The 288,358-nt window shown below is 26.8% G+C and overlaps 29 protein-coding genes across 46 annotated transcripts in view; 15 read left to right on the forward strand and 14 right to left on the reverse strand.

Moving 5' to 3' along the window:
- Positions 1-5,194: 5,194 nt before the first annotated feature.
- On the forward strand, positions 5,195-19,931 carry LOC113551033 (equilibrative nucleoside transporter 1). 4 transcript variants are annotated; one of them, XM_026953039.1, is made up of 10 exons: positions 5,195-5,446; positions 5,514-5,664; positions 15,754-15,916; positions 16,205-16,286; positions 17,021-17,160; positions 18,095-18,473; positions 18,545-18,725; positions 18,805-18,926; positions 18,991-19,193; positions 19,268-19,931. In XM_026953039.1, the coding sequence occupies exons 2-10, from the start codon at positions 5,535-5,537 to the stop codon at positions 19,392-19,394; spliced, it is 1,527 nt and encodes a 508-aa protein (XP_026808840.1). In that variant the 5' UTR covers positions 5,195-5,446; positions 5,514-5,534; the 3' UTR covers positions 19,395-19,931. The 4 variants fall into 4 exon arrangements, with proteins under 4 accessions (XP_026808840.1, XP_026808867.1, XP_026808858.1 ...); XM_026953066.1 differs by lacking the exons at positions 5,195-5,446; positions 5,514-5,664 and adding an exon at positions 12,004-12,132; XM_026953057.1 differs by lacking the exons at positions 5,195-5,446; positions 5,514-5,664 and adding an exon at positions 13,157-13,427.
- An 8,109-nt stretch (positions 19,932-28,040) lies between these two features.
- On the forward strand, positions 28,041-33,062 carry LOC113551056 (E3 ubiquitin-protein transferase MAEA). 2 transcript variants are annotated; one of them, XM_026953088.1, is made up of 8 exons: positions 28,041-28,361; positions 28,546-28,737; positions 28,802-29,021; positions 29,084-29,267; positions 30,053-30,144; positions 31,248-31,398; positions 32,415-32,610; positions 32,673-33,062. In XM_026953088.1, the coding sequence occupies exons 2-8, from the start codon at positions 28,666-28,668 to the stop codon at positions 32,772-32,774; spliced, it is 1,017 nt and encodes a 338-aa protein (XP_026808889.1). In that variant the 5' UTR covers positions 28,041-28,361; positions 28,546-28,665; the 3' UTR covers positions 32,775-33,062. The 2 variants fall into 2 exon arrangements, with proteins under 2 accessions (XP_026808889.1, XP_026808879.1); XM_026953078.1 differs by having other exon boundaries at positions 28,041-28,314.
- A 1,660-nt stretch (positions 33,063-34,722) lies between these two features.
- On the forward strand, positions 34,723-61,538 carry LOC113560998 (C-terminal-binding protein). The gene is made up of 10 exons (XM_026967160.1): positions 34,723-35,421; positions 56,032-56,354; positions 56,451-56,579; positions 56,659-56,881; positions 56,954-57,078; positions 57,145-57,244; positions 57,320-57,451; positions 57,515-57,788; positions 57,849-58,014; positions 59,776-61,538. The coding sequence occupies exons 2-10, from the start codon at positions 56,136-56,138 to the stop codon at positions 59,878-59,880; spliced, it is 1,473 nt and encodes a 490-aa protein (XP_026822961.1). The 5' UTR covers positions 34,723-35,421; positions 56,032-56,135; the 3' UTR covers positions 59,881-61,538.
- Positions 39,168-43,361, forward strand: LOC113560997 (putative bifunctional UDP-N-acetylglucosamine transferase and deubiquitinase ALG13). The gene is made up of 2 exons (XM_026967159.1): positions 39,168-40,111; positions 41,617-43,361. The coding sequence occupies exon 2, from the start codon at positions 41,631-41,633 to the stop codon at positions 43,143-43,145; it is 1,515 nt and encodes a 504-aa protein (XP_026822960.1). The 5' UTR covers positions 39,168-40,111; positions 41,617-41,630; the 3' UTR covers positions 43,146-43,361.
- A 2,654-nt stretch (positions 61,539-64,192) lies between the features above and the next one.
- On the reverse strand, positions 64,193-85,111 carry LOC113549329 (protein glass-like). The gene is made up of 5 exons (XM_026950578.1): positions 83,735-85,111; positions 77,149-77,383; positions 70,946-71,072; positions 68,420-68,617; positions 64,193-66,807 (listed from the first exon to the last, which is right to left on the reverse strand). Exons 2-5 carry the CDS (start codon positions 77,331-77,333, stop codon positions 65,977-65,979), a joined length of 1,341 nt encoding a protein of 446 aa, XP_026806379.1. The 5' UTR covers positions 77,334-77,383; positions 83,735-85,111; the 3' UTR covers positions 64,193-65,976.
- A 15,628-nt stretch (positions 85,112-100,739) lies between these two features.
- LOC113548214 (aconitate hydratase, mitochondrial-like) lies at positions 100,740-105,447 on the reverse strand. The gene is made up of 4 exons (XM_026948982.1): positions 105,329-105,447; positions 105,047-105,236; positions 101,298-102,106; positions 100,740-101,232 (listed from the first exon to the last, which is right to left on the reverse strand). The coding sequence occupies exons 1-4, from the start codon at positions 105,445-105,447 to the stop codon at positions 100,740-100,742; spliced, it is 1,611 nt and encodes a 536-aa protein (XP_026804783.1).
- A 4,559-nt stretch (positions 105,448-110,006) lies between these two features.
- On the forward strand, positions 110,007-126,688 carry LOC113555121 (histone-lysine N-methyltransferase NSD3-like). 2 transcript variants are annotated; one of them, XM_026959458.1, is made up of 29 exons: positions 110,007-110,455; positions 110,753-112,171; positions 112,452-112,576; positions 112,672-112,754; positions 112,814-112,907; positions 112,975-113,390; positions 113,711-113,794; positions 113,879-113,944; positions 114,092-114,852; positions 115,086-115,298; positions 115,372-115,500; positions 115,568-115,733; positions 116,656-116,806; positions 116,998-117,141; positions 117,213-117,358; positions 117,430-117,581; positions 117,652-117,808; positions 118,992-119,199; positions 119,448-119,537; positions 119,682-119,753; positions 119,819-119,905; positions 119,985-120,071; positions 123,347-123,454; positions 124,205-124,273; positions 124,537-124,629; positions 124,971-125,069; positions 125,286-125,586; positions 125,677-125,843; positions 125,941-126,688. In XM_026959458.1, the coding sequence occupies exons 2-29, from the start codon at positions 110,770-110,772 to the stop codon at positions 126,445-126,447; spliced, it is 6,177 nt and encodes a 2,058-aa protein (XP_026815259.1). In that variant the 5' UTR covers positions 110,007-110,455; positions 110,753-110,769; the 3' UTR covers positions 126,448-126,688. The 2 variants fall into 2 exon arrangements, with proteins under 2 accessions (XP_026815259.1, XP_026815267.1); XM_026959466.1 differs by lacking the exon at positions 113,711-113,794.
- Positions 126,689-127,930: 1,242 nt separating this feature from the next.
- LOC113548201 (threonine aspartase 1) lies at positions 127,931-131,483 on the forward strand. 2 transcript variants are annotated; one of them, XM_026948953.1, is made up of 9 exons: positions 127,931-128,250; positions 128,526-128,593; positions 128,652-128,923; positions 129,499-129,578; positions 129,652-129,719; positions 129,780-129,896; positions 130,912-131,095; positions 131,169-131,308; positions 131,366-131,483. In XM_026948953.1, the coding sequence occupies exons 1-9, from the start codon at positions 128,223-128,225 to the stop codon at positions 131,435-131,437; spliced, it is 1,029 nt and encodes a 342-aa protein (XP_026804754.1). In that variant the 5' UTR covers positions 127,931-128,222; the 3' UTR covers positions 131,438-131,483. The 2 variants fall into 2 exon arrangements, with proteins under 2 accessions (XP_026804754.1, XP_026804755.1); XM_026948954.1 differs by having other exon boundaries at positions 128,526-128,573.
- Positions 131,484-132,743: 1,260 nt separating this feature from the next.
- On the reverse strand, positions 132,744-143,932 carry LOC113550563 (girdin). Its single transcript, XM_026952486.1, has 22 exons — positions 143,611-143,932; positions 143,044-143,132; positions 142,854-142,959; positions 142,574-142,783; positions 142,389-142,502; positions 140,621-140,775; positions 140,474-140,555; positions 139,954-140,395; positions 138,672-138,853; positions 138,198-138,329; positions 137,963-138,133; positions 136,819-137,111; positions 136,334-136,535; positions 136,014-136,271; positions 135,801-135,947; positions 135,584-135,729; positions 135,424-135,519; positions 135,203-135,266; positions 134,495-134,585; positions 134,346-134,419; positions 133,443-133,522; positions 132,744-133,364 (listed from the first exon to the last, which is right to left on the reverse strand). The coding sequence occupies exons 1-22, from the start codon at positions 143,665-143,667 to the stop codon at positions 133,247-133,249; spliced, it is 3,309 nt and encodes a 1,102-aa protein (XP_026808287.1). The 5' UTR covers positions 143,668-143,932; the 3' UTR covers positions 132,744-133,246.
- A 791-nt stretch (positions 143,933-144,723) lies between these two features.
- LOC113550564 (GTP:AMP phosphotransferase AK3, mitochondrial) lies at positions 144,724-146,308 on the reverse strand. The gene is made up of 3 exons (XM_026952487.1): positions 145,884-146,308; positions 145,141-145,352; positions 144,724-145,082 (listed from the first exon to the last, which is right to left on the reverse strand). Exons 1-3 carry the CDS (start codon positions 146,054-146,056, stop codon positions 144,790-144,792), a joined length of 678 nt encoding a protein of 225 aa, XP_026808288.1. The 5' UTR covers positions 146,057-146,308; the 3' UTR covers positions 144,724-144,789.
- A 3,128-nt stretch (positions 146,309-149,436) lies between these two features.
- On the forward strand, positions 149,437-150,605 carry LOC113560303 (protein C19orf12 homolog). Its single transcript, XM_026966085.1, has 2 exons — positions 149,437-149,777; positions 150,245-150,605. Exons 1-2 carry the CDS (start codon positions 149,606-149,608, stop codon positions 150,502-150,504), a joined length of 432 nt encoding a protein of 143 aa, XP_026821886.1. The 5' UTR covers positions 149,437-149,605; the 3' UTR covers positions 150,505-150,605.
- Positions 150,606-150,645: 40 nt separating this feature from the next.
- On the reverse strand, positions 150,646-152,425 carry LOC113560302 (THO complex subunit 7 homolog). Its single transcript, XM_026966084.1, has 4 exons — positions 152,082-152,425; positions 151,514-151,637; positions 151,015-151,327; positions 150,646-150,949 (listed from the first exon to the last, which is right to left on the reverse strand). Exons 1-4 carry the CDS (start codon positions 152,089-152,091, stop codon positions 150,749-150,751), a joined length of 648 nt encoding a protein of 215 aa, XP_026821885.1. The 5' UTR covers positions 152,092-152,425; the 3' UTR covers positions 150,646-150,748.
- A 187-nt stretch (positions 152,426-152,612) lies between these two features.
- Positions 152,613-154,542, forward strand: LOC113548263 (YJU2 splicing factor homolog). Its single transcript, XM_026949060.1, has 2 exons — positions 152,613-152,865; positions 153,605-154,542. The coding sequence occupies exon 2, from the start codon at positions 153,614-153,616 to the stop codon at positions 154,463-154,465; it is 852 nt and encodes a 283-aa protein (XP_026804861.1). The 5' UTR covers positions 152,613-152,865; positions 153,605-153,613; the 3' UTR covers positions 154,466-154,542.
- Positions 154,543-156,691: 2,149 nt separating this feature from the next.
- LOC113555225 lies at positions 156,692-158,633 on the reverse strand. The gene is made up of 4 exons (XM_026959614.1): positions 158,474-158,633; positions 158,225-158,315; positions 156,986-157,121; positions 156,692-156,923 (listed from the first exon to the last, which is right to left on the reverse strand). The coding sequence occupies exons 2-4, from the start codon at positions 158,300-158,302 to the stop codon at positions 156,739-156,741; spliced, it is 399 nt and encodes a 132-aa protein (XP_026815415.1). The 5' UTR covers positions 158,303-158,315; positions 158,474-158,633; the 3' UTR covers positions 156,692-156,738.
- A 4,504-nt stretch (positions 158,634-163,137) lies between these two features.
- Positions 163,138-169,052, reverse strand: LOC113561023. 2 transcript variants are annotated; one of them, XM_026967198.1, is made up of 3 exons: positions 168,501-169,052; positions 167,541-167,598; positions 163,138-167,423 (listed from the first exon to the last, which is right to left on the reverse strand). In XM_026967198.1, the coding sequence occupies exon 3, from the start codon at positions 167,370-167,372 to the stop codon at positions 163,689-163,691; it is 3,684 nt and encodes a 1,227-aa protein (XP_026822999.1). In that variant the 5' UTR covers positions 167,373-167,423; positions 167,541-167,598; positions 168,501-169,052; the 3' UTR covers positions 163,138-163,688. The 2 variants fall into 2 exon arrangements, with proteins under 2 accessions (XP_026822999.1, XP_026822998.1); XM_026967197.1 differs by having other exon boundaries at positions 168,359-169,052.
- A 106-nt stretch (positions 169,053-169,158) lies between these two features.
- On the forward strand, positions 169,159-170,497 carry LOC113561024 (protein Vhl). 5 transcript variants are annotated; one of them, XM_026967202.1, is made up of 4 exons: positions 169,192-169,294; positions 169,700-169,748; positions 169,863-170,073; positions 170,137-170,497. In XM_026967202.1, the coding sequence occupies exons 3-4, from the start codon at positions 169,883-169,885 to the stop codon at positions 170,432-170,434; spliced, it is 489 nt and encodes a 162-aa protein (XP_026823003.1). In that variant the 5' UTR covers positions 169,192-169,294; positions 169,700-169,748; positions 169,863-169,882; the 3' UTR covers positions 170,435-170,497. The 5 variants fall into 5 exon arrangements, with proteins under 5 accessions (XP_026823002.1, XP_026823004.1, XP_026823001.1 ...); XM_026967201.1 differs by lacking the exon at positions 169,700-169,748 and having other exon boundaries at positions 169,159-169,294; XM_026967203.1 differs by lacking the exon at positions 169,700-169,748 and having other exon boundaries at positions 169,165-169,333; positions 169,904-170,073.
- A 19-nt stretch (positions 170,498-170,516) lies between these two features.
- Positions 170,517-191,351, reverse strand: LOC113561022 (eIF-2-alpha kinase activator GCN1). 2 transcript variants are annotated; one of them, XM_026967195.1, is made up of 36 exons: positions 191,230-191,247; positions 191,063-191,162; positions 190,758-190,953; positions 190,384-190,545; positions 189,500-189,677; positions 189,191-189,443; positions 188,943-189,121; positions 188,583-188,783; positions 188,362-188,514; positions 188,039-188,210; positions 187,732-187,961; positions 187,531-187,663; positions 187,315-187,439; positions 186,900-187,081; positions 186,615-186,834; positions 185,880-186,213; positions 185,231-185,792; positions 184,432-184,642; positions 182,630-183,515; positions 182,392-182,571; positions 181,838-182,323; positions 181,610-181,749; positions 178,063-178,211; positions 177,891-178,002; positions 177,348-177,766; positions 177,154-177,277; positions 176,856-177,089; positions 176,535-176,798; positions 176,355-176,468; positions 174,113-174,537; positions 173,831-174,042; positions 173,606-173,754; positions 173,446-173,550; positions 173,159-173,374; positions 171,338-171,355; positions 171,010-171,235 (listed from the first exon to the last, which is right to left on the reverse strand). In XM_026967195.1, exons 1-36 carry the CDS (start codon positions 191,245-191,247, stop codon positions 171,107-171,109), a joined length of 7,971 nt encoding a protein of 2,656 aa, XP_026822996.1. In that variant the 3' UTR covers positions 171,010-171,106. The 2 variants fall into 2 exon arrangements, with proteins under 2 accessions (XP_026822997.1, XP_026822996.1); XM_026967196.1 differs by lacking the exon at positions 171,338-171,355 and having other exon boundaries at positions 170,517-171,235; positions 191,230-191,351.
- Positions 191,352-198,189: 6,838 nt separating this feature from the next.
- On the forward strand, positions 198,190-202,963 carry LOC113560699 (palmitoyltransferase ZDHHC5). Its single transcript, XM_026966733.1, has 9 exons — positions 198,190-198,609; positions 198,717-198,835; positions 198,919-199,076; positions 199,129-199,301; positions 199,690-199,884; positions 199,938-200,106; positions 200,783-200,973; positions 201,050-201,199; positions 202,058-202,963. Exons 1-9 carry the CDS (start codon positions 198,518-198,520, stop codon positions 202,617-202,619), a joined length of 1,809 nt encoding a protein of 602 aa, XP_026822534.1. The 5' UTR covers positions 198,190-198,517; the 3' UTR covers positions 202,620-202,963.
- A 378-nt stretch (positions 202,964-203,341) lies between these two features.
- On the reverse strand, positions 203,342-205,113 carry LOC113560700 (derlin-2). Its single transcript, XM_026966734.1, has 6 exons — positions 205,021-205,113; positions 204,860-204,925; positions 204,626-204,793; positions 204,087-204,209; positions 203,779-203,942; positions 203,342-203,587 (listed from the first exon to the last, which is right to left on the reverse strand). The coding sequence occupies exons 1-6, from the start codon at positions 205,111-205,113 to the stop codon at positions 203,464-203,466; spliced, it is 738 nt and encodes a 245-aa protein (XP_026822535.1). The 3' UTR covers positions 203,342-203,463.
- Positions 205,114-207,958: 2,845 nt separating this feature from the next.
- Positions 207,959-213,204, reverse strand: LOC113560779 (ARF GTPase-activating protein GIT2). The gene is made up of 13 exons (XM_026966841.1): positions 212,588-213,204; positions 211,936-212,066; positions 211,737-211,837; positions 211,501-211,675; positions 211,313-211,443; positions 211,065-211,257; positions 210,936-211,008; positions 210,693-210,869; positions 210,532-210,635; positions 210,224-210,448; positions 209,994-210,167; positions 209,590-209,760; positions 207,959-208,351 (listed from the first exon to the last, which is right to left on the reverse strand). Exons 1-13 carry the CDS (start codon positions 212,637-212,639, stop codon positions 208,190-208,192), a joined length of 1,869 nt encoding a protein of 622 aa, XP_026822642.1. The 5' UTR covers positions 212,640-213,204; the 3' UTR covers positions 207,959-208,189.
- Positions 213,205-213,781: 577 nt separating this feature from the next.
- On the forward strand, positions 213,782-217,478 carry LOC113548451. The gene is made up of 4 exons (XM_026949330.1): positions 213,782-214,214; positions 216,675-216,794; positions 216,870-217,048; positions 217,144-217,478. Exons 1-4 carry the CDS (start codon positions 214,154-214,156, stop codon positions 217,231-217,233), a joined length of 450 nt encoding a protein of 149 aa, XP_026805131.1. The 5' UTR covers positions 213,782-214,153; the 3' UTR covers positions 217,234-217,478.
- Positions 217,479-219,013: 1,535 nt separating this feature from the next.
- On the reverse strand, positions 219,014-240,499 carry LOC113547986 (helicase domino). The gene is made up of 37 exons (XM_026948596.1): positions 240,263-240,499; positions 239,125-239,260; positions 238,438-238,597; positions 238,033-238,362; positions 237,751-237,866; positions 237,490-237,675; positions 237,277-237,417; positions 237,005-237,185; positions 236,668-236,864; positions 236,471-236,605; positions 235,890-236,069; positions 235,715-235,816; positions 235,479-235,656; positions 234,757-235,393; positions 234,497-234,683; positions 234,216-234,422; positions 233,936-234,029; positions 233,813-233,866; positions 233,602-233,754; positions 232,463-232,639; positions 231,720-232,402; positions 231,466-231,662; positions 231,292-231,406; positions 230,839-231,135; positions 230,469-230,705; positions 225,583-225,627; positions 225,369-225,522; positions 224,858-225,165; positions 224,640-224,776; positions 224,457-224,529; positions 223,891-224,361; positions 223,675-223,819; positions 223,058-223,554; positions 222,857-222,976; positions 221,263-221,421; positions 220,688-220,825; positions 219,014-220,202 (listed from the first exon to the last, which is right to left on the reverse strand). The coding sequence occupies exons 2-37, from the start codon at positions 239,200-239,202 to the stop codon at positions 220,029-220,031; spliced, it is 7,443 nt and encodes a 2,480-aa protein (XP_026804397.1). The 5' UTR covers positions 239,203-239,260; positions 240,263-240,499; the 3' UTR covers positions 219,014-220,028.
- Positions 240,500-240,540: 41 nt separating this feature from the next.
- On the forward strand, positions 240,541-242,660 carry LOC113547985 (DNA repair protein RAD51 homolog 4). The gene is made up of 5 exons (XM_026948595.1): positions 240,541-241,261; positions 241,713-241,828; positions 241,883-242,096; positions 242,161-242,320; positions 242,377-242,660. Exons 1-5 carry the CDS (start codon positions 241,124-241,126, stop codon positions 242,658-242,660), a joined length of 912 nt encoding a protein of 303 aa, XP_026804396.1. The 5' UTR covers positions 240,541-241,123.
- Positions 242,658-247,447, reverse strand: LOC113547984 (serine/threonine-protein kinase Chk2-like). Of its 3 annotated transcripts, none has more exons than XM_026948594.1 (8): positions 247,050-247,447; positions 245,789-245,960; positions 245,412-245,684; positions 245,220-245,344; positions 243,949-244,038; positions 243,673-243,876; positions 243,351-243,577; positions 242,658-243,277 (listed from the first exon to the last, which is right to left on the reverse strand). In XM_026948594.1, the coding sequence occupies exons 2-8, from the start codon at positions 245,922-245,924 to the stop codon at positions 242,923-242,925; spliced, it is 1,410 nt and encodes a 469-aa protein (XP_026804395.1). In that variant the 5' UTR covers positions 245,925-245,960; positions 247,050-247,447; the 3' UTR covers positions 242,658-242,922. The 3 variants fall into 3 exon arrangements, with proteins under 3 accessions (XP_026804395.1, XP_026804393.1, XP_026804394.1); XM_026948592.1 differs by having other exon boundaries at positions 245,789-245,932; positions 247,050-247,446; XM_026948593.1 differs by lacking the exon at positions 247,050-247,447 and adding an exon at positions 246,222-246,601 and having other exon boundaries at positions 245,789-245,932.
- A 2,785-nt stretch (positions 247,448-250,232) lies between these two features.
- LOC113549032 lies at positions 250,233-251,299 on the forward strand. Its single transcript, XM_026950177.1, has 2 exons — positions 250,233-250,524; positions 250,790-251,299. Exons 1-2 carry the CDS (start codon positions 250,433-250,435, stop codon positions 251,205-251,207), a joined length of 510 nt encoding a protein of 169 aa, XP_026805978.1. The 5' UTR covers positions 250,233-250,432; the 3' UTR covers positions 251,208-251,299.
- A 1,665-nt stretch (positions 251,300-252,964) lies between these two features.
- On the reverse strand, positions 252,965-253,981 carry LOC113548917 (mediator of RNA polymerase II transcription subunit 30). Its single transcript, XM_026950019.1, has one exon. It carries the CDS (start codon positions 253,739-253,741, stop codon positions 253,073-253,075), a length of 669 nt encoding a protein of 222 aa, XP_026805820.1. The 5' UTR covers positions 253,742-253,981; the 3' UTR covers positions 252,965-253,072.
- A 3,770-nt stretch (positions 253,982-257,751) lies between these two features.
- LOC113549044 (NADH dehydrogenase [ubiquinone] 1 alpha subcomplex subunit 6) lies at positions 257,752-260,300 on the reverse strand. Its single transcript, XM_026950192.1, has 3 exons — positions 259,999-260,300; positions 259,823-259,938; positions 257,752-258,027 (listed from the first exon to the last, which is right to left on the reverse strand). The coding sequence occupies exons 1-3, from the start codon at positions 260,126-260,128 to the stop codon at positions 257,893-257,895; spliced, it is 381 nt and encodes a 126-aa protein (XP_026805993.1). The 5' UTR covers positions 260,129-260,300; the 3' UTR covers positions 257,752-257,892.
- A 3,664-nt stretch (positions 260,301-263,964) lies between these two features.
- On the forward strand, positions 263,965-271,567 carry LOC113561021 (kinase suppressor of Ras 1). The gene is made up of 15 exons (XM_026967194.2): positions 263,965-264,255; positions 264,326-264,466; positions 264,539-264,683; positions 266,495-266,710; positions 267,610-267,816; positions 267,887-267,997; positions 268,058-268,182; positions 268,668-268,844; positions 268,912-269,052; positions 269,988-270,161; positions 270,223-270,408; positions 270,474-270,607; positions 270,669-270,806; positions 271,029-271,158; positions 271,233-271,567. Exons 1-15 carry the CDS (start codon positions 264,103-264,105, stop codon positions 271,383-271,385), a joined length of 2,331 nt encoding a protein of 776 aa, XP_026822995.1. The 5' UTR covers positions 263,965-264,102; the 3' UTR covers positions 271,386-271,567.
- Positions 271,568-275,110: 3,543 nt separating this feature from the next.
- LOC113549768 (hydroxymethylglutaryl-CoA synthase 2) overlaps positions 275,111-288,358 on the forward strand; it is a 16,803-nt gene continuing 3,555 nt past the window's right edge. For 2 of the 4 annotated variants that reach the window (XR_003404964.1, XM_026951242.1), the window contains exons 1-3: positions 275,111-275,388; positions 275,470-275,646; positions 287,660-287,825. Coding sequence is in view for 3 of the 4 variants with exons in the window: in XM_026951242.1 (XP_026807043.1) it covers positions 275,302-275,388; positions 275,470-275,646; positions 287,660-287,825 (430 nt within the window). In the remaining variant the exon portion in view is untranslated. Of the gene's footprint in view, positions 275,389-275,469; positions 275,647-281,280; positions 281,429-283,075; positions 284,854-287,659; positions 287,826-288,358 lie in introns of those variants that run through there. The other 2 variants (XM_026951234.1, XM_026951241.1) reach the window with 2 other exon arrangements.

Here is a 288,358-nt window from a genome sequence, read left to right on the forward strand (position 1 = left end):
ATAATAGCATTACATAGTTTTATTTTTTATTACATACCAAAAAATATTTCTGGTTATAATATTTAATTCTTTCATTTCTAATAACTGTAATATATATATATATATAAAGATAAAGATATAAAGATTTTTTTTACAAAATTGTTGGTCCACACAACTAAAAAGGTTGTGAACCGCCGATATAATGTATCATGTGTGATGTGGGTTCATGAAAATGACTAAAATGAGCTTATGTAATTTTCGCCCAATATAATCAAAATATAACAATATAATTAGCACTGCACTACATCACAAAATTAATTTTGGTAATTAGTGTTAAATAACATCAGATAAAACGCCATTAAGTACCTATCCATCATAGGCGTAAATAGTGTTTAAAGTTTAAAGAGAGGGGCTGTAGCTCAGTTCTACATTGGATTTCCAATGTATTATGTTTATGTAGCTAAATATAATGGGGCTAAGCCCCACTCTATTTTCGCCTATGAATCCTAATCTATCCAATCTTGTAGGTACCTAAAAAAAAATGAATTTGCTTAATTTTTCACCTAATCAAAATTTTTACTTAAGTCATTTTAAATTAATAATAGTAGATAACTTATTTTTAAAAATTAATAATTAATAGGTACGTATTTTAATTTATTCGTTGATCGAATTAATTTTATTCATTTTGGAAAATTAATTTCAATATACCTAGTACATAGATAATTTGGTAATTATGTAAAATTTATATGAAAAAAGTAACTTTGGGTATATATACTTGTAATTAGTGACGGCAACTAGAAAATTTTCGGTGGGGGGGTAAATTATTACAATATATATATATAAGATAAGTACATAGGTTAATAAACTAGCTCTCGGAGAAATTTCGGGAGGGGTTACAAGTTACAACCCCTTAACCCCCATGGTTGCCCTACTGCTTGTAATATTTGTATACATCATAATGCTTAATGTATATATAAATTAATAATATACTAATATTCAGTTAATAAATAAAATACGAGTACGTAAAAATCAGGAATATTATAATCCATTTTCCAATTGTTCAAGTTATTAGCAGTCCATATTATCTATTCTATTCGCGTTTCAAATGCTATAAACTATAACTGACATGAGATTAGTAAATTTATCAAATTCCAATAATTAAAATTGAAAGTTTGCGCTGTAGATTACATAATATGTCATTTCGTTATCTGTTGTGTAGATTACCAAAATTAATATTTAAATGTAGCGCAAATTATATGTACTTTTTTATATTTTAGCGTTTAACCCATATTACATTCGAAGTGCCCGACGCACTTGAATGTATCTATTGGTAACCCCGAATACCATATCCCGCGGAAATAATATAAAATTTAGTCACGGACACCGTGTCAAGGCGTGCAGTAAAGTTGTGATACCTATATTACCATTGGTTTAATATAAAATTTATTAAGTATATTTAATCAATGCTATTACTTATATTTGATGGTATATTATCTTGGTATCACTTAGACCTTGATATAATTCATTGATACAATACATTTAGATATAAATTTAAGTTAGTTAGTGAGTAGTGACTAATGATTCAATTAACAATCATTGATACATCCATCACGTATAGGCGACAGAGGTATAGTCTGTTAAGATATTCTTCGTACATATTAAACTTTTAAGTTAAAATGGTTTTTAATAATTTATCGCTATATTATTTGTAGCTATTTAAATTATTAAGCTTAGTCTTGATGGCTGGCACTATTATCCAGTCCAGAATAATATTTCATTTAGAGATAAAATAATATTATGCCACAGCTCGCTTTAGTATTTTCTACAATACCTTCTATTATTCGGCATGTAATCATATTTTTAACATAATAACATGTACCTAGATTCTATCACTATATCAGGACCGTGAAGTGTAATCTAGGGCCCTTGGGTCAATTTTTATATTTAAGTAAAATATAGTCTCATCGGGCTCAGTCACCTGTGTTCTATAACTTATAATTCAAAAGAAATATTGAAACTTTAAAGTAACCAAATAACTAAGCACATTATAAAACGGCGCATGTATAAAATAAATAGGTAAATATTGTTATAAATAATATCAAAGTTATTTATTCTCGTACGTCAACTAGTCAACTTTTATCTTGCAAGAACAGTGTGGAATGTGGATTAAACAACTTAATAAATAAAGAAGTACCTAAATCACGTGATTTAGATAGAAGTACAGGTAATGATTATAGAAACAGATACTACTATTGGTATTTGTTATAATTAAAATATGATTAATGTCGTTATTAAAATAATGCCTACTTTAATTTAAAATTTTTATATGTTAATCAATTATAAGAAAATATTTAAAGACAAAATATTCAGGAAAAATAAATAATTAATTAATTACTTTAATCATTGAAAGATTCAAGAGGGTAGTACTAGTAGTAGGCTTCTGGCAGTTATATAATACATTCATAATTGTAATAATATAAAAGTTTCTTTTTTTTCATTAGCATTTTAATTTGAACAATTTTCAAAATGACTTCAGGATCATCCAAGGGCGGATATAGTAGTCCTAAACGGGGGTAGGGGGCCATTTGTTAGTTATCGATTAAAAAAGGTCATCATCTATTTAAAAAAAACTGTTGGAATAAAGTGTACTTTTTTTTTGTGAACGAAAGGACAATTGCCCCCATTTCCCCCCTTGTATCCGCCCTTGCAGGGATCATATATTAAAGTATTTAAGTATATTAATTATTAATTATTATGACTATTTATTAGAATTTAATACTATACACATAACACATAGATGTAAAAAGGGTCTTCAAATTCATATTATTATTTTTAAAAACATTATTATTGGTTATAATTATAAACTAAATAATTTATTATAATAAAGATAACTTACTTATGTATTAAAATGAAGTAACTAATCTTAGTAAGGGATTAAGATGACTCAAAGAAGGCTAAGTCCTCCTGGATCCTGGTCTCCCTCTTCCCTCTATGTCCAAGAGGTATCCCATTTCGCCGAATCCCACTTTACCGACAAAAAAACCAGTTGTATACAGATTAATAACAAATCCCATTTGGCCGAATGCTATTTTTTCGAATCCCATTTTGCCGAAAAATTTTTGTAACCAAGCTCCAAAAATGAGGAAAAAGTACAAAACTTGAGAAGACCGATTAAAAACGGCAAAAGAGCGGTAAATACTAATTAATTAACTATATAATTATAATATTTTATTAATACCTTAAATGTATATTTAATTCAGTTTTGGAAATAGACAAATATCTATTATGGAATATCTAGATGCGATTATTTACCGCTTCCATCTTGAATAAAATTATAAATTTTTGACAGATGTTTTTATACATTTTTACTAAATTTTACTATACATTTTTGACAAATGTTTTTATATATTTTTACTAAATATTAATTATTTTAAATATCTAAATGCGAATATCTATGCGTTGTGCCGATGTATTAAAATAGTAAATAGGTCAAGTAAGTACCTACATATTTTGAACTGTGGTTTGTTGACTAAATTTGAATAAAATGGGAAAATAATTGTTGCTTATTGAATAGTTTTTAATAGTATTGAATATCGATAATTTCAAGCAAATAATATATTAACTTAAAAAAAAAAATATTGAAAAATACCTCATCAAGAATACGTCAAACATGCGGCAGCTATTCAATATCAATTGAACACATGGTATTTATGGAATGTAAATACACAAGAGACTAATAAATAAATATAAAAAATACGACATACCATAACACCTTTACTTTACACATGGTCCAGACGAAGCCACGAAGCACTATTAAAAAAGAATTGTTATTTATAAAACATTACAATTTATAGTTATATACCTACTTAATTTAAATATGTAATACAACTTACAAACCAATGGTATAATTATCGAATCTTAAACATTATTAATAATAATTTAAAAAAAAAACCATTCCTATATTATTAGCAAGGGCACCCGCAAAGGAGGCCAAAGGGGCTATTGCCCATACTGGGAATTTTTTAAAACTATTGTTTATTTAATGCCACGCATATTAATTATAACATAATTTTATTGAGATTCATTAGCGAAATATAACATGTTTTTTTCCCATGTAGGCTATGCTATTTTAGAATGAAGACACTAGAAATATATTAAAATTTAAAATAACCTTTTTGATTTGGTTTTAGAATTTTGATCTTGTACCATGTGGGATTTTATCCTGTCGGCACGCTTGATAATTGGCATTAGAATTTAGTATTTATGGGGTATAAAATAACTTATTGCCAGTAAGCTATTATTTAACGACATATCTAATGATTAAGTTAAATATACATTAAGTACGTTATTATCTATATTGACTATAATATCCATCTGCTAAACAGTATATTTAATAGGTACTATAATTTGTAATTTAAAATAGTTTTCATAAAATATACCTATCTTCAATTTTTTGAGGCATTTTTAGAAATTAATAACCATTGGTTTTTTGCTGGTCAAAAATATTATTATGATTATATTCACACTATTGAATAATTATATTTTAAATACAAGGGTCTTTAAAATCAGTTACAAATGTCCATACTCAAAAGTCAATAATGTAGTATGTATTAACAACTATACCGTCTAAACTTTCAAGTACCTAATAATTACACTGCCACACTGGCCAAATGGCGTAGGAATTATAAATAGGTACACATTTATATATTATTTCCATTACATAGGTTATAGCCTATAGGTACACGTTCATAGGTATGAACATGTACATGTACATCATAATAGTATAATATTAATATTTTAAATTTTTATCAGATTATCGTGGGTGAATGGATAATGGATTTCCTGTGGCTGTGACTATAGGAATAATCACAATAGTCCATACTCATCTATCATCATTTCACCAGATTCCGAACTTGAGTGGTCAGTCGACAATCACTCTTATTCAGCCCGCACACCGTAGCGGCGCAGCCACTGTCAATGAGACATGAGTCTATGACCTGTCCTATGTCCATGCTGTTGCTCCGTCACAGTCTTCGAAATCCTGTAATGACTGTAATCAAAATTCAAATTATGGTTACCTATACATATTTAATAATATAAAATACAAAATTATAACTCATTTGGTTCATGGAATAATCAAAAATTAATTCGGTACCCGAACCGTGGTTTATTTACAATTTAACCTCAACACGTGAAGAAGGTGCCATTTCAACATATTTTTTATCTCCCACTCCACATCATGTTTCAAGATTTAAATTCTCACAAAATAAACGTCATTGTGAAGTTCAAACTCTAACTTCTAAGTCTTAAGTAAATACAATGTAGTAATCGATATGCATTGCATTTTGTTTTCAAGTACTTGTCACAGTTCTTCATTACAATAAATCTGTTATAATCTCGTCTCAGTTCACTAAGTGTTCACTTAGTGACTATATTCTGAAATACTATTCAATATTTTTCTTATAAGGTAAAATATTTATTTTTAATAACAATTTAATAATATATTAATCTGTATATACAATACATTTTAACAGGAACACAGAAAATACTTTAAAATGAGTTTAAGAACAAATACTAATGAACAACGGTTAAAAACCGGTGGAGAAGACCATTTACTTTTGCAAGAAAATGTAGTAAAAAATGGCAATACTTTACTATCCATGAATTCAACCATGAATTCAAAAGGTTAATATGATTTTTATAGTTACTTTTATGTATATTTATGTGTTTGTAAAAGTTACGCTAAGAAGAGGAAAATTATTGTAAGAAATTGTAGATTGCATATTTTGATAGTGTAGCTAATAGCTATTTGAAGTATTTGTATGGTTTTTTTTATGCATCTTATTTGTAGGATACCAAGCTGAAAATTAATTCAATTTACTTATAGTTTGAAGTATGAATATTTTGAATGTTTTTCTTAAACTAAATGGTAAAAAAGTATTAATTATTAAATAAATAAATAAAAAAGTTTTAGATTGTCATGATTGTAGTAAGCAGTAACCATTATAGCTGATCTGTTACTTAAAATAATAAATTATCTGAAGTTACCAATTTTATGTTTGTATTGTTCTGTATAATTCTGAATGTATTTATATGTATGATGAATGTTGTTTGACAGTCTTTAGTGAATGTCCAGCAATTTAATTTTTTAGTAATCTGTAAATTAAGTATACTTAATGTATAATATTTTTCTTCCTTATTTGATCATTTTTTTTTTTAGATGATGACAACTATTTCACGTATAGTTTACCTTTTTCTATAACTTTGAAGTATAATAATTATTTAGTTATATGTTACAGGAATTTATATATATATATATATATTGGTTACTAGTTTATTAGTTAAAAAAGTAGTATTATAAAATTAACTTACTTATCTTATAAAATTAATTTTACTTTTTCATTAAAAAAATTAGTTGGGTGTATGTTTAGTTATATGGTTGCCAGTCTTTGAAATCCTCAAACCAGGATATCTTTTTCTTTTTTTATGTATAGCATATGCTTGTATAAAAATAAGTTTATCCTTTTTTATTTAAATATTTATTAATTAATACAAAGATACATAATTATTATTAGTAATATTTTAGTACAATGATATAATAATTGAAAGTACCATATTAAATGTTATTCTCTCTCAACTACTATTAACCGGGACAAACTAAATGATTAGTTGAGACATCATTACATCGGGACATGCTTTTAAAACCAGAACGAATGGCAAGCCTAATTTAATAATTATATTAATATTAATGATACTAGTACCAAGGTGAATTTATGATTTTGAGATAAGTTTTTTGTTATTGAGTTGTATACAATGATTCTTGTTTCTAAATTAACGGTAGACCACCTGAGAATTTAATCAACTTATTGTTACCATACATATTTTCTTTAACACTTTCTTGTGAAATTATGGAGATAATATAATTGCTGTTATTAAAATAGGTATCTAAAATATTTGAAAAACAGTATAAGTAAACATAGCTAAATTATGGATATTTAATGTTATGTGAGTGGGCTATTTTACATATTGTTGTTTTCTTTTTAAGGTTTTAATTATTATTAAGTATCATATATATAACTGCTCACATTTATTAGATAAAGGGTATTAATTTAAATATTGAAACATGTAAATTATAAATTTACTTTATCGCTGTTGTAAAAAAACTAACTATGTGACTTATGAAAAATGTTGAAGGTAAAAACTATATAGATAAGAAAAACTAGTACATTCTTTGAGGTAGTAGGTACAGCAAGTATTCAATTTGATAACTATTTACCAATGTGTTAGTTACAAAATTGAATTAGTTAATAACAAATATTTTAAAATTATAATGTACTTATTACTTTGTAAACATATAAATTTCAAGTGGATACTTAAACGATGATCATTGATTGAGTTTCCTAAATTTAAAGTCCTAATTCAGGTTATAGCTCAACAGAAAAATGTTTGTGAATTGTTTATTACAAAAGTTTGTTATGTCTTTTGTTTTTGTTTTGGTATTAGTATGATTTTAATTCAAAATTATAAAGATAACTAACAAACGTCAAACTTTAAATACTGCATATTGTTGCAGTTTTATGTAACATTTTGTATTATCTATATTAAGTTATAATTAGTGATTACTAATGTATAACAGTGTGTTAGTTTATGAAAAAATCAATAGAATTGGCATGATAACTTAATGTTACAAAATTATTAATACAATAATATATAATAGAAAATTAGTAATTAGTATTCTTTTTCTATAATAAAATCGGCACACGGAAAAAAAAACCAAAATTATAAATATAATCAACATTCCAATAAGCAGCTTTAATTTTAATCTTAGTATTAACTCTGGTAATTTCTAATTGCTATGTTGCTATGTCACTTCTACTACCTAGATGCTTATGAAGCGTTGTAACAAAAGGTTCAGTTTTAAAAATTGAAGTTATCAGAATAGCATTTTATATAGTGATAAAAATATTATATTATATTTTTAGAATGATCATATCATTTGTATAAATTTTTCTCAGTTATCATTTTTTTTGTCCATTTTTAATCACCAAAATAAAAGTACGACGGTGACCGTCGCAATGTCACTAGCTGTTGCCGCATATCCGCACAATATTTATTAGATAAAAATATTATTATTAAACTACATATTGCAAAATAAACTTAAATATTTTATATTTATACAATTTACTTTTGAATAATTCTTTACATCATATTGCATAGGATGTATATCACTATCAGATGCTTAAATTATTATTAAATATTAAATAATCAAAAAAATTGGGAGCGCGAAGCTCCCTTAAATACCCCCTTCATAGTTGCGCTAATGGATGACACTAATTCTTTGATTATATTATCATTTTGGTTTTTTTTTTTCGGGATTCAATAAAATCACCTTGTATAATTATCAAAAACAGTAAAAATAACTTCAACTAGGTAACAAAGATTTTATATAGTCAAAAATCGTGTAACTTAAAATGTTTAGTTCTTTATTAGTGTGCTTTTTACAGCAACTAAGAAATCTGAAATTACATATATAGTCATCACAATCATTTTGGCTGCATATAAGATTAAAATTTGTAATTTACCTATTTTGTTATTAAAACTAATGCAATTTTCGAGTTTAACAGCTAAACACAAGATTCTACAATGTTTAATATAGTATATTTTGTTGTATTCTAAAACAAAAGGCTTATTTGATAATGTTAAACAATTTTTATCATACTAGGCTTATTTTCAATAAAATATGCAGTATATGTTTTTTTTCTATATTTTTATAAATGCATATTTCAGAGAAATGTATAGACAATTTTTATTGAATTTTGGTTTAGATACTTTAGTAAGTAGTTAATTCAAACATTTTTAGAACTATTCATTAACTTTGAAAATGTTTTGTATTTTTTATTATAATTTCATTAAATAATATATAAAAATCAGTAATTACTTAATAGTACCTAATTATTATAGATGTAAATGTACAGTATGTTCAACAATAAAGGTAAAATAGAAAACACTAAATATTTCGAATTCGTTTTGTTTCATTTTAGTTTTTTACTGCACAATAGATTTGGTATAACACTTATTTTTGACAAATTCAATACTTAGCAAATTTGTAGAAATACTGTTAGAAAAATACGATGATCAAATAAACAGGCATAGATGATAGATCGAAACTAACTCATTCATCTCAATAAGCTATTTTTTAAGATAAAAAAAAATTATTATAAATCAGATTTTTTAAATAGTTAATTAAATTAAAATTCACAATCAAAAAGGGGGTTAAGTATAAATATGTTGTAAAAACCACAAATTAAATTCAAGGTCATGTTTCATAATATTTTTTATTTTCTTTATTGTTGAACATATCACTACAGTATGTACCGAACTACGATTAATTTATTGTTAAATAGTTAGGAATCAAGTTTTAAAGTTCTAACATACAAGACGTAAGTATATAAACCCATGATTAAGTCATTTAGTCTGCAGTCCCGTAGTCCATTCTAAGTAAATATTTATTAATTTATATTTCACCATTTTTGTACTTACTAATTGTGATTTCCAGTCAATTTTGACACACGGTACATAATACATATATGTTAAAGGTCGTGTTTACAATTTTTAAAATTATCAAGGCCGAATCTTACCTTTATTACTTAGCCGGTAATGCTAGACGAATTTTACAACAATAAAAATTGATACTGTCCTTCCTGAATTATAAATTTGTATCTCTAATTCCTAATTCATTTAAAAATCTTACCAAAATTAGAATTATTTTAATATTCCTAATATTTTACTACTGATAAAGTATATAATAAATCGTAAAAATATTAATATACAATGATGTGCCTAATTATGAAATACGACCTACTGTCGTATTATGTAATATGTATTATTCAAATAATTATCGACCATAAAGAAGCTATTATTATAAAAATTTTAAAATTATTTCTTATATAAATTGATATGTTGGTACTTCTTAATTTCCGTATGTGAAATTGTCTATCAATTACAGAATCTGCAGTTCCATAGTACTTGTTTAAAGTTCGATTTTTTTCTTATTAATCGGGATGAAAGTACAATTATTTTGGAATAAGTAAATACTCAAAACGTAATACAAGTTTAATTGTGACCGTGAGCGTCTTACAATATTATATAATTATTAATTACGCATTAACATTATTATCATGCATTAATTATACACTTATTAATTATCATTACCTAATATTTTGATTTTATTTAAATAATACAAAATACATTTAATCTAATATAGTTTAAATGGGTATAATTACGTAATTTATTATAAAGAGTTTGGAAAAAAAAATGTTTTTTTGAAGTGAGATGTGGGTCCATAAAAATATCGGACAATGTTTAATACAATGATATTGATATGAAACAATATTGTTTTAAAACTTTTTCTGAGACCATATGATGGCATACAGTGATGACTAGAGCAGAAGACTTGTAGCATTTGCATATTCGTTTTGCAGTCATAAAAATAGCAGAGTACGAAACAAATACGTTTCATGCTTTCACAAAGCTAATTTTTAGGGCATATTTTACACTTTCATATGTCATTTGATATATTTTGAAACAAACTTAACTTACATCAAATTTTTTCACATTGACGTTTTTATTTTAAATATTTAAGTCTGTATGTTTGGTTAAAAATGTATTTATTTTTAATTTTTTCTTATATGGTTTTTGACAGTCTGCGGGTACGTGCTTTTTCTAGAAGCGTTTGAAGATCGTCGATAAGGCTATAATATTAATTTTCTATAATCAGTGGCGGATTACCCTTCACGGCGTCCATGAGGCACTCTCAGTGTTTACAGTCTTTTTTAATACTATAGGATCGTAGTTTAAATGGGCTAACATCGAAGAGTGATGGGTTATCGAGTATAGCCGCTTCGAGAGTGAATAATAGTAATGGTTCAATTAACATAACAAATTTGCCGCCCTATACTCAAACCTCATGAGCCTAGTGGTTAATTTGCCACTGTCTAAAATTAATGTTATTAATTTATTGATTATGATATAGATAGATAATCGTTTACGATCTAACGTCGTATATTATACCACATAACCACCATAGTGAGCTATGTGGTGTTTAGGTTATCAATCTACAATATATGTATTTAAATACGGTAATTGTTTTACGGTAATTGACTTTAATATTTATTTTATTAATACTTTTAAATTAAATGGCAAAAAAAAAAATAAGTGCATATTATATAGTTAGTAAGTGCTTAAGTGCTTGCAATTTTAGTACTTTTTCATAGCTACAAGTCCTCTAACCTAATTATGACGAACAAAAAATAATGTAATTATGTAACTAAAATTGTATAAACGACATGATTCAAATCATAAAAACGTGTAAACTTAAACCCCAGTTGATATTTGTCACGTAATTTATACATCTTAACAATATGTTTGTATATCTGCCATTGTCCATATAATGATTATTTTGATAAAGAATAATGGAATTTAACTGTATTTCAGTAATTGATACATTAGGGTTTTCAGTATGTACGGTTATACAGTTCGTTTTATATTATGTGTTCTTCAGATAAAAACTTTATAAAAAAAAAGGTATACCGTGATAATATACCTGATAATTTTTTTTTTAGTCAAATCAACGGTTAATTTTGTTTGTTATATGGTTTCGGTGTAAAAAATATATTTTAGGCTCTTCCAATAACATGATAATACAGTAAATATTTAAAATAATCAAATTGCATTTAAGCTTTATACCATAGGATACAATAATATGTAGGTATTGATTTAGTGCTGTCTAAGCCAATTTATTTCTTATGTTTTTCGGAAATTAGTTCGGTTAATTCAAACACTTTGATTTTTTGCAGTACACATATTATAACACGTGTGTATTGTTGTAAGTACAAAATAACTATTTTTTATCTAGGTGGAAAAAGAAACCGGATTCGTCGTTTAATCATTATTGATATTCGAGGTTGATAATGCAGTTTCTATGTTACCTACCTTCCTATTTAGAATTCCAGTCATAATCAAGGTTGACAGTAGTATACTACACCAAATTATTTAAATTACATTTTATTAAGGACCTTACAAACTCTTTTTCTTTCTTTTTATTAGTCAAACTAATATTCTACGGTTTGTTTAAAAATAAAATAACGTTTATAGGTACGTAAATAAGTATTTTTTTATATTATTATTTACCTTGTGTTTATTAATTATTATATCCTAAATTCCAGAATAGTTTTCTTAGTGATATTTTTAAAATAAATATATGCCTACGGGTTACAATATTTATTCCTAATGGAATTATAAGTTGTTTGGTGACATTCATTATACTTTACTGCTTTCTACAAGTCAGATGTGTCAGTGTGTAAATAACTAAAAATGTGAAAGACTATTTGTTTATAGTTTTTTTTTTTTTGTTTTGTTTTAAATAAAACCTTGTCTGCATTTTTTTTAAAATATATTATTAAGGCGAGTAATAACCAAACGAGAATAATATATATCATACGATATCCATTAAGGTAATAAGGTATTTATACAATTTATATAGTCCGACTAATCTTAATGTAATTAAAACATGGTTATGTTTACAAATTACAATATAATATTTGAGTAGTGTTAATGTAATCTCAATATTTCATTCAAAATTATTGCTTTAAATATCTTATAATTACCTAAACGCATTCAACAAATAAATATTAATAATTTTAATTCAATTTTATTAAAAAGTGTAGTTATTTACTTTCAGTAAATTATTTTGTTTTAGTTCGTAGTGTATTATTTTAATCATATAAAAATTATTTATTTGAAACAAATGATTTAATTTCTTTTATATATTTAATATAATTATTATACACAAGGATTCGTATATGTAATTTAATCAAACCTCTAGTAGATTTCTTATGAAATTAAAAACCTTAGGAATAAACTTAGGTCAATTAAATTATAAAAACTTAATTTATTAGAATATCACTATATTTTGTATGAGCAATTTAAATTAGGTGTTTCGTCGTGATAGTAATTTTCTCATAAAATTATTTATTTTATATTATGTAATAATAATGAAAATTGATACTGTTATATTTATTTATCAATAATTAACTATACGCATTTATAAATAATATTAAATATTATTTTCTTGTTGTAAGTTAGTTACATACTTGTAGAGCCGACGGACGGTTAACAATATATTTTAAATTATTTAAATTATATCTTTATCGATGTTTGCATTAATATTAGTTATAAATGCCGCCTTCTATTTAGCTAATAAAATTGCGTGCGAGTTGGTTTAGTTTCATTTGAAGTTGTTATGGCTGTAGGTAGATACACGAGTGGAATCTGTATCTTGTACTATATCTATTAATTCATCTCGTTTTAAGATAGTGTTGTGTATTTTATTTATATTTTTAAAATAGTGTTTATACAATACTTTAAGTTGAGTAAAAAAAAAAAAAACCGTGAGTATATTATATTTATTTTTTGTTATAAATATTAAATCTATATATACTACTAGATGATGATTCCTTTAATAGAAAACAAAATTATCTTAAAAACTATCTAAGTTTTATAATATTATTTCTATATAACTTTGTCATAATAAAACATTTTTGAAAAAAAAAATATTTACAGAATATGATGTTTTTAATTTTTGAATGACAAACATATTTTTTTTAATTTCATATTCTGAAGCAGAAAATGTTTATGTATATCTTTATCGACTTTATCACGAATATCGATTGAATGTTTATATAGACAAGTTTAAAAACACATTATGTATTTAAAGTTTAAATAGTGGAGTGGAGTGCATCGGTTTACCTCGCAAAATGTTGATATACTAGCTTTAACTAATTAAGTACCTACCCGTTTAATAAATTAAATTTTCAGAAAAATATTATAATTAGAAATATTAAATTTAAAATGTATGTTGGTCATTCTAATAACTAATAAGTATATAATATCTTAAAAAATAGAAAACTTAATTTTTGTCAAACGTAAATATTTACCAAGAATTGTGATAAGTGTTTAATATTTGAAATTTTGAAATAATCACTCTGTATACACCTTATAATATCAGTTTATATCTTTTACTAATATTGATTATCGTACTGTTATTGTTATTGCAACAAATTATTGGTTAAAAATAGTAATTCATAATTTATAGGTGTTATTCCAAGAATTTAATATTATATTGCCTAAATCATGATAAAAATTTTAGGCATGTCTATAATAAGTTTTTATCACGTTTCTGCGCGTCTGGCACAAATAATGCATTTTTTTATGATTTGTTTAATTGGAGTTGCACGTGTGTAAGCCGCCTGAATAAAATGTCCATTTATTTCTTTACATGCATATAAGCTATATTTAGTCATTAATCATTATCAAAATTTCAAAAATATGTTAAAATAACCAGAATAATTTAAAAGTTGAAACATACTTTTTTCTGGAGTTACTAAAAAACTGGGAACGCTTTTAAGAAAAACGCAAAACGAATTAAAATTGTTTATTGTGCTATAATCTTTTAGGTATAAGTATTTTTAAATATTGTTTCTAACTTAACTTAAATTATGGTTATTGTAGAATTTTAAATAGCTTGAAACAAATAAAATAACATGTAATTGCTTGCTTCGTAATTTTTTGTAGTAGGTAAAAATGTTTAAATAGTGATCATTAAAATTGCATACATATTTCTAATTTGTTTTGATTATTTTTAAAATTATAATCAAACGTTTTGTTGAACTTCATTTGAATAGTAAAACTGTTTTAAAACTTCAACGAACGTTTAATACGTTTAAACGTTTAATTATGCGATCAATGATCATAATTCGAATTGGAATACGAGTGTTAAACAATGTGAAACGCTGTGGTATTTATGAATCTATATAACTATATAACTGGGAACCAGATTGACCCTTAATTGAATTCCACATTCCAAACAATATCCCTCCTTAGTAAATTCTTTTCAAGTATTGTGACCTCCGACATATATAGCTTTAAACTCAGTTTTTTTTTTGTTATAATATTTTCGAGTTAATACGATGCCCCTTATAGTTGTGTTTTGTTTGATTCAATGTTATTATTTTTCGTAAGTATAAACATGTTTAATAATTAACAAATAGCGGATATATGTTTATAATTTTAAAATGCATGTAGCTGAAATATTGTCAAAGACTTAATACTATTTAAAAATCGATTTACATTTTTAACAGTAAAAAATTCTTAAGGAACATAACTTACTCCTATTAACATTATTTATTTATCATGAGTTTTTAGTTGTAATTTATAATCATTTTTATAGGTTTCAAACTAATAAAAATAAATAATTATGTAATCTGTACATTTTATTTTATGAGTTGTGAGTGTATTCCCAGGTAAGCTACTAAACTTTTGTGTCTTAATTGAATTAGTAACATGTTTCCTGCATTTATAATATTATTACATAATACATTATATTTTAAAAATATCAAGTTCATAAAATAGTCAATAGGAAATTATTTTAAATGCCTCAACGCCCAATCTATGTATGAGATACTTACAAAAATAAACTTATTTTAGAGATCACTTGGTTAATTTAGTACTGTAATGTGATGTATATTTATCTTCTCAGTGTACTTTAAATTATTGACATTAAGGTAAATACTTAGTAAATAATAATGTGTAGCATATAGTTGATAAAGTAATTTTTTATAATCAGTAAAGCAATAATAACCATGCATTTTTATTTCTATTAATTAATTATCTCGTTTATTCTTTTTACTTATGCAAATTATACATTTTTTTTTTTAGTACAACCAACTCAACATAATTCATTCACAAGTGTTGCTTCTGAGCAAGTACCGGTTCGTTTGACTCCTGCATGGGAAGAAACTAATTTACCGAACGACGAACTTAACTTTAAATCATTCAGCATGGATGATGCAGTATTAGAGACTGACCCTCCAAAAGATAGGTGAGTCAAAATTTATATATACCTGAGATATTTCTATTCACCTTGTTAATGGTACATTAATGTTTATATTGTAATTTACTATTAATTATCTTATTCATTTAAATCTGTTCTATAATTTTGTTTATTTATAAAAACTTTTTTATTTTATATTTCAATACTTTTCACTAATATTAAAATGTTAGTGATAAATAAACATTTTCAAAATAAGTTTTTACAATTGTTTTATAAATTTAGATCTATTATATTTTGAATGCATACTAATAATATAATTCATTTCAATTGTCTTAGATGGAACATTGTGTATTTAATATTAGTTCTACATGGAATAGGAATATTAATGCCTTGGAATATGTTTATAAATGCTAAATCTGTAAGTAGAAATTCAATATGTATTAATTATTATATTTACAATAATTTATTCTGTTCATATTAAAATACTTTTAAAAATATATTATAATAATATATATTGTAAATATTAAAATTTATTTTTATGTAATTAATATAATTTTAAATTAAAAATATATGTATAATACTACTATATAAGAGTGTTCTAAATATTTAAGAGTATGTCATATCTACATGTATTGCTTCGTCTTACTAATTTACAGCATTCATTTTATGTTTTTAGCTTTAATATTGGAGTCAATTGAACTATTTACAATATTAAAGGTAAGAATATTATCAAAGCATCTTGTATGCTTTTATTAAAATTATAATTTTAATGTGAGTTATGAGCATATTAAAGTTCTAATATTTTACATAGCTATAACTTATTTTAAAATGATTATATCAATAAAAGCATACAAGATGTCTAAATAGTATTCTTACCTTTAAGTTTTATAATTGATATATTTACTTAAATTTAATATTAGCTTTAATAGCTAATAACATAAAATGAATTTTGTATATTAGTAAGACAAAGACAACACATATAAGTATAACATCCTCTTAATACATTTGTTTGCAACCCACTAATATTGTATTTAAAATATTTTCTTAAACTTTTATGCTTGGTTGCATAAACTTTTATACAACCAGTCATTAAAAATAGTTTTATAATTTGCTACTGATAAAAAAAATGTAAATTAACTTTTTTTTTATTAGTATTTTGTGGAATACAAGTTGGGAGAAGATTATCTAGGTAAAGATCTATTTTATGCTTCCATTTTCATGGCTTACTTGACTATTGGCTCACAGCTACCTAGTCTTCTGTTCAATTGGCTCAACATATTTTGTCCAATAGGGTAAGATAAAATGATTAACTAAGATTAAATGTAAATATTAATATTCTTATGTTAGTTGATCTAATACATTTTATTATTAATCATAAATATTGTAATATTAATGATTATGTATAACATGGTGAGCAAATGGTAAAAGGTTATCAACTTTTTTATTATTTAATAGCATTTGATATAGATAAAAATTAATTTAAAATAAATATACATACCAATCAAATTTTAAATATAATTTTTAATTAAAATATTTGCTATGTCTACACTTGTATTACTATTATAATTTAACAAATTAAAATAATTATTGAATAATAATAATAGTTTTAAACACTTAACATAATAAGAAGGTTAACTTATTATCAGGTATAGACATTATCATAAGTCCAAATTTCATATAGAATCAATATACTTATACTCGGCCTATAAACTACCCTCCAATAAATTTGCTTTTTCAATTATTAATATTAAAGTATTGTTTAATACTGCGATTTCCGAATTTTTATGACCATAGCACCCTTGAGCAATAGTTTATGTTTCGTGGAACCCTCTTTTTTTAAATAATATAAAATAATAATTTTTAATGATATTTAGTAATAATCTGATGGAATCCTTGAGATTATCCAACGGAACCTTAGGGTTCCACAGAACACACTTTGGGATTTAATATATTTAAATAAATAAAAATGATTACATTGCAATTCATATTTATCTGTTCATACTTAAAATGTTACAAACTTGTAGTTTTCCATTTTCAATAAACATAATTAATTCTACAAAAACTCTAAACAATAAAAATGTATTTTAAATAATTAATAACTAAAAATAACAAATTCCAATAATTTACCAAATGTGTATAATTAATTTTCTCGATAATTCAAGATTATCTATAAATACAAATGTATTATACTTTATTATATTAATTTCTTATTGATTTTAATTTCAGAGGAAAATTGACAACTCGAATTGTATGGTCAATTCTTACTGAAGTACTTTGTTTTGTTTTTACTGTTGCATTAGTCATGATTAATACCTCTCAAATACCAGCTCTATTTTTCTGGTCAACTCTAGGCAGTATAGTATTATTAAATATGGCAAATGGTATTTACAACAATTCTGTTTTTGGAATGGCGGCTAAGCTCCCTACAAAATATATTGGTGCTGTAGTTCTTGGTACAAATTTGAGTGGTACATTTACATCTGTCGCAAACATAGCATCAATTTCAATAACTCCTGATGCTCGAACTGCTGCTATTTATTATTTTACTACTGCACTGTTTGTGTTGCTAGCCTGTTTTGATACATATTTTGCATTGCCATTAAATGTAAGTAATTTATACTCTTGAGTAAGAGTATATAAAAATATATTTATTTATATGTGCATGTATACTTGTAGAGATTTTATAAATATCATGAACTTATTTATCAACGACAAATTGAAAATCAAAATTCAAAACAAAGTGGAGAAAATGAAAAAGTTCCTTATTGGCGTATTTTTAAACAAGCCAGCCCACAATTGATTAATGTATTTTTTGTATTCTTTGTTACTCTTGCAATATTTCCAGCAGTTCATTCGGGTATAATTATTTTATTATTTTGTTAAACAAATCATAATATTTAATTACTTATAACCATAAAACTACTTATGTGTTATAGATATTAAAACATCAAGTAAAGATTTTCTTTTTGGAGAAACATATTATACTAGTGTAATGTGCTTTTTAACATTCAATGTATGTGCACTTATTGGAACATATTTTTCTACTTTGTTTTCTTGGGTAAATATAAATTACATTTTTTTTTTTTTTTATTAAATAATTAAATATATTATTATTATTTTAGCCAAAGCAAAAATGGCTTTTTATTCCTGTGGGACTGAGAGTTATTCTTATTCCATTATTTTTGGTTTGCAATTACCACCCAATTGGTGTTACAAGAGTAATGCCAGTACTTATTAATAATGATTATGTATTTTGGGCATTAGGAGCAATCCTTGGATTATCTAGTGGTTATTACAGTTCTGTAGCAATGATGTATACTCCAAGGTAAAATAATTGTTTATTTCAACAGTTCTATCATCCGCAATATATGTATACTAATAAAATCTGATTACTTTTAGCTGTGTTGAACCAAGATACAGTGGTATTGCAGGCATGTTTGGAGCTGCTATGCTAATCACTGGAATTTGTAGTGGTATACTCTTCGGAATGACAATGCCATTTATTGTTAAACATGTATCTATATAAAAATGTATTAAAATGTTCAAAAACTTTTTTTGTGTTTAATATTAGACTTACTTTTATGTATATTGGTATTTTAAAAAATAAGACATTGATAATAAGTATGTTAATTTGATATAGATACAGGTGTAGATCATAATTATTATCAAAAGATAAAGCCAAAATGTACAGCTTAATATTATTAATTTACCTATTATATATATTTTATCATCCACAATAATCTAAAATATTTTAATAATGTTAAATAAATGTTTAGGGTAGACAAACATCATCATTTTTCAGATAAGCGCCCATGTATAGGTGTCACAAAAATGTTAATTGAATAAGAAATTAGTGATTTAACGTGAAGGTATAATAAAATATGATAAATATCTAATTTCTTATTCATTAGATTTTTCTAAGACAACCTGTATTAGTTGCTCAATTATTATACATTAAGTAACATACTTCATTCATAATCTAGTTTAAAATTTGAGGAAGTAAAATTGCTATAACTTTATTATAAATGTATTTAAGTTTAATGTAACCTAGTTCTAAAATTTTTTGGAAAAAAAATGTTTGTATTTGAAGTGAAATATTCTATTTAGTTATTAGCATTAAAAACTAACATTTTATTTTTCATGAATTCATTATTTGAATTATAATTTTTTTGTAATAATTGTTATTTTTTAGCTTCAATTATTACAATTGAAGTATTCATAAAAAATTAAAAATGTATTTTTATTTAAAATACTAAGAAGTATTTTATATTAGTTTACGGGTAATTTTTTTTTTTTTTTGTCAAAACTGTAAATACATAAAATTATTATTGAAACAATCACAATTTATTATAAATCACAAGAAAATTATAATGAAGTTGTGCAGTTATTTATTCATAGTGAATATTTTTGTAAGTATTATAAACATTAAAATCTTAATTATCATTAAGGTTTGGCATTTTTTATATGCTAGTTAGTTTATTATGAAATACAATAATATTTTGTAACTAATTTTAAAATAATAACATCAAGTTGTATGAATTGGATTTATAATAATTTTATGTTTTATGTTAAAAATATTAAGTTTAATTTATTTACTGTATTAGAATTTAGTTTTACTTAAACCAATGAATTGTAAATGTAACTAAATATTTATTATTTAATAGATTTAGTGATTGTCTAACTTTTAATGATAAAAATGATCCTATATTAAACAATAATTTAATACACATTAACTTTAAAAGAAATACTTAAACCCGGTGCAATTCAGATTGTATTAAATTAATAAAACAATTTGACATTGCTTAAATTACTTAAAATATATTTAAGTATTTAATTTTTTTAATTTTGATTTTCTGTATTTAATTTTTAAATTCTTATTAATAATATGTAACTTTAAAACACTGATTACTTTTATATTATCTCCATAATGTTTGTTTAAAACATATATTAATAAATTACTCAAAATAATATGTAGTATGTAATAATTAATAAATTTATAACTATTTTTTATTTATTTATTTTTTTGTGTTTTTATTCTTACTCTACTAATTATAATTTTTAGTCATAATTTGAGATTGAATTATTAAATTTTAGTATACTGTGTGATTTATTTAACAGTAAACACAATTATAAATTATAATCTCAAAACAGTATTAACTTTTTAGATAATAATTTTTTACATAATTTGAGTCATAACTCATTACAAAACAATATATATATTTTTTTTAAATGTTACTATTTTTTATATGAAAATATACACTTTTAAATTCATGTTCCTTAGTAGAATGTTTTTCTGATCACTGGTAATTTGTACTTTTATAAAAGTTTTATTTCAAATTATTTGTTACTTGTTATACAATTAATAGATTCTATTAAAATGTTAATTTTCTGCTACGCTCATCATTTTTCCATATCATGGCACTACTAAATTGATATGTTGTTCAAAATCTATATGCATAGTGTAAACCACTTAATTTTTTTTATTTATAGCCTTTTTTCTTTTATAAATTAACAATTACAATTTATTTTAATTCTGATTTATAATAAATTATGATACCTAATATTTCTTTAGATACCAAAACTTATTTAAGATGATAAGTTTGTGATTTTATGATCTGTTGTTTGTTTATCTGCTTTGAACCTATGGCATTATTTATTAAGGGTACATGGGATGTAGTGAGTAGTCAAGGCTGAATTTTGAGCGCTGCACCTCAACCAAAATTATTAGATAAGCCTATAGTGGTTAGGGTAATCAGTCAAAAAGTCTGTTTTAAAAAAAGTTTGAGTAAAAGTCCGAAAATACAAAATATTTTGTATAATTAATATTTATTTTAAAAATTAAAAAATGTCTGTAGACATAATATATTATATACATTGTATTATTAAATTTTGTTTCGATTTTCTTATTTTCATTTATAATTATATAATTTATTATTTATTGTAATAGGTATGTATTTAAAAATATTAACATAGGTACAATCACACAATATCTTAGGAACAACAATATCAACATTTATTTGTAACTAAATACATTTCAAGAAACAATGAATTTTATTTTATTTATAAACAAGTCAATTAAACTAAAACTAAAAAAAAAAATTAGTATAATACAATTTAATAAAAAATATAAATTTGTCATTACTATTGATACCTAACTATAGTAGATTTCCATTATATTTTTGTTAGTTATACGAAAATATAATATGTGTACAAACATTTTTAAATATTTAAAATAAATATTAATTTTTGAATTTATTGTCCGACCCTAAAAATATGCTCGGACTTTTTGTCCCAACTATAAAAACTGAATCCGGACTTTTTGTCCATTTTTATAAAACGTACTTTTTATGTCGCAATTCGGCGGTTGGATGCGTAAGACTGTGAGTTTTAGGTAAGTAATAAAAAAATAACTTATAAGAATATATTACCATTTAACTGAGATGAGTGGATTACTATTATAGTTTATAGGTATGTTAAATTTTAATTCTATGATACACAATGTAAATGCTAATTAACAATATAATATTTCTGTGTAGACCCCTGCAATTTGAATTCTGTGTTTAGTTGTTCTTATGGCATAAAATACACATTTATATGGTCCAAACATTTTTAATTTAATCAGAAATGCATATACAAAGTACAATTATTTTCTTAAATGGCAATAACTTATTATTTTTTGCTTATTTTGTTTTAATGAATTTTGGTAGTTTAACCAACCTTATCTGGCCAAAATTAACCAATTTACACCACTTTAACAAAAAAAAAAAACTAGAATATGAGCGTGATTTTTTGTATTTTTATATTTATAATTTTTTTATGAATTATAATTTATAACTTAAAAAAAAACGTTAATAAATATGTTGTTATTTCGTCGCATTTAAATAATTCGATGAATTTATAGGAATTTATTAATAATTATTAACAAATTAAAGTCATATTTCATTTCTATGAGTTAATTAGGGTTTTAATTAATGTAACGTAAAAATTGTTCAAGTTGTCAAAATTAATTACTTGTACTTATTTTAAATTGAAATAAAAACATCAAATACTATCGTATTTTATCGGGCATTAGAAAATTAAACATTGGGTATCAATCAGGCCCTCCTATTTTTGTGTGCATTAGCAAATTATAAATAGACGAAAAAAAGTTTATTTTTACTAGTTATACAACCCTTAAATGATATTTGTCTATAGATGTAAAAAAAAAAAATGGTAGTGTGTAGTAACAAAATTTACAAAAAATAAGGACTAGTATCTATCTATTTATAACCAAGGCCGTAATTGAGGGAGGATCCAGGGGTCTGGACCCCCCCTCCTAAAATTTTTAAAAGTAGAAATATCTTATTGTCAAATATAGTTTATTGACTATAAATTTTCAGCATTTATGTATTTTTTTAAATGATGGATCCCCCCACAATTTTTTTCAGTTACGGCCTTGAAAATTGTCCATTGATTATAAAAACTACTATAAGTATTCAAAAGATATTTGAAGACATGAAAAGTTATTCCAATACCTACATGTATTATTATTTATTATACACAATGACATTTTTAAAAGTGAATACAAATAATTTAATGTGATGGTATGAATGTATACATATTTCTTAAAAAAATTATAATTACGGTAAATGCTAAGATTTGCATGGGTTAAAATTAATTCAACCTTCCCGAATTACTAATTGATATATAATTATAATACAATTATACAATTCATCACCATACTGATTGACTGGCCGTAGAAATATTTTAGTGATGAATATAGTTAATTGACTATACATTTTCAACGTTTATATATAAAAAAAATTTTGGATCTCCCCTGAAATTTTTTTTCATTTACAGTCTTGTCTATAACTTAAAGTAAACATTTATCTGTATGTAAATTTTGTACAAAATTAAATGATGACCAGTTTAGACATAAATCTATTAGGTAATTAAAAAAAAAAAAACTTTCTGATATGAATTCTGATTTAATATTTATAGGTACACAAATTAAAGTAAAAATTAAACTAGTTTAAATTATAATTACATTTAAATATCACTTTAATAAGTAGGGGTGAAAATGTCAAGCTTAATAATATTATTTAAAGTATAAGTAATTTTGTCCTAATTAGAACATAAAATGTCTATAGAAAATGATAGTACATTTCTTAAATTGTATGGTTTCATTATATACTACTCATGAATAGTTTTGTACATTTTCAAAATGTAGATACAAAGAGAAAAATTTTTATTATTTTTTAACTACAAAATAGTTTGCAAATTTGTCAAAATTCTAACTTCAAATGCATACCCATATAAAAAAATATTGTGCCTAAGTATTTTTAATATTTTTATACAGATATATTATATTTATATAATATGTGTAGTTTTATAAACATATATAATATATATATACATTCAATTTTCATAAAAAGGAAGTAGTTTGGATATCAAATCGGACCTAGTTTGTATTTCATGAAGTCAAACTTAAAAATTTCGAGTACTCATTTTTATAACCGGAAATTTGTACATAACTCGAAATTAATAAAATTTCTTTTAAGATTCTTGAATTTTTAACCAACATTTATATTATCATTTTCTATTTACGATGAAATTTTCAAAATACTTCAATTATATTTGAGCTATTTATATGCATAAAACAATTTCATATTTTTAATTTTATAATTTTACATTACTTATTATGAATTTTATTAATTTTACTATTATGGACAATAACATTTTTGATAATTTTATAATATTATCTCTTCATAGGTATTATGAAACATTTTTTCATTGTTTTACGGTATTTAGAGAAAAATGTTAAAACATTTTAAGTTATGGAAGTTAATATTATATGTTATACACGAATATTACCATAATAATTAAGTATTTCAATATAGTAACTAAATTATAGAAAAAAAAATTATTACAATCTACTATAATAATAAAATTAAATATCTTTAATAGCTATATCTAAAACTCGGAACTTAATTCACTTAAAAAGTACTAGATATCATGCACTAGGTATGCGCTTATCAATTATCATAGTATAATTATGCAAATATACTTTAAAATATGCATTTATTTTTTTTCTATTCAAAATTTTCATAAATGTAAATATTTTATTAAACAATATTTTTACTAAATGTTTAATAATAAAAAAAGGAAATTTTAAGTCAACTGGGAGTTAGAAAAATACAATACAATAATATCTAGTGAAAACTCTCAAAAAAATTATGCATTATAAAGTGTTTATTTTTTATTATCAAATTTTCAAATTGTTTTATAAATATATTATTAATTATCAAATATGCATTATAAATGTTTAATATTTTTTTCGTTGTATTGTGAAATTCATGTCATTCTTATACTAATTAGAAATAAATCAAATAGCCCAAAAAACATGTAATATATACAAATGAATTAACTTCCATGCCTTAGGCCTATAACAAATAAACATATCACTTGGTTACATATAGGCTGATAGACCGTTTTGGCTCAGAATCGTTTTTTTATACAATGATATATTAAGTTTAAATTTAACATTTAATACACCTATAAATAATATAGGTAGTGATCCACTCGTTATGTAATATACAACATAGCGGTATCCATCATTTACTTACCTTTTTTAAATTAAAGCTCTCATTTATCCAATTTTGGGTTTAGAATACAAGTTAATAGATCAATACAACTTAATCCAAAATGGAGGTTTCCATTAAAATCAAATTAGATTATGTACATGCGCAAAATATATGAGTTAAAAAAAATTGTAAATAATTGAAATTTACTATCCAATAGTTTTGTCCAATGTCTCGCAAACAGAATAGAAAAATATGTACAAAGTACGAGTTATAAAGTTTTTAGTGTACTCTGTTTCCGTGGACACATGACATACTTACCTATCATTATTTTTGACAATAAAATATTTCTACTTTTAAAAATTTTGGGAGGGGGGTCCGGACCCCTAGACCCTCCCCCAGTTACGGCCTTGACAATGGTAACTAATATCATAGCAGAGTTGGGTATCATTCGAATAAAATTTTATTAAATAAAATTTAATTTGAATAATTCAAAAACAATAAAATAATTTTATCTTAGTTAACACATGGTAGGTTTTTTTGGTAATTAAAACATTTACGTATTAAAAACAATAGTTAGTATTGTATTTTAAGTTCATAACTGTAAATCTTCTTTTATTTGAAATAAATATAAAAATACTATAAATAAAACAAATATAGAACTATCTAAAGAAGAAACTAAAGAGTAAAGAATTTGAATATATTTGTATTAGATTCTAAACGAAGTGAAGAATGTATTGATTTTACAATGATGTATGTTTTATTATTATTTTTTTTTGGTGTGTGTCTGTTATTACGATTTGGAGTAGAAATAATGCTTTGGTCAAAAGTAAAAAATGTCCAGTAGTTTTCAAAAGCGTCAGGAAAATTGCTAAAAAAGTGAAGGAAAAATGGGAATTTTTACACATAATCAGTTTTTGACAAAATTGATTTTTTTATTATGCTGTAACTCGAAACGAACCATTGTATATTTACAAGTATCTTTGAAATTTTCACCAAATGTTTATTTTAGCGTTATGTATTTACGATCAAATTTTCAAAATATTTAGAATTGTTTAAACTATTTATAAACCATTGAAATTTTCGATTTTTCTAATTATTTTTCTTGGAATGCCGATTAAAAAAAATTGGCTTTCCAAAAATCTTTAAAATTTAATACAAGGTTTATTATAAGTTGTACTTATCGTAGTAAAAAAAATTAAAAACCGTTAGTCACAATTTTGTTTATAAGCATTTAAAGTTCAAATGTTTACGAAATATATCAAAACCACGAAAATTAGCAAAGATTTTGAAGTTGAAAATCGATAAAATTTTTGTGATTTATAACTAAGGTTAAAAAAAAATCCCAATATAAGGTTATCCATATGTTTTTCTTCAAGTAAGTGTACAAAACAATTCCAGCGTTAATATAGAAAAAATTTTATGAGCGTATGAAATTTAATTTTTTACGAATTTACGTAAAATAACTTTATATATTACAATTTAAATATAAGTAATAGTATAATATAAATATCCTATTAATTATCATTGACTGACAAATCATCTCTGTTCAGAATCGTTTTTCGTATACAATGATACCTGTCATTGATACACATCCATTATAGTGACCTACACCATCTCCACTATACAGCAGAGCGATATCCACTTGTCCACCTTTTTCTTTTTTTGTATTAACATTATGTTTGAAAATTATTCAATTACATTTTTATTCGATTAATTATAAAAATAAATCATTCAAATAATTATTTATTTGAAAATTAATTTTAGTTTAAATAATAACCCTTCGGTTATTTGAACTACAAATCAAATTTCTATAAAAAGTAGGCAATTTCAATTTTGAAATGCCTATAAATAGCAAAAAAAGGTACCAAAATATTTTTAATGTGAAAAATAAATATTGCTTATTAGTAATAACTTATTACATACCTAATAACTGGTAACTGGTTACTGAAAGTTCAATATTAAATTCGCCAGTGTATATTCAAAAGCGTCCAAAGTTTGCCATTTTGCCAATCGAACATTTTCAAACTTATAAAAATCTATAAACAGATGTTTTCTTCAAATATGCGGCAGGCCTAATTTCCGTAGTTGTATTGGTTTTTATGACAAATAATTATTAGTTTTTAATAAATAATGATTTAGCCTCTGGGATCTAGACCTAGTACTTACTACTTAGTACTTGGTAGAATGGTAGACCTACTAGAGTACTAGACCTTCGGGTCTATCATGACAAAATAATTCATTTTTTCAATGGACTTTATGGCTGTCGAGTGTCCGATATATAAAATTATGAATTATAACCATGGTTGGAAAGATGAATATAAAAAAAAATAATATTAAAGACGAAATTTGGGAATGTTTGGGACGTATTTTAGTATTTAACCATTTTAACTTATTTAACTTTAATCAATATTAATATTAATTATTATAACAAAATTATTGTGAAAAATGTGCAGTGCAGCTGCATTGCACATAGAAAAAATGAAACGTTGATCAGCTGTGGACGCTGTGGTTGTGAGCCTGTGTATGTGTGTATTAGTGTTTTTGTATTGTGTTCATATCAAAATATAATATACATACATATATATTATGCTAATATGATACAATGCCTACAAAGTGAGAATGTTCCATCAGCTGCTGCTGTTTTGGTTGCTATTTGTTGTATGACATTTCTACTCATTTTTCATATAATCTACATAGTCGCCACTTGCTATAGTTGCTAGTGTTTTGTTATATTCGTCATCATAATTTTTTATTGTTGATATCGTTGGTTCCTCTGTGTAACTCTATGTGATTGATTTGTGTCGACATTTTTTAAACATTCTTTTTGCAGTTATTTGAATAACAATGTCTGATTTGAAATCATTGGAACATCCGACATTAAAGGTATATATCGCCATGATAAATATAATGTGTGATGTTTATTTTAAAACGTAAGTCGAGAATTTAATTTTAAAATAAACTATACAGTGAAGTCGCTCTGGTGTTGAATGATAATCATTAAACGTTAGCAGTTTTTCAATGCTTTTACTATTAAAGTTGTGAAATTTAAAATAAATCAATTTATTGTAGAAGAATATAATATATTAACATACCATAAAATTGTTTAATTTTTAGGTTCCATACGAAGTTCTTAATAAGAAATTTCGAACTACACAAAAAACACTAGACAGAGAAGTTTCACATTTTCAAAACGCTGTACAGGAATTTGAACGTGATATCTCATCAGATGTTGCAATGACCGACACTTCTCATATTTCCTCGTTACTTAGTGGTATGGTTGAAAAACTGAAAGTGCTCAAAAGAAAGGTTTGAATATTTTGAATTTTATGTTATTTTTAAATTAAATTTTTAATAAATATACTTTTTTTAGGCTGATGAAGGTATAAATGATGAACTGCAAGCTGGTTTGGTATGCAAAAAACGTTTGGAACACTTGAAAGAACATAATTCACCTTGTGAAGCTATTGTAAAAAATTGGCGTCGTCGTCGGTTGGATCGGATGTTAGTGGAATACTTTTTACGCTGTGGATATTATAACTCTGCCAATAAACTTGCTAATAATTCAGATCTTAACGAGCTTACTAATATAGGTATAATATACTCAATTATTTTTGTGAAATAATTACTCATTTCTTTAATTATATAATCTTAGATTTATTCATGATATCAAAGGAAGTTGAACATTCATTGGCAAATCACGAAACATCAAAATGTTTAGCATGGTGTCACGACAATAGGTCAAAATTACGTAAATTACGTTCAACTATGGAATTCAATTTACGAATACAAGAATTTATAGAACTTGTGCGTCAAGACAAACGTCTTGATGCTGTTCGGTTAGTGTTGTAGATTATTAAAAGTAATTCTCACTTAAATAAAGATTAAAATAAATAAAAAATGGATTATTGGTACTTGATAATTATTTAACAATATTGGTTTACTTATAAATTATAACACAGTCAAATATTGATCTTATTCAATTTTTGTTGGAAATTTCATACAATTTTTGTATATTAAATTTTTTTTTTATTATTTTCTATGAATCAAATTTAATTTTATTTTGAATTAATAGAACATTTTTATTAATTTTGTGCTTTTAAAATATTATTATAACTTCATTTTTTGCGGGCTGTTAATGTTTTGCAGTTTATATTATATAAAATATATTATTATATACAAATACAATATTAATACTCACTAATTTAATTATTAACTATTATTATATTAGAAGTTATTTATTAATTATAATACTATCTGTTCTATTAAATAGACTAATTAATAACATTTTGTTGATTATAATATTTATTTTTTAATAACTTCTTTTTTTACTTTTAATAAAAAAACATATTTCACGTCTCAAAACATAAATAACCGCAAAAACCTAAATAACTGAATATTAAACAATTAAATATATATGTTTTTTCAATAAATCAATTATATTAATTTGTTTATAATGAGCAATTATTAATATATTATTTTTATTTTCAAGATTTAATTTTTTAATTTAACTTATGCATAGAGTTTTAGGTCAATATTATCTGTTTGAGTTTAATTTATGGACTATAGTATTGCATTATTTATCATTCTTATTTATATTTGAACCTTTTTAATTAAATTTTAGACATGCTAGAAAGCATATATCAACATTCGAAGATACCCGTATGGATGAAGTACAACAGTGCATGGTTTTACTGGCTTTTCCCACTGATACTGGTAAATTTATTGTATATTCAGACCTCAGTAATTAATCCAATTATTTGCTTAGTAGCATCAACTATAAGTTGTTAAAGTGATTGAATTAAATTAAAATATTTCTCATTTTCCCTTAAATCAATGTGTAATATATTTTGTTGGTTGTCATTACAAAAATAGTTCTCGTAGGGGGTGGGTTGAAACTAAAGAATATGTATTATTATAAGAGGCTTTGTAATAACGTAAAAAGTAGATATATAATAAAGATGTGAGATTGATTCTTATTTTGAATATGTGCTATATGTATGTGATTTAATAATTTATTATTATTTTCTCCTTACGTTATTACATATATTATAAACTTGCATCTTACCGGGTTTACTGGAACATCCGAATATATGTTTGTTGTATGAATATATGTGCTATGATGATGTAATGAGGTGACACAGGTAGAATTAGATCACTAGACGTATTTATCTAAATAAAAAACAACACTAATTTATTTATGTATAATAAGAACGGGTTTAATTGTCGCATGACAGAAACGGACTCTCGATGTTTGTGAAAACACGTGTGCACATACACTAGCGAGGGAGACGATTTGGTCAAGCCAGCCAGAGACGTAGGCGGCCCCATCCGCTTTTCCAAAGATGTGGCTTTATCCTTGGTTGCAGAGACCCTCATTGTGCCATCCCTTGTCTCTGTCTGCATACGAGAAAAGTCTCATTCACTGCGCTTTATTGTCACAGACACGTATGGTGTTTTTGTGTGACCTCGTAATATAAATCGTCCCCTTGATCACCGATAAAAGATTTTATTGAGGATTACCATTATCCGCGTGCGGCAACTCGACCGTTACTAATTTATTATTTAACTCTTTCTGAACATTTTTCTTACATTTATATAATATGAGCGTATATCATTATAGCTTTAAGAATTTAAATGAACTTCTACATGCGAAAAAATCATGAAGTTTGATAAGCCTTACAACTATTGATTTATATAAATTATAATATGTTAATGAAATAATCAAATTATTAAATTATAATATAATGTTAATATTATTAAGCAATAAATGTATGAATATGAAGTTATAAATTATTAAATAGTTTAAAATTTTACAGAAATATCACCTTATAAAGAAATGTTTGATGAGACCCGTTGGCAACGGTTAATTGAACAGTTTCGTCAAGAAAATTACAATTTATATCAATTATCATCACAGTCAGTATTTACTGTTGTATTACAAGCTGGATTGTCTGCTCTAAAAACTCCATATCCTTTTTCAAACTTTTATTGATATTTAAGTTATATTATTTTGATATAATTTTGAATTTAATAATCATTTAAATGATGATTTAGCAGCTGTTGTAAAAAGTATTTTCAGTGGTGGCTATACAATTATAATAAAATATATTTTTATATGTTCTGTTTGTCAAGTAAATGTTAACAAGTGTGTATTGAACTGCAAAAATTTTTTTTAAATGTAATAACTTATTTTAATATAATCTATTATGTCCTTTTTTTAATATGTCATATGTCTCAATAATGTGCTTAATACCTATTTATAGTTGTTTCTGTTTTTATAATGTTTAGCATACAACATTTTTGTTCTGAATAATCCAATTTACTATTTCAAAATGTTCATTACTTTAAAATTAAAATATAAAAAAACTCTTGCATGGAACCATAGATAATATTCTTTTTCCATTAAATTTCATAATATTTTTAATAAAATCACTTTTATGTTATAATTTATAAATAACAGAGAAAATTAATTTTTGAGAATGTACAATTTAGTATGTTATGCGTTAGTACATTTGTAAAACTGAGATAACACTTTCGAGTACACTTCTTTTAAAAAATAAATTATTAATAATAATATACTCATTACCAATATTTTTTTCTTGACAGAATGTATTTTTTTAATTGTTAATGTTTAAATGTTTGATTTTAACTAATAGCTTATTATTTATAACAAATTATCTATTATATTTTCATATCCTGTCATTTTTTTAATAGATTCTTTTATTATTTAAATTTATAATTTTAATTTTTATAGTGAAGTTAGTATTTAAAATTTGTTTAAAAAAAATATTTCAAGATTTTCAAAATTTTTAAAATTGGTTCGTTAAAAAAAAAAAAAAAAAATAGTTACTATTTTAAAAGACTTAAATTTAAAAATAAAAGTATTGTGGAATAACAACTTAATAATATATTACAAAAATAAGTAGTTTGATCGACATGTTTGCTCATAAGAAATTAAATGATTATTCTTAACTTATATATACTCAGTGTTATAGTGAAATTAAAGAAGCTCGGAATGTAAGCTGCCCAGTTTGTCAAGAATGGTTTAATACTCTAGCAAAACCATTACCTTTTGCACATTGTAGTCAGTCTCGACTGTTTTGTTCAATATCAGGACTTCCATTGAATGAACATAATATACCTATGGTATTACCAAATGGATACGTTTATGGAGAACAGGTCTTTATCAGCTTAAAATTTTATGACAAACAATAAATAATGATACATTTTTGTTTTTATAGGCTTTGGTAGAGATGTCGAATCAAAATAATGGACAAGTCATTTGCCCCAAGACCAAAGAAGTGTATTGGTTAAAACAAGCAGAAAAAGTTTACGTAATGTAATAATAATAATCTAAGATTTTAACTTACACTATGTGCCATTTGCTATTTTCTTTTTTTTTATTGTTAAACATTGACCTATCTTGCATAGTAACTCATTTCTTCAAGACAAATTTCTTATAATGTATGTACCTTTATAATATGTATAATATTAATTTCTTTATACATCAAAATTAAATTTGCTGTTTCCAATATTAAAAACTGTATATTTGATTATTCAATAAAATGATATTATTTTACATTAAATAATACACAACTTATAACAACTTAGAATATCTGGACAAGATGTAACTTATGTACCTTTGTCGTTTTATGTATTTATAAAAATAAATATAAATATCAAATTAAATATGAAATGTAATTTTATGTTGTTATAATGTTGGTATATTTACTATTTTTAAACAAATGTAAATCTATTTAATATTCTATAAATAATTATATATTTATATAAAAATAAAGAATTGTATATTAAGTTTCTAATAAAATGTTATCCTTCTAATTTTCCATCTATAATTATTTTGAACAATTTGCTTATGTCGCTATATTTATTATAAAATTTTCAAACTAACAACACAATACATTTAGGTGATATGGTACCATGGGTTTTAGATTAAAAAATCATTGTTTTTATTTGTACAAATTAAAAAATTGAATTGATTATTTTAATAAAGCTATGGAATCATAGATTAGCCAATATTATTGATTGATATGAATCAAAAAATCTTGAAATTATGAGGGGACCATTTTTTTCCAAAAAGGTTACAAATATAATTTTAGTACCTATTTGTTATTTGATAATATAATATTTTACAAATTCATAAATCCAAATCCAATGCCTGTAGCTATATAGGTGTACATAAATATTGATGAATCATTTACATAATAGAAGTATTTTGAACCTTGTATTTGGAGAGGTTTGATGTACAAATGAGTTGAATCATTGATTATATATAATTGTATTGTTAATATAATTAATAGTAGAATATATTTTGTTTAGTTCTACAAATTTTCACTAATGTATTTCAATTTTTAAATAGTTCAATACAATAATTAATTCCTTATAACAATCATTAACAACTAATTAGGGATTTGTATATAACAGAAATTAAAATTAAAAAAATATTTTTCACCATTTTAATCTGTAGATTAATCGATTCTTAACAAGAATGAGTACTATCATTGGGTGAACATATATTGTTGGGGGGAAGGTAGTTACTATTGATCAGGATCTATGGTGGAATTTCATGTTCAATTAAAACATATTAAGTCATACTGCACTACGTATTTGCCATAATACATCAAAAAACCTTACATATTCCTGCCACCAACATAAATTATTTACAAAATGAGCCTGTAGATGTATTATGTCACTTGCCAATGAGGATCCATCATTTGATGATAATTTGTTTTAATGTACTGTTAATAAACTATAATAACTTAATATACTATTATAATATTTTACTTCTGTTATTGTGTAACTTATATTATTTTTAGTTTATTTAAAATCTTACTATTAAACTAATTGCTGTACTGTTACTTTAACGTAATAAATTGTAAAATTTGTAATAAATAAATAAATTAATAATCATAAAAACCTAGTCCATAAGAAGTGCAATTGGCCAATAATGAAAATAATAACACCTGGTGTCGAACTGTCGACTAGTCGAATCATAATTTTTGTAACTCGGTAAATGACAAATTTACATATATACTTAAGCGGTGACCCATGTACAGTTTAGTTTAGTTATTTAAAACTATCTATTTCAGCGGAACAACAACAATGTTTTTTGTTTTTGAACTCGCTGGGCGTAAGGCGGGAAAATATAATTGAACAACAGATGACGCTACGGTCGTATCGTGCCCGCGAACGCGGTCATCGGTGTTCACCGATGACTGTCCGCCATTTTCCGGCGGCTGTTTGTGTTTGTCTCGCGCACACACAACAGTTTCGGCCACCGTCTAGCCAACATAACCTGATTGTGCAGCCGCCGCTGCCGCCGACGCCGCCGCCGCCGAGAACACCACCACACTGCTATCCGTTACGACCGCGACGACTGACCACCGTTGTTGTTCCGCAAGTGCGTACGGCGTTCGACGATCTGTTCGTGTTCGTCCGCCACTCGTCGAAATATCTATTGTTTTTTTTTTCCACGCACGCCGTTCTGTATCTTGTGTACCGGTAAAAGACGCCGCCGCCGCACGTAACGTGCGTTATAGTTCACACAATAATTTAATAAAATTTAATACACGTTCAATAAGGTAAATATCGTTGTTGTTTGTTGTTTTTACTATCGTGTGTTATTATCATTGTTAGCCGTCCGGATTCCGCGATCCGATGCTTGGACGAGTTTGTGCGCGCCATTTCACGACGACGGTACGATATTGCGGTCGCGCGCCAACGTGATTCCGGTGCATTATTTTAGTGCACGACGACGACGACGACGCGTTCTCGTCGCTTGGCGTGCGTGTGTTTGATCTAGTGTGTGTGTGTGTGTGTGTTTGCGCGCGTGGTTATCATCGTCGACGTCGGCCTGCCAACAACGCGGACGCTGCTCGCACAGCTAATATTGTCGCCGACGACGACGCCGCCGCCGCCGTTACAACAGCATCATCATCGACGAGTGCCCTGCCGACGTGATCGACGAACAAGGTAAGCCGTGTTCTCTCAATGTCATGTATCGTTATTGTTACGTTTTGGCGTTTGTTATGATCGTGTCTCGTTGTTACACACGCCCGCGTGTAATGTACACATTACGCGTTTCTACATTTTTACGTCATAAAGTTTAACGATAGTGTGAAGTGCTGTTTGTGTTTAGCCGGTTCGAGTATTTTCGGCCACCGCCTTAAGATGTGGTCAAACGAGAACGGGCAAATTGTATAAATCGTTATGGCCTACCGTGTCACCGCCGCCGTAAATCGGCGCGATCGTTTACTACGACATTTTATTTGCTCGTTGTTTTGTGCACAATGTACCTATATATATTTCTAATATAACAAATGCAATTGTACGGTTTTTGAGGAGAAGGGGGGATGGCGACGGGCCGATAAGGTGTTTGCGCGGGTGGGGGGGCGGCGACAGGTACGTTCGATCCAAAATATTTTATGATTTTTACGATCCGATCATACGGCGGCGGTGTGTAGAGTACCGTATTCATTTTGTATTGTGTTCAACACAAATCAGTCGACCTTTCGTTTACCATGATACTCTTATTTATTATTTATACGGTTTGTGATAAGTCGAGACTCGTCTATCCAGCATATTTAATCACTTGACCTTCTACAACACTGTTGTAGTAGTAGTAGTAGTAATAGACGTGTTCCACATGTGCTTCCGAAAAATCGTCACCGGTATATAGTGTTGTAACGTTACACTGCTGCTTATTGGCTTGTGGTGTGTTCGGCGAACAAGTTTTCCCTGCACCATAAATATTGTCTGTGAATAATTTTGAATGCGCTAGTCAACGTGATTGACGTTGATCTGCACGACGAATGCAGCAGATTTCTCCGGTATATTATTATTCCGTTTAAATATGGGGGCGACACTTCTACTAACCCTCTTTCTACTTATAAATACCATTCGTTGAAAATCCTGGGTGTTTTCCCTCGAAAAACAAAACTGGCGCGAAATTCCAGTGACTTGGTATTTTTATATTATCGTTCGCGCGTCATTATTTGTAAATATTAATTATTATTAATCTTATCGTAATAATAATAATAATCCGTTTTCAATTGAAAACCGCTGATTGTGCTGTTCAAACATCACTAGTTCGGTTTAGCAATAATAATTAATTGTTGTTGTACGTATTTTTTTTTACGAAGGTTGCACGTTTTTTTATACACATATGATAAAGTGCAGATTGTTATTTGTTACATAAAAGTACACGCGGCTGATGAATAAAAAAAAGCTTAGTCGTCCCGACAGCGTTTTGCGATTATCCTTAATGCTGACTGCGAAGAGTGGAGTAGGGAAATTTGCTTACGTCGGCGTTTTCTTCAAACCGATTACATTGCTTTGAAATATTTAACGTTTTTAGTAATATACACATTAAATTACTAATGTTTATTATATTGAACTATAAGGAATATATTTTTTCTTAGCACGACTATCGCAATAATATGTGTATAGCAACTAATATCGACATATCGTTTCGGACGTGATGCCATCCACCATGTTCCATGATGTCATTGCTTATACACGCGTTTATCGAAATCAGATAAAACTGTCGTCTCTCGGGCGTACATTATTACCACGAATAAATATTTGTTTTTGTAGAAATGAATTCGCGTAATAATATTATGTAGCTTAATTTAAAATCATTACGATACGAAATCATCCCCCTTGTGTTATGGACAACCCAATGATATTATTAGCTACCGCGTGACATAATTAATATTTTTATTATTATGTGCGATCGTTGCATAGATTTTGATAATGTTATTAAAAGTGGTCGTTGTCAAGGCAAACCGTGTATATGATGTAGTAGTAGTAATAAGTAAAACGACCACAATTGGTGGCGGCGGCGGTGGTAATTGAGGCACCATAAATGGAAGGGCGATGGCGATGACAATGCGAAAAGAGCGCGCGCGTTTTAACTGGTCTGCACGGCTGGCTGGCACGACGACGCGACTCGGTTTCGTGATCGTCGGACCGTTGTTGTATGGAGTGGTCGGCGCGGGGGGGCTTTGCTGGACGTAACCGTCATCCGTTCGGCGGCGGCAGCCCACGTCTTTCCACATCGTACCCAGAAAACACGCACGTACCGCGCCGCCCCGCTAGTCACTTCGCCGTCGGTCTCGCTATCTCCGCCGCCCCAGTCTAGTGTAGTAGAAGTGTATAATAGTGTATGGTATTCACTTTCGTGATCGCGCGGCGTTACCGACAGACCTGGGCGCGCGTGTTAGTCGTGTGTGTGTGTACGTTTGCCTGTGCGGCGGCGGCGTCGTTCACACCGGGACGCCCCACATGCAGCCGCCTGTCGTCGTCGTTCCTTCCTCGTGGAACGCCGCCCGCTGCCGAATGGAATTCTCGCTTACGAACCACGCACATTTAATCGAATCACGACGGTTTACACGATTGCATTATTGTATATATACACATATTATAATAATGTATACACGCGTATTATTGTAATGTGCAACGTACAGGCGCAACACCTCAGACCGACGAGTAGGTGTACTGATATACGTATAGTAATAATATTCTGTCCATCAACGGATTTTTTACCGTACGGCTCTCACTCAAAATCTACGTGTTTACTTCGTCTCCGGTTCATTAACTATGTTTACCATTGTTGGCGGATTAAAAGCGTACAATACGATTGCGGTATCACGCAGTAGTCATCATTGTAGATAATTGCTGTTTCGCATTTTGACCGCGAGTTTTAATTTTTTTTCAAACAGTGGTAATTCGAATAGTAATTGGTCACACACACACTCTTCTGATGGTCATTTTGATATTAATCTATCATCTACCTATCGATATAATATAAAAAATTTTATAGATGTTTTTGTTGGCTGTAATTACTAACCATGTGTTGTATACGCGTGCTCTAAATGCTCCAATATATTTTGTTTGGCGGGTGGTGACGAATATTTTTCACACGGACAATAAAATTTTTGATTGATATTTTTGTGTATATATATATTTGTAGGTAGTGTCGTTCCGATGTGAATCGAATAATGTTCCGCGTTTTACCCCAAATCATACATGCAGCAGATCCGGTCCCCTTTATTCAAGGAACATCTGTCAATAATAATATAACGGCATACTTCGAAAATTGCCCATATTGTGAACAAAATGACTATTTGTATCACAAAACAATATTTCCGCACATCTATAACTGACCTTGAAAAATTTTGTGGTTTGGGGAAAGGTAAAAATATTATATATCTACTATTCTCCAACGGCAGTTATTAACTAAAAATATGTATAATCGTCCGGCAGTGTTTAGAAATGATTATAACGATTACTTCAGCAATATTTTGTTGAGCGGTGTGTAGGTACCGCGAAATATTAATTATATTTGGAAATAAACGGATGCTCCTCGTGTGTTCCCGTTTCGAGGAATATTGGCTTTTGTGATTTCGGTTTTCATGCTGACAAAGCGAAAATCACATCAATTCGATTTCTACTTTGCCGTCATCATTGCATCGTCGTGATCGTGTGGGCATGCAGTTTAAAACAATTTCATTGCCCCGAGCGGTGCGGCGACGTCGTCTGTAAAAAAAAAAACGAACCTGTTTTAGAGTATTACAGCGCGAGTTCACACACAAATATATATTAATATAATATCATATATTATAATGTATACTTGCACGCACTCAACTACTTACGTGTACTGCACACATAGGTAGGTACACGCATAATATTATATTATGCACACGCACGCAAGTGTACCGTCGCGCGCGCACCGTCGGTCGTCGGCGGCCATAACGAGGCCGGCCGGTCGCATTGCGCGACTATCACAGTACCGCAGTCGTTTCGGTGTGTGTTGCTGAAACAGTCAGTGGTGGTGGGCGACGACGACGACGACGACAAATCGGTAATCTCATCGAAACGACAGTTTTGGCGCGTGTGGCCGTGTACCGCGCGCGTTCGTTTCGCGATTGGTCGTAGTGGCGGCGTCGGTAGCCGACAGTCGTTCTACATTCTACAATGCTCCGGGAGATCATAAAACGCGTGCACGCGGGAGCAGCTGCTGCCAATAGTGGTTGATACCTACGCTTTAAACAGTTATCATGTTTACCAGCTGCCGTCGTCGTTGATTATAAATGCAATACAATATAATATTTTTTGACGCATTGCAATAGTATTAACGATCGTTCGCTTTTCTCGATCTAGTCGGCTTAACAGTATTGCACTACTCGAGGGGGGAATGTTGAAATTTTCTCGTTTAATTTCCAGTATTGGGGGGTATCGTATAAAAAGATATTAGAAAATAATTTATAAAAATGAATGTTATATAATTAAATTAATTTATATTCTTTTTAACCAAAAATGACTAATAACAAATACATTTAAAACAATTTGATTACTGTTGGATAATCTTTATTCGGAACCATACAATTTGTTGTGAATTCATTGATCACCATACTGAATTCTGCAGTATATTGCGTATATTTATAATGTAATGTTATCTTGAGTTGTCGTGTAGGTACTCGTCTATGTTTTCGTTTCCCGCCTCAAAAATTAACAGTGCCATCGCTTCGTCGTGTCTCATACTATTGTTTGCATACTTGATACGTATGCCCCGATCACTGACGATGTAATACAAACTTTACCGCGGTGCACTTATGTAAACAACTACATTTCATCACGTGACACTTCATCGGCCATACACGTATTTTAAATTTATTAATAACGATCAATAGAAATACACTTCCTTCTGCCATGTTATGATTTTTACTTTTATTTACATAACCTATCTTTAGCATGTGTGCACGTAACGTATTTATGTATTCTTTTCACCCGCCTGCTTTTTTTTTTTTATGGGTATGGTTTTATTTGTTCAAATTTTAGAATGGATGGCAATAATATTTAATAGATTAGGCTTTTTTTTTAATTCTCTGTGATTTTAAGAAAAGTTTATCAGTGAGTATTCATGTAGTTGAAATTACTTAATGTATTTAATCAATCTTTTTATTTAACGTTGAAAATTGAAAACTAATTTGTCATCTTGAATATTAAACTGGCTTAAAAAAAAATGACTACCACACAAACATTTTTAATTATAATTAACAAGTCAAAATGTATTGATAAACTATTTTACTTTGCCACGTTTTGAACTTGGAAAATTTTAAATCAAGTCATAGGTTTATATTAATTTGGGTTAATATTTATTTGAATAAAAGTTATTGAAGACTACCTGTTGATAATGAATTAATTTAAAAATATAGAATTACTTATTTTTTGTATTTTTTTTGTCTGAAATTCACCTATTTGTCTATAACATTGATTTTAAGTTGTTGTGAATTCGGTAATTAGGGTAATCTATGTATTTAGTAGGTAGGTAATATTGTGTTAAATAAATGATAGTTTGATTGGCATACCTATAACTGTCATTGTTTTAAAAATAATTTGTTCTATTATCTAAATTTCATTACACTTAATTTATATAAAATGTTAGGAATTTAATCTTTTAAGATATGTTAAGTTTTATGATACAAAACAGTTTTGTACCAACAATTTTGTTTTAGGAATTCTATACCTACTTTTGAACTTAACTTTGAACTATTTAATGTAAGGAATTTAACACATATCTTTAAAATTATCTTTTGAAAATACATATGAAATTCAGAAGTATGTTATATAATGCCATACTACTATTATAAGTTGGTAGATATAGCACTTGTGTATTGTATTGATAGAATTTCATAATTTTTTTTTATCTATACATTTGCAACTCTTAATACTACCTAACTGTTTATTACATTAAATCCAATAGGTGTAGTAATATTATTTATTACCACATATAAAAAATCAATTTGTTGGCTGAAACTATTATCGTCTTAGAATTACTACATTTTAATGGTTTATTTAATTATTATCAGTGTAATTGTTTGTACTTTTTGTGATTGTAATAAAATTTAAGATGATAATAAGAATAACGCACTAAAAATTAAATGGATAGTTTGAAGTCATTAATTATTTTTATTATAAATGGGGTATTATTTTAAACAAAAATATACAAAAATTTAGAGAAAAAAACATTTATTATATTAAACGCACAATTAATTAAAATTGTCATATATTTAATAGACAGAAGACAAACTATAAATAATTTTTAGTGCGTTTAATATTACTTTTAAATGTTTTTTTTTTTTAATTTTTGTATATTTTTTTTAGGAGTTGGTTGCAAAATGTTGACACTATCCGTAAGAAATAGAAGCAAGTCTAAAAGAATCCAGTCACCAAAAATTGATGAATTGTTAGAATCAGTTGGATTAATGAGACATGTAGTCCCTAGAGATGGCAATAGTTTATTCAGATGTATTTCACAATGTGTGTTTCTAACCCAAAGTTGCCACATGATTGTACGACAACAACTTCTACAATTTTCTACACTACAAACCAAAGAATTTGTTCAGATGACCCAGTTATCAGTCGACAAATATGCAAACAAAATTACTGATACAAAAATAGATGGTGAATTGTTGGATATGCGTGTGGCTGCTAAAATATATAAAATTAATATATCATTTTATGTTGATTCTCATCCTTTTATACCTCTAAATATTGAAACTCCAAATGCAATAAAAACTTTAAATATTTGTCTCAATTATGAAGGGACTTACGATTTAGTTCTTGTCAAAGAGTCTGTTGTAAATATTTCATTTTGTCAAGCAATTATATATGAAATGTTGTACAACAATGTTTTTAAACTATCTGGTGTAGATTTTGCTGTAAAAGAAATGTTGTATGATAGAAATTTACCAGCTTCAAGGTCAAGTGACCGGATTAGTTTGGAAAAGAGAGCTACTTGTACAGATATGAAAGAGCTGCTTGAATATGGTATTACTCCATTCCCATTTAAAGTGGCTAAAGCTTTGACACCTAAATTATACAGAAATACAGAGTATGATATTTGGTTGAATAATAAAAAAGAAAAATTCTATGGTAGATGGAATAATTGGGAGTTTAAGGAAGGCAGCAAATGTATGGTTTCTATTGGCACTCAGGGGTATCATTGTTATATTCAACGTATTCATGGTAAAAATGAACCAGTTGAAGTATATGTAAAAGATTTGGCTCAAAAAATGTATGTGGAATATGATCAGTTAAAATTAATACCAGTTGAACAAAATATGGGAGAATTGATAGAGAATCCTATACATATGAATCAAGTATTTTCAACTATAGTTGACTGTAACGAATTTATTTTTCGAGGTCCTGAACAAAGTGAAGCTTCCGTTCAGTATTCAGGCTTTAATCATGGATCAACAATTCATGGGATCTTTTCTGGTCAAATGTTTCATCCATCTTATGTTCAACAGCATCCAGCTCTGCCTATGTCTCCTCTAAATTTGACAAATAATGAAAATGTAATGCGTCCATGGTATATATCTACACCTCCTCCACTTTTATCAAACAATTTTCATCCATTTAATGAACAAATTATACTATTAGAACCACACTCCAATTTAAATAAAAATTGTATTTCGCCAAATTTTATGGAAACTTTGCCTAAGTCAAACTGTGGACCACATGCTCAACCAATACTTTCGCCATTTTACTGTAATCATCAACCATGTACACCGTATAGTTGTGTGCAGTGCAACAATGGGGAAGAAAGTGTGGCCATGGATTCTAATCATGCGTATCAACCTTGGCTAGTGCCAGAGTTCGATGAGCCTGCAGATGAATTGCACCAATGAATGATTTTAAGGCTGATTTAATGTAACAAGGACTGATATTTATTAATGTATATGTGATAAAAACTAACTTCTTATTTAACTTAGAAGATATATTATTATAAAAGGACAATTTTTTTTTAGTTTTATATTGTTATTTTTTTATTCCTACAAGTTTGTTATTAAATTGTAATTTTTAAAAAGACTTATTTTGTATACCTAAGTATGGTTCCATTATTAAGAAAGTGTTTATTTTTTGTTTTGTTTTTAATTGAATATATTTTAAAAGATACTTAATTTGTTTCAAGTTAATTAAAAGGTTTGAATTATCTAAGTAAAAAATTTTTAATTTATTTGTTATTATAATGTATGATAGAATTACTATATCAATGATTGAAAATGAGAAACTCCATACAGTCAATTTTTAATAAAAAATGTTATTCTTATTAATTTATTACTTTGTTGAGAACACGTCATCTAAAATTCTAAAAATACTATTATGTAGAATTCAGACTATAAATTAATATTATAACTATTATAATCATATTAGGTGGATAGGTAATAGCATACAAATTGAAGATTATAAATTAATACTTTCTATTTCTAACTTATAATCACATGAAAGAATCTTTTAAAGTTTTATAATGTTTAAAATATTAATAATAAATAGTGCTAAAAATATCCATAGTTTTGAACTAATTACATAAATAATAGTAAATAATATGTTTGAATTAAATTTTTACCCATTAATTAATAATAATTAAATTATTGATTTATTGCAACAGAATGGTCGTCAAACATGTTTGTTTTTAAAACTACTTGTTCATCTTAAATGTTGCACTTTTTTTATAAAATAAATTTTCAGATTGTCCTCATATTTGAATTATATATTTTATAATATTAGTCTTTTTTAATTGATTTATTGGTATTCTTTAAAAAAATATATAATACACATACATCACAAGGTCAGCATGCTTCAAATATAATAGTAGGTATATTCAATATTGTGTATAATAGACAAATGTCTGTTATAGAAGTATATATTAATATTATTATACATAGTAATAATAACATTGATAATTGTATAATATAAACGTTAAAACGGATTTTTCCCATATATCGAAATTACAATTTAACCAATTCATTTTTTTTATTGAAATGTCGGGTAAAAATAATTTATGAATATGTCGGTGTGTTTAAGACGGTTTACAAAATTTGACTTTCACATTTGAGAACCTGCCCCTTTATCTCCCACAATCAAATGTTAGGTGAAAGCATACGCGTTTTTCACGCGAAAAAAACAGGCCTTGTTTTATTTCAACTGTCCGTACGGTGACCACAATGGTAAAATAATTTCAGAATATGACTGCACAGTGCACACACATGACGATAGAAATCGGAATTAAACACGGTGATCGGCGGGTGGTTCGATAATAAGGAGTGGAAAAGGTCTCGGCGCGCCTCTTGACCCTAAACCAGAGAAGATGAGAAAGAAATATATAAACCGGTTGTGCGTGCTCGTATGAATATTGAACGCGTTAGACACGGCCCTGTTGTCGGCGTTACTCCCAAGTCCTTGTTGGCGGCTTTATTTAACGATAGTGCACCGATTGCTAATTAAAAAAATTTATAAGATTGCTATAAATGTAATTGTTACATCGTTGATTAGTAATTTCGTTACGACAAAATTTATAACGTTTGTAAATTCTACGTATATTTTGATGGTTATATTAAACTAATATAAAAATAACTTTTTTTGTCCAATGGCGTGAACGTTGTCGTCTTGTTCGAAATGTGTCCATTCAGCATGGATTCCCTCACCTGTGTATTCGCCAGTAGTAGTACATAATGTATATAAGACTACTGTCGGAAGTAAAATGTCGTTCGCTACAGTGGCAATACTGTTAAATCGACAAACAACGCTTGTCTGTACTCCTCTCACTCCTTACCCATCACCACCGTACATTCGATATCCGTGCGTAATGTTATTGTCTTATTGTAACGGTTCTGTCGTGGTGATTCGGTTGTTGATAAAAGGGGAAGGGGGGTAGAAGAGTAGAAGTTTATTGGCTTGAGAGAGAGAGAGAAAAAATATCACTCTATTCTCAATTCCTATCGCCGAACAAAGAAAATACTAGTTACCAGTACATTATTATAACAATATTATAAAGTTGATCCAGCGCGAATAGTATAGTGGTCGGAGCAGCAGGTGTCGATAATACGCGACGCGTGCGTCTGGTTTATGGTTATTGTTAGGTATAGCTATTAAAAATAATGTACAGTAAATCTTATCTGTGTTTTCTACGTATCGATTAAGTTTGCATATCTGAGCATTCCAAAATTATGTTTTGTGTACAATGCATGTAAATTAGTTAATAGTAAATAATTATGGTTACACAAACTTGGACATTATGGGGGGGGGGTGTACTCTTATAATCTAATTTAAATTTACCATAAACTGCTGTGATAACATAATATTGTTGTATTTTTAATTTGGCGTCTTTCTGTATTCCGTATATATTTACAATCTGTATACTACACGTATACGTACAATGGTTGAACAAACACTGTTCAAGTATCAAATAGCACTTTTTGCATTTTAAATACAATATTCGGAATCAAAATCTTGTTAATGTATATTAACACAGTGTGTATGTGTAGTTTTAAATTTATTTATCATTATCTATGTTATGTGTTATTTGACAAAATGTGTTGTTCAGTTGTTACATCTCCGGTTACTTAATAATAATTGTCATTAACCATTAATAATGGTGCTTGATCGTTGGCGTACTTGTAATATATTCAAACATTTCAAACGTGTGTGCGAGCATGCGTAAATTACTGTTTCACCTAATAAATAATGTTTCGTGTCGTGATATTGTCGTTTAGGTTTTGTATCGCTGTGTTAGTAAATCTTTTATCGGATTTACGTTTTATTTCCTTTTTAGACGTTTCTGTATTAAACAACTTGAAATTACGCCTCAAATTATGATGTGACTGGTGTTAGTGTTAGTCAATCTTGATTTTATTTTAATGGTTTATATTAAAAGTATAATACATCATGTATACATATACCTCACTACGGGGATGCAACGCATATAGTAAACATGTGATAAGTTAAGTGTAGTAAAACTCACTGTTATCATTTGCGACAGTTAAATAAAAATACAATTCATCGAATTCTCTGGTTTCTTTTTTTTAGTTCTATTTATTTGTCACTCTTCCTATATTCTGCAGTTAAGTGTATGCATGCCTTTTTAGTTAGCTATTAATTTTTCTGAACAAATCATTTTTAATTGTGCAATTTTAAATTAAACGGACCTGTAATTAACTATATTTTTATTTAACTATATCAATGACTTTTTACGCATATTGTAGCATTGCTTGTGATTTACTTATTATATTTACGTGTCTAATCTGTTTTAGTGCTAAACTGTAAATACGCGATGCATGTTAATGTGAATAAGATTAAATTAGTATTTTATTTCATAGGTATTCAGAAATGTGTTATCATAATTTATTATTTTTGCTGTGTTTTGACAACATCGTTTGATAATGTTTCTGATTTTTAGTAAACGCGTATAGCACCTGCTGTCTACTATATGTTTTTAGTGTGCATTCTTTTAGAACAACCTCTGCTAATTCAATCATTATGTTATGTATGCCTAAGCCTAATATTCTATTGGTTTGTACTGTATATAGAATATAAAATATAAATTATAAATATTTAATATTTGTTATACCTTGTATAATAGTAAGAGTTTCTTAAACGATTTTTGGGTTAAGATTGTATGTTCTGCGAATTTGCTTAAGAAAAGTTGTTTTAAATATTCCGTACGTAAATTAAATTTCACCGCCAGAAACAAATCATTAGCCAACAAGAGGAACTCAACCTTGATTAGCAATATGTAATAAAAAAATTAATTTAAATCTAGTAGTTCGATTGCCGTTAAAATAAATGCTCGAAATGCTAAATTATTTAAAATAAAATATGCGTACTTGTATATGCGTATAGTTTATTTTTTACGTGATAAATCATTTTATTATTATTTACAATTTTGGAATATAAACAGCTAATAATTATAATATTAAAATTAATAATTGTTATTCGATTACAATATAATATTCAACAACTTAAAACCATTAATATTATAGTTGTATATTATATAAATATGTGGTTATTTTTTTTAAATTTAATTGAAGATTATGAAGTATCTTTACAATCTTTACATAGTCTGTAAATAAGAGTTGTAAATACTCGTTGAATCTCACATTTCCATCGCTTATCAATTCCAACTCGTGTGTTGTTAATATTTATTATACGTCTGTGAATAGTCACGCATGTTACTACCAACCGTTCAAGCAAACCGTTGTTTGATTTAATTAAATCTTTATTTTTCCGAAGGAAGAGGAGAGTAGATTTTTTCGACGAAGCTTTTGATTTTGGACGGGAATCGTCGTGGTTGTGTGGGGGTTCGTCTGTCCTTGGCGTTAGTGGTAGGTTACCGCAAAGGTGGTAGTTGAGTATTATACAACACACAAACAACCAAAACAAAACTCATATTGATTTGCTCGGTCAGTTGTGCCTGGAATAGGGTAGACAGGGTTACTGTGGTGGCAGAAAGGGTGATATGGAGGGCGAGAATATGTGCAATTTTTGACTGGACGGCAACGACAATGACTTCCATCTACCACTCTCCCTATCCAGCGACAATAACCTCGCGATAATAAACATCCCTTTGAAACCAATATGTGGCCGTTACGTTTGCCCTTCGATCCGACACAAGTTTCCCTTTAGTAGTGCCTGCCAGCCGTTAAATGCTTGCCGCCACAAACTTTACCCGAAAACTACCAATTTCCGTTATCCTCGTCAATTTAACACTATAATAATCACAATAATAGTACTTGAGTGTGCAATAGTAAGCGTACAAATCGTAATGCTATAATAGTGGTATCTTTAATCCCTAGACTATAATTATTTTGTTGTTAAACAATATTAAAAAATATTTTATTTTTTTCAAATTTATTATAGTAATTACTATGTATACATTTAAATACAGGTTGTGTAATTAAAGGTAGGATAGTTAATTTTATTAAGTACTTTTTAATTGATTTTGTTACCAATGAGCTCTAAAATTAAGTGTTCGCCTTAATTATTTGTCATTAATTCTTTAATTGTTTTCGTTACAATTGTAGACTTTATAATCGTTAAAATATCAAAATAAAAATTTCGTTAATTTAATAGAAATATTTCGAATGTTTTTTAATTCAAAACCGTTCAGTTTAAATTGTTTAACAAATGCAAAACTTTATTTTTGTATCTAAACATTGTTCATAAATATAATTATAGTTATGGCAAGAATCCATGCCTTCGTGTTGCCAAAAACTGCGACTATATAATAATAATTTAATTGCTTGCTATAATAACCTGCCGTACATTATCAGTAACGTTTGGAAATGACTTAATAGTAATTTTTTAATGTAACAACTTGTTACAATTTTTAAGAATTGAATTTTATGAAGATGGTATTCAATTGACAGTTTTTTTTTATTTTATTCTAAAAATAAATATAAGAAATCGGAAGTACTTATTTAGTTTTTAAATTATTAAACATTTTATTCTTATTTTATTCACATTAGTATAACTACCGGTAAGATAAGGATTGTTAATTTTAGCTTAACAAGAGTAACTTCATTAAATTGATACTGGGTTCCAGTTGTGCCACTAAATTATTTATGTATTAATATTCTGTATTGTGTTACATATATAGAGTACCTATAGATACAAACATATTAATACATTGTATTTGTATAACATTTTTAACGGAATAATTTCATATTTCTTCAATTAAATTATAATAGTAAATTATTAAAATATATAACTTATTACATTTTTTATTTATAAATCACTTTTAAGTATAAATGATTTGGCAGAACATATAAAAATAAACAATAAATATATTTCGGTGTGGTTGGAACTAATGGTTTTCAATAATTTGTTAGTATTTTTGTGTTGAATTTAATGGTCAAATTGAGGTCAATTGATCAAAATTTAATGATGAGAATATTGTATTCATCTCGTTTCTATTATCTTAATTTGTATTAAATTTAAAATTTGATTATTGATATTAGGTATCCTAATGCTTACCTATAAGTATGAATATACATGAATTTATTTATTAGCTTAAAACCTAACTATTTAAACTTGTTTATATTAAATAATTTTATTATTTTTTATTATAACGTACATGTACATAAAATAGTGAATAATTTATGATGAATGAAGTCTCGTTCGTATGATAATTTTAATTATCTGATTTTAACTCAATATATATTTTTCTGAACTTAAAATTATTTTATGTATACACTATTGCACTATTATATTATTATTCAAAATTAGCATTTAAATATTGTATTACCTACACGTATTTTGGGTTTTTTCAAAATTACGATTACAATAAGAAAATTAAAAAAATTTTATAATACATATTGTAATTTATATGACATGTATTTTATTCATAGTGCCCATAGTGGATTTATCGTAAGATGTTATTATAACTGATGTAGGTAAAATACAATTGTTTTATACTTAACTTATTTAATAATAAAACAATCTGTGGTTTTAATGATTAAATAATGTATAGTATATTAATCTAAATATAAAAATTTGATTACATATCGATTAACCGTGGATCAAATAATGATGAATTATAGTCTCGTTCGTATGATAATTAACGGATGATTACAGCATATTATTATATATTCTGATGTTGATCTACTTGTTTTGCAAAATATTTGTTTATTTATTAACTTTTTGAAACCAATTAGGTATGTATTAAATTAAAAAAAAAAAAAAATTTAATAAATGTCTAAAGCCATCTGGCCTATTAAACGGTTTAGTATAAGGACAGTGGAAGTTATTCGAGTATCAATAAATAAGTCATCACAAAAGGAAAGCTTCCACTATCCACCTGAAAACTACGAACTATAACGTTCTACGAAATGCATTCATAATATATTGTAATTTATAATAAATGGAGCGAAAAAAATAACAAAAATTGTCATTATATTATAAAAGTTATTATTTCTAATTTAACACGTTAACCTACGTATTTATTATCAAAAACAAAAAATCTATAACAAAAATATCGTTTTGCGGTTCGGTGCGCGTGCAAAAAAAAAAAAGAAAAATAATAACACCGATTATTATTTATTTATTATATCCCGTTTTGGAGTTTTTTAACGAATTGTGACAACTGTCGTCTTGTCTTCCGATATACATTGCGGACCGGAATAATAATTGCTAGTGGTGGTTAAATGTGGGAAATTACGTTGAATCATTAAGCAGTTGCTGCCGCCCCGTCTAAGGAAAACGCGCGTTACGCCATCCACCGGAGGCCTGCTTGTCGTCGTCATTATTATTATTACTATCGTCGTCTGGTCGTCATCGCACGCGACGCGGTAAAGTCCGACGTCGTGTGTTTCATTACGACGCGTTGGTGTTTGTGGTGTGGAGCGGAACATCGTCTTTCACCCCTACCCGTTCCATTTGGTTGCCCACTTGTTCGCCCCCGCCGTTGCTTCTGTATGACGATGGTGGTAGTGGCGGTAGCGGTAGTGGGTAACAACAGAGCAATAGCGGCACATCAGCAGCTATATTCGGGAAAAATCAATGGCACTATTACCGGCGACTAGCCGTGTTCCTCTTCTCGCACACCCTGCTTTGTCGACGTCGTCGGTGGTGACGACGACGCCGCCGCCGCCGCCGTCGCTTGTTTGGCAGGCAAGGGCTGCGTTCTCACCCGGTTGGCGTGCGCTGTCCGTGATTGCCCTCCCCACCACTGTATTAACTTTTCTCGCGCATGTTCGACAGTTATTTGTTTTTTTTTATTGCGGACGAACGACCGAAGACTATATAAAAAAAAAAATGACGATTGTTATAATATTCTTTTGCCACGGCTTTGAAATAATCCGCAAATTCAAGCGCGTTAAGACACAGCTTTCGTCATGTATGACTCTTCGTCTCATCAGTTTCTTAAAATTTCGTCATATGAAAATGACTATAAATTATAATTATTATAATGATATATTAAATATATTTAATTGTGATCAGTAAGTTATTACCTGTCGTTCGTGTTTGTTTTGTTAACTGCGTGCGACAGACTCAACGTAAGTACCCATGCCGTCTAGTGTATTGTATGTTCGCGATTATTAACTTACGTCATATTTAAACCAGCGCACAAGTGGTTCAATTTTGGTTATGACACAATATTGTTGTTTTTTTTCAGTCTTATCGTTTTAAAGAAAAAAGTTTTGATAGCAGCATAAACTTAAAGTAAATCATAATATAGAAAATTACATCGATTATTGGCGGTTTTGGTCTTTAAATAAGTGATTCTCAAAATGTTACTCTTTAAGTGCACCTTACATTATATTATATCAATCAAGGACAACGAATACAAAGAAAAAATTAAAGAAAAAAATAAAAACGAAAGTTAAGCGTTGCCAAATAACAAATTCGTTTAGCCCACCTAGCACAATTGAATAAATCTACTGATAACCAAATGTATCCGGTCGATGCTTTCCCTGTTCACTTCCTATCGATATGAGCTTTGAGGCGGCAGTCTCGACTTAAAAACGCTGAAAATTAAAAGCTTTCTATAAAAAACATGTGCCTTCTGTGATATCTAAATAGTCATCTTGTATCAAATTCCAAGTAAAACCTGTTAACGATAAGGACAAAACAAATGATTTATACTTATAATATTAATTATTTGTCCAACTTGGGAATTAATAATGTCATATCTGTTAGGAGCTAATTTGTTATTTATTATGTCTGCCTAATTAAGAAAATGAACTGTTTTGCTTGTCATTGTAACCGTAAAACGTTAGAGTTAAATAATGTCTTAAATACTTTCTTGTTGTAAATTTATTTATTGCTTTGTACTATATTTGCAGTGTTTTTGAATTGAGAAATTAATGAAAATAAAATAATAGATAAATGATACGTATGCATTTATTGAAGTGGCGGTAGAGTTTACCGTAAAATATGTCACGAAATTTACAAGACTGTATATTTTAATTATTGATCATTATAATATATTACGTTAAATGTATAGTAACGAACAATTAATATAGTGTATACTAGCAAAGTGTATGTACAAGATAATTTGTAAATATACAATTTAAAAAAAAAAATCAAATGTCAATAGATTAATCATAATATACAATTCAGTGTTAAACTGAATATTTCGTTAGCATAAATTCGTGTGTTCGAGGATGATTAAATTTTAGAAACATTTGTTTGAATAGTAGAGCGGTATAATGACGACTTCATTTAAAACCGTTAATTGGAGATAAAGAGCGAACGAGTTAGAATCGTGGTACTTCATCCGCTCACAAGTTATAAGTTCAGTTTTATTGCGATAATTTCTATTCCCCTCGCATCGATTTTCTGCTGTTCGAGGTTTTCCGCCGTCTAAACCTTAAGTTGGTTTAATTGTATTTAATATCAAAGTCTGCCACGAAGAACACCGGCCTGTGTGTGTTGTGCATGGTCGGCAGTCAAAAATGGTGGTGGACGAGGGGTTATGAGTTAACTTTTCAGATAGAAGTTTTGCCAGTAATAAGAGGCTCATAAAATATAGAAAGGCGTAAAACTTTCCGAGGGCCGCCACCGCCGAACTTCGGAAGTTTTATTTAAGACCGGACTCACTCACTTTATTTAAACTTATTTTCATTCCCGACCCTCCACCCACTCATCTTTCACTCCCTTTGCACATTTGTTGTAAAATTCGTCGTCTTGTTTGACGGTCTCTGCCTTTTGTTTCATATTTGGTTTCCCCCTTCCTTTTCTTATATATTTTTTTTCAGCTCTAAAAGTAAACTTTTAACTACTGTGACAACAAGGGGTGTGGTGGTGGTGGTGAAGTTAACCTGCCGTTAACTTCGCAACGTCGACGGTAGTTGTGCCAAAGTTCATTCCGATCAACTTTTACCCATGCACGCGCGCGCATCCGAAACTTTTCGGGATCCACTGAGCTTTGTCCAAACAACTTGCCCCGATGCTTGTTTTGTATAACTTTGTTGGTGAAACTAATTTATATTATTTGTAATATCCCCGCTCTGAATCCGCGCCATTCTTAAGCTTTTTAAGTAGTTTAAAAAAAGTTTTCTTTCTACTACATGCAGCACTACTTGGTGGGTTGAGAAGCGGGAAGTGTGGGTTTAGACCGAAAGGAATTATTTTTATGACGCTTTTCCATGGTGTATTTTTCTTTTTTCTTTGTATATAACAGTTTCTTCTGCAAATACATTATTTGCAGACAGTGTTCTCGGTTCACTTCACTTTCTCTTTCTCCTTCTCGAACGTTTTACTTGGAAAATTAATGCTCGAAACAATAATCATGATTAAATTCATACAAAGTGTTGCAGAACGTACGATATTTGAAAAGGTTAGGTTACTTTCTTAAGCTTACAAAAATTTTTGTATATATTCAAGTATAATAGTAAAATTTATTAATAATTTCACTTTTTTATTATTAAGTGTTGTTTAATAAGACAATCTCGATGACAATCAAAAAGTAGAAATTTTCTTTTCAGATTATTCAAGGTCATTTAGGCCAATTACCGCTTCCAGTATACCTCGTCATTCACATCTTTCCTACGCTAATCTTCTTTATTTCTGATACCTGAGCTTAAGTGTTCTCTGACTCTGTCACTCCAATATTTCTTGATATTATTTAATTATACTTTCATTTGTACCTTTGTAATTTAGTCTACGATCACATCTGTACAGCTGATTGGCTTTTTATAGTATACCTTTTTATTAAAAATAATAAAATAATTATATAAATATATATTTTTTTATATTTGTTATCCTAAAATAAGACAATTGCCGTGGCAAAATAAATATTTGAAAAACCATATTTTTGAGGTTGATCGAACTTATTTAATTGTTTTTATGTGCGTCAAGTTGAGGAATTATAGTTACAAAAGAAAAGGTTGAAGATCCCTGCCATAAACTATGGGTACATATTGGGATATTAAAGTACGTTAAACGTACAGTATCGTGTTCTATATATTTAATACATATATATATATAATAAAATGTTGGTAACACGATTTTACACTACTACTATACGTTTATAATACCACAAAGATTACACGTTCTTCATAATTCATATTATCTTCTATTCGAATTCTTTAAGCAAATCTAAACGTTATGGAAATTATTAATCGATTTATTACATTTTTAAACCAATTGCATTTGCTGTCTAAATTGATTCGTTTATTTTGCTGTTATGCAACGGACCTGATAATAATACATATACGTATGGATTGCCGTTTTATCATCAACGACGACAAGGTTTATGGTGTGCGTAAAATATAACTGTCGTTGTCGGTTTCCGGTGCATCTCGTATCTGTATAGTTTTCTTGGCAAGTATAATCGGTTTCAGGAAAATTAATTCTTTAGGAGTGTTTAATTCCACAATCGCTATCTTTCGAAAATATGGCAAACACCTTATTTTATTGTATACTCATTACAATTTTCGAGTGCGTTTCGCGGTTGTTCTATTGGTTTTCCATACATCACACATGGTCGCATATGGTTGTATTTTTCTAATGATGTTATTTGGGATATAATACTGTTTTGAAATAACACTTCCCTCCCACGCGTGGTTTTAGACAATTTCTTAGCCAAGAGTTTCTGTAATAAACTTACTTGGTGTAACACGAGCGCGTAGGAAATATACGAGTAATAGCAAAGATTACCTTATTATTTTTCGAATAGTTTCATAAAATATACATAAATATTTTTCATTTGATACGTTTTTAATTGTTTTCAATCACTTGATATCCGAAAATAAGGGACATTCATTCTTAATTTTTATTCCGTGTAAATAAAATGTAGAAAGTTTAGTAGTAATAAGATATTTAAAGTTTACCTCATTTATACTGTACTTACATAATGTATTTCTGTTAGGGGTTTTTTATTTATTTTTATTTAAAATAAATCCTTAATCATCCCTAGTGATTTACTGTATGCCAACTTTAGAACACATGCACACTCACACTGTCTTTAGTATGAGTGAGAGAAAGATAATATGTAAGAAGTGTTTTCAGTGTTTCAGAAAATTTTAGGACGATAATGTTGTTGGATAAGGAAAAGTTTGTTGATGGATAAGCAAACTTTTTGCACGGTCTAGTTCTCGTCGTGTTAATATTTATGCTCTATATTTTTAAATTATAACATGCGTGAGGTACATAGAACTACATATTAATGTTCTTATTATCAAATCGTTAAAGATGATTGTCTGTTTATGTACATTTTTATTGTTGGCATATTAACAGTATTTAAATTTGTAACTTAAAAGTTTTAATTATTATTTATCAATTATAAATTTGATTTGCATTTGGAATGTTTTTCATTAAATTGTAAAAATGAATTAATAAACTTAGAAAATGGGTGTGTAGTTTCCGGTGATATTTCCATAGATTGATTTTGTATATAAAATAAATAAACTTAAGCAAAGAGTTCCTGTAATAAAATTGTTGTTCAACCGTTTGCCGTATTTCTCGCCCCCTCGACCCGGCTCCGTGTTATATGAAATAAAAGAAAACTTTTATTTTTTCCCGGTTAAGTTTGGTTTGGATCTCACAATTTTTAAAAACAAACTTTTAAGTATATTATAGCTTTTTAGATGGTCCAGATATCGACAAACAAAGTTTTTTAATTTTTTTCTCGCTTCCCGCTTCTGGACTTAGGACTTAAAAAAAAGTTTCTAAATTAAAAGAAACCTTCCTTGTGATCTTTTATAAATTAAAGAAAGAAAACTATAACTTAATTTTAATTTTAATTTTTTTTTTATTGTTAAAATATTAAAAGTTTTTTCTATATTGTTACAGATTTCCTACCTTTATCATTGGTATGATTTGGACGTCTTAGGCACACTTGTGAAACACAAACAGTCAAAACGCAAGGATTAAACAAACGTGTTGGTAGTCCAGTAATGGACAAACGGAAAATGATTACAAAAAGAACACGAATCGATACAACTATACGAGGTGCTGGATCTGGCGCTGGAGCAATCACCAATGGACCTATACAAACTAGGCCATTGGTCGCCTTGTTGGACGGCAGAGATTGTTCAATAGAAATGCCTATACTTAAAGATGTGGCTACTGTTGCCTTTTGTGATGCCCAATCCACTTCTGAAATCCATGAAAAGGTTATACTTTTAAAATTAAATTCCTGTTAATTCATTATATTTTTATTTCTATTAAATTTATTTTTTTTAATACTAATATCATGTTTTTTACTTTAGGTATTAAACGAAGCTGTTGGTGCTTTAATGTGGCATACCATTGTTCTTACAAAAGAAGATTTAGAAAAATTTAAAACGCTCAGAATTATTGTACGAATAGGAAGTGGAGTTGATAATATTGATGTCAAAGTATGTTACATTTAATCTTTTTACTATCTAATATAGCCAAACTTTAAATACATATATTTTATATTAATTTATTGTTTAGGCTGCTGGTGAATTAGGTATAGCAGTTTGTAATGTACCTGGTTATGGAGTAGAAGAAGTGGCAGACACAACATTATGCTTGATTTTGAACCTTTACCGTAGAACCTATTGGTTAGCTCAAATGGTGCGGGAAGGAAAAAAATTTACTGGGCCTGAACAAGTACGAGAAGCTGCTCAAGGATGTGCACGTATTCGAGGAGATACTTTAGGAATTGTTGGCTTGGGTAATTTAAATGATTTTAATTTCATTTAGATTAATTTAATTTAATTCATTTTTTTTTTTTTTTTTATCAAAGGTCGTATTGGCTCAGCAGTTGCATTAAGAGCAAAAGCTTTTGGCTTTAATGTAATATTCTATGATCCTTACTTACCAGATGGAATTGAAAAGTCCTTAGGATTGACTCGAGTTTATACACTTCAAGTAAAATATTTCTTTTTATAATTATAGAAAATGAATTATTAATTTTACTTTTTACATTATTTATAGGATTTATTGTTCCAATCTGATTGTGTGTCGTTGCATTGTACTCTGAATGAACATAATCATCACCTTATAAACGAGTTTACCATTAAACAAATGAGGCCAGGTAGATAATTGTTTATTTTGATATTCTAAAAATAATAACTTCTGGTTATTAATATAAATTAAATATATATTTTAGGGGCTTTCCTTGTAAACACTGCTCGAGGTGGCTTAGTTGACGATGATGCACTTGCAACCGCATTGAAACAAGGACGTATTAGAGCAGCTGCCTTAGATGTTCATGAAAATGAACCTTTCAATGTACTTCAAGGTACATATAACTAGTATATAATTTTGTATTCTTGATAATTCTAATTTATCAAAACATTTTCAGGACCATTAAAAGATTCTCCAAATTTACTATGCACTCCACATGCTGCATTTTATTCAGACGCTAGTTGTACAGAACTAAGAGAAATGGCTGCTAGTGAAATCCGTAGAGCAATTGTAGGTCGAATACCCGAATGTCTTCGTAATTGTGTCAACAAAGAATATTTTCCTGCTCCAACTACCTATCCACATCAAGCAGGAGTTGCAAGCGTCGCATCAGCAGCTGCTGTAGCTGCAGCAGCTGCCGCAGTAGCTAATCCTGATGCTATGAACGGAGGGTTTGTGTAACATGGAACAAAATAATGAAATACATTTTAATCATCAATTTTATGACTTAGATATTATGCGGGTGCTGGCACAGGATCTTTACCAGTACAGCAAGCACATTCTACTACTGCACATGATAATGTGCCTGGCTCAGGGTCAGCACCACCACCTCCTTCACAACAAGCGCCACCAAGCTCCCAGTCAGCTCCACCCAGTTCAGTTCTGCCACATTCATTAGTGAGTACACTACCGTCTGTCAGTAGTGGGGCTGATTCAGTGCCTTGAGCATCATCTGCCCCGTCACCTCTCATTCCTCTGTAATCAATGAGTGTTTAACTCCCATTCATCATCCGGCCTTTATATAAAAATTTCACTGATCTTTTTTATTTTACCTACTTAGATTAAATTTTAATATCTACATGTAATTGTATTAAAACACGTACCTAAATGATTTATTGTACAAGTTCAAATTAGTTTTAAACATATTATTCACTAAATTGTATTTTTCTTGAAAAACCGTACAAGATTCAACTTCATTGTTACATAAATATTTGGGATTTTTAATTTACGCTTTTTATCTTAATTGATGTACAATATTCTGTAAAAATATTGTAAATGATATAACAGTTGACTCAACAACTGAGTCATGTATTGCTTTAATGCATAAAAAGCATTATTCCTTGAAACAATATTTTCAAATTAGAAAAAAAAAAATACCGGAGACAATTTTTCTTTCATTATTCCTAATTCAATGACCCTATTATTGCTTAAACCACTATAGAATAATTAATAACTTTGATGTTGCTATTTGTATTTATTTTGCTTTATTAATATTGTGAGTGTGTTGCTACGCATGTTAATTATTAAAGGGTGCCAAAGTAAACAATTTTTGTTAATTAGTATAAAATTCTATTTATAAAATTGCATATTGCTTTACAAATTGGTTAATGTTTATTTTAAACAAAATTATTTTATGATATATTTATATAAACTACTTGACTAACAATGTTTATTACTTTAACTAATTATTATATGAATGTAGGTGTATGTATGGACATATGTTTAAATTTATGTCGGATGTTAATTAAATATTAAACTTATTCTAATACGAATTAATTTTTTTAAATTAATAATTATAATTAACCAACTTAATGTATATATATAATATATATGGTAATTACATATCATTTTTTTTTTAAAGTAAATACTCAAATAAATTACAATTAAAAAGTTAGCTTAAATTATATCTAAATTGAATAGTAAATTAAATATCAATAAAATTGTTTTCATTTACTAAAGGGAATAAAATTAAAACAATGTTTGATTTCTTTTTCATATACAAGTTTTTTTACTTTAATATTTTATTTATTCATAGCTTATAGATGTCTGTAGACAATTTGTTATTGATTTATGCCATTTGATTTTAATTACAATTGTTAAAATGAATGTTATTGTTAGTGACACACAAATTCAGTTTACTTTTTATTTCTTCACATTTTCAGTTCAAAATTTTGGATAACTTGCTGTATTAAATAAAATATAGTTTTGGCACCCTTTAATAATAACAATATATTAATAGTGCATTAATAACAACTACACGTTTTAATTGTTTAATTAATTTACAATAATTTATGAATGTTATACAATATAATTATCTATGCTGTATTAAGACTTAAAAATATGATTTATAATTAAAATTGTGTCCATAGCTTAATTTATTAGTCTGCATTATATGGAAGGACGCAGGTTGCCTATACCATAAAACAATGTATTGCACAATAATATTTTTATTCACTTATATAATTTCTCAAGGCGTCCTAGGGGATAGATTTATTTGTTTGATTTAAAAATCGACGTGTTTTAAAATATTGCTGCGCCCTTGGCGACAAAATTTCAATGATGGCCGCTTTATTTTATTGTTGACACGCTTTCGGGAATTTTGTGTTTTTAATTTTTTTTTACTGATTCTTTTTTTATTTTTATTTTTATTTTTTGTAGTTTGTTAACACCCAGCTTCCATACACTTCTGGACAAAACGACCGTGACAGTACAAATAATGTGAGCCAGAGTAGTCCGTCCCTGACTTATAGGTCTGCTGTTTGAAAGGCACTTGTATTCCCCTATACTCTTTAATGCTTTACAGAATTAAAATAAAAACAAAAGTTTGCTTTTAGAACTATAGTTTTGTTCTAATAGATTTTTCTTATGTTGTTTACATAAAAACAACATTGTGAACTAACTTAAACCATTTATGATAGGTACATTTTAGCAAAAAATAACAGGGCGCCTTGAGTCTTAAAATACTCATCAGACAATGATAATCAGTTTATAATAAAATCAGAATTTTACTTTTCCATTAGGTTTATCTACAATTTCTTTTCTTTTTCTAATAAGTAATACTGGTTTAAAAAGTGCAATTGTATATCTCATTCACAAACAAAATTATTCAAAAAAAAGTTGTATTATTTATATGTTTTAATTTTCTATTTATTTTGTAAAAATGATTGTAAATATTTATAACAATATTTTATATTAAATGTTTTCAATGATTAAAACGTTATTTCACCTTGCAATAGAATATTGTTAAATGAATGGGAGATAAAATAGTGGCATTTGGGCTTCTACAGGATATAAAATAACATATACATATGTTTTTATTTTTTTTATTTAAAAAATTTTTTTTTATAATTATTGTAAATAGCAACATCACATTAATTTTTAGTAGTGTTTATTACGTATAGAATTTTTAACTGTTAGTGTGTTTAATTGTTTATTATTATAAAACCGGAGATATTGTCACTTTACGTCCATGTAATAATGGAGCGTACATTTGGTGGCAGGGTTAGGGGAAATAAACAAATATTTTTCAACTTTTCAAGTTAGATTTTTGTCATGTTAAATCCATGTTTATAAAAGACTCACTGGTTTAATATGTCATTGTATGCATATTACATTGAGATTTAATAATCAACACATTAAACACATGAAAAATATATATAATATTTTATATAGATCACAACTTTTATTATTTTTATTTTGTACTTTTTTTTTTTAATGAATCACAAATCAGAATTATGTAATATACATAAAAGTACATAGAAAAATTAAAATATCGTACGATTCAGAAATCAAGTTGGATATTGTATATAATTTTGATGGAATAAATATTTCTTAAACCCTTTTAAATCGTATAGGTTTCATTTAAGCAAAAAATTATAGTAAGATTATTATTAATATTATTATTATTATTATTATTATTATTATTATTATTTTTAGACTTACTTTGTGTTGTAATTAGACCTAATATAAGTCCCAGTTGTAAAAAATAAAGCATAAATGTATGAAAACATGACTAAATTATATCTTTTATATAAGATAAAACAATAAATATCTTGTGCTTTTTGACAAGTGTAATGTCATGAAAATGACATATTTTGTAACAATATAATTTTTGTTCTAGTTTTAAGTGAAACAAAAGGTGATGTAATTCTTAATATGATTAAAAAAAACAATTATGAATAATTTAATTATTACTATACATTTATGTATTTCTGTTAAGTAAAAATCGGTCAAGCAACATTTCAGCTGGGCCAAATTTTTTTAAAACTCAAATTTGTAAATATAATATTTAAAAAAAGCAAAACAAATTTATTGAATACAATTTTAACTATTCTTTTTAGGAATTGTAAAGATAAAAAATAAATGTAACATTTAATATTTTATTTGAGAAATTACAATATATTAGTGTTGCATGGAACAATAATATTTTTTGTGTTTATTTGTATTATACTTATATTTCTTTTCTTCATTAGTATGGTATAACTTTGAGTTATGTTGAAATGTATTATACTAAATGCATCAATGCTAAAGTGTACTTTCCACTCATTACATATCCAACTTGTTTGTAGTTAGCTCAAAACCTAGTAGAACAACAGTTGTGGAAATGTTTATTGAAAATTAATTAGTTTTGATCAGTACCACAAAAACAAAGTAGTAAAAGTGAATATAGAGTAGCAAAATAACAACTAGTTGATTACTTTTGAGGACGTGAAATCTATCACACAAGTATACATCACTCAATTTAATTGACATATTTGAACAGAATACTAAATATATTAATATTATTAGTTATTTCATTTATATACGTTACCATTAAAACATATCTATTCAAGTGTGTTGGGCGCCAAATATTAGTACAAATTGTAATTTTGTCTCATATTATAAGCCATGACTTCAGCCTCGAGATTTGTGCCTGTTGAACCTAAAGTTACTTGTTGCCTATTTGAAATACACTCGCAAGACATTTAGTATTTATAGAGCTTATTTTTCTAAGCTATACCAATATGTTGGTATTAATTATTTACCAATGTATTCAATTTATAATGGTGTTTACCTTTTTAATACTATAGAATGAGTATGGTGAAATAGATCAATGTCCAACAGTCAACGACAAACCTAAATACCTAAATGTTAATGCCAACTAACATAAGATATTATCAACAAGTTGTTTATTAATAAATAATAATATTTAAGATGATTTTCTAATAAATAATGTATCTTATAACCATTGTAAAATTTTGAATTATTCGTAACTCCATGTTTCCGTCAAGAAGATGCCATACCCGTATTTTTGTCTCTGTATTACTAATTTACATCAACAAATTTGCGGTTAACAAAACATTGTTTGATGTCAGCTTTAATATTAGAGTAAATTTACCTACTATCAAATTTAAAGGAAAGAATATTATCAAGATAATGGCATATCCTTTTATTGATATTATAATTTTAAAGCGAGTTATAGCTATGTAAAATATTGCAACTTTTAAATCATAACTCACCAATATGACATCCTCTTAAGTCTTAATAAATGAGTCTATATAACAAAATTTAGAACATTTAATTATTTTAGCCAGTAACAACGGTTTTAGATTTATATTATCTATACTTCTAATTATCTTGCATAATTTAATTTATTTGTTTTGTTTTCTGTTTATTGTTGTCACTTAAATAGATTCAATTTTTCTAGTTTATACATTTTTATTTAATAATTTTTAGTACCCAGGTAAAAACTTATTTCTTTTCACATTTTTTAAGAAATAGGAAATACAATTTATATAAAACTTACTTACTTTATAAAATGTCATCATATAATTTAGTTTTAATTGTTATTATTTAAAAGTAAAACTTCAAATCTCTATTTTACAAACCCCTCTTTCAACACAAAACTGTAAATGTTTTGAGAAAAAAGTTAAATTCATCAGTTTTTTTTTAAAAAAAAATGAAATTAATTATTGTAGTTTGGGGTAACTTTGATAATTTTTAGAATTTTTTTTACACATAATTACTTATAACAGTCATACAACTCTTGTAGTCTTGTCTACTTATAAATAAAAAAACTGAAAGTGATGTTGTTACTTCAAGTTGTAAATACTTTGCCTTTATTTAGGTTAAGTAATATTTTAAAAAACAGTAATTTTTTAAGTTTAATTTTTTGAATGTTCCTATCTATATGATATGGAACATGTAAACACCTGTCGCAGGATCTATATGCCTGATGTAGTCCTTTATGCATCAATGGGAGGATATCAGCTAATAAACTTGATGCATGAAGTTTTGTAAAAAAAAAATATGTTTTTAATTCAATTTCATCAACATAGAATTTGACCATGCTTATGAAACGCCTTATATCAGGGGTGGCAAACCTTTTTGGGGTGAAGTGTCAAATTTTCCCATTCAAGGTTTTTAAAAATTTTGACTTGCCCAAATGAAATTCATTTTTCTAATGATAAAATAAAGTTACCGATTTATTATACATTATTTTATTAAGTAAGAACAAATTTTGTTGGTAATTATAATTATTTAAATTATTTCACGTGCCATTGAAATTTAATCAACGTGTCACCTCTGGCACGCATGCCGTATGTTCGCCATCCCTGCCCTATATCAACAATTAAATTATACATGGGTTCTACGTTGCTTATTAATTTAATATTATTAAACATCTTTAAAAATAGAGACTGACGCGTTTCGGTTCAGAATTGTTTTTCGCATGCAATGATTTACCTATAATTGAAGTCATATACCATAACCATCAACGATGGGCAATGCGTTGTTAAATGTTGAACCCTGGTGGAAAAGAAATTATTACACTATTAAAGATTTGTATTGTATATATTATGTATTTTGTTATGCGTTTAAACTCGCATTTATATCGTTTTATATTTTTTCAGCCGTATTTACAAATTGTTATATAATTTTATAAGTTATTTGTTATACATAATAAATACATTGACTAGATTGAGAATATGCTTGAATATTTAAAAATAATTAATTATAATGACATAAATAACACACACAAATGTGTAAAATAAATTTTACACGCTATATAACTGATAAGAACAAAAGATCTGTTATAGTTTTTAACTTATAAATTAATAGATAACTAAAATTTGGTTAATACTTAATTATGAACATTTTAATTTTTTCGTCGTTGTCAATATTACATAGGCATATACGACGACAAAAGACTTAACTAATCCAAACAAAATATAATATGAACGAGGGAGTTGAGAGCAATATAATACATTCTATTTTATGTAATGCAGTTATCTATTTAAGAAAACAATTTTAACACTAAGTGATGTTTATATTAATCAACAAAATCTTAATATTTATCACATTATGAAATAAAAAAAAAATCGGAGATAATATTAATTATTTGTCGCGGAATTTCATTTTCACAAATCGTCAATAATTTATTTTTTTAGGTAGTTTCATAAATGATGTTTTGAACATACTATTGCAGTACTGCAATAACATAAGTTATGCTCAAAAATAAATTGTATTGTATTATGTAGGTATTCAAGGTATCTAAATAATTATATTAGTTTGGTGCAACTAAAAAAAAAAAATATATATATATTAACTACAATTGATTTGATTTTGAATTTCGAGTTTGGGACTTTGGGTATATACTATTTACTGTTAAATTCTTAAATTTTATTGTAATTGAATAAATTTAAATAAGTACGTCAGAGTAGGAACGGATTAAATTATAGTGTGGGAAATTGATTTCATAAAATTACGAATGGCACAAATAGTTGTTGCGGATATGCTGGTTAAATTATGTATAAATTCTAAATAAACAAATGAGACGATTTAATTCACGTTACTACCTACACATATATATTATATTTATAGGCGAACACTCCGTGAAGTGTAATCACGACTTTTTTCAAGTCGTCGTTTTAATCGTTATCATGTTCATTTCAGTAGCGTGCACGCGTCGATGTGGGTGTGGGATGATTCATGTCGTCTGTATAATATATTAATATTGTGCTAAAAATCAGTTGTCGTCTAGGAAGAACGAAAACTATACATAAATATAAAAAAAAGACTGCAATGCGCGCAGCAGATCATCGGTCATCGGGGAAAAACACGAAAACCTCTACAACATAATAAATTTAACTAAAATGATGATACAAATTATAACGAGTAACAAAAAACATAACGGGAACAGTATATATTGGTGTTATATAATATATTGTTTTCAACGCGCAATCGAAAACGACATCGTACCTTTACGTTATATTTGCTCGTGGTCGGTTTACCTATACATTGATTGTACTCGATGCGTACGCGTAAACCGTAATATCCGCCGTGTACGACATGTTGTATCGGTTTTCGAAAACATTACAAAATACTTACACGCAAACGAGATTCGAATGGAAAACGTAATAATATCGTGGTGCCAGGCAATCGATGGAAAAACATTGACTCCGCGCAAGTCGACGACGTACACGACAATGACATGTGTGCGTGATGATGATGTATTCGCCATTGCATATATACGACTGCAGCAGTACCGGTACCCGTGTTGTGTGTGTGTGTGTGTGTGTGTGTGTGTGTGTGTGCAGAATAAATCTCTCTTGTACGGACGAAACGCGAATCGAACCGCGACTCCGCCGAGCGGAGGAGTACTCGCAGCACCGCGTATCTTCGTCGTCCAACGTTTGCCGTGCGATTTTTTTGCGGCCGTGAACGTCGTGCGCCGAAGTTGGTTTTATTTTTGGCCATCCGCGGCGGTGTCGTTTTCGGGGAAGGAAAGGGGTCGATTTTTGCCAACAACAGTCACGACGGCGGGGTAATGGCAATGGTGATGACTTTGATGGCGGCGGTACTGGCTGTCCGCCTGCACCGTTATACAGGCAACAAAATATCGGCGCCGTTCATGCCGCTGTGGACGCGCATGTGCCTGTTCAAATTTCCGGACTGCGAGAACCGGAGTAGGCACAGCTTGCACTGGTATGGTTTTTCGCCCGAATGTATCCGCAGGTGTTTGGTGAGCGTGGACGAGTCGCTGAACGCTTTCTTGCACAATCGGCACCGGTACGGCCGCTCGCCCGAGTGGGTGCGCATGTGGGTCGTAACCGACGACGACTGCGAGAACCGCCGATCGCATATTTGGCACCGGAACGGCTTTTCGCCGGAGTGTGTACGTACGTGCGCCGTCAGGTTCGCCGCCTGGCTGAACGACTTGTTGCAATCGTCGCACCGGTACGGTTTTTCACCAGAGTGCGTGCGCAGGTGGGTCTTGAGCGTGCTGGGACGGGCGTACGTCTTGCCGCATATCCGGCACATGTTCGGCCGACAGCCATCCTCGCCGATGGTCGCTGACCCGACCGGAGAACACTCGACGCCGCCCATGCCGCAGCCGCTTACCGACATCAGGATTTCTGCGCATGGTTTCAAGTCCTTGCAATCGTCGTCAATTATCGCCGCAGATGATGACGAGGACTGCGCCGGGGCAGCCGGTTGTATGTTGCACGCGAACGGCGGCGGTGGTAGTTGTGATGATATCGGGTCCTGTGGCCGGAAATCGGCGGTGAACGAATACGTGGCACCCGACTGGTAACCGCCGGTACCCATAGACACCAATGGACTCAACAGACCTTGGTGGTGCACGGAGCCGTGATGGTGGTGGTGGTGATGGTGCACTGGCGACGGTGATGCCGGCAGAGTCCACCCGACCTACGAATCGCAACGATTTATTATTTTAATTAGTATTATTATTTCATAAGTATAGTTTCATTAAGAAAAAATTAGCTTTTAATTTATAAAAAATACTGTACGATTTATGAAGAACTGGTATAATTTGCTATACTTGGATACAATGAAATTGGTCCATTGTGTATGAAAATTGATTTCGTTAAACCATTATAACTGTTTATTTTAAAATTATCATAAAACTAATGACTACTCGGTAAGGTTTTAATATTAAGCATAAATAAGTACTTCTGTGTTATTTCGAATACTTAAAGTATTCGAGGTAGTTACGAAGTTGTAACTACCAGTCTAGTAGTGATAATCAGCTATCAGCCTGTAATAATTATGATCGATTGTCCTTTTTTTAATTATATTTCATCAACGAGTCGATGTATATAGGGAAAATAAATTTAAAGATAATTGAAATTTGAATATAATGCCAAAGGCTATTTTTAAAAGCAATACGAATAATTTTTTTTAAAAAATACTGAAATTTACATAATTATGAAAAATGTGTAAATATACAAAATCAAACCTTGTACTCTGATTATTAAGATAAATTCAAACGTAAGTCTTAACTAGTTACTTTTTATACAAGTTATGAAAAATTTGATAATATTGAACTAGCTATATAAATTTAATAAGTCTTTATCTCAGGGGGTGTCCAATTTATAGTTCTTTCTGATAAAATCATAAAATTAAATATTAACTAATAATAAAACATCATTCAACAAATTATGTCTTACAGAAGACAACTGAAGTTTATTTTATTTTATCTAAAAACTCGCATGTTATAGTGGCATGCAATGTGAATTATGAATTTTGATACTTCAAATAATATTCAGTATGTCCTAAAAGTCCTATATCAGTATATCACCCTTAGTATATCTGTGCAAATCAATATATTAAATAATATAATATCAATTAAATATTTTTATGAAATTCTTTGAAAATCTTTGTATACCATTGTACCAATATATTACCTACCTACCAATCATGTTCATTACTACTTGATCTAGCTCAGTCATAAAATTAAAAAAAAATGTTCAAAATATCATATCTGAGACAAAAAATGTCTATTCTTTAACTAATGTTACAAACAATTGAGGTCACTTCGAACATTTATAAAATATGTAATAAATTATTTTCGTTTTTATTTATAAAAATATAATAATAAATAGTAGAGATTTAAAATATTATTTTTAATTGTTATCTTTGCTGAAAACTTCACTAAAGGTTAAGATATTTACAGGTTGTCGTATAAAAATATCCGCGTTCATATCGAAATCAATTTAAGCATGCAATTCGTATTTTGCTAACATAATATGTTATTCTTACGAATAATCAAAAACTTAATTTGCTTTAACTTGATCGATTGCCATTTGCCACTAGATTTCAATGTATTTTTTTTTATTGTGTTAATCTGCATTTAAATATATTTATTTCCCACGGAGATACTAAGGGTGATGATGCATGGTATTTTTAGGTCATACTGCTGTAAACAGATAGTACATACACTACGTGTTATATAAGATTGTTACTAAACCTTACTGGTCACATGTGGTAAAATATAATAATCATATAGTTAAAAAATTACCGGTTGACATCCGAACTGAGTGTCTCCGTGTATCGGAGCGTACCCGTGCATAGTCATGTTCATGCTGACGTTCACGCTCATGCTGGGGAATTGGTGTTGTTGGACCTGTTGCTGCTGGTGGCCGGCTCCGAGCGTGGTCCAGCACGTCTGATCGCCATACGACGAACCGCCATAGTCGACCAGCGGTTGTGAATCGTCCTATATGTACAAACATAATATTATATTGATAAATATTTAATGTATTTGATGTGCGATGTATATGTGATAGCGCAGGGGAGATTTGCATCTGAAAAGTCCTGTTGCAATAAAGTATAAACAGGGTGATTTTTAAACGTTCTCGGTTCAATTTATCACATGTGAGTACTTACAATGCGTTTATTGAAATTCTGATTTTTGAAATTTTCCGACAGACCAATTTTTATAGACAATATAAATAAAACTATATGTCTATATCCTATATATATATATATATATATATATATATAATATATGTTACAGTTAAAACCCGAAATCCGTCAAAAATAGTTTCCACAAATCCTTTTAATCAAATCTAGTTTTGACTGAAAATGTATTCGAAGTTTCAGCATGCAATTGTCTTCGTTGTAATCATTGTTGATGTTCGCTGGCTTAAAACCGATCGTCAATTGTCGCGTATCACAATATACTTTGATTTCATATCGGACACTGAGAGAGAAGTAACTGAGAACAGTTTTTCAAGAAGCTTAGGGAATCGGTAGAAAAAAATGGCATTCATTATAATATCATACTAAAATCCTATGAAACAAATAACTTTTTGTGTTGGAAAATAGAATACAATGCAATTATAAATTCTACGAAATAAATAATATAATAAATGCCTATGATAGTATTATCTTAATATGTAATTATTTCTATTTTTTCTAGTTAAAATAAAACTATAGTTTAAACTATCAATATAAAAATAATGGGCTATTACTATATAGATATTTGTAGTTTCCACCAATGGCGTAAATGGGGCCGTGACTTCATGAGGGGTCGCACTTGCGACCCCAAATATAATCTAGGGGTTGCAAAATAATACTATTGCAACCCCAGACATTTTCATATTTATGGTTTATCGCTAGATAATAATAAAAAAATAATAAGTAAGTAATTATTTAGTTAAGAGGACGTATAGTAACCACATGTGTTGTCTTCGTCTTACACACTCATGACAGGATATTTTCGTTTGCCAGTTTCAATATTGTACTGTTAGTTTTGATATAATAAGAGTGAACTGACCTATTATAAAATGTAAAGGTTATATTACGTAGCCTTTTATTGATATTATTTTTAAGTAAGTTATGATCATTTTAAAATGTCTTGGACAATATAATCTTACCTTTACATTTTATAATAGGTTAGTTCACTCTTTTATCAAAATTAACAGTACAATATTGAAACTAGTGAACGAAAATTTGCTATGCCGTGAATGTAGTGTAAGACGGAGACAACACATGCGGGTATTACGTCTTCTTAGTTAATTATAGAATAAAAAATGTTAAAGAATGAAAAAATTGAGATTAAATATTATCAATACTCCAACAATGAAAATAATATAATTGATTACAATTCACAACAATAAATTAAATAAAAATTAAAGTAAATGTATTAATCATTACTATAAATACATTAAAATAAAGAACAACAATTAGACTGCTACAGCCTACAATTTTTAAATTATAAACGATTGATATTATTTATTATAATATTATAGTTTTAAAAATATATAGTTTTTAATAACATGTATCTACTACCTATAGATAAGAATAATTGTATAGATTTATAATGTATTTTATATTAATATAATCTATTAAGATATTGTTTTTATAATTTTGGGGGTATTTGGGGCAAAGCCCCCACGGGTTTTGACTGTTTTGAGCATCCTGAGTAATTTTTGCAACCCCTGATATGTTTCCCAAATTACACCTCTGGTTTCCACCAATATATTTCAGAAGCAACTAGTTCTAACTAAAAAAAGTAAGTTAAAACTAGTTTTAACGGTGAAGGTTTGAGTTATTTCTAGTTTACTAAAGGGATTTGTGGAAACTAGTTTTGACGGATTTTGGGTTTTAACTGTAACATATTATGTTAATATTTGTTACATCTTATCATCAAATATCATGGCTATCTGTTTTCATTTTTTTTTTTAATTAAAGTTTAAATGACCCTGACCCAATATAATAGTGGCAATAGAATACCTACTAAACGCTTTGGCTAAGTGTTACCACACAAAATATTATTTAATGAGTTTTCCAAAAACACCGTGGGCAAAGTGTTACAGTCTGCTAGGTGTTTCAAAAAGATATTATAATATTTTAAATTTGAATTTGTAAGATTATTGTGGTACATTCTTTACACATAAATCGGCCAGTGTGGCAATGTATTATTACATTATCTGTGACATATATACTTAAGGTCGAAAATCGTATTTTCAAATGTTTACGGAATGAACAGAAGAAGTGGCACTGAATGGATATAATAATAAATTATACTTAGTTTACTTACGTTGTGATTGGCAGACAGTCCATACGCCTGGTCATGCTGATGATGTTGTTCGTCTACTGAGGATTGTGGAGTTGGCACGGTGTGTTTGAGAGACATTAATACATCGGCCATGTCTCCACACGGTTTGCTGTAAATTTTATAATCAAATAGCATATAATACAACACACGTTTATATATATATATATATATTATATGTATAACTAAACGAGATATATTATTTAATTTATTGCATATAAATATATAATGATAGTTTATTCTACATTTATGGATTGCTTTAGTTTAAGGTTGCAGATTTTGAAATTACCAAACCTCATATCCTCAGTCGTATTTTATGTTTTATGAAAAAGAATACAACTATAGACGATTTTTTTTCTATTTTACGTTAGATCCTCAAAAAAATTGCAGGCTCTTGGGCGTCAAAAGTCTTAATCCGGACTTGAATACATCGCATTATTGCAGCACTTATATCTAGGATATTTTTATATTGAAAAACGGTCATCGATATTTCTACTAATCAAGACGTCGGCGAACCGAAACCTATTTTTTGATCGTTCGCGATCCGGAGAAACGTTTTACCTGATTTCTTAGGATTACTCATCAGGTGTAGGTACTAAGATGTAATAAGATGCAATATTGCCAATATTCATAGGATGAATTGTTCATCGCAGGAATTTTTTGGTATGATTCATGTCATTATCACCTCTAAATCCAAGACGACAGTCGTGGCACAGAATAATGTATTTGTATATTATATTATACATATTACTGATAATATATTATGTTGAAAATGACTTATCAATTTTACAAATTTTATGCGGTGTACTGGCGGGGCAATGACAAACAAGTACCTAAATATTTAATGCTTTTTAGATTTGATCATTATTTTAATTATTTAAATATTTTTAATATGTTTCTTTGTAAGGTCTTCTGAGCTAATTTTATATCCATTTCAAATTTGAATAAGCATTCAAGCTTTAAAGATCAAAAATAAAGGTTTTCCAAAAAATGAATGAGTACTTTTGTAATGATTGTAATGAATAATTAAGTTTAACCTAGACAATGTCGATCAAAGATCAAACACATTAAAGTTCCAATATAATAAATAGTACTGATCATCATTTGACGCATGTAGGTACTAAGTTTTTTCATACGGTGAACAGAACTAGCCCATTTACATTAAACACTGTAGTTATTAATTTGTTGTTTTTCTATTTGTTTATGTGTTGCTGCCTAAAAAAATAATGTCTTATTTTTGAATTGTATATGGCAATCATAAATTAGTTGATCATTAGTAAATATTGCTCCATGTTAATTAATAGTTATTTAGTGTTTCTTAATATTATTTTCTATTTAAGTATTTAATAAATATAAAAATAATGTTCATCAATATTTTTCACTAACAAAACGTTAGTGAATCTACGTTTTGGATGTTGTGAAGTATGGTCAGCTTTACTGTAAGCGTAAGAGTTAATTTTTATGTTTTTGAATGGGAAATGATTTGCAAATTTATTTACTGATTTTTAAATGTATAATGGACTGTAAATATTGAAAAAAATAGTTATGTATGATATCATAAGTCTTGGATAAGACTGTTGATAATATAAACTTAACCATATATTGGTCGTAGATATGAACATGATAAGAACATAGAATTTACAAAACATTTTTCCTGCGATAAACCGTTAGTTTTTTATTTAAAAATTAATATCTATAGCCATGTAGGTTGTAGGTGTTATGTATTTAAAACCCAGTAGCAATTTTACTTATCATTGCTTTTACAAAAACATAAAATTTAACCCTTACAAACTTCATTATCTTTATTTTAAAGTGTGACACTGTAACACAATGTTTTAGATGATACGACTTATTAATTTTGCTGTATAATATATTTTTATACATTTTAATGAATATTAAATTTTAATTTTAACTCAACTCAACTCAAGTCTTAAAGACAGATGGAATTAAACCCCATGCTGAGAGTTTAAAATATACATATGTAAATTCAGAATTTATATTAACTGTTACATGGATACATAATAAATAATTTGTAAACGAATAAGAATATCTGTATATTTTGTTTGGCGAGTATTTTAAATGTGTACATTATAGGTATGTTATATTTCAATGATTAAATGTATACTTTTTTTAATTGCATATTCAAATTAAAAATAAATCTTGTTTTAAAAGACTAATAACTAATAAAATTAGTACCTACTTGTGTCTATGACTATTATGTAGTATGGGCCAGCACATTAATTGGTACTATTTGGTAGTAGGGATCTGTCCCCTCCTGCAGGTTAGGGGTTGAGATAGACTTCTTATAAAATATCTATAAAATCCTATATTATAAAACAACACATTATACAGAAAACAAGGAGAGACAATTGCATTATTACTCCTAATCCTATACAATAGTAAATATAATAGGTACTCTTTAATTGTGAAAAAAAAAATTGGTTGCAGTGACAAGGTGAAACGATAAAAAAAATGTATTACAGTTAAAAAAAGCAATTATTATTGTGTATAAAACTGTAATACTTTTTTCAATTATCAACATGATACATTTATGAATCATAAATTATAATAGGTAGGTACATGATATTATTTGATAATTATTATTATTGCGATTTCCTGATTTGTATCAGTAACTTTATGCATAAGTCTATAAATTAGGTAAAAATAACAAAACTTTGGCATAGATAAAAAGTAAGCTAGTTAATATTTTATAATTTTTCACTAAAGATTTTTTTGGTAATTTTAAACTAAAAACATATCATTAATTAATAAATTATATGATGTTATTCAATAATATTACTACTATAATATAATGATTTTATTTAAATTATGTACCAACCTAATATATATATAACCAATATTATTATAAATTCTTTAATATTATATATAATATATATATTTATATATTTACCTTTCTTATTTAAATCATACCTGCATAGTTTCCATTCAAATGTTCATAGTTTTATTTGATAATATAACGGTTTTGTATTATTAATTAGTCTATAACTACGTCTGTTTTTACATTTATAACTGACTATTATATATGTCATACATTTTTTAAATATAAATTATATTAGTATTTTAAGAAATAATTTTCGAGTTGCTATTACAATGTGTTCTTTGACATAAGTAAGAGAATTACAACTAATTTTTTGGTTACTTAAAAATGTAATATATATAATGTATTATTATACATTTGAAAAAAGAAATTATTCATATGTAACTACTAAAAGAAAATGTGATCAAACTATTTGGTATCGAATGTGGCTTAATCACGTATGTTATATTGAATTCTATACCTTTTTAATTATCAGCATATTTACATATCTCAAAATAACTTTTTGGAAGATCCAATCCAAATCGTTTAAATAATCGTTTATTTTCAATCACACGTTAATTTCATTGATAATATACTGAATTACAACTGAATTTAAGAATAAAAATACCTATAGGCTATAAACATTATGATATTTTGGAAAAAACATAAAATGTAAAATAATTATTTCAACGAGACTATATACCTACCTACTTTTTTTTTTTAAATATTGTGATACATTAAACTATAAAAATTGTAATTAAGATGAGTATACCTACTACATATAAATACTACTAAGACACTAAGATATTTAAATTCGTGTTTTATAATATAATTAGTTACGTACATTATAGGTAATATAATTTTTTGTATAAAACGTTTACATTTTCGAATAAAAACCAATGTAAAAAAAATGTTAGAAAATATATAAGAATGATAAAGTGGAACATCTATTATCCGTCATTAATTCATCCACCGGCTTCTAATAATTTACCCGACGTTACTATTGTTATTATTGTATTTTGCGTGCAAAGCTATTTTAAACATTACAGTTTCATACAGCAGTAGTGGGCAGTGGTTGTAACTTGTTCCATTCTTCGACTCTACGCCGACTAATTTACGGAAAACGGAGTATGAACAGGTAGTTTTCGCAAACCAACATCCAGATGCTACAGGGAAAACTTAAGATTTTAACTGACTATACTGTATTAACTGTACGATAAACATTGCTGACACCTAACTTTATGTTATAGTAATTAAAATTATACCAAAAACGCGTGCTATCAATTAGATTAAAAAAAATATTGCCTAAACAATTTTGTGCGTGCATCAATAAATAAATTAAAAAGTACCTATAGAATGATAATTAAAAGTGAATTCAAAAATAAATCTTATATTAACAAAGACAACCAGAATATGAATATATTACAGTGAAATTGATTTACAACAGACTGATTTATGAAACGTTTGTTGGTTGAACTCGACAGAAAGATTTTTAAACTATTTATACCACGATTTTATATGAGTGTGTAATAGTTACCCTTAAAAGTAGTAGTACCTATACCTTTTTTATACCAATTCCCCCGAACTATCTAAAACAAAATGCACCAGTCACATATTATTATAATTATATACGTGGTTATATAATACCAATCCATAAAATACGGGAGGTAAATATGTAAATAATAATAATATTATAGGATAAATATAATAACTATAAATGGAATACTGCAATGTAATTTGTCAAAAAAGTAAAATAGTATGAAATGATAAAAAAAAACAAATTGATATTTGTAGTTATATTTATAAGGGCATTTTTTTTTAAAATCTAAACTGATCTAAGAGTACCTATCTATTTTGTTTTTATGGTTTTGATTATAGTTGGTAAATTGTTTAGAAATCCAGGCAAAATTCTGGAATCTGTTCACGCAGTCTTATATTTATTATTAAAAATATTTGAATGATATTTAAATAGAATTTATTATTTATAAATACTTATTTTTCTTTCTACAAAATTATAATCAGAAAAGCCACTGAAAAAATGACTTCAAAATGCAAACTCGTATACATTTATACATTTTAATCTTCATGGTATAAACATAAGCGTGTTAACTTCAATGTTAACTATTAAGACGTTAAGTTCATTAGTACTGGTACTACATAGTATATTTAAAAAAATCGAAATAGGTTACTATATAGCTAATAATGTTATTATATTACATATTAACATGTAAACGTTTAATATTTAACACTAATAACCGTATAGTATATTGACAATAGTATGTTAATATATATACCGGGAATGGCGAACCTTTTCCGGGTCACGTGACAAAAATTTAGAATCAGCTAGTGTTTTAAAAAAAAGTGCTATCCTAAAAAACATTTTTTCTCAGGTTGTTTTTTTAGTTTAAAACACTTAAACACTAGCAGCATATTAGATTCATTTATTGCAATGCATCTTTCTCCTGTTTTGATTTAATTGAATACATTGATTCTAGAAATGTATGTGTTGATGACTGATGCAAATATATTGAGTGTAATATAAAAATTCTTTTTCATCAATTGTAACTATGTATGATTGAATATGATAAAAAAAAAAATTTGAATGCTGTTAAAATTTGGACAACGTGACACTTTTGGAATCCGTGTCAGAATTTGCCACCTATGATATAAATTAATAAATATTATATATCATGAATTCATGAAATATACGTATTAAAATGTTATAGGTAGCTACAGTATACGGCGGATATTATAAAAAGAATATTACTATCTTGGATTCAGAAAAAAAAGGGTGTGGCCATAGCCTTTGTGTATATACAAGTACTTAGACCAAATTATAGACACATTATTTGTGTACATTATATACAAATATCACATAAATATTTAGCTCTTGTGGTCAATTTGAAATATCAAATTGCTTAATAATTATTTATTATTCATTAATTTATTTTAGGATATTCAAAATAATTTATTGAATTACAAAACCTAAACATCATTAAATATTTATATTATATTAACATAATAATATGTAAAAATTAAATTTAAAAAATAAATAAATCAAACTTAAAATTTTAACAAAAATTCTCTGACATTTTCTCCGAAATGATCGGGAATGTGACAAGCGTTAGCCATGGGTCATGGCCATTGTATCTATCGCTGATATCGATTATAAATCATAGTGTTTTATTTTATTCGAATATACCTACAATGTAGGTCCTACATATAACATATAAATACGAAAGTACGAAAGAGATATGATTTTTCGATCTAAAAACAATTGGATGTTGTTACCATATCGAATAAATAAGTATCTATGTGAATATACGAAACTATTTTTTCGTTGGTTTATTTAATTGAAAAAAACAATTACCTGTATGAACCGCCGACTGTAACGATTGCCGGTTGCTGGAACTGAACTGTTTGCTCGTTGGGCTGCTCTAGTCCGGGCGTACAGCAAGTGTCTGTGCAGAATTGCGTTGGCCCGTGCAGCATCCCCGCAGCCACCAGCAGCGTAGGGTCGCCCAGCAGATCTTCGCCACCTGCGCACCAATCCATCGAACTCCTCACTGACGCCCACTCAACCCCCGGCCATACCGTCTCCTCCCCTGAAAAATAGCACGTGGTAAACTACATTCTATTATTGAACATAAAATATAGCATTATTATATCGTATACGCTTTTATACTGTATACTAGCCTTATGTAACGTAGGTACGCTATTCTTGTAATTATTTTACATTCTGAAGGTTGACACATAATTGAAATGTATTTATAATATACGATATTATTTATGTTACATAAAAACTATCTGCGCTTTTCCATACACTTTATTTGCTTTTATGCATTGCTGTATTATGCATTAAATATGCATGTATATAAAACTAAGTTAAGTAAACATTTATGTAATAATAGTAACCAAATTTATAATTAAGTTCTTGATCAGTAAATATTAATAGACCAATAACAATTATATATATATATATCAACAAATAAAACTAGGTTGTGGCAGCAGAAGAGCATACTAATTATCATGGATACTTGTCAGCGTTGCTGCATTCAGAAAAAAGTGTCGTGAATTACTATATAACTGAAAACCCCTAACTATGCAGATCTTTGAGGGCGGGGATCTCAAACCATAATCGTAAAAGTCCGTCAAATTCTACAGCAACTACTGTTCGTAAACAACATATATAACGACGTTAAGTTAGCGACGAAGAACTGATGAACGGAGGATAAACATTAAATAAGGATAGTTTGTTTGAAATTATATAACAATTCACCACACATGAAAACTTATATTTACGAGGGCAGCTCGATTTCGTTCCAATTCCGAGACTATTAAAGATAGGGCAGGAGTTTTTGGGTTTTGCGACTTGCGCCTATCACCACCAATCGACCGCGTCTTAGAGCTAGGCACTACTAAAAGATAGAGCAGTAAAAACACAGAAAACGAAAGAAGATGAGGCAAGTTGAGTTGACCAAAAATGGTGATATGTATAATATGCTGCATGATGTAAGAAAGTTTATGTTAGCGTAAACGGAAATACTAACTCTCAGTAGGAATGGAATTTACAGATACAATAGTCAATGTTAATTGATTCACAAACTGTAAAATTTAGTGGATTGATAGAAAATATAGTAAATTGGTGAAAAGATCTGTCAGGACGGTGGACGAGCACACTTGCTTAATATGAAAAATGTCGACTAAAAGCCCAAACTGCAAATATTAGCGGTGGTGTATTTAAAGCGGTAGTCCTAAAAAAAACGTGTAGCCGACATAGTCGTCAGATATGACATCTTAGTAAATAAACAAATGGAAAAAGGTTACAATGTCATCTAGATTCACTTAGATGCATAAAAATGAACAACATTGTGCACAAGCTAAACACATGAGCTGATTATGTCTTACGCCGTACATGGACAGCTCTAATCGTACTTATGTCAAAAGAAGATGGATTAAAAATCTTACGCGTTGACTATTGTCGCCTAAACTTACAAGGTAACCTAGGATGCACAACTGCCAAGGAATGGGATATGCATCAAATATTCAGTACACTTGATCTAAAGTCACAATACTAGCAAATCAGCTTAATTGTAGAAGCACGTATATTGACAGTTTTATAAATATACTTCATTTACCGAGAGAATGGGTATTTGGGTGATTGAGTCAGGTGATCGAGATTCGAAGTGTTTTGGTTTGTGCGCAACTACATTCTCTCACACAAAATATATGTTTTGAATCGTATGATTACGCGCGTTGTTATGTTATTAAATGTTGATTATTATCCAGAAATAATATAATTTAATAAATTGTATATTGATACCACTATTATACCACGAATAGTAGGAATATATTATTGTTGTATGTTATCGAACAGAAAATTGTGATGAAGCAAACGCCAAATTAAATAAAACCCTCGCACACGCTCGAATTTTACTGTAAACCATAAAATTTATAACATTACATTCTTTTTAGGTATTTTTTCCGTAAAAATTTGTATTATATTATATTATATTATGTATATTTTTAAAGACAAAGAATCCGTATAAGTGTCGGACAGTGGCGGGCAACAACAGCAACAAAAGGTTCATAAATTTATATTCACAGAAATGTTTTTGTATAAAAATATTTTTTTTTTTACGTGCAGCATAATATTATAATGGTGTTATTATTTTCTTTGAATTCCTGCCATAATTCGCAATACACATCAAAATGTAGTGGGCAGAAGAGGGTGTGTTCGAGCGCGCCTTTCGCGTTGTCGCGAGGGTCCTGACAGGGGGCGGGCGTGCGATAGTCCCTGGCAAGGCCCGCTGTAGTTGGTCGGTCGGACGGTTGTCTGACCGTTGTCATGCCGACCAAAATATATACATGCACCCGAATAGGGATCGTGCGCGCGCGCGTATATATATAATATATTATTGTGTATAGCGGTTAGCCGTTGGCACGCGCGCGCGGATCGCTTCGTGTCGCGTACGGCTTCCGCTCATTGGCGGCGATATTAACGGGCACGCGGGGCAACGAAGACGTGTACCGGGTACAATTATATTGTTCGCTGTGGCGCGTATTATAATTATTATTACTATTATTATTATTATTATTATTATTATTATTATTATTATTAAATAGTCACTCGCCACTCTCTCTCACTCGTTCCCTCATCGCATTGCAGCTCGACGAAGACGTCACGCGTATGTGTATGGTTTATGAAGGACCGTATCGCCGGTTGGTTTTCCGCATACATGATCGGAAGGCGCGTGCACCTCACTCACTCGCTGCTACTATTCGGTGTTTAATAATTCTTGAATCTCGATCACTTATTATTTACTTATTATTATTATTGTATAAAATGCGCGTTTGCCTACACGCTCCTCACTTGCGTCTATACGCTATCAAGAGTTTGGTGTTAATATTATTATAATAACGATAATAGAGTGTAATATTAAATGCACCTCTTGATATAAATTATTATAAACACTAATGTATTATAGGTATCTATGATTTACATGTATAATATATTAATGTTGTGTGTGCTATGTAGGCTTTGGCCATTTAACAAGGCGCATGGAGCATAGCATCCCAAATCCAGTGATTATCTTATAAATACGTAATGATTAAAAATCTTGGACACGTACCACTGTGGGTCAAGATAGAGTCTGATAGACTATCGGAATAATTAAGAACGAAACTATTTAAAATAAATTTGCTGAAAACAAGTGTGTATTGTCATAAAATTAATAGTATAATTATTACGGATTTTATTTTATTTATGGAGATATAAAATGTAACAGAGATTGTATAGTAAATTAATTAATTAGTTTTTCCTCTAAAACGTAGTGTTTGATGCTTAAGCCTCCCTAATGTTTTCCGGTGATTTTTGATTAACTTTATGCCGTAATTAATCACAAATATATAATTTAACTACCGCAAGAAATAATTTTACATGGATTCATAAATATAATGCCTATATTAGCTCCTTCACTTACCTAAAATAATTTTTTGATAATGTTATTATTTTTTTTTATTGATGCTTGTAGAATCATAACAATGTAGTATGCTACTATATGCTACTTTACACCCTACTATAGTCAATAATCTTTATTGCATTATAAAATGTACAAGAATTATTAATTCTTATCAAAAAATTAAATACCTATTTCATTACATTTATATATATTATTATTTATTATATGATACAAATATAATTAATCAATAATCATTTCTATTACCTATACTATTAAGTAACTAACAATTATTAACATTTAATTTAAAAACGATATAAACTGTATAAAATCAAAAATTAAAGTCCTGATAAAAAATAATATCAGTACTATGTAAATTAAAATAATTACTCATTTTATAACTAGTATGGTAGAGTTAAATCTATATAAAATATAATATATTAAAATAAATATTTCTTTTTCTTTTTAGTTTTTTTTTTGTCATCAATAGGCTCAAAAACCTAGCAGTTTTAAATAAAATTTACATATATCAATGGATTCTTTGGAAAATCGGAAGAGTTTATAGTTTGTTTTTTCAAATCATATAGGTCCTCTATAATAGCAGTGTTTCCCGACTTCTTTTATTCCACGGAACACCAGTTGGGAAACACTGCTATATAGGGTTGCTCACTTATGAATTTTGTTTAAGCTTATAAAAATCTAAAAAATATGTTTATATACATACGGTGACAATGATATATAATATAAAATAGTTATTATTTTATGTGTTATAATATTATATTCTGTCATTTAGGCTGATAAAGCTATTATGTATATTGATGCAAAGTGTTTGGTCGAGATTAATATACTAAAAAAATCTTAAACTAATTTTGACATAAGCAATCGTGAATATTTCAATTGAAGCAAACCTGAAACGATAAATGGATAGATTTTTATGAATAGGCGGATAATTCACATACTATTTGTTTATATTTAATTAACACATAAGAAATATTCAATTTGTATTAAATATAATAATATTCTTTACTTGAAATATGCTCATTTAACATTTTATTACTACTAATTTATCATAATCAATTATATTATAAAGTTAGTATTACGTATACTTATTATTGAATAATTGTAGATAAAACTAATAAATAAACTACGAATCTAGGACCTAGTTTGACGAAGAGATTTAAGAGCATTTTTTATTATTTTCAATATACATATATTGAGCCTAAAAACTATATAAATAAGCTTAATTCAATAATTGTACAATGTAATAATTAATAATATAGTATTATTGTACAATTCAGATGGTTTAAATTTATTATCAAAATATTTAATTCAAAAGTTAAAATGTTTATTATTATTTTAAGTTGTCATGTATATGTATAAATTAAGGATGGCAAATCCAAAGCACGCGTGGCGAGGTGACACGCAAAACGATTTTGAGGGTACACGAAAAATTAAAGTACTTTTATAAACCTTAAATATCAACAAATTGGCATCAAGTAGAAAACAAAAAAAATCGCGTAAAGAAAGTAAGTTATTAATAAAGTAATGTTATTTTTATATTAATAACATTTACTAACCTTTTTTTAAATTAACAATATATTATTATAATAAAATTACGATAATTTTTTTCTTACAATATTGTATGTAATATATATATTATGTATAATACTTTTTATATCGAAAAAAATAGGTAATCTTTGTACATAACGTTCAAATAATTTGCCCTCCTTGGTATAGATAATCTTAATACTGATAAATTGGTCTGTACATTATCGAGTTTTTATAGATGAAATTATATCAACCTTCCGTCTTTAATCACAACAATAGGCATATAAATGTTACCTACTAAGGTATATAAGTAAATTATAACAATGGTTGATTTTTTTCTTATGTTTGTATTATTAAAGTGGATATTATAAAATGTACAAAAAAAAAAAAGAATGTTTCTTTCTTTCATTGATATTTATTACGAAAATTATTAATTTATTGTTAGAAAATTCAATAATTAGACAAATAATTAGTTATACAGCATTTAAAATATTTCTATCTTGTATTTAATTCTAATAAAAAATATTGAATTATCATTAAACTAAGGATTAATTTAAGAATTAAGTATCATTTAACATCAAAGCATTCTTTAAATTTTAATTTATTTCAAGCATCCTTTTTTTTATAAATAATATTATAGTTACATATATATAAATTAGTCGAGTAAAAGAAAATATTATAACATATATGGCATTATAATATACGTGTACACTGTTCAAGAAGTTTTGTACAAAACAAACAAACAAAAATTATACTAATTAAATAATTATTAAAAATGTGTTAATGCATACTATTTGTAATCCTTTCATAATTCTTAGGTGTGCCCCACTATTTTCACACAAATTTTCTGGGAACATGTAAACAATACGATGTTCATGACACAGTTGCTGTACAGTTTATCTATGCACTGTTGTCGCCAAAGAAAACTGTTCAGTATGCTCAGAGCAGAACAATCTTCTTTTAACGAATACAGAATTGTTTGTGAACCGGCTAAAATCATGACTGACTTTTAAGTAATAAATATTATATTATTAATTTAATTTTTTTTTTTTATATGTATTATAATTCATCGTTTTTAATATAGATTCGGGTAAAAGGTTTTCAGGTTTACTGACTTTCGGAAAAAATGACATTCGGGAAAAAGTTTATTCGGAAATTTCGATTCGGGAAAAGGACGTTAACCTAAGTATAAACACAATATACTATCCATTTTATATATTTTTCCATCTATTTTTTCATATTTTATCCATAGTACACCGTAGCTTGTTAAATAAAATATGTTAAAAAAAAATGTTGAAAAAGGAAATCTAGGAGAAAATTTCTTTTGCCCGTGATTATAACAAAATTATAATTTGCGCACTGGACGAAAACATAATAAATTATTATAATGTGATGGTTAGACGGGTAAGTACGATAATAATGACTCAGTTATTCAAATATTCAATATACCTGTGGGAACGGCGGCCGGGTCCAACTGTGCGGACTGCAACAGATCGGCGTCTTCCGTAGACGTTTTTTGGCGTCAAGTCATCATTGCTTCGTTATACCCAAAAAACCGAATTCCGCGTCGGCTTCAAAAACGACATCATCCATTTGGTGGACATCGGCAGACACCCGTGCTCATCGCTGTTGGTGATGCTGCTGGCGACTAAGCACGACGGCCGAAATAACGACGGGCACCATCGGGGATATACACCATAAATATTGTCCGTCGTATCCGCGATGTTATTCCGTCACAAATTCAGTAAAAACAAACGGTGTATAATAATTAAATAATAATTATAATTAAACTGCGTGTGATACGATCGCACGTGATATAAATAACGCGACTGTATGATTTGTATTGACGAGAGAAAGAAAACAAACTGGTGACGAACGATGAGACTCGAAAACACTTAATTAAATCGCCGGCAATTTTAACAAGACATTACTTATAATATAATACACGGCGGTCGCAGCGAACGCGGTGCAGCGGCCGAACCAGTGATGTCTGTGTGCTCGTGAGACACTGGTTTCGACTCCACTGGCGGCGGTGGCGATGACGACCCTCGACACGATGGCGATTAATGCCATGTGATGGGGGTTGACCGCAGAAGGGACGCCGCAACTTGTCCTCGGATGTCGCCGACTTACGTCACCCACAACTGGTGTCCACTTCCCGGCACTGCGATTGGCGCTCTTTTCCGAACCGAACGCATTCATAATCAATCGCTCGACACACACACACGAACACATACGTACATGTTTACACACCCACACACACTTATACAGTTACACTCACTCGCACACACTCATACACACTCATGTACGCGCGCGCGCGCGACTGTTTCGTACAATAAACCGCAACAACTATAATACACGCGCATTCATACATAATATTTTAATTTATATTATACTATAATAATAATAATAATGTACCGTTCAGTTCGATTCGATAGATAGTTTTTTAATATGCTTTTTAACTCCTTCGATCGTACCTGTAACACGATATTTCGACGTCAGCTACGTTTGATGATGGCTGCAGACGTTCCGCCGCGACGTGTATACCTATAATACCTTCCTTTAAGATATTTTTACGCAAATAATATAGATATATGCACATGTACGTTATAATAATACAGTCAGTTGGAATATTATATAAACGTATAATAAATACTGCTCGACTTACGACATTACGACACCAACGTATTTATATATAGCGCGTTGTACACATTTATTGACATCATTACTTCGTATTGAACTTAATTGTTTTATCAAATAATAAAACATTTTATAGAATAATAACCGATACATAAAAAACAAAACATTTCTGAAATTGACTTAAAAAGACTTTTTTACAAATATTTAACTAATATTTACGCACAAAAGATAACGAACAAGTTAAGACTCGAAATTAAATTTTATAGTTTTATTTCAAAGCCATTGAGAAATAATCTTCCACATGGGTATTAAATTATATTTTTGTAAATATAATATTATTTCGATATCTATTCCTATATGTTATTTATTGTATCTACTTATATTGGCTATATACGTATATGCATTATATTAATATATTGATGACGTTTTTGATCTTGATTATCCATCCACTATCATATCCTGCAATGATCATACATAAAGTTGGAATTTTTAATCAATTGAACTTTTGGATGGAGTCATTTTACTCCATAAATATATGCCAAATTACGTTAATATTTTTAAATAATTTTAAGTGTGGATAACAATATAATGTATTATTAAGTAAGATTTTTAAATAAAATAAATCTATTATAAATTTAAACTTTTAACTTTATAATAATATTATAATTATACATTATATATTTATACCTACATATACATATACCTGTAATATACAAATTTAAACGAAAATTTTGTTTTTATTGATTAAAATTGTTGTTATTATTACAATACCTATACTTATATTTTAAATTAAAAATTAATTTTTTTTTTATTGTATAATTTATCTAATTTAAATATTAATAATTACTTGTATGGTTTACATTTAGGATAATTGTTTCTTACAGAAGATGTTTATTCAGCTCGCTTTTTCTGAAATTTTTCAAAAAGAAAATAATGCAACTATAAGTATTGAATGTCGGAATAACGTATTAAATGGTAAATTGGCAAATTATATTATAAAAGTTATAGTAATATGAATCGTAACATTTATTTTTGTGTTATATATTTATCTGAAGAAATATATTTTTCTGCTGTTTGTTTTCAAATATAGTCATATCATATTGTCTACTGAGGGTATATTAATTGTATATTATATCATTTTTGTTTTCTATCTATTTTTTAAGAAATATTTGATTTTTAATAATCTATTTTACATATTGTATGAACGAAATATATGTAATATGTATTTAAAAAAGATAATAGAAAGGGTATTATTCTTAAGCCTGGTGTCGCATAGAGGATGTCGGTTTGGGGTTTGGATACAATATATAACTGATATTGGATCCTAACCAGGGTTGCTATAGGGATGTGCACCGTTCACCTTATTTCCGGTCATCAACACTTTTCAACTTCCTGGACGTAGGTTAACATAATTATTACTTCCACTGACTGTCCGGTAAAAAAAAAAAATTCCTACACTTTTTATCCATCTAGAAATTTGAGACCAGTCGAACATAAATATACACACGTAGGGTTAAAACTGTTTTGTATTAAATATCTCCCTTCTTGCTCTATCTCACTCTACCTATCAGTCTCGTAGTCCATCGTGCGCTATGTCCTGTCAACCCAGTAACTCGAGTCGAGTTACATCGTAGTCACACGTTCAGATCCATTCCATTCCTATTCGTGTTGGATAAGATCTATTACTGTACGCGGTATCGCAGAGAAAAGCGAGATTCTGCGGTTACGCATTTTCAAAATCCCACGATACCTAATGATATTTGCTCAATATGCGTATGTTCCCATAAGGTATAATTATTTCATTTTTATTATAAATTATAATTAATTCACGCGAGTACCGAAAAATTCAAAAATTCCAAGTTAAATTGAATTTCAAACATTTTTTATGGTGTATATTATTATAATAATATAATATTATGACGTATTTAGGTATTATGTATTCAAGTTATAACACACACGGTCCGATCATTTATATCAATAAGACATTTCTGTGAAATAATAAAATCAGAACATATGGATTTTTTAAATAATAGTTTATCGTACAGTATACATCTTGATTTTTTTTTTCAATTTTAAGCTGAACTAATTAAAAATATAAATATATATGAGTAACATATACTATTTGTAAATATAACAAAATGTTATTTTTGAGTTTAAGAGTTATATAAACGACATAATATAAGTATTATATATTATAATATATGTATCACATAACACATTTATAGAAAATTAATTTGTTAAATATAACATTCGTATGAAAACATGAACTGTATAGTATCACTTGTGCTCATGTATATCGCGTATGGACAATATCTCGTTGTAATTGACCTATATTTCTAAGAGCTCCTGTGGTATCTAAACAGTTAAATATGTTCTATATTCAAGTGTGATCCTGTGTTTTTAGTAGCGAAATATACTCGTCAATGTCAATATCCACGGGGGACTTGTTATTTTTCCTTTTCAAATATTCATCCGCATTAATGAATTGGCTCTACGGGTGTTCCTAAGGCGCGGTGTTTGTGCATCTGACCAAGCACGTGCCAAATAGACCCTAAACGATGAAAGTGAGACATATATATTAAAGGTTTTTGACAGTTCAAAAACTAATATCTCAATGACAGCGTAAAAATAATAAACATAAAATATATTATGTAAAATTATTAAATTTGTAATACCGAAAATAATATATTTTAGTAAAATACCACATACAAAAAACTAATATTATGGTTAAATATTCAATTTTTCAAATAAATGTATTTCTAATACGTTTAGTTTTATAAAAAAAATTTACTAAAAAAGAAAAAAATATATAAAAAATGTTCTACACATTTATAAAATAAATTTGTAATATACACCCCATTTTTATAGTCGTATTTGTGATATTATCTCTCCCACATCACGATGGCAATTAATCTCTCTACTAAACACAATATAACTGATTAGAGGAGTGATTACTCCTTAATCCAACAATCAGCACCGGAGTAATAGCAAATTTAAAATTATGTGTTTTTCGTATCAGACACTGCATGAGCACAGAATATAACGATATAAGACTACAGATAGTTTAATTTATATATTTCTTAGTCCAATTATATCATTGAAGAATGAAGACGTATAAAAGCTATAACTATTGCCTATGGGACATTGTGTTCATATAGGTAAATATAGTTTTAGTTCAAAATTAAATCATATTATGATAGCATAAAGAGTAATAGTATGATAATATTACTCATATTATAGATATTCGAATTTGATGATTTCAAAATTTTAATTAATGAAAAATATTTTGTAGTAACAAATAAGTAATTATTTTGTTTTGGTTTGTTGAACAGTTATATACTCATATTATGTATTAAGTATTCAAATAAACTGGTGTAATTTAACTATTTCAACTATATTAATTTTTATAAGTATAATATTATTTATTTTTAATAAATGCAAATTTAAACCATGGTTCCTCATATATAAATATTTATTATTATTAATATACGTTTTATTATTTGATCTGTTTATTTCATTTTTAATAACAACTAATATATTGTCATTTATCATTTTTATCTTGCCATTTTCGTATCTAAATCTTTTTTTTTTTTATTAAAATGTACATAATTATGTCGCATCAATAATTAGATATAATAATTGTATCATAAACAGATTTTGGATCATTTTCTACGTAGGTGACAACTAATAGCTATATGATATTATATTCTCATTCAGCTGTGTTATTATTATTATTATACACGACTACAATCTACAATATTATAATATAATATGCTAATATTAATACATATAACATAAAATATACGTTGGCCGTGGTTTTGTTCGGTCATTACGTGTACAATATCTCGGCTCTGCCGCCGTCATGGAATAGTACGCCTGGGACGGTAATGTCTGCGGACGCGTCGTTCGCCTGGAATGATATAAAACAATATCCACACACGTATAGGCCACACAACACTAAACTTGGTCACGTCAACTTCCGATCCAACGAACCCAAAGGCTGTTATTATGTTACACAGTCACCCCACCAGCCACCTCTGTCATGTATTCCTTGTACTTATATATATATATATACATATACGTATGTGTGTCTACATACAGGTAAGTTAACCTAACGTTTCCTTTGCCGGCGATATGCGATAAAATAAAAATATTCACTCCAAAGAGTAACCAATCATAGGTGCTTAATTAGACATATGCACACACCCATGCACACGTATAAGATATATATGTATAATATTAAAATATATATAATATTATACTTGAATTTAGTATAACGTCGTCGTTGCAGCGGACTGATGTGTAACCGCGAGATCGACTGAATTCAGCGACTCCGGGCTACAGGATTAATATAATAAATAATAATTAATAATATAATAGATATATATCACAGTATAATTTTAATCTTAAAACTATATAAAATGTATTTATAATAGTTGCGTACTTGCGTAAATTACAGAGAGGAGAGATCGCTGGTATATTATGTAATGATATGACTATGTAATTTATAACATTATAATATATATGTAAAAAGTTATAAGCAGGGCTCGAGACTTTATGTGCTTAAAATCTTAAAAGTATGCGCATACATACGCATCAAAAAATATTAAAATATGTGCTTTAATATGCATTTATTTTTAGTTAAAAAATACATACTTATTCAAATTTAATTTAAAAAAAACATATCTTATACATATTACTAAAAATTTGTATTTGATACATACTATAATATTAAAAAAAAATGTCAAACTGTTGAATGGGAGGTCTTTAGATTATTTAACACTCAGCATCTTCTATATCTAGCAATTACAATTTTTATGTATTAAAAAATAATCATTTTATAATTATAATTTTGTACTTATCTGCGTTAGGTAAGTAAAAATAATATTGTCTTCAGAGCAAAAAATAAAATAGGTTCCCCGTAACGCTATTGATTATCGCCTTTTTGGTATTATTGCCAACAAAATCATGTAGATAAAATTGATTAATTTACTAAAAATATGATTTAAGAGTAAATAATCAAAAATTATTTTAAAATATGCAATAAAAATCAATAAATCTTAAAAATATGCATTTGTAGAAAAAAAATTCAAAATATGCAAACATATGCACAATAAACTTTTAAACGTTAACTCCAAACACCACAACACAAATTTGTACCGGATCAGATTTATTCTATTTACTTCCCGAACAAATATGCAAATGCATAAAGTCCCGAGCCCTGGTTATAAGTATTAACATTATATAATATAAAGGTACATTCAAAAACTATTTCGACGATGTTATGCCGAAAGTATCCCATTATGATACATCAAAAATTCAAGATCATCATATAGTAGTGATATAGTGATCTATAGTTCGAGTTTAGCGATATTGCTATCTATAAGTGTGTCTATATACTAATAGTATCTACTAGATTCTGAAACAATACAGTGCATTAGATAAAAATAAAAAATATTTTTATGCCATATTGGGCTTTTAATACGAATTTGCAAGTAATCACTATTTTTTTTAAATAGTGTATATATATATATAGACTATAATACAAATATATATTATATATTATAAGCTTTTATATAATGGATAAATTCATTGTTTAACTTTTTTTAAATATTATTAATTTATTTCATAAAAGACGTAAATATTATATTAAACAATAGTGGATATTTTTTCATATATTTTCATGTCTATTGTCTACTACGTATGTTTGAAAGTCATTTAAGAAGTAGTATTTATACGTCGTTTAAAAACTAATTATTATTCACCGACAAATATATAATACCAATTACGGTTAATAAATATTATATATTTCATCACTGATTACTACATCAAATTTATCAAGAAAGATTTAGTTGTTTATAGAAGAAAAGATATAAATAATGCGTTTATTAATTTATATTATCTATGGATATTCAATTTTCAAAAAATAATACTCAGATGCAATTGAAAATTATTGAACTTCAACATTCAACTATTCTAAAATGTACATATAGAGTTACTTGTAAATTTTGCTCAACATTCATATGTAAAAAAAGATTTTTCGAATGTGTCTTATTATTAAAAAAAAAAGTACTTATCAAACCACACTTATAAATTCTTATTTAATAAATATAGATATATGCTAAAGCTATTTCATCGAAACCAACAAAATTATTAAGAGATAATTGTTAAAAAATCAATTCAACATTCTCATTAAAAATTTAATCACAATTAAATCATCATAAAAATATATTTAAAATAACTAACTCTAAACTAAATTGTATTATATTATATTATTGTAATAAATAAATGAAACGAAAAAAAATTATTCATCTATAATTATATTTATACACAAGTTTTAATTTGTTAAGGAACATCTCTATTTTTTTTATTTGATATAATAACATAGACAAATATTGAACATTCCTTCTTTAGTAGTATAAAATCATTTACAACACTATATACTTAGTGTAATGTGTTACACTTTACACTATCGAATTTAATAATTTATCTGCGGTGCTACAGATACGGAATTTTGCACGAAAACAATAGCTGTCTGGCTGAATATATTTACGACGTAAGTACATTTGTACATGTATATTATAATATTATAAGCGAAATTAGCTATGAAACTCCAGCAGCACCATAACGGCCATTATTTGAATTTATTAATTAAAACCGCAAGTATACACGCGCAGTACCTACACTGAGGATTATCGTTGTAAAAAGTAATATGATAACGATGATCATATTATAATGCTATAATAATATATGTTTCAGACAATATGTGAATCGGATAAACTGTAGGTATACCCAGAATGTTCGCACAAAACAGATATGGGGATGACAAGATAATCTGTGCGTTCCATCCGAAAAAAAATAGAACGCGTGTGCGCCACGTGCGTCTATTGCACGGATTACCTCATAAAATTATATTACTTTGAACGAATGTATATTGTGTATGCATAATGTATATATATATATATATAGACATATAATTGTAAAGTTGTGTATGCTTTACGTATTATAGTCCATCTTGTCCGCATGCCTAGCACAGTGTGTATAAAATAAACGGCGTAATCGGCTAATCGTTTAGCAAATAATTGAAAACTCAAAACTCTGCGATAAACATCGGTAAGTTGATATCATTGGCGGGTTGTTTACTTTTGCTCTTAGAGATGTCATAGATACATTTATTATAATATAATATACACGCTTGCGGTTCGCAATTGTATATTATAATTTAAAGCTCGTGGGAATCCTCCGCACTGCTATACAACAGCTCGATCGAAAGCCACCTTTATTGTTGCGCACTAGTGCACTATATAGTACCTGCGTAGTCTATATACATATTATATATTTATATATAATACCTGCAATTATTTCCTATAACCTAACCTGTTTAACCAGTGTTGTTACCATAGCCATCATCTATCGAGTCATCTAACAAATGACAAGTTAGCCTTATTGTTTTCATTTTTTTTCTCGATAGATCTCCCAGACCAAGTTATGTATTAGTTACGATTTTTCAATATCATAATTATATTCATATATAATATGTATATTATACAAATACCAGAGCTATTGAAATATTATAAAAATAATTTGTAAATATACTATAAGCGCAATTTTAGTAAGTACCTATACTTACTATTTTTTTCTTTTCCTATCTTTAAGTAATTGTCATGTTTTAAATTTACTATCTTTTATAACGCATCTACCTATTTCAGATCATTTTGTGGAATTTTTTAACCAACGAGAAGATATTCCTAATAATTAATGATTATACAAGTTTATTTTCAAAATATATGTATTCTTTAAGTACTAAATTACTAGAATACTAGATATTCTAAGTACCTATAGTTTATACAGCTGGTGCGACTGCTGATACACTACGAAAAACTGTATTTAATATGAAATATTAATGTACATAGGTACGTCATAAAGTATAGTTTTAAATAATAAGTCAAAATATTTATATACTTACATTGTTTTTGATAGTTAGTGATAATGGCTGATTCTTTATACTCTATAATATGCAGAGAGTAATGCGTCACGAATCAATCAATTAGTATAAGTAGTGAGGGCATAGCGGACATTTGGTAAAATTATTGGGGGACTGAGAAATTTATGTTCATTAAACCTATGTATGTACTATTTACCTACTACTGTACTAGAGTCGCTCGTAATTATTTATTTCAATAAGAGAATTTACAAAGTTTTACATACTAATGAATTCAACCATATTAAAGTACAAATACAATTAGGTGCTTTATCTTAAGAGAATGGCAGCGTAGTGTTTATGTTGTCTCTCTCTAACCCACACGCAACATAGCAAATTTTAAGTTCACAAAAATGACTATAACCATATTAATTTATCAAATTAGAGTGAAGTGACTTATTATAGAATTTAAATTTAAAAATATTATCTAGGGCATCTCATAAGTGTTTTATTATATTTTTATTTTAAAGCGAATTATGAGTATTTTAAAATTTTAAAATTTTTTACATCTTAAAAAACTCATAATTCGCTTTAAAATAAAAATATAATAAAACGCCTATGAGATGGCATCCTCTCAAACATTTTATAAGTATTCTAAACAGAAATTATTAATTTATTAAATTAATTTATGATAACCAATGTTCAAATAAAAAAGCCAAGTATATAACATAATAAGTATATCTAATATATTTATTTCAGTACAATATATCGATTTTTATTAGTAAAAGCATCAATTATGTCATTATTATATTTCTCTTTTTTTCCAAATCTTTTTCAATATTTATAATAGAAAGGTCATTGAATGTGAATCTATTTTCAACCATCATAGATCGCATCCAAGTTAAAATTCAGCGCATTAAAGAAAAAGAGCGCTTACAAGTGGCCTAACTTATTGGTAAAATAAAACAGTAAAAGCTACCTGTGGAAGTTTATAAATATTTGAGTAGACATCTGCTGATAAACATCCTATGCTGGTATTATTATTTATTATTATAATAATATTGCATTAATTACGATTGTTCTAAGTTATGATATAATAATACTAATAAGTTAGTAAAATCTTATGAATTTAATAATTTAATTTTTATCAAAAAATATTTTTTTATAATTTATTTTATAATTTGATTATTAAAAATACATTTTACAATTATAATTATAACAATAGTCTCCTCAAGCCCCCTCCCGATTTCCACCTATGAGATAGGGAATCATTTAGTGGTGTTGATTGTTATTAATCTCATCAGACAATATAGTTCACATGCAAATTAGGTGATAAATAATAATAAAGTACGGTTGTATAATTATATATTCTGTAGGTGCATATTACATTATTATGACGCTTGATAAAACTACAAAGGTTCTACATTGGAACATAACAATTGTAAAGTAAATAAACACCTGTGTTTACAGGACTTCTCAACTTGTCAATTCATATAGTTACATTGAACTATTATTAAGTAAATGGTACTCGTAACATGTAGGTACTTTATAGTGTTCATGTTTTATAAAGGTTTTGTATTTAAAGAGTGATAAAAGGGGACTATTATATCTAAACTATATTGTTCACGTGTTTAACGCAGTTGATTGGACGCTGACCTTTTTTTTTCAAAAGGGTTCCGAGTTCATTTTATTTACTTCATACAAGTACAATACACGATACAAACCAAATAAAACTTACTTCTCATCGCAATTGAATACGATTACTTAAATAGTTGAATTTTATTTTTTATTTTTTAATGCAGTGTTACAAGTAGAATACTACAATAAGTACAAACATTCATAACTATACCTATTACCTATACAATGTTATTATAGTTATACCTATACAATTATATGATTTGCTCTTAACTATATAGATACGACTAAAATTTTAATATAACTAGATTTATTCATTTATATGTCATTGTTAAATAATCTAGTAATTTATGTAATATTAAATTAATTACTCAAAGAAGTAATTTAGAAATCGTTCGATAGGTAAATAAATATATATTGTAAAATTAATTTGTGTAAAAATTTATATTATCATTACAGTGGCGGCACTAGGGACGGGCAAGGTAAGGCCATGGCCCTACCACTGACCTAACTTTAGACATTATAATATACTCATTTTTAATTTTTTGTAGCCCTATCTAGAAAAAAATCTTGGCACCGTCACTGTATCATAATGTATTTATGTATTTTTGTATCTAATATTATACAATATGTCAATAATAAGTAGACAAGTAGTTGTTTCTTTACAAAATTACAATAGTCTACACAGTACACAACACACAATTACACAAATAATACAACTTGAAACTGAAATCATAATAAATTAATTCTACTATTACTTAATAGTAAATACTGTTAGTTAACTATGATAATACATACGTATTATATGTTAAAGGTAGACTTTTTATTTTAGGCTATAAGTTATAAAATATTAATACATATAATATATATATTTATTTATTTCTGCCATTATTTGTATATGTTTTGTTTATATCAAAGGCTCTGCGTATTAACTACTTAATTATATGATAATTAACAATTCAAGAAACACATAATATAGTCATACAACAATAACATTATTAAATTTACACAGTACTCAGAATGTAAAACGGTCAAAAAAAAAAAAAATAGCACGTGCCATTTAGATTCTATAATAGTTTCATCAATGTCGATACTGTTTTGTTAGTAACTATAGGGTTATAGAAAATAAAAGAAACTGAAACGGCAGGTGGTATAGTGAGTGACCACATCGACTGATGTGATCGGGTTGCGACCGTATAGATGTATCAAATGACTTAAACACAGGAAATGTGGTAGCACGTGGCTATACTGTCTAAAACATACTCCATCCGTTTTTGAATCCATAAATTATTATTCTATAAAGATATTTGCAAACATTTGTTATATAAAGTATTTACATATATCTAGCTTATCTATATTATAGACATGGTGATCAATTTGCACAACGTGAAGGAAAAAATGCAAATTATTATTAATTTTTTTAAGATCAAATCTTACTAAATTCAAATCTATTTCCCCAAACAGTAGCGTAGCGTAGCCAATGGGCACAGGGACACACTCCCCGTTGGTTTTATGGTTGATATTTACTTTTTCAGGTGGAGACATAGCTCCATATGTATAACGATTATAAATTATAATATCAACAAATTAGATAAAATATTTTTAGAATGTTATGGCCTACTTAAGTCTTCAATTGTAGAGATAAAAATAAGTAACTTTTGTTTCTTGAAATCATTTTTTTTTTATCTTCATTAAGACACATTTCTCCAGATAGGTACCAAAATATTTATATTCGAGTATAATGTACTTATTTCGGTAATCGATAAAAAAAGAACAAACAAAAAAGAACACAAATAAAAACACAAGGAAAAACAAAACAATTTTTAAAAATTAAATATATTAATTGATTATGAAAATTAAAGAATGACTACTTACACATCACATTTACACGACCCGCGTGTGATTATCCCGCCAAAAAAAAATATTGATCTAAAATTATTATTATTAATTATAATACAATATTATAATTTATAATTTTACAAATAAAATGAAAAAAAAAATATAAAAACATTTAGCATGTTGCTGGTAACATTTTTTTAACTGGTCATAAATAAACTTTAAGATAATAATAATATAATGTACAATGTACATTGTGATAATAAAAATGTATTTTACTTTAAACTATACTAAGTTATATTGTATTTGATATATAAAAATATACTAGATACCTATGTCCTATATAGTATATAGACCTAAAGATAAAGAATGAAAGATATATTTTTATAGTTTTTCACATCATTTTACTATTTTAATAAGTTCTAAGTTTAATAAATTTGTTTTATAAAATAGATTGAAACTACATGCATAGCAAAAAATAATATAAACTGCACTTTGAAACTTGTGTTTAAAACTGAATCGTGTAGAAAATGATACTAACTTGGTGAAAAAAAAACTAAATCCTTAATATTTTATACTTTGATTTAATCACATTAATTTCATCATTGATTTTTTTATTATTTTTATGATTTGAAAATTAATAAAATACTATAACGATCTGTAATATATATATATGATTCTAAAATAATTGGTTTAATATTATCAATATATTCACTTCTTACATAAAAATATTATCATTTGTATCACTGGATTGAAATGAACAAAAATCTTGATACTTGATACTAATTATACTACAATATTTTATACTTTTATAGCATTCATTATTCGACATTCGTATAATGTATATACAATTTAAACTATATAATATTAAGACCGTCTCAGTGGCAACACACTTCGTTACAGGTACACAAACATAACTCCTCACTGACATATTATAAGCATTGATTAAATATACTTATATTTAATCAATGTTATAAGCACCACCACTGAAAACTGCAGAATTCACCAGTTCAACTCTCTGGTTACTGTTGGAAATTTCACTGCAAGCTTATCGCTTTCTTAATTTGATGCCACTACGTCTTTAATGACCATTAAAATAAGAACAGGAATTTATACTTTTAATCAGTTTTCGACAAAATCGATTTTTTATTTGCTGTATCAAAAACAAATCATTGTAAATACTTTAAACGTTCACAAAATGTTTATATTAGCATTATCTATTCACGATTAAATTTTCAAAATACGAGTATTTTGACTTTTTTTAAACTATTATTGACAATTGAAATTTTAGATTTTTCTTGAAATATCGATAAAAAAAATTTGACATTCCAAAACATCTTTAAAATTTAATACAAGGTTTATTATAAGTTGTATTTATCGTAGTAAAAAAAAATCAAAAATCGTTAGTCGCAATTTTTGTTGATAAGCATTTAAAGTTCAAATGTCTACGAAGTATGTCTAATTCACGAAAATTTGCAAAGAATTTTGAAGTTGAAAATTCATTACATTTTTGTGATTTATACCTAAGGTTAAAAATCCCAATACAAGGTTCTCCATAACTGTTTCATCAAATAACTGTAAAAAAAAATTCTAGCGTCAATATAGAAAAAATTTTATGAAATTTAATTTTTTACGAAATCGCGTAAAATAACTATATACTCGTATTACAATTTAAATATAGGTAATAATATAATATATATTAAATAACCTATTATACTAATTATCCTAGACTGACAAATCATCTCCGTTCAGAATCATTCTTCGTATACTATGATTGCACCTATCATTGCATTCAAATTTAACACAGCCATTATAGTGACTGACTCTCCACCTTTACTATACTGCAGAGCGATACCCACTTACCCACCCATTTTTGTTATATATTAATTAAATTATGTTTTATTTATAAACATTGTTTTTTTAAAAAAAAAATAAATAGAAGATGTTATATTTGAATTTTTTTAGATTATTTAAATGAAAAATAATTGTATATTAGTTATAGAAAAAATAAATTTATTTGAGGATAATTTATTAAATAGAAGTTCTTCTGGATAGGGGCGGCAAATTGTTAAATCCGCCCTTGGTACCTATTAAAATACCCATATAAACTACACCAAGAAATACATTTTATTTTCAAGATCATTCATTTATAATAATTATAATTTATATTTATCGAACTACAGCACAATAATAAAACTTGACTAAGGTATAATAATATTATAGGAAGTATACGGTTTACTTATTTTAACTTTAGATTTAAAAATTAAAAGTTAAAACACTTTAGGGCCACATGTTTCTCGTAATTATTTTATCCAAACATTTCGGTGCATTTAAATATACATAAAAAAAACGGGGGCCCAGGCAGCGATTGCTACCTAGCTGACTTGGCCAGGCTGACAATGAAGTAATCATCCATTGTAGCTATATATTTTATCGGCATCGATAAATAAACAAAAATGTATGTTTACATTAGTTATTAAGAAATGATCTTTCTCTAAAGAAGGAATATCAACATATAACCAAGTAATGCTGCAGTAGGTAATAGGCTGTATAATGGGTATATGGAAATTCCGCCACTCAACCACGACTAGTGTTTATAGGGCGTTAAGGCCTTCTCACATTAAATACGTTGACACCTGACATCCGTTGCGATGATATACGTCAAAATTTCTTAAGTTGATATTATGTAGAACTTAACAATATATCTCATCCAAATAAACTCAAAAATTCAAAATAAAAAAATTGAATGTTACATATTTAATAACTGTTACGGGGCGCATGTAAATTCCACCGATTACGACTTTTTTAGACCTCATTTCATGTAAATTCCACTGGTATTTTTTACTACCTGAAAAAAATTGCAACTATCCCGAGCATAGCTCGTCATCCAGTAGCCGCTTGTGTAAGTCACGCGCTGGTGACGGTTAGCTTTGTCCAAACCATTGTGCGACATAAAATATTTTACCCATTTAAAGTAACGTAGGGCCACGCATACGCCTGGTCGTCTCAGGTACAATCGCCTGAATAGGATCGCTTAATTAAGCACAGCCGGCGCAGTTTACTTATCCATACACGTGTACACATAGTATTAATAGTCTATACAATATAGATATTTGAAGTTTTAATAAGCAATGTGGTTGTCAAGGGGTACCTTACACGGGGTACGTCAAATATTGGTCCACTTCTCCGATCATCTAAACTTTAAATACAGATACTGGCCGCATCGATACCGAAGACGATGATTGGATCTCCAATACCTTATCTGCACTATACTCTATTTAGAATGAGATCGAATTTTGGCGGTCAACTTGTGCGCATAAAAGCGTAGTTTCATAGCACAGCACTAGCCTCAAGACTTCACGAGCTTTCGTCGAACTGTTTTTTCACTATAGGTGGAGGGAAACGTCTGATCTTCGCTGACGAAAACTGCTCGCCGACGAGGTACGATCTCATTCTGAACATGCAGAGTATATAGACATCACTGCAGTATAGACCATTTATGCATATTGTCTTGCCATCGAGCTGGAGAAATAGCAGCATACTTTTTCGGACTCACCATTTGCAAATGATTTGGTTAAAATCAACAGCTTTACCTAGCAAACTGTGATCGGATTTCGACATTGAACATAATATTATTTTGCATGATTCCTATATTATAGTATTATTATAATTGAATATACGTTAATATATTTTACGATAAATATACGTTGAATACTGTTGGAGCAAGACTGCCGGTCATGATTGTCGACTCTATGGTGCGACACCGATGGTTTTAACGGCTATCGTCTGAGGAGCGCCGCGTTTACCTTTCTCTCTTTTCACGAACGTCATGCTGTGCCGACGTCGTTGTCTTTTTAGCCGTTTTTTACCGTGCGAAAGGCCGTGTTACCTATTTGTTTCGGTATTTGTTACATGCCAATTCTCGAACGCGTCTTTAAACGCATGTACCGTGTTCTTTCGTATTGCGATTAAAAGGCTTTGCTACCAGTCGTGCTATACGCCGTCGCGCGTCGCACGTATAATCAATATTTTGTTATCCGCGTTTTCCGTTACACGCTAACGCCCGTGCGCGATTGTATTACGCGTAGATTTTACCTCCGTCAGGTGAATTGAAAACCGTAGGTGACCATTATAGAAGCATTATGGGACATGTGGTTTCATTTTCGTCGGAGTGCTAAATGACCGTACGGAACCGTGAGACATTTTTTTTTTTTTTATTGATATATTAATTTATTAACAATTAATTATAATACCTATATAAAACAATTGTAGCATTGTAGCAATGAATCTAAATCTAATGATTTCTTTGCCTAAAAACAGTGATTTTTACATAAAATTATTTTTTCAGTTCAATTTAAAATATCAACAATGAATTATTAATTATAAATAAATAATATAAATTAATATGAATGAATCAATATTTTATTTAGATTCAACAGCTAATTGCTTCATTCGATTTAATGCACTACCGGACTTAAACCATTGTATTTGTTGTTCATTGAATGTGTGATTAAGTAATATCTTGTCAGAACTTCTATCAGTATGGCGCAATATGCATTTCAAAGGCTTTCCAGGAGTGAATACATTAAGTCCGACCAAAGACACTTTATCAGTTGGTTGAACTTTATCATAATCCTTAGAATCGACAAATGTCAAGGCTAATACTCCTTGTTTTTTCAAATTGGTTTCATGAATACGGGCAAAAGATTTTACAATGATCGTATATCCTCCCAAATGACGTGGTTCTAAAGCGGCATATTCTCTGCTACTTCCTTCACTATAGTTTTCATGACCAAACACTACCCACGATATACCTTTAGCTTTGTATGCTCTGGCTGTGTCCGGAACTACACCCCATTCTCCAGTACATTGGTTTTGTACCTCATTAATTTTATTATTGTCTGAATTGGTTGCACTAGAATAATAAAAAAATAATTGTATTTTATACATTTTGATAAGAAAAAAGTTATAATAACTTACGTTAAGAACATGTTATTTGATATATTGTCTAAATGATCACGGTATTTCAACCATGGGCCGGCTGCAGAAATGTGATTAGTAGTACATTTTCCTTTCACTTTTATAAGTATAGTGAGATCTTCCAAATCTTTTTCATCCCAAACTTTAAATGGTTCTAATAATTGGAGACGATTGAATTTTGGTTCAACTACCACACTCACAGCTGATCCATCAGCAGGTGGAGCTTGGTAAGTATCTTGACCTGGATAAAATCCTCTTGCGGGTAATTCGTCGCCAAATGGATTGCTTAATTTAAATTCTTTACCATCAGCTCCCTTGATTGAATCGTTTGTAGGGTCAAAGTCCAAACGCGCTTCAATGGCTAAAGCAGTAACTAGCTCTGGAGAGATGACAAAGGCATGAGTTGCTGCATTCGCATCATTACGTCCAGTAAAGTTTCTGTTGTATGAACTGACAATGGTATTTTTTTCACCCTTTTTGACATCTTTACGATCCCATTGACCAATACATGGACCGCAAGCATTAGCTAATATAGTACCCCTAAATTCTCTCAATATTTGTGCAATTCCATCTCTTTCAATTGTTACCCTAATTTGTTCAAATCCAGGAGTAACATTAAAAGGAATTTTTGATTTACGCCCGTGAGCTAAGGCTTCTTTTGCAATAGTAGCACATCTCGACATGTCTTCATAACTTGAATTAGTGCAGCTTCCAATAAGACCAACTTTGATTTCCACAGGCCAATCGTTGTTTTTGGCATTATTAAGAACAGAATATGTTTTATTCGATTTATCTTTGTTATAATAAGACTGTATTAAAGCTAAACGAATATTATTATTATCATTATGTATTTCAATAACATTCATATTATAATAGTAAGTTATCATTGTTGTCAGTATTAGTAGCCAGATACAATAAATGTTTATAGTTTATTTATCGAAAATACATTTTAATTCAAATATTAAAAAATAATGGTATTAAAAATAAATTAAGAACAAGTTAGGAAATCTCACTCTGCGAACATTCTAAATCCCCGGTTTCTAAATGTATTTTAATAAAATAGAATAAACTGAAATTCTGTTCTCAATTAAAAAAGACTTCAGATAACCTTTATATTTTAATACATATTTGGATGATCCTGTTAATCAATGAGTTGAGTGTTCAAACTTGGTGGTTTGTGTATTGGAGTTGGTGGTGCAGACGCTGTTGATGTGATGGCTGATATTCCTTGAGAACTAAAATGTCCTAAAACTATTGGTGTTCATCTAACAGGAAAGATGTTTGGTTGGACTACACCAAAAGATGTAATCCTTAAAATTGCAGACATTTTAATTGTCAAAGGAGGTACTGGTGCTATAATTGAATATTACGGACCTGGAGTAGATATTATATCACGCATAGGTATGGGTACCATCTGTAATAAACTGTGCGACCGAATCGAGTATAATTATTGTTATGTATTTCAACATTTTCAACCACATACATATTATAGTAAGTTGTCAATATTAGAAGCCAGCATCAATAAATGTTTATAGTTTACATATCAAAAATAAATTTTAATTCAAATATTAAAAAATAATGGTATTTAAATAATAATTTGAGAACAAGTTAGGAAATCTCACTTTACTTTATTTTCTAAATCACCTGTTTCTAAATGAATTTTAATAAAATAGAATAAACTGTAATTCCGTTTTCAATTTAAAATGATTTTGTCGATAACTTTTATATTTTAATACTGGCTTGTATGAATCTGTAATAAATACCTACTCATATTTTAATGTTTTTCAGTGACGGGGATATATTAATGTGTCTAAAATTATGTTTAGAAATCTAAAACAGCGATTCCATGACGTAGGAATCAAATTGATTAATTTTTCTTGTGTATATAAAACTAATATAGTAAAAACAATGTACAGTGCATATAAGTGCGATTTATTTTTAATGTCCAAAAAAGTTGTGTAGGTGAAAAATTATAAGTAGGTAGGTACTCGAGTAAATATACTCTGCCTTATATTATAATTTATAAGAAGGTTATAACTTAGTCAATTAAATCGGTTTATTTCGTCAGCTTCCATTTCTAATGATTGAAAGTGGCCAAATAATTGTGTTACTGTGTTAATTTTTGCAAATAGTATGTTAGGCTATTGTTGGAATAATTAAGTAACACTCATAGAAGCAAGTCAATCCGCAATACCAACACTCGTCACTCATTGTTGCCGCTGTAACAGTAGTCTTCCACCTGCCACCTGAGTTTACTCTTATAGTATGAGACAGAGTATAGCACCTACACTATTTTTACAAGACATAATATACTCTATTCACTTTAGAAGCGACCAACGACGCGCAGGTCATACACATAACTCTCCCCTACTTAATCAAGAGAAAACCTAACCTAAATCACATAATATAATATTAATATGTCATTTTTATAATGTACCCACAACAAATTATTACTAAAAATAATTAATTATTATTTTAAATTAATATTAAATATAAGGAAAAATAATTGTATGATTTAATTTTTTATTAATTAACTGTTATTTATAATGACTATTTATAAAAATAAGGGAATTATTTAATTTTATGCAAATTTAACAAGTTAGGCGCAACTTAGTTTTTAAGGAGGTTGGAGCGTAATCCATTCGAAGGAGTAAAAACTACTAACTTTTTTATTGCAGTAAATATGGGTAATGACGGTCATGTACTCATGTCAATGTGTTGGAAGTAAATAAACATTAGGGTATGTAATTCATAAATTATAATTGTATACTCTCCGAACTACACTATCCATTCAAAAACTGGTTTGACATTATAGCCATTGTCATTAGACATGCTGCAATTCTTCGAATCTACAATAACTAATTACGATACCATAATAATATTATTATTATGTATTATTCTTTTGTACCTAATTAAAGGTTTATAATTAATAATTAATACTAGTAAAAAGTACATTGGTTTGCAGCTAGATAACAATACTACAATAATTCTAATAGTATAACTACCCGGCTTCCGTAAAGTGTCGCACACATATATCCGCGGTTGAAGTGGTAGTAATTTCAGCCACACAGCATATAGCTACTGCGATAATATTTGCATTCAACAATATGGATATGTATTAATGATACAAAAATGATGACTCAATTTTTATCTTTTTGAATAATATAATGGTTGGATTATAAATAATAATAATTTTACATGGATAATTTTCATAATAAATATATAAGTACCGTAACCGTAGCTCATTAATTTATTAATTATTGCTATTTATTTTTAATTTGTCATTAATATTTCTTCTTTTATCAAGCTCGGCAAAAGATGTTTCAAATAAAAAAGTTCTAATTTAACTTTCATATTATTTTCCCAGAATTCATCATCACGTTGAATTTTTTCGTACATCAAACCTGAAAAAACAATATTATTTGTAGGTAATATTAATTTAATTTAATATTTTTATTATTAAAAACAATATTGATTACCTTTTAAGGTCTATAAACAAAAATAGCAATACATTCTCCGACTGATATATAATTGCCACCGAACTTGGTAATAATAATTATCATTTCGTTTTAGTTGTAATTGTCCATTATTAAGCAACTTTTAATTTTACCAATAGTTATCGCTTCTGCTGGTGAAAGTTTTTTAGCGCTAGCTAGACACTTAATTTCTACCAACGAATCATCACCTATAAATTATAATACCATCTGGGGAAGCTGTTAAAAATGATAATTTTATATCAACAAATAAACCAGAAGGCAGAATTTTTTTTTTAATTGTGCTTCCAATTGTTCTTTTGCTATTACTTCATTAGCAATTTCATATATAGTTGAATTTCCGGTAAATGTCCCAAATAAAATATCATTTATCTTTTTCACACGAGATGTTTTATCATGCAATTTACCAATTTTACCAAAAAGAGATGCAGTAACCATGTAAATACTAAATAATAATACAATTGAATGACAATATTAATATTGAAGTAGTTAAATTTATTTTTGTGAAATACCAAACGTTTTTTTCTTTTAATGTACCATTCTTTGCATTGATTTTGCCTTTTAGTTCTAATTTCTAATGTTTTTACTTGGTACTCAGAAAGTGATAATTTTTCTAGGTATGTACGTTTATAATTTTCAATTTCACATTCGGTCATTTCTAAAAACGATTCATGTGACACATTTCCATAATTTTCACCTGGTGACCTGGTCCGAGGTTTGTCTGAGACACTATAGGTCGTTTAAGTGTTTTAAAAAAACAACCATGTCTATTTTTTCTGTCAACTGTTCCTAATTTTTTTTATGTAACTTTTAGTAGATTTTCCTGTACTTTTATCACAGCATAAGCGGCACTTTATAGAAACTTATGTGGGTGTAAACATTTATGGTGATACACAAACTTATGCGGGGTTTCCCCACTCCGCCTAATATTGCTGCTATTACAAAAATAATAAAACAAATTTTAATGTAAAACTGTATTCTATATTTAAATTAGTATAATATTTTTGACTGTTTTCTGTGAGTGCAAAATGATGCTTTTGTACCCCTAGAAAAATTGTCGTGGGTGAAACTGCACTCTCACCCTCATGCCTACCCACAGATGCCGCCACTGCCTTGCATCATATAGCCTCTATGCCTTTGCGGAATATTGCCTATTACCTCTTTTACCTTTACCCTTTGCCTCCAGTTATCGCTATTACTTAGAGACCAGTTATCGAGTCGTCTCCACAAACTATCTCCGCTTAAGATTATACCGCTTTAATCACAGCGTCAAAGCCTGATGACACTGTATGCCTTCGCGGTGAATTGCCACTTCACAATAGTTTGAACTTCAAATCTTCAAATTATAAAATAAAATATTATTTACATCTATATAAATAGCTCAAAGAGAGTATTTTGAAAATCATATTAGGTATATGTATATAAAATAATGATATAAACATTTGGTGAAAATTTTAAGTATCTATAAATGGTTATTATTCATTTTCCTATTACACCAAAAAAACAGAATCGATTTTTATTAGAAATCGAATCTGAGTGAAAATTGTAGTTTTTTCTTGATATTTTTTGTTTGTTTTGTTTTTCCTGTTTATTTTGAAAAATTACTGGGAATTTTATCTGTATAAAGTTCAAAGCAAATTTAATTTTCTATCTAAAACCACCCTCAGAGTTGAAAATCGTACTAATCATGAAAATAAACAAAACAAAAACATCTATGTAAAATCAATACATTCATCGGAGAGTTCAGAATCCATGACAAATAAAATAAATATAACATGTTGTATTAAGTATACCATTATTTAATTTATTACTATAATTAAAAATAAATTATGAAATATAATTTGTTACCTAAACTGTATGTCTGTATAACTAATTTTCATTTGCTTTATTTATCCGTTCCTCTTAGTGGAAAAAATATTAGGTAATCCGCTGCTAGATAATGGTTTAGGCGTAATAAATTAATAAAACTAATTTCAATCACTATATATATACATACATAAATTCCCTATAGTATACATGATTTGTCGTTTCAATAAATATCCTGAACCGTTCGTTCTAATTTATAAAGTTCATATGTAGAACAATAAGAAGTTCGAACGTCAAATCATTATTGTCTAGAGACTAGATGCTTTTTAGTAAGTTCGTTTGTATAACCTTTTAATTAATTATTAGTTAGAACCTTTTAATTAATTATTAGTTAGTACTAATTAAAATTTCACCACGTTTTCTTATTAATTTATTTATCATTGCATATGAATAATATTATTTTTCTCTTATAAAATTTAGATGTGAATGGTCATTTAAAAAAGCGTATGTAATGTTATATATATATATATATATATATATATATATATATATATATATATTTATTTATTTATTGATATATTGTATATATTTATGTATATAATATCAATATGTATAGGTAGTATGTATTAAATAAAACACAATATATATATATATATATGTAGTGTTGTAGTGTGGTATACCATATTGGCGTGTAACGGGAGCTTTTGATTTTTGAGTAGGGCTGTAGATGTAGTGGTGGACAGAGGGGAGGTTTATAAAATGAAGGGTGTATAGTAGTAGGGCGAACTTAATAAAAAGCCAACACAGGCTCCCTAAAACGGTCGTGGGGCTTCAGTCGAACCGACCGACCGCGATCCAACCAATACGCTTGGCTACAAACTTAACGCAACTTGCAGGTCTTCCACCCGACCCCTCGACTACCCCGTACCTTATCGTCAACAATCGCTACAAAAACACATCATTTTATTCAATACAAAAATATCGTCAGTGTGTGTATTGTGTGTATATATATGTATACGGTGTATATACTATAGGACTGTTATTATTGCACTTTCCTCCGATAAATGGTTCACTCTATTGCACCGGCTCCGCAAGTCCTTAGCCCGTCATATACCTATAAGATACTGCGGCTATATACATCAATGTAAAGACGCCGATCGATAGTTATGAATAATTAATTATAATATTCTATGTGTATAGAGAATATAACCTCACTGTTTTTCATCAAATTTAAAAAAAAATCATTTCAACCCAAACAGAATATTTTTATTGTTTTTTTTTTCATCAATAAAATATTTTGCTAGCCCCCTACCCCAACTAAAAAAAAACTATCCTATCGCACCACAAACGTTTTTACATAATCTTATGAGATTTTTCGACACAAACAATGATGTTAATCATTCAATTATTTATAAATTATAAGTACAATCACAATTATTTTTAAAATCATTAGGCTTTTTTTTGTATAGACTGATAATTATATTATATTTAATATAATTTTCACGAACATTTTCAATTTATTTTAGCTGTATAAATATAATTATAATCATTTATTCATTTATAATACGTAAACGTAATTTTTTAAATAATTTATAATTTATAGTTAAGTTTTGGTCGATTTAATACAAAATTAAAATAATAAACAAAAAATTGTCAAAAGTACAACTTGCCACGCATCGTCCACTTACGCACGCTCATCATTCGTCATTTAGCTTACCCCAAGTCTAATTTTGAAACTGGAAATTTAAATAAATATACAAATTTTAAAAATATTATATACTAGTATACTAATATTATACGTTGTGTTATATTTTAAAAGTTATAATTTATAAATTATAATAAATAAGCAATTGAATACATAAAAACACCAATTTATGATATATCGTACATTAATAATATTATAGTTATTTGAATTTGAATCGTTTTATCATTGGATAATTTTTTTTTCTGAACCTTACAAATTCAAAGGATGGATCTGATTGTAACAATCTATAGTCTTATAAAGTTTCTGGAATTATTCAATATTAATAATTTAAGATAATAGTAAATAATAAAATTTCCATATAATCAAAAAATCAATTTAAATTAAATTAAATACTTATTTTTAAATTTATATTAATATTAAATCATATTCTATTTCAATAAAATACTAAAAATGAATTTCAATTAAGAATATAGGATAACGTTTAAGTAATATACAATACCTACTCAATAAGTACCTATGTACTTATTACCTATAAGTACTACTTCTACAGTTTTGTTATTTATAGATCATGTTAATATTTATCTAAATTCATTTATTGCATATACTATTATATCTACATATGATAGAGAAAACAATATGTATTTTATGCAAAATCTTCTCTTAATATAATAATTTATACCCATTGTTTGACGTTTGTTTCGCTTTGTTCGATGATTCATAAAAACTAATTAATTTTGACTAATTTTAATCGTATATTTTCTAAAACTAATTTTTAATGATTTACATTTTGTAATTTTATTATTTTTTTTTAAATTCATTCAAACAAAATATAATATTATTTTATAGAACCTCCCACACCCCCGCTTTGGCTCAGTTATAAGTTTTAACTTTTAAACAAATATATAGTCACCACAACTATTACTATCTCAGTGATAAGTCCTATTTTAAACGCCAAACACTAACATGAAAATATTTGGCTCATGCAAATAAGTCAAAAACATATATTATGTATGGTAACATAATAAAATATATTAATATACCTAAGGGGCGCATTAGGGTAATATTTGTCAATTTAATAGGTACTTAAATAATATTAATTATTTATAAAAATAATTAAAATTTGAAATTATATGATAATACACTAGTATCACGTAGTACGCACTACATTAAACTACATAATTCACAACTCCTATTTTCACTAACTCACAAATTTCATACCTAGACACAATCCCTGCTACCACCCCCCCCCCCCACGGAACTTAATTTACCCGGCTTGCACAGGTAATATAAATAGCTTAATATTGACTCCGTAAATTCTTATTTATTTATAGATTGATGTCTTCACTATACAACAAGGACATACAATAATGTGATAGAAAATTTTAGTAATTCTATCTCATTAGTCCGTGTTTTATTAAGCAAATATCGTTCTCAGTTTTACACGTCATGGCCAAATAACAGTTATCTATTTATCCAGGGTTCACATGATTCAATGGAATATTGTTTTCTCGTCGCCGTCAATATGCGCGCGCTATCTATTTTCGAAACGGTGCTAGTTTCCGCGGACTACGGGATCGGACGGTTGGCATTAGTGAGACGCGAGCTAGTCTCGACGTAACGGTCGGTCCTGTACTCCTGTAGGTAGGTTATCGGTTTTATTTTGGCAAAAAATTATAATTTACTGTAGTGTATTAATTGTTATTCGTTTCATCAGCACGTTCAATCTTCAATGGCAGTAATGCAGTATCGTTGGGGTGGCGTACTTGTACGCGTTAACTGGTAACCACCTATGTTACCACTCGGCGCTCGCTTCAACTACCATTTTATCACTCGCGCATATATACATAATATTTTAATTATTAATTAATAATTATTATATATTACTATAATACGATATACCTACATGGGTAGTAAAAAAATGAACAATATTTTTCGATTTTAACAAGATCCATTGCGAAATAATTGTTTAAATAAATGCCGCTCGACGATTGCCTCTTTAGACTGAGAGAAAACCCGTTACTGCTGCTGCTGCTGGAGGAGCTGGGCTAGAAACCGCAGGGTCGAGCTAGTTTATTCCGGTACTTAACCTGCGCACCAGCGTCTAGGAATTGCCTGTCATGTCTTAATAGATTTTCCATCGCCAAGTCTCAGAGGTACTGAATACTTATTAGCATTTATTAAGTGATCATAAATAAACTGTTTACGGTAGCTGTTTACCGCCGTTTTACTAAGGATTATCCTTCTATTTATGACCTAGGTCGGTGTTCTACTTACAGGTCTTCTAATGACTATTACTATAGTGCAATCATTGTATAATTTTTTGGGAAACATTTCTAATATTATTTACGGAATTCCTTTTGATATATCATGTGTTTTACATAAAGTTAATTACTATAACGACTTATATAAATTTTTGAATTGAGTGCTTAAATGTAAATTTATCGTTACAGGTTAGAATTTCGAAACAATGGCTAACAATACAGATCCTGTTGAAGTTTTTTCAGAAAACAGCCAAAACTATGTTAATGATAATAGTTTTCAACCTACGTTCGACGTCCTCTTAACTGATGACAATTCTGTGCTGCCTACAGATACATCTCATTTAAATAGCAATTCTTTAAGTAGTGACGAGGCTGTAAATACACCATTGCCAACTGATAAACCACATTTAAATAGCAACTTATTAAGTAACAGTGAACCTGTGAATACCTTTCTACCACCTGATATAGCACATTTAAATAGCTACTCATTGAACAATGATGGTGCTGTGAATACACCTCTGCTGTCTGATATATCAGATTTAAAAAGCAACTTATTGGATAGTCACGAGGCTGTAGATATATCTGTGCCGACTTATATATCTCATTTAAATGATAACTTATTAAGTAATGACAAGGCTGTTAGTACATTTCTGCCGACCGATGTATCTAATTTAAAAAGCAACTTATCGGATAGCCACGAGGCTGTAAATATATCTGTGCCGACTGATATATCTCATTTAGATAGCAACTCATTAAGTAATGGCAAACCTGTGAATACTCTCCCACCGCCTGATATATCACATTCAAATAGCAACTCACTGAACAATGATGATGCTGTGAATACACCTCTGCTGTCTGCTATATCAGATTTAAAAAGCAACTTATTGGATAGCCATGAGGCTGTAAATATATCTGTGCCGACTGATATATCTCATTTAGATAGCAACTCATTAAGTAATGGCAAACCTGTGAATACTCTCCCACCGCCTGATATATCACATTCAAATAGCAACTCACTGAACAATGATGATGCTGTGAATACACCTCTGTTGTCTGCTATATCAGATTTAAAAAGCAACTTATTGGATAGCCATGAGGCTGTAAATATATCTGTGCCAACTGATATATCTCATTTAGATAGCAACTCATTAAGTGGCAACGAGTCTGTTTGTACATCTGTGCCAACCGATATATCTAATTTAAACAGCAACGCATTGAATAGCAACAAGACTATGAATATACCTCTGGCGATTAATATATCTCATTTAAATAACAACTCTAACAATGACGAGACTATGAATATACCTCTGCCAACTGATATGTCTCATTTAAATGGCAGTTATAATAATGACGCGGCTGTGAATACGCCTCTTCTAACCGATATATCTCATTTAAACAGCAGCTATGAGACAGTCAATACACCAAATACTCCCTCTCTTCAAGAATCACTTAACAATACAGAAGTGGATTTTGTAATCAAATCGTCTAGTTCTACTACTAAGCAGATTGAAAATTACAATATTGGTGATATTGTTTGGGCTAAAATTGGGAAGTACCCATATTGGCCAAGCATTGTCTGTAATGATCCGACATTGAATATTCATTATAGTAAGTGATTTATAATATACCAATTAAAATTTAATGACTAATTGATAAATATAACTTTTTATTTATGTACTTTTAACAAAATTTACTTGACAGTATATTATTATATTATTAAAAATATAGTATAATAGTAGAAAACTAACTTTAACACATTAGATACACAATTAATAAAATTCTAAATTGTCTTTTGTAAATTAAATCCATTATAATTAAATATTTCATTTTTTACACCTTTATTAGTTAAATTATTTTGTTAAACTTATAATTTATTATACATTTTCAGAAGAAAAAAAGAGATTTTTGTTACATGTCCGCTTTTGTAATGATAAAGGTAGAAGAAGTTGGGCGACAACAATTGAAAAATATCATGGAAAATCGGCATTACTTTCAAAGTATCCTAATTGTACAGTAAGTATAAATTCAATGTATATTATGTATTAAGTTTTTCATTGTAAAAAAAATATTTATAATATTTTGCAATTGATAATAATAAATATTTACAGATCTATTTTAAGAATAGTAGAAAACTTTTGGATACGTGGAATTTGGCAGTTGAAGAAGCTGATAATTTTATGAAACTTGATAGGTATATTTTGAATAAATTACAATTAAGCAAAATTAAACAAATTTAATTTTATATTTCAGAGAATTGAGAATGATAGAATTTTTCAAAACATTTTCTAATTCAAATTCTGTAACTCAATCTGTTTCAAATAATTTATCTGAAGGCATTGTTACTGTAAGTAACAAAATATTATTTGCTTTTAATTGAGAAGTTAATTGATTAAAAAATATGTTATCCTTAGCCTTTAAAAGTACGTACTTATTCAAGAAAAAGATCTCAAACAGTTCCTGAACAAGATATTGATTCCAAGATAATGAAGACTGAAAACATATCTACGAATTGTACATCATCAAGATCAATAGACATTCCTTTATTGTCAAGATCAGATGATGGTGATAGTACCGTTTCTGATTTTTCTATGAGTTATGCTCTTATGGAAGATTTAGGTTTAAAAGCAAAACAGGAAATTGTAAAAAAAAGAAGATCAACTAAAACATACCCACCAAAAAATTCATTTGCCAATAAATATGATTTAACCTATTCAATAACGAATTCTCAAAAAAATAATTGTGTGTCTGATAATCAGGATAAATATCCAGTTACAACCACAAAAACTTCCACTCGTACAGTACCTGAACATAGAAAACTTGAAATAAGGTATATAAAAAAAAATTGTATTAATTAAATGAATTAATTAAAAATGTAGGATAAATTTTGTGGTTACCAACCAACCAACCAGTTATTCAACCTTCTTGGTTGAAATTAAATATTTAATATATTAAAAATGTATCTTAATTTATATATTATATTATACATATAATAAAGAAAAAAAAAGTAGATTAAATAACTAGTATTTATATATATACACTTTTTTATTAATTAGATATTTACTGATATTGGAATGTCAAATTAATACATATCTTCTAGTAGAAATAAAAAATGAATTCATCTTCTTTTTTTAATATTATGCATTCTAGCATATTAGAAGGAGAATATGATCAAGATAATATTATTTTTCCAAGTTCTCGTCGTTCAAAAAAAAAAATTACAATTCATATGAAGTAAATTTAATTATATTTAATTAATTGTGTATTTTTTTATTATTAAATGTTTTGCAACTAAAATTAAATATTAATGTATTTTAGTTCAACCAATTCTAAGAAAACAGTAAAAAGAAAAAAACTCATTGGAAAAGAAAACTCTACTGGAAGGTAACATAATTAATTAAATGTTTATTAAAAAAAATAGTCTCATATATTTTATGAAAACAAAGTTATCAATTAATAAAATTCCATAATATTTATAGTTATTCTTAATTTATGTTATATAAATAAATTATTATTTTTTGTGTTCTTCAGAAAGTCGACTACAGTTAAACGTGAAAGTAGCCAAGAACCAGATACAACAGAAAGTGAAGCTTCTTCAAAAAATGAAACATATAGTTCAGTTTTCTTGACCTCTTCAAAAAACAAACAACTTTTTACAAAAACCTGGAAAAGAGCATGTGTAGTTTGTAAAAACATCAAAAACACAATAAAATGCATGGGCCCATGTCAAAGTTATTTTCACAAAGAATGTTTAGATAAAAGTGAAGAAAGATATCATCAGACAAAAAGTATTGCAATGACTAAGATTAAAAAACCATCTGGTCGCCGTAAAAGAAACTACTCGAAAATTATACAGAAAAATGAAGATTCTATTTCTGAAATTCCACAACTTATTAATAACATTAAAGAAGAAAACACTTCTAAGTTATTTAAAGAAAACAATGAAATCAAATCAAATGGCTTATCTGATACTCAATGTTCAGGTTATACCAATGAAGAAACTATATCTCTTAACCAACTTGAATCAGATGATCTATTTAAAAATGATAACTGCATTCTTACTGAAAATGAAAATACTCAAAGTGAATTAGAAAGTGTTAATGAAGATTCTATTCAAGGAACATCTGAAGAAAAAAATGTTAATACTTCAATTGTACCAATAAATAGTGATGAAAAAATACCATTAGACAATTTAAAATATATGTGCAGCCTATGTAAAGCGGATAAAACAAACTGTTTTATATGTGGCTTGGTTATTGATGATTCGGGACAAAAGATTGTTTGTAAAATATGTAAGTTTGGTATTTATATTTGTAATAAATTTAAATTTATAACAGTCATAAAATAATAATTTTAATGTTGCACTATAAAAATTAAAAAATTTTAAATGCTCCTGTTTATTAATTACTTATATACCTATGATTTGAATTTAAAATTGTTTAGTTCTTAAATTTAGGCTATAAAGTATATATGAATTAATATATGCAGTGTATAATGTTATTAAGATTTAATTTATTATTTTTAGCTAGTTGTGGAAAATATTATCATGAAAATTGTTTAAATGATTGGCCACAATGTCAGTGGACTCAAGAGTCACGGAATAATATCCGATGTGTAGTATGTCCACATCATGTTTGTCATTTATGCATTTCGGATAACCCTAAAAGTTCATGTAAAACTCATTTTCCCGCTGAAAAAATAACTAGGTGTATTAAATGTCCAACAGCCTATCACAGAAGTAACCTTTTTTTTAATAATTAATGATTTCTTATGTTTTAAGTTATGTATTTATATTTTTGATATATTTATAGGTGAATACTGTTTACCAGCTGGTTGTCAAGTCTTAACATACAATGATATTATTTGTAGTCGACATTTTGAACCTGTCAAAATGCAAAACAATCATTATAATGCTACTTGGTGTTTTATTTGTGCATTAGGTTAGTATTATCACAGATATTTAAGTTTGTTTAGTTTTTATCAAATAAATATTTTTTTTATTTTAAGGAGGCGGTTCATTAGTTTGCTGTGATTTGTGTCCATCTTCATTCCACATTGATTGTTTAAATCAAAACCCATCTGAATTCGAAGGAGGTTTTACTTGTGAAGAATGTCAAACTGGACGATATCCTCTATATGGTGAAATTGTTTGGGTTAAGATAGGAAAGTATAGGTATGATTTGTGATTTTATTTATCAAGCTACAGTGTAATAATTTAGATTATTTAATTTTTGATTTTATAAATCTTCAATATTATTTCGATGTTTTTTTTTTTTTTATTGATCTTAAAACATCGACAACAAAAACCATTAGTTATATACAGGTTATAATATATAAGATACATAATTAATTAGGATACATATAATTTTATTTCAATATTTAAAGACATTATTAGTATCAGTAATTTTTCAAGCACAAATGTTTAAAAACATTTATCATAGAATTATGTTTTCAGACTATCTTAATTATAGTTATTTATCTATATTTATGTTCAAAACATTCATTTTCATTTTTTTAACTTAATGGATTTGGTACTTATCAGTTATCCTCCTGCTACTTGCTGGTACCCAAATTCATATAGATAATATAAATTATATATCTATATATTTTCATAATATATACAGAACATCTATTTCAGAAAAATAAAATATTAGTAATATAGTGACAAATATTGTTTGTTATTACATATATGTATAATAAATGCTCTGTATATCTATATGAAAAACTTGATGGTTTTATCTAGTTATATAATTTATATAAATTCTGTTACCAGTGAGTGGCAGGAGTATAACGAAACTAGTCAATCCCCATCAAAACAGCACCTACCGCTCCAGGAACAGGTTACCTCATTTGTGGGAAACTATGCACCAAACATTTATATTCTTTTGGTAAATAAACTATAACTTTGATAAATTTAAAAATTATTGTATACATTCTTATGTATCAAATAAATTACTAATTATTTTTTTATCCCTAATTTTTGTGTAGGTAAAATTATATATTTAATATATTTAATGTTGATTCTGTTCAGTATAAAATTATCAAATTTTGTTAATTTTTACAAATTATTACACATTATATTTTTCTATTTATAGGTGGTGGCCAGCTGAAATAGTATTTCCAAATCAAGTTCCTGATATTGTAAATTCAATACCACATTCTGTTGGACAATTTGCTGTTCGATTTTTTGGAACTTATGATTATTATTGGGTGAATCGTGGACGAGTATTTAATTTTCATGAAGGGGTAATAAAAACTTATTTGTGAATCTAGAATAAAAAAAATATATATATGTATGTGTTTGTAAATCGGTTGTGTTCGTTCTAATACTATATCAGACAATAATCTGACTGTATATCAGACTGTTTTGGACAATAATTTACACAACTTTTTAATAAATATGCAATATCCTCTATAAGTTTTTTAATTTATTTCAGGATGATGAGAATATTTTGACAAAAAGTAAAATGAAGGTTATAGATCAAGTGTTTCAAGATTCTATTGTAGAAGCAGCTCAAGCACATAATGCTTATATTTTAGAAAAGGAAAAAAATGATGCTATAGTAGCAAAATCGTTTACAGTATGTTCTATTTATAGCTCTAGATTTTATTTTTGATTAATAGTGAATATTTTATTTTATTGTTATTATAGAAGCCTCCAAAATTTACAAGAATAAAATTCAACAAACCCATTGGCAACGTCAAAAATATGGAATTTGATATAACCCCAATGACTCCTTGTGAATGTGATCCAACAAAGCCAAACCCATGTGGTCCTGGTTCTGATTGTATAAATAGGTATTTAATTTATATTTGAAATTGACTAATAATTGAATTATGATTTATTTTATTTTTATATTTACTTATAGAATGCTTATGTTTGAATGTGGACCAAAAGTATGTCCTGCTGGAAATAAATGTAATAATCAAAGATTTGAAAAAACATTGTACCCTGCTATGGTACCATTTTTAACAAAAGGTAGAGGGTGGGGTCTTAAAACACTAGAAGATATAAAAGAAGGTTTGATAACAATTTATATTTTAATATAATCATAACACATTGTTAAAAATATTATTTATTTTAAATTAAGGTTCATTTGTGATTGAGTATGTCGGTGATGTAATTGACGAAGAAGAATTTCAAAGAAGATGTTTGGAAATGCATCAAAGGAATGAACAAAATTATTATTTTTTGACCATAGATAATTCTAGAACAATTGATGCTGGTCCAAAAGGAAATTTATCAAGGTAAAACCTAATTCTTATTAATCAAAATTATAAAATAATTTTTCTTGATTATCAACTCTGCCTAACCTAAAAATGTCCAATTTTGGATGCATGTCTATGAATAATTTTTTCAAGTTAGGTTTTTTTTTACTATCTATCATTGGATATCTCCTGCATACTTCTTTTTCAATCATTCAAAAATTATATATTAATAAACGTCAAAGAAGGCATTCCCATGTGTCTCATTCACATATCTTTATTATTAGTGTGCGATTATCCTGGAATACCATTATAAAACTATTAGACATGCCTCAAACTTATGTTAAATTTAATTTTGTGATTAAATTATATTATTATCAACACTTATCATTGTCCAAGTTTTATCTCACATGACCTATATCATTACTTCTATATTGTACATCACAAATATTTATTTATTTTATATCAACAAAATAAAATGTTTAATGTCACCCAAGTTAACAACTAATTAATATTTTTGTTATTTTACTAATTTTTTTTATTAACATAGAACTTTCCACACTTATAATAAATTAAATAATGTATAATATGTCTATACATGATAATTCATGTACAAACTATTATAAATAAAAAAATCTACACTCCTTTTAAATTAAAATTTAAAGGTAAACAGGTTTTCATTGATTTTGGAATTTTTTTTTTCTCTACATGCATTATCACATTTTACCATTGTTAAGCTAAGAATTAATTTGTGTATATATAATATGTTTTATTTAGTTGGTAATAATACTTAACATTAAATATTCAAACAAATTGAGAATGTTGCCTTAACTGTATCTTTTTAAAATTGTTGAATTGTAAAAAACATTCATTATTCATATTATAATTTATATAACTTAAATTTTAAATTTGTGTTATGATGTGATTGTTTAGTTTAGTGGCGTCGAACACGGGTATGAACTGTGGAAAATTCCCCAATACTATTATGGTTGAGTTAGGTGGGTGAGTGGGTGATAATAAAAAATATCTTGTTATGCAGTATTGTATGTATATAGTTAGAAATAAATAAAGTACTATTCGAACATAACTAACTAAACATTTTTTTAGTAGGTGGGTCTACCTCCAGCATTTTTTCCCCATAACATGAAATTTAGATCGGCGTCACTGGTTTAGTTTTTAATAAGCATATTTATAATTACATTACCTTGAATTAATATTTTTTTAGATTTATGAACCATTCATGTGAACCAAATTGTGTGACACAAAAGTGGACAGTGAATGGAGATACTAGAATTGGACTTTTTGCTCTACATGACATTCCTACTGGTACTGAGCTGGTTTTTGATTACCGTTTACAGAGTTGTTCAGGAGTAGAGAAAAAACCTTGTCAATGTGGAGCTGCAAGATGTTCTAAATTTATTGGAGTCAAAGTGGTAATTACTATTAATTTATTATGTTAACATTTTGAGTTTATAATGTATTGTGGATCATGAAAAGAGATTATTAAACTGCATAAAATGTAGTTATTATTTATGGATGATTCAAATTTTCTAGTAATATATTTTTATGCCTTCTCTTTCTCTTTTACAAATTATGGCTATAAGGCGAGTAAAAGCTTATATAGTAAATATAACACCGTGATTATTTTTTGTAAAATAAATTTAAATATTTGATTTCATAGGAAGAAGAGAAAAAGAAAGTAATTTCAATTAATGATGTTGAGAAGTGTAAAGTTTCTTCAAAAAACAAACGAAAGCCATTGAAACTTAAGGTAATCTAACTTAACTAAATCATTCAACTAATAAAAAGTACACCTTTGAAATTTGTATTTGATCTGTGTTAGTTCTCCTTATATATTTGTGTGTGACATGTTTTAGTATTTATTTTTATAAAATATATTTTGTTTATTTCATAGGATAATGTTTCCGATTCAGACAAGTCCAAATTAATTAACAATGATCAAAACAACTCTACAATTGAAAATGAGGTAGTAAAAAATCTCAACCCTGTTCTTTAATTACATTTATTTAAAAATCAAATTAATGTATATAGGTAGAAGCATCTAACATTGAGAAAGTTGACCTTTCCAAAAAATCCAAATCAAAAAAACCTATTGGCAAGCCATCAACTGTTTTAAAAGTATATTTTTTTAATGACTTATTATAAAAATCATACATTAATATTAATAAATCATTTTTTGTTTTGATTTTAATATTAGAAAGAAAATGCAGAATCTTCAGAAACATCTGTTGTTATAAAAAGGAAATGGAAAAAATCCACTAGGAACAGCACCAATATGACCAAAGTATGTAACAAAAAAAAAAATTAAGAGATCTACAATGTAACTATAAATCTATATCAAAATGTCATGGTCTGTTTTAATTTATTAACCTCTAATTTCTGATTTTAATAACTGATGAATCAATTGACATTAATATTATCTTTTAAACTTAATATTATAAATGCAATTTATTGTTTTATATTTTAACAAGTAAAATTTTTATAAATTTTATTTAGTGGTTTTAATAGTTCTGTAATATAACTACTGGTTTTTTTTCTCTTTTATTTAGAACATAAATAATATCTACTTGAAAATTCTCGGTTAGTTAGGTACTTAAACTATTTGATTTGAAAATCAATTTGTATGTAACTAATTTATTATTATTTTCCTATATTATAATTATATAAATCATTGACGTGTAAAATTATTAAGTATGTTGACAGCTTTAATAATAAAATAAAAATGTATTTATTTTTGATTAATTTTATAAGTTCATAATGGTGAATATTTTGATAAGACATTATTATTTATAAAATGTAATTAATTAAACTACACATGGTCAGACCATATATGTGATTTAAATTGTGTAAGAAAGATAATCTGACATGCATCATTAAATATGATAAAATATTAACTATTAGTATATTTTAGTTTTATTGTCCAAATTAAAATGTATGATTGTTAAAAGTATCATTAATTTACAAACACATTTTAAATATATATTTTTATTTAAATACGCTAAACTATATTTTGTATTATATTGCTACCCTAATTAATAATCTTTTAAAAATAAAAAGTATATATTCTTCAATATTAACTTAACATATTTAAGTGTTTAGGTTTTCTTTGTACATATTCAAAAAATATTTAAATTAATAATTCATATGTTTTGTTATGTTTTCATTTTTAATCTTTATTTCATCTTTTTCCTAATGTGATTTAAAAATTAGATATTCAATACTAAATAATACATTTTTTTTAACAAGTCAAGTATTATTGTTTAAGATAATGTCTAAATGATTTTTCTTCAAAATAATGTTTGTAACTTAAGTTTAGGCAAATGTAGGAATGTATTGACAGGATATGTATGAGGTTAAACATGGTGAGATATGTGTATGTATAATGTATATTCTTTGATATAAAATACTCTATTCAATTTATGAAAGTTATTTGAGGACTGCAAATTTTTTGTGTGGCAGTTGTCAGGTAACTGTTATTGATCACCCACCCCCATTGAATCAACCATTTGTTTATCTGCTATTTATCGAAGCCACACCTCTGCTCACGTGTTTGCCGCCATTAATGTTTCTTAACTTGAATAGAGTATTAAATATATAAAATTTATTCTATTAATTCTATTATTCATAAATAATTGTATATATTTATATTTTATTCTAAGATTTTACCAATTATTTATTTCTACAATTTTATTAAATGATTGATATTTTCTAGTATCTATGTAGCCTCTGATTACATCTTTGTTTATCGTTTGATAATATTCATGTCAAAACATGATATTTATATAATTTATGTAGTATACATGCATTATTAATAACATTTAACACATACTATCTCAATCTATATTTTGTAAACATAGAACGTACCAACTTATTCTCCAATTTATGTTCTCTCCAAAACAATTATTTTTAACTATGACCATGTATTTTTATCTAATACATATTAACTAGATTTGAGTTAAAATATAACAAATAAATTAATAAAGAATTAGAAAAATGTATTATTATATTTTGTACTTACTCAAATTTTGTATTAATACTTTAAAATTTATCTGCCATAAAATTAACTTCAAATTTGTTTTATCCATTCTAAAAAAGTTTCTATTTCAATAATATTTCAGAAAATCCATCTCTGCATACTTAATTCAGTTTTTCAATTTTCCATTATTATTATACATAAATTCCTATTTACTTAATTAATTTTTAATTGTATTCCAGTATACTAATATTAACAATAATAGTTGAATTGTAATTTTTGAAGTTAAAAAATGTATAAGATTTTTTTTTATGTAAGTGTTGTTTTAATTGTCTTTATATTAATAAATAAATAATGTGTTTGTTGTATAGTTCAATTTTAACAATGTTAATACTATTATTAAAACAAAATAATAAAATTTATTATGATGAACAGTTAATTAATATTTTTGAGGTGAGAGTAGGTTTTTAATGTTTATTGTTATTATTTTTTGCTTAATCCTATTTTTAAATTAAGTATTAGTGTTTATTTGAACAAATTATTGTTTTTTTGCCTAAAGAGAGCTCTTATAATCTTTTTATTTTTTGTTCAAGAATTACATAATTTTATGGGTAAGTGTAAATTGTATTTTCGACTCTGCTTTATAAATTAGATTGTGAATATTTATGAAGTAAATTGCATTGATAAATGTAATTTATGGCTTACCTATTCCTATACTATTTATTATATAACTTATAAATAGTGTATGATTTCAATAATAACAAAAATCTATGAGTATTCAAAATTAGTTTTTATACAGTATACTTTGCTATTTAGTTGTTATCAAATACTTAGGTAAAAAAAAAAAAACTAGTGCTAAAGTGAAAGTTTGGTAGGTAGTGAAAGTATTATATCTTATAACACTAACACATGAATTATCACAAGGATAAACCAACATGTATGTTAACACATATTTTATTCACAATTAAATTACTTATATTAATTATTTAGTTTAAAGAACATATAAATAATTGTTTTTTGTTGGTCTTAGCTCTCAAAAAGTATTTTTTAAGTATGTGATATAGTTAAATATTATATTGTTTTGTTATTAAGAGTATCATCCGAACAATTAATTAACTACAATTTCTCCAATTTTTTATGATATTATATACTATATATCTTGTTATTTCCACAAGTCCTACATTTTTTTTAAATTCTCAAGCAATTTCAAAAATTGGTTAAATATATGTTATGATAGTTAGTTTTTTATTTCTGTACCTATTTTATGAATTTTATTATCAATATTATTAAATGTATTCAACCATTTTAATTCCACTAATATTTGAAAACAATACAACGATAAAGAAATCTGAGTTTTTGTCTAAGAATTATATGTATTATAAATTGAATTTTGTTGTTATATTTGTTAATATTGTCCGCTTCTTTCTACTTTTTTAAAACAATATTCAGAGTTAATAATAGTGATGGGTAAAATACTTATAGAATTAAGGTACCTGTCTGGTAAATGTGTATTTTATAATGCTATGTATTAGTCACTTATGGCGAATAATTTATTTCTGTTTGTAAATAGTGTTTATTAATTTTAGGATAACATTACAGTTGATGATTCTACAGAATCCGAAGGAAATATTAATTCAAAAAAAAAGTTAAGGAATGATTTGTCTACTCTCTCTTCGAGAAAACTATTGATAAAAGTATGACATTATACAATAAATTATTTTATTTTATTTTTAAATTTTATTTTGTACTGTAAGGTTCTAATTAATAACCGTCATAATATTTTGTTATTTATGTAAAATTCCTAGTAAACACTTTTTTATAATTTAATTTTGACAAACAAAATATACATATTGTTAATTACTTTAATAATTTATACTATGTACTGATGTAACTTTATAATTGATTATTGTTGAATTGTGACAGAACATAACTAAAGCATTGTTTATATTTTATACTGATTTTTTTATCTTACCAAATATTTATCTATTATATTTGATTCAATTATATAATATAAACCTCTCTTAATTTGAATTAATTAATTTATTACCAACTATATGTTTGGTATTTTTATTTAAATGGATTAAAATTAAAAATTTTAATTTTTGTATTTAACAATTTGTTCTTACAAATAGATATTACTCATGATTAAACATAGTTATATACTTGTATTCAAAATACAAATATATAATTCAAAAACTTCATCTATGTTAAAATATTATGAAGTTCATACAAGGTAATATTCAAACAAGGTAGTTTTGTAATGATGAAATTGGTTTCTCGTTTGTATAGTTTTTTTTATTTTAAACGCAGTTCATAAATTATAACATACTTGTGTTAGTGAAAGGTATATGAACTATGGACAAAAATTAAAAACTATATATATAAACTAATTTTATTTATAATCTGTTATTGCTTCAGGTTTATATGTACTTCTCATGTTTTAGGATGATCCGTCGGATAACGACAATTCTGTTGTAATGAAGAAGAAACGACAACTCGACAGTATTAAAAAAGTATGCAATTAGTCAACTATACATTTAATGAAAATTTATTTAATCTTTACATTTTATTATTAAACAATAATTGTCTTCTATTATTTTATTTGATCCCATACACAAATTAAAAATAACTTATAAAGTAATAATCATTATATTCAAGAAAAAATGTAATTCTTTTTATTTATCAAGTATTGTATTTTATACTCGGTAAGTTAAGTTTCTATATTTAAACTTATACAACTAATTAACTACTATGTCTTGTGATATTTATTTTTCAGAAGAATGTAATCCAACCCAATGCGTTGCTTCTGCCATCGCCTATCGTAACCAAATTATCATCTGTTACAACTTTATGTACATCTGAAGAAAATGTAAGCTAAAATTTATATTTTGATTGATTGAAATTAGTACTAGGTATATGTTAATAACAATATTATGATCATGGTGTAAGCTTAATTAATGATATATAAATGATATATTAAGTATGTCATAAGTTATATCCAAATCACAAGAATTTTTTTGTAAGTTCTTTAAAAACACTAAAGAATCATTGAAGTATTAGAAAATATAAATGTCATTAATACTTATAATTTTTATTATAACTGAAGTTGCATAATATGTAAAAAAAGAACTTTAAATTGTTTCATAGCATGAATACTTTTTTCTAACATTCCACTTATTTATATTTATGTAATTAATTTTTGTTAATTAGGCCATTGATATTAAATCTGACAAATCTACTAAAACTCAAGAAAAATCTCGAAACAATTTAACTAGACTAGCAAAAAGCAGACATTTATTTTTATCAAAAGTGAGTAAAAATGTCTATAAAAAATTATTAACAATTTAAAAAACACGAATTTTTATTGCATACTATAATAATTAACTATAAGTGATACTATATTTTTATTCTACTCTGAATCCAGATTGTCAAAAAAAAATTACTGATTCATCAAAGACATTCAACTTTTATTTTGATTTTACATATGATTAAAAGTTAAGACTATTAAAATATTTATTTTTCTAGAACGATATGAGTAAGGAACCAAAAAAGGAGCCTGTTTTATCCAGTAAAAAAATCAACAAAGAAAAAAAGGATTTATCAAAGATAACAAAAGTCATAAAAAGCAGTAAAAAAATTTTGTCAGGGAAAACTGTTGTAATGAAGAAAACTAAAATAAACAAAGATTTCTTACAGTCTAAAGCATATTTCAAAAACAATTCTTGTTTGATTTGTGGGAAAGGCCATACAGAATTAGCATGCAAAAACAAAAAATGCCCCAGAGTCTTTCATCTTAGTTGTATTAACAAAACTAGAATTGTGAAATGTGAGTTAACTACCCTAAAAAATTATGATATACTGAATTTAAATAATAAAGGTATTGTAAATAGTTGTTACCAGTTTTATTTTATTCTAGCCGGATTCATTTGCCCTTCTCATTTTTGTTCTTTGTGCAACAAACGTAAGGTAGTAGCCAAATGTAAATTTTGTGTGGAATCGTTTTGCACTATGCACGTCAAAGGAAACATATTCAAAGATCCGCTGGGCAATGGTATGTTGTGTACTACTCATCATCCTAAAAAAGTAAGTTGAAAATAGAATATTTAATACAAAGATTTATTCATGTTCAATTTCTTTTTTAAGCTGCTAAGTATATGGTTTTGATTATTTTTTTTGACAGACATTTATGCCAAACATAAGTAATCCAGTGACTCTTGACCCAAATGTTATTAGCAAAGTAAATATTATGAATAACAATGAGGAACCCATCGGTTTTTTGGATCATGGTTATAATATTGCATTATCAGAAGACTCTGAAGATTCATTGAATGTTAATATAGATAAAATGAACAAAGAAGAATATACGCAGGCACAGGTTGTCAAAGATGAGTGCGATCGTGAATATATACACATTGGTGGGTTCAATGTATGTAATATGTCTGATTTGGTCTCAGATCAAGGAGAAAGCTATATAGGACCACCTGATACAGATGGTAATCTATTCAAGCCATCATTGGCCAATGTTGTTATTGATATAGAGTCTGCATCTGCTTTTTACCAGCCCATGGACAACTTACAACTAGTCTCTATTGCCACTGATAATAAAGATAGTCACGACTATGCCAACGTAAATTTCATTACTGAAGCTAATCAACCCAAAAACAAATGGCTAGCAGCTGAACCTTAATGTCATATTGTCAAGTGTCGAGCATTATTTTGTTAATCTTTTGACAAGAATTTAATTCTCTTTTTTCAAGAAAGTTAGTTACCTAAATAGGAATTTCAATTTGTTTTTATTTTTATTTTCATTTATGGCAATTAAATAGTTGTTCATATATTTTTTTAATAATCTAATCAAACATTTACCATTTGATATGGTATACTAGGTATTATGTATGTTGTTAAAAGTTTGAGTCATTTAAATATTTTTAATATAAAACATATAAAAATATATATATATTTATTAATTGATTGGGTATTTTACTAAATTAAATTTTTTTTTTTTTTATGTAATGTATGATATTAATTAATACGTGAAATTTAAGTTGTAAAAATATTTGTAAAATTTTAGTTTTATAATTCTTATATTTCTTTTTATTAAATTCTGTAATGCATTTTTGTTAAATTCTACACTTTAATTTATATATAATATTAAAGTTTAAAAAAATGTCAATTATAATTGAATTTTTTTTTTTAATGAATAGTTATTCAACTATTTCAACCATAAATAAAAATTGTGAAATAATTATGTTTATAATATAGTATTTAGCGGTCGATGAGGTCAGTACCTACTCTGATTCTCTAAAAGTGATAAGTTTAAAGAGGTTTTATATCTTAGTCTGTGATTTCAAATTTCAACTCTACCTGTTCATTCGGAAGTGTGTATTATAATATTAATGAATTAATGGTAGGTTTCGTGATAATGAAAACAATTGTACTAATTGTAGTAGGTATCTAAACTTTAAAGGTGCAAATATAGTTACCGCTGTGGGCGCCCGGAGCTCTAGACACAGCGTATAGTTATTTTGAAAAATATTCATAAAAGAAATTGTAATGGATCGGGAGTATTCGGGACCTTCTTAATCATGAGAAGAGGTCCAAATGTTTTTTATTCTCAAATGCCAAATTATTAGGATTTTGGAAGTACCTAAACGGCCAAACTCTCTCATGATGTCCGATCTCCCGCATCGGACTCTATATCTACTGGTGCCTGATGTCCTAATAGGACTTAACCCACGTAGGTATCTACAATAATGATTATTGTGTAATAGTTTAGAGGAAAAAGGACCACTTTAACGAATACGTATTAAACGATTTAATCTTATGGTTGAAATAATAAACGATGCCAATTGCCGACAAGCTGAAAGAGATTGGTAAATAATAATGAGTAAACACTAAACAGAATATTCTCCTACGTTCTTTGGGTTGGTTGAAAACGAGAAAAAAAAATGATAACACTTATTTCAAGAATGCTGGGTTAGTGGCTAATCAAGTCGAGCTAACCGCAATTAATAGTGTTGGTGAAATCTACCCTGAATTTGAATGTGTAAATTGTGCTTTTTGCTTTTGCTTTTTGTTATTTTGTGGTGTGATCCACGGCTATATATAGTATCTATAGCCGTGGTGTGATCACAGAATGAAAGTGATAACACAAACAATAACTTAATTTTGTGATAATAACAATAAGTAATAACTTAAAACATTAGGTACCTAATTGTCTTAACATATGCCGTTAATGAAAAGCGTCTAATATATTTTATTTTGCGAAATTTATTAATAATTGTCATTATTACGTCTTGAAGTTTCGACAATGATAAATAATAAAGATTAGTATTTAATACTCCTATTGGATGCTATTCTAATAGTGTGACATATTCAAATCTTCGAATCTGAAGAAATAATATTGATTAAAATTCAAATGTTATATTAAATTTAACAATTTAAGATTATCAAATTAGTAGCATGGAATGTGTAATTGCTGTTCACGCAGGTAAGATCATAAATATATTATGCAACCATATAAATCGGCAGTGTTAGTTTTAAATTCAGACAAAGCTACTTACTACTATCTAAATTATGTATATATTGTATGCATAATACAAATGTATTTAAGATTTATTTCATGCAAATAATTTTTCAATTCTCTGTATATTGAAAACTAACATGTATCAGACTCAACCAAATTAATAATTTTATTTTAAATTTTATTTTTAATTTAACAAATTAATAATTTTTTTTAATTGATTAATAATTATTTTTAATTAGGTGCTGGATACCAAAAGATAACCAAAGAAGCGAGTTATAAAAAAATATGTATGAAAGCTTGTAAAAAAGTTGGTTGCTATTAATACACAATTTAAATCAGTTTGTTAAATATTGTATATTTTTTAGGGATTGGAAGTACTAAAAAATAATGGATCAGCTCTAGATGCAGTTGCATTAGCCACTATGGTTTTAGAAGATTCTCCACTAACTAATTCTGGTTATGGATCTAATTTAACATGGAATGGTTCTGTAGAATGTGATGCAAGTATTATAGATGGATCAAATATGCATTATGGAGGTGTTGGTGCTGTTTCTGGTATAAAAAATCCAATATCTCTTGCCAAACTCATTTGTGAAAATCAAAATTTAAAAATGTCATTTGGAAGAATTCCTCCATGGTATATAGTCATAGTTATATTATTATTTTATTTTCTTAGATTTATAAATTTTAAAAAGTACTATAAACTTCCATCGCATGGATCTGATTTTCACTGAAACTAACACATATATTTAAAATTATATTCAATTAATAGTGTTATTGCAAAGAAGTTCATTAAAATACTACAACTGTAATACCTGATGAAAAAAATAGGATTCATAGTATAAGAAATATTTTTTAAGGTTTAATCTAAATTAATGTAAGAATTTAAACTAAGTGAACTATCTTTAAAATATTTAAGTATATTAAATTGAAATAATGTTCATTTTGATTTATATAATCAAATTTTTAAACAACAGCAATTACCACACATATTTGGATAGTTAAATGTATATAATTGTATCTTTTGGAAATTGGTCTTAAATAGTATATATATTTGAATATTAGGATTAATTAGATTATGATCTTACAATTTATCAATGAATAATGTTTAAATTAAAATTGTGGCATGTTTGTTTCTAATGTTTGTTTAGATAAATTATATTATCTACTTTTATTAAAATATATTTTATAAAAATTATTTTTTTCATTAAGTTTGCTTGTTGGTCTTGGAGCTCATGAATATGCAATAGCAAACAATATTGTAGCTGTTGATCCATCCAATTTAATTTCAGGTATACAAATTTGTTCAGCCATTTTTATCATTCTGTATTAATAAGATATTAGTATATTATTATATTTTTTTAGAAAAATCAAAAAAAGACTTTGTTCACAATAAATATAAAGTTATAAATCAAAAGTACAGTAATTGTCAAGTAACTTAAAAATATATACACAATTTTTTTTTTTAACTCAATAATATTATTGTTTTTTAGACTGGAAACCCTAGATTAGATACTGTAGGTTGTGTTGGAATGGACAAGTTTGGAAATGTTGCTGCATCATCTTCTAGTGGTGGTATTTTATTAAAACAAGATGGTCGTATTGGACAAGTAAATTGTATTAATATTTTTATTATAACAATAATTTGTGTTTCTAATGTAGATTATATTGAATTAAATGTATTCTAAAATAATGACATATTGCATAATATTTTTATTTTAAATTATTAATTTTGACGTGTGTTATCACTCACAAATAATTATAGATTATTTTTTATTTGAAAATGCTCACAATGTCCATATGTAAGACTTTAAAATTTATTATAGGATTTCATATAAGTATTTTTTACAGGAATAAAAAAAAAGTTTAAAGTAAAGGCATCTAAATATTGTGTGATTGTTTGGATTCAAATTTTGAGAATATTAGATATTCAAAATAATGGTGGGCATGTCCAGATTTTAAAAATCCAAATTATTTGGATTTGTTAATTTTTCTGATCAATGACTTTTTTATATTCTAACAAATATAATTCTATAACATATTTCCAAACATAGGAGTACCATATTTATTTATTTTACCATACATTAGTAATTGTAAGTCGCATAAAATCCAAATCCATAAATCTAGATAATTCTGAAAATCCGGATAAGTCAAATCCGGTATTGGATGTCCGGATATTCGGATTTCATGCCCATTCCTAATTCAAACATATAATAGGTAACAAAAATGATTTATAGTTTTAGATATTGTGTTGTAATTTAATTAATATTAACTGTTGAAATTTGAAACTATTTGCTATTACAGTAAATAATTATTTTTCTGACCAATGAAGGAATAAGTGAAAATCTGCTGCGCAATGGTTTGAAAGCTACGTCTAAATCAGATTAATATATAGTAGAACCCCTCTCGTCCGCCACTCCGGTTGATTCGACAATAGTATTATCGATATGAATAATTTAAAAATACATATGGATATTCCAACTTGTAGTAGATATATAAAATTAATTACTAGTTTAATATTTCCCTTATTAGGGTTCTGTATAATAACATATTATATATCTATTTTTTTTTTAGTTCATAAAAAACCTAATTAAAATATATTGTATTTAATGTGTCATTTTTCAGGCTGCTTTATTAGGATCAGGTTGTTGGGCCCAAATGTCTGATGATGTTGCAATGGCAATAACAACATCTGGCTGTGGTGAATATCTTATTAAGACAAACTTAGCTAAAGAAATGTCAAGACATCTTTTTAATTCTTCTTGTCCTACAATAGCAATTACTAAATGTTTTAATGAAGATTTTTTACGTTAGTTACATATTATTACTAAATATTTTGTTTGATATCTTTGTTCCTTAACTGTAAGATTTTATTTTTCCAGATTCACCAATATTAAAAAATTATAATGAAAAACTTGCAGGTGCGCTAGTATTATATAAAAATAAAGACTGTTGTGAAATTTTGAGTGCACACACTACAAAATCAATGTGTATTGCTTATGCTACAGAAAATGACAGAAAAGTATGTATTCAATTTTAATTATAATATTTTAATGTTTAATGTTTTTTTTATTTTTAGAGTTTTGTGAGTCGTTTAATGACAAATACTTTACCAGGAACAAGTGTTATGGTACAAGGTTATCCTTTGTAAGTAATTTTATAAAAATTAATTTAAATTTTTAAATTTTATACTACTTGTTTTCTAAATAAAATTGTTTTTTTTTTTTTAACTAAAAATAATGTTTTATTTTACTGTTGTATTTTTATTAAATGAATCCTTTGATAATATTGTGTACAATTGTTCAATTATCAAACTTAAAGACAAGAATATTGTCTATATTTGAACATGTATTTTTTACTATTTTTCAATATCTATGCTCTATGCCAGGGGTGGCAACAGGCGGAAGTCAAAACTCTGGACCCTGTTAACACATTGTACTTACTTCATTATGTATAGATTTAAAAAAGATTTTTTTCACTGGAACTCATTGATTTATTATTTTAATCTTTAGGACTCCAATAGAAACTACTTGCCGACCCCTGCTCTATGCAATACATGAGAATTTTTAAATTTTACTATTTTATATAGTTGCAACTTACATAAAAAATCTTTTAACTTAATTTTTGATAATTGGTAATTTGTTTTAACATTAAAACTAGTAACATAAAATTAATCTAATCAATACAAATTTTCTATGTTGGGTATGATTTGAATAGAGAAAACAAAATGTATGCTATTAACTTAATAGACACCCTAGTCTTGTTCGAAAAAAAATTCATTCTTAATTTAAATATATTCTATACCACATAATCTGACAAATGTTACACTTCGATCAAATTGTCATACATTGATTAATATATTATATCTATTACTTAAAACTAATATCAAATTATACACTACATAGTGCGGATAAGTCAAGAATGAATTGAATTCAACCCAAAAATAGTTTTCGACTAAAAGCTCCTTAATTAGTAAATTTACATCTATAATATTTGTTTTTATGTCACTTTCAAAGTACTAATGTAATATTAATGATGATATGTTATTCATTTTTGATTTTATGAACTGACATTATAGTGTATTGTAAAATATACATCAAATGCTTAAATTTTGAGCCGGTCATTTTGGAGATATTTTAATGATGTAAAATATAAAACTATATCAATAATTATGTTGTATAAGAGTACTACATGCAACAATAATGTTGATAATTTTTATCGTGTTTGTTGTCAACAATCAATTAAATGGAATGATAATCTAAAGCTTTACAATAAAACTGTAGCAGTGTAGCTAATATATCTGTCGTAGAATGTGGATTTAATGGATGTTGGAGGATATATGTTGCATGATAATATGGTATACATAAAACAAATTTGACATAAAATATAAATCATTCTATTTATTATAAAAACATATATTTTCATATTAAAAAAATATTAAGTATACATTTTTAAAATTAAAATATATATTATTTACGTGGTTTTTGATTGCATTTATATAAATTTTCTAACCACCAAATGTGTAGTAAACAAATATCACAATATTTAATTCGTCAATACTGTTTGATGGAAGTAAACATTGGCAAGAATCAGATAATAAATTCGATTTTTTATACCACTAGGTTGTGATATGTTATTCATCAAAATCTCACTAAATTTTAGTAGTAAAGTATAAACTTAATATATTAAATTAGTATTTAGCTTAATACAAATTAATCTAGTAAAAATAACATCAAATAAAAACGGTATTTGTAAAATTAATATATATGAAATTTATGCACAAAAGAATTTAAAATTGAAATAAAACTTAAATACATATAAAAAAGTTCTAAAATGTTTATATATTAGAAGAAAGTGTGCGATTAGGTAAAAAACAGGAACATTATAGTTAAAAAAAAAATTCCACACTAAAAAACTTTTAACAGTCAAGAAAATATAAATACAACAATTTTAAATTATATTAGACACATCCATATTCATACCAGTTTGTATCTTCTTTTGTTAAAAGTGTTTTACTGGACCGCACTGTTGAGTTGTTACTACTATCCTTAATTTCATCATCAGTAATGTGAGGTAATCTAAAAATAATATTGTTTAAGTCTAAAATTAAAAAAAAAAATTAAATTCTTAACATAGAAATAACATTTTTTTATTACTTGTGTTCATTACGATATGAAGGAGTAAGTGGTGAATTTGATAATGAATGGCTAGCTATAATAGATCCTTCATCAACGTCCTTTAGTAAAACACAAAGATAAAATGTACATCAATTTACATTTGTTTTCATACAATTATTATTATTTACTTGTTATTATGAACACAACACAAAATGTACAAATGCAACAGTTTTTATATTTGTTTTATAAAAGCAATTTAAATTGCATAAAATAATTAATACCTTTTAGCTTTTATTAATATTTATTATTTGTAATATTATCTTATGGCTGTTTGCTTTTACATAACTCAGAAATTAATTTTTCCTATGAAAATTTTGAAATTGTTAATTAACTAGAACAAGTTAAATTTATATTATATGTTGCATATTCAAACAAAGTTCTAAGTGGAATACATTTTACCAGAATCAAATAATATTTAATGCTTTTAGATTTCTAATTTCTAATAGTTTCTGTAGAACTAGCAATTGCATTTGGCGCTTGAACATTTTTTTGGTACATGCAAAATATAGTGTCATGGGCGCCTGCAGGAAATTTATCAGGAAGGGGTATAATGACATTAAACAACAAAAAATAAACATTAAAAAATGTTTATTCCTTGTGAACTATAAAATGTGTTAGAACTATATGAAATCAAATTCCAACCCCTTACACTTAAGTAAAAATATCGATGAAATATTTATAAATCAAAATAAAAGTTAAAATGTTCAGCATTCTATTTGAATTCCATGGGGGGGGGACGCCTATGTATAGTGTACAAGTGACTCAAAAAAGGTAAAAAAAATAAATAGTTAAAATTTCACCACAGTTTGAGCGTAGACAATAGCATAATAGACAAGAAATAATGCAAGTAAATCTAAAAATAATAAAGATATATAAGCTTACGTTTTCTTCACCAGATAAATAAAGAGTTTGACGTGTTCCTGGAGTTCCTAAACTGCTTAAATTGTCTGAGTATTCTATAATAGAAAATGTTTTATCTTGTTAATAGTTATTGATTTGTATTAATAAGAACCAAGTAAAAGAAATCTAACCTTGATGATTTGATTGGTTGTCATCTAAATCTAAACTTGTATCTGAATCAATCCCTCTTCTAGCCATATCTTCATGCCAAGACATACGACTCTAAAACAAATTATAGAAACACTTTAATTTTGAAATACTTAATATTTTAAATACTTTTAGAACTATATCATCTGCATAAATCTATACTCTATTCAGAATGAGATCGTACCTCGGCGGCCAACTTGTGCGCATGGGCATGGCTTAACTACACAGCAGGCCTGCAGATAGTTGACTCAATAGGATGGCCAAACGGGTGTTGTCTGACTGCCGCTCGATGAAAACTGGTATGATCTCATTCCGAATAGAGTATAGTCATTAAAATTGTGATGTATAATTTGTGTCATTAAGAGTAATTTAAGGTGGGATTACTAATTTTCTTCTGGTTTGATTACAATTAAATTGATTCTTGAACAAATCATTGACTTTTAGAATTAATTGCTTAACTGTATTAGTTTTAGAAAAATTCAAGCTACAAAATACTAGATGACGGTTAGAATAGTGAAGTGACACTCTAAAAGTGCAGCACTTGATTGAAATTAGCTAAACCAATTGTTGCCATAATGTGCTGAAACCTCTTCCTGGGTTCACTCTTATATAAGTATAGTTTTAATCACCTCTTTTTATTGAGTTATAAAATATTTTATTTTATTCTATTATAATAAATACACTTTATTCACCTTATTCATTAACTCTGTACCAGCTTTTTTTACTTTTCTTATCCAAGTAGATCCAAAGGTTTTTCTAAATAAATAAAAATTAAATTCATTAGCTTATTTGATATTAATAATATTCAATATTTTAAAATCAACTTTCAGTTAATTGTAAAGACAAATATAAATATATATAAACATATATATAAATAATCAATTATTGTAAGTTATATTAATATTTTAATTACTTCTTTGTAATGCTGCAACTATTGAGCTTTCTATAATGATCCATTATTTTTTCTTCAAGTTTTTCTTTCTGACGAGATAAATGATTCAATTTATCACTAAAAATAAAGTATAAATAAAAACCAATTATAATTAATTATTTTTAAAAGTTTTTTAACAAACGTATTATTTTTTTCTTCTAAATGATATTGTTCTTTATCTTCTAATGATTGTGTTAAAAGTTCGTGGTATTGTGTAATTAACATTGTAACATGTTCCATTAATGATCTTCTATCTTCCACAAAAGTACTAGTCATTTGTTGAAGTACCTAAATGCAAAATAAATTTAAATTTAATACTTGTCTGTTAATAAAGATGTTAGAAAGAAGTAATTTATTACCATATAGCGAGCATTGGAATCTGTTAATTTAGATTTAAGAGATTCCATCTCTTTTTCATGTACTTCGACTAATTCTTTAGCATCCAATCCATTTCTTAGATCAGCTTTAAGTTTTTCATTTGCTGTAAATAATGCTCTAAAATCATCCTAACAAAAAAAGGAACCAAAAATTGTGAATTTATAGTTATTTATAGTATAAAATTAAATTCCTACTTTTAATTTAGCATGCTCTGCTGGTAAATGTTTAACTGTCATTAATTCTGCTTTAAATTGTTCATTTTCACGTTTAAGTTTGGTTTCAACACTTTTCAACTGTGCTAATTTTTCTTTAAGAGAAAACCTAGCTTCTTTGAGATCATTTTTTAATGAATCTTTCTGTTTTAGTTGTTCTTCATATTCAAGTGTTAATTGATTGTGAAGTATTTGAAGTTTAGAAAAAGCTGCGTTAGTGGAATCCAATTCTTTTTGTGTCTAATAAAATTAAATAAACATTTACATAATTCTTTTAAATATAAATTTAAATATTTAATTACTTCTTCTTTCTCTGCAGCTAACTGAGTGTTTGCTAATTGCAACGCAGTATGTTGACTATTCAGAGAATGAACTTTGGATTTTAAAGTTGTTAAATCAACTTCCATTTGAGCAACATTAACAGTTTTAAATTCATGACACATATTAGTATCTTTAGTGATTTTCTCCCTTACAGCTTTCACTACTTCGGGGCTTGAAACAATTCTGTGAAATTATTTTAAGGTGAGTAATTGTAAAAAAAATTACATTTATTTATTACACTCGAAATACTTTCTATGATGAAAATGTTGAGTAATTGTTATAAATTATTAATAATAAAAAAAATTAAATTAAATGACACAAACAAAATGTATTTAATTCCCACTAATGTATACTTTTTCTTAAATCGACAAACTATACTGTTTGTAATTTTTTTTTTACTGTCACCTATGAGACTTTTAAATTTTAAAACTATTTTTAATTACAGTATAGAAAATATTTTTCTTACTGATCTAATACATTTTCTGGTGGAGCCGACTGATCCAATGCTAAACCTAATTTATCTAAGTTTTCCATAATCTGTTGAGATTTACGTTTTTCTGATACCAAATCATCTTGAACAGCTTTGGTGGCTGCCACTTCAACAGTGTATTTACTTTTCAAATCATGAAATTCGTTTTCTATAACACGTAAACGATGTATTTGCTTGTCGTAATCTTCTACGTTTTTATTTAACACTTCTTTTTCTTTTTTTAACATATCAATTTCACTTAATAAGTTATCTATTTCTTCTAATTTATTCTAAAATGCAGTACAAAAAATCTGGTTAATCAAATATTTAAAGTTATAATAAACATATTTTGTAGACAATGAAATTAATATGTGGATAAAATAACCAATGCAAAGGACAAAATATTCAAATAAAAAAAATTATAAAAACCTGTTTAAAAATAGAATATAAATACATTAATTTTTTAGTTACATTGATTGTTCATTAATAAATCAAATTTGAATAACATTTAATAATACAGTAATAATAATATGTTGGTTGTATTATAAAACACATATAATAGGCTTTAGTTATAGGTATTACAATCCAATAACATAAGTCTAATTTGTAATCTATATCATAGTAAGCATTATAAGTTATTTCAAGCCTAACTAAAAATGTTATTATTATACCTAATACCTATTATTCAATGTTTTTAAAATGTAATTTAAAAACAAACAAAGTATCAACTAAAAAATTAATGTATTAATAATCTTTTTTTAAACAGGTTTTCATAATTTTTTTTTATTTCAATATTTTTCCTAAACATAAGGTACATAATATTTTATTCATGGATATTTTGATCTTCAATATTTTAGTACAAGATTTTTTGAAAGCATGACAAATTATTAAACTTTAAGTTTCAAAACAAATTTTAATATGCCAAATTAAAATGAAAATTGATGTGTTTGGGTTTTAAATAGTTTTAAATTTTATCCCAAAAAGGGAAAATAAAATATATATATATTTACAAAAATAATCTCAATTACTAATTACAAAGTCTACAAATTGTAATTTAATATTTTAATTTTAATTAAATATTTATACAATTTTGAAGAATATAAAATAAAATAATTGATGTTAAAAATAGAAATATACTTACATCTAGTGTTCCTTTTAATTTTGATATATCTTTTTCTAAATTATTATTTTTCAACTCCAAACCTTGAACTAGATCAGATTTTTCATTGGTGTGAAGTGAACTATTTTCTTTAATTTCTTTTTCCAATTTTTTGTTTTCTCTTTTCAAACTTTCAAGTTCTTCAGCTTTAATCTATACAATAATAAAATAATTATTTTTTTTGAATTTGTTTTATATATATTTTGTATAAACTTACTTCAATTTTTATTTTTAACAACTCATTAGTTTCAAGTAATTTTTTATATTCATTCTTTATATTAGAGAGATCATTTTCAACTGATTTACAATGCTGATGTATACGATTTCTATTATTTTCTGTTTCTTCCAGCTATAGAAATAAGCAGTTAAGCGTACCCATTAATTTTTTTCATGTAATTCAGTAATTGGAGTCAATTTTATCACAATTTTTATAAAATTATAAAATAATTTTTTTTTTTGACAAATTATTAAAAATTTTAAATTATTACAGTAAAAATAATTGAACTAATAGTTAATGTTTCAAACTTATTTAAATTTCAACTAAGGATTACATATATTTTTATTTCTGTGCATTAACGGTTAGGTTTTTTGGTTACTATAATCATATTTAATAGGTTAAAATATTGCAAAAATTATTTTAATATCATTTGATGAAAAAATGTAAGTGCATAAATATTATTTAATTAATTACCTGCAATGAAAGCAACTTCTTATCTTTTTCTAGTTCTAGTATTATTTCATTATTTTGATGTCTAATATTGTCTTGTAAGCATTCTATTGTTGATGTAAGTTTTTTATTTTCCAATTCAAGTCTTAGAGCATGTGATTGAGCACTGGTACTTAGTTGTTCACACAAGCTATTATCTTTTGAACCTAAAATATACATATATTATATTAAATGCAAAAACATGTATAACCAAAAATAATAAAATATACTTCATTGTAGGTTAGGTTATTAATATAAACATATTATGTTAGAGAATTTTTTAACACTTTTAGACCCTCAAGAGGACACCACACCCGCATGTGTTGTCTCCATCTTACGAATGTATAATATTGCAAACTTTTGTTTAGTAGAACTTATGATTATAGTAGAACCTTGATTATATGAGCTAATTAAAACCACACTAAGTTATGATAAAAGAAATTTAAAAAAACATTATTTGTACAATAAACATAGAATTATTATTACATATGTGTATACTTTATAACTGAAAAGCAAATATCACAACAAGTTTGAACCAGATAGAATGAAAATATATACACATGCATGAAACATAATATAAAAATAATTTCTAGTGGGTTAGGTGTTGATAAGCTAGCCACACATGAACATCGTTAAGATAAATATTATTAAATTATGTACATAAGCATATGTACTAATAATATTCTGCAACTGGACTTGTACATTGTTGTATTTTATGCCTTGACGTTCGGATACATGAATTGAAATGAAATAATATTAGGATAAAAGAGAGTTTATATAACAGAGATTTGGAAAATCGAAGTTCTACTGTATGTAAAATATTTATATTTAAAAATGCTCATAATTCACTTAAAAATTAAAATATCGTAAAAGATCAACCAAAGAACACAGATAATATTCTCACCTTGAAGTTTGATAATAGGTCATTTCACTTTAATACTTAAGCTCAACAAACAAAATTAATCCTACTTAACAAAAATTTGACATGTTATAGTTTGTAAGATGAAGACAACACAGTGGCATCCTCTTAAATATATTTAACTTAAAAATGAAAATTATGTTCCTGTTTTTATTTTAACATAATTGTAATCACTTCAAATCTAAAAATTATGAGTTCTTGTGAATTCAGCCTAAAATATAAGTAGTATTCTCTTTAAAATGTTTTAAAATTATTAATGATACCCATCTTAAGTGAAATAATTTAACTAAATACCCCCGTTCAAATAATATCATATATCATTATTCTAGGATATGGTAAAATACTTACCGATATGATCTAAATAACTATCATTATCAATTTCTTTGTTAAAACTTTCATTACATTGAAAAGATTTATTAAGTAGATCAAGCTGTGCATTTTCATTGATAAGTTCATCAATTTTTCTCAAATGTGCATCACGTTCTAATGTCATGGTATTAATATTTTGTTTAAAGTGTAACAATTGTGATTCCATTTCTTGTAACTGAGAAGCTCGTCTTCGAAACTTAATAAGTTGCTCTTCAAGAGTTTCTCTTGTTTCCTGGAGAAGCAAATTATTTTGTGTGAGCTCTTCTTCCCTAGATTTATAATAATCTAAATCTCCTAATTTTTCTTTATATTTTTTTATTTCTATTTCCAGGTGTTCATAATTGGATGCTTTTTCTCGTAAAGCATCTACTTCATCTCTATATGCTTTTGCTGATCTAGCATCTACTTTGATTTGTTGAAGCTGAAATAATTGAAAAAGATATATCATGATAATTATATAAAAAAAAAATGTATTTGTATATTTTCATTTGTCAAGTACCTCTTCTTTTAATTTAACTGCTGTGAGATTAGTTTGTTCAAGTTCTTCCTTAGCTTCAGCTAATGCTTCAGTTTTTTCTTCCCTATAAGTTAATCAAACATATATTTAAATGTTTGTTTATAATTGTTTTATATTATGAATATTTACAATTCATGTCTAAGTTTTCGAAGCTTTGCTTTCCAATCAGCAAGTTCAAGGGCATAGTTTTGATTATCACCACTAGAACTAATAGATATGGTCAAACCACCAGCTTCTAAAGGTTTTAAATTAGAAAAACGCTTTTCTTCTAATTCTGTCCACATCTAAAAAATATTTATTTTTTTTAAATAAAGAATATTATATAACATTTTTGCTTGATTATAATTTAAATTGGTATATTAAAATAACTATTTAAAATATTATCTTGCACATTTAATTTAATATATAGTGTATCACTGTAAATTACTTCGAATCTTTAATTTTTAATTGCATCAAGTATATTTATTTAAATAAAATTTTAATAAGGGAAACTTAATGTTAGAAAAACATATATCTGTCTATACGCTGTTCAGTTTCAAGATGTCTATTCACAAGTAGACATCTTGAAACTGAAAATGAAGAAATGCATATATGTGAAAAAAAATATTCATTTTATAGGTGTACGATTGATAAATGTTGAGTATACAGTGAATGGTGATAAATGGAAAGGGGTATTTTAATTTGTTGATTGTTTTTGAAAATTTAAAATTAGTTTTTTAAATTCTATTTTATAAAATTAAAAATAATATAGGTTGAATATTACTTATCAGGTCTTATATGGTACACTCTTATGATCTAAGAGTGTGGCATAATCCGTGGTATAAGATATGTTGCTGCACACATGTTGGCTAATAACTACATTATTTAGTTTCAATTGGGAAGATAGGACAATTTTTATTAAAACGGCAAGCATAAATTATTAGTAGTTAACATTTGAAATTGGAACATAATTAACTTTAGTAATAATTTATATTTTTTCATTTATTTTAATTTTATTAAAATAGTTTAACCATTAAGCAAGTGTGTACCCTTTTTTATAACATTTATAGTAGTGTGAGGGTACAAATTTCAATTTAATGTGTAAAATATGCATAGAAAGTTCATTTTTTTTAATGCTAAAACATTAATATGGATAACAATGTGCTGATAAAAAAAAAATTAAAAATTAAATTAATTCAAAACTATACATGTTACAAATAATATTATATTACAAAATAAAAAAAATCAACTTTAAAATTCTATTAAAAAAATGTTGGTTTGTAAGAAAATATATTGACTTCAAAATCTTATTTTTAATATATTTAATATATTATATTTACATAATTTAAATACAAATTTAAATTTAAAAAAACCAGGATTTTTGGTACACATTTTTTTTATAAATCATTGCTCACGAAAATCACAAGACAAGTGTAACAATACGGTGTCACCATTATGCTGTCATATCATTAAATTATTGAAAAGATAGTGTTCAACAATAAAACAAAAAAAAAAATTAATTAGTATATTGTGGGTTGAGAAATATCAAATTATTATTAATATTAAAAATTAGTATTATTCATGTTAACAGCAGCATATTATGTAAAAAATAAGATTTTAGTTGCACTGATTTATTTTAAAAACAACTGCAATTTGGAATTGGATATTAGAAAAATAATATTTGAAGAAAAATATTTAATACTCAAGAAAACTCCAATATTTAATACAATTATACAGTATTTAAAATGTACAAAAAGAATACTACTATATTATAGAGAAGAAATAGTATTTTAACTATATTTAAATTATTTATTATATTAGTTATATATGTCTGAAATCTGAATTCACTTTCTTAATCAATAAGCAATTATATGTACCTAAATTGTTTTTATTATGTTATAGCATATTTTTCAGTTACCTGAAGATATTGATCACGTTCTTTAACCAATTGCCGAATATGAGAGATCATGAGATCAGTTGTTAATTGCTCTGCATTCTCTTGAGTAATTACAATTTGCTGACTTTCAGTTATCTATAAATTTAATCAACAATTATTTTGTTATAATTAAATAATAGTATGTTCAAGTTACTACAATATATTACTTGTTTTATATAATGTACAAGAGCATGTTGAGATTCAATAGGCAATGTTTTTATACGTTCAATAAATGATTCTTTGTTTGGACATTGAACTGCACAACCAAGCAATAATAACAATAATAATTTCATATCTTCAAAACTTTGCTTTGAATAAGGTTCCCGTCCTAAACGTAAACAATCAGGCATTGTCAATATAACCTGCCCCAGTTCTTCCTAGAAAATTTACAATAAATTAGTTAAGTATGCAGTACTATATACTTAAACGTTATATTAAATAACTTACTTCATATAACATTTTAATATTTTTCAAAATACAATTAATATTTTGGATTCTAATGGATGGATCATTTTGACCAGAAACAATGGTATGATATAATGGTTCAGGATCTCTGGAAAATCAAAAAAATATATATTTATCAATTATAACATAAAATAAATAAAAGTTTCATAAATTGATAAGGACTGATACTTACATCATAAGTAATACTTCATAAATCAATGTCCCATCAATTAAATTTTCGTATACACTTAATTTTTCTGGCTTGTTTAAGCATGATTGTAACTAAAAAAATTTTCAAATTATTTATTTATACATTTTTAGAGCTTATATCTTGTCTTTTTTTAGAGCATGCATGTTTAGTAATTTACATAATACTAGAAGTTTCCTCTAATATTGACACTGCTCGCATAACCTAGAATGTCACGAGCATATCAATGTAAAGCCAATTATCCAGATTTATAAATATGACTTATTTATAGGTCACTTTAACTAGTTAAACCTAGTATGCATTTTGTATATTAGTATAATATTCTTAGACTAATGGAAAATATTTCAACATAAAGTACAAGGTATTAATATTTAAAAAAATGACATAACATAAATCAGTTTTTATAAAAAATATTTTTTATTAACTAATAGAATTTTAGTTTCTAAAAGCAAAATACTAAATTGATATATGAATCAATAAAACCTAAAAAGTAAGTTGATCAAATGAAAGATAGTGGTAAACGCTGAAGATAACATTGAATAACAGACTTACCCAAACAACTAAATGTTCCTGCATAAATTCTTCTTTTTCTGTTAATGTTATTTCCATGGTTAAACATAAATAAGTTCGAAATATTATATATGTTAACAATCTGTTAATGTAAAACGATCATATTCTTGCTATATAAGGTTTGCCATTAACTAAACATACATTTATAAACAATCCAGCACATAATTACTTATTATTGCACTATACCCAGTAAAACAAACACGCATTTAAAAATCTACAACAACCTTACTCTAGAATAATTAAAAGTTAAAACTGCCTATTGTGAAAAACTGAAAAAAAAATAAAAAGTAAAAGTAATTTAGTAATAATATAAGATAAATTGATAATAGCAGTAAACAAAAATAGAAATACAGTATGACAACATCGAACAGCATACACCTAGTCACTCCTTATGATTATAAAATCATTGTAGCTGTAGGGATGCCCGCTTTTTCATTACAACTCAATTGTAGCAGTAATGAGCATAGCAAAGCACATGTTTAGTGATTGGCTACACTGGATGCATTTTTAATGTTTGAATGTATACTTTAATAGTAGGTAGATATAGTATTATAATATAGTTTTAATGTTTTAGACTTAGAACCATTAGATCTTAATGTACTTGTGTGAGTTCAGTTGTGTATAATCTGAGATTTAAATAATGTATTACTGTAATTTTCAAGATTTTAACTCCAAAAAGTCAATACATTGGATTGATACTTTGCGAAGACAGAACTACACAAAACAAGAATGATCCTCGAGGAAAGTGTTGTTGGGTGCATAACTACAGACCTATGGTTGATTCTAGTTATATTAAGTTCTATTACTTGCTTAATAATGATAATTTTAGTTCTTATTCGTGGTACTGAGTAGTACCAATAATTTCTTATGATGTTTTACAAATGTTAATGCTTTATGTGTTTAAGAAGGTATATTTTCCTAATTCTCCACATGAATTTCGGAAATTCAATGAAAAGACCTAAGTTGATCATTTTAAATATAAACAAAATTATAAGACACCAAAAACAATGTTATTTTGTATTTCTTTAAATGGCACCAAGTAAATAACAACAGTAATAATATAAAATATATAGTATATAGGTTTTTGATTATAAAAACAATGTATCATTAAAATTAGAACAACAATTTAAACATTGGCTGATACAATTATATCTACAACTCTTATGCAAGTTTTTCCTTCGGTTCAATCTTGGTAGCCAAATATTTGTAAACTTGAGGCCAAATTTCGTTGGTAGTTTTTCCTGAAAATTTTGCTAAAATATTTTGCTCAGCATAATACTCTAAAATAGGTCCAGCCATCTCAGAATATATTTCTAAACGTTTTTTAACAGATTCTAGTTTATCATCGTCGCGTTGCATTAGTGGTTCACCAGTTACATCATCATGGCCAGGTACCTTAGGAGCGTTAAAATCTGTATTGTAGACTCGTCCACTTGGTGCATGTATCCATCTACCTGTATATAATTTATTGAATTATAAATTTATCAATCAAAATTGTAATAAGTAACTGACCTTTTACTCTATTGATGATGATATCAAATGGTACTTCGAGGCTAATAACTACTTGAACAGGTGCTATTTTGAATAGACTCAATGCTTGCGGTTTTGTCCTAGGGAAGCCATCCAGCAGCCAGCTACGATCAGCAGACGATAGACGGTTCAACTCGCTACCAATAGTTTTCAACATCAGCTCATCAGGCACGAGTTGCCCATTGGACACAAATCTAGACATTAATAAAAACTAATATTATAGCACATGCATACTATGACCTAAAATATATGTTTGGGCAAAACATTTATAGGCTGAGCATCAACATTTAACCATTTATACATGTTTTAATATGTAATAGAATTTTATCTATTCTCTAGCAACTATATATATAGGTGATGGCCAGTATCTCCAGATTCCTCCCATTACCAATACTTCTATTTCAAATAAACTTAAAAATCCCACCAATTTATGCTAGTTAGACACCCTAGATTCTGATTTCATACCTAAATGCAAAATTAATTATTTATGAAACCACTCAATAATTGACATAGGAAACAAAGATCCATTAACTCTTAAATATAAGAATTAAAAATTATTTATGTATAGTATTGTAAAATTATAAATAGATTATATTATTATAAGTAATTGAGCAACAGCCTCTAATTATATTAAGTCATATAAATAAATAATAAATGTACAAAATACTTCTCATCTTCTATGTATTATAGAACCTACCTATGACCTACCTGTACAGACGGCTTACTTGTTGACTTGAATTCCAATGTCAGTCTTCTCTCTAATCATTTTTCGTAGTATGTCACCACTGGATATGTGTAGCATGTCAAACGATCGGACTATACGTTCAGACACAGTTCCTTTTCCAGAGCCTGGGGCACCCATAATCAGAGCTTGTAAAAGTTTCTTCGTCGATGACATACCTATTTGTTTTATTATATTTCACTCTGACCGTAAAAAACTGTTATATGTAACAGTTAAATAAGCAATTCTTTTTTAGTTTTTCTGTCGTAGTTTTGTGCAGTTTATCCTGCGTTTGTCGCGATGAAATTGGCATTTGGCACTCACAATATTTGTCCTATTGCAACACTTGTACTACCCGGAAACCTAATTAATGATACGTTATATTACTTATATTAGTGTACAGTAATAAACAATAATAAATTATAAAATTATAAACAGATGCCGTTATCATTTATAAATGTGCGACCTGTTGAACATTTGCCCTCCAAAATTATACTAATTAGACGATCAGCTGATACCAATGAAAAGAGATGGCTGCTAATCGCACAGCATAAATTATATTACTGTACTTATTTTATCAGAGGAGTACAACTGGTAGTGTACTACTCGGTCCATTCGGTTCACGACAGGACAAACTAATCAAGATCTGTAAAGAATTTTTATAAATCCATCGACCAACTTGTCCTTCACTATTTATTAATCCAGGTCAAAAAATTAGAATTTTAAACGCTTAGAAAAAAATATTGTAATTATCTACAATTAATAGAAAATGTTAATATTTGTAATGAATGATTCCTAAAATTGCTTAAAAAAATAGCTCTATATTAATACTATAATTGGAATTTTAACACAAAAAACTGGTTTTATGTTTATTACTGATTGGTGTCTGGTTCTGACATAATTTATTATCTTTATTTTTATCTTTCACTATGTACGTACAGCGTATTTCTCAGGTCCGTTTCGCCAGCACTACCACTTTCGAATTTTTTTATCAAACCTCAGTATTATGTACATTTTTTGTACAATTTTGTACACCCCACAAACCCAACCAAATCGCCTTAGGAGTCGTTCGTTAAGAACAAAGGTTATACAGCTGTATAAGGATCCAGTCTCCCAAAGTACTGAAGCATATTCAAAAAGAAATCTAACAAATGAACAGTAAAGGGCTTTGAGTGAAGTGGTCAACTTATTTCCTTAGATATTCGTAAAACAAACCAAGTGTTTAGAGACCCTTACAACTCATAGCTTCAATGTGAGAGTGAAAGTTCAACCTAGGGCTAAATATAACACCTAAATCTTTTTTCCTACTCACCGATTTAAGATTTGAGCTATTAATGATGTAGAGTTGACACCTTGAAAAAGACATAGATTGTCATTTTTTAGTATTGTATTGTAACATTTGTAACCCGATTAAATTAAACCAGGTAACCATGGATTTTAGCTCATTTTGTAATGAATTTACAATCTGGCCAGTCTGTTAGTGTATCGATTCTGCTAAAGATTTTAAATCATCCGCAAACATAAAAAATTTGCAAGAGGGATTCACATTTATAATTCCATTAATAAGTAGTAAAAAAATCAGAAGAGACATGTGACCTCCTTGAGGGATCCCCGAAGGAATTCCAATAACATTAAATTTTATCCAAAAACCTTAACTCATTGAATTCTGCCAGATAAGTAAGATTTGAGTCAAGAGAGAACAGGCTCACTAAATCCCGACTTGTTAAGAATATCCACGAGAATATGATGATCGACTCAGTCAAAGACTATCAAAGTCCGTGAATATGACATCTACTTGAGAGTGAGTGTTCCTCGAAGGTTTTTAGAAGAATGTATTTGTTAAATAAAATTAATAAAGTTGTTTACAGCTAAACGGTCTGGTCTAAAACCATATTGTTCAACAATTAGAATATTATTAACCGATGGTCAATGACTGGACATTTCGAAGTACTAACAACTCAATGTATCACAAAAATAACAGAAAACATCATAAGTTTTGAATTTCTTCTTGGATCCATATTCTATATCTAAATCACAAATTTTTAAGTGGTTTATTGGAAGTACGATTACATATTTTTTCTTTATTTATAGAAAATTAGATTCATCCAAGGCTAGGAAATTGACTTAAATTTTTTAAAATAAAATAAAGAGATTTAATATGAAATTTAATTTAATTATATCGTTGCTTTGATGAATTAATTATTTTTTTTTATTTATTTCATAAGTGATTTATCCATTTATCTATTATGTTAAATTGTATTTTAAATAAAGTGATTAATATACTATTAAAATTAGGCTAATATTTACGGACAAATATTCTGGTGGTATTGAATATTCTTAACGGTCTTATCGTTCTAATTATTTAATTTTTAACCTTTGTTGATTCGAAAATATCGGCTTGCCGTTACGGCCACCAGTAAATACCAACACATGGTGCTTTAGAGCGCCGCGGCAAATTGATATATATTTGGCGTGTGCTAATGTCCAAGGCTTAACGTGCGTAATCGAGGTACGTCGTCGACTGACTTAAGACGCGTCTATTTTTTGGTATCTTTTATGAATTTTTATTTTTGGTGGAGTTTGTTGAAGACAAAAGAATTGTTGAAACTGTCCGCTTCAGCACTCGAAATTGAGATATATAGAGTAATAAAGTATACAAAGTAAGTAACACTAATATTTTTAATTAACATTACTAAACATTAGGTAAACAGTATCAATCGTGTACAGTAGTAGTGTTGTATATACAAGCTCAAATCGGACTAATCTTGTACAATTTGCGGCTGCTTCTGAATTTTCTTAATTATTTTATTTGTGCTAACCTTAGTCACCTTGACCTTGTGTTGATCACGCCATATTCAATTAGATTATGTGTTGATGAGTTGATCCGTCAATATTTCTCATAATATAGAAACTGAATGTCAGTAAAATATATTCTATATAGTATATACTAATGATGATCATTACTGGGAGGGAAAATACCTTGGTAATTAATTATAAAAAAAATTTTGTAAACGAACTAACTATACTCTGTCCAGAGTGAGAAGCGCTGCAAACCGATCAAAGTCCAAAATCAGTTTTTCTACGCATTCCCCAATGATAACCAACCATAAACGAACCAGTTTTTAATAGCATGGGATTGCGCAGAATCGGCGTGTTCTCTTGCTGGATAGACTATAGATATAAAATGATTACTAATAAAACCGATCTCCCATTATAATGAATACAACTTTACCCCAGAAATATCCGAGTGATGGGCTCCAAACAATCATAAGAGCATGACTAAATAGATCTATTTAGTCATGGATAAGAGTAAAGCACTTAAATTCACTCCAATTTCAACAATTTAGACCCAATTCAAAATTTTACGTAAATGTTTATATTTTTTAAACAGTTGCGATTTTTTTAAATTGTGCCTTATTAAATAAACAAAAAAAACTGTTATCATTGATATTATTTATAGTTCTTACAATTTTTAAACTTGCAACACTGATGCTTATCAGTATTCTTTTGTTTTTGATATCAGATGATCATGGTGACATGAAACACGATTGTATTTTAGTTAATATGTTGATTCTTGATACTTTGTTTTTCGAATGACGAATGAAATATTTTTATTTTATAATTTTCGTGTAAATTAAAACAAAGGCAAAGATACATTTTTCATCAGTCTAATCTTTATGTTTATGGATTTAAATGTTCATAGGTAATTATAAATAATCAAGAAAAATGTCATCAATTGCACCTCAAGGTATGATAAAATCGTTAGAAGTCGTTGCTGAAATTTTTCAAGAAGAAAATATAAAAATCTCTGTTAAAGAATCTGTTAAAGGTGGTCTTATAACAGGCATTGCAGCTCTTGTTGGAGGATTACTTGGTGGCAAGAGTGGTTTAATAGCTGGTATAGTAAAAGCTTTAAAAAATATAATTTATTTAAATTACCAGCTTCATATGAAAAACATTTTATTAAATATTAACCTTTGGTATTTGTAATATTGAACAGTATGTTTTCAACATTTTAAATGAGTTGTAAAATCCTAAAACACCAACTTTTTATATTTATATTATTAATTTTAATATTTAACCATATTTTAATAATGTTTTATAATCCAAGATAGTTTTAATAATTAACAATAAAAAAAGATTCAACTAAAATTTTTTTTTTGCAATTTAAACCATTTCATTTCTGAATTTTTGATAATTTACTTATTTTTACATTTATAGCAAAATAAAAATATATAAAAAGTATTCTTATCATAAAATTCAGTAAAAAAAAAATTAATTAAGCTAAAGCTACTAATGTTATAGTATCATTTTGTTGTATGAGCCTTATTTTATTGGTTATGCAGTAAATGCTTGCGATTTTAGGTGGAGTAATGGGTACTGTAGCTGCTTGTACAATGACAAAAGATTTTAAGTCTCTTCTACAAATTATACATGAAATGGACTATGAAAAACAGAAAAAATTATTTGATACCATACAAAATGTAGTATCATCAATTGATATAAGTGATGTAGTCAAATTGGTGGTTTTACTAAGCACAAGTCAATCAATGAAACAAGCTGTCATTCACGAAACTATAAACTTTTTGCGCAATGAAATGAGTCTGGAAATAATTCGTAGTTAGTATAATTTTTTTTTAGTGTTAAAGCAATAAATATAAATAATATATAAATGTATGTATGTTCATCTGTTTATAATGTAAAATTAATGAAAGTATAAAATAAATTGCACAATTCATTATTTTAAATAAATTATTATTGAACAGTGTATTAAATTATTTAAAGTATTTTCCTATTGTTGATACATGATACTAATAATATAAAACATTTTATTGGGCATTTATTAATAGTTTTATTTTTTTTTAATGATTAATCAGACATTGGTTCCTCGGCATCATCTTTTCTTGTCAATATATCAAGATCTTCATCATCAAAGGTCTCATACGACATATCTTCACTCATCGAGCCACTATCATCTAAACTATCTGTTAAGTCATTTAATGCAGACATGAGTACATGCAGTTGTTTTCTTCTCTTATCAAGTTTTTGATTTATTTCATTTTTTGTCATCTGAAATAACATTAATTCAAACATTAATATATTATTAGCAATTATAAATTTATCTATGAAAATACTTTTAATGCTTGAAGTTCATCTTTCAAATCATCAAGACGTTTAGCAGTTTCAGTTCTAGGAGGGTGTTGAATAATGAGCTTGGCTAGAACATCATACTCCATTCGATTTCTTCTTATGGTTTTGGCTTTTTTTAATTCTTCTTTTGCGCGATCTATCTCAGTTTTTGTATTTGTTATATTGTGATCAATTTCACTAGACATATTATCATACATTAACATTTCTTCTGCATTCATACGTGAAACAGCTTGAGATTTCTTCATAGCATGCTCACACAAATTGAGGTGAACCAACATCTTCTCCATAGCTTTTTGACTAAAAATACAATTAATATAACTTTATTAATATAATAGATTTTTAAGACTAACATAATATTATTAGTATTTTAAGTTTAGCTTTAATGACGATTAATCACCATGTTATACTAGTCGACATCAATTTTACAGCAAATAACTAGGTACCTATTGAATCTTAATGTGTTTATAAATTATAAATGAGTACCTTTCAAGAGGATCTGTGTATTTTGTGTTACACCACTTTAAATATGTTTTTAACAAAATATTTAAACGCCTATCATCACCAATTCCATCACCATCAATGAGCAGCTTACGCCAAATTACTTCTTCTATAAAATAAATAAATATATGTATATAATATTTACAAAAATTCTACTACAGTGAAATCTCTAAATACTGGACACTCTCGGTCGTTCAAATGTTGTCCTCTATTTGGAGGTGTCCGGTGGTATTTAGAGGTGTTAGTTAAGGGAGATTAATAAAAATAAAACACTTATAAAGTTAATATATATTTTATTTATAATATTTATAATATTTATGAACTATATTATTAGATACCAGTCGAGTGCTCAGATTCGAGAAATACATGTGGTTACAATTAATGTTTACTTTTTTTTTAAAAAGCATTTTATATTTTTATTTTACAATCTGTTCAAACATATTGAACAATAGATTAATTTAGTATATGCAAAAAAACAAATAAAATACATGGTTTACAGTGAAGAAAACTCCTAAAATTGAAACTTTATTATTTAAATACTATAATTCATTACCGTCATTCATATTGTATGAAATGGAATGTGATCATCAACTGGAATTTAAAATTTTATAAATACCGCTATTTGAAAACCGTTAGTAAATGAAATTATTGTGACTAGTTCTCACTATGAATTAAGATATAAATGTATAATTGAGTATGTCTACTCTTAATTTAGGGTAACCTCAAGGATACATTGTAATTTTGTAAGTTAAAAGAATTCATGTATAATAAGATTAAAAACAAGACGTGAGATCGTTAAATTTAAAACACTAAAAATAGAAATATATAATTCGCAAATTAATCATCAAACACGACACTATTTTAGATTTTTTTGATACATAAAACATTAAAATCGTAAACGTACAATACCTATTTAATATTTAATAATAATAATATCACATTCTGTGATGTTTGTATTGATAACTCAACAATTATAATTTAATTTATAATAATACTGGGAAATATGATAAACAAATGAGTTAAGTTGGCAGCAGATAAGTGACTGCTAAATTATATCACAGAAAAAGACAATATTGGATATTTTTTTAATATATCATATTGTTTTAGACAAAAATCATGGATTTCGGTAGTCAATATAGAATGTACAATTAACATTACAAGTTATAACAGTTAAACCATAACGAATCTCAATTCGTTGATAACAATAAAATTAAAATTATTTATTTTGCATTCGTTATTAATAATTATAATTAAAACTGACCATAAGTTTAACTGCCAATAGGTTCCTTCTTGGACCATAATTCCAGTTTTATTATTTTTGTCACATCGGATATTCAGTAAGTACTAACATTGATATTACAAAATCAATGGTATTAAAGCAGTAAGTAGTAACACTAAGGTAAAGATTTAAGACTGTTGTTCGTCGTGCCATAGATAGAAACAAACTCAATTCATTATTACCATGTATTAAACTTAATATATTTTCACACCTATGTAAATAAGACTTCTCACACCTTTTAATCAGGTTATTACAGGTAATTAAATATAATTAATAATTTATTTCCAACACCATTAACAGAAAAAAAATTTGACTAGTTTAAATGTTTGATACTCAAATTTTACTGTCATATCTATTGCTATGCGAGTAATTATGTTTTAAAAACGGGTCCTTATTAAATTTCATTGCACAATAGTGGTAGAAAATATTAAAATTCGACTAATGGTATTAAATTTCACAGTGGTTAATTACTGATTAATCTGTAAATAAAAGAAAAAACATATTTGTGGAAAATGGTTTTTCCAGCTTAATAATGATCTGTTTTTTGGTCTAGAATTTCAATTTATAACTTAAGTCTGTTATGATTTCAACCAAATAAAAAAACATATCTTTCAAAATATTAATTTAATTTTGGAATAATGTTTTATTTTTAGTATCAGTATTTTAATTAATAAAAAATATTTTTTTATTTATGATTTATTATGTATAAATAAAACTACACAACTATTAGACCAATTATAATTTTTTTAATTTGTCTACAAATATAAAAGCTAAATGGGCTTTTTGTTGTGTTTTAGGTAGTTAATATGTCAGAAAGAAAAGTATTAAATAAATACTATCCACCCGATTTTGATCCTTCAAAAATTCCACGTATGAAACTTCCAAAAAATCGACAATATACTGTTCGCCTTATGGCACCATTTAATATGAGATGTAAAACATGCGGTGAATATATTTATAAAGGAAAAAAATTTAATGCACGTAAAGAAGATGCTGAAAATGAAGATTATTTAGGTATACGTATTTACCGGTTTTACATAAAATGCACTAGGTGTTTACAAGAAATATCTTTTAAAACTGACCCACGTAACACGGATTATGAAATTGAAGAAGGAGCTACACGAAATTTCATGGCTCTAAAACTTGCTCAAGAACAGGAAAAAAGAGAAGAAGATGCTGAAAAGGAAGAAGAAGCTACAAATCCAATGAAGTTATTGGAGAATCGTACTCAGCAGTCTAAACAAGAAATTGAATTAATGGAATCCCTCGAAGAGCTAAGAGATTTAAATAGACGTCAAGGTAATGTGGATTATGATTCAATGTTATTAAAGTACAACCCTGCAGAACTAAAGGAGCAAATTAAACGGATGCAAGAAGAAGAAGATGAAAATACGGTAAAAAGTTTAATGGGTATTAAACGTAAGATTGATGAAAATGATGATGAAGAAATAATAGAATCTGAAGATAATATGACTAAAAGTATAATAAAAAATGTAAACACTTCAACTGCACAAACTAGTGCAAAGAAAAAGGTCTCTAAGCTCAACCTTTTAAATTTAGTTAAAGTTAATAATGTTACAAGTATCAATAAGACAAAAGAATCTTGTAATTCATTATCATTAATTGGAAATTATTCAAGCAGCGATGATTCTAATTAAATAGTATAAATAAATATGAAGGTATGATTAAAAATTATAATGCTTAATAATTTAAAATACATCATATTTGTAACAAATTCATTTTTAAAAGTAATTGTTTACTTTATACCTTACTCTGAACCTTTTTCTTATAAAAATCTTGGTGTATCATGTATATACATAATTTTAAACTGGTATAATTGTTTTTATTAAAGAATTTCTTTTATAAAGCTGTAAACTTAGTAAATAAATACTCTGCTATACAGTACTTATGTATCTAATGAATTATTTGAATTCTATGATATATCATGTAAAAATGAAAAAAAAAATTCTGATCCAAGACAAAAATTTAACAATTGTTAGTCTTTGTAAATCTTGTTTATTTTTAAATGTGGGGAATTTGTTACGTTTCAACCTTTGAACTTAAAATTATAACCAATTTGCTGCCAAAGGTTGATAATTAATATATTTGTTCTACTAATAAAAATGTCTTAAAAAATAAAAATATATAATTTAAAGCATTTAGTTAAAAGGCAAATTTGATTTACCTTACTGTACAAAGTTAGTTAGTGATTTACAATTAACATAAAATAAGCATAAATTATATTATATTAAGTTTTGAGATGAAGCAAGGGCTAGATGCTGGACCAGCACTGTTACAAAACAGGCTAGGGCGATACTAGTTTAGGGACAGCAAATTTAAAATGAACCAAATTGATTTAACTATTATTACTAGTACACAGAAATGTATGTTCATTGTTCAACAAATATAAAAAAAAAAATATCTAATAATATTTTGACTACCATAAATGCGTAAATTAGAATAGCCTAGGGTAGCAAAACAACCTAAATCCAGCCTAGAACTACTTTTTCAAATATTAATGAAACAGAAGTAGTTATTTTTAGTTTAGAATAATCATGTCAAGTAAGTGGGAATCATTTTAAATATTACAAAATTATTTTTATGGTAATTTGACTGTTCAAAAAATTTACTGGGTAACACTTAGATAATTGTTTTTAGTCATACTTTGTTAGAAAATGAATGGAATTACATCTGAGCTTCAACAATGACAAGTTATAAAAATGCTAATTGCACTTCAACATTTGTTGTTATAAACAACTAAATTATTTTTAATTTTAAATATGAAATTAATGTTGTTTTAAAGTAATATATTTTTTTCAACATTCTATAAAATGTCATTGATATTACTTTGGGCCACCAAAAAGTAAATAAAAATACAAAATTGGTCATATCATAAAAAGTTGGAAACTTCTAAAATAAACTAATATCATAATTTTTAAATATTTAGTATTTGTTGAAACAATTGGAATTCTAAATTTTACAGCCATTTCAAAATTTATTTAAAATTTTCAGGGGGTTATATTCTCAGCAATTTCAGCAAACTTATAAATTTACTTGATCAATTAATGTTGGAACAAAAACATAACTTACTTGTAAGAAGAGCATAGATTATAATCTTTTATTCACTCTAATAAGAATAATATTTCTTCAAATATTAATATATTGCAATTTCATGAAAGTTTAGAATAATTAATGATTTTACCAATATATATTATTGAGCACAACATTAAATGTTATATACGTAATAATGTTGAGGGCATCCATACTACAATAACTAAGAAGACACCATACCCGTATGTGTTGTCTCTGTCTTACTAACGTATAGCATAACAACTTTTCGTTTAGGTAATAATATTATCTAGACAATGACATGCTTTTAATGATATTGTTATTTTAAAGCGAGTTAAAGCTATGTAAAATATAACAACTATAAAATGTTCATAACTTACTTTAAAATGATAATATCAATAAAAGGATATGTCATTTCTAGATAATATTCTTACCTTTAAATTTTATAATTGGTAAATTTACTGTAATATTAAAGCTAACATCACAAAATGTATTCTACTGAACGAAAATTTGTTATGATGTACGTTAATAAAACAACACATGCGGATATGGCGTCCTCTTAATAGGATTTGGTTCTCTATTTAACATATAACTTGTAAATAGTGTGACAAGATAGAAAAACAAAAAAAAAATTGATTCCACTGAAAAAAAGATACCAATATTGAGTAATATTAGGTTAGAACAGACTAGTAGACTTTCTGTATTTGTTATTCATAGAGATGAACACACATTTTCATACTATAAATATAACTATTTTTGACCTATCATCTAATTATATACAAAAATTATAATCATTGAAAAATAAATAAATCTCAAAATTTTACCACATTGTTTATTTTAAATTTATAAAGAGTAAAACAATTTATGAGTTGGCATTTGGCCCTCTCCTACGTCCGAAAGTCTGAACAACATTTACAAAACGTCTGTTGTACTGAATGCGTCTCTTTGATCGCCCAGTTTTCTTCTTTTTTTTCTTTTCAACTTTCTCAACTTTTGGAGTTTGTCCCTTAACTTTTCCAGCACGAGCCAATGATCCGTGAACTTTGCCTACATTAATTAAATTAAATCAGTTAATATGTTGTATGTAAAATTAAAATAAAACTATTTACCTCCAAGCAATGGGACAATTAAATCAATATTGAAGTTGTTTAATTCTCCAACAATTTGATTGTCGTTAAGTGGTTGACCTTGATTATACAATGAAATTAAAGTTTCTTCTATATTTTCCAAAGTAGCCAATCGGTTCTAATTTTGATTGAACAAAAATGTAAGTTAATTAAACAATGATTTTTACAGTTATAATAAAAATTATTAAATTGATATTGTATGGCCACATTTAAAAATAAGACAAAAATTAATTATCATCTCCTACAATATCACTGCATTATTGCATAATCAGCTTACTTCATAAGATATCACATTAGATATAATAATAAATATTATATTATTAATTAAAATGAAAATAAAATAATATAACCAAAAAATTGTTTTAACATTAAAAATAATTCTACAATTCATAATCAAAATAAACAATTATTTAACAAGAAAAAAAAAGATATAAAGAATACACTTGTACAATAACTGAAAATTACTCCTTTTCAATATGAAAAAAATAAACTAATTTAATAAAAAAAAAATGAGCCATGTATTTTTATAATAATATTAGTTTCAATATTGTACAATAATATACACGGTATACCTTACATCCAAAAATATAGATGGGTGAAGATACATATTGATTTTTCTAAACAGTCAGTAGTTGCGTATGAGCACTCAATTTCTATTTTCGTCACTACAGACTTTAATTTAATTCTTATACTATTGATACATATTTATACCTTAGGTTATAATCTGGAGATTTTACTATAAAAAATATAACACAATTCAAAGTCTTGTGTTGAAATGACAATGGATTAAATTGGACAGTTCCAATAAAAATTAGTACTATATGTAAATTCTATCAATGAGGTTCAGATTGAATACCTGTAATTGATATATACCTATGTATTATGTATATGATTTTTTTAATAATAAATAATCATAGTGATCCTAATTAAATATTCATAACAGAATTCAAAATTTTAGTTCGAATAACCACTTTTAGTAGTAAAAATTGGAGAAGTGAATATCACTCATATGCGCCTAACCGTGTTACAAATACTAATGCGCCTATTGATGGGTTAAGAACTATGTGTTACTTAACAATAAATGCTGTGTTCATAGTACAACAAATATTGAATAAAAAAAGAAAATAATATACATCAATAACAAATTAATGGTTAAGTACAAAACTTGGCCATAGTCTTAACACATGACAAGATAATCAGATTTTCAAACATAATATTTACCTTGATTTGGGAAATGTTCTCAAACCCTTGACATTCCAAAGCATGAACATTTTGACCACGTACGAACAAATTCACCATTTTGAAGAAATTGCTAAAATTTTGTTAAATAAAAAATTAATACTTATTACAAGAAACGTATGCATTGAAAATAATTTTTTTTTCTTTTGAGGTTATACATTACTAAATTGAAAAGCGTATACAACACAAATCTAAAAAATATTATGTTAAAAATACTAAAAGATTACTTACTTGATCAACTACCAACGATATCCTATAATTCAACGAGTCTTAAAAATATGGAATTTTTAAAGAAAGAACAGAATTCGAACCTCAAAATGTGAACGAAGAATTGATGTAAAAAGTACACCCCTTAGCCATAGACATATACCAATATACCACGATTTCTTATAAACAGTAAACGCTTACCAGCTACCATGAACTATTTCGTATGCTAACCAATGTTTGAAAGCATAGTGTGACCACCATAAAAGTAAGTGCAACAGTGTGCTAAACACAAAATTCGTACTACCATTGATTATAAATAGTATTTAAATACCAAGCGAATAATTTGTATGTTGTATCTTTATTTATAGAAAAAAATAAAAAAAATAAAAAATTTCATTCGGATCGATCCGAGTATCCGACTCCCGGGTTAAACAACACCAAGTCGCTTATTGCTGTATTGCTACAGCATATTCGGCATACTAATCGAAAATCTTTGGCGTCATAACTGTTAATATTGTCAACTTTGATATTAGCTACAAGTTTCTATAACTAAACATTTACATAATTAGATATAACTATATAGGTATATAATATATACTTATGATAAATCTATTATACAATGTGTTCCGGGGGAAAGTGACCGTCCGACGTCATATAAAAGTACACCTAAAATGATGAAGAAATGCCCTTTAAAGAGGGGGTCTAAGATTTTTATTTTTCAAGTTATGGGCTAATCAACTTTTTTTAAAATAAAACCAAACCTACCATACATTTTTTTATGTTTCTCCAAAACTTTTCAACATTTTAACATAATTCTTTTTTTATTTTAAAGTTATTTAATTATTCTATTAACCAACATACGCAATTAAACCAGAATTAAGCAAATTATTATTATTAACTTGAAAAAGTAAATATTTTTTATTTAAAGTTAGAATATTTAAAAATAAATAAACTAGCTGTACATTAAAATATTAAAAAGCTGATTTTCAGCTAATTTAAGAAAGGATTTATTATGAATTTTGAAACTGGTGTTAGTCAATGTTTACGAGCAAAAACTTCAAAAGGAAGTATGTTAAGTAAGTTTTGATTTCCCCAGTCAATTAAGCATTAAAAACCACACATTTTGAAAAACAAATTTAAAAATATTCAATTCTATGTATTTTTTTTTTTTTAAATGCGCATATAACGAAAAAATGAAGTATTTGAAGTTTGTCATCAATAATTTTAAAACGAAGTTTGAGCGGGCTTTTATTTTTTACATTCTTATATAGCAAAACACACATTTTAGAAAAAAAAATTTAAATATCGATAGGTTGATAAACTATAGAATTATGCTCAATTAATTTATTTTAAAAAAATTGTTGTAAAATTGCAAACTTTGGAAGGCTATAACTTCCAAAATAATGGTTTCCGCATAAAAATTCAGTTTCGAAATCAGTTAGAGATGCATGATAAAGTGCAATTTTAGCCTGATGTTTTTAAGTACTATAAATCCTGGTTATTACAGGTAAATCACTAGATAGATCTAAATATTTAATAAATAATTACTAATGACTAGACTACAATAACAATAATAATATAAGATAAACGTATAAGGAAAATTAAAACTATTTCTAACACAATTTTTTTAAAATGTATACGTAGACAAAATAAAAATCATAAAAAAAATGTAATACTCATATATAATCGAATGCCATAGTATGTTCATAAGATTTTCTTCACTTAAATCCAAAATAATATAATAAATAATGATACATTTTATTGTGTCATTGCCAACTGTGCGTGATCATCGATCATGAATTAATTTTTAATTTTTTTTTTTTTATAATTTTTATGATAACGAAAATTTTAACATTTGAAATTCCTATTAATGAAATTTGTTTAAATATTTTGAAAAATTCATAGTGAATAAAAACTAATAATTTAGCTAGTAGTTAAATGTTTCAGTTTCAATTTTCTATATTTATCGATATTTTTTTAATAATAAATTTCTATAAAAACGTGGGTGAAAAAATCAATATTTTACGTTTAAATAATCAAATCTTATCTTCAACATTAAACTTTAATTAGGTTAATATAATGCGTACATATTATGTACCAACTTCATTAATTTTCCTTTTCAAAGAGGGGCTAAAGTCAAAAATCAAAGCATTGTTTCTATATTAAAACGTAATGACAGACACAAAAAAAAGTTATATATCATTGTAAAATCAACACATTCCTCACTCCTACATAGCCCCTTTAGCCCCCCCCCCACGCTTGGCTACGCCACTGATTGTACCACGAATAAAGATATCTTAATTCGTGAATTATACCCAATAATAAATTATTGCACATGATGCACATTAAAAACGATTCTGAACGATGATGGTATGGGATGAAGGAGAAGATCTCCCTAAGACCTTTTTTAAAATATTTATATATACTTCAATAAATATTCTCAACAATAAATGTAGATCGTTATTCGTTATTATTTTGAAAGAACATAAACGGATTGTACATAGGTTCATGCAGTGGTGCAACTAGGTCAACTAGGGCCCTAATTGAAGTTTCTTATGCTCATAGTTGTGACAAATTTGGGGTAGTTGATGAATTGTTGATTAGAAAAAATGAGGTAATTTATATTAACAAATTCCTAGGTGTTTGTAAATAAAATTATTAAACTAAGAAAACCCAATATTAATGGACATGACACAAATTATCAACTCTACACTATACATATTTTTATAGCTCATCCAACGTAGTCTCATTTAACATTTGAATAGATTTACCGACGTTAAAACCATTTTTTTCCGGAAATTTTAAATCAAATATAATGTTCCCAATTTTGATACCTAAATAATAATATACAATATACCTTATTTTTCTACATTATATGCTCATTAATCATTATATTATATTTTATTGTACTATATTTTAATGACATAATGTATTAATGTACATATGTATACGTAGGTATTTTATACATTTATAATGTATTAGTACTTTGTAGTCCGAATTTTGTGAAATTTGATCCATACATAACGTGACCATATTTTTTTTTCTTCAAAGCGGGACACCTGTACATTTTAATAAGAAAATCATATCATTTTGCGAAAAATTACAATTTTTTTATTGGAAAAAAAACAAACTATTTGTATAAAAAATGGCAACAGAAAAACAGAACTGATATATTAATAAGTATAATAATAATAATAATAATAATAAAAAATAATGTAAAATAAATAATAGATTACCTATATATATATTACGTAGTTATACTATACGTCTATACGACTATACAGTATAATAATATAAATAATGTATGATTGTGATTTGTGATCAATAAATACTTACCACAAGTCGACTTTTCTTAAAGCGGGACATTTTTGGGTTCTTTGGGGACAGCGGGACACTTAGCTCGAAAGCGGGACGTATGGTCACGTTATCCATATATTAAAAATTAAAATAATTTGATTTTGAAATTTATTATCAAATACCAAAATAGGATATTATTAGTTTTGCTGGGGTCTGAGGCAGTGGGGCCCCGATGTTTGACACACCCAACCCCACCGGTAGTTGCGCTACTGGGTACATGCTACATCATGTAGTAGTAAATAAATAGTAGGAATAAGTAATAGTGTCTTCATACAATTCCTCTTACTTTTAAGGTGGGTTCCAAATTTTCAAATAATTAGTTGTAATTTAATTTATAACATCCATGAACCATGTACTTCATTTTTTTAGTTACAGTAGTGCAATGGAATAATGGAAACAATAACTATTTCTCCCAATCTTATTAGATTAATAAGAAATTAAATCCATTGAGCTTGAGCAATAAGTTTTTATTTTTAAGTTTTCCGTAGATTTAACATTTTTAACAGTCATGACTACAAGTTGGATTTGTTAGAGGTCAGAATACTCGACAGCATTAGCATAAATCTACAATAAAGTAGATTACCTATTCTTAAAAGATAGATTTGTGTTTTACGATATTATTAGGTATCTATATACTATATTTTTATTCAACTTTAGCTGTATAATCAATCGGATTTAACATACATAATTGTCAATAATGAATAGCATAGTAATGTCTGGTTTATCAACATGTGTTCACTACACTAGGTTTGTCTAAGAATAGTAGGAATTGATATGATTTTGTAGAATTAACTATAGATATAGTGTAGTATTGAACGTGATCTTAAACAATTTTTTTTTTTCATAAGTCCGGTAAAAATAATTTATGATGACAATATTTAAATGTGTTGATAAGTAGGACCAATGTAGTTTGGTCTTGGTAGGAATTCATAAATATAAATTGCATACAATTACAAATATCTGTTATTGTAAAAGGATTTATAAAAGCAAGTAAAACACCTGCTTATAAATTATACAATGTACAATTATACTCGCACATCACATATTAGCAACATTATAATGTGATAGTTAACTTTTTAGAATACAGCAGTACAACTTAATACTAAATGGGTAAAAAGAAATTTACCTAGTAAGTAAATAATATTATAGTTGTATTTCTAGTTGATTTTTTAATTTTAAATTTTTGTTGTAAGTTTATACATATTACATTTTATAACATATTTCAAATAGTTCTTAATAGTCACACAACATTTATAGGATTGATTTAAATTGGAAAAAAAGTAACTTATCTTAATAGAAAATTAAGAAAATACAAAAAAAAAAAAAATAAATAAAAATACACGGAATTCATATTAATAGAAAAGAATATTTTTCTAAATACATTATCATTTTTTTTTTTTATAAATAAAAATATGATTTTAAATTTAATAAATTAAAATTACAGAGTTTTTGGTATTTGTACATGTTATCTTACTAAGAACAATATAAACTAAGCTTATTGGAATACTTGTGGTAAATTAATTTTAAAAAAAAGGACCATTTTATTTACCTGTGTATATATTACATTTTACATTAATATCGGACATTCTTCAACAATTTGGGAATATATTGTTACAAAAATGAATAAATAAAAAAAAAAAAGAAATATACATAAGTATAAATTAAAATACATTACATTGTAATTTATGTCAATATATATAATTTTTTTTTGTAATATTTCTAGATATTCAGATTTGCATGAGAAAAATCTAAAAATACATTTACAAGAACAATACCGTTTTTAAGTTTCTTAAATGTATAACAAATGTGTAAAAAAATGTAACAAAAAAGACAAAGTACATTGATTTTAATGAATACAAAAGTATATTAGAATTAATAATAATCAACGACAATCTGGGCAATACCAATTACCCTTTGGGGCAACCGTGATACCAACACAATCAAAATGAAACCATTCCACACGACAATTAGGATTATCGCATGCAATCATTTCAGAAACTTCATCGTATGGGCACCTACAGTGACAATATAATCTCTCTGTGCTCTGTACTGCTTTCTGTTCTACAAATTTAGGAAGTTCAATCACTAAATTTCCAGAATCACTGTCTGTATTATCAGCCACATCAGGGGGGATAATAATTTTACTTATTCGAACATCTACAATAGGTCTTGTTTGATGTGATTGTGTCAATTTAGTAGTAGTATGTTGAAGTTGAAGTGGTGATTCTGATTTGGGTTTTCTTTTTTGCTTCTTTTTTGTCACAGACGGAACATGAAGGGATAATGGTTGAACTAATAAAGACGAATCTCCATTTTGTAGTTTTTCTTCGTCACTACTTTCATAACCAAAAAATTTTCTTTTTTTGGGTTGTCGTTTAGACTGACGAGTATCATTAGACGACAAAAGGCTTCTGGATAAATTAGGTGTACATGTTGAATAAGAAGAGTTTAATGAAAGCGGTGAAGGAATGCTTGATACTACTTTTGATAATGGAGGAATTTCTTTTGATACCTTAAGTTTTAATTTTTTATGTTTGGTTTGTCGTTTTGTAAGTGATGACGAACGAACGCGTTTTCTTGTTTTTGGTGGTGTTAAATAACTGTGTGCAATTTTTTGATCTTGACTTAAACTCAAATTTAACTCATCCTTTATACTATGTAAATTATTATTACCGTTGCATATTGTAACTGAATTTTTGTTTAAATTATTATCAATACATTCTTTATCTTCAGTAGGTAATAAAAAATTATTGAATGTTGGAGATATATTATTTATATTTGATGAACAATTATTACTATATATTTCATATTCATCAGCTATTTTAAATTTGTTATTGGGTAATCCAATGGATTCACTATTTTTCAATATTTGAGATTCAATGTTTGTACATTGTTGAGATAATTTTAGATTGTTATCATTTGGTAAAGTTATACATGATATAAGTGTACTGTTAACTTTAGGTAAAATTAATGCATTTTCTGTAAGACTTTCTTGCTTCAAATGTATTGTTTCTTTATTATTTATTTCAGGATGCAAAGGGACTGGATTTATATCGTAATATTCTTCATTATCTGTATTTGAAAATTCGCTTTCCAAATCGGATTCTAATGCACACAAATTGAAATTTGCTATTTTCTTGGCACTTAATACTTTGATTTTTTTTTCTTTTTTCTTCTTTTTATGTTTTTTTGGACTTTCGATTATTGGTTTTTTCTTTTCTTCTTTATCAGAGTCACACGAAGAAGAACACGACGAAGAACATGAACAATTTGAACCACATGAACTAGATGAAGATGATGAATTACAGTGCGAAGAACATGATGATCTTTGACATGAAATGTTAAAAGAATTATTTAATATGTTTTCACTACCGTTTACAATAGCTGCTAATTCATCTGGATATGGAGGAGATTTTATTACTTCAGATTGACTAGTTGTGGATAATAAAGTATAGTCATGATCTAGTAATGCAATATGGACTAATTCTTTTTTTTGTTTACTCACATAATCCCAATAATTACCATTTGGACTAGGCGAATTTAAATATTTTTCCGGTTTATGACGAGGAGTCTTCTCTGTATCACTATCAGAAGAAAGATTTAACGGAGGAAGATTATAGTCAAATCCTTTTTTCTTCTTCTTTTTTTTCTTTTTTATAGGAGATATTACTTCTTTATGAATTAGTTCATGTTTCTTAAGTAACTTTTTTGAGATAAATTTATTAGAACAAGTACTACATTCATATGGAATATTTCCAGAGTGCCATCTTTCATGTACTCTTAGAAGCAATGCATTAGAAAATGTTCTTCTACATTCATCACATGTGAACATTGCAGGAGGAACACAAAAATGATATGTATAAGGCCATTTTTTAGTTAAGCATGATTTACATTCTTTGCTGTCCCTATTATGCTTCCAAAACATATGTTCAAAAATATCCTTTTTACTAAGATAAGTTATGTTACATTTTAAACACATATGTCGCATTTTATGTTTATTAACATGTAATGCTAAACTTTGTTGATTAGAGAATGTTTCCAGACAATAATCACATGCATTATGAGCTTTTCTTAAATGAACCATACAACGAAATGCAGATGGAATTTGACCCTGACCACAAAATAGGCATCGAAACAACAAATTTTGCCAAATTCCAAGATCCACGCCGGGACATAAATGACAATGCAATTCTCCATAGTTGGAAAAAGTTATTTTGCACATAATACAATCATAAGTTTTTCTTGAATGAACACTTCGTTTATGAGAGTTTACTTCTTTCATTTGCTTTGATGTAAATTGACAATTGAAACAATAGAAAGTATTATTAAATGGAATATGACTTAATTCATCAGTAGAGTCATAGTTTTCTGAGTTTAAATAAATATTTTCTAAAGAATTCAAATTTGATTTTAAAATATTAGCAACATCTTCAGAAGATTCATTTTTTACTGTCATAAAACGATGTTTTTCTATCATATGCAATGCTAGTTGTTTACCATTCACAGCAATACAAGTTGAATTGTGACAATATACACAAGTTAAACATGAAGTTCTAATGCATTCTTTTAGTATTACATTTATTTTCATATCTGCCAATTTATGATCTAGAGTTAGAGCCATAACTAGAAGATTATCATTTTGTGTAGAGTTATTAATATCTTGTTGTGCATTAGGTCCATTTACCCACGGACTTTTTTCTGATAAAACTGTAGACATATTTTTAATTCCAAGTTTAAACTCTTCCTCAAGATTTTGTAATGTTTGTACAGATATCAAGTCCGTAGTAATTGGTGATTGGGACAACGTATTAATTTTATCAAATGATACCTCATTATTTTCAGTGCAATCCATATTTATAGATAAATTACTGTCACAATTGATTTGAGACATAGAATGATGTGAATGATAAGTATCTCCTTCTGAAGCACTTAATTTCTTAAGAGTTTTGTTATCAAATTCATCAGTTACTGATATATCAGAACAACTTAAGTCTTGTAATGTGCTTTCAAAAAGGTCATCAGCTTTAACATCATCTATAACATATTTTATGATGTCATCAATAACATTACTTATTTCCAATTCATTTTTACGCTCTTCACAATTTTTAGTACCCAAAACAACATCCATCACATCAATATTATCTAAATATAATTCATCATCTTCAGAGCTACTACTAGAGAATTGAGAATTTGTAGTGGGCGGAATTGGAAGTAGAGATGAAAAAAGAGGTTGGGCAAAATACCTTTTCTTTACACTATCATTAAATATATCTTGAGATTTGTTAAGTTTATCTGAAGCTACTAATTGATGAATATCTTGTATGTGACATATTAGATCTTTATGAATCTTAAATTTAGCTTTGCAAACTAAACAAATGTATTGATGATGAGATTCTCTGATATGGTCAAATAATCTCATTCTTTGTAAATTTTGTCCACAAATATCACATTTACTAATCCCACTATGTAATGACATATGCCCGTATTTACCGTTTGGTCGTTTAACTTGCTTATAACTGCTAGTTTTGAAAGTGCTATTCAAATTATTTCTCATGGCCATCTTCATAAATCAACATTTATTAACTAATATTTGATACTTGATAGTAAATTAATTAATCTGAAAAAAAAAAGAATCATATTTATTTAATCATGGAAATCTCTATTGGCAATAGGATATAAACTAAATAATAAACAAATAAAATTCAGTAAGATTAAAAAACCATATTATAATTACCTTTGTATTTTGTATGTAGAAATATTTTAATATTCCTTTTGAAAAGCACATTTAAAATCTGAAAAAACGTAAACCAACTTTGAGTGATTAAGCATTACATATTTGCATGCAAGAGCACAATTATATATTGGTTTATTATATAGCCTAATTGAGTTCTTAACATTAGAAACTCAAATATGTTTCTATAGTATTATAAAGATGACATATTGATTAAAAGTATTGTTTATTGGTCCTATAATATCAATTATTTTTACATTTAAGTTAACAAAAATGACAAATTTCAGTGATTTAAAGCATTTATCAAAATCGAATTATTTATGATTTAAAATAATAAAGGAACTCCTCTAGATCCAACGCGTAAAATCTTAGAATATAAACAAAATAATTGGACCATTTAATATTAAAAATATAACATCAGAAAAGAGGTTAGTAGGATCTGTGATCAATGATAAAAAAACACTTTTAAATTTAATTGTAAATCAATGAACTAAATTAATATGCAAATTTGGAGGGAAAGTATTTTTCAGAGAAATAATGAAATATTTAATGTCCACAATATTTAGAGTATTACAACTGTATAAATGAAAAGAATTTATAGTACAATAATACTTTTTATATTATTTTTATCTATTAAGCTGTCATGTACAAAATAAGTGTTCAAATTTTAATAGTAATCATATTTCACCCAAGAAGAAATAAAATACAAATATCAATTTAGTATTTTACTACATTTAAAAGTCGTCGATATTTATTTAATTATTAAAAGTAATTGTATATTAGAACTAACAAAAACCAATCAATATAGGAAAAAGGCGTACCTGTGGATAAAATGGATTTGACGTACATGTTATCTTCAGTGGATTAATAAGATACCAAAGAATTAAATTATTTAGAATTCACATATAATTGACACTAACAATTTGAGTAGAAAATGATTTTTGAGTATTCAAAACAACGAACCCGTTTTGTGTTTATATCCAAGCAATAGATACCCCTCTCCGGGCGCGGAAAATGGCGTCGCCCAGCATTTGATTAAACACTGCTATCGGTTCAACAACTTAATTTTACTACTTCAACGTACTCGAATTTCACTTCACCGCTGAATGAAATTTTTATTTACAATTCGTGCGTACGGCTCAATTTAATGTGGAATGAATTGAATATTTAATAAGAAAAATTGATTTGCATTTAGTGTTAACACTACGTTGGACACTACCTCGTGTCTTAGCCTTTGTATATTTCGTACTAAAATTTGTATCATATACAAGCGAAGTTTCGAAGTCTTCTAGAGCGTGATAAGATCTTAACATCACAAAATGTGATTTTTTATTTTAATCGCATGTAAATTTGTCCAGTAATTAACAATTAGTGAAAAATTGTCTATTGTTCTTTAATATAAGAAATTTAAGGTTAGGAGCTATGACAGAACTCGGTACCAATAGTTCTACAATATGTTAATGCTCGGTACTCAGGACTACAGATGGTGGACCAAGCGTGGGGTTATGTTATGATAAATTTTAACTAGAAATATACAACTTCCGTGGTACAACAGTATTGGTAAAAAGTATTACTAGCTACCTACTGATAGCGCCTAATTTTCTTATCATTTTAATTGAAATTTTTAGTTATTGTAGAGGTAGACTGTAGTTCGTTTCATATTATTGACATAATGCTAATACCATGACAAATTCATGTCATGGCTAATACATTGATATCGCCCGTCGGTTATGTACTTTCTATGTACTTGCAATAATGTAAATATTTAATATGTATTATATTCATTTATGATTATGGTTTGTACTTTTTTTTCATATCAAATGTTAAAAAATTAATTATACTATTTGAAAATTAGTATTTACGTAGTTAGGTTCATGTAAATATATTGAATTTACAATATAAATATCATCACTACATTAATTTAGTTCCTGATAATATTTTGCGACAGTTAAGTGCAATGACGCTGTTCGTAGATGTCTAATTGTCAATATATCCTAGATCCATAAGGACTAAAGTTAAAACACAGTATAAGACTTATTACATCTTTCAGAGTACTATTATGTATTAAATGATTTAATCTAACTTTTCCTTGTCGAATTTCTTATTGATCATTGTGCTTGCAAATATCTTACAACAACTAAGTGTATCATTAATATTTATAGTTATCCAACATATAAAGCAGAAGTCCACTTAAATGTTTAACTAAAACATGTAAATAATTTTATTATCATGTAATTTATAGATTTTCTGTAATCTAAGTTTATATTGTTTTGTTGAATGTTAATATATTATTTTTTATTATCTTAATTTTTTCACTTAATTCAGAGAGCAATGTTAAACTGATAATGGCTTTAATTGGTGATCAGATTGCTGGTGCTCAACGAAAACCAGCATATGTACGTTTTCAAAACAACACCTGCTATAGCATTGAAGTAAATTGGATAAATTTTCACAATAATGAACAAACCTACTGTATTTTAGATCCAAATAAATTTGTGGATGTAAACACATTTTCTACACATTCATGGATTTTTAGGTTTGCTAATGTTCATGTTTTTTTATGACTTGTATGAATATGACTATTATTTCATATTTGTAGGGAATGTATATCAAAAAGTCGGATGGTTGTTGCTGGAAGAGAAGTATTCATTGCGACACCTTGGGTTGAAGAACACAGACGTCTTGAATTTAAACACCCTATCAATGTACCATTAAGAACAAGGGTTTTAATTGAAATGCCAGCTATGGATTTAAGACAATTATGTTTATTAAAATTAGCTAAAATATTGAAAACTAAAGATGACATAATCATGTTGGAAATACCTAAAACACTTCAAAAGGAATTAATAGAAATGATATCAAACAAAGAAACTAGTAAAATTCAATTGACTAACTAATAGTATATTTTTTTTAACTTATTTTACAATAAGTAATAAATAAATATTTTATAAATTATCAAATGAAAATATTGAGTTGAAAACACCTGCATATAGCATATAGTAGACAAACCACTTGTTACAAAATAAGTCTGCTTAACTTAAAAATCTAGTTAATTTTCATCTTGGTTGGTTTAAAGTATTCCTGTAAATGGTAGGTATTACATGCACATAAATATAAGATAGTTTTGATAATATATCAGTATGATAAATGATTAACATGATCTTAAAACTTGATATTGTTTGCATGTACTCATGATTTTAATATTATACATGTTATTCAAATTCTTTAGTTGGTCAAAAATAAAAATAAAATAACCAAATAAAAAAATTGTACGCCATTTTTATTTAACACATATAAACCCAGACGATAAAAGAAACCTTGATAATGAAATATTTGAATTAAATATTAATTTGATATGATATGAATTATGCCTCAAAAATATATATTTATACATATTGTATTGATGATTTATTTTAATGTTCATGTACATGAAAATACAATGAATTAATTATTGAAATTAAAAGTACAAAAACATGAAAAATAATTATAGTTATTAATATTAATCTGATTATTTTACACACAAAAATTAATGTGGATATATAAATTGATTCATAATAATACATTAAATTTCAAGCAATTAATGTATCATCTAGCTCTTCAATTTTAGTGTCCATTTGAGTTGATACCTTACGTAATACTTTATTTATGACGTCATTTAGTGCTTCACGTGCACCAGTATCCAATAAATTTAAACAAGCCTAAAATAAAAGATATTAAATTATTGTATTAGTATAATACCATTATTTTTAATATATTGTCGAGTGTTAATAATAAGCTATAGCTTATGCACAATCATTTACCTCCATTTCAGGTCCAGGCTGCATATACAAATATGAATGAGTTTAAAATATTTGTATATATAAATAGATAAACAATTTATTAATATTAATATTATTTTTAACAAGTTTAATAACTTTTAATTAATTTAATTAAAGCTTTATTTTTTTATTACATTGAGACTATGGGCGAATAGGCCTTTTTTTGGTATGCTGGAATATTTTAGTAAGGACCCCTAAATGAAAAAATAAACCATTTGCCTCTTTACTTATATTGGAATATTGTAATATTTACTGTGTAATCTGAATATCTCATAAAAATATAAATTAGAAAATGATTAACTTACATACCAGTTATTCAATAGAATGTCTTGTTAGACTTTTTTTATTATTTCATGGTCCAGGCCTGCTCAGAATATATTTATATGATATATTATTGTCATACATTTTTAGTCAAAGTGATGTAAAGTTAACATAAAAAAAATGAATATATTAGTTAAAATTTTAGTGATTGAGGATTTGGCCTTGGGGGAAGAAGCTATCTATTGATGGAACTTCCTGACATGAATATAAAGGGGGTTAATAATTTAATAGGTCACTATACAAATTTGTTTTAGGTGTCTTCTGACTTTCTGAAGTCACAAGGTATAATAGTAGTAGGGTGGTAGTATTGTGGCAAACAGTTTCTACCCATTCCTTATTATTAGTAAAAAAAAAAGGGTATTATGGTGGGAATGGATAGTCCTAAGATCAGATGATTATGATTGTTGAGTAAAATCGAATGGAAACACTTATAGAATTGAGAGATCTACCAAAATTTGGTAGAAGCATTTAGATTGGAGGAATGTTTGGATTTAATGGATGTCAGATGTTTTGGCAACACCCTCATAACTGGATTCCACCATACGTCCATGTTGATTTGAGGAACAATTTTTATAAGTCATCCAAATTTGAATTTAAAATGTCTTTAAGAAAAACTTGTGTTTATATATTTAAGATAATGTGTAATGGATATTTATACAATTTTAATTACAAAATAGTTTTCTAATTTTGACTATCTTATCATATACGCACTACTGGCAATATTGGGACTGGAGTATGCGCTTTATCATTTGATTGCACTACTGCTCTACCATGTTTAAACATTACCACTCAACAACTATAATATATTTAATTAAGAGTTTAAGACAATCTATTCTCGTAAAAATTGACAATGTTAAAGGTTTTAATGATGAAGAAAATTTCTTATAAAGAAGTTATATCTTATTAAAAATGATTGGAAGTTACCATTATTGTCGTTTCATCATTATTAATAAACATAATTAGAAAAATGATTAGAAAAAATAAAAATACAATAAATAAATAGTTTAATACTTGTGTCGAGTCTTTCAGATATGTATTAAATTTGGTAGTAGAGCGCAATGACAAGAATACAAGATAGCCCTAATTTTTGTTATTTTCTCGGAATTTTTTTTTTATTGATAACCATTGAAAAAATACCACCATTTACATACCCATAAGTAACTCAAAAATATTTTGAAAATTACATCAAGTATAGAAAATACTAATTGAAGCAATTAGTGTAAATTTGGATTTTCTACAGTTATTTATTTTTAAATTACAACAAAATAAGAAAATACATTTTATCAAAAACTGGTTTTGTATAAAAAAATTACTGAAAATACATATAAATAAAAAAGTGGTTCATTGGGAAAATTTCAGTTTTCAGTAAGCCTATCCACCCATGTTTGAGAAGACTACCACAGTTATAATTATTAATATAAATTAAATATTACAACTAAGTTGATCAAAATGTATAGTCATTATTAATAAAATTGGATTTACCTGTAATGTTGCATCACCTTGTTGCAATTTAAGAACAGAAACTAGAGCTATTTCACTATTAGATTTGACGTAACAATTTTTTTCTTTAGTTCCATTTACTAACATTGGTATGGTTGCTTTTTGAAATTCTGGAGATAAGGTTATACCAGATTTTCCTAAATATGAACAAATATGTGCCACTAATTGTTTAACTTCATTACTGGATTGATTCATCAACTATAATTTAATATTTAAAATAATATATAATATACCATTGTGATGTTAAAAATTGTTTTTTTTTTACATACTCTGGTAAATGGACCTAAAAGCTGTGATGGTATTATTGTACGAATATTCATTAAATGTAAAAATAAATATCCGCAACTTCGAACTCCATTCATTGCAATAGAAATCTAAAAATTTCAAATGTTTTTGTAAAATTTAAATTACAAAAAAATTATTTGTTACCTTATCAGCTTGTAAGTGACATAAAATTGTTTTTATAATTTTATCACTATATAATGAACTGAAAACTGAATCAGGGGATTCTTTAAGAGCAACAAACAAAGCTGAACTTCTTCCATGTCTCAATATTGGATCTAGTGAAGGATCATCAACTGTTGAAAAATTGATTAAAATTATATTTTTTATGGAATAAAATAACAATAATAAATTTTGATAAGGTATACTAACTCAAAATATGATCATTTAAAGCAACATTTAATTGTTCGGGAGATAACCATTTACATAAAGCACCAAGACAACCAGCAGTACCACTTCTTATAGTATCTTCTGGATTCCCGAGTCCTTCTCTTAAAGTCATAAATACAGTTCTACGAACTTGATCTGACATCTTATCACCAGCTGGTGAAATAACACCACGTAAAGCTTGAAGCATTGTTTCTCTAATGAAGAGAAATCAAAAAGAACATTAACTAAATATTTTTTTACAATGTGTATTATTGTTTTAATTACTTTATGGTAATATCCTCTGAATTTTTTACACCAGAATGTAGGTCAACAAAAATTGTTTCAGTGCGAGAATGTACAACAATTAGATGGCTCAAAGCGTTGGCTGCTTTAAGCCTAACTTGTCTATTTGGGTCTTGTAATGATTTCAAAAATGTTGTTTGCAACTGGGGTAAAAACTGTTTTAAATTACTACCAGCCTTGGCTAATAATAAAGCAACTGTTTCTAAGATTGCTGATTTAATGTTCCACGTATACCGTTCATTTAAAATACGAATGAGAGGTCCAGTCATATTTAATACAGGAGACGTTAATCCTTCCTTTGCAGCTACTTTTACAACTTCGCCCCAACCTTGAGCTGCTTGCTCTTTGATTTCTGGACTACCATTAAGAATTGCTTCCCTAAATATTGGTACAAATGGATCAGCCCCCTATAAATAAAGATATTAAAGGTTAAATATTGAACAAAATAAATGTAAAAATAAAATTAACCATTACTAAAACAATTAAAAAAAGAGAATTTTTATCATACAAAATTTGTTTTTAAAATTTTTATGGTATAAAAATTATTGTCAGATATGTTTTACAGTAAATACAAGTCACATTTTAAGCGTGGTATTGGTGATTTTGTGTTATGAGCAACGAGATAACCTATCCACGGTAGGCGAGAGTAGTCAGCCCCTCAGAATCTCACCGACCGTAGACGGTTACCTTGTTGCTCATAACGCGCAATCGCCAATAGTAATGTTACACTGTTCATTATTCTGTATCTAAAATATAGACATAATATTTATTTTGTTTTTATACAATTAAAATAATTTGAAAAAAAATAAAATATTAATTTAATGTATAAGTTACAATACTACATTTGTTTATATTATTTTCAAAGCTATAAATATTATTTTGGGGTAGTTTAGGAATAATTCAAAATAAAAATTTGAAAAATAGAATTGGTAAAAAAATAGTTTACTTGCACCAGGATAGTTTAAAAATATTATAATTTATTATTTTAAACAAAAATGACATCTAATAAGTTGTAAACTAATAATATGTGCATTATATAAGAAATATAGATACTACAATTACCTAATGATTTGGAGAATTCACTAAGAAAATATTGAACATCTTTTATTTAAATTATTCAAGAGTATTATTTAATTTAAATTGCTCGAGTGTTTAGAAAATATCACTTTTTTTTATTAATGATTTTTTATTATAATAATAATGATCAAACATAACTAATTTATATTGTGAAAACATACAATTTTACTTTAAATGAATAGATTTTGGTATGCAATTGAGTATAACATTATGGTATGATTATAATATTCTTATGTAAACAAAATGCTTCACCAATCTGAAATTTTTAATATAGTTCTTGGCAGTTATTTTATATATATATTTTTTTAAATCACAGAAATTACATATACATATCTAAGTTTATTTACTATCTGTGTATAAGTAAGCTTTTCATATTCACTTTATTTTGTTATTCCATTTTTGTAAGTGTTAGCTTTAAGAAAATGGATTGAACATAGTTTTCTAAGCCTATCTTTTTCTATTTTGATCATATAATGATTAAAATGTGTATGATTTATTATACTGTTTATATTATATTATTTCTTAGTACATAGATATTAATTGTTATTTATAATTATAATGTTATATATACTAATATACCTTGTATTGATAAAAAATAGGTATACTAATTATTTGTTTTTATAAATCAACTATAATCTTGATAAATCGAAAACCTAGAGAAATTGAAATAAATGCTGTTCCCTTGTAAAAACTTTGATTAATCAAATAAAAAACTATAAATAACTCAAACATTCAGTCATCAAAATATAGATGGATAATGAGTAATGACAATTACTTATTGTTTGTTATTACAACCATTTTTCTAATTATTTGATTGGTTGACCTAACCTGATCATTTTTATTGTTTTATTTGGTTCCAAGCGTATAGTTAAGTATTATAAATTCAAAAACACCAATAGTGAAAATAATAATAAAATATACTGTAATTTATGTATAATAATAAATAATGATAATATATTTTACATTTAAAACCTTGATAAGTCAAAAAAATTGTGTTTTGAAAATGTTTGACTTATCGAGGTTTTACTGTACTTATACCTTATATTGTGATCTTAAGACATTTATTTATTTTAGGTTTATAGTCCATTAAGAATTCTAATATCCTGATAGAAATATAACTTTTTTTTATAAATAGTATTTAACTTACTTTAGGTATACAAAAACCTGGAAGATATTCTAAATGCTTGAAATCACTCATCACAAATTTTATAGCTTGACGTATTTCAAATACTAAATGATTACTTTGTTTTGTATCGACAGACTAAAATAAGTAAAAAATATATAATCCATAAAGAATGAGAATAAAATAAATTATACAATAATATACTTTGCAAACAGCATTCAAAGCTTCCCAAGCTAATTGTAAATTTTTCTCATCTTGATCTTTGAATTGATAAATTATTCCATGTAAAAGTTTAGGAACATATGAACTATAATCTGCTTTAGTATGTGTGCAAAAAGCAGCCAATAATTGTAATGCTGATTGTTTTTGAGAAACATTTTCTGCTTGTGTTGCATCTAATAGTAAATCAACCATAGTTCCAGCATCATCACAAACTGCTAGCACAACAGCTTGACAATATACTAGTTCCTAATAAAATAATTTTACTGATAAAATTAATTTAATAAATAATAACAATTACTTTACCTCAGCAGCTGATTCAGTTTTAGATAGAGCAGTTAATAAGGCAGGTAATATTTTATGTAAATATTTATTAAGAGCTTCTCCAGCGACAGAGGCTAAAATTGATAAAGCTTTTGTATTAATAGGTGGTTGAGTCAATTGAGGTATTAAATATGGCAAAACTACTCGGGATTTAACAGCCATTACTTGGCGTAACCCATCTAAAGTTCTCTCTGCAATTTCTGAATCTGGATTATTCTATAAAAAAATTTTTTATTTAGATAATCAATATTTATATTGTTATCTTAGTTATATTACATACCAAATTATTTAACATAGATGGTAAAATATCATCTAATGCTCGATGTCCCACGGTTGAATGTAGGCTATCAAATGTTTTAGCAGCAGCTTGTCTTACAGATGGTAAAGGATCAGCTAATGCTCGACTATATACACAAATTAATATAATTGATTTTTATAAAAAGCAAATACTTTTTAAGTCTTATAAACAATTACCTGACAGTAGGCACCAAGCTATCTACAAAGGTCAATACCATATCTCTACTAGTAGACGCCATAATTTCTGACAAACCAATACAAACTCCTTGACGTTGATCAGCTTGTTCAGACTCAAGACCTCTTTCTAAAATTGGAATTATATCTGGTAGTACACGTTCTCCTAGTTTTCTTACTAGATCTCCTAAAGTTCTTGCAGCTACTTGTCTTTTATCAAAACTAGTACTAGCTAAGCATCCCAATAGTAGTGTAAATAATGTTGGCAATATTTCTCTTAAAGTACGTGGAGTATTAGTGACAACTACTTTCCATACATGTAATGCTGCTTGGCGTACCATTAATGCAACATCAGAACGACCCATGTATAAACCAGCTAATACTCGGTTACGTCTTTCTGCTCCCAAAGTGCCAATAATAGCCTTAAAAAAATTGAAATCAATTTTGTCAAGTGTTAGGTTTCAAAATAATTATTAATAAATATAATATTGATAACTAATATTAAAAACAAATTTTCAATTATTTTGGTCATAAAAATCCACAAACCTTGTGAGAATGTTCTGTGCCAAAATTATCGTCATCACTAGCCGTTTCTGTACTCATTTTACCAGATACACCAGATATTCGGTACAATAGATCACCAAGTAATTGAACAGAACTATAAAATAAAATAAAAATATAAATAGATTAAACTAGGAAATAAATATAATAATTTTACCTAAATCTGATACGCCAATTATCATCAAATAAACCACGTTCAAGTTCAGGTAAGAGTAATTGTATTGCAGATTCAGCATACATATTAACAATTCGTTGACCTGCTTTTAACGCAGTTTCCCGAACAAATTCATTTTCATCTGCTAAAGCCTAAAATTATTAATCAAAAAATGTTATGATTTTATTAAATTTCTAAATTTTTTTTTAATTTCAACACCAAATTTATTAATGAAGCACTAACAACAATATGTATTCTCATATTAATGTATAAATTAAAGAGTAACAGAAAAATTACTAATATATAAAATTATAAAAATAATTAAGACATAATTTTTATTCTTATAAATATATATTTTAAACTAGCAGGGGTTACCCGGTCTTCGCCCAGGCCAGATATTTTAGTTATACTTATTGACCGTCAGTTGCTAATTATAATAATATATTATTATGATAGCCCGGGTCGTGACTACAATAATTTAAAGAAGAAAAATTTTTTTTTAATATACTTGATTTTAAATATAATGATTTTCCATTCTAAAAATTCGTAACAAAAATTAAAGTAGGTAGTAAAAGAAGTTGAAAATTACGTAGTCTTCAATTAATATAATAAATATAATCTACAAATCTTTAATTTATATTTTTAGAAGAAGATGGTTTTGGTCTTCTGTTTTTTTCTGCTGTATCATATTTCAACGAGTACCATTCTTAGAAACTGAAAATTTTAGCAATAATAATTAATAAATTTACCGAATATCATGAATTAATATTATACAAATAATTACCCTATTACATGTAATAGTCAATGGCCTGAGATAACAGAATAACTATTACTCCATCAGAAACCAAGAGATCGATATGATGTAATAGCAAGAGTATTTAAATTGAAATTGAAAAAATTAATGGATTTAATAACAAAAAGTAATATTTTTGGTGAAGTTTGATCATGGGTAATTCAATAGAATGGCAAAAAAGAGGATTACCACATGCTCACATTTTGCTATGGTTAAAAAGTAAACTTCATCCCAATCAAATCAAATTGATGATTTCATTTCAGTCGAGTTACCAGATCCAGAGAAAGATTTTGAATTGTTTGAAATTGTAAAATAACACATGATACATGGACCATGTGGGAAATGGAATCCATTGATACGTTATATGAAAAATGGCAAATACAAATTTAATTATCCTCAAAAATTGATAGATGAAACCAGGACTAATTCTAAAGGATATCCATTGTATAGAAGGAGTACAACAAATGGTGGTTTTAAAACTAACATAAAAATGAAAATAATGCTTGGGAAATATAAAACAATCGAAATAGATAACAGGTGGATTGTACCCTACTGTCCACTTATTTTAAAACTGCTAAAAGGACATATTAATACTGAAATATGTATGTAGATTATTTCAATTAAATATATATAAAATATATTATTAACAAAGGTGATCAAGCAATGTTTACGATAGAAAATAATAATAAAAATGAAATTGAAGACTATCAATCTGGAAGATGTATAAATAGTAACAAAGCAATATAACGAATTTTAGGTATCCATGAGCGGTATCTCAACATAGTTCATCTCTCTGTACACCTAGAAAATGAACGTGTTTACTTCTCATATAAGAATGTTGAAAAAAAGCAAAAACACCACCAGAAACAATATTAACAACATTTTTCAAATTATGCCAAGCTGTTCATTTCATCAAGACGTTGTAATATTAAGAAAATTTCAAAATATTATACATGGGATAATTCAGCCAAACAGTTTAATATTAGAAAACAAGGAATTCCGGTCAGTGAACATTTAAACATATTTAAAGTTGATACGATGAGTCGAAGGTATACGATACATCCAAGTACTCCCGAATATTTTTTCTAAGAATCTTATTATATAATGTGCATGGGCCAACATAAGAAATATTGATGGGATGATATATGAAACATACAGACAAGCATGCGAACGACTTGGTTTGCTCAGAAAAGATTAACACTGGGATGATAATTGTGGTATGAATTACACAGAGAAATCTTTAATAAAGCTCTTACAATCATAGAGGATGCATGTTTGTTAATATCTGGTAAACATTTAAATCAATGAGGATTCACTTTAACGGATCAAATACAAAATATTTCCCACAAAATCGAAATTGAACCAAAGTTTCTAAACTAAGACTTAGTGATTGAGGCTGTCGACAATAACAAGCTGTAATGATTACTTTGCTATAGAATATAGACTATAGCAGTGGTTCCCAACCTTTTTAGTTGTGAGTAACACTATTTATGTAAAAAAATCTTTGAGGCCCACTTATGATAATAGTACACCTAATTACGTGTATATATAATATGTATAATAATATTAGGTATACAGAGTGATTCTTTTATCATAAAACACTCATTATTTCAAAAAGTATTCATGTTTTTGAAAACATTTTTTGAAATAGTTTCAAGTTATTAAAAAAAACAACGCTTTTATTAAAAAAATTATATTCTTAAATATTTTTTTAAATTTTTTACTTTTTTGAATGACAACATAGTTTAATTTCATATTCCAAAGCAGAATAATTTTCTGGGTATTTTATATTGTTTAGTATGTAAAAAAATATTTTTAAAATATGAATACTTATTGAAATAATGAGTGTTTTATGATAAAAGAATCACCCCGTATAATAAAAATATACAATATTATTTTAAATAAATATGTTATTAATGTTAATATTATATGGTCTACAGCCCAGTTCTACGCTGCCCACAGACCATGGGTTGGTAACCGCTGGATTATAGTCTTATAATTGTTGCAAGCAGCAGTAATACTAGTCGTAGCTTTAAAACTGTACTTTTAGCCATACAAAAATGCAGTTATAATAAAATGAAAAAATAATTTCTAATATTTAGATATATATTTTTTTGCTGTTTTAAATTATTATCTTTATGGTTTTCTTACAATTTTAACTTATAAAAGTATAAAATTATCTTATAGGTTATAGAGTATAACATGCAATAAAATATTAATCAATAATTAGGATTTTATATTAATTTTTCATACAATTAAAAATCAATTACCAATTCAATCAATAAATACACTGATCAATTTTTTAAATTTCTATATATACTAAAATAACTGGATTTTGTTTTGTTTAGTGACCTAATGACTATTTGAACTTATCAAACCAAAGATTTGTAAAAGTATATTGTAAATAGTTTTTTAAATAATGTTAAGATTAACTAAGTTATAGATATGAGAATAAAGTGTACACAGTATTTTAAAAACTCAAAATATTTTTATCATTTTATAAAAACCTAAATACTCTAAAAAATAAATTAAAATGTATCTATGTAGTCATTCAAATAAATAAAACTTTACAAATTATAGCAATAAAACATTTTAACAACTGATTTTCCTTTTTGAAAATATTGTATTGTAATGACTTCAAATTATGTAAAAAAATATTTTCAAAATAATGAGAATATTATATTAAAAAACCACTGTATAAGTATTCTATCTATTATTTATGGGAACAAAGATTTTTGATACAATTTTTTTACTTACTTTTAATATAGGTGTAATAATTTGATTTATATATGGAATGAAGTCATCATTAAATACACCTGGCATATATATGAACATCATGATATAGCCATCTTTAACTTGAGGGGCTATATCCGTACGTTCTGCGGTTGCAATAATTTCTATACATAAAAAAAAAAATAATACTCAAAAATTATAAATTATTAAATTAAATTCAAATTAGTATTAAAAATGAATACTATAACATGCCTGGCATCAAACTATGTAACTTATTTACACCAAGTCCACCAACAACTTCACTCAGACCTTGAGCAGCACCTGACCTATCTACTGAACTAGCTTCTGAAGTAAGAGTTTGCATTAACCAAGGTAATAAATCCTGGAAACTTGTTTCACCCATTCCTCGAACCATAGCCCCAAGAGCACGAGCAGAAACTGTCCGAACTTCTGGAACTGGGTCCAATAATGAATTTTTTAGGCCTGGTATAATATTTGGCAAATATGGTGTCAAATCTTTTTGATCAGTCAATGAATACATATTTCCAATAATTTGAGCAGCCATTTTTCTCGTTTCAGTTGAGCGATCTATAAACGCCCGTTGTACTACAGGCATAATTAAAGCAAGTGATGGAGCATCAATGAAATGAACAAATTTAGTATTCAACAAAATTTGTAAGCAAGGAGCAGTCTTATTTGATGGATTTTGTAGAGCTTCAAGAAGAACAGGTACAATAGCTAAAAACAAGTTTTTTTTTGTAAGTTTAATTCAAAAAATAAATCAAATAAATGCATCAGAAAATTACCTTGAATTTCTGGATTTCGTATAACTGAACCAATAACTTTTAAAGCTTGGGCTCCAGCTTCTTGAACACTAATATGAGAGTCACTTAAAACCTCTATTAATTTTGGTACAATACTTGGTAAACAGGATGATAGTTGTTTAGGTGCACAGTATGCCATTGCTCCTAACAACTCAATTGAACCTAATAATCAAATAATAAAATTATATTTGTTGAATAAGAACAAATAAATTTATCTTACCAGTTTTTGTTCTCCAAGAATCTCCTTCCAAAGCATTCAATAATGATGGTAAAATTAATTTAACACCATGGGCTGATAACTTGCTCATTATTGCTTTTGAACAATCATAAGTAGCTGTTCGTACATACTCACTATTGTCACCAAAACATGATAATAAATGTGGTAAAACATGAACAATATATGGTTCAAATAATCGGCCTAACGTTGAACATAACATTTCAAATGCAAATAATGCACCTTCACGCTTTTTATAATTTTTCTTATCTTGAATAGCTTCAGTTAAAGTGCTCATAATATCATACTGTTTTAAACTTAGAATACCAAGACCTTTAATGACGCCAGCAATTCCATGAGCAGCACCTTTACGTTCTCCAAATGATGCAGAATTGAAAAGGCGTGTTAAAAGTTTCTTTAATATAGCTGATGCATCATCTTTGACCAATGACATAAGGGGTGATAAACAATTGGCTACTGCCTCTTGAACTTCTTGAGATGGAGTAGATAATGCTTCAAGTAATCTATTAGTGATCGGTTTTAATTTGGGATCATCAGAATCTAAATGTTTTGCTAAATTTCCCATGCACACAACAACACCTAATCTTACATTATCAAAACTTTCAGAAGAAGTTGCTTTTTTTAAAAACTTCTCAAATATGTTCATTAAACGATCAACATTATTTTTTCCATGTAAATTTACTACAGCTACTGCGGCTTTAAGCATATGCTCTCTTACAACATTATTCCTATCATCCAAACTTGTTGAAACAAAAAAGTTTACTAATTGTATCACCATATCATCACTTAATAATAATGACAACTGTTCCAATGCCATAGCTACACCAACTCGACCTTGCCAATCATCTAATTCTATACCATCTTCTGGTTTCTAAAACAGAAAAATTATATTTAACAGTTTAAATTTAGAAAATAGATTAAGTTTTTGAAACAGTACAACTTAAATTAAATACAACTAAATTAAGTATAAGATTTATTATCAATAAATATTATTTTGCTAAAAGTTAAACCACCATATTAATTTATATTTATTCTTGTAACAAGAATATACAATGGAATAGAGTATAAGATTTACTAACAAAGCAAGCTAACTTTAAAGATATTCATATACAGATAAATCAATAACATTAAAATTGAAAACATACTGAGAAAAACCTTTATACTGGGGATAAATGTATATGATTAAGTTTAGTTTTATTTTCAAATTTAATAAGAAAATAGTAAGTAAATAATCAATAATCTTTAAAGCTGAATTTTCGTCCTAAGTATTAGTATACTATTTCAAAATAAAAACTATTATATGAAAGTGTGTTGATGATAAGAAGTATTATAAAATTCATTGAAAAATAACCATACATATTATTTACCAAAGGTAAGTCTCATGAAATCATTGAGAAAAATATGACATTTCTTAATACTTTTTAGTAATTAATATAAATAGATTTGAAATGTTAAACACAGTAAACATCAATCTCTAATCTATAAATAAAAAACAGCAAGATAGGGGCAAAATCTTTTTAAGATGGATAAATCATTGATTAAAGGAAAGGGGATCTAATGTTATTGGAATGAGTAGAATATAGATGTTGGGATAAAAAAAAATTAAATCCTAAAGAGAGCCCTGGAAAAAATTTGTTGTCAAGTCAATTTTATGTAGCAAAAAAATAATGTGTAAACATTTTTTGAAAAAACTAAAATTAAATTGTATGTTTATCGGGGATTAATAAATTTTTTTAAATCGTCATAACTTCCCACCTGGAGCCTTTAAATTAATATTTAAAACTTACCATAATTTTACTGTTATACAAAGTAAGCAATTTTTTTAATGCAATATTTGTGGAATTTATAGGAGAGTCTTTTAAAAGTGAAAAAAGAGCAATAGACACAGCCTTTTGTACATCAGCAACTGGATGAACAACGTCTTCTAAAACACTTTCTAAAAGTCCATTAATTTTAATTTCCAACTTTGAAGATTCCCATAATTCATTTGCTAATTCCCTAGTAACAAAAATGCACAATAACAAATTTACAATCAGAATAATATAAATATACTGGATAATTATTTTATCAAGCAACTCATCATGTCAAAATCTATTAATGTTATTGAAACATTTTTTTTACATAATTTCTAGTTAAAATTAAACAATATTTTTTATTCTAATCTTTTTTTAAATTTTTTACTTTTTTGAATGACAACATATATTTTAAATTGCATATTCTGAAGCAGAATTTTTTTTTTTTGAGTAATTCAATACATACAAATCAAAATTCAACAAAGGGGTTTACTTACAAGTATTTAAATTTTAGGTAAGCAAAATAGTAGACCAACATTTTGCAGGGTATCTTTAAATTTTATATTTTTATGAATCTAATACTATGAAAAATATTTTGTTTCAGAATATGAAATTAAAAATATATGTTATCTATAAAAAAATAAATAAAATGTTTTACTTTATCTGGAAATAATGTAAAAAAAATATTTTTAAAAACAAAAATTAAATTAAATATTGAGTGTTGTTTACTAAAAAAATCATTCTGTTTATATATATATTTTTTTCAATCTTATTATAGTATTGATAATCATACCTATTTTCTTCATAAATGTCAAATTTAGTAATCCATATTCTTTTAGTTATTCTTAATATGATTTGATTATCTTTTTTTGATGTTGGAAATGCATCTACCACTTTCTGTAAAGCTTTAATAGTTGTATATCTTACATTACGAGATGGATTCTGAAGTGCTGATAATAAGCATAAAATTTCATCACGGCTAGCTGGATCACATTTCTCGTTAGTAGAGCAACTATCAGCAACCGATAGAAATGCTAAAACAGCTTTGTCTTGAAGAGTGCCTGTTGTACGACTAATTATTTCAGCCAAAAGTTGAAACATTTCAATACGTGGTAAAAATTTAGGTCGTTGAAGATCTGAATTGCTTTTAGCTTTTGAAGTTGCTTTGGGACGAACAGTAGATTGATTTTTTATTAATAATAAACAATCGTAAACCAATTCATGATCAAAAGGTAAATCCAACATAACAGCTCTGATCAATGTGAAGGAATAACAAAAAGACGGGGACGTAAATTCTTGTCCTTCCTTTTTAGTTAAATCACAAAATAAATTAACAATCCTAATTGTTGCTGTTTCTAATAAACATGTTAAAAATGAAAAGTATAAATATTATTAAAAGAAAATTTTAATTGATTCTCAATTATCTTTGTTATTTAACTTACCAATATCTTCCTTTAACCAAGCATCATCAATTATACATTTTGGCTTTAATTTTCTAAGAGTATAATAAGCTATAGCTTTGATTTGAGAATTTGATAATTTAATGCGATCATTATTAACTTTGGATACAACTTTAGTTTTTTTTGTTTCATCAGCATTAAAAGCACAGAAAGCTAAGTCTATAAATATTTTTTTTAGGTGTGGTGCAGCTACAATTGATTGTAAATTTGAGATGATTCCTGGTATCAAATATCTCAATGACTGAGAAACTAAGAGAGAGTTTCCAGCAATAATTCCTTTCATCATTGAAACCAAAGTCAATATTTCATCATTCATCTACAAAACAAAATACAAATTATCAAATTTCAAAATGGTTTTAAAAATTGATTGTAATAAAATTAGTGAAATACAAATTGAACAGAGAATTTTAAAATTCATAACTTATTTAATGTTCTTCAATTTAATAATGTTACAAATATAAGTAGTGAAGGTGTAACAACATAAAAAAAAATGATGTTAATCAAATTTATTATGAATAAATATTAGATCATTAGGAGTTTAGTTATTTTTCTTAAATCAGCCAATAACTGTTATTTATGCATTATTATTTACTAAGAATCATATTTTTTTAAGCTATTTTGATTATAAAGAACTGTTAGAGCTATTTTTCTTAATTATATTATCATACATAAATAGCAGATTAAGTTATTTTATATCCACAAAATTTAGATACTTACACTTTTCAATTTATTTCTTATAGTTGCTTCTTTTTCCAATTCCAAAGCTATAGCTTCTTTTTGTTTAGCTGAAAGTTCTGGTTTTTTAAGTTTTCCTTCTTTAATTTTTTTTGCTTCGATTTCTTTTCTTAACATGATTTCTTCTTGTTGTTCTTTATATGAGTAGGCTTTACTTTCTCTTTTCATATTTTTAATATTCATATTATTTTCATTTTCTTTCCTGTGAAGCAAATATAATATTTCATGTCAAATTAAGTATAATTAGTTAATACTCATTAACATTACTCTGCTAATATTGATTTATCAAACAATTCTCCTTCTGGATACAAATATATGTTGTACTCAATCTCTGTTATACAAATATATTTATCACATTCTTCTAACTGTAGTTTAACTTTATCAATAATTGCAGGTACAATAGTATCCCCATTCATTCTTGATATAGTACTTAAAACGTTTTCCATACACTAATAACACATTTAAAATTATATAGTACATATTTTATTTAATATAATTGGAACTCTATAATATAAGATATATTATATAAGTATCTACACAATATTCATTATCATTTAATCAAATTAAATTTATAATTTATGTAATATAATATTACGGAGAGTGAAAACTTAACACATATTAATTAATAATTAACAAAGTCAAGCGTATTCAATGTATAGAATACTTAAAGAAATTTACTTACTTTGGTAGGTAAATAATCATCTATCAGAAGTTTTATAAGTTTTTTTTCATACAATCTGATGAAAACTGATGGCTTTAGTTGGAAACGATTAACTATTTTTATCCAGAGATCTGGAGCGTATGATTCTACAAATAAATTTAATAACAATATAAGCTATAAAAATACATAAGAGGTAAAAACTATCAAATTAAAAAGTATGTAAGTAGGTATTTATACCAATTAAAGGATGATGTGAAGGTTTCAATGATTCAAAAGCCAAGATTTTTTGATCTTCTTCTCCAATATTACTATTTTGGCATAATATGAGAATAGTTTCTACTAAGTGTTTAGGATTAATTTCTAAATCATTCTATTGTAAATAAAACAATAGGTTATTGAGTTATTACATACAAACGATAGGAATAAATAATAATATACTTTGCATTCCAGAAATTTTGTAGTAGCATTCAATAGTGAAGCGGCTAATTTAGACCCTCCAGGCAATGACACAGCTTTTAAAACATTTTTTTTAGATTGTATCCGGACTGATGATTTAATTGACATAAGACTCACAATTATTGATCTTAAATAGGGTTCAATAGGACCATTAATTTGATCATACTTCATGGCTAATACTAGCAAACTGAACATGCATATTTTATTTAACACTAAATTTAAAACAAATTATACAATAATTATAATATAAATCCAATAATATTGCAATTAAATAATATAGAAAACATACCATCATCTGTAAACTGAAATAAAAATTTTTCATTTAAAAATAAAGCTTTATCTGAATTGAGAACCACATTCCATAAGGGAGTAAACCCAATTTCATTATTTAATTTTGGGTCTTCATTTACGATTAGTAATAACAAATATGCAGCATACAAAGCTTCTGTCACAATTGAAGCCTAAAAAGTAAGACATAAGATTCAACAAATATATATAATTATATAAAGAAATCTGTTTAGTTTTCAAATAGAACTATAGAAAATATATTAATATTCATAAATATCTTCAATCTTATTAGATTTTGGGATAATAATATATAATTTTACATACTTGAGACGACTGAGAACATTTTTCAACACATTTCAATAATAATGGAATGATATCAACTGCATATGTTGAATATTTGTCTTTGAAAATTTTTGTCATACAATCCATATACGATAATTTTACAGATAAAACAGATGATTTTTTATCGTACCCTTTCTAAACAATTTTATGATATATAATATATTTTATTCAAAATGTATTTTATATGTTTAATAAATAATTACAATAAACCATGTGATTAAAGCCTTTGGTATCCTTTTTTTCAAATTTGAACTCCAAAGAGTCAAAATTTGGATAGCATTTACCAATGTTTTTTCATGTATTTCATTATCTAATACTTTGATTAATTGATCGATGACTGATTCGGCTAATTTTTGAGAGTTATCATCATTAGTTACTGTGTTATAACTAAAATTTCCTATAGCCTGAAAATTTATAATATTTTAAAAATGTAAATATTATAAAATAATGTACCTTGTTAAAGAAACATTACAATTTATCTGCAGTTATGTAGTCATGTAGTAAAATAATTAATTATAAATATATATATATATATATATATATATGTATTAGTTTATTATTACTTGAAGAATATTAATTTTTTGTTCTGATGTACTTAATTTTCCTTCAGAACCATGATAAATATTGAATAGGAAATTCAATATATTAGAAATCACAGTTGAATCACTGCATTTTAAAGCCAATTGTTTACATAAATAAGCAGATTCAATCCTAGCTTTTTCATTTTGAGAATAAATATTAGCTAAAATTAAAAATAAATAGATTACAATAAAGGAAAAATTAAATCTAATTTGAAACAAGTAATTTATACCAGAAAATCCTTTAGTTATTTCAATAGCATTAGCACTTAAATCAAATGTTATACTAGAAATAACTGTAGCAATGCATTCCAATATTACTTCAGGATTACGAAGCATAGATTTTAAAATGGGAGGTAATAGTTTTGATTTGAACACATCGCTTGAAACTAAGTTAATAGTAAAAGAACATTGTCTAATAAATTCTTGCTCTGGTCGTGTTTTGCTAGCAATGCCTTCTTTTATAAATACTTCCAAAAATGGTTCCTTAAATAACAATGAATTAATACCAACATTATAAATTATTATACATTTAAAAATACTTTATATTTGTTAGCCAGGATCATATCAGTCGATGCCATTGATTTAAGTAAATATGATTCAATGACCAGTAAGTAAGGTTTAGAATTAATTTTTTTTAAACATTCTCCGTAATATTCTAATGTACTTTTGTCACTTATCCAAATATCATTCATTGCATTAAATGTTTTTGAACATAATCTAAAAATTTAATAAAATTCATTATTTAACAATTATACAAATTTAGGGAAAAAAAGACCCGTACCAGCTAAATACATTATTTGTTATTTTATTATGATTTACATAATTAAATGTAATCATTAGTCATTACATTTATCTGTGTAACACTTCTTTAGTATATTTATATATATTTATACATATAGCTGAAATTTGCATTTAGCATTGTCAATAATATTGTCATTTATACCTACATAATTTAAAACAATTTCAAGGATAAAAATTTAAAATAATTGTTTATCATTTGTATAATAAAATTAAAAAATGATTATTAATAATAAATTATTTTAATTATATACAAATGACATTTATTTTAATTTGTTATCTTTTCACATTTTTTAAATTATGTAGGTGCAAATGATAAATGGCAATTAATGATAATGTTAAATAAGGTGAGTTACCCTGGCACCCCAAGGTTAAAATTTTGATTTGAAAATTGTTTGGTATTATATTATTTCTTATTTAACAATTTGTAACTATCTATTTTTAGATATGTTAAAAAAATGTTACTATAAATAAATGTAATAATTATATTAAATTATGTAAATTATAATAAAATAACGAATAATGTATTTAGCTGGTACGAGGCTTTTATTTCCGATGAATGTTGTTAAGGTCTTTTTTTTTTCCCGAATACCCAATTATACACGGTTAAAAAAAAATTACTTACTGACTATTTTTTGATATTGCTACTAAATATATTAATATAGCTTGCAGTTCAATTAGCTGTTTCAATTCATTTGCGTGTGAGATGTTATAATCTTTAAATGATACTTTAATAATTATGTTTATGACTTGTAAGATGAAAAAAACTGATTTTGCCAAATTATTCCTATAAAAAACAATTTCTTAAAATGTAAATAAATAATCATTAAAATAAAATATTTAATGTTTTAAATTATATCAAATAAATATCATTACATTTAATAAAAACTTACCATGCTATTGGGAACTTTAAAAGTATAAAGATTAAAAAATATAAAAGATTACGACTTTTGAAATGTGCAGAATGAATGTTATGAAAGACATACATGTAATACTCACGATATATTTAAATGAGGAAATGTATTGACATATTCAGCTAATATTGGAGTAAAATTAATTAAACATGCTTCTGGTTTAGATACCATCAGTACTTTAACAAATTCTTTGAAATATGACTGTGATTTTAGGTCTTGGTAACGACTAAAAACAATTGGCAAAACTTCATTAATACTATTCCATACCTCATTTGAAATATCTGAAATTTATATAATTTATTTAATTATAATTAATTAATAATTATTATGACACTTGTAAGAGATAAAGACAACTACTAAGTACTATTCAAATAATATTTATATATTTACTAGATTTAACAGCATTTGTCACATTTTTAAAAACAAGTTTTCGTTCTTTAATACTGGATGACAAGGCTTTCAAATGAAAGTCCGAAAATTGTTTAGTATTCTATAAAACAAATATAGTTAATTACATTAAATATTTTTAAACATTTATAATTTTTTAATTAACTTACTCCTTTTTGATCAGACATGGTAGAACTATGTCAACTCAAAATTTAAATAACAAAAACCATCATATTAACTTTTAATTCACATATGACAAGTAAACGAAGGTTTGAGGATGTGCCGATGTGCGTTTTCATGGTTATGAACTTCGGTGTGAAATTTAAAATGATAAAACACCGATTACCTGGAACATAGCATCGTTTATGATAGCAAAGAAACGAAATAGCGATAACGATTATTGTCATATTCTGTCTCTGTGATATTACTTTACTATTTATTGGCAATTGCACAAATGCCACAAATCACCAGATCATCACCTAACTGGCATACACCACACATTGTAGGTAATGGGTACGTCTTATTAGTTAATAATACGATTTAAGATAAGAATCGTGATTAATAGTTATTGACATTATTGTAGTGTTGAGAAGAAGAACATTCATAGACGGAGATTTAATTGAATTTTAGGGGGGTATTTGGCAATGAAGTTGCAAAATAGGTACCTATTTAATAATTTGAAAATTGTTCAATTATTTGAAGGAGATAAGCCCTCACAAACACCACCCAATCGCCACCTATGAAAACATTATATTACTTATTATTACTTAGAGACTATCTATCCGTTAAAAAAAGTCGAGTGTAAAATTATGACCCTAGACAGTAGTGTAGCCAAGTGGGGCTAAGGAGCTATAGCCTCCCCTATTGGCCGTATTTTTTAAATTGTTTTGAAATATTTAAATTTAAATATGGAAATTATATTACAAATTTAATTTAAATTATTTAAAATAGTAAATACGTTAACGGCAAATCAACGTTAATATGTCATCAGTATTTTTGTTTTGTTTTATTTGTGATTTTCAATAATACATGTTAAAAGTATTTAGCCCACCCAATAAAAAAAATCCTGGCTACACCTCTGACTCTGGGGTTATCATACGTCCGGACAGTCCAGATTCGAAAAATGTCCGAATTTTTTCCGAAAAAATTCCGAAGTAAACCGTTTAACATGGTTGAAATAAACATAATACAAAAAGTTATGTCAGGTGACAGATTTTCGTGTTCACTCAGTTATTTTTTTCCGGAACGTCACGATAAGCAACTATAGGTACCCTTTATTGTCACAAAAAAAATTGTTAAAATAACACATTTTTTAACATATTTAACCTAATAAATAACTCTTATGTACTCTTATTCATAGATCTAAATAAATATAAAATTGTATTAATGAAATAAAAATATAGTTTATCTTCAATGTTACTCCTCCCCCCTGAAACGGAAACGACATCCGGATTTGGTCTAAAAACATTATGGTAACCTTACGGTTATAAACTAAACAATAAGCTGTATTATGTTTTAACTCAGAATTGAGATGTGTAATGTATTACTAACAAATATGTCAGTTTTGGCTTGAAGTTAAATTTATTATAGACCTTTTGTCTTATACCACTAAACTAAATACTAATTTATTCTAGTGCATATTGCAAGTGTATTAACCATCAGGTATAGTCGTATTGACATTTTTTTTTTTTTTTTTTTATTGATCCATATTAGGATTTATTCCAAGAGCGTATTTAAGGGAGACGAAAGGGGGCAATAGACCCCCCATAGCTCGTATTTTTTATGTATAATACATTAATTAATAATTTATTTAAAAAAATTTTCGTTTGATAACGTTTGTTAATCGTAATGATATCATATTTAACATAATAAGAATTATATACCTATTTAGGTTATAAAAGTCGACTTTAAATTATTTTTAATTTGTATAGAAGAAAAATAAATTTCGACTCCCCCTCCGTGGTCACAACTCAAATACGCCCTTGGCTTATTGACTAAACCTGAACCTAACTATTTTATCAGTCTTTTTATTCTGCTGCTACTCTCCTAACTGTCCATCATGATATTTTGGTCGAATCTTCTTCACGTCGGCTTACTCAATGTTCTTTTACTCGAAAGTTCTGACCTAACCATTTTTCAGTAGCTCCTCTTTTTTATCTCTTTTACAACAATTTACCGTTTTTGAAAATATTTTACCGATTTTTAAGTCATTCATTTTGTAATAATTGAATTATATACTTGACTCTGCAAAAAAAAAAAATTATTCATCACAACTAGCTATCTCCGTGCACTTCGTCGCCCGTACAAAATACACCCGCGTGCTAACAATAATGCTAACATTTAGCAAAAAAATAAAAACTATTTTTGGTTTTCTGATTTGGTGTATAGATGATATCTCTGACATAGTGATATATCAATTTTACATAACTGTCCCGCCTAGAGTTGTATTTTTTCAATGGATTTACCGATTATGTATCATTCGAATAATCGATTAAATAATGACACAGCCCTAAATATAATAAAGAGGTAATATATTGAAATCATTAACCGGGATAAAAACTATCCTCTCTTATGACGGAGATAAAATTACACACATTGATCATAATTTTATCAAAATCGGTTTAGTAGTTTCAGAATGTATCGAGAACTTGTATATGTATATTATATTCTATGTACTCGTATATTTATAGGTATACAATTTATACATTTTACACGTTTATTTTAATTAGTAGATAACTCAGAGGTTTTTTAATTAAGACAAATGCTGTTGCGATAGAAATCTTATCCGTGATATACTCTTTCGTTAAAAAAAAAAAAATCAAGAAGATCTTATAAGTACTTCCAGAGTTTAACCTGTACAAAGATTTTCATTTTACATTTATATAGTTAGATTCATAATATAATTAATATATTATTAGTTGCCAGTTGGATTGAGGAAATTTATAATTAATAGTTATTTTCAATAATAGTTCAACCATATTATTCACTTATAGATTTATTTATATTTTATATTAGATACATCATTTTATAGATTGAGACTATTTTAAATTTTTATATGAATGTTTTTTTTTTTGTTTATTAGAATATAAAATAATATCCAAAATATACATTATTTACTTAATTATTTTTGAGAAATATTGGCTATAAATTAACAATTGAACACTTTCACCAGTAAAAGTTTTTTTTAAATATAAAATACCTAAAACTTTGTACTGAAATATTGATAATTATGATTGTGATTATTTCGTTTAGCCATATATTAAAATAATATAAGTAAAAGCGTACTAATGTAGAATTTTTATTGTATATGTTGCTCTATGTCTATAAATATTATAATATTATATTATATAAACTACAAACATTATATGTAGTCATAACATGTTTTTTTTTTTTATTAGACAATATAACAAATTATGTACAAGTTAAGTATAATCATTGATATCTATTCTATAATCAATGGCATAATAATATATCATTTTTTCGTATTTCAGTCCATGAACAACATTGTTTTCACAGTATTATGATCAGAGCTCGAGACTTAGCACTTAAAATCATTAAAAAGCGCTTAAAAACATAATTATATGCACTCAAATAAGCATTTAAAATACTTAAATTTGAGAAAAATATTTATTTAAAAAAAATTAAAACTTTTTTTACATGATAAAATATAGGTACTAGACATAATTTGTAGCTGTGCTAAAAATAATATAATAATTAAAGATTACAAAAAATATTGAAACAAAATGATTAGGAAAAGTAAAAAAAGTAAATAAATTTTTATATTATTAAAAAAAATCAAACTTTACTGTCGAGACATTTTGCCTTATTGTTTATAGATTTTCTGAAAAAACTATAAAAAGTAGAAAACCTGGTAAAAAAAGCAAAAATAATTAGAAAAACTTGAAATAAGCATCTTTTTGAAAAATCGTTGAAAAAAACAAATAAAAGCACTTTCAAATTTTATAATTGAACGTGTTGTAATATGACATACACTTCCATAGCACTACTACATTTTAAGTCAATTTATAAAAATAAGCAACTTTCCGAGCCCTGATTATGACACATAATAGGGTTGTATGAAAAAGGAGCCAGTTGGCATTTTGTTCTGGGGCATCATTTAGTCTTGCACCGGGCCTGAATGTGATACATGATTTCTATGTAATATAAGAAATATATAATGGAAATAGAACTTATAGAAGTAAGTTGGACCAAAATACTCACGATATAAAAAATTTCATCAATATCGGTCGAGTAGTTTCAGAGTTCATCGCGGACAAACACTATGACACGAGATTTTTATAAATAAGATATAAAAAATAAATTTTAGTAGTTATAATAATTAATATTACAAGTTTTTCGTTCATTGTTAATTTTATTTTCATAATTCGCTTTAGATTTTATGTGTTTGTTATATATTTAAGTACCTATTATTGTTTGTTAATGTAAGTAAATGAGGAATTAATTTAATTTAATTGATTTTATTTATATTGATCAAAATAATCCGGTTATTTTTAGTAATATAATATAATTATATAAATAATATCATGAACGACGAACGTTAAAATTTCTATATTTGAAATTTGAGACCGTACTATGTACCTATAAAATACAAAGTATAAATATTTAATATCAGTCATCAGTTAACCAATGTGTAAGGAATAACCCAATCATTTTAGTAGTTCACTTAATAATGTGGAATGGTCAAATGAATTACTATTTGAATTTGAAATACATAAACAAGAATCTATTATTTGAAATTCTAAAAATTTAAAACACAAAGACCGAAATATAGTTTACAACGCGTGGTCAAACATTCAAAAAAGTCCTTCAGCTTTCAATGCATTGCACAAGAGCTGAAGAAGAAAAATGAGTCACTTATGTCTACCTTTAGCAGGGACCATAGGCGCAATTAAGTGTGGCTTGGATCAGAGCCTCCCCTTAAATATTATTATTATTTCGGATATTATCAATGTTGCACATTCTATAAACAAAATATACATGCGTTAAACGCATTGTATTTGGTATTACATTAGCAATTAGCCATTGTACCACACTGGTTTATATTTTCTTGTCTCTTATCGGAAAACATTTGACGGTTATTATATCCCTTGTTATATAAATTCTCCGTTTCAGCGAAGCGTTAGTGTTAATTTAATGTTAAATTTATATATATTATGTGAATTTAAATGTGTATTGTTTTATTAGTAGTCATTCGTAATATTAATTATGGGAGTGCGGGGGAAAAGCTCCTTCGGGTCTTTGTAACTTTTAAAATTCTAGCCCCCCCCTCAAAAAATTGACCCTAGTTGTGCTTATGGCAGCCCGGCTTGCAAAATAAAATTTCGTGTATGATATCAGAGAAGTGTGAAACATATTTGTATCTTACTTTGGATGTTTAGGACGAACCAAAAAACATAAGCATTTGCTAGAACTTCCAAGCCCTGGTTATTATATAGTAAACAAAATTATAATAGTTAAATATACGTATTAGTAATACGTGATGCATATGTGATTAGCGAGTAGTAATACTATAATAAATTTAACTTTTAAGTAGGTAATTATTAAATTTGATGAAGAATGAACACGCTAAATAAGAAATATATTATAAATTAGTATAGTAAACTAGTAACTACTTATTATTACATTATAATTTATTTAAAACTGTTATGATATACTTAGAATATATATTATTGTATAACACCTTACAAATAATAAACAAATAAGACAAGTTGATGTGTGTAGAAAATAATAGTTACCAGACGTCCTCTTTCACCGGATATGTCCTCTTCTTAAGCTTAAATAAAAACGTCCTGGGGGTTTTTTCAATATTGAAAAATGTCAGGGTTTTCATGAATTGTGTGAATTTATTAAATAATCACTTCGATATATCGATATCAGTATATAGGTATTTATATAATATGTTCAATGTTTACGATCGAGATTATGTTCATAATTGATTAAATTGAAAGGTTTCAAGCTCATAGTTAAAATGTTTAGGTAACAGAGGGAAGGCCGGGAAGGGTTTATGAGACTACAATACTACACCCTCACCATTAATAAACAAAAAAATATATTAAAATACAATTGTATTATTTTAATAACTTGCTGGTTTTCAATTCATATTTCAATATGAATATTTAATTGTCATTGTATGTTGTTTATATGTTTCCTTCATTTTCGTCTTTTCGATATTATATACAATTTTATCTAATCATAGTAACAACTAACCTTAGCCATCTCAATTCCCCCAAAAGTTAAGTATTGTAAATTATATTTGACATACTTCAAATTTAAAAACTTAAGTTAGGTACTGACAAACCTTGATTTTGGCTTAACCTAAATTATTCTAATAATTATGAGCCAAAAAATATAAATGAAATTACTTACATGACTTGATATATTTTTATTTTTATATGTATTGGAAAGTATTAATTTATACCTCCACCTATATTATAATACATCATAGTCAATATTTAGTCAATTATTAAAGTTATTTAATAAAATCACAACGTAAGGTTTGTTGTTAATTTTTTAAAAAGAAAGACTAGAACTAATATAATTCAAAACCACAACACTGCCAAGCCGGCTTTACATACGATCGATGCATGCGACGGCACATGGCGCCAAAATCAGAAGGGCGCGTGAAAGGTGTCAAAATTAGAATTTGATCACAGGGAGGGCTGCCAAAATAATACTAGCACTGAGCGCTGAATGAGTTAAAGCCGGCCATTGCCAAGGACTATCATAGTGTAATATCTTCTCTACGTCGTAGTCGGAAAATATTATAAATTATTTCCTTGGAAAAAATATATGTTTTAGAAATTGATTTAATTTAAAAAAAATTACTTTAGAACATATTTTTCAATATGAATTGGTACTACTAGTGTACCGTCAATAAATTAATATAACAAATAATAATGTAACACCTTGAATGTTCGACTACAAAGTTTAAACCGATACTTAACAAACACAGTATGATAATGTATGTATTTAAATTTCTTCTTCTAATATTTATTTAATCTCCATACTTTCCTTTAGTGTTATTACCAACTTATAAAGTTAATGGCTTTTGTCCCACACTTTCTGGCAACACTGCCTCATCAAACCACATTATCACAGAAGTGTAAATTTTCAATTTTATTTTTAATGCTTTACGTGAAATTTTGAATTTATTTCGGTCACTCTCGGTTGTCCGTCGATGATTGGATATTTTACGCGCGGGCCGATTACGCTTCGCAGTCCTGACGTGAGAGTTCTGTACGTACCCTTTTGAACGCAATCGACTGACTGCGAACAACATGAGAAAACTCGATTTTCGTGCACACCTACCACTGCACTATTTCTGTTCACTACTTCTTGCACTGGGTCTCTCGCCGTCCAACCCGAAAAAGAATGACGCTTAAAATCCACACCTGTGGTGCAGTAGTAGTTTTCGAGTGACCAGAAGAAAACCATACAATGCCAAAATGCGGATTGCACACGAAATATTTGCCAGCGACTTTTGCATGGATACTGCTACTAGGGACGACTGGGGCTTTTTTTTATTATCCGTAAGTTCTCTACTTAGTAGTATTGCAGTCTCAATTACTTTTGTAAATTTTATCAATATGTGACTTTTGGCAATCCACTTTTTGCTTCATTTTTATTTTTTTTATAGATGTCGATTTTTTGCTCAATTTTATCCATGGGTACCAGTTGTTCATGGCATAGTGACGTTTTTTGTTATAGCAAACTTCACTTTGGCTACATTTATGGATCCAGGTGTAATACCAAAAGGTAAATTAAACTGTATATTTGTGCAATATATATATTATTATTTGTCGTTTTTTCTAATGTATACTATGTAATTTAAATTTCAGCACCAGAAGACGAAGACACTGGTGATGACTTCCAGTCACCTTTATATAAGTCAACCGAAGTGAACACAATTCAAGTGAGAATGAAATGGTGTTCAACATGTAGATTTTACAGGCCACCAAGATGCTCTCATTGTAGTGTTTGCAACTGTTGTATTGAAGTAATAATTAAACATGTCTTTTTTACAACATTCTAATCATAACACTTTTTAGACTTTCGATCATCATTGCCCATGGGTTAACAATTGTATTGGTCGCCGCAACTATCGCTATTTCTTCTTTTTTCTTATATCACTTAGTATACACATGGCGTCTATATTTGGTGTTTGTTGTTGGTATATTTTATATCATAAAGATAAAATCGGAGACATTGATACTTTAGTATCGTATCCTTTATATTTAAACAATTCTATTTTATTTAATAAGTTGTGCAAAAATGTGTTATCTAACAAATCTAACAATAAAATTGTCAAGAATGTAATCAGGTAATTATACATTTATACGTATAGTATATTTTATTAAAATAAAAATTAATATATGTTAAAATGATCTAGAATATTATAATTTAAACAGATTTATTTCATCTTTAACTTAAAATATTTTTTAAGATATATAATATAAAATGTATTATTATAAACTGAATGCATTCAAGTATTTTTTCACATAGTAAAAATTTACAATAGTAAATATATAATAATATAAAATATTAGTAATATATTGTTACCTTTTGCAACTAAATTTTTTAATTTTCCTTTATTTTAATAATTTTATCAGATTAACATTATGTGGCTTAGTAATTATTTTGTTCATACCAATATTTGGTTTGACTGGTTTTCATGCTGTATTAGTAGCTCGTGGTCGTACAACTAATGAACAAGTCACCGGAAAGTTCAAAGGTGGTTACAATCCATTTTCACATGGCTGCCGTCTAAACTGTATAATTATTTTATTTGGACCTCAGTTTCCTAGGTAAAATTTTATCACATCTTTTTTAACTTTATAATAATAATTTTGTATTTTAGTTTGTTAAAAGTGAAAACTTCAAAATATCAAAAACATAAAAAACAAATTCAGAACAGTTTTAATGTACCTCCGCCATTGTTAACAAAAGAAGATAATTGTGGGCCACCTGTCGCTAAAACTTATTTGGATAATAGCAATGGCTTACACCATTCAAATAATTATAATAAGGTTAGACTTAATGTTATTTTTCTGGTCTTAAATTTCACTTAAATTAATAATGAGGGATTTTAATTCAAATGTATGTTTGTTTGAAAATAAAAATTAACAACTAGTGCATGGATGGTCAAATTTTTATCATGGTACACATTTTTTTTAATATTTACATTATTCATTTATGATGCCCTTAAATATTTTTTAGCTTATAGTTCCCAACCCATAATAATATTAATGCTTTTTATTAGCATTTAATTTTTAAAATTTGTATTATATAAATATAGTATTATAGAATGTAAATCACACAAACTATAATACAACTTTTAATAGTTAAAATTGTTAGCTTTTAAATTTAGATTTTATTATTCCTGTTTTTTAGACTACTATTACCTATTTTACTATAATTAATTCAAAATAAAAAGCGACCATTTTTTGTCAGCTTCAGTCAAGTCATGCACTTACCGTTTCTTTTACTATGCTAAACAGACTTTGTTCTACACCACACCCATTACTTAGAAGCTAGCCACCAATGTCGCTTCTTATTTTGAACCGTATGTTTTTACGGTATTACTAATAATTGTTTTAACCTAAAACTCTTAATAAATTATAATTTTTTGTTATATTAACTTTCTTAATTTTATTGATCAAAATATACTTGTCTAATTTGAAATTTAACTTTATAACTTTTTAGATGTCACCAGGAAGAGAGTGTTTAGAGCTTGATATTGAATTAACTGCTTCACAGTCACAAGATTGTGAACCTACGCCGCCATTACAGCGTCAAGGCTCAAAAAACAATTTTTACTTGCCCTCCTATGATACAACTGACAGTGCCAGGATGTCTTATGTCACACGGACAGCACCACACCCATCACGACCTAGGTATATAATTTTAAAGACTAATCAGTTATAATTTTAATGTTTATATTGATTGATGTTTATTATAACACAAAAAAAGAATGAACGAAATGGGCAACAGTTTGTCAAGAGAAACCATGTTAGATTCAAATCGTCAATCCAACATCATTATGCAAAGTCCAACTATGCAGCAGAGAATGAAAGTTATTGGAGTACCTACAGCTTTGGCACTGTCTAGTCCATTAAGGCGGCAAGTATCATATTTAAATTCACTAAATAATTTAAATAATTATTTTGTATTCATCTAAAGATGTTTAGTTACATGACATAAAATAGTAAAAATAGAAAGTTATTGAATTATTAAAATACTGTGTATACATATAATGATAATAAAGTATACATAAACTTTATATGTAGTATTATAAATTATGTTTAATTTCACATAACAAACTTTATCAATAAAAAAAAATATGACTACTAACCAAGGCGTTTTTAAACAATAACAGACTGGTCCAGTGCCAGATTGATTTTTATTGGTGTACCAAGAATTTTAATTTTTAAGCAACCTATTTAGTAAATGGTATTACATATCCTAAAAGTTGTAAAGTTAATTTTTCCAATAGTTGATTTATAATTGATTATCATTCATTTATTTATTTACTTTGCATATGACTTATCGGCTTAGTTATAAAATATAAATGTTAGTTAAATACAATAAAGTAGACTGAGATACATTAAACTATGTTAAATGAGTAAGAAATTATAACAATAATCATTCATTAATAAGTAGCTAATTATATTTTACTCATTTATTTATTTTTGCCCACTCTTACATGACCAATCCACTGAGATTTTCTCTGTAGCTTGCCTTACCAATCTAGTCCTTGACTGTGCAGTTAAAAGTGGTTTCTGTTATTTTAACTATTCCTGGGGACCTGCTCTTATCATAATTTAGCGAATGATTATTAAATCAATTTTAATAAAAATATAAAGACAACTGTGACCACTAGATATATAATAATAAATAAAATTAAATAATTATTACTCTATTGAAAGATTAAATTTTGTCCTATGGCATTTTATTTTATTTTCTATGTTTCTGTATTAGATCGAACCCTGGAACTCCTACTCAAGTAAAACGGCCAGACTTCATAGGTGTTGGGACTTCTACTAAACATTATGAATATCAAGATCGTAGTCCACAACGACGTTTTTTGTCTGAAGGCGACATATTACGTGAACACGAACGTCCACCTTCATATCCACGTATAAATAATACAGTTGACAATATTCAAGAATTAGCTGGATCACCACAGAGGGGTGTTTATACATGGAAAGACACTCCTGGGACAACTGGTTCTTACTATGTCCCTCGACAAGCACCTACATTCAACTATTGTGCAGCACATAATGATTATAGATCTAATCCAACTAGTCCAACTACAAAAACATATTATCCAGTTCGTGGAGGGGTTCCTGTTTATCCACCTCAACCATCACCTGTAGGCAAGAAAAAACCTCCTCCTGTACAGACTAGGAGACCTATGTCTTTTGCCAGGGCATTAGACCACGACGCAATGGAGATGTCAATTAGTAGAGGAAACAGCACCGACAACGGAAGTCCTGATCGTAAAAGTGCTTATGACAAAAACTATGAAATATCTGTTTAAATGTGTTGTTGATAGCTTTCTTTTTAACTTTCCAAAAATTTTTTTTATGTTGTGTTAAATTATTGTCATGTGCATTTTCTGTATAGATTGAAATTAACTGTTGTAAATATAATATATATATTTTTTTTTAAGGCCCATTAAAAGCAAATATATTACTTAAAAAAGTTGTGTGTTAACAGGGTGTTGTAGAATATTATGTTAAAAATAGTGAATAATTATGTTTATTTGAAGATATGCCATTTCAACTTAAACCTTATTGTGATTATCAATTACTTATTTGTTAATTTTAATGGTAGAACAATTAATTATAAAATCTAGTCATAATTTTTGAAATATTACATTGTATAATAGCTTAAACATTTTTTATATAAAACTTAAATATTTAAAGAAATATGTATGTATCATAATTGATTGTATGTAAATAATATTTATAAAATATATACATTTTGTTTACAAAAAAACCCAATAACTTTGTGACATGTATAGTTGAAGTACATGAATATTTTGTTAACTATTATCAAATACCGTGATCAGTAAGCGTGGTATTTTTTCTTTTCTTTTATTGGCATACATATTTCTATAAGCACCCTGTACTGTTTTTATAGTTTTTACTAATGTTGTGACTTTTGTTTATACTTAATTGATTTCCTCAAAATTTGTATTTAAAAAAAAAAAAAAATTAAAATGATTATAGGCATTTTACACATAGTTTGGTTTTCAAATAAATATGTATATGAATTACCTATAAAATAATAGGTTGATTCAATTTTTATTAAAATTTAAATAATTATATACAGTTCTCAATTAACAATTCAACACAACAATTTAGGATATAAACACTGACTTATTCATTTTGACGTGCTTCAGGTGGAATTTCAGCTGCATTTCCTCCCCAATTAAATCCTCCCGGACGAAACTCTGGTGGAGGTACATGATCTTCTTCTGGTGCTGGATCAAGAAGGTGTTTTCTATCAAGAAAAGTAAACATATTTTACTACTTGAATATTAAAATAATTGGCTTACTAGTAATCTAGTTTTAAATTAAAAATGCTGAGATATTGTATATGTTTTCATTCATGCAGTAGTTTTACGTAGTATGTACATGGCAAGTTATGATTGTGCAATTAATTTGAAAATTGTATACAATTAGAATACTTACAAGAAAAGTGGTGTTTTAAGAATTTTAAGATTGGCTCTATGTTGAGGAAGCACGTCTTCTAAATAATAATAACAATGGCCAACTGCAATTCCCATCAAATCTACCCATGGTGTGTTCCCCAACAGAATTGAAAAACCAAGCAATACCCATGGCAAGTATGGAGCCTATTTTAATCAAGATATATGTTGATTAATATTAAATAATTAAAGTAAGTCAAAAACAATTGCATGTTATTGCAAAGTATTATTTATTTATTGAGATTATTGTAGATTATCATTATATTATACAAGGCTAATTTAAAAGATTACCTGAAAGTTTAGTACACCAAAGAAGTTCATTCTAATATACGGGTTTCTTCGTGACCAAATATATACTAACATTATTGTCAGTGCTTGTCCTAAGAATAATAAGTTGATAAAAAATGCCCAAAACTTATAATATTAGTTAAGTCAAATTAAAAATCATCAATTAAAAGTATATAACAAATTAATGTTTATCTAATTTAGTTTGTGATTAATTATCTATTTAATAAACTTGTATGAAAAAAAATTTAATAATCAATTTTTAAATGTTCATGATTTAATGGCTACATTCTTAATAGTAAAAATAAATAATAATTATTATAAAATATAAAATTTCAAAAACTGGTGAGGTGAGGGGTAAACATTTTTAATTTTAATGATTTTATCGTAAAAATTATAGATATAATTAAAAACCATCAACCAAAAATCAGTCAAATTAAACATTTTTTCTTAAACTTAGTATGATGAACATTTAAATTTTAAAATACTTTACTTACTCAAGAGTCAAGACTTATTGCTAAATTAAAAACTATTAAAAAGGATACAATCATTAATACGGCACCAAACAAAAACATCATTACGAAGTCTGCTGTTCTTGAACGAAATGATCCTTCTTCAAGCATGCGACAATAACGATATGTGAATATCATGTTAAATAGAAAATTGAAACCAATGTTTCCGAAAAACAGAAAAGTGGTGATCAATCTCCATACCTGGAATAAATTAAATTTTAGATTTAGTTACATTAGATATTACTCATTTGTATATATTTTACGTACTTGAAATTGTTTTAATATCAGCAATGGATTGAAGTACAACTGGAATGGGGAGACAACATCTAACTGCTGTAAATGAAATGATAGATACCCATTCAATCTAGTGTAATCAAGTATGCACTGATTCTAATCGAAAGGTAAAACTGAAAACTACTTTAACTTACCACTGCTAGGGTGGTGATTACACAAGCTGTCGTGTACGCTCTAGTGACTGGTGGCATTTGCATGTATTCGTGTCGTAGCGTATGGTACGCCATGGCTTTCCAAAGAAAAATCGTATTCGAATGATTTCGTTCAATTTGCACACTAAACGCAAACAGTAGTCCAGTGTGTTGACGAGATTGCTAAACGCAGTATCGTCAGCAGCATTAAAACGGTATCAAGACGACAGTAGAATACTGTTCAAGAATTATTCACACGAAACTTATGTGACATTCTTGGGAAAAACGAATGCAAATCAACCACATACACACTATTTTTTACTTAAAAAATTCGTGTTTACATACAACTTACGTACGTATGTAATAATATATTAAAATATATTATTATTGTCATGATAACGTGTTTTGGTTGCTGATAAAAAATATTTAGTAACAATCGTGGTAGAATGGGATAATATAGTTCTGCGCCATGATAGACTGCAAGTGAATATATTGTGTGTTGCTTATTTACTATATTTATTAATATATGTATTGTTTATCATGATTATTAGTAAAGTCAAGTTAGTTAATCATGATATTTATGATCTAAGACCATGCTTTTACCCAATATTGGGCGTTGATTATAGAATAGTGTAGACGATACACCTACGTATTTATGGTGTAGACTACTATAAAATAAATGCCTTTACCTATAGAGATAATATATTATCTAGGCCAAGGTGGATATATATCCCTTAGCGCAACTAAACCTCTAAAAACTCTAAATTGTAGACAGTTTACCAATTGATAGTATTTCACTTAAATAATAATTGTTAGGTATAAAAAACAAGGGATGCCAAATACCTTTTGACACCCCCCTAGTTGCGGCACTGTATATATACTGTATATCCACCTTGATCTAAGTTCTCTACCTTTAGCACGGGTATGTTTATAATCTATAGTTGTGCCCACGGTCTTGGAAGATCTAAGACCGTGGTCATGCCTATCACGAACTAATATATCTATACATCGCATATCTTAGTTCGTGGTGCCTACAGCATCTTAGTGTTTACATAGGTGTATGTGTACTGTTGTCTTGTCGGTGTACACATTGATATGATATATTATGTTAATGGGTGTACCATTAAACATCATGTTCATTGTTCTATGAGAAATAGGTGTACGATACTGATGTATATAGTAAATACATTGTTATATTCTGTGATGCATATAAATGTATAATATAGTCACCTATGATAAATAACTCAATTTTCTACCCCTACATTTCGTGCTTCATCCTGTTGACAGAGTAATTATTATTTATTATGAACTTGAAACTACCTCTAACAAATATAATATAGTAATACCTATACAAATATAACATACTATAAGAAGATAAATTACTGTTTCACATGCGGTGATCAGTAACGCCAACTTGGAATAAATATATTTTATGTTTCCGTTATTGTAACGAATGCCAATCAGTCACAAACAGACCATTATACAAATCTTCTGGATATCTTTAAACTATGATCATCAGCTATATAAAAACTAGAATATTGTTCGATACTCCCTAGTCACCAGTGAACTAGTGTACACATTAATGTATTATACTATTTATACTGTGTACCAATATAATCTTTTTTAGATTTGTCTCTTTCAATGAATTTATTTATTTTCTATGTGTTTTACACTACAATACACTAAATAATAATAAAAATTTATGGTAGAAAATTTGATCTATTAAAATATGAAATTTATTAGTATTTTTTCAGATAATCAGGAAAACTCCAATTTTCGACAAAGCCAATTTTGTTCTTTTGGGGTAACATAAAATTGTATAATCTTAAATACTTGAATTTTCGACCACAGTTTACATACTAAGCCATGTTCACACAGTCAAATATTTCTTCAAATATTTGATCATGTAAACAGAACATTATTTTTTATTCTATATTTTATACATGATACAATTTTCATAATATTTTGATGCTTTTCTAAGTATGTAGACATTTGACATTTAACATTTTACAAATGTATTACAAATATTTTTACTATGTCCATATTATGACTAAAAAAATAATTAAAATACATTGATACTATTTTTTATTTAAGAAATTCAAATTCAAATGTTGACAAAACTAGTCAAAGTCGCAAAAGTTTGCAATTATTTTTGAAGTTGAAAATGTGGTGTTTACAGCCAATGGTTGAAAAATTGACATATTATTCATATGCTATTCTTGTTGAAACCAATAAAATCAAAAAAATATATAGTTGATATTTTTTATTGATATTTTATGTTTAAATTTTGACAAAACCTAGTATTGACATAATTATGTTAAACTGTATATTTATAAATAAGAATAACTATAAAGTTAGCCAAGCAGGATTTTTTGGTACCTCTATAGCTATTTTTCTGTGCTATAATCTATTGGTTCTCAATAAAAGCTAAATATATGTGATATCTAAAATTCCCAGTGTCTGGTAAAACCGTAAAGAATCCATTTTATTTGAAAACTTATTTTGATGACAAACAGAATAATAGCCACAGTCACTATCATCACCAATATTTGTTATTATTTTTTTGAGACAATTCATATATTAAATAATATTTAGAAATACTAAATTAAGAATAGTCTATTGCCAAATCTCTATACATATCAAATTTTCTTTAAGAAAATAATTAGTTGAGACAATTATACAGATATATTTTTAATTAGTCTAAAGATCTAACTTATCTTTTGTTTTAACAGTGGAATAAAAGAGAGTATTTCAACACAATTTCACCATAATTTAATATATTTAAATATAGACTTATGATAAGTAAATATAAACTTTTGATTTGTTTAAACATCATAAATAATTTTAAATACAAAAATTAATTGAATTGTATAGTTAAATATAACCTGATGATATAAATTATAAATGCATTGCGAATACAATATTATAGATTATTAGTGATATTAGGTGCGAAGTTTACAATAAAATAATAGACCAATAGACAATGTTATTATGCTCAATATTATTTTGATATAAATTGTATTAATTAAACTTAAATTATAACACAAATATTACCCTGTATGTATATATTTATATTAATAAATAATTAAAAGGAACTTAGTAAAAGATTTAAATTTAAATATATATTTATAAATTTTAAAAATATTTATTAGTTTACTATCATCGATTATAGTCAAAACCTTGTCAAAAGCTGTTTAGTAGCTTTTGCAATATTGAATGAGCAATCCCGCACTCTTTCAACACCAGCTTCCAAACATGCACATTCAAGTTGTAGTTGAGTAGTATTTGTATTCAATGACCATAATGCCGATTTTAGAACATCATCATTAATACTCTAGATAAAAATTTCAAATTTAATTTAAAACAATTGTTAATAATTAAAATAATTAGGGTACTGTATTATTTTGCTAATTTTTCTTTCTATTTAATATTTTAATACAAAGCTAAGGTAGCTTAATTGTGGTTTAAACTATTTAAGGTGTAACAAGACTATTAGACAAACTTCCATTACAAATGTTACTATATTTGTTAAATAGTCCTGTTACCTCTTGTATATTAATAGATGATCAAAATTATTGCAATTCTTCAGTTTTAAAACAACATACCCAGAGGCACATGTTAGGCCCTTAAGTGCAATTTAACTTTTATGACTAAGGCACCAACAATTTGCTGTCTCTAGTATATGTGAACTTCTTAAAATACCACTTCTAAATATTAAATTTATAGTACTTAAATGTTCAGACTATTTTTTTTGCTTTTAGTTATTTGGCCTACATTGAAAAATACCTATGGATACCAAACTTTAATGAAAATCTACAATGATAATTTTTATGAACCATCCATTCATAAAAAAAATTAAAACTATTGTTTGAAAAATTAAGAAATAAATTATAACATTTTTTTAATATTAATATAGAAGTATAAAAACCATATAATAATAAATATTTGTACGTAACAATTCTTAACTTACCCATTTTAATTTTAGAAATTAATATTTTGCTTCTTGATAAATGAATAATTTTTTTATATCTTCATATGATAATGAAACAAAAGATTTGATTAAATAGTTAGAACTACCTTACTCTGAACAAGGCAATTCACAATAACAGTAATACCATCAGAATTAAATTTAAACAAGAATTCATTCTTAAACATTATACCCAAAATGGTTGACCTCCAGTGTCTTGGTTTAGTGGATCGCATATTATATTTTTATATTTATTAATGTCAAAAACTGTTTTTTTTACAATGCACATAAAACTTGTGGATTATTCTAACAAATTTAGTATGACTATAAATTATAATGAAGCAAATAAAACATTATTTAGTATTTACATTATTATAAAATAAGGAATTTTATACATTTTTTTTATTATTATTATTTGAATGATATAATCTTTATATAAAATTACAAAAATACAAAATTTACCACCCAAACCAGCTCTTTACTCTGCCTAATGGGAAATCTGCCTCTGAACTTACCTTACAATTATCATTTAAAAGTTAAATTATTGTTTAATCTATAATCAGTGGTTAACCTCACTAATTATAAAATAAATATTATTTGCTTACATGTGGAAATATTGCAGTAAGTTCAACTACAGCAGTCCTAATTTTTTCAGTGCCAGGAACAAATGCTTTACAAGCTTCTGATGATCTTATATTAGTCCATAGTTCTTGTATACCCTTAGTTACTTGAGCAGTATGACGAACAACATCTTCATATAATGGTAAACTACCTGTCTAATAGATTAGGTGAAATATTAATAATTTATTATTTTAGTAAGTATCTATTGATAATATATTAATCGTTTCAAAAATATATTTTGAAGTTTCTCGGTAATTTTGATTTAATATTCATACATACATGACAATTCAATTATTGTGTTACAAAATTGAGAAGGTTTGCATAGAACTATTTTAATCTCCAATTTTGTAACACATCTTTAGTATGGTCGTATTGAATAAATTCTTACTTGTGTACTTTGATTCATATCACATTTTATTCCTTCCCGAGTTTCATACATTGATACAGGTCTTATCGGTTGTTTAACATCACCACACTCGTTTTCATTGATTGCCAGTGTTGGTTGTTTTTGTCGTAACATTTCACATTTTAATTCTAAATTTTCTTTAGTAACTTCTTCTACCTTATATACAATTTCATAATAAAATCTTTTATTATTTATGTACTAATTAAACTAACTTTTTTTTTCAGTAAATCAATTTCTGAAATCAATTTGGAAATTTTGGCCTCAGACTCTGATAATTTTGTTTCGAAGGCCTTACCATTAAACAAAGGCAAATTAGGCACTATATGATTCATACTCATTTTGTTTGAATCTATGGTTTCTTCAATAGCATTTTTTTCTATTTGAAAACTATTCTCTTTACTGTTTAAATTAATAGGTGGTTTAATTTGTATTGTCATCTTTAAAATAAAAGGTTAACAACAAATCTTAATGTTATTTTAAAAACTCATGTAAATATCACATCAATAAAAACAAAAATTACCATTGCAGCAATTTGTTCAGGTGTTGCATAGTCTTCATCAGAAGCAACATGATCATAAAGTGGTTCATCATCATCATATTTTAATTTTGAAATAACTTTATTCACTAAAATGTAAACATTTTTAATTTAAACTGAAACTGTTTTCTTATAAGTAAATATACCTGGTTGAGTCCTTCTGTTTATTTCAATCAAAATTTGCTTGACAAGATTTTTAAATTCTTTTTGACCATAACAAGCTAATTTTTGTCGTCCTTGATTTTTCATTGATGATAAATCAGGATTTACCGGCAAAAATGGTACTGACATAATATGAGCTTGCGAATTTTTTTGTTGCCAAACTGTATATAAAAAAATGTAACATTTTTTATTGAGACAGAAAATAATTATTTAAATGTAGAAATTACTTTTTTCAGTTTCTCTTCGATCAATTTCATCAAAAACGTCCAATACTAAATCTTCAAACAAGTAATTAGGCAACTACAAAAAAATATTTTAGATTAGTAAACAAGTAAAAGATATAACATTAAATTTACCTGCTGCATCTTTTGTATAGCTTCTTGTTGATCACCTTCTTGTTTGATACATTCATCATTTGGATCAAATGGTATTATATGGACATCATTTTTATGTTCTACTTTGCGTCCAAATACATACATTGAAAGAACATTTAATACTTCATACATACTATCATTTAGTCTATCATTAATATCTTTATGACCAGATAACCTAGAAAATGTCGAATATAATATTTAAAGAAAAAAAAAAGAGCCAAATTAATTACTTGGCACAAATTGCTGGAGTATTTCCATTGCTATCAATGGCACGTGGATCAGCTCCATAGGTAAGTAACAGTTCAGCCTGTAATATTTGCCCTGCTTTAGCTGCCACATGTAATGGATAATTTCCTTTTTCCTACAATAATGAGAGAAATAAAATATTTTTAAGATAAATAACAAAGTGTATACTTACAGGATGATAATAATTAGAATCAGCTCCTTGAGCTAAGATTCTTAAGCTTGTTTCAAGATTTGATGTTCTGACACTAGAATGTAATTGTTGATTTAAATCTTCTCTGGTATCACTACTTTTTAATATGAACAACTGCTGTCTATGTTTAGCACGTATAAAATCTTCTTTTAATGGTCTAAAATTTTCATTTTATAAGCAATGATGAACAAGAAGAAATTATAAAATATTTAATTTACAGTGGATCCTTAGGAGTAGGTTTTTTTCTGTAATTCTTATTATCGCTTAAAGCATGTTCCCAAAGTGTATTAACATTAGCTTGATGTAAAGTCCTCACCATCTAAATACAAATAAATTATAGGTATTATTATTAAATATTTTAACAATTAAGTAACACAACAAAATTCACTATATACTTAGTATTTATAAAATATTTACATTTAATGTTATTGGACACCAGTCGGCACTTAAACTTTTGATCTGTGATATATGTCGACCAATACTACGATGAATACTACAACATTCGTCACAAATATATAATCCACGATTTACAACTACCCAATCTGAATCTAGACATAACATTTAATTAGTTGAATTTATTTGATAAATTATTAATACATTTATTGTATTTAAGGTAAATGATCCATTTATTTTAATAATTGACTAAAAATTTCATAAGTAAATACTAGATATAATGTATACGTTTTGCTCAGTATATTATTAAAACAGTTCTTAAGTTTTTATTTGATATTTCAGACAAAATCATCAGAAATAAGGATAGTATTAAACAGAAGTTATGTTTACCTAAATTATAATAAGAACTGCATGTTACATGTAACCTCGATAGATCAAATAAAAAAAATAAAAGTATAGAACCAGGCTCGGATTAAGGAAGGCTATAATTCAGAGACACATGGAAGAGACCAATTTGTTGTCAATTTAAAATTAAAATTTATATTCGGTGGTTGTACTATTTTTTTTTAAAGCGTAAAAACACAAACTAATTTCAATAAATTATTCTCTAAATAAATCTTGTATACTATACAATATTTTTAAAGTTATAATAAAGTAAAATATGTTCAGAAAATACCTGGAGCACTGCAATCGGCGCATGCATCATAGTTTTTATACTTATTAGACATAACGGTGGCGAACGTGTTTGACGATAAAATTCAGTTTGTATATATAATAAGGTAATGTATACAATGTATCCAGGCGCCCGGGTAGTGTACGGAAGAACAAATTCGATTTAAAAAAAAATACACATAAATGTCAAAACAATTGTTGGAGCACAGAAGAACATGGACGAACACAGGGAAAATTCAACCGTTCAAATGTTTAATCACCACAACTCGAAAGGTACAACTATAGGTATAGGGATAATAGGGTAAAGACACAAAAGTATACGCATAGATAACGCTAATATGCTATTAAGGATTGACAACTATTGGCATTTGACACACAAGTTACGGGATGGCCCCACAAGACATAGTCGAGAACTGAGAAAACTCGGCAGTCGGCACTCGCTTTATCACAACCTTTTTCAATTACTATCACAAATAAAATACTATTAGATCAAGATAGTACAGATACATATAATAATAATACATATTCTGTGTATAATTTATTCGATGATGCTATAGTATAACCCACGATAGTTAATTATTGTAACGTTGTAGTGGGTAGTAAGTATAAAAACATGGTTTCTGGAAGTGTTGAAACAAGTACTATTATGCAAGATGTAACTGTACGGTTACCATGGTCGTCTTTCATATAACATTAACGACTGTAACATCAGTAGTTGATGTTTTGCACTTTTGCAATCTGTACACCGTAGTGATATCACAGAATATAATATATATGGTGTTATGGACGGGACCATGTCTAAGGTGATACCATTTTGTAAGAAAGTAATAAGTTATGAGAATAATATCGCGCTGTTGAGTTGTCCTGTGTGACACATGAGTGCATAATCAAGTTACTATTACTCTAAGCTATTACTCTATGCTGTGCATATTAAAAATTATCATTTATCACCTACATACACTTCGAATCTTAGACAGAAAAGAAGAGATCATAGCATTAGTAATGATGTGATTCACATATCATTATCTATTTCATCTAATTTATAATCGTTTGTTAGTTTCAATTATTATTATTATTAACATTCACGTGTATAAATCCACTTTATTTATAAATATAATGTTATATTTAAGTCACGATTTAAGTTACTTTCAATTTATTGTTGTTATCTAATGTTACCCAATATAATTAGATAACAATTTTGTTTACGGTCGCGAGGTCACTCATTATCATTTTAAAAGAATAACAACCATAGAAAAAAAAGATGAAAACAACAACCTGTAACTTATTTGGGTGTGAATCACTGTGGCACGCCCGGAACAGACAACCAAACACAAATCACGATTAATAATATTTATTTACTACTGAATATTGTAACGATTTACGATAACGAAATTTAAATAGGTAATTGGTAATTATTCAGTAAACCTTTTGATTTGTTCGTTAAATGTCTCATACGAGTTATCTTTAAGATTGAAAAATTTAATTTTCGTTCCTTTAAATAATAGTGTCTGTACTCTATCGATAAATAGTTGTGTCTAAAAAGATTTTTGAAAACTAAACTATATAAAATATGATTTTCTTTAATAATTTACTATCAGTTCTCACATTAATCACAGTTATTATAAACTTGAGTAAGTATTGTATGTAATTGTGTATATTGTACTCAATTAAATTTAATCTATAAACAATGTAATCTTTTTTAAAAATAATTTAAATTAATAGGTGTGTCGAAAAGGTAGGTTTCCAAGTATAAAGTATGGTTTAGACGGATAGGTTTATGTGGTTTCTATTTAATTTTTAGACATTTTTTCTACTCGTTTAGTGTTTACTAATAATTAATAAGCAAGACTTGCTATACATTATAAATAAAATTAACTTTTAACATTTTTTTTTATCTATTTAAATTATAGTGAGAAAATATTCAATTTTAGTAATCAACAAAAAACTACAATACTTATAATGTATTATTGTTTGAGACTGAGAGCAGTGGTATTAATTATGCTTTTCACAGGGTTCATTGATTTTTAAAGGGCAATTCATTATTTTAAAACGTCCATTATTTGAATCTTCTCATTACTCATTGACATGTCTTAGAGTTAAAATTACATTATAATGTAAATTGTTACCTTAATTTATGATTATAGTATAAGTCCTCAATTTCTGTTAAAAATCAAGTGATCTAACCTAAAAAAATAAATAAATTAAGTATGATTGTTTCCGTGTAACAACCACAAAAAAAATTATAATACTTATTATTTTCTTTTTATAATCGGCAGATTCTTTTGTTACCTCTAAGCAGTTAGCGCTTAAATACAATCCAACAGTCCATGGGAATAATGTCTGTATTGGTATCATTGTATCAATAAGATTAACAGAGTAAAAAACAATCTAGTACTATCCTATTTTCTTTTTAAGATCCTTCATAACAATATATCTTGCTCAAAAAATTAATAAGCTACTTGTGTTTTCATTTATTGTTTAAGTTGGTCCAACAATATATTACATTTTGTAAGTATTGGGTGGTAGGCGTGAATCCAGAAAATTTTAAAAGGGGTGCTCGAAAAAAAAATTGTTACACCTTTCTACTTTCTATTTAAATTATTGGAGCTAATTTTCTTTTTAAACATCAGTATTTATTAAATATTAACTTAAAAATAACATTAATTTCTTATAAATTTAAATAAAATAATAATTTAAAATTTAATCGTGAATAGTGATCTAATAATAATAAGTATCGAATATCGATAACCAACTATGTACCAATAGATGTACAATAGCGGAAAGCACCAATATTATTATTTTTATTTAAAAAAAAATAAATGATATAATTTATGATATAACTTTATTTTGTTTGTGCCTTAGACGGCAGAGGTTGCCCGATCACCCATAGCACACCCCCGCTCCTGAACCTCTGCCTGTTGGGTGCGGTTTAGTTATAATTATATTGTGAATGACAACCAAATGATTCAATAAACTATTTCCATTATACAGTATCTGAACAGAGCCGTAGCAATGTTCATTTGCGTTCCTGGCCACTTAACATATTTCCAGTCTTTTAAAAATTGTTTACCCCCCCCCCCTCCACTACGTACTTACACATATAAAGACATTCGTTATTTATATTTTATTTTTATTAGCTATTTTAATAATTATTATATTTAATAAGAAAAAGAAACACTGCCAAACTTATTATAACCTTTTATAATTATTTAAAAAATAATTATACTTTTATACATTTCAAAATTTCACTTTTCTTGCTTTTTTAGTAGCAAATTCAATGAATTTAATTCATCTATAACATTTTTAAAATTAATGTTTGAAGCCAATTTACTTTCAATTGATATAATACTCATATTTGTCAATTTTTCTTGTGACATTGTAGACCTTAGATAGTTCTTAATAATTTTCAGTTTACTAAAACTTCTTTCACAAGTGTTTCCTTCATGACTGATACAAAAAGTCTAAATACTAAAATAGGAGTAGTTATATACCACCCATAAATATGAATAAATTGATGAAGGTCTTTAAAATATAAAAATAAAACATTTAGAATCCTAATTTTAAATTAAACATGCAGCTATGAGTTAACAATAATAATCGATTTTGAAAATCATTATGTTTATTATTTTTTAAATACTTGTAAATTGTAATATTTTTGTACACAATACACCATAATAAAGTACTATAGCGTAGCTATTCTAGTATAATTATTTAGCCCATATTATAAATAAAATGTATGTTATTAATAATTGGTATATTTTATTCTGGATTTTGCGCCCTTGGCCTGGGCCAGTTTCGCCAAGCCCTAGCTACGGCTCTGTATCTGAAAATTGAATATCACAGCTAACTTCAGATTTGTCAAAATTTATAATGATGTATTTCATTCAATTATTTAACAAAGTAACTAAATAATGTTAATGACTTTTATTACAATTTGAGTGTCTTACATTTGAAAACTTAAAAATTGTTGTGTGATTTTAATTATATGTTCTTAGGTTAAGATTATTTGAAAAAATGTAATAATATAATACTGTAATCTACTAAAACTTTATTGGCTGTTGGCACATAATCTAACCTTCATCGTGTCTTAGGTGAGTCCTTGGAATGTTATGTTTGTACAAACCAAGATCAAAACCATGAAAAATGTTTGAATACAATTAAGACATGCGAACCGGAAGAAGATATGTGTTTATCAGAAATCAGTTGGGGATGTAAGAATATATTTTATAATTTGTGACTATAATGACTTAACATTTTATTTCATACAAATATGTTTATTATTGCAGCTCCTCCATATTGGGTAGAAGGAGGAATCAAACAATATTATGTATCAAAGAGATGTGCCACAAGAGCTACATGTGATGCTGTAAAAGCAAAAACAATGCCCTTTTGCACGTACCTATGGTATCAAGATTGGAAATGTGCCGAATGTTGTTTAGGCGACCGTTGTAATTTCTACATAACTGTAAGATACTTTATTGTATAGATATATTTTTAATGATAATTAATATTTATAACATTTAGAATAAACCAAAGTACTTATATTTTCTGGTATTGCAGATGGGCAGTAGTGCAGTAAAATCCAATTTGATTGTATTATTGGGATGCATTGCCATATTGCTTGGATTCCATGCTACCAAAACCGTATAGTTTATTCCAAAGGGTTGTTTATTAGCCACAAGGAGATATTTTTATATATTGACACGACACCATATATTTTTATAATTATTTAATACTAAAAAAATAGTTTAGTTCAACTTTAGATCGTTTAGTTTTTAGTCTCTTTTTAATTATATAAGCATTTAAATAAGTATATTTACAGATATTTACAGTATTATTTTTAATCATAAGTAAAAAGTTCCGTCCAAATATTGATTTGTTGATACAAACTTGTATTTATTTATGTCCAAAATATTGTATAATATATTATTATAATCTTTTATACTTAGAATTTAAAATAAATTTTGTAAGAACATGTTAAAAATGAATGTAAAATTAAATAATTTATATTTTTGAACTTTTTTATACTGTTTTTTTTTTTTTTTTTTTTTTGTTTAAAGTAATAATTTATTTAGCTATTTTAACTTGCTATACATATTTTATTTTTGCCAACAGTGTCATGGGCTACTTTTCAAAATATCCATTCTAACTATTAAAGTATACATTAAGAGCACGTCACACCTGCATGTGTTGTCTTAGTCTTACAGTTGTACAACATAGACAAAATGTGTTTACGCAGTCTGAATAGAAATCGCTCAATTTTGGTTCTAAAGTAAATATACCTAATATAAAATTAAAAAAAAAACAATATTTTGGAGTGTAAGATGATGAGTTTTTTTTTAAATATTAAAATTTTTGCTATTTCTAAAATTTTAAACGATTCTGAACATTCATTATATTCGAAATAATGGAAAAAACTCATTGTATTGCCCTCTAAAATATTGTCATCTTAAATTATTTATAATAGATATTTACTCAAGAACTAAAATTGTTGAGTTCTACTTAGATTTCATAAACGCATTTTATCTAAGTTTTAAATGTATAACACAGAGACAACACATGATAACGTTACGTCCTCTTAATACTATTCTTGGTATGGGCTTGTTTGTGAGTCTATAAATTAAGTGCTCATAGTTTATAATTAACACAACAAATGAAAAATCATTTTGAAACATTTACCCCCCCCCCTATCATAATATTCATACCCTGATTATCTGAACTTTCGTAATATAAAATAATCTCTATTAAGGAGTTGACACCAACATTTTTCTATTCTTCATGATATAGCATTAAATATATTTTGTATTTCAACTATTATACATCTCTGGTTCACTTTAAGGCATAAGTGTCTATTATATTTTATAAAGAATATTCTCTGTGCATTAACCGAATAGATTTTTTATAAGTTATTAATGGTTAAAAATAATTTTAAATTAAAACATTTTTATAATTCATAAAAAATGTTAATATTAAAATTGATTTAGTGGCTTATTTAGAAGTTCTTTGTGGTGGGAGGATGTATGAATAAAATTGTAGGTGCCAAACTTCCACAAGCTAACCACTGCTATAGATACTACAGTTGTATAATACTATAATATATAGATTGTCAGAAATTGTTATGAGATTTTATTCTAAATTTTTTAGTTGATAATTCAGATGTACTTCTACTATTCTTTAGTTTTCATCAATTTTCTATTGGTTTCCATTAATCAACAGCTTCATTTAAACAAATTCGAAATAATATATATTATTATAACTGTTGTAAATAATACTATTTAGTTTACATGAGTAAATTAGAGTTGTCAGTGTCTACTCTGAACCTACAGGTAAATTATTTAAAGTAAGTAAACAGAAGAATACACCTACTATATAGCAGGGGTGGCCAGCGATAACTCGCGAGCCACCTAATATATTAATAAATATAAAAGAGCCAAAATGTAAAAAAAAAATATACATAAATTCATATTAAAAAATTTTTTTGTAAAAATGTTACGCAAAAATCTATGATGTGAGCCACGGTTTGGCCACCTCTGCTATATAGGAATTAAAGCAAAACTCAAGTAAACAAGTTATATAAAAAAAAATTTCTATATTAATTATATACAGTTTATATATCACGAATGTTAATTAAAATGACCATGTACAACATCAATGTTACGATTACAATTGCAAATTAAAAAAAAAATTGATTAAAATTACAATATACAACAAAATTATATACAAGAGCCTAAAATTGTACAACATTCATTTTGGTGCAATTTACATCTTATATACATTCATTTTTATGTTAATTTATCAAGTTCAATCAATACAAATACACATGATTTAATGATTAATTGCACCTCAACATTTTTATTATTAAATTTATACAGAGTATTTTCTATGAAGGAAAAAATAAGCGTAACAGTCACAACTTCACTTGAAACAATATCTAGAGTGAATTATCTTTTTTATGAAAAAAAAAACATAAAAAAAGACCATTAAAATTTAAAATTAACATTTTTTCTTAATACTATTTTAAATTATCTTTTGTTATAAGGTACTTTTAACATCAGCTATTATTTAAGTCGATAATGGTAACAGCCTATATCTAATTTTATTACAGATTTTTATATAATACATAATAAGTATGTATAAACATAAATATAAAATTACGTAGGACATTTATGAAATTGTACGTAGAAATTTAACAACATTTATTAAATAATCAATGTGATCTACAAATAAAATAAAAATTTAAATTAACACCATAAAAAGTTAAAAATTTTTATTCTTTGACATACAACTGAAAACAATAATTTTCTTTTTGAAACAATTTTTATAAAGGTCAAAAAAATGCTCAAAATTAGTCTGTTAATGGTAAAAAAAAAAAAAAAACAATAGGTTATTGTGAACCAAAACCCAAATAAAAATAATTTATCTAAAATCATATTTGTTTACGTTGTTTAAGTTGTGCGTGGTGTATGTGAATTAGGTGAAGAAGGTATGGTCAATACAGTAGGTTGCTGTTGTTGAGGAGCCATAGATACAGCAACTATAGAACCAGTTTGGCCTGATGAACTTTGTACACGTAATTGACCTTGACGTACAGACATTTGCTGACCTTGTTGAAATACAACCTGCAAAATATTACTTTATAAAATTTATAAATGCAAAATACTTGTACAAACAACATTAATTTTTTGAAAAAATTTTTTTTACATAATTGTAATTCATAAATAACATCTTTGAAAAAAATAAACTTTTTACTGTTTTGAAAGACAAGATATTAAATTTTTTTTACATAATTGTAATTCATAAATAACATCTTTGAAAAAAATAAATTTTTTACTGTTTTGAAAGACAAGATATTAATTAAATTTTGTAAGGAGAAGTAGAATATATTTATGTAGTTTTAAATATGAAATTATAATTATAAAGTTGTCACATAAAAATGTAAAATTAACATCAAATATTTTTCAAAATTGTTATGTTAATTATAAAAAATAAAAATAAAGCTAATTTATTAAGCTGCAAATTATATAAAAAATAAATTTTCATAAATATAGGTAATTCAAAATAATCATTATTCTCTGTTAAAATAATAAACATTGCATTTTCAAACCTGAGATAGTATGTTAGAAGAATGGCCAGGATTTCCAGTAGTTTTAAATACATTAGTCAAAGAACATGGTTGTAATGTTGAACGAGCTGTTTCAATTCCAACACCAGATGTTCTTAATGTTTGAACTGGATTAACCACCTAAAATATTAAGAATACTTTTAAAGTCAGAAAATCATAGAATTTAGTATTTAAGTAAAATTTTCATCAGCTGACTCATATTTGGATGTAAATTAACTTTTAAGAAAATATTTCTAAATATCTTTTATTTATAATTTATTATAGAATCATTTAAAAATACTCCTAAATAATAAACTAGTTCAATAGGTTATTTTAGTTCTAAAATTAAGATAAAAATAAGAAATTAGAAAATCTTTACAGGAATATTTCTGTATTATTAAGAAAGTTAGTATTTAAAAAAATAAATTGTATTAATATATGATGGGTAAAAATTCCTGAGCAATTCCATAAATAGCACCCAAAGACACATAATACCAGTAACATGAATTATAACTGTGTTAACATGGTAATATAATATTTAGTATTAAACTAACTCTAATTTATAACAGTTATAATACCTGAATTGCTTGTTTCAATGAAGTTTGAGTTGTAACTACTGGTAGTACTCTTGTTAGTCCAATACTAGAAGATTGTCCATGACTTTTTGCAATGACATGAGATATGACTTGACCTGCATTTGAATTTGATTGCATTGCAGTTATATTAGCACCAGAAACCTATAAATATATATAACATGGAAAAAATGATTAATTATGCAATAAAATAAAACAATTTGAAAACAGCAATACATTGAATTAAATATAGTATCACAAAATAAAAATGAATGTTTTACAAAAAAACAATATTTTGATTGATATTTTAAAGATTATGAAATCAGAACTTAATTTTTCTAGATAAAAATACCTTAAAAATAACAAAATTTTTAACGAAAATTATAGTAAGCTTTAAGAGCCAAAACTGTTGTTTTAATAGACTAAACAAACCACTGCTTAAATGAGCATTAAATGGATGCCATTTATGTAGTGTCTTGTGACTTGTCTTAGTCTTAGACAGCTATCAGTTATTTCACACAAACCAAACTTGTTTTGAACTATACTACTTTTGTGATGTTAGCCTTCATTTGACATTCATCTATCTCCTTTTAATATTTCTATGTTTAAGTAAGTTATGAATAGACAAATATTACAATATAGAAATAATTATCTCTTTCAAAAATTAAAATATTGTAAAAAAACCAACACAGACAATATTCTTATCTTAAACTTTAATAATTAGTCGTCCACATTTCACTCTGATATTAAAACTAACAACATAAAATTGGCTAGTAGTGCATATTTAAAAATAAAGAAAGTTATTACAATACTTAGCCGGAATACTGCCAATACTCTTCACACATATTGGTTTTGAGAATTAAGTTAATTGTGTTTCATATTATTATTAATAATTTAATAAATAAATAATTTGTGAATTGAGTCCCAATTATATTTAATGCAGGTTTTGTAAATGGAAGGGAAAAGTCAGAAAACAGAAGATGATTTAATAATACTCTTCAAAGGCAATAATCATCAATAACTTTGACAATTCTTTTCCACATTTTAGATTAGATAAAATTATGTTTATTGATATCTGTAAGTTATCAAATATAAAAATTCACATTTCTTACTTTCAAAATTAGCTCAAATATATCAGATTTGATGTGTTCAGAATATTTTAAATATCCCAAAAACAGTTGTGACAGTTTTTTGTAATATCATTAAAATGTCGCTCCTCCCCCCATAGCACAATTATAATATTTTTTTGTAATGATCAAACATACTTCAAAATTAAAAGTGTCAGAAATGTCCTAGATAATATTTTTAAGAATCAATTTTAATTTATATCAATTTATACTAATTCTATACACAACAGAATAAAATGAATTACTGTGATCATTAATTTATTGTGCTTTGTTATACATCTGAAAAACAGACAACACATATATAAGTGTGGAGTCATCAAAGTTATAATTTTAGTCAACCTTTAATAGTATATAAGCTATTAGATAAAATAAATTAATTCAGTGAATTTAGTTGTATATCATATATACAGTTCAAAATTTAAAATATCTATTTTTATAAATTGACTTCAAAATTTTATTCTGTAGATACTTACACTGACATTTTGGATATTTTGTTGTTTCATCATAGTCTGTAATTGTTGCATGGTCATTGTACTTGGTACACCCTTTGATTGAACAATTAATTGTGTTGGAACTCCAGTCTTACCGGCCACCTTTTATAAATAATGAAATAATGAAATTAGTTTATGAAAAATAAAGAAAACCAATTTATTTTTTGTTCATTAAATATTTACCACAACTTGACTTAATTGAGTAACTTTTTGGGCAGGAATTTTTCTCTGAGTTAACATAGGCTGCTGAAGAGTAAGATGTCGAAATTGTTGTTGAGGATTCATGTTTTTTGTAGCAGTAGCAACACTTATAGCATTTTTGGCACCGGCTGAAAGCATCAGACTTTGTACAGATGTTTTAACTATTGACGGTCCTGCGGTCGCGATAGGCGATTGAACAGTAACAGTTTGTGCTTGTTTTTGTTGTAATAATTGATGTCTTTTAATAAAATTTGTAACATCAGTGTCAGTTATATTCCTAGTATTTAATGTGTTTTTGGGTCGAACATTAATAGTAGTTGGTGTTTGAGATGTTTGGACGGGTATGATGTTGGCAGTAGACGTTTTGGTAGCACGAGCACTAACCATTTTAACTTGTTGTTGTCTAGCTATGTTTTGTTGTTGTTGACGATACATTTGGATCTGAGATTGGGTAATAGTTTTGTTCATAGTAGTGACTACTGAAAATTAATACAAAAAAAAAACATTTGTAATTAACAAATAAGTGAAGTAAAACATAGTCATCATTCAGAGTAAGAGTAAGTAATTATACTTAAATTTATTGACAACTCTAGTAATACCTTTTCCAGTAGTTGAAGATGCTTGAGTTACAATAGAAGCCTGAGTGAAATTAAGTGCTCGTTGAACCGCAGCTGAATAATGTACAGACATTGGAATTGGAACCACTTTAGGACTAGTCTGAGGTATATTTTGTATATTTGCTTCCTAATAATAAAACAAAAAAATCATGAAGCAAAATCCACATTATGTGAATATAATGAGATAAAACTAGTTACTTGAACTATAGGTGATGGAGAACTCATAATAATTCGATGTTGAGTCGTAGGAGAGGGTCTAACTGGTACAGGACTAACAGTTTGAGCTGGAGGTAAAGAATTAGGCAGCTGAATAGATTTTACATTTTGTGGCTGTGGTTGCACTCTAACTGCTGTTGGTTCAGTATGCTGTTGTTGTTGTTTTTCCCTAATCATACGATCAGTACGACGGCTTATTACTTGCATTGGACCCAAAGGTACATTATAGTCTACATCATAATTTTCTTTTAATATTGCGATGTGACTAGCATTTGGAATTAAGGGCGTATTTGCCGACTGGCTGGGTACATATTGACTGTTGGTTCGACATAGAGGTTGTCGTTTAGCAGCAACAGACAATAAGCCATTAAAACGGGATATAAGTAGCTGAGTATGTGTACGGTTCCCATCTGTTGTATATATCTGTGATGTACGTAATCCTCGATTAATTTTCTAAAATAATAGAGAAAATGATTTGTAAAACCAACTGCTATTTTACTAATACAATAGCTGTAAAAAATTATAATATAATTAATAACATATGTTACTTTTTTCTGTTTTTTGAGTAATTGTTCCTGTAGCATACGACCTTCTTCACGAGCTACTATCACTGACTCGTACCTAATAATAATAAAAGAAATAGAAATTAAAATTGAATTAAATCACAAAAATATTGAAAAATAAAATTATTTTTAATAAATTTTTCAGTGGAGAATATAATAATTGTTTACCTATTTTTACATTGTTTAGGAGATCTATAGACTCGCGACATCATATTAACTAGCTCAGATACAAGGTCCCAATTAGGCGTATGAGCTGGACATAATATTACTAAATTCAATGTCATTTCTTGCACTCTTTGAACAGCCTTAATAATGAACAAAATATAAAGAGTATAACAGAAATTACAAATAATCAAAAATAATACTGAACAATTACAATGACATACTTGCAGAAGTGCATAATCTTCATGTATAAGCCAGTCTGGTACATGAGGTGGTTCTGGAACAGGTCGAGCTGGTAAAGGTGGTTTTAAACTCGCTAAAGTCATGGTCATGGGCCTATTAATACCACGATATCGCTGAATACGTATATCATTACGCATCTTGAGCAATGCACTAGAAGCTCGGTCAAACATTGATCGAGGTAAGTGTGGAAAAATATTTTCATTAGGTCTCCATTCACCAGCATTATTATCGCGTGTTCCATATACTGATTTAGTGCTTGAGGACAATGACACAGGTAAACTTGAACGATCTATAAAAATAAAATTAGTAATATAATTTGTGTTAAGAAAAAGTTAAATAACAAAGATACACAATCAATTTAGTTGATAGGGAATGATTGGTAATAAAATATCAATATTTTTTAATAGTTACAGTGAGGGTACTCAAATAGTAATAATAAGATAATACAATCGTAACTATAGTAGTTAAAAAATGTAGAAAATGATTACATACTGTTTATAAATGTGACATCAGTTCTTGGTCGTTTTCGAGCAGATGGCATGGGAGGTAGTTGAGCTTCTGTCATTGGTATATAAGAATACTGACTGAAGTATAATGGGTCATGATAGATTTCATTTTCTCCTGACCATGGTCCAAGGATTAAATTCTTAAAATGGATTAAAATGAGTACATTTTTTCCCATGTAAATATAATTAAGTCAACTAACCTTTGGTACATCAGATTTTTTTGAGCCAAGATTAGGATAAACAATCTGCAAAAATAGAAAATAATACTCAAGAATTAATTTAAGATCAGATGAACATTATTTAAATAGTATTGCATTTAATTCCATCATTTTTAAATTTATCTAAGTATAAAATGTACAGGATTATATAAAAAACTAATTGACTATAAATATGAATTCAATAAACACATGTATTAACATACAACAAAGTAACATAATTCTACACAAAAAAATACTGTATATTTCATGACACAATACATTGTGTTCAATTATTTCAATGTTCATATCAAATTTTTAATATGTTGTAGATTTGTATGATTTTATAAATAAACCTAATTTTCTGAAATTTTAACTTAATCTTAATTATTATAACTATTATCATTAACCAGTGTTTTGTTTTGAGCTTCAATTAAAAATCACAAGTAATTTTTTAATAATTTTTTTAAGTGAAAAAGGGATTAAAGTACTTAATAGTAGGAATGAAATCTTAAAGAATATAAGTAATCTATGAATTTATAGTTATTATACTTAAAAGTAATAATTTATTGTATGGTTGTTGATGCTTGTTAGATATGTATTTATAATAAATTATTTAAAAAACAAACATCCAACTAAAATTAATTAATAGATGAGTTTATATATCATAATATATAAAAATTCTTAAAATTAAGCCAGATACACATGTCATGAGTTTTATAAACAACAATATGGTAAATTTTGGTTCAGTGGAACCAATTTTGTGTTTTGTTTAAATATTATAATGAAACGAATTATTATCAAACTTAGAGAAATGATCAATCTGCATTATCGTCAGTTCATGGTAGAGATTTATAAGTTTATAAAATATAAATAATTTTTAACTAAATCTATTCTGAAAAAGTTGGATTTATGAAAAATATATTAACGAATATTGACATTGAAATGTATTAACATTTCACTGTAGCTACATAAAAAAATATTACATTTTTAATTTATTTATATATTTATTAAAAGTTTAAAGTTTAAAATTAAAAAAAATACCATATCACTAATAGTTTGATATAACTATCAATATATTTATTGAACATTTTCTAGACTATTTATAAAATTAAACCATTAAAAACAAAATGTGTTTAAAACTTTAATAATACTATTACTTTACTATAATATCATTATAAAATTTTATGGTGCTATGAAATTCTATGATCTGGGTCGGAGGGCCAGGATTTCTGCCTGGGCCCTTGTATTGTATTACCCAAAAATACAATATAAAATTATTGGGCCTCAGAAAATAATTCCTGGTAGGGCCCTCGGGTAACCCTGTCTACGACGACATATTTTTAATTATTCCTCAAGTAATACAAAAATTTTTTAAAACAAATGCAAAAACAATGTATTTAAATAAAAAAAGTTTGTTATCAAAAATATTAGAATGAAATTGTATTTATAAATGTTATATTAGGGATAATTTTTTAACCAAGGACTTATATCGCATGTTATAGAGATTTCGGAACATAGTTACATTTAAACTCAAATACTTAATATTGAAGAATTTACAAGGCCTAATCAAAAAGTATCTACCCAGTATCCATTTATAAGTATTAAACTAAATATATAAATTATGTGTTAATTAAAATATAGGTACAAGTATGATATGAAAAAAACAGATTTGATTCAAATTAGCCAGATACCTCATAACCTAAAAACATCTAATATTGTATCTAAATATCTAGGAAAACATTAATTATAGATTATATTTAAAAAAATTGAATTAAAGAAACAAAATATTGTAAGTTGCTATGGTATAGTTACCTTTTTTTTTCTTTGAGGGGGGGGGGTATGAAAAGATTATTAGATTATTATATATTTATATATATATTAATAGTCAAATTATAAAATGAAATCAAGCTTTTTTTCTTATTTGTTAAAACATTGATCGATGATAATCTCTAAGAGGGGACGACTAACCCACCACCACCACAAATTAGTAATTACGCCACTGGTAAGTAATAAATATTTTATTTAATTAAAGAACGTCTTGAATATAACATATCACGGTAAAATTCTAAATATCAAGGAAAATAAAACATTTTTATCTACATTTTATGCACTAAAATCACTATTATTTTGTTACTTAGAAACTATGATTTAAAAAAAAAAAAAAAAACCAATACTAGATATGAATTTCCAAAATTCCACAACCAAAAACCTTTGGTAAGTCCATGTATTAGGGTTTTACAATAGCTAGATTGATAAGGTGTAAAAAACCTATTTGAAGTATTCAAATAATATTTAAAAAAAAAATGAATTAGTAATTAAAGAGTTCAGACTTGTATTAGCAAAAAAATTTAACTAGATAATATGGTGTTATAGAACTGGAATTTTCTGATAAATAAACTTATCAAAAAAAAATTTTAATTTATTAATTAGTGTTCTTCAACTAAATGTGAACACAGGAAAAAATGACGGGGAGTGGGAGGGCTTTTTATACAAAGAAGGTGTTTGTGAAAAAAAGAGGGTTTTATATATTTTTTAATGAGCATAGGAATTGTGTAATGATGTTTTTGACTAAGCAATTAAAGATTTGTTTATTTCAGATAAAATACGACTAATGTTTTATTTCAAAAATAAGCATGTTCTGTATCTGTTACATTATTCTGAATCAAAATTTATGGTCTGTAATATTTTAATTTCATCAAATTGAACTTTTAAAAACTTCTTTGGAATATCAAAACCTTATAAAATCTATCTTTCACTACATCATTTAACCAAAACGCACATACAAATAATCAGTATATAACCACATATTGAATCATTGTACCTTCCAAAACTACTATATCTTTAAAATTTCATACTATTGTGGATAACTGTTTATTAACACTTAATTCAAAATAAGGAGATTAAAAGCAGTGATTTTCTGTATTTGTATAACACCCGTAGAATATAGCTATACACCTGACATAAATTAAGGTACTTCTAGTTGTTTGATTAAATATGTAAAGACGTTTTAATTGGTATACAAGTTTACTTTGCATCAGCCAAAGCACTTTTTGATTGTTTTATAATTTAAAATAAATATTTTAAATTTTATAAATTTGCCACTTTTTATTATTAAATACATTAAAAATACGCTTTGACCGATGAAAAGTAAACTTGTATACCAACTAATTCAAGCATCTTTACATGTTTTAAATTTAACAATTAGAAGTACCCTAATTTTTTTCAGGCCCGTATAGTTATTTTTTTGTTCTACATGTGTAAGACAAAGACAGAAAATCACCACTTCCAATCCCCTTAATAAATATATTGATGACAAAAAGACAATACACAATTATTTGTCAATCTCTGGAAAGTGAACCATAAGTAAGTCTAAAGTAAAAAGTGAAGACAAACCCTTAAAACTAGTTGGCCGTAGATTAAATTTCTAATTTAAGCGAGCACGATTACAATATAATTTTATTTTATTGTTGTAAACAAGGATCATAATTTTATGTAGAATCATTAAAAACAACTTGCGGCCCAAATGGCATCCTACTACGTTAGTTTGGTAAAACTAATGTCATGGGGCCAATATTGTGTAATTAATGGTTCATACATTTTATGTAATTGAAAATACACAACACCAATCAAAGCTCATTTTTGCAAGTAAAAAAGCACACAAACACAAAAAAATTGGTGAATTCGTAAATACATTTAAAAAATTAAGAATTATTGAATAATTCAATAATTTAAGACATTAATCGCAATATGAAAATACTTAAAATAAGTATATAGTGGTATATTAATTTGTTCTTCAATAGATAATTAGATAAATATTATTTTAAAGAATACTCTTATTCGAAGATTATGATGGGCGAAGAAAATATCTATACCATAACTGCCTGTTTTTTTAAAAATATTATTATAAGGCAACTTTGACTTTAAAATTAGTGAGAGAAGCATAAGTTCAGACTTTGTATGATTGATGATGACTGTGATCATATTAATATCTTAATTGTATTAAAATGTTGAAAGAAATCGCCATCAAAATTTGACAAGATGACCACAATCCACAACAGAGGTTTACTTTTATTTATTAGCACAATTGTGCTATGACGCATTTATACATTATTAACTTAAATGCTATTTAAGACACATTTTTTTTATTTGCTGAACAATTTATTACCTTTTATTTAATAATAGTTGTCAGCATCATCATATCATCAGAAGTCGTCTTCTCTTGCTCTCTGTGCGATACGATGTTTTTCTTTATTTGTTTCGGATAGTCTCATTTGCCAGTCCTGTTTGGACTGGCAAGGAGGGGCTTGTGTTTTGGTGACAACCTCTATGCCAGACCAAACAAAAAAACGATCGGCTTAAGATTTCCAATTTTAGTAAAATTATATTCTTTTTTTTTTAATGAAATACTAGTGTCAGTATAAAATTATATTTAAAAACTTAGATAAAAATAAAAATTCTAAATCAACGCACTGCGAGAGCTAGAGAAGAGTTTGCTTCTAATGAGGGACACCAAAACAGAGCCCAACCTTGTGGAGAAGCTATCAAGAAACATTAAAAGAAAAACAACCATAACACATGAAATTAAATATATTTTTAATTTATATAAAAATGTACAGTTGTTTACAAAATGAAAACTAACTTGTCTTGTATGTTAACCATAATTTGTTAAGGTAAAAAAACTTCTCTATTGGGAGAGAACAAAACAAGTTAAAAACATTAAATCTAAAAATAGTAGTTTATAATCGCTGATGTCTAAGACCATAACTGCTTGACTTCTTCGGTTTTGTTTCTAAGTGCCATTTCTCTGTATTCTTAGTAGTAGAATTTTTATTTTTTTTCTTCCTACTAGTACCTATGTTTTTAGTTCTAATACTATGTCGTTTGTTAACCTGAAATTTATTGATGAATGTCAAATCCACAGAATCATCTTCTCCATCCTCAGAATCCGGGAGTTTACGTTTCTGATTCATTCTTTCTTCTGTACGTTTAGCTGCTTGTTGTTGTTCTACTTTCCATTCTTGTTTTTGTTGTTCTAATTCTGCTTCAGCAGCAGCTACTTGCTTAGTTGCCCAATCCATCTCATTATTCTCCATTAGTCTTATAGCCCATTTTTCAATACACGATAACTGAGAAAGCCAAATAATTTAAAATGATTAGTATCATAAATATTTAAAAATATAATCAACTGAAAAACAAAATTAAATGTAATTACAAGACAGTATATTATAATTTATTTTAAAAAGGGTTTCTCATTAATACCTGTTTTTCTAATGCTTGAACTTCCATATCTGCTTTACTTAATTTAACATCAGTTTGTTCTACTATAGGGATAGCTTCATCAAATTCAGCCAAATCTGCAACTGCTTCCTCTTTGGCAGTTTTAGCTGCCACAACATCAGTCTCATCTTCTGCAGCTGCAAGAGCCGTTTCAAATATATTAATAGCATTTCTATCACCATCACTTGTACTATGAGAATGAGAAAATTCAGATTCCAATATGTGAACACTTCGTTGTTCATCAGTGGTGTTGACTTGAAAAAGATCTTGGATTGTGGTCTAAAAATAATAAGAATAAAATAGGAATTTTAAACACCACAATAATCAATAAATGAAACAGAATAAGGTATTTGAAAAAAAATATGTAGCTTAATTAGATTGATTTTAACAATTTAAAGAAATAAATTAAGGGAGTACAAAAAAATGTATACTTACAGACTTGAAGAAGGAAGCAGTAAAATTACCACCTTCTATGGCTAAGTCTCCTAACAATCTCTTTTGGTTAGCTTTTTTAAGAATATTCTCTTCAATAGTTTTTTCACTAATTAACCTAAAGAAAAACAATGCAAATTTAATAAATTATATTGAAAAAAAAAAAAGCCATTTTACCTATAAATGTGAACATCTCTAGTTTGACCGATACGATGACAGCGATCTTGAGCCTGAGCATCCATTGTAGGATTCCAATCACTATCATAGAATATTACTGTATCCGCTCCAGTGAGATTAATGCCGACACCGCCAGAGCGCGTTGATAAAATAAAACAGAAATATCTCTTGTCCGCATTAAATCTCTCCATCAAAAGCTAAAAACAAGTTATTACTTAATAAAAAAAAAAAGACAATAAATTTATTAAGTTTACCTGTCGAGTTTCAACCTTTGTTGTACCATCTAACCGTAAATAAATATACCCATGAAAATTAAGGAATGCTTCTAGGATATCTAACATTTTTGTCATTTGAGTGAATATAAGTACTCGGTGGTGACCCGTTTTTAATTCACGTAGCAAATAATCAAGTGACTGTAATTTACCACAGTCATATTGGATAAGCCTTTGATCAGGAAATAAAACACTCATGGCAGAAATAATGGGATGCAATGCATTTAAAGTTGGTTTTATGTCTTTTTCTAATAACGATGAATCATTTTGAAGAAATTGAAATTCAGTTTTTGGAGTTCTTCCTTGAACAGCAGGCACATAAACAATAAATTGTTCAAAAGAATCATGTAATTCTTTCATTCTACTATCTAATGTTTTTACTGATTCTGACAAAGCAACTGCAGTCATATAAGACATACGTTGTATATGAGCAGAATACTGAGCAACAACAGATAATACATTATTGGAACCAAGCCAAAGCCAAGGATTTCTTTCTACTGAATCTGAACAACCAACATGACCAGAAGATGCATCGAATCTTATGAAGTCTCTTAAATCTTGACCATATACTACATTTGTAGCACCATCTATTCTTTTGTTATTTATAAATGATAAATGATTTATTTTTAATTTTCTCCTCAAAATTCGTTTTTCTTCCAAATTGGCTGAAAAATTAAAACCAAATATTATAGTGTTACAAGATGAACCAATGAATATATGAAAACTTACATCATGGAAAATAATGTTATCAGTAAGTTCTTTATTAGATTCTATTAAAGGCGCAGGTTTATATACTGATGAACTTTTTGAAAACATTGAGTTGTTTAAAACTTCATTCTTGTTACGTACACTTGTTACACTTTCATTTGCAACATTAATATATTTATATGAATTTGATTTACCTTAAAAAATAAAAATATATAACTATTATATTGACATAATTTATAAATATTAATGTTTTCATTTAAGCAGGTGTACTTTCAAAATAAAAGATTATGAAAATGTATACATTATAACATTTCTACAACATTATTCTAGACAAACTGATTTTTCTATTATAAAGCAATTCTTATGATGGGTAGAAAAATTTTAATTGCTTACAGACAATGAATAAATAATTGAAAATCTGTAAATTTATCATTCCTAAAAGCTGTACAAAAATATACCAAGTGCTGAAAAAAAAGAGTACAAGTAACAAAATCATTTAATCACACTATACCCTTCATGTATACAGCAACATCGATGGTAATCGTATATTTATTTCATTACTAACAAAAGCTAAAAGTTTTTTGTTTGTTATATTTTTAGGTGGCACAGACCAACAACTGCAAGAATGACACAGGAACTCCTATACTTTATACAATAGGTTGCTTACAATAATATAGTTTTTTTTTAGCAAATTTTAAAATAAATATGGAGAATAATCACTGAAAATTAAATTAATTCAATCTATCTGCTAAATACCGTATATGTCATCAAAAATTACAAATAAATGATGATGTAGATGTAAACATTAGCATAATAATATAGCATTGGTGCAAAAATTAGTATTCATATGAATAAAAATTGATCTACAATGCATTCAGTAATAGTAGTAGATTTGAAACTATGTATGTATATTTATTTCACTAAGAGAATGTGTTACTTTGCACATGACTGGCGCTTAACTAAAATTTAGGCAGTTATTGTAGGCTATACACAATAATATGGCTTAATCACAATGAGAACTATAGGAAGATATTATTGTAAAATCAAATTGAATATTATAAGCTTGATACTTATTATAACATCAGAGGAACAAAAATGAAATAGTTTATTTTTCAAATAACTGATTATTATTTAATAAGATTACTTAATAACTAACCTTGTATCGAACCATTACATTTAGGAATAGAAGTTAATAGTTCTTGACTTGGCACATGTTTTGTTCGATTATTTACCACAATAGGATCACAGTGTTTGTTTTCATTTATATATTGTTTGATTTGATTTAATTTAGGAGTTAATGATAATATATCTAAAATAATTAATTTTATAAGTTTAAAAATGAATATGTTATAAATAAAAATTCATACTTGTATATGCTGGAAGTCTTGATATATTACTATCAATTGATCTCAGTTTTAAATCTTTAAGAAATAAAATCAATAAATTAAGAAAAGGGTTATAATTAAATCACACAATTAATGGAAACTCACCTCTTATTCCTTTTTCTGCTAAAAATTTTACGATTGGTAAATTATGTTTAAGTCTGACATTAACTAGTTTATTTTGTGGATTGCATAAATTAATCTAAAAAATATATCATACATTTTTAAGTTTTGTTAATATCACAAGATTCATACATAAAATTATTACTTTGCCCATTCTAAGGTTTAAATTTCATATAAAGTATACATCTTGAAATAACTAACTCTTTGTAACTCAGACAAAGGACGAACAACTTACTTTAATACATAATATAACAATAATAATTACCTTAGAGATGATATTTAAGTTTTTGGGCAGCTTCATGTTAAAATTCATTTTAATTTTAGGAAGTCTTATAGGTGTATCAGGTAAAGTTTCAAATTGTTCATATACACAATTTGGTAACTGATAACGTTTTAAACGATGAGCTGCCCACGCACTCATTAACCGTTCCAAGTTTGTAAACAGTAAGTTAACAGAACTTAAATCAATCTCCTACAAGAATGTATTAAAAAAGTTGTTATGATACTTTTAGTGAATCCATTATAATATAATATGGAATTACTTACATTATAGGGATCATATTCCATTACATTAAATATAGAACGAGGGACTGTATAAGTGAGAGCTTCCATTTGAAATGGAGAAATAGTTGGACGAGGTTCAAACAAATTAGGATGATTGCAAACTTTTCTAAGTTGCATTAGAACATTGATAACACTTAACATATTACCACTTGCAAGGGTTTCCTTCGTCCTGGATAAAAAGAAATGTCAATATACTTTCAAGTCTTAAATAAAAAAAAATCAATACAAAGTTAGAAACATACTTAGCTCTTGACATGAAGTCATCATACAGATAACGTTGACGTTTGGATAATCTACACATAATGATATGCTCATACTTTTTAGGCAACTGTTTCTCAACTTCACATTTCAATCTTCGAAGAATAAAAGGTCTCAAAACTTTGTGCAATTTTTTAATAATGTTTTCATTATATTCTGCATTTCCTTCAATCATCCCAGTAACAGGGTTTGAAAACCACTCTTTGAATTCTCGATGAGATGCAAACAAATTTGGCATTAAAAAATGCATTAAGGACCACAACTCCATTAAATTGTTCTGCAAAGGCGTTCCTGTTAAAAGCAGTCTTCTTTCAGATTGAAAATTTAATAAGAGCTGCCAACGCTGAGATTTAAAATTTTTTATGTTTTGAGCCTCATCAAGAATTAAATATTTCCATTTTTTTCTTCGAAAACTCTGATGATCAGTTATTACTAATTTATATGATGTTATACAAATATGGAATGTATTTGGCTTAGTCCAACCGACTCTCTTATTTTTTCGTTCTTTAACAGAACCATAATAAGTTAAAATTTTAAAACTAGGACACCATTTTTTTATTTCCATTTCCCAATTAAGCATTACAGATGTAGGAACTACAATTAAATGAGGACCCCAATCTTCTGCAAAAAATAAAAAGAATAAATAAAAAAAAAATATAATAAATATACATTTTTTAAAATTTAAAAACATTGCACGTTAACATACCTTTTTCACAAGCCAAATGAGCTAGTAAAGCAATGGTTTGAATAGTCTTACCAAGACCCATTTCGTCAGCTAAAATACCATTTAGATTTTGTTCATACATTGTAACTAACCAATCAAGGCCTATGTGTTGGTATTCTCTAAGCGTATTTCTTAGTAAAAAGGGAACTTTAGTAACCACCTAAAAGTTGTTGATAAAATTAATATAATATAAAGATTATTTTAATTTATAGGCTTACACTTGTAGAAGATAATGTATTTCCTTTTGGTTGGATACTTTCAGCTAACGCTGTCACATCATTTATTTCTTTGTCCGCATTACAGTCACTTGTACCATTGAGCTGTTATATTTAAAAATTTAATTATAAGTATGTCATAAATTTAACATTGATGTATTAAAATTTAAAAATTTACCATTTTATTAGGAGATTTACGCAATAAATATTTTATACTAATATCGGTAGAATTGATTTCTTCTTTTGTACTGTGATCGGATTGACTACTTTCTTCAGCATCATCAGACTGATTTTTGTTATTTGGTAACTGAACTTTGTACTTTGCCAAAAGTTGTTCAATAGTCATTTCATTTTCAGCCTATTTCACAAATAAAACAAAAGATTAAATAGCAGTTAAAATATATAGGTAAATAATAAAGGCTTATCAAAGATAATCAGTACATTTGGCCTGGAGTATAAAACAATAACATGAGACATGAGAAATTATTTTATTAACATAATAAAAGAATTTCAAATTGTTGTATTCGTACCCAATATTTAATGATAATTCAGTAATATAAGAGAATTCAATATAAATAAATAAATAGACCAAAAATCACGTATCTAAGAAACAAGACTAACTAATGATACAAATAAGAACTGATTTGCTAAAAACATTAGTCGGCAAGTATAGTATACAATTAATGTAACTTAACAGAAAAAGATCAAACAAATGAATATACTAGATAAAATATTTATAACACAAGTGTTTCAAAGTACCTCTAATTCAGCAATTTCCATCGAATGATCTATTCGGCCATCTTCTTTTTCAGCAAGCTGTAAAGTTTCTTCGTCATCACTCCAACTAGAATTTGATGCTTCAAAGTCCTCGTCTTCACTTTTATCACTTGGTATCTACAATTTAATACAGTATATTAAATTATAAAGCAAAAAAATAAATAAAAATATACACAAACCTCCTCAACAGCTTCATCTTTTTCTATTGTTTCTAAAGCTTTTGGTATTTCTTTATCGATTTCATCAATTGATAATTTTGATTCTTGTTTTATCATATCAATATTATTTTTACAATCAATTGTAGCATTAGGTGTTTTGTCTTGATCTATAGTAGTAGTATCATCATCAGAAGATGAATGAAAAGTATTTATTTTACCTAATAAGAATTTTGATTATATTAATATCACAGATAAAAACAATTATAATTAAAATTATTTTTTCCAATACTAAATTGTATTTAAAAAAAATGTAGAATAATATTTTTTAATATATTATAAGTTAATAATTTTATTCTACCATCAGAAACTGTAGGTGAATTTTGTGTTGTGGTAATTAAAGAACTATTTGCAGATTTCATTAAACTTTCAGCAACCAATGTTGACATTTTTTCAGTTTGATCAACAATAAAATTTAAATGTTCATCTAATGCTATTTTTCTTTGTTCCTCCAATTTAGTTGATTGTTTGAACAAAAGTAGCTAAACAAAAATTTTATAATTATATAAAAATATTTTTTCTTAAAAATCATAGGTTATTGATTTTTAATTTAAATTATTTTATAATACTTACCTTTTCAACATTACTCCAAAATGTTTTTATCATTTTAGCAATAAATCCAGTTATTCGCTTTTGATGCATTTCAGATGCTTTAGCTGCTTTTTGAGCTTCGATTTTTTTTTCATGGAAATGCTTCATAACCATTTTAGCGCACTAAAGAGTAAATTTAAGTAAAAAGTTTAAAAAACTGTTTTAGATCCAACAATTTAAAATGTAAAATAATACTTGTTTAGCTGCTTTTTTCTTCCATTTGCGTTCTTGGGCAAAATCAGTAGCAAGCCATTGCATTTCTTCCAAAAGATAGTCATGGTGTGCTTTATTCCTTGGAGGTTCATAAATTTTAGGCAGTCTTTTTTCACTCCACAAACCATCACGTTGTAGTTGATTGATTTTTTGAATTATTTGTGCTTCCTAAATAAAATATTGATTAAAAAAAAAAAAATTAAAAAAAATTAAACTTCAAAAAACCTTTATAATGCAACTAACCCATTTCACTCTTTCAAATACTTGATCAGGTTGATTTTCATTGGACTGCCGAGGTGTATGAGTTGAATTAGGAAGTTCTTCAGCAGGTGAATTAGGAGATATTAATTTATTGGATTCTAAAAATTTAAATAACCATAATAAAGAGAATAATAAATCAAAAATAAGAAATTCTTATCAGAGATAACATAAAATGTTCAAAAAAGTTGTACAAGAAAATATTTGTTGATATATAACAATGCATTTATTTTTAATATAACATACATTGATTAAGTTTTTACTTACTAGTGTCCGAAATTGGAACATGTGTTTCCTGTGGTTCGGACGCTTGTTTGTCCAGCCACAGTTTAAGGTCGGCAAATGGATCCCCATTGAATAGAGGTTCGTCATCACATTTAACATTCGCCATAGACCATACATGCTGATCATTGAATACCTGTTCAACTTTTTCGGGGATGAAATCATGAATTTTCGACAACGACTGTACTTCGTCCAATTCTCGTTGGGATTGAGCGAGCTTTGCACGTACAGTTTCCAATTGTTCAAACACCATTTCACAAGTACGTTTAATCTTTGCTGAAGTGCACATTTCCAAAGCTTCAAACTCTTTGGCTGCTACCAGAAAAAAAAAATATTAATAATAACAATGTCTGCGGGTTATGTTAAATAGCTATAAAATTAATTACATACATTCTGTAGAGTATTTACGCTTTCTTGAACTCTGATTTTGACTATCCAAAGAATCATCATGGTCAGAGTTGTAGCTGGTGTTTTCAACATCATTTGTTGAGCCATTTACACCAATTAGATTATCACAATTACTTGGTATAAAATTTACACCAGATGTCACCTAAAAAATAAGATAAATAATATATTATCATGTCCCAAAAAAATATTAACAGAACATGAAAGTTTTAAATCAAATGATATTTTTGTTTTATGAAAAATTTCTTAATTTAAATGGAAAATAATAACCAAAATTTATTTTAAAATTTTAAAAACAATATTTTAAAGATATAAGTTATTAATCAATATTGTTAACATTATAAATTTTAAATTTAATTTTTATTTAAATAAAATAACAAAAATAGTGAGTAAATATGTTAGATAATTTTCTTATCTTAAAAGTTATGTGATACAATTTAGTGATGAATTTAAGTGATTACATATCTTATCAAAACTAAGTAAACAGTAATTTAATAGAAATATGAACATACAATAACTGTTATAAACCTTTTGAATGAATGAAAGACAATTTTAAGATAGGTTTAAAATGTTATTTTAATTAGTGTGATAGGAATCTCTTTTAAATATTTACTTAAAAAAGAAAAGAACACTAATATTAATACTATAAATACAAAATTAAAAATTATTTACCTGATGGCCATTCCCATCATATTTATTATGTTTGTGACAATCAATGGTCCCAGCTCCCAGTTGGGAAGCAGTGGCCATAAATGATTTTAGGTTCTGAACAATTATTAATCGCTTTTGGGTTATCCATTTAGTTTATCTAAGGCAAAAGCAAAACAATAAATTAATTCAATACAATGAAATTTTATGATAACAATTTTTATTATCAAATTAAATTTAGAACGTTTGTATGATTCTTGGTAGACATCAACATTATATTATTAACTATAAGTATAAAAGTATTCAATTATTATTTAAGTAAGCGCAGAACAAAACTGGAAGATATTAAAAAAAAAAAAAGAACAAACAAAATTTTATTAAATTAAATTGTAATACAATTTGACTTGAATAAAAGTATTAAAAATCCATAGTAAAATATTTAAAACGCCTAATATAAATGAATCAGAATTTATATTAGCGGAATAATTAATTATATGCATTAAATATTAATATTAAGCATTATCATATATTAATAAGAGTATGTTATTAAATTATTTAAAAGAACCATTGTACTTATTGCTCAATAGGATTAGTTAAATTATTGTAAATTTAAATTATAATATTTGAATATTAAAATAAAAAATAGAACCAATATTTAACCAACCTTTAAAAAATATTCTTTAATATTCTTTTTTAACAGAAATAACAAGCACATGTTGATTTACCCTCCAAATAGGGTTAAGCAAATAGGAATTAGGGTGAGTTTTTTACGATCCTAAATCAATTTTGAAAACTAGAAGCACAGTAAGAGATAGAGTTTACAACAAAGTTAATAGACAATTAATCCTTTTAATAATAAATTAACAAAATTTAATTTTATCTAGAGATTAGAGGTTATGTTTTGAAAACAGAAATTCAATAATAACACAAATAATAATAATAGGCGGGATAAATTAATATTTGATAAAAATGTATCGCCGACTCGATTTTCGACAATCCGGTGAAAAAATAGTACACAAAGTGTAATTCCTACAACGTAAATGTGCGGAGCAGCTACCAGAGGCACCAGAAAAACAATAACGCGATGAAATATCATAACGGAAGGAAATGGCGGGTCGGCCATTTTGTGCGCGCCGGATGAGACAGCCGCCGAGATGCTTACCAAGATCGAAGCGATTACCCTCCATCGGTCACAAGCCATCACACGAGTCTGTTCAGACGATTACCGCACATTTTGCACGCACAATACTAGAACATGACACGGTGCGCACAATGTATTTCATAATAACAATACACGGGATCGAAAAAACGAACTGACCGATTCCCCGGACAAATTTCACGTAAAGAGACGCACGACAATATGGCGTCCGGCGGCGATCGACTACGAGAATTGGCTGTTTAGTGGGCGCAGCTAGTACGGGCCGATCGAGAGTGAGCGCCCAACAGCAAAACAAAACAAAAACTTCACGGCGGCGGCGCGTCCCCTCGCCGATCATGGCCCAGGACAATAACATAAGTCACAGTGTTGCCAATACATTCAACTTAGATGTAAACAACGGAAAATGCTGCTGCGCCATTAATTTCCCGGGCACATTTAAAACTCAGTGTATTAGGTTATGTATGGATAATATTTTTTTCTTGCAGCATATCACAAATTACAATTGGATTATCACAGTTTAAAATATGCATTATATAATTAAAACTGAATAGCGTTTTAACATAAAATGATATATTATATTATTATTATATTACTATATTTTAAATCGTAGACCGTGGAATTGCCTAAATACGTTAAAGGCTAACTGAGTACAAAGTTGTTAAATTACATTAATTATAGTGATTGATTGTTTTTTTTATTTTAGTGATTTGTGAAGTGCAATACTCCAAACTACTAATAATCAACGGTCCATAACTTGAACTGTTTATACTTTTGTTTATTTGTGGTGCCTATATACTTTGAACACAAAATAGAATAAATCTATTATGTGCTTCTAATTGCATTACTTATTATAATCCTTATAAAATGATTCGATTAAATGTCCCTCTAGTACCTGATGAAAACATTCTAAACAATTTATTTGATAAAAATATTTATACAGTGAACGACTTTCTCCAAAAGAAAACTTCTAATTTGCAAAGTGTGTGCAACTTACAATGCAAGGTAATCTATAGATATATAATAATCGATTGGTACTGATATAGTTGTATACTTCATTTTCTATCCCACGCCTAAATGATCAGTAATTTTAAGTATTAAATGATGGTCATATTATTATAAATCATTTTTAAAAACCCAGCTTAATTCAGAGTATAACAAAGATATGCTCTATTATCTTTAAGACATACTTCATTTGATATTCAAAAGCTTTCACTAGAGATTAACTGATTACAAGATTACTTTTTTGAACATTACTTAACGGTATTAATGTTAGGTTCTCACAACTTTAATTCATTATTTTCATTAACAATGTTTGTTGTTATTCAAATATCAATTCTTACTTAAGTTTGTTGGGTATCAAACTTGTTACATAGTTCATTGTAATTATATTGTTTATATTTCAGCTTTAAGGGTTCCAACATTAGTATTCTAAATTTAATTTATTTTGTTTTAGGAAATAACAAAACTAAAAGATAGTATGACAGTAAAGTGTTCATCTCCATTCACAAATGTATACGAGCTTTACTTAAATAGAACTGTATCATCTTTTGTTCGAACTAAAATCACAAAGTAATTAAGAAATGTTTGTAAATATATCAACAAATAAAACTACATTTTGTTTAGATTGGATAACATACTTCAAGGAGGGTTATTTGCTGGTAACCTCTATGAACTATGCGGCCCATCCGCTTGTGGAAAAACTCAATTATGTCTTAGCATCCTAATTAATTTAATAATAACTACAAAAAAGAATATAGTATATATAGATACTAAAAACAAATTTTCTGTGAACAGAATCAAACTTATGTTGAAAAACAGATGCAAGACAAATAATGAAGTATAAATGTTAAAAATAACATTTAAGAATTATTAGTTAAACTAATTCATTAATCTTTTTACAGATCAGTGATATATTGAACAAAATTCAAGTGTACTCGGTTTTAAACATATACAATTTAATAACTTGTTTACATGGTCTCAAAGAAAAATTGGAACCTATTATAATCATAGACTCTCTGCCAGTGCTTTACCTATCATTTATAGGATTTGATAAGAATGAAGGTAAATTAATAATATTTCAATTTATATCAATAGAATTTGATTTTTTTTTTTTTTAGGTCTATGCTATATAAATCATATATGTTCAATTTTAAAATACTTATGCAATAAAAATGCAACTATTATGGTAACAAACTTGGCTGTAAAAAATTGTGATTTAAGTAATAATTTCAAGCCTGCTATTGGAAAATATTGGTTTCATATACCAAACACAAGATTAATGATCACAACAATAATAAATCAACAACAACAACAACAGATGTGTATAAATATTACAAAAAGTGTTTATATACCTTTAAATGAAAAATGTATATTAAACATTGATAATTTTGGTGTTTCATAAATACATCTAATGTTAATATTACAATTCTATAAGAATAAAAATTGTTAAAGCAAGAAAGTATAAATTATGTCAGCATTTTGATAATGAATACAATAAACATAATAAATAAGGAATTTGATTTCAACACTTTATAAACAGTCAATAACAAAAAAAAAAAAATGATTACAATTTAAAATAAACTTAACATTATTTACTAATAATTCATGGTAATATAAAAAAAATATAGTTCTTTTATAACTTATAAGTACATACTTAAATCTATTCAGGTACGTAGAGATTCAGAACAAGTGTCTTGTGCAAGGCAGGAACAAAACTTAATTTTTTTTGTAACATTTTCTTTATTAGATGAAAAATTATTACTAGGCTTTGTGCTATTTGAAAATTCAGCAATGAGATTACCAACTTTCTCCTTCATAAGCGTATCTTTTTCAAACCAAATATGTTTCAATATTTTATCAAAATCAAACCTCATATTGTAATCAGTTGTTAATAACTGCTTAATAATGTCTTGTGCAACATTTGAAGTGTTAAAGCATTTAAGTTTAGATAAATTGTATACTCCTTTAATAATCTTTTCTTCTATATGATCACCAACAAAAGGTTTATAACCACTTAAACTGAAAAATAAAATTATTTAATTACATTCAAAGTTCTTGAGAATTAACTAAAATTAAATAAACCCTTTTTTACCACTCATATAAAATAACACCAAAACTCCATGAATCTACTTTATTAGTATATTTAATACATGATTGAGTTACAATTTTTCGATTTGAAAATACTTCTGGAGCAAGGTATGCTAATGAACCACAAAATGTTTTCAAATGTGTGTTTTCAGTTATTTTCTTAGACAGCCCAAAATCAGCCAATTTTACAACACTTAGAGGAGACTTATCGGAGAGTAAAATGTTTCCTGGCTAAAATTTAAAAATAAATGTATGAAATTATCAATTGCATTGAATAATAATTTTTTACAATAATTTTATTTCAAAAATTAAATATATAAATTTACTTTAAGATCTCTATGAGCAATTGACCTATTGTGTAAATACTGAACGGCTCGAGCAACTTGATATAAAATTATTTTGGATTCTGATTCTTTTAAACGTTTAGTATTTTCTATTAGTTGCTTTAAAGTTCCTCCAGGCATGTATTCCAAAGTAATGTAAATCGCATCAGTAGTATCAATAAAATTTTCCATATTTACAATATTTGGCTAGACATAAAAATTTTGAAAATAGTAACAGATAACAAAAACATATAATTAAACAAAATTGTTTACAATTACATGAGATAAGCTTGATAAAATATCAGGTTCTCTTAACACAATACAACTCTCTCTGTTCACTTTTTTCAATGCAAAGCATTTTGAAGTTTTCTAAAACCAAAAAAATAATTAGTAAACTACTATCTACATTTCATGATTTCATATTAAATTAACATAACATGAGTCTCTTTTACTTGATAAGGATTAATGCATTTTAAACTGTGTATTTTTAATAAACAGTAATAATAATATATATTTTTGTTAAATATTAAGATTATTTATTTTTATTAAACTACTAATTATTTGATAGTAATTATAGAATTTACTTTTTTTAAATTTAAATTTGTTAAAAAAATTTACAATATAAAATATAATATTACAGCTTTTTTAGATATTTTGTTAAAAATTCTTATGGCTTTAATTAGATACGTTTCTACCTACACAAGAAATGAATGTTATTTTGCATTATTTTATATATTTTTTATTTTTGTGTTTAAGATCAAGTTTTGAGGCAGTAAAATTGAGATTCTGTTTTTTACTTTGGCAACTAAAAAATTCAAAGTATTTTTCTTAATAATCAAGATACATAAACAAAAAGGTAAGGGAAAACAAGATTTTTTCACAAATCCAATATAATTATTTTGTAACCATCATTACCTTAAAAACTCTTATGTATATTATTAATTAAATAGAATGGAAAAAAATATATAAAAATAAAATAAAAAAACGACTTAGTGATAAAGATTGTTTCACTCGGAATTGTTTTTGTAACAATAATATACATATCATTAAATTCAAATTTAATACACCAATAATTTAGTGAACCACTCAATGTCTAATGTACAGCAGAGCAATACACACTTGTCTACCTTTTTTTCGTTTAAAGCCAATAGAGCTATAAGATATTTTCAAACATCATTAATGAATTTTTAATGTATAATGAAGAAAGACATGTTCTACAGAACAAAGTAACTTACTAGTAAACTAAAAATAGATGGTAGAACTAAAATATTATTTAATTTATACATATATTATCTTAATATCCTTTAGTAAAAAAAAAAAAAATAAATAAATAAATTATAATTTGAAATATGAAAATATTACATAAACTAAATATTATAAAAAATATAATTATTCAATAAGGTTATTATAAATTAATATTCTAAAAGAATATTATATAAATATGTATAAATAAAAATTAGAACGTTCCCAATATTCAATATTCATATAATATAAGCTGAAGTAAACTGTTTTATCAAGGCTTTTTACTTTTTTAATTTCACAAAACTTACTTTTTCAAAAGCTAATCTGACTTCACCAAAAGTTCCTCGTCCCAATATTCCATAAACAGCAAATTGTTCTCTAACTTTTTGTGGATAATTTAAATAATCTGAACGTTTATCAGTAAATGTATATACTATAAAAATTAATAAAAAATATTTATAGTAAAATCATAATAATTTATTTGTGTTATATTAAATTACCATAATTAGCTTTGGAAACAATGGAAATTTTGTCATTATTTGATAAAATCCAACGATTATCTTTTCCAATTTTTTCGCCATTTAAAAATGTACCATTTGCACTTGTGTCTGTAATAAACACTACATGATCTAATGTCCCAATCTTTTCACGATTTATAGTGAAATGAATCTTGCTTATATGATTCATAACTTTTAAACTAAAGCATTCTTTTGTAAATTGAAAGTCAACATCATTAGTTTGACGACCTGCATTATAATTATCCTTCACTAAGTCTAAAATAAATAAAATATTAAGAATTATTTTTAATGAATTATATGTATGCATATTAGTGTCAAAACAATAAAAAATTATTTATGTGTAAAATAGTTAAACAAACCTTCAATTTTTAAACATTCGTTCTCCGGATACAAACGCCCCCATGCATTTAAATGCTCTGCTATAGATACTTGATCCTGACTACACAGTGAATCTTGACTATTTATCAGTGGAGTCAGCACTTCTAAATCACCCATAATTGCTCCTTCAAAATAGTATCAAATTCATAATACCTTAACATTATTTAATAATTAAAGAACATATTTTTTTAATCAGATTTTATATTACTAAAAGGTATACATTATCAATGTTATTAATTTACTAAAAGATAGGTTTGTATAACTAAAAAAAGATACTAAAAGATTGAAAATAAAAACAACAAGGGTTTAGAAAAATTTAATTTAATTGAACCATAAAAGACACAAATTCGAAGAAATAATTATATGAACATAATAATTTCAATCATTTACACTATTAATTTAACAATAAATTACCTATGTATTCATTAAGAAGATAACTTTCTATGGTACGCGCAACAATAATTGCAATTACAAAAATCGATTACATAAATTTAAAAAAAACACAACTACCTATTTAGTAACTATTGACACTACCGAGTGCCTAATGCCTATTGGTATAAAATAACATTAAATATCGTGCTGGAAATTGCTAAAAGGAATTCAGAACTTAAAAGACGGTAAGCAAAGTCAGACTTGCGAAAGGGTCACAATGAAATCAGTGAACACGCCAATTTAAATTGAATACCAATGTGGGACATCATGTCACATTGAATAATGTAATTTTAACTTGTTATCAACTACAAGCTACAAGTTGTTGGTATCCATAAAATCAAAAATCTATATATACCGAATTTTATTGTTAGAATCAAATACCGATAAAGATACTAATATTATATTATTATAGTTTATTCATTTAAAACCAAACGTCCAAACATATTATTATAAACATATAATCATTACAAAATTATCCAATTGGCAATTACAACTATATACCAGATACCTACTATGTATAACCAACTGACAACTACAAACCATAATATTTTCTAATATTAAGCAATTACAAATATTTAAAATTTAAACATTTACATTAATTCAAAATAAATTATTTTACTATAATTTATAAATTATTTTATAGATTATCTTATTTTAATAGTTTTCGAATTACAAACACAGAATGGAATGAATTATTAAATTTATTCTTGAAGCACTAATGACGTTATTTTTAAATATGTATATAATATATGTTATAATTATCAATCATAAGTGTTGTTCTTTTAAATACTTGACTACTGTTAAACGTACCGTATCAATAATCAAAATAATTTTTAATTTTTACTTCTGTATTTTCAAATATGCATATGATAAAAAGCGATGTAATAGATCAAATGCCAAATTATCAGTCGGCAATCAGCGAGAGACGTCCATCTGTAACTGAATCACTTGTACAACTGGGCACTGGCCAAATAGCAAGTGGCAAAAGCCGATGAGCCGAACATCAAGCGTTTGAAACAAACCTGCCGGGCGCCGGCAATCATTTTATTATCTATTCTTTTGCCGTTTAGCCAATGGTCAAGAATCTGGAAAATATATTATAGTCACCGCACCTGTGACAGTGCGACACCCTCGCACCAATTTCTACTAATAATACATTCTATCCTTGATATTTATTTTGTTCTTCCATTATTTTTAGAATTAAACCTAGAATTACCTGTACGTGTACCTATTGCATAGTATAAAAGACAAATTAGTAATCTTTTGTATCGTGTCTACTGTATAAGTGTGTTATATAAGATATTTTAACCTTTAGGTTTAACAATTTTAAATTTGTATTAATTCCAATTCTCCTTAGACATAAAATGATTAATATTACCTAATAAATAATTCCCATGACTTTGTGCCATTAATAAAAAAAAATTGTCAACTATCAAGTGAAAAACAAATAGGTAATTTTATTAGTGAATAAAATCCATATTAATATAGTTACTTCCCAGTTATAAATGATAAGTTTATAAATAAATATACAAATAAAATCTTTAATAATGCACTTCCCTTGTTTTCAAAAACGTAGGTGCATGATTCGTATAATTGTTGATTATAAATAGTATTAATTACCAATGGTATAATATTATAATGTATACTAATAGTATAATAAATATGAAAGCTTATAGGGTATAACATACACGTTTGTAAACCATTACAACAAAATTCCAAGTAATAAATCTATTATTTTTAGTTGTTTTTTAAAAGTTTTCGAATTATTCCGCTATGAAATTATTACTTCTTAGATATTTAGTAACATTTTGGATACTGCTGAATACTAGTATACTGTATACTATAGTCTATAACTATAGTACAAATTACTAGACAATGTCGTGACAACGTTGGGTAGTTGGGTTGCCAACGAGTTATGACACTAATAAATAACAACAGTACAGTGGCGTATCCAGAATTTTTTTTAGGCATAGACTAAAAATTTAAAATTACAGTCATTTATATATTTTATTTAATGTATTATGTGGTAATTATTTGAAAAGAACTAATTCTATAATCCCAATAACACGGAAAACCCCACTTATGAGTCGGAAACCTATTCCTTATATTTTATTATTTTATTAAATATTAATATTACTACGTATCACTTCTCCGTATTTAATCGAATTTCGAAAATTTATAATTATATAATTATTATAAAATTATGTTTACTGATTAGTGTTAAATGGTAGTTGTATAAACTGTTGTCAAATACTCAAGTTTTAAATATTATTTGTTACTTTTAGTGTATAAAGTTAAATGTATAATATAACTATGAACAAATAGGTACTTGATAAATGATAATGACATAAAGGTTGGTATGTTCAATTTTATTTTAATAAAAATAGATATGGTTATGCTTTCTAGCATGATTTAAGATAATATAGTATTATCTTAAATCATGTTTCTAGTTAGCAATATCTAGGAATAGATATCAAGATATATACATAATACTATTAATTCAGTGGCGCCGAAGTTCATGTTTATGTATAAATGTTTAATAACTGCCATACCTATGTATAAACATTTGGCTAGAGGACAGGTGAGTTCTTAGGATTATAAAAAATAATATAAATAGAATCACAAATTATAAAGTATTATTACCCATTGAGGTATTTTATATTAAATATCATTGTTTTGGGTTAACAGTTAACTCAAGTAATTCGTTTGATTGTTGCAGGTAATCAAACATCATTTTTATAAATATCTCTGTTAGTATATTAACGTATTGGTTGAAAAAGGATAAAAAGATAATTAGAAATAAATTAAAAGTGGATGGCAAATTGTGACACGTTTCGAATTTGATTATTAGGTTGTGCCCGGTGTTTGGCAAGTTCCTTATAAAAGTAAATTTATTCTGTTGTTCCTTAAAAAAAAAAGAATTCGTTTTATTTAATTTAAAAAAAAAATCAATATAGCCCTTTTGTAGAGATTATTTTTTTTAAAATATTGATATTTCGACATTTTAATTTCATTAATCTTCTGATTTTTAATTTTTTTTTTTGTTTTGAAAAGAACTGCGAATTATTTGATACGAGTGATATTGTATCAAATATGTGGCTCGCGATAACTCAATAAACATATTTTATTCATCAACATTGTTGAAATTTTAAACAAAAATAAATAACTGTTGTACATAATTTCAATATATACATCTTTGTTATACTTATTATCAGTGTGGCGTATTTATGGGGAGGGCAATTGCCCGGGCGCAAAATTGTAAATCGCTTAAATGGGCGCCGCACTAGAAGTCAAATTTTTAGGATTTTTTTTTAAGGGGAAAAATAAAGGTTGCCAAAATTGTAAATACGATTATATTATAATTAATAATACTATGATTATTACTATAAACTGGTTCACAACCTTCGTACACAAAGCACAGATACTATAGTACTATATAGTGTAGTATAGAGTTTAGCTAATACCTGTGACACAAAGTTATATTTTTATTCCAAACCATAGATCATAGACTTAACATAGAATTAATTAGAATTAAGATATACATTAAATCATAGACAGAACTGGTCAAGAGATGGTTAAATGGTTGGAGAGTGTGGGGGGTCGACCACGAAATGTTATACCATAGAGTAATTAAAATATACTATGTCTTAGTCCGTGGTTATACAACAGGTAGAGTACAAAGGGTATTTTCCTTTTAGCATTACTAGCGCCGTCTTAGTGGATACTTTTGGAACTATATCCAATAAACTGGTTTTTACTGATCTAGTTCCATAAGTATCCACAAAGACGGAGCTAGTAATGCTAAAAGGAAAATAACCCCTGACCATGCCCGTAGTATAACATTTCATAACCATAATATTCATCTTGTGCTAGCCTGTATATCACAAAATATTAGTCTTTATCACATAACATGTATAGAATTCTATATTCCAAATAGATATCTGATTCAGATAACACTGTAGTACTTTGATATATTGATACTAATATACTATTATTTATTATTATGTAGTCATATTAATACTTATTAAAATCTTTTACTTATTTAATACGCCAATTTAAAAATTGTAGGTACCTACTACCTATAAAAATATAACTAGCTACCAAATTGAGTTTAAAAATTGTTTGATACATTAAAATTGTGATAAATGAAAATCTTCTTGACGTTGAGTCGTATTCATAGTTAATAAACTAAAATGAATTCATTAGTAGCCGATTATGGAGATGAAACAGACACAGATTCATTGGATAGTGATCAACATCTAGATGAAAACACTAAGGACTTGAAGTAATTTTGATCAATTATCGTACCTGATTATTTTATAATATATTGAACAAATTTTGGTAGTTGTTTCATGAGACAACCATTGAGTGAATTTAAACACTATTTTAAAATATCAATGAATTTATATTTAATTTCAATATATATATATCTAAATTGTTGAAATTGTTATTTCATTGCAAATGTATAAAATTAAAATATTGATCAGGTTTAACTGTTTTAAGACAATTATTATAAGACCCTATTATTACCTGTTTAATTTTTATTTTAGGACAGTTGATGAATTTAAATCTGAAAATAAACTTCCTGCACCAAAATTTAAAGAAACTGGTATTATCAGTGAATCTGTCTTCAGAAATCCTTATTTGGAAGCAGAACGAGCCAAAAGTGCCGTATTAGAAAAACATGTTAAAATGGTCCCTGCTAAAGACCATCTTACAAAAGTCAATGGAAAGAATATATGTTGGATGAACAAAAAAGGTCGTTGTCGTTTTGGTAATAAATGTAAATTTGCTCACGATTCAGAATTATTCAATGGTCCAAATATAATAGATGAAGACAAATCAAACAAGGAGAGTTTTAAATTGAATAATAAAAAGAAAAGACCTGGATTATCACAAACTTTAATACCTGGGAAAAAAATACTTAAAATATTTAAAAAAACAGAAATGTCTAATATACATTCATAAAATATTACTTTTATATTGTATACGGTTTTCTTAATCTTAATATATAATCATTGATATCAATGATAGTTGATATGGTATTGAAATTATGTATATATTTCAAGTACATAAGAATAATAAATGTAATTATTGAATTTTAAATTTACAAAATTATCTAGTCATTATTTCCATATTTTTTCATATTGGATTCTTAATTCATTAAATTACTTTTTATTTTATACTTTTTAGTATAATATTTATGAACTATTAAAACATTTTGTTTTTTATTTTTTTATTTATTTTATTGAAATAAAATTTATGACGTCAGTGGGAATTGGACAACACATTATTTGCAAAGATTTTAATTTACATTTCTTACAATATATGTATTACTCACCTACAAAAGATCAGATTATGTCTTAAAATTAGTATCTACTTTATATTGCTTTGATAATATTGATCTTATTAAGAAATCAAAAGTTAATCAGACATTACTTGGTTCTGGGTTAAGAGATACTGATATATGGTTGACATACTCCTTTCTTTTGTACATTATTGTGGTTTTAGAAAATAATTTAAGTCTAGCAATTATTAATTATTGTATATATGATAAAAAAAAAGTCTATTGATTAATGATTTACAAAGTTTATCTAGGTAAATTACAAAGAGTAAAATATATTGGTTTATATACGGTCATATCATTTTAATTCCATATTTATTTTATTTTTGTTATTTTAGTACAGAAAACTCTAGCAGTTTATTTATATGTAAAATATCAATATAGTTTGTTAATCAAACACTTTAATAAATAAAAATTATATACTTTAATCTAGTGGGAAAACCATTTCCTATACTTGATAAAATGTTTTTAAACTTGGAATATGCTAGAATAAAAATGTAATCTATATAATTAATTTATACATATGATTTAAATTTTGTATTAGTTGGCAGGGCCTATTTAAAGCATATATAAGCATAATTGTCTAAATTGAAAAATAATTTAATTATAGGGATGGACACATTTGATCTAGACTAAGTATAAAAATTAACTAGTATCAAACCTATTGTTGATAGAATTGCAAATATAAAATATTAAAAATTTGTTGTATAAGTTATGGTATTTTATAGTTTTGGTATTAAAAATTTATACGTATTAATAGACAATATTTACAATAATTGTAAATTATTTTTAAAATGTAATCATTGTTTCAATAACCAGTAACTATTATGTTATATTGTTATACGACATAACTATTAAGTTAAAAACATGACAAAATATTATGTCATGGACTTATGGTTTAAACTATATTATTATTTTTTTATGGTATTTGAAAATACTATATAATATAATATTTTATTCTTCAATATGCAGATATTTATACATCACAGGAATAATTTTATGTATTTAATCCTGTATTACACATGTCCAATTTTATATCAAGACTAATATGATATGTGTATGGTAATGTTAACCGGACAATATATATAATCTAATCAAGATTTCAATATTTACAATTTTTTTTTTTTTAATATTATACACACATTTATTTTTCACTTAAAAAAAAAACCATTAAAATATACATTTTAAAATTAAGCATTCATAGATTAATATTCTTGTTTGAATAATAAAATAATTCATATTTACTAATTTGTCTATTGGTTATTAAATCAAGCTATAAAAATTGTGTCTTTATAATAATTATAAAGACACAAAAAATAAAATACAAGAGCTGATTCTAATTAAATATTTAAATTATACATATATAAATGTTATAGATCAAATTATTCACATGTATTTTACTTTATCTTAAAATTATCTTATAAATTTGGAAGATTATTAATATATTTTATTTGAAAATTAAGTTCACCATCTTAATTAAATAAGTATATTAAGACCTTCTCATTGCTAACATAGTGTTTATTTCCCATATAATTCGTCGGAGGTGATCAATTATTTCTTTTAAATGTCTATTCTTATTACTTAATTGTTCTGCTACTTCTTTCATTTCATCGCTAGCAACACGGTAAGTTTCACTAGTTTTCCTTTCTTCGGACTTCATATCCCATTCTTCTTGGAGTGGAATTAGTCCTTCTATATGCATATACTCCATACCTTGTAATTGACAACTGTCGTTACATTTTTCATAAATAATTCTTAGTCGTTTGAATAGTAATTTTATGTTCCTCAATTGATCTTGCATTTTAATACGTCTTTCATTACTCATATTAGCACCAGTTGGAGTACCATTTGGTGGCATTAGAACCTTAAGTATCTGGAAAACTTCGTGTGTGCGAGACACTATCTCTTGTACTGTTTCTTGTCCAAATCGACACAAAGATGCAGTGTTAAATTGATGACCAGATGCTGACTGATTTGGGTTGGAAGGTGGTACTGGTGGCTGAGAAACGGAACCAACACCTACGGGATTTTGATTTAGAGGAACTTGTGGTACCAATACATTGTGTTGACCAGGAACCTGTGTCTGTATATTCGATTGTAAACCTGGCCCTACATTAAAGCTTGGTTGACCGACCATGCCAGTCTGAGACGACTGCATATTGAATATTGATATGCAGATATTATACAATACTTAATTTTAAATAATTTTTAAGATTTTTTATACATAAAACGTGAAAATAAACTGAAAAAGTTTTGAAATCTGAATTTTAAATATATTTTTACAATGATGCTATCCGCTTGGAATAATGGAGTGTAGCGTTTTATATAATTGTTATCACTGTTATCAGATAAATTTAAATGGATTGTTGAAATCAAGGTAAATATCCACCTTGGTGGTAATATTACTCTATGGCACGGACTAAGATATCTTATAACTCTATAGACATACCACATTGAGATAGATAACAATATCTCAGTGATGCATGATAATCACGATTAAAGATATCGTGATGGAAATGCCATTATCACAGATATTGATAATATCATGGTGTATTCATCAAACATCAATTAATACACCTTGGAATATACTGGAACACGAACTCAGCCATAAAAACGAGCCATCGCGTTTGACGTTAACCCCATCATCGAAGAGCAAAACAATAAAACATTTTATTTTTACATAGGTACGATAGGACGTATAATTATGACTATTTTCGTTCATAATTCCTAATTTATTTCAATTAATTAATTTCTTAATTAAGAAATTGAACATAATCATAATTAGTTATTACCACGGTTTAAGAAATCTTTAATTGTGGTCATTACCATTATTATAAGTACATACTACATAATATATATCAAGGATGAGCAACTAAAGGGCCAATTTTTTGAAGGTGGAAATCTAACGGGCCAGAGAACATAGAAAGCGAAAAAAAAAATCAATTCAATTTACAATTTTACATATATAGTTCAATAGGACATAGGAACTAAATAAAAATTCATATGTATGTTTTACAATAAAAATTATGTCAGTTTTATAAATATAATAAAATAAAATAGAAAAACATCCTAACATTTTATATTTTTATAAAGTAATTTGAAATGTAGCACGGGCCATCGAGACAGTTATAAATGGTACGCAGGCCGCCAGTGGCCCATCCCTGATACCTATATTTGATATGAAAAGAGATAAATTCAAGGTGGATATATGGAGTATAGACACCTTGAGATAATTTAACAATAAATTAAAATCACCTAGAAAAACCTATAGATAAATATTAAATTATAATTTGAAAAGAAAAAAAACAATTCGGGAGGCCTCGTTTTTTTATCATTGCAGGAATAGGATCAATGGGAAATTGGGGAGCCCGCGCAATATAAGGTCTAAGCACGCACCAGTAATCCACTATGTATAATCTTTTTCAGTGGTTATCAGTAAATATAGTGTTACTTAATCTTTAGTAATCAGTGCTCCATGCTTAGTTATATAATACTATACTAGTTTACTCAAGGTGAATCCACCTTGACTTTACTACCTACTATAAAATATAGATACTATAGTGATTTTCAAATCTTTTTATGATCGTGAGTCGTGACCCATAGTTTTACATTAACAAGATAAAAAAGTAATTGTAAAAACAAAAATTACTTTTTAATTCATCTGTTTATTAATTATTCAATTTTGTTGTTCGAACGAACACAATAATGTGAATCGTATGACGGTTTTCGGAATTAAAGATCATAATATAAAATAATATTAGTAAATAATAACTAGTATATACAAAATTCAATCAAGACTTTAAAAAAAAAAAAAAAAATATATATAAAAAATATTTTTAGAAGACTATTGAGCCAACCTACTCAGTCTCTTCTGGGTATAAATAATATAGGCTCAAATTTAATAAAATATACTAATATAGTAATCCATTTATGTTATGCCAAAAATATACGAGCCCAAATGGCCAAATGTGCTATTATGAACTATGAAGCAAAATATTACGTCCAAACAAATTGATTTAAAGTGTTTTATTTTGGGTAAATGCGCCCAAACGTATTCCTCCCATGATTTTTACAACATGTTCCGGTGTCCTGATCGGTAATTAAGTTTGTCTGGGTTAATAGAAGCTGAGAGATATTCAATAGGGTCATGGTGTCTCGGTTTGGTATTTGGTAATTATAAAATCTGGCAATATAAATATATTATATTATACAACCCTAAATATAAATTAATAGATTATCATCGATTTTTTTGAAAATGTATCTGTATTATATTTTACTCACAATTATTTCAACATTTAATATTTAGTCCGAATGTTTATACAATATATATAATATTTTTCAAACTCGCGCTGATAAACACAAAAAAATCAGCTCTTGATTATGCGTGAAGCAATGAAAGTACAATGTACCTATGTTGTTTTTATGTTTGTATTCACTTTTTGAGTTTTGAGATATTAATAATTTTTAGTGGTTTCTGGTAGCAATTTAGATTTAGTTAATAGTTTGAACCTTTGAGAGATTAAGAATATAGTTTCAAGAGTTTTTTTTTTTAATAACAGGAGAAAAAAATTAATGAAAATTAATTATTTTTATACAAATGTAGACGATGCTTGACAAAATCTAAAAAATAATTAAAATTGTTTAGTCATTTTGAGTTAAGATTTGAACAAATTATAAGATATTTTGTATAAGAATATCAATATTATAAAGGTAGTTATTTTGTTGTAATTTAAAACTTTTATTCGCAGATACTTGAAAATTTTAATATACCTATATATTATTAATTATACTTTATACACATAATAATATTTGCAAATGGAATGTATTTAGTAAAAATGTATAAATAGATCATAAAACAAAATTAGTAATAATAGTAATATATAGGTTGAAAAATCGTTTTTATTCAGGATAGTTTTTTTGTACATAATGATTTATTAATACATTTAATAATTAATAATATTATTAATAAATTATTACTGAGTGACTGAATACGCAGAGGTATATATAGGGCAGGCAAAGGTAGCCATGGAATACTGGAATATGCCTGCCCAGTCTGGATTGTCATCGACCCAATTGACCCATGCTAAAAAAGTAGAAGTGGCAATAAATTAAAAAGTGCAAGTTATTACTGGTTATCTGAAACCGACAATCACCAATAAATTATAGATACTCAACTGTATAAGTCCACCAAATATTAGATGACGAGTAATAGCAGAAAAAAAAAGGTACAAATGCAATTCCAACTGAAAGCTTCTTCTATACGGATATATAACACAAAATAGTAGATTAAAGTCTTTAACACAGTACTACTGCCTTACTGGGATTCTGATGGAACTCTAAAAGGCTAAAATCGAAAACCGATGAACGTATTCAAAGATAAGTGCAAATCAAATGAACCAATATGGAAAAAAACAGTACAAAACCTGCCCCCAGGAAGAAACCTGAAGGAAAACCTTAAACCGCCCAAGAGTAGAATTAGGAAGAACAAAACTGAACCTCACAAATACGGTAATTGACTTTATCACAATTTTAGTGACCAATTTCTAAATACCCGATCACCATTCCCTACCAAATTTCCGGTGAAACGATTTTCACTCAACGACTTTAAAGGCGGCTTCTACACACCGAAACTGAGTTTAACGTAAAAGTAGATATTATTAGAGGATCTCTAATCAACCTATGTTCTCTTATTGTTGAATGCGTTGATAATTACTGTATTTTGGATATTTACTGAAATTAAATACTTTTTTTTTTTAATGGTACTTATGTAATAAAATTACATTTATTATAATTATAAATTGATCTTTAAAATTAAAACCATATAATCTGAATCTTCCATTCTTTGAATATCATATATCATTCTATTTAATTTTAAATATGCAATGGGCAACATAATACATGAATTGTAAATATTTGTATTTACTTCAAAATTAAAAACCTACAAAATGCTTTGGACAATATTATTACCTATAAATTTGAAAATAGGTACTAGTTAATTTACTTAATATAATAATAAAAACAACATAGTAAAATGGATTATTTTTAAACTTACAATGTGATATATTATGCATTCATATTTTATATAAACAAATTTACTAATTACAGTAGTAATTATTAGTATTTTATACTAAAATTAGTTTTACTATTAAATTATGAATGTTTTTAAAATTAAAGAAAACACTATTAATTATAATCTACTTTTTATATTGTATGTTACAACATAATACACAATTTGTGTTTCATATTCCTATGAGTATATGTAATTCTTTGAATCAAATATTAACAAATAGATAAGCTGTGTTAATTTTACTATTGAGAGTCATTACTATTGACAAATTTTGACAAAAAATCATTTGGCTTTGGCTCAACAGTATCTTTAAATAATGTCATTACATGACAGTCTTGAGCCCATTTGGTAACAATTTCTTGTAGCAGCATCTGACCCTGCAAATAAACATTGAAAAAATAATTATATATTCAAAAATGATCTTTAAATATTAAAAAAAAATAATAATAAAAAAGTACACATTATATTTTAAAATTGATTAATTTAAATAAATTAGGTTATAATTATACATATTAGTTTATTATTTATGTATTAAACTTCATTTTAAATTATATTTACTTTTATGTAACATTACACATTCATAATAATGAATTAGTCGGCCTATAAATTAATTATAATTGTGCATTCTACCAATAAAAGCATCCAACTGTGTATGCAAAATAGGGTCAGAAATAACAGTTAATGGCAATGACTACCAGAAAATCTGGTGGACCAGAATATCATACTCTACTTATTTATGAGGATACAGTATTTAGCTGTTTAATCTACATACATGAAAACAGATTCCTTTTATCCTGAATACTACACCTAGTTAGAAATTATTAACTAGTTCACTTACTAAGTAAAGCATGTACACAAAAGTCATTCTATCAAGTGCTAAAAGATACTCTGACATCATATATCCAGTGGCGTATTTTGTATGTTTTTTGGGGGAGTGTCCAGATAATATAGGTATATACTTATTTAATAATTGGTTTCAATATTTCTGTTTTACATCTACTACCACAACGCTCATAATATACTCATCAAATATTGTAATGAAACATTTTTATTTATTTAATTAAAAGTAGTAATTTTTATGTAATTTAAATCATACAGGTATAAAATATCTACTGTAAACAAAATACTATGAATTCTTTTTGTTAAATTCGATACCAGTGATGCTATAAGAAAAATAGTTTCATAAATAATTAAAAATATAATAGAATAACAAGTACATTATTTAAAAATAAATTTTCCTTCCTAATTAACTTATGACTTATTTATATAAAAAAAAAATTTATAATTTTATAAATAACTATCATTATAAATTTTAAGGTCACAATCATGAAGGTAATACTAATTTAATAACTTTAGCAAAAGATAAAAGTGTAATGAAGAAGATAACAAACGGAAATGATGATATTCTATGTCCGGAATGTTTGTACAAAATGTGATTTAATAATTGATGATATCAAAAAGATTTATTGCTATTGAAAATTTGATCAAGTGTTTCTGTTAAACCAAAATAAAATAAGATGGGGAAAATGGTTGGAACCTCTTGATGTATGTAGTGGCATATTTTTTTTTGGGGGGGGAGGGGGTGTCTACGGTATTTAGACACCCTCCAAGCGAAAAAAAAATAAATATTTATTTTGAAGGGAATTCGGCAAACAATAATATGTGATTTGTTATGAACTAATTTAAAATTAGTTTATGACTTTATAAATATAAATTAAATAATAATCAAACTTTATTGAGAAATAATGATCTTGAATTGATTGAAAAATTAATAACATAATTAAATAAATATATGGATAATAAATACAAGAATAGGGTAAATAAATTTTAAGAATAGATTAAAAATGTATGAATAAGTTTGTTAAATCTATAATTGCAAATGCAATTTTTCTTAATAAATTTATTATCTTGGTAACTTAAAGCCAGGAAGTTTTACTCTTGGATTTTCTACCACAATAGTTTTGAATCCTTGTTGATTTTCATAGCTTATTCTAGATATGTATGGTATTAATTTATGGTATGAACAATATTAAATGAAATCAACATATTTATTACTAACAGAAATTGAATGGAAATATGTTTGTGATGTTTGGTTCTAGACAATTATTTCATGATACCATAAAATATACCTCATCTAGTGATTTATAGCAATATTTATATATTTATACATACCTTAATAACTAACATATCAATGATTCTAACATCAGATATATGTTTATTTTTTAAGAATTCTTCTTTCAACTTTTTTTGACATTCTTCTTTTGTAACAGGTAAATTACGATCAAACACTAAAATAATCATTTATTTTGTAAAAAAGGTTTAAAATTAAATTTAAACTGTTTACTTACATATCAAAGGAATTTGCCTGTAATATGTTTTATATAAGTTTAAAACTCTTTTTTTGGCTTCTGACTTATTTGATGATAATAATGGTCTAACTACTTTAGTTGCACATTTAGAGGCTTCTCGAGCAGCCATTTTAAAAAAAAAAATTATTGATGTATGTCAATAAACGTAATGAATTTGTCAAGAAAATGTAATTATAACTAAATTGAATATAGCAAACAGCGAAATAGCTACAAGGATGAAGGAATCATATCATGAAATAGCCTCAGCCTGAACTTAAGAATAAAATTTATGATTTCTGTCTTATCAAACATCGGTAACCTTTTAAGCACAGTCTTGGAATATTTTAAGTTTTGATAAAACATGAATTATCAGTCATATGTTAAAAATAAGTAAATATCACATGGTATCACTAGAGCACTAGCACAGAACCTTCAACCATATAAACTAATAGACGCGGCATACGGTAAATATCTTGACGCCAACATCGTGTAATGTTTGATGTCACGTTTGGGCAATAATGCCGGCTGGACTGTAGATAGTATTGCGGCTATCCCAATAAATCATTGACTTTTGAATTTTTATTCCTATTCCTATTTCCTTACTATGATATATTTATAATTAATATATTTTTATCTAATACAAATTCTAGATTTAAGGACTCAGATTTATACATAGGACTTAAAATCATGAAATAGTACAATTATATTTATGTCATTTTAAGATCTAAATAATATGATCTTAGTATATAAGATATCTAAGTATATTTTAAAAACTATTAAGTGTTAAAAATATACATAAATATCTTCTAATGCTTATTGCTTAGGTATAAAAGAATTTATATTTTTAATTAAACGTCCATTGAATATATTTTGTGCCTACACTTGAATTATAGTTTAATAAATCAGTAAAAAATTAAAATGCATACAATACAAATAAAAATCTATTATCTAAATTCTCTAGTCAATTTTGATGTTAATATAAAACATAAATAAAATAAAATAATTTATTTTATTCTATTTTTAAAGCTTAAAAATCAAATTATTTTTTAAATTATAGCAACTTATTCATTATTTACAATTTATATATAAAATACAATTAATTTTATTGATTGGAAAATAAAATCTTTTTCTTTAATACACTACGAACACGTTTATTATTTTGTAAATCATTAATTGAATCTGCTTTATGATGAAGTGTTATTTTTAAATAATTGGCAATAATAATTTTGACTAATGATATTTTACGATTTTTTTGAGCATCTTCATCAAACATATGATCATGTAAACTTTTAAAAACTGATTTGTTCATATTGCGTAAAAATTTGATGACTTATATCTCCATAATATTTTTTTTATTTAAATTGTCAGTTTGTTTAATTATTCTAAATACTGATTTAGCTAGTTTGCACAAATAAATAACATCAGGTGATGCATTTATGAGACCACCCTTTGTGTTTGAAGAATATTGTTATAGATTCACAAGTCTAGATGTATGTTTTATCACAATACAGTTCATCAAATCCACCGTGTCAGTCGTATTACAGACAAAATTACTAATACTTCCTTAGAAATTAAACAATCCCGGAGTATTCTTAGATATTGCCCAAGCTTTCAGTCTTGTGTGATAGGAAATAATAATATCTCCTTTATAAATTGTAACGCTTTCTACTCCTTATCATTTAACTTAAAAATCATATTTAGAAAACAGGACATTTGAAATACCCCATTCTCACTCATACTAAACCTATATGAATAAGTAGTGACCTCTCACACCTATTATATATAATGTTTTCACATCTAATAAACCAACTTCTAATAAAACCCTACTGGCCATATTTACAGACAATACTATTTAAGCGTCAGAAAAAGATCAGCAGTCTACACCCTTCAGCCACACATAAATAAAATAAATTTCTAGGCTAAAAAATAAAAATCAATGAAGACAAATCAGTGCAAATGCTAATAAACTTTTCCTTAAGTCGTAACGAATGCGCTAAACTCCAAATAAACAACAAGCCAATTCTAATCTATCTCTCGACTAAATTTTTAGGAATCACTCTCAATAAACGCCTCGTGTAGGCCTATTATACCAAGTCCAAACGTAAGCAGGAAAATACACGACTCGGTCTACTTAAACCACTTCTTAAATCCAAATTTCAACTAATGTATAAAGCCATAGTAAAACTAGACTGGTTTTCTGATATTATAATTGGTATTCAAATTTTAGATCACGCAAAACCATCTACACACATCTTATCCATGCCTTCCAGTTTATTAGTCCTAGTAGTCTTACCACTTACCAGTGCCGTAACTAGATTACTTTAGGCCTGTGTACAAACTAAAATCTAGAGGTCCTATATGGCCGTATTATACATTTTTTTGAGGTCCTGCAATATAGTATGAGACCTGTGGCCCCGGGCCCGTATGCGGTGCACACTGCACACCTGGTTTTTACGGCACAGAGCCTTACACTTATAACTGGAGTTCTGTAGCTTATAACAAACGAATCTCTTCCTTCATAAGTACCTTAAAATACCCACAATTATCCGTCAATAAACTTGCGAAAATGTATTAAAAAAAATTTTTTCTACAACAGTTAACAATCCAAAATTTATTATGCTTTTTAATTTTTATAGAATAAATAACCGCGGTTGATAGAATGTATTTATTTAAAGAATGTTGAATGAGACACGGATAGTCAAACTGAAACCATAAATTTGACTCCAAAATAGAATTTATTTTATAATTTTAAAATTATAGTAAATTTTTTTTAATATTATAACTTATAATTAATAATATACAAGGTGTCCCACCACTCCCATGGAGATCTGTCAAATGAAATAATGAAATCACTTTTGTTCTAATTAATATTTTTATAAAATTTTTTTTAAATATAATTCATAGGCACTTGCATTACATTTTTAGTATACAGTTTTTATTTTTTATTTATTAATACTAAAAATAAAAATCTTAAAAATTTCCAAAATATTCAAAATAGCCAATTCAAAAATCAATATAAATTAAATGTAAATAATAATATAAATTAATGTAAATTACGATCTAGTTTTATGTTAGAAAAATTATAATTTCAAAAAATATAATTTTTTTTAAAAGTACTTTATATGAACATTTTTAAATAGGTGTATGTTAAAATCTAACTATTTTTTTTTTTGTTTTACATAAACTAAATTGTAATTTACTTAACGAGAATATTGATATTTAAAAAAATCAGCCATTTGACTTAAATAAATGTTTTTTTTTTTTTTTAAATGTAAACTAAAAATCCGTGGGACACCCCGTATGTTTATCAAACGTAACATTTTAAGCGAACTAAACAGCTTAAAAAGTAAGTACTAAATACCTGCAAGTCAACCAAACACCCTTACATTTTACAATAGTTTAGTTCGTAGTGTTCCCACGATTAACGATAACACGTTTACATAATAATATATATGTATATATTTGATATTGATGTATATATGAATAATATTATGTTTATCAATATTCTGTGTTTCTAGAAAAATAATATTATTAATCCTAGTATTGATTTTTTCAAATTTAGTTTCCTGAACTATTTAAAATCGACTTTCCAATTTTAATTAAAATTGTTGATGTTCTATGCACACCTTTCACAAACTATTAAATGTTATGAAGTTATGAAATATTATATACAGGGGCACTGGGTTGTAGGCCTATAGAATATAGATTAGAGTAAAGTGAATGTATAATTTGTACAGTTGTACTTCAACATTTCGTAAACATAAATATTATGGTCTATGATTTTTATAATAATAATATTAGTAAACGATAGTAGTAATAATAATAGTAAACAATAGTAATAGTAATAATAATAATAATTACTGACGAATAAAGTTTGGTTTATTGTCATAACCGCGGTAACCTAAATAATGAAATGTCCTTGAATTATGATGAAGATACCGAAAAAAAAATGTTTTATCTGACTTTTCTGACCTGTTTCCGTGATAGCGATCCAGCTCTTCTCTTGTGTACATTTTTTGTTCTTAGTAAATTACGATTAGACGCTGAGTGAAAGATATTCACGTAGACCCCAGGATGTATATTGTGGAATAACCGTATGATGGAATGGCGGAAGAGGAGTTTGATAGGCAGTTGATGTGCGATGAACCCGAAGTGATACAAAAAGTCATCGACATTTCATCACAAATGTTGATCAGCTTAAGGAATCTATGCGAGACTCGCGCAGAACTTACTCAACATGAAATTAGAACTTTAGAAGTAAGCAATGGCACCCTATTTATTTTTAATACAAAATTTGTTTATTTATATGTTCTCAATCTTCATCTAGGGTAAATTAGTGAAGTTGTTTTCAGTGCAGTTGAATAATAGGCATAAAAATCCAGGGCGGTTTGATTGTCAAAAACTAAGAAACTCCCCTTCTATAAATCAATGGCTGGAAGTTGTAGGACTTAGTACACTTTCTGTTCAAGTATGTATCAAATTTACTTTTAATGCTAAACAATAATTACAAACTTATTTATTTATAATTATATTTTTTTAGAGAATATCTGAAAATATTAATTCTATTGAAGCATTATTGTTAAAGTCTGAGAATGAATTGAAATCAATTCTTCCAGAATACTCTCTCAAAGATGAAGAACTTAGAAGATTAACTAGAGCATCTTATAATTTGAAAAAATATAGTGGTATGTGATCTCTTAAATTATAATATTTGTCATATTTCAAACATAGACATGATTTTTAAAGATTTATAATATTTTTATAATTAATTTATTTTATTTTTGAAATACTTTTAATCTAATATATACATAAACCTAATTATAATTTATATCAGATAAATAGCTTAGAAAATATATCAATAATTGATAGAGAAACTTGCTTTTTTTACTTTTGACTAAATACAATTTGTTCTTTGATGTACTTCTGCAATTACTCATACAGTAAAAATGTTCATCAACCAAACTATAATTATAATTTACAAATAAATATGATATTGGTTCATATTAGCTGATACTACTAGATGCATATGTATCAATACATTACTTAAACAAATTCTTTTTTTACCACAACTAATATTACTAAAGATGATTATTTTAACAAATTTAATTTAAGAAGTACAATTATTTTAATTTTTACATTAAATTAATTTATAAATGTATATTATTTTGTACAAAGAAAAAGCATAATAAATATATTTAATATATATATATATTGTACCTTAGTCTGTTGTGTTTCATAGTCTCTAAGTATCTTTTCCAACATAGTATAAAATTGTTTTTGTTCGATTCAGGCTAGTATTTTTTTTGTTGGTACTTTGATATCGGTTTATTGGATCAATCTACAAATATTAATTATTTTTTTGAATACAATTTGTATAATATTACTTAGCATAAGATCTTTTAATAATTTTTAATTTATAAAGATTTAGCTAATGATTTAATTTTAGAATTATCTAGTCCAAAAAAAGTTATCCCAAGGGCTATGGAAAAGTTTATTTGATTTTAAAATATATAAAAACATTAATACATTTTGCTAAAATATATTTTTTTAATTTTTTGTTTTTTATCTACATAAAAAGTTTTTTTTAAAATTTTCAGGAATGGTGTTGGAAACATTTAATTTTACTGTAATATTTACATAACTGTTATATTTATTTTAACACCTTCAAGAAAAAACTTGACTGACTTAACCCATTTTAATCCTTTAGATCTGTCAATGAAGATTTAAGAATACCGATAAAAAAAAACTAATATCCTATATAAAATTACCTTACTCAAAATATGTAAATTTTAATGGTTTTTCTTCTAAATTAGCGAATAGCTACAATTAAAATTAGGCTTAAGGACTGAAAGTAGATTACAGATAAATAAACTGGTTTTAAAGTTACTGAGAATATATACTCAAATTACTATTCATATAATAATCAGAAAATATTAATAAATTATGATATAAGATGAATCTTGTGACAATTGTCTTCTCAATTTAATTATTTTTTTAAGCAATAAGTAGTTGTAAGACTTATAAGTAGTTAGTTAGTTGTCAATTAGTATTGGTACAAACAGTGGCGCAGAATAAAATTTTGAATGGTCTGGTCAATAGCCACCCTATTTAAATGTTGCCATCCACCCCACCCCAATATTAATGATATTATTGTGATATATACTATTTATAGGATAAATTAATTTATTACTCGTATACCACACCTACCATCTCTAAAAATTTGGTCTGGTCATAACCAGACTACAACCCCAAGTTCAGTGTCATTGGGTAAAAAATACTGAAATAATGTCAGATTTAATTTTTAGAAGAAATACTATGCATAAATTACCTATTTTTAGAAAATAATGATAATTTAGTTTATATTATTATAATAATTAATAATAATATATAATAATTATTATAATAAACACAAATGTCACATGATATATTATAATATTATTAATGTCTTTACATTTAATGCAATTGCAATTTTTTTTTTGTTTCTTTTTTGTTTTAGAAACTATAAGGGTTGGAAACAGAACTCGAGAAAAATGTAAAATTACATTGTATTGGGATTCTTGGTATCGACAATATGAAGTTCGTTGTGAACAAGCTGGACATTCTCCATCATCTGTCCAAGGTCATTCTCCTTCTTCATCTTGTCGCCCTAGAAATGCTCATTTAAATCATTACACTCCACCTATAACCCCTACTTTATTTAATCATAATCATAGTAAGTAAATAATATTATATTATATGTTATAAATTATTATTTTTAATGGTACATAAATAAGAAATTTCTTACTTTTCTAACTTTTATATGTTTATTTGTTATCATCAGGGATCCAATATCTGTTATTAATCAATTATTCCTTCAGTTAATATTATTTTACTTTAGATTTATTATTTTTAATAATTTTTAATACAATTAATTTCAATTTAGATAACTACTAAAATATTTGAATAATTTTAAATCATTCAAACTAGAAATTATTTTTAGTCACATTAATTTTAAATTATTTCTTTTTATGAGCACTTTCCGCCACCTCAATTGTAAAGAGACTTAATTCAATAATTATAACTTTCTATGAGAATCAATCTAACTTTCAAACTTGAGTTCTAATTGTGTTTTAAAGTTAATAAATTATTATTTAAACAAATGTTTATTATCAGGTTTTTTCTATATAAACAAACAACAAACCATTCATGTCTACAGTAACTTTTTCCATATAGCACTTTGACTTACCTCCTTCTTCATAAGACAGTATTGAAAATGTTTAATGCTTATGTTATGCCATCAACATAACTTAATGTAATATTCCAGATTAAAATTTCAGAATATTTTACTTTATATAAAACTATCAATATCTTTAAAAAATGGAAATATTTAAATATTTATATTTTAACTTCATTAAATGTTCACCAGTATTGACTGACCTTTTTATCAGAAGAATTTTATATTGATTTTTGGTATTCTATTATACAAATAGTTATTATATATAGCATTATAACTATTCAATTATATGGATATTAAAATACTAAATAGATTAAAATTCTGTAATTTACAAATGCTTAATGTAATATACAAATATTTTATTATTAATACTAAAATTAATTATATTTTATTTATAGGAACCAGTGATAGTCCTATTTCTATTTTAACATCACCAAAAAGTCGACGGAATTTAAATCCTGATGTAGTTTTTTCTAATGGATTAACAACACCACAGTCTCCAAAACCTTTAGTTCCTGATATTTGTGTTAAAACTGGTCATAATTTTTCAAATTTACTCCCTATGCTAGGTTATTGTGAACAGTGTTCTGTACGAGTATTTGTGGGTATGTTTTTTTTTTTTATATTAAACCTGAAATTAAATTATTTAATTTTATTTACTAAAATTAATCTTAGGTGTTAAGTGTAAAATTTGTAAATTTCGATATCATAAGGGCTGTTTGTCAAAAGTTCCATTACATTGTACAAAAAATGCTGCAACAGATGACAATGACTCAACTTTTGATGGTAAATTATACTATATTTAACTAATTTGTACATGTTCTATAATCTTTTTATGTTATACAGAGCTAATTAGTTCATCAGCTAATCACTCTCCTAATTTTAATCGCCCTACTTCACACAAGACTTCTTCTTCGTTATTATCAAAGAGAAAAACCAGAATACCATCTATAAATTCAATACCAGTTTCTGTAAGTAGAATGAGTAATATAACCCGGATATATATTTCTATATATTATTGAAATACAGTAGAGCCTCGATAGTCTGAACCCCCAATAATCAGGTGAACGCAGTAATCCGACAACATATAAATCTATTTGTTCTTAAATACAATGAACTTATGTAGTTTATTTGGAATTCTTCTAACCCAATTAATCTATAAAATATTGTTATTGACAAAAACAACGTTGTCATTTTTATTGACACAGGTTAGGTTAGGTTACCTTACCTAACTTTACCTAAAGTGTAATAAATATAAAAGTAGCAGAAATAAAAATAAAAATCTTAGTCATTTGAGTAGGTAATCTTAAAAACCTCCGGTAATCTGGATGCTCTGTCTGAATTCTTCCGGACTACCGAGGCTCTGCTGTATAAATAATTATATAGAAAACATAATAAAAATATCAATCTGTCAATATATAGATGTATATTTTTTTGTTTCTGATTTTGTTTTTAGTCTAAAAGTGGTGGAGCTGAATCGAGTTCTGCCCCATCTAGTACAAATAGTTCAACACCTTCAAGTCCTGCTCTAAACAATCCCAGACAAATACATGTTTCTTCTTTACCAACACCAGCTATTACTAATGAAAAATTCAACTATCCTGACGCACCCATTTATTCACAAGAATTACAAGTATTTTTAAAGCTTAATGTTTATTTATTATATTACTAATAAGTGTTGTTATAATAAATGATTTTAGAAAAACCAATCTAGATTTACTGAATCATCAAGGTGTGGAAGTACAGATTCAGAACAAACATCAATTAGAATGGATTCTTCCGAAGCTCAAAATTGGGATACCGATGAAATGGAAACAAGAGGTTGGCCAAGACAAAATAGCGTGAGTTAATTTTTAACAAAATATCTAATGCTTGTTGTTGTTTGTAGACTTAAAAAGTAATTTAAATGTATACTGTATATTTTTTTTTCTTTTATAAATTTGATAATTAAATATTTTGTGAATCTGTGCAGAAAAATTAAAAAAAAAAAATTGTTTCCATTTTAATTACATAAATCATTACAAATTTGCATTTATCAGAATCCATTTTATGCTGTTATCTTTAATATTAGGATAAATTTACCTATTATCAAACTTTAAGGTAAGAATATAATCTATGGTTTCATGGTTTTATTAGTATCGTAGTTTTACAATGAGTTATAAACATTATTTTTTTTATTAGCTTTCAGTACAAAACTATTTAGCTTGACAATTGCATAATTTATTTAAAATAAACACAATTAAACAAAAAATACAATAGAAAAAGCAGGATTTATAGATCACAAAATCAGGTTCCAAAACTGAAAATCTATTGAAAATGGATGAAAGGTTAAGATTTATATTTAAGGCACTTAGGAAATTGAGTAAAATTAGGCATGTAGGGTTTAGGTATGGGTAATGAAAAAGTAAATGTTGAAGGTCATGGACACTTTCAATGAGATGTGCAAAGTGTAAGCATTTTAACGTTGTAATATTTTACAATTCCATCTCATTTTAAAACGATAATGACAATAAAAGCCTATGAGATGCCCTAGATTATATTCTGATATTTAGGATAGATAATGTGTATATTTGCTCTTAATTAAAGTTAATAGTACAAAATCAGCTCTACTGATAGCAAATTTGGTATGGTGTATATTTGTTGGATGGTGATAACACATGTGGATTCTTATACTTCCTATTTGAGAAATAAATAATATAATCATTAACTGTTGAATAAAAAAGAATTAAAAATTGTTTTGCTTTTGAAAAAATTAAAAATTTTTAAATTTTTGTAGTTATCTCTTCAAGAATGGGATATACCTTGGGACGAATTAAATATGTGTGACAAATTAGGGGAAGGGCATTTTGGTACTGTATATAGTGGAAATTGGCACGGGCCAGTTGCTATCAAAGTAATAAATATGGACTACTTAGATTATGAAAAAACATTAGAAGCATTCAAAGCTGAAGTAAGTACTTGAAACTTTTTTTTGTATTAAATTGAAATTCTAAACACAGAAACTATTTTAGGTGGCTACCTTTCGTAAAACTCGTCATGAAAATCTTATTTTATTTATGGGTGCCTGTATGAAGCTCCCTAGATTAGCTATTGTAACAAGTCTTGCAAATGGTATGACATTGTACAGACATATTCATGTGCTCAAAGATAAATTTAATATGAGTCGCACCACAATGGTTGCTCAACAAATATCACAGGCAAGTTGATATAATTAATTCCTTTATTCAAACTAACAAAATATTTTATTTTATTTGCTCTATAGGGTATGGGATATTTACATGCAAAAGGTATCATACATAAAGACCTTAGAAGTAAAAATATATTCTTAGAAAATGGGAAAGTTATAATTACTGATTTTGGTTTATTCAGTGTTACTAGATTATGTTTTCGCAACAGGTAATTATAAATAGTTAAAATGTTGAAAAAATATTAATGTCTACTAATTCAATGGTTATAGAACCCAAGATGGCCTAATTGTGCCGCCAGGCTGGTTATGTTATTTGGCACCAGAACTAGTCCGTAATTTGCGTGTTCATCAAAGACCTGAGGAAGAAGATTTGCCATTTAGTAAAGCATCAGATGTTTATGCTTTTGGGTAATTACTAAATTTTTAACTTTCAATAAAGAATAACAAGTAGTTATATAGTATTAAGTTAATTAGTAAAATTAGTAATACTATGTGTATGCAATTGATGATAATAGATTTAGCAAATACTAATAGTAAAACTGTTTTTATAAAATTGATATTTAATTTCAAAATAATATATTATACCTATTTATTATGTTTATTTGTACTATAAGTATGCTTATTTAATAGAACCGTTTGGTATGAACTATTATGTGGTGAATGGCCATTTAAATCAGCTAGTCCAGAAGTTATTATTTGGAACATTGGACGTGGTATGAAACAAAGATTAGCCAATTTAGAAGCATCTGGTGATGTCAAAGTAAAAATTCTTATTTAAATTTAGATAATTAGATTATTATTTACAATATTTATTGATAAAAAAAAAAAATTTAGGATATATTAATGACTTGTTGGTCGTTTAACCCAGAAAAAAGACCAGATTTTGCTCAAATGCTTAAAACCCTTGAACGATTGCCACGTAAACGTTTAGCTCGTAGTCCATCACATCCAATTCATTTATCAAGATCAGCAGAATCTATATTTTAAGAAATAGTTCAACAGTATTATAACGTGGCTATACCAATGACCTTACTTATTTATATGGTATAATAACTATTTGTAATAAAACAACTTACAGAGCTCAGTTATACAGGTAATCTTGATTAAAGCGCTTTATGTAATGCAATTATGTATTTTCCATTATGATTATTATTACTATTATTATTATTATTATTATTATTATTATTATTATTATTATTATTATATTTGTTAATTGTGTATTATAGTTATATTGTTATCTATTTATGGACTGTATAGTATATTGTTTATATTGTGTTAGCAGTCAAATTTATTTAAATTCATGTAAATGTGATATATATATACACACACAACTTTATGATATAAAACAATAATTACTATAATCTATCTAGTAAAAATCAAATTAAGTAATTTATCATCAATTTATTTAAGAAGCACTAATAACAATTAAAATATTAATTTAATATATTTGAAAAGCTGTTTGCACTATTTAAAAAGTATGCTTTAAACTATAATTATTAAATACTATGTACAACTATCAAACAATTGATTATTTAATTTATTTTTAATGTATTATTTATTTTAGAAACAAAAATATGCATGAATAATATTCAATTTTGTTACCATGATTAAAAACAGTTATTATGCTTGAATGCATTTGTTATAATTATGCAAATTATATAAACAATATATACTTATGAGTTAAGACGATATCCTAGTATACTCACTCATAGCTTGTTCAAATATTGTAAGAATTTTTGTAAAATGTATGATTAATGAAATTCTTGTTGAATTTTGGAGTTGTGAATGACATCAGTTTTGACTGGCACAAATTACAAGAGGATAGTATTATTTGAGATAATAATTTATTACTTTAAAATTAAAAGTAATTTTGATTTTAATATTTTTTGGTTTTTTGCAAAATTACTGTCAATTTATATAATAATATACCAATCAACTATTTAACTTCTAACCAAAGATTATTTACATTTACAAATATATAATTAATTGAATTAAAGTTGTAAATAATTATACAAATTATACTGTGAATATGTATAATATATAAATGAATACCTATAACACATTTTATGGATTATATTATGTTCACAGTTATTTACATTTGCTTAGTGGTGTATAATTAATTTGAATTTATGCACTTGTTTACTACATTATGATATTCAATACAAATTAATTGAAATAAGAAAAATAAACGAATTATTCTATAGACCATAGAATCATTGATCGGAAAATGAATTAACATTCAATTTTTTAATTTTGACAGCTTCTTTAAGTTAAATATAAATGTTTTAAGTTATTAGCACTGACTACATTATGAAATATTTTCTTAAAGTTTATGTTATTATTATCAAAGTATAAAATGTAACAGGCTAATTGGCATCAAATCAGTAATGATAGAATTTATACAATGAACAGTTCTTAATAGATCAACTGTAAAGTTTATTGAGCCTTATGAAACATTCAAATTGGGTCTAACTAGTACTTGGGGGCTTAGTGAGGGATCAAAAGTAAAAAATTATATTGCTAAATAAATGGGAAATAAAAAAGTGAACAAAAAGAAAACTGCTCAGTTGTATTCTTTTATAGTTATATTGAATGCTGGGTGGATGTGATATATTTAAATTCAATTATAAATCATGACTCATAAAAAAATGATTAAAAAATGAGACAGTTTGTCAGCCTATATTATTAGGTATATTTATATTGCTATTAAAGTAAATTTATTTTACTATTAGTAGTGCTCATCGCATTTTTTGGGAAAAATTAAATAGAAGAACTCAATTCAACAGTTTAAAAATTATAAAATTGATCTAAATATATACAATAATCAATAACTTATAAGTCAAAATTTCAAGAACATGAATGTTTTTAAAATACAATAAAGTAACAAACAGTTACAATTTGTTAAAATCTATTTTGTGTAAATTTAATCTTTTTTCTTCTTTCTTAAGAGGACGTCTCACCTGCATGTGTTGTCTCCGTCTTACACACGTACAACAGTAAATTTTTAATCACCAGTTTCAATAGTGTGCTTTTAGTTTAAATATTAGAGTGAATTGACCTATTATCAAATTTTTAGGTAAGAGCATTATCTGTGTTATTTCGTTAGCTTTTTACGATATTTTAATTTTTAAGTGAATTATGATCATTTTCAAACATTTAATAATTTCATACTCATAACTCACCTAAAATTTAAAATATCGTAAAAAGCCAACGAGAGAACACAGAAAATGTTCTTACCTAAAAGATGGAACAAAGTGAACAAAAATTTACTGTAGTAAGTGTGTAAGACGGAGACAACACATGCAGGTGAGACGTCCTCTTAAGAAAGAAGAAAAAAAGATTACATTTACACAAAACAATTTACTCAAGCACTGCATAAATATGGGTCTCATTGCACATCATTCCATACTAAGAAAACTCGGTTTACATGCCAATATCCACTTATAGACTAGAGTAATTGTGTATCAATTATAATTTAGACCTTAGTCTTAATGATACTTAGGTGGTGATTGGGGGGTGCTTGGGGGGGCTTAGCCCCCCAAAAAGATTGACCGGACGTCGAATTTTTTTTACAAGAACTGCCGAAATTTTGGAACTTTACAAAATATATTTTTTCCCGAAATTTAATCAATATAATAATTATTACAACATATTATATCTACTATATACGCGACGGATAGAAAAATTTAATAACTTCAATATTATACATTGAAAAAGATATCAATATCAGTATTGTGAACATTATTAATATATTTGCCAATCAAAATAAGTTTATTATACTAAAATAATAAAATATTTATTGTATTATAATTTAATGATTTTAAAGTACATAATATGTAGTTAGTAATGCGTATTTAATAAGTTTTCTTTTTAGTTGGTTATTATTAGTTTATTATTTAGTATAGTTAATACATATTGGAGGTAATACAGTGGACGCCACTTATAAGACTCGCTTTGGGACCAGCATAAAGTGAGTCTTATAACCGAATTAATCTTATAGGCGAAGTGGGGAAAAAAAATTGAATTACATATATAAGAATTTCATTTTACTATATATTTTGCTTTAATTTTAATTTACTTTAATACATATTACATATCTATTATTGAATAAATTTGTCTCCGATTAAAGTTAATCACAGTTTAATCAGCCGAATTAGCCCGGTTAAAATATCTGTTATCAGTGATTAAGTATAATCAGAGTTTAATCGGAGACGGTACAACTGGCTCTTAGTAGGTAATATAAATCATAAATTATATAATATACAAATAAAAAATAATATTAGAAATCAACCAGATTGATACGCTCTTCCATCTCAGAATCATTTTGTTTAATTTTTTCATATAAATAATATGAAAAGTTGGATTTATCCACTATCCACATTCCACCATGATATTGGACATTAGTCATAAGAAACATTTAAATATTAAATAATAATTATTATTATTCGTAGTTGTATCATAGAACAGTTATCATAACCATCTTAACTATTAATTTTGGTCATTAGTCACCAAACATCAAGGATAGACCAGACTTTGATTAAAAAACTGTGAAACGTGGTCATAGATTATAGAATTTGAATATTTCATGACATTACTTATGAAATGTCAATAATGTCAATAATCATTAATTTAATTTATGTTATCTATTCTTGTGACCATGATTATTATATCTTATCACCACAAACGCTTATCATTGACCGCTAACTGCAATGTTTTCTGTGACCGCACGATTGTGACGTGTTTACCGTGGAATAGATTAAATGATAATGATTTGGTTTTGGCCCAAAAAATTCAATTGCCGGAACGTCTGTCGTGAGTCGTGAAAGGTTATTGTGTTCTAAGGTCAAGGTTTTTCTTCTTATGACCTCATGATTGACTAATTTTCGTACGTGGTAAAAGTAGTATGGAAAGTATTAACGACGATAAAATACAGAAGACACTCGTGACACCGGGCATTGGTGGTCAGCCTACTTTCTCCAACGGAACAAAAGTAAGTCGAAATAAAAAGAAATCATTTTCCTGTTTCGGGTTCTTTGAAGTGCACACATTTATTAATTTTTTTGTTTTGTAGGTATCGTTTCATTTTGTAACGCGAATTGTTGGCAGTAACATTGTGGTAGACGATAGTTACAAATGGCCCAAGCACATGGAAATCGTTTTGGGAAAAAAATTCAAATTAGAAGTCTGGGAAACTATTTTAAAGTCAATGCGTGAAGGAGAAATTTCAAAATTTATTGTTCATAAAAGTGTGAGTATACCATTCTTTTAAGCATTTATTACAATTATTACCAATTATTTTTTATTTAAATTGCGTGTGCAGTACATTTTGTTGCATGTTACATATGTTTAATTCAGAATAATATTAATGTATAGTAAAAATAGTATTTAAATAAGTGACTTTAAATTATAACCTATTATATTGCATTTTTATTAGCATAAATATATTAATTTCAACACATGAAAACATTTTTTGATTTATACCAACTATACATATTACCTATTTAATGTTTTTTATGTTTCTTATTAGTTACGGAAAACTAAAATAATTTTAATTGAATTATTAAAAAAACTGACTTTTACTATTCAATTATACTGCGGATTATTGAATTAAATATGTTTTAAAATAATAATTTATTAGACATACTTATGGTAATAAACTAATACATAATTAATTTGATAAATACTTTTTTATCCTATCCAAATGTATTATAATAGTGCCTTTTAATAGTACTTCCCTATTTAATATTTATTATTCAATCTTTAAAGATATCCACTACTTAATTATTAAAATGTTTAAGCCTTAATGATATTTATTTAATTATTTACTTTACTTACTTTTAAATAATAATTATACTCGAGAAAAAAAAGGTCATATGTAGTATAATATATGTATATATATATATATATATATATATATATATATATATGTATTAAGTATAATTGGTGCTTCCCGTGAAAATTAAACTTCTTAAAATGGAGGACAATTCATTAAAAACTTGCAATACCTTATGGAAATAAATAAATAATCTTTGGATATATACTTTATATTTTTAATTTTTTTTAATTTTTACTTTTCTATTTACTGATGCAGTAAATTAAACTTAAACCTAGTACTTCTAAAGTACTGAACTTAATTTTATTTTTTTATTCTTTTTTTATGGTAAATAATGTGAGACTACTTTTCTCATTTATTAAATAAATAATAATCAAATTTACTTTAATATTATTAATTATATCAATGTAAAAATTGTGATTAATATCAGATGTTAATTACTGAATAGCATTCATAATGAAAATAAATTATTGGTGTATTGATATTTCTCTTTACAACTACTGATTAATCTATTAAATTTGGTTTGATTATGCCTTAAACTTACTGATTACTTATATTTATTGTTATTAGAACTATTACCTATTAAATTTTATTTAATGTAATCATACATCATTCAGTTTTTATTATTAATGAATCATTTATGTATATATAGGTTCATATTTTTATGTAATATGAAATATTATGTAATATATCATAATTTATAATTAAATGGTTATTATGGCCATAGTTCAATTAAATTGTAGAATTTGATTGTGTTATAAACAAATAAATATATATTTCATGTTATATAATAAATCAAAATAATTAATGTTAGTATAGTAATGGTAGGTGCTATTACAAATTTAATTATTATGTAATATAGATCTTTAGAAATTACATTATTATAGTTGGTAGGTATTTAAATGTATATTGTATTTAAATACTTAAATTCATAATTATATTATAAATTAATATTTGTTTTGTATATTAAAATATTATATTTTATGTAAAATGTAAATTATTTATGTAATACGATTTCTTGATTTCTACATTTAAGAGGTTGTCATATATGCATGTGTTATCTTATTAATGCTATTGGAATTTTCAGTCATATACATTTTGGCAGTCTTGAACTGAAGTAGGCTTTTTTTTGGCAATTGTCTCAAGACTAAAATGGGTAGGTAGGTACTGTGCAATGGATTTAGTATAATTTTTTTTTAATTATAGTTATTTAAACTAGTAAGTAAAAAAAAAAATGTAGATTAAAAGCTGTAGGTGTATGGGTGGTTAATTGGTAGTTTGTATCAGGTCTGAAAATTATTTAGTACGTTACTATTTCTTGGTTCTCAATAGTTAATAAGATTGCTTTCCTATATTAAGTATTTATCTTTTAACCTCAAAGTCCATGAATTAACTGGTTTTAGATCAAACTCACTGTAAACCATAAAGTATTGTAATTTGATAAGTAAGATTGACAATATTATTTAAAAAACCTTAATTATTAAAATATAATTATATGCAATAGTTACCCCAGATTGATGGAACATAACTCTACTTTAATCTGGTGACAATAAATTTTACCATTGTTTCTGTTTTGCCTTTTTAAATAATATTAAAATTATTGTTGCCTCAACATTTGTTTCATTGTCCTATATAATAATGACTTGTTAGCAGTTAACAATATTACGTCTTATAGATTATATATATTATCAACACATATAACAATACGTAAATTAATATTCAGCTGTTTCAATTTTAGTATGACAGTAATGACACCTATCGATACTTTCAGACAAAGATATACTTACTAACCATAATTAATGTTGTCAACTTGTATGTTTTGGTAGGAGGAATTTCTTTTAATAATCTAATACCGGTACAAAAAAAAAAAAAAAAAATAATACAAATTATAAATAATTTAAGTATAAAAGTTAATATTCAATAGTTTTTAATTGTAGAAATGTTAAATTCAACAAAGATGCATAATCAACTGATGCCACTCCCTTCACATTACCTAATAAATAATTACATTTGATTATACATTTTAAGTAAACTTTGGAGTAGATACCAAAAAGTAGTGAAAAGGTCTTGAACAAACTGTAACGTTTTTCATAATTTCCAAAAAACCTAATTGCATGATCTCTATGCCATTTATATATAATTTCTTATCTAGCCGTCACAAAAATTGCTAGTATTGAAACGCATACAGTTTACAGAGTCTTTAAATATTGTTTTACTTAACATACTTTATTTTGACCACTTTGCCCATTAAATTTTAAATAGTAACCAACCTTTATGCACAATAAATATCTATTTATGTAATGTTCACAAATCAACAATATAATTGATTATGGCTGGAAAAATTTGTAAGTCTATCAATGTAAATATAATACAAGTATTAGAAAAAATAGTATTGTTTCTAGACTTTAGCTAATAAATGTACCTATTTGAGTTTCACTCGTTTATTATGAAATATAGTTTTTCACAATTTTGGTGGTTTTTAAAGACCTCTTAATATATTCTATAAATTCTATAGGTATAACATAATATTTACATTTTATTATAGTAAGAAGTTATAGCACATCTACGAGGTCAACAAATCCTAAAGGTTGACTTTTATCGATTATGTATCTATATATAACTATATTGGAATGGGTGGTAATATGTAATTAAAATATTTGCAAAAAATTTTCCGGTAGTTTAACATTATTGTTATTAATAGACAAAATATTAGAAACTTTATATATGTGTAGAATTGATTAAAAATGTAAAAGAATTGAATTTCTGTGCATGGATTTTGTGGGTATTTCTCACTGTAATTACTCGAGGCACACCAGCCGCTAGTATAGTTATAATCTAACAAAAAAGGCAAACATTCCAAAAAAAATCTTAAATAAATATATTTGGAAAAATGTTAACCTTAAAGTTTATCTTAAGGTTGCAAGAACCATTACTTAAAGGTTATTCCTTGAGGAAATTGATTAATATTCATTGATGAGTAAGTGTTGAGCGTATTTAATGTAATTATGGTATAAGTACCAACTTCTGCAATAATATATAGTAAATATAGTATAATTTCATAGTAAACTATCGACAACTTGATCAATTATTTTATGAACGCAGTATACTAGATTACTTAAAAGAATTGGCTTATAGTTATAACGATTTATTTTTCATTCATTTTAGATTTTGAACGGAGCGATAATAAATGTATTGATTTTAGTGATATTTGTTTTTTAATTTTAATATAATATAGGGCTTATTATAAGTTGTTTTTATAGGTAAAAAAAATACAAAGGCACGCTTTTTGTGTAAGCATTTAAAGTTCAAATTTTTATAGAATTTGCCAAAATCACGAAAATTAGTAAACAAATTTATGCTTAAAAATGCATTAATTGTTCAAATTTTTTAACTAAGTTCCTCTTAAGGTACCTCATAATTATGTAGTTCATATTGGAACCCAAATTTCTATAAAATATACGTATAGACATATTATTATAATATAAAAAACCTTTTTCTTAAATATCTAAGATAGTATTGGTATATATTTGTGATCTGTCTCTGATGTCACATTTATGATAATTTAGTTAAAATGTGATGATAATTTCTAGTAGCGCATACTGGATATGTTGGTACTTTCGAGAGAAGGAGAAAGTAAAAAATTAATTTTCGAAATATTCACTGACAACAAGTATTTAATCACTTGTACTAGCATTATATAAACATAATATAATTTTCAAAAAATTAACTCTTTTTGACCTGTTTAAAAATTTACATTTTTGTGAAATTTTTTTAGGGCTTTTTTTAAATATTTTGACATTTTTCTACTCGGTAAAAAATGTCTATATTTTTTCCGATTATTATATGTTACTATTTTTGTTCTCAGTAAAAGGTTTGAAAATATAATACAAAATTCATTATAATTAAAGAATTTTTATGTAGTTTTTACAGAAATTAAAAACAAATTAGAAATATTGTAACATCTACAAAATATTTCTATTATTTTGAGGTACTTAATTTTAATATTATTTTTTTTATTAATTGAAAATATAATACATGTTTTTTTTATTAGGTTTTCTTCTAAGAGTCACATAAAAAAGTTTTTTACGAACCCATATTAAAATTTGATGAGGGTTTAAAATTAAATATTGGTGTAATTGAATATTTAGAAATAAAATATATATTTTTATTATATTTAATTTCAAAATTTAAATTTAGTTATGTTATAATTCAAAAATTTTAGCAATTTTAAATTTATATCTTAATTTATTCCATTATGTTTATTATTATGTATTGTATACAATACAATAAAATGTTCAATATATTTAGATTAATTGCAAGCTATTTATACTATGAATATATTCATATCGATACGGTACGTCAGTATTGGCTCATAATAATTATTTTATAACATAATATATTTTATCTATGTTTTGAAAAAATAGTCCAAGCTATACTGTATGCAATATATAGGTGTATATTAAAATGTCTTTAAAAATATAGGCTGACAGAATATCTCCGTTCAGAATTATTTTTATGTACAAAATTAAATTATTTGTCTTTGTTATTGTTTATTTTCTGTTATTAAATAGTAGATTCTATGTTTTATTCATAAAAAACATTTATGTCTATATAAATAATAAATATGCAATTCTAAATTAATTTCACAAAACATTGGTACCTACATATTATAAACTTATAAAACGTTAAAATGTATATTAAGAACAATAATTGATGCATTTGATTATAAAAATAAAATGTTGTTTTACTGTGTCGATAAAATTTGTAAGACAGTTAAATGTTGAAACTATTAAACAATTATGTTAAGGTATTCTAAATTTTTTTAAATTTAAAAAAGAAACTGATACTGAATAAAACTTAATATACTTAACTCATCGACAAAATTAATGTAGTTTAAAAATGAACCATCCGATATATTTTATAGCGTAATAAAATGTTGTACTCTTGTTTTATACAAGTTTGATATAAATATATAAATTTACTTCAGTGTAGCCGCAGCTTAATTGTAGTGTATCTACTAAAATATATATATGATCATAGAATTTATTATTATATACTGTCTTCTTCTACTCGCGATTCATTTTTTCGTGCACTTAACATCTAAAGTTCAAACCGTAAACATATCTTATTTTCTTTAGTGAGTTTTCAATTCCTCAACAATTTATTTGTCAAATAAAGAACTTAACTAAATAATCAAGTATGTTTGCATTATAAATTTAATAGTTTTTTAAAAATAATAAAACGATATAAATATAATAAAGTCTATTTTTTAAAATATAAATAAATTATATATATATTAATATAATAAGTTACATAAATAACAGCATTAATAATTTTATCCATAGAAAATAATTATATTCAATATTTTTTCAAGTTTGATGTCTAGGGAATAATTGCTAAGCAAGACAAAATCGTTAAATCTTTTAACTAGTTAAAAAATTAACCTATTTTAACTTTAGTTAAATAAGTATTTAATTATATCATTAAAATATATAACCATAATAAGTTTATAATTACTAATTAAGATCTTTAAATAATATTATTAATGTATTTCGGCACTTTAACTATAATACAAAATACATAACTTTCGTTTTAAAAAATTGAAAATATTAACTAATTTTTATTAAATGCTTGAATTATTTTTAAATTTTAAATTTATTATTTTTATTTATCATAACTATAATTATATATAATTATTGATAAAACAGAGAGTGAGTTAATAGTTCGAGGTCATTTCTTCAGAAATTATCCAAACCGTCCAAAATATATTATACATAATATTTATTATTCTTTTATTTTTTTCATAAATATACAATTTTCTAAGTTGTAGTGAATGATAAACAATTATGTACATTATTAAAATGTATATTAATACTTTATACATAATTTTAATACTTTTTTTTTAGATATAATTTAGAGTAAATTTTTAATTCTATAATTTATTAATTTAATTTAGTCGAATTATTTTATAAATAATTAACTTGACTTTAAAAAAAAGAAAATATACTGTAATTATTAACTATTGAATTATTCATAAAATATTCCTATAAATAAAACTAATGTCAATTTATGGATGATAATATTCTAGTTCTAAAAAGTATTTACAATTTCAAGATGATATAATAAGAAAAATTGATAATTAAAAAAAAAAAACGATTTACTCGGCATAAGTGTACATTATTTTTTGATTTTTTTGATTGAGCGAATCATTCATTAATGCACCTTTTATATTTATTAAAGTTTTAACTTTCTGGCATTGTTTGATATGTTCGTCTTATTATTTTATACAATATTTTTTATTAATTATCTAAATACTAATTTAAAGTCTTAGGTAATTATATACTTGTATTTTTATTTAATATTTATCAAACCCATTAAAATTATTTTTTATTTATTTTAAGTATAATCTTCTATTCATAAGTTTAAAATCGAAATAAGTTTATCAGTGAATACTAAATAATATTAACATACATTTAATGTATTGTGGTCGTGTTTTGTTACTGTTGAAATTTACTATCGATTCTGATTCTATAAATTATACAATATGCATAATGGTGTACCTATCTAATAATACAATAAATCATATTTTACATGAGAAAAGAAAAACATTCCCGTATTATTACGTACATACTAAGGTTTGAATATTTTAAATATTAAGAATACCAAGATGTTTGCTTTAAATTTACGAATTGAAATTTATAACTACATTGATTGTGAAATATGTGTACATCTATTAAAATGTCTTTAAAGTGGTTTTCTTTTTTTTCAAATAAGTGATCTGCAGTGTTTGTAGTGATTGTTCTTATTAAAGTTTATTTTTGTTTTGTTTTGTTTTAATTAACAGGTAAATTAAGATTCCAAACGATTTTTTTTTTATCATGGATCATTGGCCAAAAGATGTTGGAATACGCGCTATTCATTTCGTCATACCGTCGTTGTATGTCGATCAAACTGATTTGGAACAATATGACCAAGTGTCTGAAGGAAAATACACCGTTGGTCTGGGCCAAAAGCAAATGGGATTCTGCACAGACCTTGAAGACGTGAACTCGCTGTGCCTGACAGCAGTCAGTCAGCTTGTCGAGAACAATGGCATTAACTATGCGGATATAGGTCGCCTAGAGGTGGGCACCGAGACTATAATCGATAAGTCGAAAAGTGTGAAAACAGTTTTGATGAAGCTATTCGAGCCCAGTGGTAATTTTCACGTCGAGGGTATCGATACCACAAACGCCTGTTACGGTGGTACGGCGGCCCTATTCAATGCTCTGTCGTGGATGGAGTCGAGCTCGTGGGACGGTAGGCTAGCCGTGGTAGTCGCGGCCGACATCGCAATTTACGCCAAGGGTAACGCGCGTCCGACGGGAGGTGCCGGCGCCGTTGCGATGCTGATCGGCCCGAATGCCTCGTTGGTGATTGAGAGAGGCCTGAGAGGCACGTACATGAATCACGCGTACGATTTCTTCAAGCCCGATTTGACGTCCGAGTACCCGGTGGTGGACGGTAAATTGTCCATCGAGTGTTACCTGAACGCCCTGGACCAGTGCTACAAGTCCTATCTAAGCAAATGCGGAGACGGTACCAATGTCAACCTGAACGGGTTCGATTCCTTCGTGTTCCACACACCGTACTGCAAACTGGTACAGAAGTCTCTGGCCCGTTTGTACCTGAACGATTTCGTGAATAGTGGCGCCAAGGACGAGGACTACCCAGGGCTAGACCGATTCAAGGACGTGCACCTACCGTCCACATTTTTCGATCGGGATATTGAAAAGACGTTCATGGAGCGCAGCAATACCGTTTACGAGGACAAGACCAAACCGTCGCTGTTGTTGGCGTCCCGCGTTGGCAACATGTACACGGCATCTGTGTACAGCGGATTGGTTTCATACCTGGTGTCGTTGCCGCCGGAACACCTGCCCGGCAAGAAAATCGGCGTGTTCTCTTACGGGTCCGGTTTGGCTTCGTCTATGTACTCGATCAGGGTCGTCGACAACAATTTGTCGAGTCTGATCGGTAACCTGAAGAAGGGCATCGACCGTTTGGAGGAGCGGATACGCCTTACACCCGAACAATTTACGGAAGTCTTGGAAGTCCGACAGAAGTCTTTGCACCGAGCGCCGTATGTGCCAGTCAGCGACAAGGACCAGCTGTTCCCAGGCACGTGGTATTTGTCTAGTATCGACGAAATGCATCGACGGTATTACGAAAGAAAAGAATAGGGCCTCGTAAAACATCTTTATAATAGAATACGTATTTATATAACCCCAGTGGAAAAGTATTATTTATCGATGGCCGATAAATATGTAAATCGCATTATTCCCTGTACATCAAGCAAATAATAATTAGTGTTGGTACTTTTTAAAATGCATTGTTAATTTTAAGCAAAAATCTTTGTACTTGTTTAGTTATAGTATTGGTTTATACATTTTTTTATATACATAATATGCATGTATATACCTATTATATATAGAGTTATGTATTTATTTTTCATTAACATGGTATTTTCCATTAATATTATTATACTCTTGGTGTGTGGGTTTTATTGACAATAATTATAATATTAAGTCGTTAATGAAGTGGTGCTGATGATTGTTAATTTTTTTTTAAATTACAGACATGAAAAATTTATTTATTTTTTTTTTTTTAATATTTTAATTTTAAATCATGCCTTATTTAATAGATTATCCACTTCAGGTTTTAAAAATCAAATGCATTTATACGTTTTCTCCAAAATGTTAAATAAATATATTTTAATGGGTATTTTGATTTTAAAATTGTATTAATCACGGTTTTTCTTGACTTTATAATTTCGTAAAAAAATTAATAAACATGATTTTTAAATGAACCCATTTAGTTATGAAAGTATATATCTATTACATATCTTTAAATTAAGTGTATACCATGGGTACCTAACTTAAATTATAATACATTGTGTTCAAATAATAGGTAAAACTTGACTAAAAAGATTTCGTTGAATAAATTATTTAGATAAAATTAAAAACTTTAAGTTACATGGTATTAATATATGTTAAGATTTATTGCATATTATGCAATAATATGTATAATATGTAATTAATTGAGAAATATAATTTTTTTTCGATGTTTAATAGATATAAAACTATATTAATAATGGGACATATACAAATCTATAAATACTTATACTTATTGGTCATAATTCATAAGTAATTAGATTTTCAACTATAATTTTAAATTGCCAAACAAATATTAAACTTTTTTTTGATTAAAAACATCGTGGAGGACATTGCTGGTCTTAATATTTTATTACAACGGAGTTATGTGTTGGTTGTTATTTTTTTTTTTTTTGAAAACACTAGAAACAAAAAAGTATTTCATGATCAGTGGCGAATTCAAGGAGAGGGTTATATTTGTAAGGCATAATATAAAATCCTAAATATCGTGTTTATAAAATTATATAATATTTATGATATATAATAATATGAATAATGTCCACTCTAAAACAATTTTAGATCCACCACTAGCTATAATGTTTTGTGCCATAATATAACATTGAGCTATACATTGGTTTGTGTACACATGGTAAAATAGTACTTTAAAATAAAACACATTTTTTTGATGATTGTTGTTGATATTTTGATTTAAAAAAAAATCTTATATGGATAAAATTTCTGCCAAATATAATTATATTATGATAATGACAATATATATTGTAGACTTTAAAATACTATTATGAGTAGAATTTGATTGCAATTTTTAGTTAAGTAGACATAGGTTCTATTGATATAATGTATGTAAATACATCATATAGAATTAAATTAAATTGTAGGTAAGTAATAATTGCAAAAAACTTTCATAATTAATTCATGCGAAAATAGTATAGTTATGTCTCTATAGTTTGTTATTTTAATTTAAAATATTGAAGGAAATCTCTTGTATTTGTTTTTAAAATCCATACACATCACCGAGTAGAATGACTAAACTTTAGATTCGTTTTGTTATTATTGATGGTGTATATAGAAATTAATTCCAGGGGGGGTTAAAAAAAATTTCCATTCTTAAATTCCAATTAATTATACATTCAAAATCAATGCTCGTATCAACCATACATTTCAGGTGGGGGGTTTGAACCCATAAAACCCCCCTATGTATGCCACTGTTGATAGGTGTTTAAAATTTTAGTATTGGTGAATATTTTCAACGAAACCAAGAAACATTTAAATCTGTATACCAATTAGGTACTTGTGTTATAGATAATGCTTAAAATTGATTTTACGATTACTTTGCAGAAAAAAATGGTTTCGTCTAAATATGATCACACATATATAGATCATCACGATGAGTGATTACTACTGATGAAACACAAGTATTCTAATTGGACCTCACAAATCACGGACATATTATTAATTGGAGATTAATGTAATCTTTTAATTGCTGAGGATTTGGAATTATTGACTACCATTTTTAGATTTTAGTCTATGCTACAATAGTACAACATATATAAACCTTATAATAGAATGCATGCAAATTGTTCAGTAAAAAACAAACCACTACTTAACGAAAAATTTCCGCACAATCGCACGCGATACTGCAATAGTTGAGCCAGCCTCGATGGGTAGTTGCGTGACGATTTGTAGTCTTGTAGAATCCACGTGTTCTATCGTTGGACAGAGTATATTATATTATAATATACTATTGATATACATATTTTACTTTGGTCTTTAGTATTTTAGTATTCAAATCAAAGAACTATAAATATATAAGTCCTTGACTTTGTGTGTTGAGCGCAGCAGTAAAATTCTTAAAAAATTGAAAAAAAAAACATTTTGAGGGTGGCTCGTGAAACCATCCAAAAAAAACCTAAGGGAAGTTTGTGGGTTAACTTTAAAAATTCAAAAAGAAATATTTTTTTAGAGTATTTCGATACATAAAAATTTAAATTCGGATTAGTTTATAAGTTAGGTATATAAATGTTTAAAAATTAGATGAGCGGAGTACCCTACCTAGTAGACTACAATTTTACAGAGTATTCCACTCTACTCATCTAAACTTCATCAAATATTATTATAACTCATAAAGTATGCACGTCTAGATTTCGATTTTTATGTAAGTATAGACATACTCTGAACAAAATTCTCCACACATTATAAGTCTAAAAAAGTATAATAGGTTCCTATTTGAATTTTTAAAATTAATCTCAACCCTCCCTTCCCCCACCCCCCAAAAAAATTATATGTAAAATACTAGTAATTTTATATGAAACATTCTTATTAAACATTTTGAGTAATATGATAAATAGGTGAAGCATACATTTTGAATCATCATGTATATATCTATATAAATTTAATTTAGTTTAAACTGAACGTGGACCGCCAGTTGTAATAATGCAATTTATAAGTGCATGATACGATTTGAATAAATTAAACAAGAATTAAATATTTGTTAACAGTTGGTAGCGTCTTATCCGTTCATTTCCAAGACGTTGCGGGATGCTGGTCGCACGTCAATTCCCAGCACGAGTCATTGTTGCACAGCACAACTTCAAAAAAACGGCACCGGTTATGATGACCTCAACGATTTACTAGCAGATCCAGCGGATTTGGAATTCACTATAGGTTTTTAAAAATTATTGAAACAATGATACCTAAATATCTAACAACAGTTACCAATAGCCTGCAGGTAACTGGTGTTAGGTATACTAGTTTTATAATGCCTCGATTGATATATTATTTTGGATGGGGGCATATGAGTTGCGTCCCGTAAAAGAGGTATACACGAATTGCGTCCCAAAAAAAATCCAGGACACAATTAATGTATTGTAATCAGTGGTTCTTAAACAACTAACAAAAATAAATAAATAACATTTATAAATATAATCACAAATCTATAATTGTTAGTTTATTTTTAATATTGACATCAATACTTTCTTTTAAATTTCGATTTAACCAGTTTAGTTGGTTTTTCATATAACCCTTGTGTACATTTTCGTTTAAAAGAATTACTTACAATTTGCCAATTTAGTAGTGCATCATGGTTGTGCTCAGTGTCACTCACGTTAAAATATCATCATTTTCGTTAGTTTTTAAATATGCTGTACTTGTTTTCGAGGTACATTTCCAACGTTGTATATTATTAGCCAATCATTTAT

The sequence above is a fragment of the Rhopalosiphum maidis genome, chromosome 4, assembly GCF_003676215.2.
Source record: "Rhopalosiphum maidis isolate BTI-1 chromosome 4, ASM367621v3, whole genome shotgun sequence".
NCBI lineage: Eukaryota > Metazoa > Arthropoda > Insecta > Hemiptera > Aphididae > Rhopalosiphum > Rhopalosiphum maidis.

Coding starts and splice junctions, on each gene's coding strand:
- LOC113551033 (XM_026953039.1), top strand. CDS start 5,535: ATGAGTTTAAGAACAAATACTAATGAACAACGGTTAAAAACCGGTGGA. Junction 5,665..15,753: donor TTCAACCATGAATTCAAAAG/GTTAATATGATT, acceptor TTTTTTTTTTAG/TACAACCAACTCAACATAAT. Junction 16,287..17,020: donor TGTTTATAAATGCTAAATCT/GTAAGTAGAAAT, acceptor TTTTTTTATTAG/TATTTTGTGGAATACAAGTT.
- LOC113551056 (XM_026953078.1), top strand. CDS start 28,276: ATGTCTGATTTGAAATCATTGGAACATCCGACATTAAAG. Junction 28,315..28,545: donor TGGAACATCCGACATTAAAG/GTATATATCGCC, acceptor TTTAATTTTTAG/GTTCCATACGAAGTTCTTAA. Junction 32,611..32,672: donor GATACGTTTATGGAGAACAG/GTCTTTATCAGC, acceptor TTGTTTTTATAG/GCTTTGGTAGAGATGTCGAA.
- LOC113560997 (XM_026967159.1), top strand. CDS start 41,631: ATGTTGACACTATCCGTAAGAAATAGAAGCAAGTCTAAAAGAATCCAG.
- LOC113560998 (XM_026967160.1), top strand. CDS start 56,136: ATGGACAAACGGAAAATGATTACAAAAAGAACACGAATCGATACAACT. Junction 57,079..57,144: donor CTCGAGTTTATACACTTCAA/GTAAAATATTTC, acceptor CATTATTTATAG/GATTTATTGTTCCAATCTGA. Junction 58,015..59,775: donor CAGTTCTGCCACATTCATTA/GTGAGTACACTA, acceptor TATTTTTTGTAG/TTTGTTAACACCCAGCTTCC.
- LOC113549329 (XM_026950578.1), bottom strand. CDS start 77,333: ATGGATTGGTGCGCAGGTGGCGAAGATCTGCTGGGCGACCCTACGCTG. Junction 71,073..77,148: donor ACAGTCGGCGGTTCATACAG/GTAATTGTTTTT, acceptor TAAAATTTACAG/CAAACCGTGTGGAGACATGG. Junction 68,618..70,945: donor GACTGTCTGCCAATCACAAC/GTAAGTAAACTA, acceptor TTGTACATATAG/GACGATTCACAACCGCTGGT.
- LOC113548214 (XM_026948982.1), bottom strand. CDS start 105,447: ATGACCGAATGTGAAATTGAAAATTATAAACGTACATACCTAGAAAAA. Junction 102,107..105,046: donor AAAAAAAATTCTGCCTTCTG/GTTTATTTGTTG, acceptor GCTTTAATACAG/TCTTATTATAACAAAGATAA. Junction 101,233..101,297: donor TCAAATAACATGTTCTTAAC/GTAAGTTATTAT, acceptor TTATTATTCTAG/TGCAACCAATTCAGACAATA.
- LOC113555121 (XM_026959458.1), top strand. CDS start 110,770: ATGGCTAACAATACAGATCCTGTTGAAGTTTTTTCAGAAAACAGCCAA. Junction 112,755..112,813: donor AATTTTATGAAACTTGATAG/GTATATTTTGAA, acceptor TTTATATTTCAG/AGAATTGAGAATGATAGAAT. Junction 115,734..116,655: donor GTTAAGATAGGAAAGTATAG/GTATGATTTGTG, acceptor TTCTATTTATAG/GTGGTGGCCAGCTGAAATAG.
- LOC113548201 (XM_026948953.1), top strand. CDS start 128,223: ATGGAATGTGTAATTGCTGTTCACGCAG. Junction 131,096..131,168: donor TTTTAATGAAGATTTTTTAC/GTTAGTTACATA, acceptor TTATTTTTCCAG/ATTCACCAATATTAAAAAAT. Junction 131,309..131,365: donor CTACAGAAAATGACAGAAAA/GTATGTATTCAA, acceptor TTTTATTTTTAG/AGTTTTGTGAGTCGTTTAAT.
- LOC113550563 (XM_026952486.1), bottom strand. CDS start 143,667: ATGGAAATAACATTAACAGAAAAAGAAGAATTTATGCAGGAACATTTA. Junction 142,960..143,043: donor TATGAAGTATTACTTATGAT/GTAAGTATCAGT, acceptor TTGATTTTCCAG/AGATCCTGAACCATTATATC. Junction 140,396..140,473: donor CAGTTAAATTAAAAGAAGAG/GTACTTGACAAA, acceptor CAATTATTTCAG/CTTCAACAAATCAAAGTAGA.
- LOC113550564 (XM_026952487.1), bottom strand. CDS start 146,056: ATGTCATCGACGAAGAAACTTTTACAAGCTCTGATTATGGGTGCCCCA. Junction 145,353..145,883: donor ATTGGAATTCAAGTCAACAA/GTAAGCCGTCTG, acceptor ATTAATGTCTAG/ATTTGTGTCCAATGGGCAAC. Junction 145,083..145,140: donor CATCATCAATAGAGTAAAAG/GTCAGTTACTTA, acceptor AATTATATACAG/GTAGATGGATACATGCACCA.
- LOC113560303 (XM_026966085.1), top strand. CDS start 149,606: ATGTCATCAATTGCACCTCAAGGTATGATAAAATCGTTAGAAGTCGTT. Junction 149,778..150,244: donor CAAGAGTGGTTTAATAGCTG/GTATAGTAAAAG, acceptor TTGCGATTTTAG/GTGGAGTAATGGGTACTGTA.
- LOC113560302 (XM_026966084.1), bottom strand. Junction 151,328..151,513: donor TACACAGATCCTCTTGAAAG/GTACTCATTTAT, acceptor TTGTATTTTTAG/TCAAAAAGCTATGGAGAAGA. Junction 150,950..151,014: donor ATGAACTTCAAGCATTAAAA/GTATTTTCATAG, acceptor ATGTTATTTCAG/ATGACAAAAAATGAAATAAA.
- LOC113548263 (XM_026949060.1), top strand. CDS start 153,614: ATGTCAGAAAGAAAAGTATTAAATAAATACTATCCACCCGATTTTGAT.
- LOC113555225 (XM_026959614.1), bottom strand. CDS start 158,302: ATGGTGAATTTGTTCGTACGTGGTCAAAATGTTCATGCTTTGGAATGT. Junction 157,122..158,224: donor AGAACATTTCCCAAATCAAG/GTAAATATTATG, acceptor AATCAAAATTAG/AACCGATTGGCTACTTTGGA. Junction 156,924..156,985: donor AATTGTCCCATTGCTTGGAG/GTAAATAGTTTT, acceptor TAATTAATGTAG/GCAAAGTTCACGGATCATTG.
- LOC113561023 (XM_026967198.1), bottom strand. CDS start 167,372: ATGAAGATGGCCATGAGAAATAATTTGAATAGCACTTTCAAAACTAGC.
- LOC113561024 (XM_026967199.1), top strand. CDS start 169,268: ATGTACTTTCTATGTACTTGCAATAAT. Junction 169,295..169,903: donor TTCTATGTACTTGCAATAAT/GTAAATATTTAA, acceptor ATTGGTGATCAG/ATTGCTGGTGCTCAACGAAA. Junction 170,074..170,136: donor ACACATTCATGGATTTTTAG/GTTTGCTAATGT, acceptor TCATATTTGTAG/GGAATGTATATCAAAAAGTC.
- LOC113561022 (XM_026967195.1), bottom strand. Junction 190,954..191,062: donor GACAAATGCTGTTAAATCTA/GTAAATATATAA, acceptor TATAAATTTCAG/ATATTTCAAATGAGGTATGG. Junction 176,469..176,534: donor CTTTGAATGCTGTTTGCAAA/GTATATTATTGT, acceptor TACTTATTTTAG/TCTGTCGATACAAAACAAAG.
- LOC113560699 (XM_026966733.1), top strand. CDS start 198,518: ATGCCAAAATGCGGATTGCACACGAAATATTTGCCAGCGACTTTTGCA. Junction 198,836..198,918: donor TCCAGGTGTAATACCAAAAG/GTAAATTAAACT, acceptor TTTAAATTTCAG/CACCAGAAGACGAAGACACT. Junction 199,302..199,689: donor GACATTGATACTTTAGTATC/GTATCCTTTATA, acceptor TAATTTTATCAG/ATTAACATTATGTGGCTTAG.
- LOC113560700 (XM_026966734.1), bottom strand. CDS start 205,113: ATGGCGTACCATACGCTACGACACGAATACATGCAAATGCCACCAGTC. Junction 204,926..205,020: donor TAATCACCACCCTAGCAGTG/GTAAGTTAAAGT, acceptor TTTCATTTACAG/CAGTTAGATGTTGTCTCCCC. Junction 204,210..204,625: donor TTGGTGCCGTATTAATGATT/GTATCCTTTTTA, acceptor TAATATTATAAG/TTTTGGGCATTTTTTATCAA.
- LOC113560779 (XM_026966841.1), bottom strand. CDS start 212,639: ATGTCTAATAAGTATAAAAACTATGATGCATGCGCCGATTGCAGTGCT. Junction 211,009..211,064: donor CTATACAAAAGATGCAGCAG/GTAAATTTAATG, acceptor ATTTTTTTGTAG/TTGCCTAATTACTTGTTTGA. Junction 210,636..210,692: donor AAACAGAAGGACTCAACCAG/GTATATTTACTT, acceptor TTTACATTTTAG/TGAATAAAGTTATTTCAAAA.
- LOC113548451 (XM_026949330.1), top strand. CDS start 214,154: ATGATTTTCTTTAATAATTTACTATCAGTTCTCACATTAATCACAGTT. Junction 214,215..216,674: donor CACAGTTATTATAAACTTGA/GTAAGTATTGTA, acceptor ATCGTGTCTTAG/GTGAGTCCTTGGAATGTTAT. Junction 216,795..216,869: donor ATCAGAAATCAGTTGGGGAT/GTAAGAATATAT, acceptor TTATTATTGCAG/CTCCTCCATATTGGGTAGAA.
- LOC113547986 (XM_026948596.1), bottom strand. CDS start 239,202: ATGGCCACTGCTTCCCAACTGGGAGCTGGGACCATTGATTGTCACAAA. Junction 234,030..234,215: donor ACTTAAATATCATCTCTAAG/GTAATTATTATT, acceptor TATATTTTTTAG/ATTAATTTATGCAATCCACA. Junction 230,706..230,838: donor TTCAAGCATTAGAAAAACAG/GTATTAATGAGA, acceptor TGGCTTTCTCAG/TTATCGTGTATTGAAAAATG.
- LOC113547985 (XM_026948595.1), top strand. CDS start 241,124: ATGATTCGATTAAATGTCCCTCTAGTACCTGATGAAAACATTCTAAAC. Junction 241,262..241,712: donor TGTGCAACTTACAATGCAAG/GTAATCTATAGA, acceptor ATTTTGTTTTAG/GAAATAACAAAACTAAAAGA. Junction 242,097..242,160: donor GATGCAAGACAAATAATGAA/GTATAAATGTTA, acceptor ATCTTTTTACAG/ATCAGTGATATATTGAACAA.
- LOC113547984 (XM_026948594.1), bottom strand. CDS start 245,924: ATGGGTGATTTAGAAGTGCTGACTCCACTGATAAATAGTCAAGATTCA. Junction 244,039..245,219: donor TCAGATTAGCTTTTGAAAAA/GTAAGTTTTGTG, acceptor TTTTGGTTTTAG/AAAACTTCAAAATGCTTTGC. Junction 243,578..243,672: donor TTGCTCATAGAGATCTTAAA/GTAAATTTATAT, acceptor TTTAAATTTTAG/CCAGGAAACATTTTACTCTC.
- LOC113549032 (XM_026950177.1), top strand. CDS start 250,433: ATGAATTCATTAGTAGCCGATTATGGAGATGAAACAGACACAGATTCA. Junction 250,525..250,789: donor GAAAACACTAAGGACTTGAA/GTAATTTTGATC, acceptor TTTTTATTTTAG/GACAGTTGATGAATTTAAAT.
- LOC113548917 (XM_026950019.1), bottom strand. CDS start 253,741: ATGCAGTCGTCTCAGACTGGCATGGTCGGTCAACCAAGCTTTAATGTA.
- LOC113549044 (XM_026950192.1), bottom strand. CDS start 260,128: ATGGCTGCTCGAGAAGCCTCTAAATGTGCAACTAAAGTAGTTAGACCA. Junction 259,939..259,998: donor CAGGCAAATTCCTTTGATAT/GTAAGTAAACAG, acceptor TGATTATTTTAG/TGTTTGATCGTAATTTACCT. Junction 258,028..259,822: donor TTGATATGTTAGTTATTAAG/GTATGTATAAAT, acceptor GTTTATTTGCAG/GGTCAGATGCTGCTACAAGA.
- LOC113561021 (XM_026967194.2), top strand. CDS start 264,103: ATGGCGGAAGAGGAGTTTGATAGGCAGTTGATGTGCGATGAACCCGAA. Junction 264,256..264,325: donor ATGAAATTAGAACTTTAGAA/GTAAGCAATGGC, acceptor ATCTTCATCTAG/GGTAAATTAGTGAAGTTGTT. Junction 267,998..268,057: donor CAATGACTCAACTTTTGATG/GTAAATTATACT, acceptor TATGTTATACAG/AGCTAATTAGTTCATCAGCT.